Here is a 256,143-nt window from a genome sequence, read left to right as displayed (position 1 = left end):
GTTGGCACTCCCATCTCAGCGGACATTCGAGTGCCATGTGTTGGCAGAGGAAAGCTGTATGTCAGTTTGAGGCAGTGTTCAGTCAATCTCAGCCATCTGTGGCAATAAAATCAGGATTTTAGTGAGATCACATGTGGAAGTGAAGGAAATAACAGTTTCCAAGAAGCTGACTTTTTATGGCCTGTCAAATGCGTCAAACTTTACATTAAGGCTGATTACTGATATGTAATAGGATTTTACGGTAACGCTTTAAAATAAGGTTTCCTTAGTTAACGTTAGTTAATGCATTACCTAACAAGGAGCAATTCACCATATTTATTAATCTTTGTAAATGTTAATAACTATTTGTGTCAGTTCAAATATACTAAACAATATTAACAAAGAATTGACATTTTAATGTTGTAGTAATGTTAAAAAAGTTTAATAAATGTTTCAGAAGTGTTTTCCATTAATGTACAACCCCAATTCCAGAGAAGTTGGGACGCTTTGCAAAAATGCAATAAAATCAAGTATCTGTGATTTGTTCATTCTCCTTAACTTTTATCTAATTGACAAAAGTACAAAGAAAAGATTTCCAAAGTTTTCACTGACCAACGTAAATATATTTTGTAAATATGAACAAATTTTGATTTTGATGGCTGCAACACATTCCAAAAAAGTTGGGACAGAGGCTAAATAAAAGTGAAAAGGTTATAGAATATCCACTTTAAAACAAGTTTTGAAACAGTTCACGGTAAGCAGGTGAATTGGTAATGGGTCGAGGTATCATGTTTGGGTGTAAAAGGAGCATCTCAGTCTTTGCAAGCAAAGCTGGATCATGGCTCATCACACAATCCAGCTGGATCATGGCTCAAATTTCATGAGAGAAGTGTCGAACAAATCACATTTTGCGATGCAAAATCGCAAAGAATTTTCACTAAGTACCATACATAATATTGTGAAAATATTCAGGGAATCCAGAGAAATCACAGTACATGTATAGGGCAAGGCAGGAAACCTCAGTTGAATGTGTTTGACCTTTGAGCCCTCAGATGGCATTGCATACGAAACCGTCATGCTGCAGTGTTAAATATAGCTACATGGGCTCAGGAGTACTTCGGAAAACCACTGTCATTTACCACAGTCTGCAGCTGCATCAAGAAATGCAACTTGAATATCTGTTACTCTAGGAGAAAGCTATACATCAGATCCATGCAGCGATGCTGCCAGAGCTCATCTCAGATAGTCAGAAAGACAGTGGAAATGTGTCTGTGGTCAGACGAGTCCACATTTCAACTTGTTTCCAGGAAAAATGGATTTCGAGTTCTCAGTATCAAAGACCAAAGGGACCATCCAGACTTTCATTAGCGACAGAAGCAAAAGCAAACGTCTGTCATGGTATGGTGGTGCAGCAGAGCAAACAGCATGGGTGACTGGCATATGTGCGAAGGTACTATTGAAATGGAGGCATATCACTATTAAAAATAAAGGTGCTTCGCGATGCCATAGAAGAGCCTTTTTGTCGAAATGGTTCCATAAAGAACCTTTAACATCTGAAGAACCTTTCTGTTTCACAAAAGCTTCTTTGTGCTGAAAGAAGATTCTTCAGATTATAAAAAAGGTAAGGAAGAGATGGTTCTTTAAAGAACCTTTGACTGAATGGTTCTTTGTGGAACCAAAAAAGGTTCTTCTATGGCATCGTTTGAAGAACCTTTTGAAGCACCTTTATTTTTAAGAGTGTATATATTGTACAGAGACATACTGCCATCAAGATGATGTCTTTCATGGGAAGTCCATGGTTATTAGATCAAGACAATTCTGCATGTGCTACAACAACGTGGTTTCGACACAGGGTGAATGTGTTAGATTGACCTACCTGCAGTCCAGATCTGACTCCTATGACCAGTCATGACAAGGAGAATCAGACAATGACAATCACACACCGCTGAGCTTTTGAAGTAAAACAAACTGAAATGCTTTTGTACGTGGACTGTTTTTTGGAAAACGCAAACCAAGTGAATGCAGACCTTGGTTGGCTTTCAAGACCACATGTAATTTAATATAAATTATAGGTTAATTGTCTTCTAGTGTACTTCCTTAGTTGATCAACTTGTTTACTTCTTAAACCTACTGTAACAAATCAAATTTTTTTTTTTTTACATATCGAATTCATATCTGTCATTTTTACTTACATGAATATCAACCTTTTTGCAACGCTGAAGATAGATATTTTCTGTGAATGTGCAAGTCTTTTGATTCGTAGGAAATAACTAAAAGAATAACAAAGTGCAGTAAACAGTAAAACCTGTGTTAGCCTACCTGAAGCAAAATACAGAAGGATCCTGAATGCTACAGCTTGTTCATGCTTGGCTTTAAAGGCTTTTAATGACTTTTCCAGGAAATAGTTCTTCACTCATTTAGGTTGCCTGACTTAATCAGCTCAAGTGCTCCATGACTTCAGCTCAGCAGGTGTTTCACTTGTCTGCCAACTGCTAAAAATGTCATGAAAAGTCATTGTGCAAATATATATACTGTATATATACATATATATCCATTTGCCCTCTATTTATCCTGTGTGAGGGAGAGATAACCTGCTCAGCAGATGCTGATCTTATTGCATGTGACTAGATTAGAAGGATGAGTTGTTTCTCTCCCCTAATGAGAAAAAGAAATTCACTCAGTGACTGATGAGACTGAAGAGAGGACACTTAGACAGACCAGCTACTAGAAATACTGAGGTTTAGAGCAAATGTGATGGAAGTGTAAATATGCTAATTATTCATAATTATTCATATTATAAAAGTAATATGGTAGGCTACTGCTATACCAACTGCAATCATATATTAATTTTAATGGTAGCTTACAGGAAGAGAAAAATACAAAAAATACAAAACTGTTACTTGTATCTTATTCACCCCTGAATGGTATAGTGAAAAAGATACAAGTAACAGTTTTGTATTTTTTGTATTTTTCTCTGAGAGTATAATTAACTTTAGGCCTGTAGAAGTATAGCAAAACATAAAAAAAAAAAAAAAAAAAAGTTTTAGCACTATTGCATTCAGTTATTTATTTTGAGCACATTTATATTGATTCAGGCATTGACTTTAATTTATTCAGTAGCCGTATTCAAGAGGTCAGACATTCAAAACCCAGTCAAATAAACATCTTACAATAAATGCATGAAAATAATATTAAATAAAAAAGTATGTATAAATTCAGATTTTAAACATTTTAGCAGCTTACAAACTGTAAAAAGCATCCTAATTTAGTACGCATGTGTTTGAAATAGCGTACAGTTTTAAAAACTTAAATTATAAAGGTAGGTTTGGGGAGATTTGAACTTGATTACAATGACTTTTAGATCATGACTCGATTTAATTAAAGCATTGCATGGAAGACTCCAATGGTTTCATTTATATTAATTAGGTCATACTGACGTTAATTCGCAACCTTCCAATAAGAAGTGTTGGATCCTGACTATTAAATAGTTCGCGCTGACGTGGCGTTGTTCTCGTCCAATGGCTTGGCTTGGCTCATTAATATTCAAAACCTTCTCCATAGTAGTGTTCAGCTCCTGTCGTCTTTCATCCCGATGGCTTCTCGCCTGCGTCGAAGAGGTTTGTAGACACAAACTGCCATTGCAATCATGACCACCAGCAGTGTGGACAGAACATTAATTAGAAGAACTGCAGGAGTCATCTTGCAACTCAATATGTTTTAGAGTATTGCCAAATATTGGAAGACTTCACTATTTTATATAAATATAAATTTCTGAGTGACTGATTAGGGTACTTTGGCCAAATGAGTGAAATATGTCATATTTAGACAAATATAAATTTAAATCTACTTATAGTATGCAATTTAATGCCAAAACACAAATCATATAGGGTTATTAATGCACATTATTAAAAAGGAAAATGAAAATATTTACAACTTTGCTAGATTTACAATGTTAATAACTGTGGAAATGCATCATCACAGTAAGTTAATTAATTTGAGATTTTTTCTTATTGATAGTTTGTTTTCTAACTAACCTAGTATAGATAGTTTAAAATATAATCTGTGTTTCACGTGTCCCAGTCATTTAAGTAAAATTAAAAAGGTAATTATGATCATACAAATGGCTTACATTTAGAACTGCATTCATGTTAAATTGATATGTTTGTTATAATAATAGAATTTCTCAATCATAGACCTATAAATGAATGCAATTCACAAACTTTTTTGTCAGCTGAACCCCTTTGACCGAAAATATTTACATAAAGTACTCTTATAAATGTACATAATGTTCATGGATCTCCGATGTCGAATAATTATCACATTACATGCAGGTAAACATTTTTAGTTTTTTGAACAGTTTTGATCATTTCAGTTTTAAAATGTCATCGTTAGCTTAACTGTTTTTGAACCTTAGTTTGTTAAAGATTTTTCTACGGCCTCAACTTCAGCTCATGAAACACTGTTATTGCAGGTCACATACAGTTTGTCACTCACTAGCCTTTTCCATGCAACTCTTGGTCTTTCATTTTGGTAATTAACAGAGGAGCACAGAGCCTGCAGGCCTTTTGTTAGGCTCCTCTGTAGTTGAATCTGTGGTCCACCTCTACTCCAGTCGCCTGCACTGAAGCCTTTGATCCATTCTGCGGCCTCTGCTAGAAGTGGCTGAATGTGGAATAGCATTATCTTTGCTCTATTCTCTCACCCCATACCTGAAACTGGCAGAACTGAGCCGCGTTTCCCAGAGCTGCGATTGGTGGCGATTGAAGATCTGGTCTTTAATAAAACATCTCATTTAAATGCCTGACACAATGCTGTACTCTCACCCCTTGTGTGTTTACAGATGCTGGATACTGCAGCTCAATGCAAATCAACATGTTAATTAAAGTGCAAGGCTGTTCACACTAAGAGAACGAAAGTGGGAATCACACATAGCATTGTAAATCTGAATAGATAGTTATAACGCTGGATCGAATGATAGACAGACTGATAGATATAGATAGGAATGTTCAGCTTTATTAATTTTCCAAACATACACACAAGCAAAACTCTCTGCCACAACCTACAGTGCAGACATAGTATATGAACCACATTTTGAACTATCCATAATAAGACATTCATAGCAATTTAATATTTGGTCACATCCAGAGTTCAGAAACATCCTCAGTTCTTTATTTGGGGAAAGAAAAAAAAAATCGTAGGAAGAAAATGCTAGCTAGGATTGGGGCTCAAGTTTTGTTAGAGAATGAACATTTCAAACAGTCATGTAGTGTTAGTTTAGAAGAAACCCTTGTTTTGATCTTTTTTGTCCTTTTCTTGGTGAGGCACAATATCAATACAGGTTTCACAAAGTTTTGACATACAATATTTAGTTAAGGCAGAAAAACAACATAATTAAATCTTGACAACAGTTATTTCTGAAAAATAAGTGAGAAATGTGTATGAAGTTCTCTGTTCTCATTGGCTGAATTTCTCACAATGAGGTAATCTTACTTGCATGTAAATGTTTCGTGACTTGGAGGGTACATATGACTTACAATGTAAAAAATACCACTGAACTCTTCATCTTATACATAACCCTTAAATTAAAGAACATCAAACATTTGTAAATTGCACAGATTATTTAATTAACAAATAATGAATGTTTTCATTTTTCAGATTAAATCTAATTGTACGTCACTTTTGAATAGATCATTTTTTTGTTTATATTTCAACTGGACAAATCTCTAAAACTATGCAAAAGTTGCTTAGTTGGCTGTGGACACATGTAACCCGATATGTGTGGGCTTTTTTTATGTGAGTTGTGTTCAGTTGTTTTTCTCTCAGTGGTCTATGGTACAGGACTTAGCCCCATACTCTCTGTGTGGATGTCTGGCAGTGTTCTCTCTGGTCGCAGACATACAGCAAGACGCTGAAATTGAATTGAAAACAACATGTGAGCAACTTCACCCATGTTATGAATTTCATGGAATGAGAACCACCCGAAGTGTGTTTCTTCATTAGAACAGATTTGGAGAAATTTAGCATTACATCACATGGATCCTCTGTGTGAATGGGTGCCGTCGGAATGAGAGCTGATAAAAAAACACAACAATACTTCAGTCCATCAATTAATGTCTAGACTGAGAAATGAAAAGCTGCATTTGTAAGAAATAAAGCCATTGTCGCTTCTAGCCAGAAGTCCATAATCCATAATAACGTGAAATGCGCATATTTCTCTCCTGATTCAGACGAGATGACTTTTTCACTGGAGACATCAATATTATGGATAGAGGACTCTATGCATAGCCGGAAGCAATGGTTTGAAGTTAAAGTCATCTTAATGATAGATTTGATTCTTACAAACACACACACAGCTTTTCACAAGACAGTATATGATGGACTGGAGTTGCGTGGATTACTTGTGATTTACTGTGTTTTTGGACTCTAATTCTGACGGCACCCATTCACTGCAGAGGATCCATCGGTGAGCAAATGATATTAAGATATATTATTTCTGATGAAGAAACAAACTTATCTACATCTTGGGTGGTCTGAGGGTGAGTAAGTTATTTAGCAAATTTTCATTTTTGGATGAGACTTCTCCTGAGATCTACAAGAATGCTTTTCAAGTAGTAGTTGTTCATTTAGTCACCCAATGGCTCACATGCATGTCTCACCTGTTTAAGAGAGCCTGGGGTCCACACGAGCTTGTACACCATGTAGATGGGGATCCATATGAAGGAGGAAGCTCCGATGATGAAACCGACCGTGATGCTCCAGTCTGGGAACTTGTAGTCGAATAGTGAGAGGGGCTGAGGGTTCAACAGTGCGCTGATAATGATGTACTGAAGAAATCAACAGGAAACATATTCAGTGAGTTACATCAGCATATACAAATGAATAAAGCAGTGTTATTTCTTGACATGTCATGTTTAAAAAATGCAGTTGCTTTAAAAAAAAATTTTTAAATGTCATATCTATACTCTGTAGGTCACTGCAGTCTCTGTGATTTCAGGTGGATTGATAAATTTGAAAACATCTTTATAGTGAGACTCTGATCAGATTATTTTATATTCAAAAGGTCCATATCCTGTAGACCCTACACACCCATATGTGGTCTATGGAGAGCGGAAAATTGTAGAGCCGGTGGCCTTTGTGTCTTGAAGGAACAGTGACAAATGTCTTCTCTCCAGCTTTTCAAATAACGTCTCAAACACTGTCTCAGGAGATGAGACAGGCAGCCGTTTATCATGGTTTTTTTGTTGTTGTTTTTTTAAATGAAAAAAGAATAACAGGAAAATTATGAAAAAATGATTGTGGAAATGTCAGCCGTGTGTGGCAGCTCCGGCCTGTTGAGATTAGCTATAATGCATGCAGAAGTATCTGAGGAATATTAGGCTATAAGGGTGCATGCGGTTTGACATTTGCAGACTGGGAGTTGTGACCGTGTGGACAGGTGAGGGGATGAGATTAGAAAGGTAATAAGGGTGGAAAGGAGGTTGCGGGTGCTTAAAGAGGTTTGAGAGCGTGATAGATGACTTTAACATTTCACAAACTTTGCACATACTGTCAGAACATCTTTGTTTAAACTTACAGCGAGAAAAGCTGGGCTGATGGCGACCCAACACACTTTCCAGAAGAGTCCTGGACTATAGCCCAACATTGATTTGATATCATTGCTGAATCTGTTAATACCTGGAGAAAATGAAATAAATGTGTTTTATTTAAATACTGACACTTTTGTTTATGTAAACTTAGACGTTTAGAAAAAACGATTTTTGTGCATAAAATGTTTAAAAGAAAAAAAAACAGCATTTAGTGGACAAATATATTTTTAAAGTAAAAACCGTACCATAAAACCAGGATACTGCTGTGGCCTCCAGAAAGACTATAGCTATAATTGAAGAACCAACTCCAAATTCTTCTAGTAACTTTACCACATATGCACCACCCTTGCACACAAAAAAAAAAAACATATCAGTAAAACATATATTTTCTTAACTTATATTCTATTTTATAATATTTCCCTGCTGAAATATTCTTATTGTACTGGTAAATTCAACAAACCAGAAGTTCACTGAAACTCACGTTAGTAAGGGTGCTGAGAGAGCCCAGAAAGCAAACGACCACCAGTGCAAGAACAAACAGCTCTCTCCGTTGGGACAGGGTGTCTGGATACTCATCCATTACAGCTGTGATTATGGCCTCTAGCCCACCAAACTGAGGCAAAAAAGCACACAAAAGACCTATGAACACTCAATCATGTGTCTTGCAATTGCAGGGTATTGAACTGCATTGAAATATCGCATTCTTTTGGTTCTACTTCTTTGTTCATAATCTTTTATAATCCAGCTGTTGAATGTACAATCTCCATTCAGGCTTCTTGCAGATCATTTCAGATTTTGACTTACTATTGGCTTTTGAAACCAAGAAAAAGATAAAAGTCTCACATTGGCTTACATGAGCAGTGATAATATTGTGGTACATTTCATATTGAATTGGAATTGGTGTTTTTTCTGAATTATAATCAGTATCTTTGTTCTTTCATCACTGTCTTTCATCGACAGTGTTATGATATGCATCGATTCTGATGCACAGCCAACAGAAACATGTGTGCTCACTGTCATCATGACAACAAAGTTTAATTTAAACAGAGCCAAAATGAAAGATAAAAGTTTTACCTAAAAATATTTTGTTGTGTCCTTGCTTCCTTTCATCTGGACATACAAATCTAGTTCTGTATGTCATTCAATTTTCATATCTGTTTGTCTATAAATTATATACTTTTACTGGCTTCACATGCATATTTAGAAATATTTTTGTTTCTGCATATATTAAGTGTATACATACCGTGCTGTCCAGTCCAAGAGTAATCATCATCACAAAGAAAATGATGGCAAAGAAAGTCGACCCAACCATATTTGCAATGGCTTCTGGATATGTGATGAAGAGCAGACTGGGTCCTAGAGGAGGTGCAGAAAGTCAGGTAGAAGACAAAATGCTTTATTTACAGGGCTGAACGTTATTTTTGGTTTGATGCAGCACATGTACAGTAAGACTCAAAATATTCGACCTATAATGAAAAGCAAAAAGGAAAACTCACCTTTGTCCCTGGCTACATCCTCAACGTTTACATTTCTCTGTTCGGCCATATATCCCAGGACAGTGAAAATCACAAATCCTGACACAAAACTTGTCAGGCAGTTCACCAGACTGGTTACTATAGCATCTCTGTACAAATCACAAACAGAAAGTCATTTACAAACTAAATATAAAAAATGTGAGTGATGCTTGACTGTGATGAGTGACAGAACTCGCCGTGGCCGGTTGCCAGATCCCATGTTCACGTCTATCTGATATTCTCATCTTTAGATATGACTTGATCTGTTTAGATTGCCCCTGTGCCTCCTGACAGTCTTACACACAATTCAATTTCCTCTCACTCAAATCTGCTGCCCATTCATCTCTTCAAACTGGCCATAATTCGCAGTTCTAATCTTGTTTTTATATCATTTACTCATGGGGCAGGGCATTTGCTTTGGTTCATCATATGATTCATCAGAACCCAGTTCGTTTTGATGGTATTTCTCCTTGGTTAGTGGACGCAGAGCCGAATGTAAATAAATGGCTAAGCTATAGATAGAATCAGAATTAAGAGCGAGTGGGAATCACATTGGCCAGAATGGGCTGGTCTGTTTTGTTACAGCACAGTATCAGTTTGAACTTGAATTGACTACCGTTCAAAACTTTGGGGACAGTAAGAATTAAAGAAAATAATAATTAATACTTTTATTCAGCAAGGAAGAATTACACAGATCAAACATGACAGTAAAAACATTTATAATGTTATAGATTTCAATTTCACATATTCTTTTGAAATTTCTGTTCTTCAAAGAATAAACAAAAATAGGTTTCCTCAGAAATATTAAGCAGCACATCTGTATTCAACATTGATAATAATGATAAATGTTTCCTGAGCAGCAAATCTGCATATTAGAATGATTTCTCAAGTATCATGTGACACTGAAGACTGGAGAAATGATGCTGAAAAAAAAAATCAGCTTCACAGGAAAAAAAAAAAAAACATTTTAAAATATATTCAAATAGAAAACATTTAAAATTGTAATAGTATTTCACAATATTACTGTTTTTACTGTATTCTTGATCAAATAAATGCAGCTTCTATAAGCACAAGAGACCCAAAATTTTTAACAGAAGTATATGTACAAAGATTTAATTTATGATTCAGGTATTAACTTAAACTAGATATTATTTTAATATACTTTATTAAAAATATCAAACAACCACGAAGAACTCAATGCAAATGCTTATAAACAGCGGATGCAACAGATCAGTGTGATGAAAATGAAGGTTTTGTCTGTACCTGTAGCAGTTATTGTTGAAGGGATTGTAGCTGGACAGAGCGAGCAGAACGCCAAAACCAGGACCGAGAGAGAAGAAGATCTGCGCAGCTGCATCTACCCATACCTACAAAACATTCCATACCATAAAACTATAAAATGTGACTAGAGACAAACACATGAAAACAAATCAAAATATTGGTTTGATTTTTCAAATTCACTATATTTCGGTGCCAGTTCATGAACTGAAATGGTTAGGAAATGCTGAAGACAATGACATCAGAATACTGTGATTACATCTGAAGATTAGTGTGAAGAGAAACGTGTGTATGCGCGTGTGTGTCAATGAGTATGAGGGCCTTTCATGATGGAAAAAAAAGTCTGAACCAATTACGCATCTCATTAGCCCCTAGTGCTTTATTTTTGCTTCTCATCACGGTTCTCCGCAGCACTGCATCACCTAGCAAACAGCACTGGGCTTATACAGCAAAGATCTCTCGATATGAAAATGCAGTTTACGTATTGCCTCCATTGACCATTTATATACCTGATACGATATTTGTCTATTTATCATGTATTTCTTTATATTTCAACTTTATGAAGAAATATGCCCTTTATGAAGTCTATATATTCCCCAGGTCAGTTCAGCTACCAGTGATTCATGAGTTTCCTGCCCAAATGCCTCGGGTCTTTTTATTACTGCATGAAATAAAAACACTTTCCCACATACATGCATTTTGCCAAAACAGCACATAAATGCATTTAAAAGGGTAACAAGATAATGTCAAGAAACAACACAATCTAATTTAACAATAAATCAATGCTAGACACAAAGGCAAAAGTCTGCGAGGCAGTAAGAGAAAAGCACTCACGCTGGTCTCCTGCAGTTTCTCCCACTTGGGATTGAGGTAGAACACCACTCCTTTCCACGCTCCTGGCAAAGTTGCACCACGGATCATAAGGATCAACAGCACTACGTACGGCAGGGTGGCAGTCACCCATACTACCTGAGAGAGACACGGGAGGATGAGAGGATGCAGAATGAGGTGATTTTCCCTCAAAATAGTGACACGTTTCATTTAATATTTAAGGACTTGTGACCTTTCCTGAAGTCTTGACTCCTTTCCACAGGCTGAAGTAGACGATGGTGAAGATGAGGAAGAGGCAAAGCATGAGCTGCCAGCGAATGTATCCCACATTCCCAAGCCCAGATGATTCATGGACTGCCAGGACATTCCTCCTGTTTAACAATTAATCACATCCAAAATAAAAGTTTTTGTTTTCATAATATATGTGTGTGTACTGTGTATATTTATTATGTATATACAAACACACACACATACAATCATGTATATATTTATATCATATATAAATATATTTCATATATAAACATAACACATTTTTCTTAAATATATAGATGCATGTGTATTTATTTAATCCACAATGCTGTTTTTCCCCATTGTCATTTATTTTTGCTAAATCTAGCCCTCATTTTCTTTCCCTCTCTCGTTCTTTGCCATATTTGGCCCCTTTCAGCGCAGCCACTTACATGCACTTACGTATAAAACTCCTCGGCAGGTGAGCGTGAATAGTTAGTCCAGGTCACGTTGTCGTTTCCGAAGTAGTTCGTGCAGTTTTCTGTGTTCCATTCATTATCACAGCTGGTCCAGGGCAGAGTGCTACTGAAGGAGGAGTAGAAGTAGAACAGAGCCCAGGCGATGATAGTGTTATAGTAGAAGGACACATACAGTGCAATGACGCAGATGGCGAAACCAATACCTGACACGGAAGAGAAAATGATGTCTGTTTTGTTAATGAAATCTCTCAGACTGACACAGTGCTGGTTTTCTCTGTGAATAGTTTCTATTTCTTTAATTTTTATAGACTTTCCTAAACATTTATAGACCTCAAACATTACAATATTGTATTTGAGACAGAATTTATCTCACCTTTAAAAATAGGGCAAATATGTTTCCATATGGATATGGCACCTGTCCTGTGGAACTGTCCCAGAGCTAACTCCATGTAGAAAAGTGGCACCCCACCGAATACAGCCATCAGGACATATGGAATAAGAAATGCACCTGAGGAACACAATTATATCAGATCAAAGTGATTTTCTTCTCACAAAAATAAGTGAGATCAACAAATGAGAATCTGAAGACTTTAACCTTGTAAGTACATAAATCTTCTGTAACACTTTAGGATAGGGAACACTGTTCACTGTCGAGTAGTTTCTTATATATAAGCATGCATATTACTAGCATGCTGTTTTTATTTATTAGTACTTATAAAACACATATGAATGCCTTATTCAGCATAAACATATTCTACACCCCTTAACCTACCCAAAACCATAACTACTACAACAACTAATTTACTATCAATAAGATGCTAATTATGAGTTTATTGAGGGAAAACTCTAACTCTAATCCCTAAATGTTACCAAATCTTCCATTAAGTAAATATTTATGTATGTTAATAAATCATATTTAATTTCAATAATTTCAATAGGTTACTTTAAAAAAAGAGATGAGATTTGTCTGTTGATCTGGTATCTGCCCAGTTTAAATCATGAATAGACTTTACATGTTTGATGACTGCAGCTGGCCATGTCTGCTTCACAAGTGCACTGGAGCAGAAGTTTAAATTAACATAATTATAATAAGCATTTTTTCATATATTGAGAATACAAACCAAAAAAATAAAAAAGTTACATTATTAAATCAGGTCAGTCTGTAAAATATAAATATGACGTATATAAACCATTGGTAGAAATTATTTAAAAACTACAAAATGAACAGTTCAAATCTTGTTGACTTCAGGTAGCTTATAAATTACATGGGTGTTTTTCCCTTTGGTAAATACTTATTTAAAATTAAACCCTGATGGTGATGGATGGGAATTTAATTTGTACTATTTCTACTTATTTATCTACTACTGTCTATTATTTCTGCTTTATGTTAATGTGTTTTCAGACTCGATTCAACATTTTCTGATTTTTTTTGGATGGTGAATGAAGAGGTTAAATTGGTTGTGGCGATTGCATCACTTTGATTTTGCTTAAAAACGTAAGACACCCATTAAACCTAACATTTTAGTTTTATTGGGCTGAAAGGTTTAGATATCATGAGAAAGCACCTTCTGATGCTTATTCTGTAGTTAAGAGGTTTGTCAAAGGTTTAAAACAACAACAACAACAACAAAATAATAATTTCAGCACCGTGGACAGCTCACGCGCCCTTGTGCTTATTCTTTTGCTCATCAAATTTCACTTATTTTTCACATATCAAATTTCAACTGATCAAAGTAGCATATTTCTTTTTGCATAATGTAATTTAAATAAATAAGCAAATATAAGAAAATACAAACAGTTCATAAAAGTTAAAAACTCTTACCACCGCCGTTTTGATAACAGATATATGGAAATCTCCAAACATTTCCGAGATCTACCGCAAACCCGATGACTGATAAAAGAAAATCCATTTTTTTGCCCCATTTATCGCGGGACTCTGTCTGAATGATGACGGGCACCGGGTTGCTGTTGTACCCGGGGTTGTTTGGAGGACCTGGGGCGCAGAGGTTCCCGTGAGCCAGCACTTGCTCTTGGTGGGGCATCTTCGCTGGTCCCGGTGACTTGGCAAACTGCAGAAGTATTTATAAACTGCGTAAGAAATGCCTTTTGTGAGTTTCTTTCAAGTGTAAAAAGTAAGAATATTTTTTTGGATTATGCTCGACGTGCGGTCAAAAGAGGCTGCGCTGGGGACCACAGCATGCTGCTGTGCTTGATTTCGCTGCTGGTGGGAGGAAAAGCTTGAGGTTTAACCAAGAGTCCCCCACCTGAGCGCGAGAGCTGTGATCAAATGAGATGCGCGCGACAGCATCACTCAATCAAATGGACTTCTCCAGGAGTCCTCCAGAAATATTGCTCGATTTGTCAACGTAATAATGAATGAATTGAAGAATTGGCAAGAAAAGTATGGTCAATGGGTACTTTTTTATTAAAATTTATGTTTTAAAAATTAAAGTTTAATCATAATTTCCCCCTGCTGGAGAAAATAATATTCAACATAGCTGCATGGTTCAAATCAAATTAACATATCTGGTTTCTGACTGGTCTAAACTGGTTACTAGCTGGTTCAGTCTGCTAGAACCAGCAACAAACCATGTACTGGTCATACTTGATCAAGATGTTCATGATAGATGGTCAGCCAGATTTTTACCATTTTATGACCACCTTATATCACCTACAAATCAGTTATTATGCACTGCCCAGGTAAAAAAAAAAAGTACACTTCCATAATGTACTTAAAGTGCTCTATTTTCACATTCAAATTTTTAATAGGCTATACTACAAATGATTCTTTAGTTCTTCTTAAGATAAACTTAAGATCGACTAAGTGTACTCAGCTGTGCTATTTTGGGACAAAAATGTGCTTTTAACATTAACATTAGTATTTAGTTACCACTTGTAGTACACTTGAACTCATCTTTCATACACTAGTACACTCAAGTGTACTACAAGTGGTAACTAAATACATTAAATACTAAAGAATCATTTTAGTATATTAAGTACAAAATTAGTTTGCAAAAATCGATGGAAGTGTACTTTTTTTTAACCTTGGTGTAACTCTAGAAAAACATCAACCCACTAAAACAAACAGACTTTCAGGCAAACCCGTGGTAATGTTTGAGGAGTTCCCTATTTTTTCTAGATATTTATTGATGAAGATAAAAGAATGAAAACTCATCAAGTAGAACTGACTGACATGAAACAAAGCAGGCCCTCCATAATGTTTATTAATTTTTAGCAAACCTGTCATCCTCAACATTCACAAAATCTTATGTGGCATATACACTCACCTAAAGGATTATTAGGAACACCTGTTCAATTTCTCATTAATGCAATTATCTAATCAACCAATCACATGGCAGTTGCTTCAATGCATTTAGGGGTGTGGTCCTGGTCAAGACAATCTCCTGAACTCCAAACTGAATGTCAGAATGGGAAAGAAAGGTGATTTAAGCAATTTTGAGCGTGGCATGGTTGTTGGTGCCAGACGGGCCGGTCTGAGTATTTCACAATCTGCTCAGTTACTGGGATTTTCACGCACAACCATTTCTAGGGTTTACAAAGAATGGTGTGAAAAGGGAAAAACATCCAGTATGCGGCAGTCCTGTGGGCGAAAATGCCTTGTTGATGCTAGAGGTCAGAGGAGAATGGGCCGACTGATTCAAGCTGATAGAAGAGCAACTTTGACTGAAATAACCACTCGTTACAACCGAGGTATGCAGCAAAGCATTTGTGAAGCCACAACACGCACAACCTAGAGGCGGATGGGCTACAACAGCAGAAGACCCCACCGGGTACCACTCATCTCCACTACAAATAGGAAAAAGAGGCTACAATTTGCACGAGCTCACCAAAATTGGACGGTTGAAGACTGGAAAGATGTTGCCTGGTCTGATAAGTCTCGATTTCTGTTGAGACATTCAGATGGTAGAGTCAGAATTTGGCGTAAACAGAATGAGAACATGGATCCATCATGCCTTGTTACCACTGTGCAGGCTGGTGGTGGTGCTGTAATGGTGTGGGGGATGTTTTTTTGGCACACTTTAGGCCCCTTAGTGCCAATTGGGCATTGTTTAAATGCCACGGCCTACCTGAGCATTGTTTCTGACCATGTCCATCCCTTTATGACCACCATGTACCCATCCTCTGATGGCTACTTCCAGCAGGATAATGCACCATGTCACAAAGCTCGAATCATTTCAAATTGGTTTCTTGAACATGACAATGAGTTCACTGTACTAAAATGGCCCCCACAGTCACCAGATCTCAACCCAATAGAGCATCTTTGGGATGTGGTGGAACGGGAGCTTCGTGCCCTGGATGTGCATCCCACGAATCTCCATCAACTGCAAGATGCTATCCTATCAATATGGGCCAACATTTCTAAACAATGCTTTCAGCACCTTGTTGAATCAATGCCACGTAGAATTAAGGCAGTTCTGAAGGCGAAAGGGGGTCAAACACCGTATTAGTATGGTGTTCCTAATAATCCTTTAGGTGAGTGTAGATGATAATGTAAAAAATAAATAAAAATAAAATCACCCACAGTATAAAACACATTTTATTTGGTGAATTAGGCATGAGTATTTGGGAAACAGGTAGTCTTAATATAGTGGGAAAATATAGAATTTTCCAATTTAAGGTATAGCTAAAAATCAAGTGTGAGTTTCAGTTAATCAGCATCAACTGTCTGGCAAGCAAAGTAATAACACTCTATTTTGAGGGTTATTTTATTGTTGAAAGCGGAGGATGGGAAATATGTTTTTGTTTACTCCAGTTGTTTATTGTCTCGACCTGTCTCCTACACCTTGCATTAGGCAATTGTATTGGAAGAAGAATGGATTGTGAGGTTTCAGGCCCATGTTATTTTGACAGCGGAGCAGTGTGAATAACATTTTGAGTTTCCCTGACTTCCTGAGTAGGCAGATGTAATAGTATTTACTGGAGATCCAGGAGAGAGTATCTGCTCTGTGGTCTAACGGTCCTCTTTAGGTAAACCTAATAAAAAGAATTTGAAATCAAATCCACCGCTTTTAGCACTGGCTAATCGAAAAAGTCCTAACTAGATATAGAGACTCAGTAATCGTGTAGGCCAGTGGCCAGAGAGTGCAGCAAATAAAGTTAGATTCAAAAATGGAAGGCCTTTGTGAGGTCTGGATCATGCCCAAGTGAAAGAGAAGATGATTTGAGACCATTAACATAGATTCATTTTTAAGACAGGTGCATTTATTGCTACTCATTCTGATATTAATGTATATGTGGAAATACACAGCAATTAATCGCACCTTCGTGAATTATAACAGCAGAAAATAATTAATACCTACTTGAAATGTAATGCATTATTGTGTTCATTGTATAGATACGTGCTGATTTCTGGGTTGGAAGTAGTTTGTCCTTCCTCTCGGATCACCTCCATAACACAGCCATCCTCCAAATATGGTAGAATCACTTGATTTAAGAAATTTACACTTGCTGGAGATCATGTCATTTTTGTATTTTCGTAGTATTATATATTATACGCATATACTAAGGAGCACACTGTGTGTGGCTCTTTTAAATACTTGATTGCAATTGGTCAGTCGTGCCGTTCAGGGGTCAGATATTTCCTAATTATTAATTATTTAATTTAGCTTTAATAGTAAGCATATGACAATAACATGTGAAAGTTCAATGTGTGCACCAGCTGGCTTCAGGAATAGTAACTAATAATATACAGTCACACATTAATATTTTTTTATATTTCCATATCATTTAAATTTACATTAAAGGGGACCTATTATGCTCCTTTTTACAAGATGTAAAATAAGTCTCTGATGTCCCCAGAGTGTGTATGTGAAGTTTTAGCTCGAAATACCCCACAGATAATTTTTTATACCTTGTTATATTTGCCACTTTTAGGGTATGAGCCAAAACACGCTGATTTTGAGTATGTTGCTTTAAATGCAAATGAGCTGTTGCTCATGGAGAAGAGGGCGGAGCTTCAAGAGCTCAAGCTTGGCATTAGCAGCGCTAGCCTTTGCAAATAAACATTTCGCTATTAATACAAGCCTGTTGTCTTTACAGAAAACGTACTCTGTTGTCATCTGATTGTACTGTGCATAATAAATTTGCGTTTGTGAATTACACAAACAGGGAGCACGACGGGTTAAAAATAACAACATAGCTGGTCTCATGGTGCATGGCATGCTATCACAAACTTTATAAGACCCACTCGTGATTATGAGCTCAATAAACGCAAGCGATCGACTCACATTGCTTTCAAATGCAACTTTTAACTACCACATTCCTATTCACGATCATTCATGAGCAGCACGAGTGAAAACAGACAGAGACAATGGTAGCTTTAGCATCATTAGCCTTACAGAGTGCCAAGAAGCTCTTTCAGAAAGGCACTTTACTTTGTCTGGAGCAGACATTCGCGCACAAAGTGTTGGTATTGATCCCTACACATATTGGGGACTTTTTTACGGGACATTTCCTTAGACAATGAAGCTTAACCACAGTGTCCTCAGCGGCTCAGATGGAGGGAGTCTATGGAGACTCCTATGTTCGTTAGTGCATCCCGAAACACAACACTTGAAATGTCTCTTTGGCGCTGACATTGTATATATCTCCAGCAGCTACAGCAAGTAATCAGTAATGGCGGAGGCAGACCACAGCTTCTCACTCAAGGCTGTGTCACAAATGGGCTGGACTTGTTCAATCTGAAACGGCTTGTTCTGAGACTGTTTATGATTTTTTTAGATTATAAAAAAAATGAGTGGGTGCATTTTTAGCATTATAGGCTGGTTGTTTTCACACACTGCGGCCACGCAACTGTGTTTAAACACCTTATGAAAGTGATTTTTGCATAATTGGTCCCCTTTAAGACAGCATTACCACCTAATATAAAAGCAACAGTTAACTACATCTTAGAATAATCCTTACAGGAACTGTTTCCTGTGATCTTTGAAAATTAAATATATTCTCTCACCTGATAAGTTATTTAACTGTAACTTGAACTTGTCATTGGAAAAAAGACCCTATTTGTCTGCAGTCCTGTAACAGAATCCGACAATGACTTCATTTTTAAGCCTTGCTCTGCTATTTAAAGCATTATCTGTCACTGCCCAGCACTGAACGAGATTTTTCAGCCAAGCAGGTCTTGGCTTAGTGACGTAAATAAACAGAGAATTTATCATTTGAGTCCTTTTTGGGTCATGTTCAAAATGTAACAATACCTGAACGCTGCATTCTACACGAGTAATGGATTACATGATTGAAGCGGCTTTGGATAAAAAGTATCTGCTAAAAGGCAACTAATGGCATTAGGCCGGTGTAATAGGACGAAGTAATTTTGGCACTGTACGTGGGCTTTTACAGTGCAAACTACATTGCTGATAGCTCAAATAAACCAGAACCTTTAGGCTGGCTTGCCAGTTTGCTGAGATTTATTCATAGTCAATATACAAGCACTTTCACTCAAGTCATTCAAATAATGAAGTCATGTTTAATGTATGAATTGATCTCTTTCTGTTGTATTAGAGGTACATCAAAGCAGTGATAAAAAGCATTATGGATCATCAGAACCTGAATGCAGAGTTCTTACATCAAGCTTGATTCTTGCCAAGCGTAAGCTGATATACATTCACACATGCTTTGATGTTGAATGTGACATAACATGCAATCTTTTGTAGCTGATCTGGAAACAGTTGAGATTTTTCTGCTGTGATTATCAAGAGTAAAACGTAAGAACGGGGAACTGGCGTCAGATCAGGTTAAAAGGGCAGCCGAGTCCCGGAGCGCAATAGACCCCCTGCGATGAAACCTAGGCAAGTTTCTGGGTGCTGCTGTCAGGGGAAGTAGATGTGTGCGGTTAAAAGAACATCAGGCTGACAGGGACTCCCCCCAACATGCCTTGCTGCCCATCAGTGAATGTCTACTCGGATCACACAGGGCCGTAAGCAGAGCGCAGCTGAATGGCAGACAGACAGCTGCTTTATAGTGTGGATTCAAGTCAAGAACCAGCTGTTGCTTGCTGCATGTCTTCTATGATATCTATGATAAGCCTCATGAATTTTGTAACTATTGATACTTTCATTGGAATTTAATAGCATTTTATTCATGATTATCACCATTGCCAGCCACCTTAGTAAAAAAGTAATGTACAGTATTTAAAATACATTTATTTCATACTTAGTATAGATATAAAAATGATAATTAAAATTTATTTTGGTCTACAACTTGTGCACAATGCACATTTCTTATCATTATGTATTATCATAATGTACAAACCTGTATTGTATGAATACTGTATATCTTGTATGTAATGTTATATAATGAATAACTAATTCCATATAGATGTCAATTGGCCAGTAAATCCCAGCTTTGGTTTTATGTGAGACCAAGCAAAATACCCAATACCCAACCAAATGTTCCGGCCACCCAACTCTTCCCAGCACCGCCACTGTCCTCAGCGCAGAGCGCCCCCGCGCTTCCAGAGCGCCCCCGCGAATCCGCGCTTCAAGAGCGCCCTCCTGTGTCTGCTCCTCACAGCTGCTCCCCAGCTCTCCAACGTCTCTGCTGGGGCCGTCCAGCTCTCCTGCGTCTCCGCTGGTCCCGTCCAGCTCTCCTACGTCTCCGCTGGTCCCGTCCAGCTCTCCTACGTCTCCGCTGGGGCCGTCCAGCTCTCCAGCGTTTCCGCTGGTCCCGTCCAGCTCTCCTGCGTCTCCGCTGGTCCCGTCCAGCTCTCCTGCGTCTCCGCTGGTGCCGTCCAGCTCTCCTGCGTCTCCGCTGGTCCCGTCCAGCTCAGCCCTTCAAGAGCATCCCCAAGTGTCCGCGCTTCAAGAGCGCCCCAATTGTCCGCGCTTCAAGAGCGCCCCCAATTGTCCACGCTTCAAGAGCGCCCCCAAGTGTCCGCGCTTTAAGAGCGCCCCCAAGTGTCCGCGCTTTAAGAGCGCCCCCAAGTTTCCGCGCTTCCAGAGCGCCCCCAAGTGTCCGCGCTTCCAGAGCGCCCCCAAGTGTCCGCGCCTCCAGAGCGCCCCCAAGTGTCCGCGCCTCCAGAGCGCCCCCAAGTGTCCGCGCTTCCAGAGCGCCCCCAAGTGTCCACGCCTCCAGAGCGCCCCCAAGTGTCCGTGCCTCCAGAGCGCCCCCAAGTGTCCGCGCTTCCAGAGCGCCCCCAAGTGTCCGCGCCTCCAAGTGTCCGCGCCTCCAGAGCGCCCGACAGAGTCCGCGCTGCAAGAGCGCCCCACAAAGCCAGCTCCCAGGGGGGAGCTTCCCCAAGAAAATTTTGGGGGGGGCTAATAGGGTCACGGCCTGTGTGGCCGGACCAAGGGCCAAGTCCACAGAACCCCTCGGGCGGCCCGAAAGAGTAAGGCCGTGGCCTCCGGAGTCCCCGGAGCCGCCATGGCCTCCCGAGTCCCCGGATCCGCCATGGCCTCCCGAGTCCCCTGACCCGCCATGGCCTCCCGAGTCCCCTGACCTGCCATGGCCTCCCGAGTCCCCGGACCCGCCATGGCCTCCCGTGTCTCCTGTCCGGCCATGGCTCCCGGAACGGGTACCGACCTGGAGGCCGGTAGCCCTGATCCCTGGACGCCTCCAGAGCGCCCACCCCCACTCCCCATTGGATGGTGAATGGCTTGAGGACACGCCTTCCGGAGGGGGGCGTCATGTCAGTCTGTGTCTCATGTTTCCCCGCCTCTCGTGTCCATATTTGGCCTTCCTGTTCCTGTCCTCGTTCCCTGTTCATTAGTTGATTAGTCCCTAGCCCTGTGTTTAATTGCCCCGCACCTGTTTCTGTTCTTCCTTGTTGATTTCCCAGTGTTCTTAAGCCCTGTGTCTCCCTGTCTCCCATGTCCTGTATTGTTCAGCTCCACGTTCCGTGTGTTTGGAAATTCAATAAAACTCCGTATTGGATATCTCCGTGTCTCCTCGCTCCTTGCTCCGGTGAAACGTGACCATTAGCAGTCGTGAGTCATTAGCATTACTGCTCTCACATAAAACATCATAACTCCTGAAGTCCTATATCCTCCTGCTGCTTTAAGCCCTTCTTAGCACACTTACGCATACAGAGGCTGCTGGTAACTCCATGTGTTCAAAAGAGCACAACCCTTTCATCTGCTTTTTGTGCATTGCCCGACAGGTTCTTGACTTAAACTTAAAAAGAAAGACTTATCCTTTTTGTTAATGTTTTTAGTAAAATGTTTTTACTTTTAATTTGAACTTCTATTGTCTTCTACACATGTAAGTGACAGAGAAATTTAATTTATTATACATATTGTTAAGGTTTTCAATAATTACTTGGGTTTATTCATAAACATTTAACTTTTTCCTTGTAACACTGTGAAGCGATCACTACTGTCCATTCACAACGGCTACTTTTGACCTCTTTAAACATAATTGCTTTTACTTAAGAGACACACTGTAACTTTAAACTCCATAGTCTCTACCCAGACAGATGATGTCACTCACTACAACCTCATCATCTACAGAGAGAAACTGACACTCGATTACACCAAAATACACTGGATGTGAAGCTTGAGAAGATATTTCACTGGAACTTTGCTGTCATATATTTATGTTGTATTTCTTTATCTCAATTGACTTTAAACATTTATTAGATTTCCATTTATTTGATTTTAAATGTAAAATCCTGACAGAGGTATTATAAGACTAGTCAGATAGATGAGTAAAAAAACTAAACAAAACAAAAACATAATATTAATAAATAATACTTAAGAATTATCAAATAAATTATTCTTAAAACGGTTCTTTGTAACACCACGAAGGCTCTATATAGCACTTTCTTCTTTATGGAATCTTTTAAAAAAATAGAATCTGTTCTGTAACCTGGTACTGTTTTGAACCATTTCTCTTAAGAGTGTATATATTATAAAAACACATTTTTATTAAATGTAATATTAATTAACTAAAGTGGGTAAAAAAAAATTTTATTCTTGGGATCGAGAGTAGGACAGCGTGTTAGATCTTCATCAGCTAAATGAGAAGCAGCTTGGCATTACTGGAAAAAGCTATTTCCTGATAAACTTCTTTTGTTTTAGAAAGGTAAGTGTTGTCAGAGAGTCACCACAGTCATCGCAGTCTCCACTAACGACACTCACCAGATCACAATCCCCTGATTTCTGATCGCCGCCACCTGTCAGCACTGATCAGCAGCACTATATCCCTGCACTCCTCCCGTTCACTCACTGTCTGCGCTCAAACATTCTATGTTGACTAATCTGAGCCACTTACCTTTTGTCTACCTTCCAGTTGCTTCTGTGTTCCTATCCCCGTTCTCCATCGCTCCTGTGCTCCACCGTCTCCACGCTCCGCTGTTATTTTCAATAAACCTGTTGTTTGTATTGCACTTACCCCTGTGTCCCGTGTCTATCTGGTGACAAATTTGTAGTGTACAGTAGAATAGACATAACTGTGGTTTATTATTGTGTATTTCAGAATTGTTGACATAAGCGACATGCTATTTCTCTTTGACTGTTGCCAGCTGTCGGTTTCTGTGATATCAGGTTAGTTCACTCACTTGGAAATTATATGTGTTGTCTTTACACAGTGTGTTGTCATTTATAATTCTACACCATGCTGATGTAATTCATTGCCATCATTCTGAAGAAATCAGTAAGTTGTAATACTGTAAAAAGCCTGTGAACCTCTTAAATATTGTCCTTTTTGAAACGTCAGGAGCTGTGGTGCAGTGCACACATCCAGGACAAAAACTACTGGTTTATATGGACCCAGATTCATATCTGACCTGGGTCGTGGCTCTCTTGCCCCCTTTCTCACCCCAACTTTCCACTTTTAAAATAAAGGCATTTTGCCTATATAACATCATGATGTGTCATTCTTAGGCAGAAGGGGTTTATTATGAGAGATATGCAAGAGAAATGAGTTATGATATGTATGATAGCTCTTCTCTGCCAATTGCATTTGTCAATGCAGACAATGCAATTATGTTTTAAATTGGAGACTGTGTAGGCCCCCTGGAGAAGGAAATACACACTACTGGCAGAAAATGTCAGCCAGTTAGAATCATGTGATCTGTGGTCTGTCAAGTGAGGTGTGTGCCGTTTCAACAGAATAATGTCTCCATTCAGATCTGCACATTAAAGTGAAGTGAAGTGACATTCAGCCAAGTATGGTAATCCATACTCGGAATTTGTGCTCTGCATTTAACCCATCCAACGTGCACATACACAGCAGTGAACACACACCGTGAACACACACCCGGAGCAGTGGGTAGCCATTTATGCTGTTCGCCCGGGGAGCAGTTGGGGGTTCGGTGCCTTGCTCAAGGGCACCTCAGTCGTGGTATTGAGGGTGGAGAGAGCGCTGGACATTCACTCCCTCCACCTACAATCCCTGCCGGCCCGAGACTTGAACCTGCAACCTTTGGATTACGAGCCCGACTCTCTAGCCATTAGGCCACGACTTCCCCAGTTAAAGGGGCCCCATTAAAGGGGCTCCTAATAAAGCTTCACTGAACAAACCTGAAATAAGTTTAATGATACTGCATCAAAGCATCTATGTGATAAATGTTATGACTAAAATCTTGGTCACACTTTACATTAAGTGGCCTTTACTATGTACAAAAAATAAGTGCAATGTACTTATTGTGGCCACATTGTATTGAAAAACTTTTGCTGCTACTTGGGTAAGGTTAGGGACAGGTTTGGTGGTATGGGTAGGTTTAAGGATGGGTCAACAGTGTAATTATAAATGTAATTACATATAGGTATTTTAAATATATAAGTACAATGTAAAAACATGAATGTACACTAAGTACATTGTACCAAATGATTCATTTAAATGTAAGTGCACTGTAGTTAAGGCCACCTATTATAAAGTGGGACCAAAATCTGAAAGTGGGAAAGTTACAAAATACAAGTCCAGTGAAGAAGTCATTTTGTCTGAATCAGGAGAGAAATATGCACAGATCATGCAATGTTTACAAGCAACCAGTCCAAAACAGTTCTACACAAACATGTGGGTGGATTCTAATGTGAGAGGACAACAGGGGATGGACTTTTTCACTGGACGAGACATTATTATGGAAGATTGACTGTATTTTGGCCAGAAGCAATTTTTTAAAGTTAAAAAGCTTGATGTATTGGTTTATTACAAAAATGCAGCTTTCACAACACTTTAATTGATGGACTGGAGTGGTGTGGATTACTTGAGGATTATTGTGGTGTTTTTATTGGCTGTTTGGTCTCTCATTCTGACGGCACCCATTCACTGCAGAGGATCCACTGGTGAGCAAGTGATGTAATGCTAAATTTCTCCACATCTGTACCAAAGAAACAAACCCATCAACATCTTGGATGGCCTGGCTGCTGAGGGTGAGTAAATTGTCAGCAAATTAGCATTTACATTAATGGAGCGCTGCGCATCACAATCTTTTGTGAAGAGATGTTCATTAATTTATTAATGATTGTTTAATTTTTCATGAACTTTCATGATCAAGTCATGGGCACTGGGCTGAACTAGATTTGCATGGTGGTGGATTCGTCTGGCCTCCTGTCCACCTGAATCGACCGTATCTCCTCTCGCCAGCTCAATCTGCATGACAGCTTTTTCCTTTAGGTCTGCCCTCACCTGTCCGATCATCATCACGGTGTCATCCAACCTTTCTGATATACAGTATCAGCCTGTGGGAATACAGCAGCATGATATTCCTTCTTGCTTTTTCTGGAATCTTTCAGTGTTTTGTCATGGGAAGTAATCTCGGTTTTATCTTTCATTTTTTATCTTTCTACATAATTGGGTGCTATACTTCATATTTTTAATGCTAATTTTCCATCTAGATTTTGTGATTACTGTAATAGCTGGTGCTATTTTGCGGCATGCAAGACATGCCCTGCGTCCCAATGAGCATACTATCCACCCTATCTGCCCTAAATAGTATTGAAAATTACTAATCTCACATAGAATTTTGGATGGATAGTATGCACAGTGGGACGTAAGCATGCTGTGTTGCATCTGCTCTCCTGTTGGTGTTTTAAAGTCGCCACCTAGTGGACACTGCCATGTATTACAAGTTATTTTTTTCTTTGTGCTAAACCTCTTTCATTTGAATTCCTCTAAAATAAATCATAGTTTTTGGTTTGGATGTTTTGTACTCTATGAAATACCTCTTTTGCAGGATCAAATAATGCCATCTGTGACACGTCCCTAAGTAAACTATATGCAAAAATAGAATTATGGTAACATAAACTGTTTATTATTTTAAGAACAACAACAGCACACTAGTGAAATAAAATGCTATTCATTTTAAACTAAAAGATTAAAATGCATATGTTCTTCAGATCAGTAAAAATGTTCAGTCTAAAATGTTCAGTAATCAAAATGATGTACTATTATATATGATTAGTTACTACTACAATCTGTGGCAGTAATGATTCACACTTTTCATCTCTTCACCTCAGCTGTGCACCTTAACTGATATGCTGATTTTTTTTTTCATTACAAGATTATTAAAGTGTTAATTAGAATATCGACTCTTCATCCCTATAGTGGGGGAGATACTGTCAGTTTTGTAAAATGTCTGTTTAATCTTGTGTGCACAATTAACACTGAGATATTTGTTAGCCTATACTATACATCATATACAGTAGAAACTGTGAGAAGGTTATCTGTTTACTGCTGTTAAAATGGTTTCCATCTCAGACCATGTTATGCAATGAAGCAAAGTTGAAAACAATTTTTTTGGGGGGGGGGGGGGTTCCCTCAAAAAGCCCACACAATCAGCATAAGTGCTGTCATGCACAAGAACCTTGAATTAATTAATTACAGCTTCAATGACTCAGTGTTTGAATGATGACCAATAGCAGGCCTGTTGGTATCAAGTGGCTGTTTTGTTTGTTTTTTCTACTGCAGGCAAGGCTATTACCAAGGCAAGACCCAGAATATACATAATCAGATACTGTTTGCTCATTTTAGGTTCCTATCTTACTAACCAGCCCTTTGCACTATGGAGAGTCATTCAGCATGACCTTTCCTACTAAAACTATAGCTAAATGCATTCACCATGAACCCCTGACTACAATATAAAATATTCTATATATTTTAGAACATGCTGTAAATGTGGTTAATTTGTCCTATATATGTTTTTAAATTCATGACTGAGAGAACAACCTTTTATATCATCTTTAGTGGAGTCGGCTGTTTCTTTACTATTTAAAACCATCATTTAAAAGCAACTGGATGTATGTTTTACCTTGAAACATCAGTTTGAATAACATTCAGATGTTACACTGACTTCCAATAAAGCAAATGGCTTCTGTTTTTTTCCCGCGCTCCCTATCAAATGTCTAAGCGGGTACGAAAATCCAGTAGCCCCTCGCTGCAGAACAAAGATTCTGGGGGCGGGGTTGGATCCACATATGGGGGGTGGAGATTGGTAGGTTTAGGGGTGGAGATGGGTAGGTTTAGGGGTGGGGATGGGTGGGTTTAGGGTCCACATCTAGGGGGTGGAGATTGGTAGGTTTAGGGGTAGAGATGGGTAGGTTTAGGGGTGGGGATGGGTGGGTTTAGGGTCCACATCTAGGGGGTGGAGATTGGTAGGTTTAGGGGTAGAGATGGGTAGGTTTAGGGGTGGGGATGGGTGGGTTTAGGGTCCACATCTAGGGGGTGGAGATTGGTAGGTTTAGGGGTAGAGATGGGCAGGTTTAGGGGTGGAGATGGGTGGGTTTAGGGTCCACATCTAGGGGGTGGAGATTGGTAGGTTTAGGGGTAGAGATGGGCAGGTTTAGGGGTGGAGATGGGTGGGTTTAGGGTCCACATCTAGGGGGTGGAGATTGGTAGGTTTAGGGGTGGAGATGGATAGGTTTAGGAGTGGGGATGGGTGGGTTTAGGGTCCACATCTAGGGGGTGGAGATTGGTAGGTTTAGGGGTTGGGATGGGTGGGTTTAGGGTCCACATCTAGGGGGTACAGTCTCTATACATTTGTAATCAAAAGTCCAGAGTTCTCAATTAAGCACCAAAATTTGCATGAAGCTCTTTTGAATCAAGTTCTTATAATAAAAAGTTAAACTGTTTGTACACCATCATCTCATTTTTTTTTACCCTGCACCGTATGTAAAATTTAATTATACTAAAGTCTTACTTCAACAATGAGGTGGCATTTCCCCCGAGAGATGATGAAGATCACAGTTTCCTCAGACTTTACTGGGCCCTGCATTGTTGCTTAGCAACACATGTAGCTCCTGAAGGTTTGGTCCTGTAAGCTTGTTCCAAATTTTTCTCTGACCTGTTTCTCAATTAAATCTCATTCCAAAGTGGGAACACGGAACTCTCTTTGTGCAGCAAGAGAGAGAAAGAAAAAAACAGACTTTTCTTTTCATTTCATGTGAAGAAACCCTAGGTTTCAACGGGGATGTAAATTCTAAACTCTTTTCTTCCTTGCATCAGAAATGTAGCGTGATACAATTGTCAGTATGTCAATAGGAACCTCTCTATCTCTATCTAGGCAGCACCAGAAAATGTTTGGAAGCTACATGAACAAATTATCAATTTCATCTATTTACAGTGTACAGAAGATATTGATATCTCTATTCTAATAAAAAAAAAATACTAACACTAGCTTTTCTAATCTTTTTGTATTCTAGCTATTTGTTTTCTTTTTAAAATTTATTATACAATTAACAAAAGCAAAAAACACCACTAACACTAGCTTACTCTATTCTTTTTCTATTCTCTGTTTTCTTTTTATTTATTATATAATAAAAAAAAATTAAAAAACCTTGCTACGTGTACTGCGTCAAGCTAACTTGCATATCATTGCTCTTTTGTTGATTTTGATTGGATAAAAGCGTCTGCTAAATAACTAAATGTAAATGTAATGTAAGATGCTATAGCTGGGTTTAGATGTGTTGATAACTTTTGTCATTTTCCGAATTTCCACCTCACATAGGCTACCTTTTCCAAAACGCCGTTCTATGAAGACATCCACAAACATGAAATCCTGAGTCTCTGATTGGCTAAAAATGACGTTGGATTGACTTTGGATTTCTGAAGACACCCATTTCAGTGATATCTTTCAGTTACTAAGGACAACTCTAATGGCTTGTGTCAATGAGGCAGCAGGTGCAGTCTGCTAATCACATGACCTGTCAGGCAAAGGCTGTTCAAGCTTTTCTATGAGCAGCATGAGATCAAAATTTGTTTGTTTAGCCCCTGATGGCAGATGTTATAATTACATGGTTAAGTGGGCAAAAAGCAGTTTTCTCTATTGACAGCCATTCAAAAGTATCTGTGTATTCAGACTATTTTGGCATATAGCATAAATTATTAGGCGACTTTATGGCACTCTGTGTGCTTTTGTGGGATGTTATTGTGTTGATACTCTTTGCTGAGTCTTTCTCATATAGGATGCATTTGCAAGTTTGGTTTAAATTGATTATAGGTACATATTCACTTAATCCAATGCTTTTCTTGTTCTCTGTGTTGTCCAGTATCCCGTCAGTGTTTTATGAGAGAGAGAATCCGGGTCATCGGGTGAGTGACTAGTTTGAATCTTTTAGTTAATCGCAAATTGATTCTGCTTTATTAACGAGTTAGTTCACCCAAAAAATTTAAATTCTTTCATTAATTACTCACCCTCGTGTTGTTTCAAACCCGTAAGACTTTCGTTCATCTTCGGAACACAAATTAAGATATTTTTGATGAAATTATTAAAGCTATTATTTAGTTGCAGATCCCTTGCACACAATCACAACAGTGAGTCTGTGACCCATAGACATCACCAGACTCTTGGTCTCATCCTTTGAAATACTTGTCCCAGCCTTTAATGCAGCCAATTCCAATTGTTGCTTGTTTTGGGGAGTTTCTGCTTTTACTCTCCTCTCCAGCTGGTGAAATTCATGTTCAATCAGATTTAAATCTGGAGATTGACTTGGGCAATATAACACTTTCCATTTCTTTGCCCTTATAAATTCCTTGACTGAACTGGCAGGGTGTTTTGGGTCATTGTCCTGATGCAATATGAAGCACTTCCCAATTCTTGAATATTGGTAGGTAAGATGGTTTTGTACCCTTCCAAATTCATTCTGCTACTGTTATCATTCATTAAGTCATCAGTAAAATTGAGAGGGCCTGTTCCAGAGACAGCCATGCATGCCCATGCCATGACACCACCTCCACCATGCTTTACAGATGAGGCTGTATGCTTGGGATCATTTGCAGTTCCCTTTTTTCTCCACGTTTTTGCTTTCCCATCACTTAGATAAAGGTTCATCTTTGTCTCATCGGTCCATAAACACAGTTCCAAAACTCTTCTGGCTCACCTTTGTGCTTTTTTGCAAACTCTAATCTTGCCTTTCTATTTTTGGTGCTGGTCAGAGGTTTGTATCTTGCTGTGTAGCATCTGTAATTCTGTGTTAAAGTCTCCTGAGGACAGTAGATTGTCAGAGCATCACCCAGCTTTCTAGAAGTTGCTGGTGATTTTACAGACACGTCTTTTAGGGTTCATTTTCGCAGCTTTTATGATTTGTCTGTCATCAACTACTGTTGTTTTCTCAGCCGATCAGGTCGTTGTTGGTCGCTGGTGGTTTCCAAACTCTTGATTTCTCCATGCCCTTTGTTTTTGCTAGAGCTCTAATTGACTTCCTCTTTTCTTTTAGCATCCAAATTGCTTTCTTTTCTCTCAAAGTCAGCTCCCTCATCTTCATCCTGGTTTGTGTGCGTCATCATCGAATGCAAGATTCAGAATACAGAAGTAATGGATATAACTGATACGACACATTCCCTGCTTTTAATATCTGAAGAATTAATGCAACAGGACACAGCTGATCACTTAGAAAGACCTGAGAGGCAACTGCTCCAATACTTATGCTCACATCAGATAGAGGGATGAAACTCTAAAAGTGCTGAACTTCTTAGCTGGTAAAACATCTGTGTGTTGAATCACCCAATAATAAAATGTGACATTCTGTAGTTTTGTCTCATATTCATCTTTTAATCATATTTGTAAATGTCTTGACTCCACAGCCAACAGAGCAATTTTGTCTTTACTGCTCCAATACTTATGGAGGACAATGTACTAGTAACTTAGTTACTGTAATAATATTACTTTTTGCAGTAATTAGTATAAACTAGTATAATAAGATTGCAGTAATAATATTACAGTTACCATCCATAAAACAGCACTTTCGATGCTTCAACTCTGCTGATTTAAAATCCAACAATCAAATAATTCCCAGATTTATTTTCATAATTTTCATGACTCGCACATGCATGTGATGTCCCGAGTGCAGCAGGCAAGCCTAGAATATGGAAAAGCTTACATTCAGAAGATAGAAATATTGCATTATATTGATTTTGTCAGGAAAAAAGATGATCTGAACACTGTTGTGTAAGTCGTGGCTTTACTTTACTCTGGCATTACATCCCTCTGATCAGCATGTGATTCATTATATTACTATAATTAAAAATCATTTTGGAAAATTAAACAGTTTCTTACAAACTTATGTGATTTGATAAAATACATAATGAAATATAATGGTATATGGGTAACGGAGAGATTACAATTAGCTTCAAGCTACACGTGACAATTAATACAACACTTCTTGAATGCCACTATCAATCAATATATAACTTCTGACAGCAATCAAGTGTGGATTTTGGTCAAATGGTGAGGCAGAACTATGTTGTTAATAACATTTTAAAGTAATTTTATGTGGAAGATACACAGTTAGCCTACTACTTCTGTGGGGCATGAAGAAAAAGTGATGTAACAAGTAATGCAACTAATTACTGTTGCCAGAAAGTAATAAGTAAAGTAACAATATTACTTTTGAAAGGAGTAACTAGTAATGAGTAATATATTACAGTCTTTGAGTAGGCTAACTAGCCCAACACTGGTAGTCAGTTACCAAAACAGTCACACGAGGAGTTTGCCATCTCCACGTCTCTAGGAACCTCTCTGGCAGGTCACGTGATCTCGCAGTAGCATGGAACGCTTTTAAACAGCTTTGGCTTCATCCAGTCGAGTGTTGAGCGTCGGTGGAGAACACCACAATCATGGCAACCACAACAGCAGGTGCGACAAAATTCTGCTTTCATTTTTCAAAGCACTTCTAAACCACACTATCACACGTTTGACTTTTACTTGTTCATGTTTAAAAAAATAATTTTCTATATTTCTTTCTTTCCTAGAAGCTGAAACCCGTCAAAGACTGCTCCGAAACGTGAAGAAGGAGGTAAGTGATAGTAAAAACAAATAAAGCCAAGTGAACAGAGGCTGAAACGCCCTTTAAAATGTGACTCATGATTCAGACATGTCTACAAAATGTGTGGTGTTAAGTTAACCAAACACTGGAGCTAATAATATACGTGAAAGAAAGCTGCCAGAGCAAAATCAACATTTGTAATGCTGTTAAATTGTTGATATAGTTATTGAATTGTGGTAAAATCATAGGTAGCTGTGCGATTTCAGTCAACAGTATATCATGAATAATTTATTATTTATCTATTTTTTTCTGAATATGCTACATCTGTTTGTCTTTTTCTCCATCAAGCATCTGTCACTGACTTAAAGCCAGCTTTATCACATTATTTCTTTCCAAAGCATATTCATGTCTGTATTAATAAAAGAGTGAGCTATTTATTCAAATGTGATGTTGGTAAAGTCAGATTGGCAGGTTTCTGTTATATTATGATATTGAAATATGGATTCAGACGTATTTAATATACAGCAAACATTGAAATGTATTGAAAATGTCATCCACATCTACGGTTAATGATCCATAAGCACTTTCTATATGTTACAATAGCATCCCTCAGACTGCATTGTGACTTCGAGTCCTTAAAATACCTGTGTTTGTTCATAGATTTTCTTCTTGTTGAAATGTAAAATACAGCTTAAGGCTCATTGCATCTATTGATTTATTTGTGGTATTGATTTAAGGCCAGTCCTATCTCTTTTGGCAGCACAGAATGCATTGTGTGGTCTTTGACTTTCAGTCATTTCATTTGATTAATAGGTTTCAATAAGCCTTTCGGGTTAAGCAAGGAGCGCTCTTCTGTGTGTTTAAGTGATTGCTCAGTGGATGAGGTTTTGTATGAATTTGGGTGCTAATTTGTATGATTTCCTCACAGCAGGCATGTAGTATCCGCACTTGCCCTATACTGATTATGATTTATGGTTCATTATTATATGAGTTGTGATTGCAGTCGCTGATATCCTTATCTGTGCCGTGTGGCAGCGATTGATCCAGACATGAGTGCATACAGTGGGTTTTCTAGTGGTACTGTGGTATATTACTGTTTTTAAATGTAAAACTCACAGCTTTGTGCCGACTGATCAATGCACCACCTTTTATGGACTCCGTCATGTTGCAGTCATGTGGTGCAATGTATAAATAATGAGAAATGATAAAAACGCAATAAAAAAAGTTGCATTTACAAGAATGAAGACAGGGTAAGATGCCTCCCAGGGAAAGATGACGGCACAAAATATCATCTCAACACGTTTAGTAAATGATTACGCTATTTTTAATTTAGTCATTTCCTGTCAATATTTGTGAGATTTAGTCAGTCTAAACAATTTTGAGTTTAATTGATCTAGTTTTGTGTGACACTGTATTGTGTTTAAAAATTTGTGAACGCACTAATGTTTTTAGATTTGTGGAGCAAAAATTATAGTTTTTATTTTTAAGTATTAATATAAAATTAGACCCTTGGGGGTAAGATGACCCCCCCCCCATTCCCCCCCCCCCCCCCCCCCCCCCCCCCGACTTGACACAAAATGCCTTAAGTGGCATGTTGTTACTAGTGTTATTATTTTTTAAATGTACTGCTTATTGTAATTAATGGGGTTATTATTCACTATTTACATGAATATTTAAGAACATCTCCACTTTTCATTAAAACATAAACAGTAATTGAATGGAATTTATTTAATTTGCATTCATAGGCCCGGTTTCACAGACAGGGTTTAGACTAAGCCAGGATTAGGCCATAGTTCAATTAGGACATTTAAGTAATTTTTATTAACATGCCTTAGAAAAAAAACATTACTGGTGTGCATCTTGAGACAATACAAAGGCACTGATATATTTTAAGATCAGCCAGTGCAAGTTTATTTCTGTTGAAACAGCTCAGAATTACATTTTAGTCTGGGACTAGTTTTAAGCCTTGTCTGTGAAACCAGGGGTTAGTGTTCCAATTATGACACATCTTCAATTAAAATATGGGCAGTTAAATATGCAAATATTCATATGCCTACATATAAGTCATAGAATAAATGTACCTTTCCGATGAATCTCTTGGCATTCTGCTTTGTTTGTCATCAGTTATTCAATTATTCTACTAAATTGTCTAAATACAATTTAAATTGAAGAATTGATTAAGTATTTTACAATAATGATACTTTTAAATTATATACATATTAATAAGAATTAAATTGTGTCTCAGAACATCCCAGGAGATGCATAAGAAATGATATTTCTGTGCTATGATGACTGAAACAGCTAGCCAAGAAGAGTGGAGGCAGGTTAACTCTCACCCTGCGCTGTATGGTGCTCGTAATGACAACGTATTCTTGATCCACGCTGTGTTTATAGCATAATTGCCTGGAACCTGGAGTCATTTGGCATTTGCAGTGCATATTTACCCTTTTGCAGCTGTTAACTAAAATTATGAAAGATTATTATTACAGATATTACATTGCTGATACAATGAGCACCGGCAACGCAACAAAAAGGCTCATTCTGTGTCTGTCACTATCAGTCTGTGATCTCTCTTTCCCACACCTGTATTGACACAAGGAGAGGATCATGCGCAGAAAGCCTCTCCACACTCTACCCAGCAGCCCACCATTTGTTTACATTTCCCTCTCAGCTTCCTTTAACGCAGCTAGTTTAATCCATAGTCCTTAAAGAACCTCTTGCTTTATTTTAAAGTGTGGATTTTTCCTTATTTTTGAGCAAAATTGCTATGGAATTAGTTGTTAACAGAAACATCATTAAATTGCTTAGTTTGACTTAAACTATACAGTAGTAAAGACTAGAGTTTGTGATAAATCTTGAGAAGTCATGATAGGTCACACGTTTTAAATTTTCTGGACTAAGGAAAATATGATGAATGACTGGTTCTGCAGTAAGGATTTCTTTCTCTTTGTCACTGTTTTACGCAGCACTGAAATCCTACACCCAGTCAACATTTGTTTTTGTGCTTAATTAGCATAGATTAAACAATAGAGTCAAATACCATTTCATAACTAATTCAAGAGATATCAACCATTTCGAAGATGGTTGAATAAATGGTGCCTTTTAAAGGGGTCACAAAAGATTCAGCGTTAATTAAATTGTGAAATGTGTTGTTTGAAGTACCCTCCACAGGCAGCATCTTAGTCAAACATATAGTAGTAAAGAAAATCAAATCCTCCTCCTTTTTTCCCCTTGATTTTACATTTCTAAAGGAAAAAACCATCTGTTAGAGTCAGTGAGCCAATTAATCACCATGTCCTGGGTGCAGAGACCAGTCTGTGAATGTGTTACAAAACAACTCTGCAAGATGTTGTTTCAGTGTGTGCAAGAAACACTTAAACCTCATGCCAAATAGCAGCAAACCTCAGCGCAAAAGCTTGTTGAACAGTCAAGCCACTGAGACTCATCTAAATCTAATGGGTTTGTATGCGACTAAACAGAAGACACATTACACTGATATGACTGAGAAGAATTATTAAAAAATATGCTGTGGACTGTTTGTATGAAATCGTTCAGCTCTTAACACCAACTCCAGTTCAGTCATACTTTGGTTAGCCAGGTGTTTCAAATGCATAAATTGATTCTATTATTTTATTTTTATAATTTTTTTAAAGAAACATTATATATAATCTAACTATTTCAACCTTAGACTCAGATCTTTATTAATTATGGCTTATATAATAATGGACAGGTGAAAATGGCATACATGTGGATCGTACATAGGTGAAGTAAATTCAGGTTGTGATCATGATTGTGTCTCACTGATGAGTCATATGTCTGCAGACATCTGTGCTCAGTGATACCCAGTCCACTGTACAGTCATTGCTTTTGAGATCATTTCAGGATGATATATTATGCTAAAAATGGTAATTATATTATATATATTATCATTATATTATATTATAGTATATTATCATCAGAAAAAAACATTAAAGCCATAATGTATGAAAAATACCTTTTGCTTCTCCTATTGAGTTTACATAAAAATGGCAATAATAACATAGCCCTGTTTATGGATCATTGTTTTTTTTTCTTTCTTTAGAACAGAGGGGGCAATAGAGGAAGTTTCAGACCTGTAATTTTTGTTCTGGGGTCTCGCTTATTTACCACACCTGATTCAGATCATCAGCTTGTTGGGAGAGAGGCCTATTAACCCATTTAATCCCACCGGTCACAATAGTGACCGTAAAAAAAGGTTTTCATTTATAAAGCTCTAAAAACCTTACTGACTGATGTTTTAGTGCACTTCCTGCAAATATGGAAAAAATAAAGGGTCTCAATTAAATATGTGCAGTTTCACATAATTAGTGCAAATTGTCACATGACCAGAGCAGTTTATTTCCTGTTTGCACCTTGAGAAGGTGATGACTGCATCAAAGCTCCAAAACAAAAGGCTGGTAAAGTATGTTAACATAAAGATATGACAAAGATGTTTGGTACACGTGATCTTTAGGGTGTCTAGTATTAATATATGCATTTGCATATATTTAGTTTTGTTGAGTGTGGTCATAGAATGAGTAAACATGTTGACGGTCACAATAGTGATAGCAGTGAACTTAGGTATACAATATAAATCCAATTGCAGTTTCTAGTGAAAATGACAATAATATGTTGCAATGACAAAATATTGCATTAAATTAAAAATTCAAATGTTACAAAAAATTTACAATAATGATGTTGTAATACTCGTAGAGTTAATATAAAAATTTTGAAATGCGTTGATGGTTGAATTTTTTTGTTTTTTTGAATCTCAGTGTTCCTATCAATGTTGCATAAGGTTTTTTTATGCATAATAATAACCCTAGAATGTGATCAAAGAGTTTAAAATAGCTGGGCTAAGATATTTAAAAAAAAATTATGACTGCAGAAATATGTTATTTCAGTACACACATTGTCCCACCGAACATAAAACACACTTTTCCCAAAAAAATAATTATTGATTATTTCAAAGAGTTACTTATGACGCATCATTTGGATATTTTCATGTCTGGGAAAAATTTGGGATTAAACGGGTAAACTGAGCTCAGTGTTTCAGATAAGAAAGACATTATGGTATTTATGTTACCTTCAATACCACGACTTGAGGTGAGACCTTGAGCAAGGCATGGAACCCCCAACTACTCCCCGGCTCCGCAGCATTGGCTGTCCACTGCTCCGGGTGTGTGTTCACGGTGTGTGTTCACTGCTGTGTGTGTGCACTTGGATGGGTTAAATGCAGAGCACAAATTCCGAGTATGGGTCACCATACTTGGCCACATGTCACTTCACACACATCACACATACAAGATGTTCAGTGCTGTGGGTCCCATGTGCTTTTTTGCAAAACAAACCCACAGAGATAATATCTGGCTGAGTTGAATGCATTTGTAAGAAGAAAGAGACCACAGAGTGCTGTAAGAGACATGATGCTCACACATCTGCATAGGAAATAGGGTTGCCTCAGACAACACAGTTATAGAGTTTTTGCAGTCATTATGCAAATATATTTGGCTGCAGAATGTCACAAATGAGCAATAAGAGCCATATAAAAGGCATTACATGGGCCTAGCTGTTTTTAATGAAGAACATAAAAGAATAAATCCGCAGTACTGACACTCCTTTTAGTCCAGCTTCAAGATACAGGCTATATGACATTTCATGCATGCATGTATGGAAATGTGTTTTCCTAAGAAATGTGAAACCTGTACCTGAGCCATATGGACCGGGGGACTGATTTAGATCCACACCACCCACGGAGCATCTCTAATGGTGTGAAACTATATATATTTTATATATTCCAAGCAAATGCAGACTCTTCCTTGTGCATTTATTTTGTCACTTATTTGTGTATGAACATAAATAATTAATTTGAAGCAGTCTTGACGTATGCATTTTGCCATGTACACAAATCATTTGCATGCTTAATATGATTTAATAAAGCAGCATTTAGCAGTATTGTTTAGGCCTATTTAAAATGTTCACAGCATGCTTCCAGAGGGTTGTGGTGTTACAGCATGCAGACCTAGATACCACATGATAATGAATATAATATGAATAAAAAAGTAGGCTATAATTAAAGTGGTAAAAATATACTGCATAAAAAATGGAATAGAAACTAAATGGAAAAGGAAATGCGTCTTTAAACAAACGTGTTAAACTGTGCATTTAAGTATACTGTGCCCTGAAGGTTAGATCAATAATGTGTCGTCTTGCATTGTATTAAAGGTGCAAATATGAACTCTTTTCGACAAGTTGATTACAGCATTTTGACTGATTATATCTGTATTGTTGGGTACTGGCGTCAGGCATGATGCTTGCCAGTGTATTTGGGACTCTTTCTAGATCAGGCTGAGGTAAAAGTAGCTGTTTGTAGCAGTAATTATGGGCATGTTATAAGTCTAAAAGATGCCCTGGGTTGTAAATAGCAAATCATGTTAAAGACCCCCTGTGATTGAAATCTAATTTTTAACATTGTTTACATGTTTGTCTGTGGTTATTAATATGCTTAAAGACAAACCATGTGCAAACTCATATTATCTCCACTGATCATGGGCTTATATTTACAGCATGTTTTTGCAGTGTTGAGCAATGTAGCCAATCACAGACATATCTGATGACTTCATGAACGCAATGACCAATCAGAAGTGTTTACGTGTTCAAGACAGAATCTACTAACCACTCAGAGCACCGGAGATTTGTTCAGTGTTGGGTTCTGCAAGTTTCTGAATCCTCTCATTATAACAAATTAAGTGTAGACGCAATGCAAATCAGAGATTAATTGCGTAGCATAGGGCTTCATTGATTATAATGGAACTTCGTGCAAATTCGATGAACTATGAGTGACCGCTTTTTAGTGATTATAAGGGGAGCTTTCTGCTTTCTACGCTATAATTCATTCAGAATGGTAAGTCATTTTAATGCATTTAGTTTTTTTTTTTTTTTGCATGGATAAACTTTAATATTAAAGAAGACCATATGAGAGTTGTGTGGATTTGCTGTGGGCTTGTGACAGCTCTGAAGTACATTTGGGGCTGTAATTGCTTTCATTGTGTGAATTTGCTTGTTCTTTCTGAGTAGTGTAATAATCCACTCAACCTCTTAGCCTTTCAGTTCGTACGTTCGCTCTCTCAGCGCGATGAAGCGTGGTAATATGTGGCAAACCATTTTTGTGCTGGTGGCATGAATCGTGGCAAATGCCATTCCCATTCACAGCCGGAATTGTTCATCGGTTCTGCTCCGAGTTGAAGCAACAGTTCAATGTGGTGCCAACACATTTGGGAAGTAACTTGGCAACCCAAGCTGTGAGACTTTCCATGCCATCTCCATGGAAACCTTTGTCATGTTGCTGAGACATCAAGGACAGCCGAGCTCCAAATAGACCCCTACAGTCTCTCTCTCTTTCTCACACACACACACACACACACACACACACACACACACAGAGCTGGACAGAGTCTCTATCAATGCACACTACAGTTTAAATGAGGCTAATCAATAAGGGTTTAGACACCATTAGTAAACATTTTAAGATGGATTTATTTGCTTTTATCACATCAGTGATGCTTAATTCAGACCTGGTAATGCACTCTCATTGATGATGAATGTTGTTTTTTTGTTTGTTTTCATGTGGCATTTCTTGATATTCTTACACTATTAGGTGCATCCCAATGTTTGTGTACTGATGCGATATTCATTGTCTTTTTTTAAAGTGTAAATATTGTGATCACTTCAAATACCTGTATGATGCACTCATTTAACCGATAAAAGAAAAGTTTTTGATTTTGTGCGCTCGACTGTTGAAGCTATAATCAATGTTCCCTCTATTTTTTTTTTTCTTGCAGAGCAAAACTTTTCTCTATTGGGTGGACATTTCGCGCACCTGAGCAAAAGCATTCTTTATACCCAGTACAGCGCGCACACAAAACATTGTGTAACTTTTAACTTTAATGTGCCATTTATATTTGATTTGACCCTTGATGTAACTAAATGATCTACATTTTAGGTTTACCTGAGAAAACATTTTTTTACAGCATAATACACTGCCATTCAAAAGTTTGGGATCAGTAAAGTTTTTTTTAAAGAAGTTTCTAATGCTCATCAAGGTAATTATGTACAGCAGATGGGACAGGGGCTATCAAACTCTGATGATGAATGACAACTATCTAATGTATGAATTTTATGAGGTTATTTTAAGTACATAATGCATTTAATAAGTGCATAGGGCGTCGTTTAGGACTCAACTACACTCAAAAATTATAATTACAGTACTGTTTAAAAAATTTTTTTTTAAATAAATGAATACCTTTACTTCATATGAATGCTGTAAATTGATTAAAAATCACAGTAAAGACTTTTATAGTGCTATAGATTTCCATTTCAAATAACTGCTGTTCATTTGAACTTTTTATTCATTAAAGAATCCTAAACTGTATCCTGGTTTCCACAAAAATATTAAGCAGCACAACTGTTTTCAACTTTAATAATAATAATAATAAATATTACTTGAACACCAAATCAGCATATTAGAAGGATTTCTGAAGGATCAAATATCATTGAAGACTGGAGTAATGATGCTGAAAATTCAGCTTTGTCATTTTAGGAATAAATTGCATAAAAAAATAGTATTTTTATATTATAATAATATTTCACAAAATTACTGCTTTTACTGTGTTTTTGGTCATATAAATGCCTTGGTGAGCAAAGAGACTATAAATATAAATCGATTTAGAAATTTTATAAACTGATGAAGAAAAAAATAAATCAGATATCAGAAAAAAACGAAATTATTGTTTGGTGCATCCCTACTCTCTGGACCCTTGTTACAACCTCTTTAACAGTGATGACTATGTTAAAAAATTATGTTTTTATGACTGAGACACTATTTTTGATGAATTACATTTGACCGGTGCCTGATCTGTTTAAAAATGTCAGTATCAGTGCAGAAATTGAATTTGTGCATACCTATCCACCTTTTTCTTCAACAATGACTTCTGGTTCTTTAGCCGCTATAGGTAAATAACGAGGACAATAACAATGTGCTGTAAAGAGTAAAACTGTCTGCACTTCAAACCAGTGTGTTCATAATTAATATAAGACACACCTATTTTCAATATCAAGCAGCAAAAGGTTTTGTACTGCTAAAAATAGCTGGATGCGGATGAGACCGGAAGCTAGACCCGTAGAATTTTTACGGCAAGAAAAAGGTGGATAATAGAGAGCTCTTTATATCTGTGCGTTGAGTCAGCCACGAAGTAAGAGCTTTCATGAACTTATATCCTCTTAAAGATGCACTCGAGGGTTCATCAGCAAGGCCACCTGAAATGCTGTCCTTCAGTTCAACTCATCAGTTCATGGGTTTTTCCTCATTCTAGTGTATGCAGACTCCAGTTGACGGTATTGATTGAATATGCATGAAACATGACCTTATAGTATCAGTATCATTCAGGTCCATAGCACTTAGCAAGAACCACTAATGATAATAACGACCAAGTAGGTCCCTTAGGCATAGGTTTAAGTGTCTTACTGTAAAAGCTAGTGCAAGGGACACTGCAAAGATAAAACAGCCTTTACAAACTGAATTTTGTACATTGGTAGTATCATAAAACTCGTCTCTGTTCCCAAGGATAATGGGCATGTGTTTTATGGTTGCGCTTCTGATCTGTACCTTTGTGAATCATACTGTTGTGTTCAATTGCGTGTGATTCTTTTGGTCTCTGAGCAATAGAGTTTCCTTTGCATCCTTCTTTGTCTCTCCTGAGGTTTGGATAGGTGTGATTCTGTAGTATGGAGGAGATAAGTATACGTCCGGAGTTATTTATAGCGTCAGATGAGTCATACGTGGTGTTTAAACTCTCTTGAGGTTAAGTTGATTGGAACAGAGTTGTGTTGCTATGTTAGAATTATGAATAAGATAGTGAGAGGAAATCAATACACTGGATAAAATTTCTCCACCTGTGATTTTCAAAAATGTAAGCACTTTTAAAAATCATAATCTCAAACCTCCTGTCAAACCAAGAGATTAATGTTGACTATTCTGATTAAGCAATGTATTTTTAGTTTTTTTTTTTTTTTTTTTTTTTTTTTTCATTTGAGCTGGGATTTTTAAATGCCAGATTCTTAGTAGAAACAGCCTAAAAGGCTGTGGCTTATTCTCAGGGCACACCGAATCAACAGGTTTTGCTCTGAAGAGCTTGCGTTGTCCTGCTGCATTAGTTATGGGTAAATGGAAGAGAAGGTCAGGGCGTAAGTATCTGAATCAGAGTACATCCACAGTCTAAATGCTGAAGCAGAAGGCTGTGAGCACAGTAATAGGCTTTTCACATTTGAGGTCAAACCGCCAGTGTCATTTTAACACTGTTCATGTTTTAATAATAATTAATTGTGGGTCATCAGGTTTTAAGATTTCAAACTGGACATTGAAATGTCATTTATTCCTATGATGGTGAAGCTGAATTTTCAGAAGCATATGTCATATATAGCATATATATATAGTTAATTTTGTGCTCAGGAAACATTTCTTATTATAATCAACACTGAAAACAGTTGTGCTGCTTAATATTTTTTCGAGACCATCATTTTTTTCATTATTTTTTAAAGAATAGAAAGTGAAAAAGAATGGCATTTATTTAAAATAAAAATCTTTGTAAAATAATTATACATTTCTTTAATTCTGAATGATCTGATGTGTTCTTATTGAATAAAAAAACATCTTACTGACCCCAAAATTTTGTGTGTGTAATCTGAAACGATGCTGAAAAAGTCTTGTGAGCTAAGAAAGGGCATCCTTTGAGCAATACATTTTGCCTTTGGGCTTGTCCGCATGTCATCACGTTAATGCACTCTGGTTGTCTGAAGAAAAATAAAAACTAAGACATGCGGAGGAAAACACAGAGGAGCGTTTGTCACCACTGTTTGACATTTTTTTTGATGTTAACGCTGAAAAGTGCATGACAGTTTCACTCTGAGACATCCATTAATATTTAATAAGCAAAGACTTAAGTTGAAACAGTAGGGCACTGAACCCCTTTCAGGATTACGAGTGTAAAACTGCATAACCCAGGGTTTCTTTCACATTTCTCCTGCCCTCACTTTCTTGTCATTGTCCAATGTATCAACAGAGGAAACACACTTAGCAGGAAATTTTCATTAGCCACATCCTCAAGCCAATCAGCAGGCTAATTTCCTCCAGCCAGACCCTTTCATTCTGGAGAAACTAGAGGATGTTTAGGAAAGCTTTTATTCAAGTGAAGATTGAGTGTTTTTGTGCAATTTTATATCTCATTGAAACTAGGTGAATATTAGATTCTGAACGCACACAATTGTGGTTTTACCTCACACAGTCACAAAATCTCTTGATTTATCTGTTGAATGTGTATTTCTTTGTATATACATGCACGTGCATGTGTGTGCAGTGCAGTCAAGCGAAGACATTATAAAGACTCATTTAAACGATTCCACCACCTACAGTCACGATGAGGAAGCGCTTTGTGCATAAATCACGCATGCCTTTTCCTCTTAATAGTCAGGGGATGTGAATCACGGTCTGCATTCTTCCTACTCCCCTCTTATACACTCTCTCCTTCCTGGTATTTATTGCAGAGGGTTTTCTTTTCAGCTTTGAGTGTTTGATGGTGTCAAATGAGAGAGAATATATTCATAAAACCCATTCACCAATCATGGTAACATTCACAATGCAACAGTGTTTGCTTTAGTTCATCATGCTGTATGCATTCTGCTGACTCTGTTGTGTCTCCATGTCTCACAGGTCAAGCAAATCATGGAGGAAGCAGTCACAAGGAAGTTTGTTCATGAAGACAGCAGCCATATTGTCTCATTCTGTGGTAAGTCATTGAATATACAAATGTTTAGCTGAAATGTGCTGGTAGAAAGATTTTACATTTGTTCCTAACCCTAAGTACCATCTCATGCTTTATTTTGGTGTTCAGCTTCAAGGAAAGTTTTTGATCAAAGTGCTTTTTCATTTCACAAACAGCTCCAGCTACATTGCAAAATGACCTTGTGCAGCTCATGAGTTATCGTTTTTTCCCACTACCTTTGTACTCGGAATAAAAAGGTCTAAACGATACACAATAGATTTTATTTAAAAAAATCTTTGAAAAGGTTTTATTTTATACTGTGTAAAATTTGATTAAAATTCATCACAAATATTTGCATATTGGGTTGACGGTGCTTAGCAAAACTACACTTTAGTTAATAGTTCTTGGTTATGTTACTTGGTATCAAATTAAATTTTGAAGAGAAGTAAAAACTTGTCTTTTATGCTCACCAAGGCATTTATTTGATCAAAAATACAGTAAAAGCAGTAGTATTTAGAAATATTATTACTGTCACGAATCTGGTCTGTGGACTTCCGTTTACTCATCATCAGAGGTCACTCCTCCATCACATTGACTTTTGCACCACACTACTGTTGCACTTCACCCATGAACTACAATTCCCATCATCCATTGCACTGACAACACACAGCTGTCACCAATCTCACATTGCTCTGATCACACAGCTGATTGCACTGATTACACACGCTTTATAAGCCTTGAACTTCCTCTCTGTCTTTGCCGAGTATTGTTCTGCGTATAACACTCTTCTAGTGTTAGCGGCCTTACCGAGCCTTCTGTGTGTATGTTTAGCTCTGAGTCTGGTTCTGCGTATAACACTCTCCTAGTGTTAGCGGCCTTACCGAGCCTTCTGTGTTTTCTAAGTTTAGTTTGTTTTGTTTATGGTCTCGTTTCCTGTTTCCTGCCCTTGTATCGTGGATTTACCCTTGTCTCATCGTTTCGGACTCCGTGTATAACTCGTTTGGATTATTGCTCAGGTTATTAGACTACCCCTCTTCTCAAGCCCTCTGGATATTGTTCGTCGATCGAGGACCCACGCATGCATTACTCTTGTGTCTTGTCCGTGCCATGCTTGTTTGCTGGTGTTTTGACCCTGCCTGTTATTTGACTGTTTATTAATAAAAGCTTGCAAATGGATCCGCTCGTCTCATCGGCTCCGTTACAATTACGATACAAACAATTGTTTTCTATTTTAGTATTTAAAAATGTCATTTATTTTTGTGATGGTAAAGAATTTCCATCTATTTGCTCTCAATTTCTCATGCATTTAATAATTTCAAGGACAAACAATTGAAATATTAAAAATACCTCTTTTATTCTTTTCCATGGGAGGCTCAGCTGTCTCACAAATGTTGGGCAGCATGATGGTTTGGCTGATTTCCAGGTAGATCGAACATTCGGCATTTAACAGGGCTTGGAAAGCGCGTTAATGTCAAGAAGTGTCAAGTCTAGATTAACATTAACAGAGTGATAATTTCAGTGTATATGGACCAGTAAATGAATGTGTAATTGATCGTGTTGCAGTAAGTGCTGCCTGCTGTTTGTCAGCAGAAAATCTGTCCACATAATAAAGTAATCACTCGGATGTGCTTCTTCTCTGTCGCTCTGCAAATTCACATCAAGGTAGCATGACATGATAATAAAGAATAAATGAGTAGTAATTAATAATCCCGTTTCTGACAGGTCATATTCATCCTGTTAGGTGAAGGGTTTATAGGCCTGGTCAGGATTTTTTTGTTTTGTTTTGTTTATTCACTTCTACATTTTACATTTTCTAAACAGCTTTTATTACTCCAGGATGCTGGAAAGCATACCACCTTCCCTAGAATTTAATCAGCACAGCTCTGTGAGGGGTCAAACGCTGTTGGCAGGTTTGCAATGTGTGTAAATTAGCCTCTGCATCCAAGCGATTATTGTTCTCAAAAGCGTCTCGTCGGGGTAGAACAGAATCAACAAAACCTTGCAGTTCAAGCTCACATAAACAGCTAGTAAAGCTTATTTCTTTAGCCATACTGTGGTATTTCTGAATAACACCAAAGTAGCTTGAAAATGAGCTTTTGATTAATGGCCTTGTTAACTCATTTTTTTTATGTTCCTGCAGTGGCAGTGGGATTCGGTAGATGATTATAGGGCCTGTGTGCATTGCTGGTTTCTGGTTTCAGCCGGTTGTTTACTCTCCTGTAATTCATTGAGTTCGGATTCATCGTGACTCTCCTCTGCCCTGCTCTGTCTGTATCTCAAGTCCTCTCAACTGTCTCCTGCCACATCGCCGAACTTGTGCTGGCTGAAATAAAAGAGTTCGTAAAGGAAAAAATCCCAAATGAGATCTTTTTACTATTTCATCAGCAGTGAGATTAAATGGATAGCCTTTTGCTGAAGTCTCAGTTATTTCTCCTAAAAAAAGACTCCAGTGGTCTCACATACATCTCTAGAGTTTCATATTGACACATTTTAATGAGGTATGAGGTATACAGATACATCTGAAAAAACTTGAGTATCGTGAAAAAGTTAATTTTTTCTTGTAACTTATTTTAAAAAGTGAAACTTTCATATATTTTAGATTCATTACATGTAAAGTAAAACATTTCAAAAGTTGTTTTTAGTTTTTAATTTAGATGATTAGAGCTTACAGCTCATGAAAGTCAAAAATCAGTATCTCAAAATATTAGAGTTTCATTAAATGGCCATCCCTACAGTATAAATTCCAGGTATCACTTGTTCTTTGAAACCACAATAATGGAGAAGACTGCTGACTTGGCAATGATCCAGAAGATGAACATTGACGCCCTCCACAAAGAGGGTAAGTCACAGAGGGTCATTACTGAAAGGTGTGGCTGTTCACAGAGTGCTGTATCAAAGCATATTAAACACAAAGTTGACTGGAAGGAAGAATTTGGGTGGGAAAAGGTGCACAAGCAACAGGGATGACCGCAAGCTTGAGAATACTGTCAAGCAAAGCTGATTCAAACACTTGGGAGAGTTTCACAAGGAGTGGACTGAAGCTGGAGTCAGTGCATCAAGAGTCTCCACGCTCAGATGTCTTCAGGAAAAGGGCTACCAAGCCACTTCTGAACCAGAGACAACGTCAGAAGCGTCTTACCTGGGCTGTGGAGAAAAAGAACTGGACTGTTGCTCAGTGGTCCAAAGTCCTCTTTTCAGATGTAAGTAAATTTAGCATTTCATTTGGAAATCACGGTCCCAGAGTCTGGAGGAAGAGTGGAGAGGCACAGAATCCATGTTGCTTGAAGTTGCTGTGAAGTTTCCACAGTCAGTGATGATTTGGGCTGCCATGTCATCTGCTGGTGTTGGTCCACTGTGTTTTTCTGAAGTCCACAGTCAACGCAGCCATCTACCAGGACGTTTTAGAGCACTTCATGCTTCCTTCTGCTGACAAGCTTTATGGAGATGCTGATTTCATTTTCCAGCAGGACTTGGCACCTGCCCACACTGCCAAAGGTACCAAAAGCTGGTTCAATGACCATGGTGTTACTGTGTTTGATTGGCCAGCAAACTCTCCTGACCTGAACCCCATAGAGAATCTATGGGGTATTGTCAAGAGGAAGATGAGAGACACCAGACCCAACAATGCAGATGACCTGAAGGCCACTATCAAAGCAACCTGGGCTTCCATTACACCTGAGCAGTGCCACAGGCTGATCACCTCCATGCCGCATTGATGCAGTAATTCATGCAAAAGGAGGCCCAACCAAGTATTGAGTGCATAGAAATGAACATACTTTTCAGAAGCCTGTCATTTCTGTTTAAAATATATATTTTTTTATTGATCTTATGTAATATTCAAATTTTCTGAGACTGAATTTTGGGGTTTCATTATCTGTAAGCCATAATCATCAAAATTTCAAGAAATAAAGGCTTGACATATTTCACTCTGTGTAATGAATCTATATAATATATGGGTTTCACTTTCTGAAATGAGTGACAAAAAATATTGACCTTTTTCACGATATTATAATTTTTTGAGATGTACCTGTAATGAGGAATTTTCTTTTTTAGTCATGTATTTTGTTGCTTTAATGTGCATATATTGTTTTTATTACATTTTAGTTTTAGTTATTTATTACTTTAGAAATGTTGTCTTGGCAACAGCTGAAATAAAATTTCAACAATAATAATGCTGGCCCAGATGTGCCAAGGTACCAAAGTATGCAATATTTCAAAATATTCATCTCAACGTTTCTCATAAATTCCTCTAATTCAAAATCCAGTCTTCCTGTGTGTAAATGGTTCTCATTTGTGTCTTTCATTTCTCCTAAGGAATCTGAGGCAAAAGTGATGATTCGCATGAATTTTTTTTTAAATTCTATTATTTTTTTACCTCCATTGTTCCAAATCGGTATGCACTTTTTTTCTTGTTTGGAATTCATCCATTCAGTCAGTTGGGACCAATGTTGGTTTGGATCCCACTGATTTTCATGGTATGAACAAAAATGGCTATTTAAAATATCCCTTATTTAAAGAAATGTTATTCCACAGGAGAAAGAAAGGGTTAAAACAGCATGAGGGTGAGTAAATGATGAAAGAATCATCATGAACTCTTGAACCAAGAAAGAGCCACCTCTGAGCAATAGCGTTTTCCTCTGGACACTTTTCATGGTGTAATATTGCTGCTTCGTCTAGTGAAGCACTGGCATATAATAGGAGATGAATGGAGGGTAGCCAGACTCTGCTGGCTGCCCATGGGGGAGTAATTAGCCATCGTGATTGTAGCGATGTTTACAAACCACAGATGGAAATGTCAACACTGACATTTCTCATCATTGCAGATATGGGACACAATTAGTTCTGTGGGGTTTTAAGACGTCTCTTAATTTTGTCTCTAATCTACGTGTGGCTTTAAAAGCATGCTGTTCGTCACCCGGACGCTTTTACGTCATTATGTTGCAGAGTAAAGTGCTCGACATTGGGAGTGGAAGGGATCGTATATATCCAGGTTTCATTTCGTTTGCACTGTGACTGTGATTAGAAACCATTAGGGGTGGTATGATTACATTTTTAATGAGCGTTTGAGATCAGGGTCGGGGGTGGCCGCCTGCTCCCTGTTCCATTTCCTGAGACCGAATGACTCGTGAGGCTTGTTTGTTGCTCTGAATATTGTTTTGGAAACGTATTTGGCTGGAATATAATTTTCTTCCTCATGCAGTCTCTCTGTCTCTACATGTGCACTTTCATTTTACTTTGGGATAAAGCTGCTTTCAATTTCCTTGCATACTGATTTGTCATTTCACTCTCACAGTAAAATGACTGAATTGAGAATTAGTTGGAATAAAAATAATTTAGGCCTACTTTGCATCTAGACCATCATGCATCTAAAGTGAGTTGTAGTCACAGATCATTCTGTAGAAGGTAAAAGTTGAAGAAAATAAGCATAAAAGGAAAAGTTCAGGTAGGAGTGAGCAATGTGGCCCAAAAAAAAAAGTTTAAAGACAGATTTCCTCTCCTGGGTGAAAGAAAAGACAAAACTTGCCAAACAGGTGAACACTTCAGAAATCTGGGGTACAAGAAAAATATCTTAGAGAAAACAATTTCTTAGTTTCTGCATGTTCTAATGAGAGATAATGTTTCAAAACTTTACTTTGATGCAGCACGATGCAGATATAAATTTGAGTTCATTAATAAAAACAGTAACATCTGTAAAAGATGAAACAACCTATAGTGTAAAATCTATGGGTAAAATTTTATATTGTAACTGTTTGAGTTAGGACTCTTATTAAAATGAACCAAATACAGTATCACACAGTTAGATAATGATAAACAGGTAAAACCATGCATAGCATTTATATGAATACAAATGCACAAATGCTGTAGTTTAATAACAGCTATTACTCATTTAATAAGTTTACATTAATAATATAATTTAATTTCATAAGTAAATCCCACATTTCTGCCACAATAGGGGCAGTTAGTGTTACTACAGTAAATCCATAAAAAATATTTCTAATGGGATTGTTCATGGCACAGGGAGAAATATATTGTGATAATAGATAACAAGAGCTGATAAAAAATGTAAAAAAAAAAAAACTGTAATATGAATGCAATGTAAGTCGCTTTGGATAAAAGCGTCTGCTAAATGCATAAATGTAAATAATAATCATTATCGTTTTATTGCCCAGCCCCAAGTTCGGCCAAAAATTACAATTCTTTCCAAACCCTATTTTCTTTCTTTGTTTCCCAGTTTCTAGGTTGCAGTTTTTGAAAGTAGCCTGCCCAATTCTTCTGAAGCGGTACAAAATAGATTTATGAGAGGAACTGACTCATATTAAGTTTTTATTCGCTGAAGAGCTCCTCTATATGCTTCATTTTTAAATGTAATTATTATTTACTTGCAATGGGGTCATTACGTTTCCACTAAAATGTATTAAAATAGAAAACATTATTTTGAAATTGTGCTAATATTTCCCAATATTACTGTATTTTTGATCAATGCAATTCAAAACATTCATTCTTGATGCGATCAGTCACTAGACATACTGTATGAAAACCTGTGATATTAAATGCAAATTATCATTATACCCGGTACATTATGTCTTGAAACATCTTGTTTAAAGGGACGCTTTTCAGTGAATAACTTTAAATTAGTTTGTTTCATAAGCAAAGCTATTGTATTGTCACCTTAATGAATCCTTTTTGATAAATTGAGGCTTCTGTAAACAACTTCTTTTTGTAGAAACAGTCATAATAAGAGATCTGAATGACATGATGGTGAATTAAAAGAAGATTCTGTTATTGTAAATGAACTAAAGATCCTCCCATTAGTTAGGGTGTCTTTAGAAACATGTTAAAGACCTTTTGAACCTGTTTGATGGTCCGTGCATCCACCGCTCATTCATTTCACCCGCTCATTTTTATCTGTGTTCTGTCTTTGGCTTGAATCCATTTAGGCTGGTCAAAGAGGAGCGATGAATACAGCATCAGATGAAAGCTGCTGCTGTGTTTGTATGGATGTGCATCTCTCTGAATTGTTAAAGAGATTTTAACCTGAGCTGTAGACTGGTTTATCTCTCGGGCATTTCAGTCTTACTAGGACACGAATAATGAACCAGAGGAGGAGATAAACAAGTGACACTCTGATGCTGGCAGAGAAGGAGATTGTAGAGATTATAAACACAGCAGAGGAGAGGAGAGGAAGTGCCATAAAGTGCTGGAGTCAGATCAGAAAGAATAAATATCAAAACAAAAACAAAAAGTGACACGTTGGACAAATGAAACGACAGAAAAGGACAGGATGAGGAAAGAGGTAAAGAGATAAAACAGCTGATATTGTTCTAGAGCCCTGCCCAGCTCTCAATAAGCACAAGTGCTCCATCAGTGAGGGTTTCCATGACAACGCAGGCTTTCCCCCGACCCCATCTGAGCAGATTCACAAGATTAGTCCTGAGAGAGCTTCAGTATCAGCTCTGCAGGCACTGCCACGTAGAGCAGTGTGTCTCAGTCCACAACGTCTTTGGGTGTTTTAATTCGATTACATATTTGCATTACATTTAGTCATTTAGCAGATGCTTTTATCCAAAGCTACTTACAAATGAGGACAATAAACAATCAAAACCAACAAAAGAGCTATAATATGTAAGTGCTGTGACGAGTCTCGGTTAGCTTAACGCAGTTATAATATATAAAAAGAAAACTTGTAGAATAGAATAAAAAGTGGGTGTCAAGTGTTTTTTTTTTTTATAAAAATAAAACGAGTCAAAAGAATAGAAAAAAAGAATAGAGAATGCTAGTGTTAAGAGGGTCATTTTTTATAATAAATAAAAAGAAAACAAGTAGATAGAATAGAAAAAGAGTAGAGAATGCTAGTGTCGTTTTTTTTTTAAAGAAATCAAGCAGTTAGAATAGAAATAGAATAGAGTGCAAGTGTTAGAGCATCAAGTTGTTTTTAAATTAAAAAGAAAACAAATAGATAAAATAGAATTAGAACAGAGAGTGCTAGAGTTAGAGGGTAAAATTTTACATCTTTTCAATTATGTATTAAATAGTTTTCTAGATTTTTAGAATTCTAGATGTTTAGATTTTCACTGGTCAGTTGCAGTTTTCTCCATGCAAATGTATTTGTATAATTACATCGTAACTGTATAATTGACACTTCATGTACAATTTTCATGCATAGCTCTTCACATAATGAAATAATTGATGCTTGGATAAATATTACGTGCTCAAGAATTTTTTTTTTATTATTGTCAATGTAAAAAAAGTTGTACTGCTTAATATTTCTGTGCAAATCATGATACATTTTTTGGGGGATTTGGATTTCTCAGAATTCTTTGATGAATAGAAAGCATTTATTTGAAATAGGAACCTTTTTGTAACATTATAAATGTTTTCACTGTCACTTTTGATCCATTTAGTACATCCTCGGCTGAGTATATGTATTAATTCCTTAAAAGAAATCTTACTGACCTCAAATATTTTTAACAGTACAATTTCTGGATGAATACATGAAAGTGTTTATTCCCACATTTTCACAGGACTGTTTTCACTATTTTGCAATCATGCCACTATTTTTGTTTCTTTGATACACAAAAAGCCTTTCATGGACTTGCGTAGCATGCTCTTTCTTCTTTATGGAAAATGGTCCATTTATGTCCTACTGTCCATTTTGTCTGTGTGTAAATGTATGTATGTGTAGCTGCTGTTGAAGCCTGTGTGCTTCATGGGTTGAAGCGGAGAGCTGCTGGTTTCCTACGAAGCAACAAGATAGCTGCGCTCTTCACCAAAGTGGGCAAAAGCTTCCCTCCAGCTGAAGAGCTGTGCAGAAAAGCCCAGGAGCTGGAACTGGTCTTTGAGAGCAAGTGAGAACAGACTTTTGCAATCTCCTCCAATACAACTACAACTCAGACTTGTTTAAAGGGGTGGTTGATTATGATTTCACTTTTTTAACATTAGTTAGTGTGCAATGTTGCTGTTTGAGCATAAACAATATCTGCAAAGTTTAACTTTAATCAGGATAAAACCATATATTAAAAGCTAACAGAAGCAGTAGCATTTACAAATAACAGCGTATCTAAAAGTATGAGACAACAACAAACAAAAAAACATACCATTAAGAGCCGTTTTTGCACAGGTCCTCTTCACTAATGTTCTCAATCGGGCTCAAATTGATAAGAAATATAGATGACGCCATTGTTTACAATACAACCAGAGCACATGCCGCTGAGCTGAGGGGCGGGACGTTTAGACACGCACTAGAGGCGGTTTAACCAATCACAACACACTGGACAAGCTAACCAATCACAGCCCATTGCGTATTTCTGAGGGAGGGGCTTCATTAAACCAGAAAATAATATGGGCGTTTATCAGAGAAAGAACAGAGCGGTGAAGAATAAAGGTAAATTATGCGATTTAAAAAAAACTAAGCATGAACACATGTTAGACTGCACCCCATAAACACAATCAAGCCTAGAAAAAAACAGTCAGTCACCCCTTTAATAAAAATGCAATAAAGCAATAGAACAAACCTGCAATGTGTTTGCTTTCTGCAGCTCATAAATTCCACCAACATATGTCCACAGGCAAAATGCCAGTAAATACTATTCCTGGAAAGAGTAATATGCTCAGTAGTACCATCTAGTGAACAATAGTTAATTTAAACGCATAAGTATTGACATGGGAATTGATTTTGACAGTTTAAAAACGTTTTGCTGACCTTTTTTCTTTACTTCAGACGAAGTCAGTCTCTCTCATACAGCGAAAGCACCCGTAAGATGCCCAAAGTCCCAAACTTCTCACCTCAGGCCGTCAGACATGTGTGGATCCACACCGCACTCATTGAGAAAGTGCTAGACAAGATTGTGCTGTACCTGGTGGAAAACAGCAGGTGAGAGAGGTGGGATAGAGATATAAAGAGAAAGCAAGCTTGACCAGTTTCTTTCAGGTACAATCAAACACTCCAGCTTGCATCATGTTAAATTAAAATGACTTTTAATGTTGTTTCAGTAAGTTTTATGAGAAGGAGGCTATCCTAATGGACCCTGTGGACGGCCCTATCCTCGCCTCTTTGTTAGGTAGGCATGCTTTTGTAATCATCATTCTCATTCTTAATGACATCGGGTCACTGTTTTAAAACCTAATGAAGTTAGTGATCAGCTCATTTTTTCACATGCTCAATGAAAAAATAAAGCTGGTGGACAAGAGAAATATTTTATACATAGTATTAGTAAAGAAATAGATTGCTATATTATTTTAAATGATCCACTTGTTAAGTTTATTATCTGTGTTCTACATATTTTTATGCTTATTAGAGTTTCAGGCCATTAGCTTAGCAACATGATAACATCAAATTCTACTGAAATCAGTTGCGAGTCTTCCACACAGAGCACTAATTAAGTGCAACGTCTTACATCATTCACTACTGAAGGGATGCTGCAGCTGCCTATTTAGGGTGGCAGCTCACTAGGTTTTGGACGGAGCTATTTTGTGTCATATTGTTTCTTTGGTATTTCTGACATTGCGCAGATAAAGTGTGTTCAACTTTATTTCTTCTTTAGTGGGCCCCTGTGCATTGGAGTACACCAAAATGAAGACGGCAGATCATTTCTGGACGGATCCTTCAGCTGACGAGTTGGTGCAAAGGCATCGTATTCACAGTGGCCATTGCCGACAAGACTCTCCTACAAAGAGACCTGCCCTCTGTGTGAGTGCCCTCTGTGTGAGTTTAACACAGTTTTTGTGAGTTAAAATACTTGATCTTATCTCAGTTGAATGTGCAACTGTGCAGGTCTGTTTAGTACTGATATTGCAGAAATTTCATCACAATTATGTGCAGGGTGATATATTGATCTTAGCATTCTGGGTTATGGCACTTTACACAATATTTAAGATGGTACGTTCTTTAAAAGAGGTCAAGAATAAGAGCTAATTTGATAGATACACTGATATTCACAGTCTGTCGCACTTAACAAAATTAGCAAAATTGAAAGCTCTTGTGCATTTGAACGAGATGGAAGTGCCATTTCAAACTGAAAGTTCAGGCCATTTGAAATTCACTTGATGTTTTCAACCGTGCCTCAAGGAAATGTCAGGGGTCAAAAGCAGATTATATTCAGTCAATTACATGTCACATTGAAGTCATAATACATAGTGACTTTTTAAGCATTATGCACCAGTACTTTCAACATCTTGTGTAAGCTGGTTATCAGTTCTGGATGTTTTCTTACACAACAGACTGTGTAACATAGATATGGCAAAAGCAAAATAAATGACATTTCAACATTTCAGACCAAGATCATTTAGTTTGTGTATTTTCTCTTGTTTGGTGAGGCTTTTGAAATCAGTGCAGTTCACTTCATCACTGGCTTCTGAAGAGGGTTGTGGTCCATAAGAGTCATGCTGTGGTCTGTGTGTTTGAGTGTAGTCGCTGTTTCTGAGGAGAGTATGAACCTCCACTCAAGAGATATGTTTCACATCATTACCCAGCTCCATTACTAAACGCAGCCGTCAGATTCCTGACTGATCACCCTCTCTGGCCATCGCCAACACCCACACAACAGCAGGACACACAGCGCTTGTTTTTCGTCTCTGATAGATCTGACTGCACTGCACTCCAGGCTTGTTTTCTGATGTATGTTTATTACAAAAATCTGCTAGTGAGTTGTAAAAGCCCAGTTTTTGGTGCAGAGTGCCTTTTTGATATATGAAAGAGGAGACGTAAGTATACATCTAATGACTCACCAGCGGCCACACATTTACCCAGCTTGGACAGATAGATGTAGTGGCGTATTATTAGGAAAACAAGATGAATAGCTCCTATAACACTTTGTTTTCTAGGGTTTATCACTTTAATTGTGTATGTTGTCTGGTTAGATTAGTTGCTGATGTAATGTTTTAGAAGAAACGTGATTGCCCTCAGTTCTTTATAATGTGTGCATGTGTGTGTTCAGATTCAGAAAAGACACTCCAGTAGTAGTATGGATGAAAGGCCATCTCCCTCCCCCTCCGCCAGAGACTATGTGGAGTCTCTTCATCAGAATTCCAGAGCGACGCTCCTGTTCGGCAAGAACAACGTACTGGTGCAGCCGGTAATTAATGCATTAAACAGCTGTCAATTAGGGGATTATTTCTGACTGCATATTTTCTGTAAAGATTCTATTATTGTTTGCTTTGTTGTAATTACATAGAAAATATATAATAAACGTGCAAAAAGCTACTAGCTGAAAAACAGCATTTATGATTGACTATAGATTTGTAGTGATAATGTGGGCTTCTGTTGTGGTGCTTTCAGAGGGATGATATGGAAGCAATCCCAGGGTACCTCTCTCTACACCAGACGGCTGACTGCATGACTCTGAAATGGACGCCAAATCAGCTAATGAACGGCTCCGTGGGAGATCTCGACTATGAGAAGAGGTGGGACTCAGAATAAACCCTTTTGAAAGTGGAAATAGCATTGGTTTGTTCTTTTAATAAAATACAATGTATGAATGATCTCCTTGAATCGGAGTATAGCTGTACACACTGTATGATAAGATATATAGTATAATAAGAATATATTACAGGGTTTCTTGTTCTACCATAATACAGGGATGCAAACTTGATACATTTCAGTGAACATTTCCATTCAGAAAGATCTTCCTAAGCAATGGAATCATTTCTAAATCTGTTGTCAAGAAAAGAGAATTAATATTTAAAAATCTTTAAACCTGCAGATTTCCACCAAAATTAAAGCTCTATGGTTTAAGGTATAACATTTGAAAGCAAAGTAGTGTATTTATTGATTTGTTCAATGTTTATAATATTGTATAGTTGTTTTATGTATTTATGTAACTATATATATTGACATTTTTCCCTTTATCATAATGCTAAAATCGACTGTAAATGCATATTTTAAAGCTGAAATTATTTTTTTATTTTTTTTTCCCCTGATGAGTGATTTCTAACTTCATGCAGAAATTAAAACAATACGTGATTGTTTTTCTTTCTTAAATTAAAAACGTTTTGAATCACTGGAATGTGCACTGCCCTCCAAAAGTTTGGAAATGCCCTAGAAAAGTGGGGTTTTGGACAATACTGGCATGAATCCTTTTTAATTTGTGATAATTTTGCACTGATAAGGGACAACACAAACTACAAAAACGTATTTTATTACATAAACAGTTTATACATAGAAAAAAAAAAAAAAATTCGATTCATCAAAATAGCAGCTATTACAGCTCTCCATAATCTGGGCATCTGAGCTGTCAGTTTATTCAAACATTGACTTTGAATTGGCAATCAGTCGTTGAAGCTACAGTATTAAGGTGTGCTGACCCCAAAATCTTTTAAAAACCTGGGCCAAGTTTAAACCAGTAACCAGGCATCACAGCTGGCAAAGGGGCATGTCTGACTTTGACATGTATATATTGCCATTACTGGTCTTCAATGATAATGTCAAGTTACTTTAATGTATTTGCATCAGCAAATGATAAGGATTTATGCTGATATCGTCCAAAACCACACTTTGCCAGGGTGTTTCCAAACTTTTGGAGGGCAGTGTATTTATATAATTTTATATTGGTTTATATTATTCATAGTTATGTTGGTCACAAGCCACTCAAAGTCTCATCTGTTTTCCTGCAGTGTTTACTGGGACTACGCCGTGACAATCCGCCTGGAGGAGATTGTGTACTTGCACTGTCATCAGCAGGGTAGGTGACATTGTGCCAGGTTGAAAAACATCCAACTGGCACCCAAATGACACACATCTTGCAGTTTCATACTTGTCCATAATTCTTACAGATCAGTTTGAATAATTCACAAATAATAGGAGTGGGCAATCTTCCCAAAATATCATATCACAATCTAATCACACAAAATCACGATCTATAATCTAAATCGCAATCTTCCCTATTTTAAGTTGCACTATTGAGAATATCCAGGCTGGAACAACTTAAAACTTAGATTTTCTGTCTTTTGTTGTTTGATTAACATTAATGACAGACAGCAGTAGGATTATTAGGCTGCTGTTGAATGCACAGATCTAATATACTGAATCTAATATACCTGTGTTCGAGTCCCAACTCGTGGACCTTTCCCGATCCCATCCCCACTATCTCTTTCTCTCCAACTTTGTTTCCTGTCTATCTACTGTCCTATCAAATAAAAGGCAAAAACGGCAAAAATAAATCTTAAAAAAAATATATCATCACAATGCCCACCCTAACAAATCATATAGCTGTAATGCGATAGTAAAAAATCCTCCAATATTCATAGACCCTACAGAGTTTCTGAAGGCTAAAAGCATATCTAAAGTTAATCAGTATCTAGTCCCTATTAGTGAAGTAAATCCACTTGGGTGTACTCAAATAATCAGCCAATATCCTCAATTGTACTTTCCCTTTTCATATTCATCCAAGCACAAGACCAGCGGACCGATGAAAGAGAGCAGAATTAATCAGAACATAATTGCTTCTAGAGAGAGATGAGAATTTAAAGTGAGGCTTTACTCGGATTATGAAGCAATGTAATTCTGCTAATAATGGCAATGGATGATTCCTTATTGTACAGGCTGTGTCATGGCTTCAATATTAATAATATCATAATGATTCAGATATTAGATACAGTTAAGAAAGGAAATGTTTTGCATGGTACAGAAGAGTTCACTATGTACAAAACATCCAAGTATTTAACCTAGTTATATATGAGAGCGAGAGACTGTGTCCTTTAAAGGGGTCATCGGGTGCAAAATTCACTTTACAAGTTGTTTGAACATGAATGTGTGTTGGAAGTGTGTGTATTTAGCATGGACTGATAGTGTGCGGAAAATAATTTTTTATTGATTAAAATCCCTATTTTAAAATCCCCTTTCTCAAATCAGGCTGTTCTGAGATTCCTGTCTGAATGACGTAGTTCAGCACAGACCACTCCCACAATAGTTGATTGACAAGGCCGTCTTACCTTAGACCCGCCCTGAGTGAGCTGAGAGATGTCCGCCATTGTGTCGACTCCGGTGCAAGGGAAGACAAGATGTCTCAGATTAAGCGATTGAGGTGTTTTGTTGTTGGATGTAATAATGAATATAGCAGTCGTCATTTACTCCCGACATCTGAGCCACTGAAGACACAGAGGATTAACGTTGCGCCGATCCCCATCTACATAAATGCGTCTGTGTTCGCGCAAATCATTCGTGATCCAGCTTTATCTACAGAAGTAGTGAGTATAAGGGTTTTTATGAATCTTTTCAAATCGCCTTTCCTAATAACATGCTAGTTAGCCAGTTTCGCGGCTAAAGTAAACAGTACTGCTCATCAGGAAGATGAGGGGGAAGAGCGGAAGAGAGGGGCGGCGTCAGCAGAGCTCATTAGAATTAGGACTAGAATGGCTTGCTGAAAACAGAGCTGATTTTGACAGGGTAAAAAAGGTGCTTTTTACACTACCATTGAGAAATTTTAGCCAAAGTATGTTTTCATTAAGACCCTAAAAAATCATATCAACTTGTGGAAAATGGGCATCCAATGACCCCTTTAAATGTCAATGAATATATCACATTATTTCATATTAATTCTATTGTGTATGTATTTTTGTCTGCAGTGGACTGTGGGGGAACAGTGGTTCTGGTTAGTCAGGATGGGATTCAAAGGCCTCCGCTTCGTTTTCCCCGTGGTGGTCATCTCCTGCAATTCCTCTCCTGTCTGGAAAATGGTCTTCTGCCTCACGGCCAGTTAGACCCGCCGCTTTGGTCCCAGAGAGGAAAGGTAAGAAAGTGATCTGTACAAAATTTGATGTTACTGTACACCTTCCTCTACACTTACACTTACTCTAATTTCAGAATATGTAAAGTGTGTACAGACTGACAATGGTTTGTTCTTCCATTAGGATTATAACTTTTCAGCATTTGTGGAACAGTAACATTTTAAGATACTTGAGTGAAAAACACTGCCATTATTTGACCAAGTATTTTTATTAGTATCCTCTGTTTTAGTCTAAGACAACTCTGTTTGATATGACCCTTAAATCACAGTGTTTTTTTAAATATTTCTACAATTACTTCTTACATTACACTCAGTACAGTACAGGAGCAGTAAGAGTTTCTTTATGAATGAAATCAGTACTTTTATTCAGCAAGGATGCCTTAAATTAATCAAAAGTAACAGGAAAGACATTTGTTACAAAACATTTCTTTTTCAATTAAATATTTTTTTTAAAGTTTTTATTCAAAGAATTCATAACATTTAATGGATTCCATTAAGTTGCACAACAAGTGTTTTCTATGGAAGCCCGTTTCCGCCACTGAATAAAAAAAAAAAAAAGGTTATTGCTAAAAGGTTTTTATCTCACAATTCTGACTTTTTTCTCAGAAAAATTGCGAGTTTATATCACGCAATTATGAGAAAAAAAGTCAGAATTGTGAGATCAAAAGTCACAATTACCTTTTTATTTTTTTATTCAGTGGCGGAAAACAGGCTTCCGTAGTTTTCAACATTCATAACAATAAGAAATGTTTCTTGAGCACCAAATCAGCATGTTAGAATGATTTCTGAAGGATCAAAAGTTCAAGCTCAAGCCCTTTTGCTAAGGTTTCCGGGTTGAACGACATGTTTCCTGGAAACGGTGTGCAACGGGGTTTGAGATACGTTTTCTCTTGTTTGGTGGGTGTGTCAAAAAAGTCAGCCCAATCAGCAGCAATGTGTATAAACCACGCGGTATTAAAGAGAGCTCGCACAATGGGTCCAAGTGAAGTCATTCACAAATGTGTCCTCTGCAGCTCGGTATACGCAACAATTGAAGATATTAGAAGACATGTTTGTCTTAAGAGTTTTATAGTAACATGGCATATCAACATGATGATGATGAATTTGTAAGTAAATATAATTAACATAAAAAAAGCAAGTATATTGTTTGCACGTTTATTGACATTAAAGGCAAAATAACTAAATAATAAGAGCACAAGTATAGATCTGGAACTTCTTTAAGTCTGTCTAAATATCATGTAGTTATTACAATGTCTTCTGGTCCATATCCTTTCCTTAGGAAGGTGTGCTACTGCTAGACACTGATTAATGTAACATACAAATACTATACATATTTATATATTTTGCTATTGTATTGTGGAGTGACACTTTCATAAATTTTACTATGCTCCTCTGATTATATAATGGTAAATATTACAATATTATAGCACAACAACAGTAATCAGCAATAATGATAAGCCTAACAATAAAAATAATAAGGTCATATAGATCATAAAAAGTGGATAATCCTTCACCTGAAATGTTTGTCTTTTCATCCTGAAATACGAGGCAAATGAACCACAGTTTGCACAAATCCCTTCACTCGACTGGGGTGTTCTCTTTTATTCTGGACGGCAAGGGCAGTGACTGTAACATCGAGCATTTTGCAGTATTAAACGTTTTTATACCGATTTCTTCAGGCTCTGAAAATTCTTCAAAAATAACACAAAGAATGGCCTTCTCAGCTGCCATAGTTGCAACACTTGCATCATCAGAACAGTGTGTTCAACCCACCACCGTCTCCGTTTAATAAACACTTTTCACCGTTTTTTGGGGGCTGAACGCAGCCCTGCTGTCAGCTTTGTCATCACAGGAATAAATAACCAATGAAAAAAAACAATGAAAGTAGAAATCATTCTAATTATATTTCACAATATTACTTGTTTTACTGTATTTTCAATCAAATAAATGTAGCCTTGGTTGAGTGTAAGAGACTTCTTTAAAAACAAACACCGTGCTTCACTGTTTGAGCTACAGATTCAAGATGCTATGCAGATTCTTACCATATTATTTAGATCAATAATGATCTCTCACTGTGCTGTAATTTGTATGTCTTGGTTGATTAATCTGTCAATTGCAATTCTATTGCAAATGCATTTTGTGTGTTACAAATAAATTATAAATGGAAAAAATAATTTGTTCTAGACTGCACATTGCTCATCATCTGCAGTCGTGTATCCCGAACTGATACATCACTTTTCTTTTCCCAGGGTAAGATATTACCTAAGCTAAAGAACAGATGCCCACAGGGATCCTCAGACTCTGTCTCAGACAAAGAAGAGGAAGAAGCAACAGATTATGTCTTCCGCATTATTTTCCCAAACAGCCAGTCAGAATTTGGTAAGAGACTGAATTGTGGTATCAAACAAGCTTTTGAGCCAGTAAATGTTTCCCGATTATGACACAGCTATTATTTATATCATCTTTTAGAAGTGAATAATAGGAAAAAGGGCCTCTTGTATCCAAGTATTGTTTGTCATTTCGGTTTTTATCCATTTATATGTACCATCATAATCCATCATAATCATTCCTTTGGTTTTATGGAGATATTTTGACTCATTACAGTGACTTTTACCCACTCCTCCCATCTCTCACTGGGTACTGTCCTCTTGGCCCGATCTCTCTCCCTGAACTCGAGAGGGCTGTGGCCTCCTAAACGCCAGACGGTGGTGATGCCAAAGCGGCACTGCAGCTCCCCGGGAGAGTCCCCATCCTCTCCTGAGCTCAGCTGTAATTCTCCCTGTCACCGCTCATTTATGTGTTCATGTATCTGTCTGATGCGCCAACTTCTTGCTGGTTTATGCTTGCTTTTATGGCCTCTACGTCTGCAAGCAATCACTTAGTTGCCAGTGTGAGTTTTCTGTTTTGTTCAGGAGTCCTCCACCAGTGAAATTTAGTGACCCTTGGTTAATTGTGGGCTAATGGTTGAGTGTTTTCCGCGAGACTTGAAATTTATGTTTACTATATAATGACCATATGTGTTTGTAACAGTAATAGTGGCTTTTAAATCTGACCTGTTAATTTTGAGTGTCACGGCAGCCATTATTACTTCATTAAATCCATGCAGACTGATATTATTGCAATAATTTTTTTTTTTTTTTAAAGCTGGGTGTAATAGTGGGTTCTTGTTGCTCTGCTTTTGGCTACATAAATTCCTTTTTGTATCCAGATGTTCAGTGCATAATCAGATTTCTCTGTGTGTGTTTGTTTGTTAGTGGCACCGGAACTGATAGATCAGGGAGCAAACATGTGGCACCCAACACCAAGGAAATCATCTTGCTCTTCCTGCTCACAGAGTAGTTTCTCTGATGGAGCACCGCCCAATGGATGCAATCATGAAAGGTACAATGACAGAATGAAAAATTGTATAATCCATTTTGATTAATTAAATTAGAATTGAAATAAAAACCAGCTGATAAACAAGAATAAGTGTCTGAGGTACAAAGTAGAATTTATATTTAATTTGGGTAGAAATCTAAACTTTATAACAACTACTACTGCAACAACTATTATTATTATTATTATTATTATTATTGTATTTTATTTTACATTTAAATTCACCCAAAAATCACAATCGGGTATTACTTCATACTCAAGTAACACCTTGTTTATATGTAAAACCTATAGATGTTCTGTACAAAAGTAAATATAAATGTATAAATATAAATTAAATAACTGTTAAATATATATTTAAGGGAAAAAATATCTTATTTGCAGGGCCCCTCTGAAGATGCTGTGTGACAACATGAAGAACCAAATCATCTCTCGGGCTTTCTATGGATGTTTGTATCCATTACTCATAAATTTTTAGTCTCACAACAGCATCTTTTTCCATCAAAGGTGACCTTCACATTCTCAAATGTCTCTCTTATTTAATCAATCACACACATATTTTGTCCTCTCAGGGCTGGCGTACTGCCGTCACCTGTCCACGGTACGCACTCACCTGTCTGGCCTTGTCAATCACAGTATTGTGGAACCAGAAGTGCCCAGTGACGCCTATGGAGGCCTCACGACAGAAGTGTGGCAGAAGTTTCTTCAAGACTGCAGCGTAAGCGTGCGCGCACACACACACACACACACACACGCACACACAAACCTGCCTGGGGTCCAAAACAGACACATTTAAATGAGCGTCTTCGCCAGACACTCATTAATATTCATTTGTCCCTTATCACAGTTCTCTCATTCTCATCACATAGACAATATGTTTGGATGACTAATGCTGAGAGCCTGAGTTCTAGAGTGGCGGCACTAAAGGTGCAAATCAATGTGAAAATCTATACAGAAGTACCCTTATGGCTGTGATCGTTAGTGTGCTATACTGGCAGACTCATTTATGCTCTAAACAGGCAAACAAATGTATGTATATATTTTTTTTATTGGTTTGACTGATAAACATAGTAAAGTAGTGGAAAAATATAAATGAATTCAAATACCATTTGTACCATTATGTGCTTGGAAGTCAGTTTATCCGTTTTGGAGTCGGTCTGTACCTGATCTTTTGCAGACCTATGAAGAGAAGGAGTTACTGCGGCTAGTTTATTTCGGTGGAGTTGAGCCGTCTTTGCGAAAGGAGGTCTGGCCTTTACTACTAGGCCATTACCAATTTGGGATGTCTGAGACTGAAAGAAAAGAGGTGAGTGTATTTTTTGGTTAAAACCATCCTCCCAAACATTTTTAAGGTGCAGTCATGTTTACATTGCTAGGCAAAATTCTACAGGGAAAATCCTGATTAAGCACGATTAATTGGATTTCAGATGGTTTGGGAATCAAAGCACTTGTTCCATTGTGAGTGGATTTCATTGTAAGATCTTATCTTCACGTGTTGCCTTCTCTTATACGCTGAACTCTGCAGGTGGATGAGCAGATGCGAGCGTGTTACGAGCAGACAATGAGCGAATGGCTGGGGTGTGAGGCCATTGTTAGGCAGAGAGAAAAAGAACAGCATGCTGTGGCGTTAGCCAAGTGTTCGTCTGGGGCGAGTATAGACAGCACAACACAGAGAATAATGCACCATGACTCCACCATCAGTAATGAGGTGAGTGTCTCAGAGTGACCTTCTAAGACCAAAATGCATTGTTGTGGCAGGCACTGAAGACTTCCAGTCCAAACTGAAAGGTTTGCTTTTGATTTTATGTAGTATTTATTTAGGGATGTGTTGTGTTTGTCATTCAGTCCTCGCAAAGCTGTAGTTCAGGCAGGCAAAGAGATTCCAGGCTGCAGAGCGACTCCAGCAGCAGTACTCAAGTAAGCTTCAGACTGATGTTGTGGCCATTACATGAATATTTGTACAAGTTGATATTTCCTTAAAACTTCATTTTATTTTAAATTGCATGTGATTACAAATGGTGACTGATGTTCCTCATTCTTACCTGGTAGTTCTTCACTTCCCAAAACCCCTTCCCCTGGAGTAGCTTTCTTCCGTTTGGTTTGTTTTTCCAGGTGTTTGAGTCTGTTGAAGAGGTTGACCAGATCGAGTCCGAGCCCAAGAATGACGATGCCAAACAGGTTTCCAAAATCTCAAATGGAACACACCAAAATGGCACCAGTTCTCCAGACTCCGGTCTACCCTCTTCCAGAAACTTCTCAGTTACTTCTGGTCAGTCGGACTCCTTGAGCACAGAGGACAGTGGGATACATGACCCAAGCCTTAAAGCTCAACCACAGCTAGCAGTATCAAAGGAGAGGTTTGCGAGTTCATATGGAGAGGAAGGAAAGGTGACTGAGGAAGGTGAGACCAAATCGATTGAGAAACTAGGTGTGAGAGAATATAGTAGAATTGAGGTTAACAAAGCGTTGTCTTTGGATGCAGTCGTGACGATATCAGAGAGAAGCAAGAAGGCCACAGAGACCCTCTCCAATAAAAGGTCAGAGGTTGAGACTGAGGGATTGAAAATGGCTCGAGATGCCTTTGAGGCTCCTGCAGCAGCTCGCAGCCACATTACCAAAATGGAAGTGGGCGAATCTCCAGAGAGGACTTTGACATCAGAAAATGAAGCACTGACAGAGCGCACTGAGTCAGAAATTCCCAAAGTGACAGAGGTTAAGGAATCGACTCCTCCAGGGCAGAAGATGAATGAGAATCGGGTAAGTGTGGACTCTGAAAGGTCCCACATGGGAATTACAGATATTAGAGCAATCCGAGAGGAACCTTTGGTAACAAAAGATCACAAGGTATCAGATGCGCTTGAGCGGAAGGTTGTAGCTGACACACTGGTGTCTGTTTCAAAGGACGATGATACAGAGAAAGAAACCAATGAAATAAGCAAAGAGAAAGACTCCAATATATGCACGGATGAAGGCAACAATGTTAGTGGCACACAAAGAGCTTTAAAACCAAGTGATGAGAAAGAGAACAAGACTATGAAGACCAGTGATTTACCCATCGGAGCTGGAACAGCAGTAAAGAGGAAAGCAACAATAGTTCTGCCAAAAACCACTGGTGCAGAGCAAAGAGAAGGGAAGGATGAGTCAAAGAGAAGCACACATAAAGAAATCCAGAGGAACGCTCCAGTAATTGAGGAGATGGTGGTCCCATTGGTGCATGAAGCTTTTAGCACAAGAGAGATGTGTGAAGCCCAAGATGCAACTGAGTCAGACGAGTCTCCGTCTGCAATTGAAATGGAAGAGATTCCTAGAGCTAAAGTGTCCATGGCTTGGGAAAGGAAGAGTTCACCCAAAAGCAAGGCTAATCAGCAGGCAGCTGTACCTGTATTGGAGCTCAGGCTGGAGGACGCTCATGGAAAGCCCAGCTCTGAAGGAATGGACTCTGAGGAGCCAGAGATGGAGAGTCTTTGCCCACAGCTGGATTCACTGGCTGTAAACGCTGAGAAGAATGAAGCTACCTCTCCAGTTTCCTCAATAGGCACCACTTATTCTGTAAGCATGTGTTTCAGAGAGGTATTTTATATAATAACATAGTTAACTATGTTATCTATATAAATCTGTTCACCATTGTAATTGCAGCAAGAGCTTTTGGACCTGTATACTCTAAATCTGCATCGCATTGATAAAGACGTACAGCGCTGTGACCGAAATTATTGGTATTTTACTCCTGCTAACTTGGAAAAATTGCGCAACATCATGTGCAGGTAATAAAATCATTCCTTTATTGACCTTCACTATTTGTGCTCTGCTTTCAGTTTTGTGTTTGATCAAAAATACAGTAAAATAGTAATATTGTGAAATATTATTACAATTTAATATAGCTTGTAATTTAAGTGTAAATTATTCATGTGATGCAAAACTGAATTTTCAGAATTATTGGTCCAGTCTTCAGTGTCACATGATCCTACAGAAAATATGCTGATTTGGTGTTCAATAAATATTTAGTTTTATTATCGATGTTTGTGGAAATGTATTTCTTCAGGATTACTTTATGAATAAAAAGTTCAGTAGAATAGAAATAGAATGTTTTAAATAGAATTCTATTACTTTACTATTATATTTTTTTTTTTGTTTTGTTTTTCAAAAACTCTTACTGACCCCAAACGTTTGAATGGTAGTGTATATGTTTCCTGATATGGAATATTTAATTGCACATGCTAATTCACTGTATCTTACATTTTAGATTACCTTTGTCGTCATTTAATGCTCACAAGTTAAACTTTACTAACCTTTATAATTTAATGAATGATCAAATGTAATCCTTAGCAGATGAAAAAATAAATTTCAAATTTTGTTCTGTATATTATGTTGTGACACCTAAAATTGTAAAATATATATATATATATATATATATATATATATATATATATATATATATATATATATATATATATATATATATATATATATATATATATATATATATATATATATATATATATATATATATATATATAATTTTATTTTTTTAATGAAGACAGAATAGAATTTTAACATTTATCTATTTCTAAATAATCAGATATATGATTTTCACCTGGCAGATGGTAAAACATGCAAAAAAAATTACACAGACTTACATTAAGTCATATCTTGGGGCCAGACTATTATAGAGACTTGGAAGTGAGCTCTTTGATTGCAACTGCATGTCAAAGCACATTAAACCCCTCAGAACACCTGGTGTTGTGATGTAGCTCAAATATCCCTGACCAACGCATGTAATGACTTGCCCATTTCTGCAGTTATATCTGGCAGCACCTGGAAATTGGATATGTCCAGGGCATGTGTGACCTGCTCGCTCCCTTGCTAGTTATTCTAGATGATGGTGAGTCTGTCTTTGTGAAAACTGCTGTTCTTCATCTGTTTTTGAGTTCATGCCACTGTTTAAAAAATGAAATAACAAGTATGTTTGGCTTTTCTCATCTGTTTTTATCGAATCTTTCAGAGGCCATGGCTTTCAGTTGTTTCACTGAACTAATGAAAAGGATGAATCACAATTTTCCTCACGGAGGTGCGATGGACACACACTTTGCCAATATGAGATCTCTCATCCAGGTCAAACGTCTGCTCTAGACATTTTTCTCTCTTGTTTGGCCTTTAAATGTAAAATGTGGATGTGACTGATCTGTTCACTTTTCCCTGTGCATGATTAGATTCTAGACGCAGAGCTGTTTGAGCTAATGCATCAGAACGGAGACTACACCCACTTCTACTTCTGCTACCGCTGGTTTCTTCTTGACTTTAAAAGAGGTAATAATATCTTTCAAATAATACGTATAATGAGAAATAAAATATGCCTTCGATGCTGCCTAGTATGCAATGCTAGAAATGAAAGAAATGTCTTCTGTTAGTTCTCATCTGCAATGAAATGAAGCCATATTTTGCTTAATTAATGTTCAATCTCCTAATTAGCAATTGCATTGCTTTTTGTCAATTGTGACTTAAGTAATTTAAAACCTATTATATGATATTCGGCTAAGCACAAAGCTTTACTCACATTAATGGCCATGTGCTTTATGAGAGAAATATTTAATTTCATTAAAGCCCTGTTATATTAAAAACTAGAATATGAGCTTGTGTCCAGGACCTAGTTTATAAAGCTTTTCAGAAATGACAGCTCCCCCTGCTGTCCATGCAGACTGTTTAAGTTATGACTGAAACATGATTTTCTCCAGTGATGCTTTGACTCTATTTATTTAAATTTGAACAGTTAGCCTAATAAAAAAGGTACTATCGCCTTCTATGCCTAACATGCATATTTGAATTCCTCAGAGTTGGTGTATGATGATGTGTTTGCTGTTTGGGAGGTCATCTGGGCTGCTAAGTGTGTCTCCTCTAGCCATTTTGTGCTCTTCATCGCTCTTGCATTGGTGGAGATATACAGAGACATCATTCTAGAAAACAATATGGACTTCACAGACATCATCAAGTTTTTCAATGGTGATTATTATATATTCATTATCAAATCTCAGTGTCATAAACCTCTATTAAAAAAAAATTATATAAAGACATCCACAACAAGCATATAACCTGCCCTTCACGAGCATTTCAAATCTAAAGAAAAGAGGATTGTTTAACCAAAATCCACCACCATAGTTAATATTAACAGCAGAGCAAATTCACAACCTGTTGCATCTCATGTTTATGGAGAACTGGTAGTGCCATTTAAAACTTTAATTGTACCCACAATTAAAATGTGGAGAAATTGCTTTAGGGTTATTTGATTGTTTATTTTAGATTTAGTTCTTGCCATTTTAATAAATACATCCTCATATCACCTTTGCTTTTCAGAAATGGCTGAGCATCACAATATCAAGCAAATTGTGACTCTGGCTCGAGACCTGGTGTGCAAAGTGCAGACGCTTATAGAGAACAAGTAACGCTGAAACCTCTCACCTCTGTTGTTTCTCATGGTCACAGTGTAACCCATCAGCCCTTGCTACAAAACAACAGGCAACATTTGGCCAAAGCTTAATGAGCTTCAAGCATATTATGGTTACATTTCAAATGCCAAACTTCTTGATCTACCTAGAATCAGTCAGTGTGCAATTTTTTTAGAGTCATGTGGCTCTTTAATCAGGTTTTACTGAACATCATAGTACACACAATTTTATAAGCAGATGCTGCTAATGAATGGTCATTCACTGTTTGACATGGATTTTATCCTATGTCTACAATGCAGTCAGGATTACCAGTCACTAGTGAGTCATAGGCTCTGTTCCAAAACCTAGTGAGCTGCCTTGCTGTCTACTGCCTACATACCCTGAAACTGAACTTCAGAAGTGACTGATTTGTTTCCAATTTGATTCCAGTAGGATTTGGTGTTCGTATGTGTTTAAGCTAATATAATGACACATACAATACATAGCACACACACATTCTGGGTAGAATAGTCCGTTTAAATCAGATTTCAACTTGTATTGATACTTAATAAACATTTTCTTCATTCGTGTGATGCTGTCTTAGAATTTGATCAAAAGAACATATCTTAGAAAGCAGCATTATGTTGCTGAAGTGTGCCTATGATGCCTTTAAAATGCTGCCTATGTAGGCAGCTCACTAGGTTTTAGTTCAGATCAGGTTAAGAGGCGCTCACACTAGATTTCATGCTACATTCGCTTTCACATATATAGAGTGCACATACAGTGCTGCTTGAAAGTTTGTGAACCCCTTGCAGAATCTGTGAAAATGCCATTTAAGAGAGATCATACAAAATGCATGTTATTTTTTATTTAGTACTGTCCTGAGTAAGATATTTTACATGAGATTACATTTAGTCCACAAGACAAAAAAAAAAATAGCTGAAATTATTAATATAACCCCATTCAAAAGTTTGGGAACCCTTGGTTCTTAATACTGTGTGTGGTTACCTGGATGATCTACGATGTTTTGTGATGGTTGTTCATGAGTCCCTTGTTTGTTCTGAACAATTAAACTGAGCACTGTTCTTCAGAAAAATCCTCCAGGTCCTGCTGAATCTTCAGTTTTCCAGCATCTTTTGCATATTTGAACCTTTTCCAGCAGTGACTGTATGATTTTGAGATCCATCTTTTCACACTGAGGATGATTGAGGGACTCAAACACAACTATTAAAAAAGGTTCAAACATTCATTGATGCTCCAGAAGGAAACACGATGCATTAAGAGCTGGGGGGTGAAAACTTTTGAACAGGATGAAGATGTCCACATTTTTCTTATTTTGTAGAAATATATATTTTTTTCATTTAGTACTGCCCTTCGGAAGCAACAGAAGATACTTGCATGTTTCCTGGAAGACAAATTAAGTACAATTTACCTTGATCTTCAAATTCTCTTAATGCATCGTGATTTCTTCAAATTGTAGAAATTGTCCTCCTAAACTGTAGTTAATTTGTGTAGTAGATAGTATATAGTATATTTAAATATTTTATTTATAATTTATTCAAAACAGAAGCCTGAGAGGAAGATATATGTTGTGATATCTAGAATAAATGGGGATGATTTTACTTGCTTTAAATCTAGTGTGACCGCCCTGACCTGCAAACTTTATTAGTATTCTGATGTGCCACTTTTAATATTACGTAGATTTTTCTGTAGCAGAAGAGGACGCTGTGCTTTCAGTCGACTGACCTTTTGCATGTTTCTGTAACTGCTTATTTCCGAGTCAGTGTGTTTACTGTGAGTTGTTTCACTGATTCAGATCAGGTTATTGTATCACACAGTATATTATTGGACATTTCCAAGGAATGCCTCTTGGTAATAGATTTAGAACAGAGCAAAAACATCCGTAAAATTCTGCTCTGTGTTGAGTAATGATTTGGGTTTTTCATGGGTTTATGTCATGTTTGAGTCAGTACTGTGTTTAAGTGCATTGGTGTCATGTTTTCAGTCAGCCTATGAATACCTGGCATTAGGATTTATTTTGTGTGTGTGTGTGTGTGTGTGTGTGTGTGTGTGTGTGGACCGGGACAACTCTCAGTCACTACCACAAGACCTTGTCTGCTTGATGTATTCTTGCTGTTTGTGGACTGTACAGAAAAATACATGCTATATTTATTATATAGAGAGAATCTATATTATTAACTTTGGTGTCGTTGCCTACATGTTTTCAGAACGGACACTAATATTCACACAAAGAAATGAAAATCATCAGTGCTCTTTATTTATTCTTCATGATGAAATTGTTGTATAAAATGTACATTGTGTTTCTTCATCCACACTAACCGCACTCCTCTGCTATAGATCTTAATATTATAGTACCTTATAACATGTTGTAATCACTGAAGTATTGATCCTATGATCGAACCAGTACAGCTAGGGGTCTGAAACCTTTGGTATATCCACAATGAGGTACAATCGGAAATTATATCAAATCCCAAGTATCATTTTTCATGTATCTGATCTGTAACACAAGGCTAAAGCAGATCAAAGTGTATTCCAAACCTCTGTGAACACATGAATTAGCCTCTAATCTACATAATTTATGTGACCTGATATGAGCAGGTGTTAGTAATTCTCCTGCATTGAATCTTGTTGATTTCTTCATGTGGAAAATATAGTCTAAGAAGAGAAAAAAAACTCATAATTTGTGTGTGTTCCGTATTTATTTAAATCTGAATGTATGCATTTTGTCAGTTTTTTATGTGAATGTTCTTGCTACACTGTGGTCAATTACTACAAAGTGTTAAATTCTAAATATATATTAAATGGTAAATGTACTTATTTAAAAAAACTAAATAAAATGGAATTGTTCTTATTTTTCCAACAAATGTAATCGTGCGTGCGTGTGCGTGCGTCCGTGTGTGTGTGCGTGCGTGCGTGTGTGTGTGTGTGTGTGTGTGTGTGCGCGCATGTTTATGTGGTTTATGAGCAGAGGTGGGTAGTAACGAGTTACATTTACTTCGTTACATTTACTTTTACTGTACATTTTTTGGGTAACTAATACTTTTAGAGTATATTTTAAAATGGGTACTTTTACTCTTACTCAAGTGTATTTTTAGAGAAAAAACGGTACTTTTACTTCGTTACTGTGGGCGACTCTCCTCTCGTTACTGTATCTTAATGCAATACAAGTTAAAAATGCTTCAGTTTATTCCAAACGCGCCGTCTACTTTTCTCTGGGCAATGAACGATGCCCATTCGCGAATGACTCATTCTTTTGAGTCGATTCTGTTTAAAGGCTTTATCAAACCAGTGAATCGGTTCCCGAATCAGTTTGAATGATTCGTTCAGTTCCCTGCCGCACGCGCTGAGTCTCTGAAGCGGTTCTCTCTCAGATAACAGAGAGTTTAAGAACATCAAGAGCGCTGAAGACGTGGCTTTGGATCTACAGTCAGGTGAAAGCAAATCTGCAAAGGCTTGTTTGCTAGAGCTATATGAAGATCTTTTATTAGATGAACACTGCGTGTGCTGTCTACTGTTCCACAGGTATAGGCCACGATACCACTGTGACATTACCAGTTTGTTGTACATGTACCTTACATTAAATACAATGTATAATTTATACATTAAATAAGCTGTCACAGAGTATGAAATGAACACCCGCGGAACCCGCGGTAGCTCTGCGCAGCGGCGCGCGGCCTGTTCTAGACACAATTAATATTCATAGTTTTACAATATTTATGCTTGCAAAAATATAGGCAACATTTGTTTACATTTTGCAGAACAGAAGATCCGTCAATATGCATTTGTTTCGTTATGTTCAGAGCAGTCATGTGGTTATAGAATAATACATAATTAATTTACTTTAAAATATAATTTAATTCAGTGATGCAAATCAGAATTTTCATCAGCTGTTACTCCAGTTTTCGGAGTCATATGATCCTTCAGAAATCATTATAATATATCGATTATATACCAGTGTTGGAAACAGTTTTGCTGCTTAATATTTTTTGGAACCTGTGAGATTTTGTTCAGTATTCTTTGATGAATAGAAAGCTAAAAAGAGCAGCACAGATAATAAATCAACATGATTTCTGAAGGATTATGTGACTCTGAAGACTGGGGTAAAGGCTGATGAAAATTCTGATTTGCACTGAAATAAATTACATTAATATATATATATATATATATATATATATATTTTTTTTTTTTTTTTTTTTGAACAGCTGTGTGTGTGCATAATGTAATCTATATATCTAAATAAAAATAGACTATATTCAGTACCTATATGATCCAAAGTAACTAGTAACTAACTACTTACTCAAGTAACTATTCAGACTATTACTTTTACTTTTACTTGAGTAAATATTTCTAGAAGTACTTTTACTTTTACTTGAGTACAAATTTTGGGTACTCTACCACCCACCTCTGTTTATGAGGACACAAATTTGTATAATGACATGGGTATGACAGAGGTATTACAATATGAAGGTGGTTTATGAGGACACTGCCTATGTCCCCGTGATTCAAAAGGCTTACAAAACATACTAAATGGTGTTTTTTTGAAAATCTAAAAATGCACAAAGTCTCCTGTGAGGGCTAAGTTTAGGTGTAGGGTTGGTGTAGGGCAATAGCACACACAGTTTGTTCAGTATAAAAACCATTACGCCTATGGAGAGTCCCCATAAACCACAAAAATCAACGCGTGTGTGTGTGTGCATATATAAAAATATACATTATATATAGTTTCTTTTTTATTTTCATGCAAGAGTATGTTATACAAAATTTTTGTTTCATTCCTTGTTATTTGAATTTATAGCGTTTTATATAAAATGTAATTTTTAATATAACAAATGTTGTATGACCATATAGATGCATAATTGGGTTAATTGCAAATATAACACATACAGTCAAGCCCGGATTAACCATACGGGCAACTGGGCAATTGCCCAGGGGCCCACGACATCTAAAGGGCCCAGGACAGCAAGGGCACGAGCAAAATACTGTATCTGTAATCTCCCGCTTTATATTTAACAAACTGTCCACCCGAGCTTTTGCGCTGCACAGAGATATGCTGCGCTGCCTATGACTTTAAACTTGAGTTGAGAGCGGTTGAGAGTCAGTCTCATGCGGACTGACCAATGAAGAGAGGGCCTCAAGTGAAAGACCCTCTCCTCATTGGTCAGTCCGCATGAGGTGGGTCAAAGGTTACGCCGAGCGCGTTACGTGACGTCAGGCATTGCTACAACAGAAAAAAAAAATCAGACACAATGGAGAAGCTAAGTGGGAGCGCGAAGCGAAAATTAAAAAAGGAAAAGGACATCAGAAACGCTGAAAATTTAAAGTGTATACCTAAAATAGGTAATTTCTTCACACCTGTTAATGTTGCCGACAGTTCTGTTAAGTCAGCTTCCGTCAACGACGAGGATAACTCAGCTAGCCAGGACTTTTGTACACTGCCTGCGGTAGCTTACGTTTACAGCCCGGATAATAACTAATAACTTGATTGCCTTGTCTTCTGTGATAGCTCTATCAATTCCATACATTTGTATTGGGAATAAGTGTTGTTAAATAAACGATGGTTTGAAAGTGGTTGCTTATCTATGCCTTTTTCGGAGTGTCTATTTACACTAAGTGCAAATAGCCCATCTTGTTGGCAAAAGCTATTTACACTAACTCCGCCCACTAACGTGTGATTGGGTTAGTCAACATTATGCTTTTTGACGCGAGCGACCCGAGTTCGAGCCCACCTTTTGCCAAACATTTTTTTTTTTCTCCCTTTTCAAATCTCATATCGCATCAGAAAGGCATTTATTTTCAATAAAAAATAAGGAAATAATCAAAAAGTTGAAAATAAAGTATTGGGTAGGGTTAGGGTAGGTGTAGTGGCATCCATTTAATAAATTTGAATTAAAATTATAATTTACACTCAGTACGTTATTATTGTGTACTGTTTTATAATGTACTACAATACTGAGGTGCAGATAATTGCCACTATTTGCAATAAGTAGTATAAATAGCAGAAAATATTGCTATTTTAACATAGTGTAAATAGAATCTATAGCTATTTGCACTTAGTGTAAATTGCGTCTATCGCTATTTACACTTAGTGCAAATAGCCGCTGCCTTAATTTTTTGTGAAAATGGAGGATACTTCCCTCCCTCTCAATGTAGTGAGTCAATTTTACCAGATTATACAGATGCTGATGTGTTTTGTTTTCATAGCATCATATGTGAGTGAATGTCTTTGATAGGGGACATAGTAGTGCATTTGTAGTTCTATGAGCATTCAAATATTTGTAAATCAAAATATGATGACAGTTAGGATTTGAAGTATTGAGTATATTTACTGTATATTACAGTAATATATTCTATATATGACCATATTATGGTGATCCTGGGGTCGTGATGATGGGGCCCTTGAATATTGTTGCCCAGGGTACAACAAAGTGTTAATCTGGCCCTGCATACAGTATTTAGTCATGCATAAATAATCAAACGGTTGATTTTTCGTTGTCTGTGCCTGTCTACTTCACAAAAAGGCGGATTAAAACATTTCCGCCCGAACAGGGACTTGAACCCTGGACCCTCAGATTAAAAGTCTGATGCTCTACCGACTGAGCTATCCGGGCTCTGCAAGAGACTCACACACTCCTCTCTTAGAACATACACATGATTTCTAGAAAGAAAATAAATACAACTTCCGGAAAATAGAGCGTTTTTTTCCATCTTCATTTTTTGGTAGGACGTCTTTGGTTATGTGTCCTTCTCAATAGGGAAATCCTTACGATTTTAGCAACGCGACACAGTTAGGAGCGTCATTTTAACATGTTCTGTAAATGTGCAGCGCGAGCTTCAAGGGCGTTGCGGCCTGCGCATCCTCGGTGTGGAGTATTAACGCTGCCCGCTCTAAGCGACGCTGTATCGTGCAGCGGAACGTACTGGTCACGGTGGACAGGCAAACGAGAATCAAGTAACTCCGCCTGGAATTCCAAGGTAAAGCGTTCTTAATTTGCAGACGTATATGTTGGGATGATAGAAGATGTTAACCCACCAATAGATGAGCAAATGTTTTATGTTGAACATATTATGCGATGCTAATATAAATATTTCGCACATTGTTCAACTCTCCAGGTTCCTGAGGTGCCCACATGGGAGCCCATAGCAGAAAATCAGCTTCCACCGGTAATGCCTTACACGTTTATGCAGCTTATGCTGTACTCATTAAATACAGGAGTGTGTATTAGGGGACAGTGGGGTAAAATGTGGACCCCCGACAACAGTTGACAACCTTAGCAAAAACTGGCACGACTGGAGCATGATAACTAACAGAAGCCCACATACAGATAAAGCTTTACTTTATATTTTTTACAATGTTTCTTGAACCTCCCAGTAGATGGCAGCAGAAAAACATAGTTCAGAAACTGAGCAGCAGTTTGCCCTAAACAGCGATTATATTCATTAATAACGTAATATTCTTTCTGTTTATAGATTATCTTGTACATATTTAGTTTGCCTGTTTTGTACATATATTATATATATCAAAGCAAAAGCCTCTAAAAGCTGTCTTGGTCAAAAATGAGAGAACGATACTGAGTGAATGCACTCAACACAGTATATGTGCATCAAGTACTTTCGCTTCAAGTGTGCTAAATCTATTCAGAAGTACCACTTACAAACCTATACATAGTAGCCAGAAAGAAATGCTATTTTAAAGAAAAACGTCAGACGTATTTAGAGGCTTTTGCATCTATTTTCTGATTTACTAAGAATTTGGGTTTTCCTAAAAGACATAAACAATGTTTAATTTTATTTGCAGCCAACAAGAGTCTCACCAGATTTAGTGGACAAGTTGGAGAGATTAGCCCTTGTTGACTTTGGCAGTAAAGAAGGGGTGGACTGTCTGGAGAAAGCCATTCGGTTTGCTGATCAGCTTCATGTCATTAATACTGATGGTGTGGAGCCGATGGATTCAGTTCTAGAGGACAGGTACTTAAGATTCCTGCTGATGCCCACTAGATGTTCTGGGTACGATGCCCAGTCAGTTTAGGGGCATTCATTGAATTAAGACCCTTTTTGATGGTGTTTTCTTTTGTTGACTGTTAATATTTATATTTGCTATATTTTCTCAATGCAAAATGGTGGTTGCTCTTCGCAGACAAGTATGTTTGCATACAGTACAGTGTCAACATGTTACCATTTTATAAGAGCTAAATCCTTTGAACTTCGTGTTGTGTACAGAGAGCTGTATTTGAGAGATGATATGATAACAGAGAGGGAATGTGCGGAGGAGCTGCTCCAGCTGGCCAAACACACTGTAGAGGAGTACTTTGTTGCACCTCCAGGTAAAAAACAAAACTATTACTAAAAAGTCAAGCTGTTTTATGCGAACTCAAGAACAAATGAATGTCCATTCTAGCATTTAGTATTGGGGTTTGTATAATTTATTAATTTTTTAACCAGAGAAGGCCTGAACTAGAATTCACTGAATAAATTCAACTGCTTGCCCATCAGATTAGAACAAAGGCGTGTTAGTTAAATTTGCTTGTACTTTTTCTTTCTAATTAATTGAATATGTGTACTGCTTATGAATAATCAATCTTTCTTTTTTAATGCAGGGAACATCCCGCTGCCTAACAGAGAAGAGAGATCTGCTATGCTTAAACACTGACTGAAATGTTACATTGGATCTGAATTGCATTATAATAAATTATGTCTTGTAATGTTTCAAACATATTTAAGGAAATGGTTGATGCCTTTCTATCACTCATGGTCCCTTTATAGTGATAGAGGAAATACATAAATCACACACACACACACACACACACACACACACACAAATCATTTAATTAAACAAATCTAAGAAATAGCCAACAAGAAGGACATGTTACAGAGAGTATCGAATAACTATAATAATTTCATTAACAAAACAAATGTGAATTAACAGAATTAGCAGAGTAATTTAGTTTTAATCAAATGTTTAGTTAGTATGCCTTATTTGCCTTTACAACATGTGAGCATGGGAAATTCCTTCATTCCAATAATCCCTGTCGTTCAGTACTTTCCTTGTTTGTTTATTATACATAAAAGATCATCAGAATAATTTATATACATATATGTGTACATAATAATACTGATTGTCTATATATATATATATATATATATATATATATATATATATATATATATATATATATATATATAATGTAAATTGATGAATGTTTCTGGGTTTGGTTCTGATGTAACTGAACAAGAATGCTTTGATAATACTTTGCTGAACAATAATCTTCTGATCAATGACAGGCCTTCATCCCCGAATGAATGGAAACAGAAAGTGACCTTGGGAAGTTTTCAGAAACGAAACATTATTGTTTGTGGGTGGGACTTAAGTTGAGGGTTTAAATGCATGCCTCCATCCAGAAACACCTTAGTTGATGCTGGAGTGATTTACCTGACTTCAAACAGATTTCAGCAGAAGATATGAACAGCTCGGTAAGTCGCATGAAAATATTCCACATATAATAAATTCAATATAATTAGGTACACTCCAATTTCAAAATACGTTAAGGATGCTGTGTTAATTTTTAATACTTGTAATTAATATTTTTGACAGGTAATGGAACTGAAAATAAAACTGATGGGAGATGAGAGGAGTGTGGAGGTGAGAGCTGATGCCACGGTTGGTGAACTCAAGCAGCTCCTTTCTGAGCTCTTCAGAGAGCCTCCTTACAAACAGAGGCTTTCTGCCGAGAATGGTACCCTTATCAGCCTTGATTCCAGAAAACTCAGAGATTACGGTTTGCAGTCAGGCTCGTTTGTGATCCTGCTCATCAACAAACCTTTCCAGGTGCTTGTTCAAAATGAAAAAGGCAGAGTAGGAACGTATGATGTTGATGACAATGAGACCGTAGATCAGCTCCAGACTAAGATCTACAACAAAGAGAGAGTCCCTGTAGACCAGCAGAAGCTGATTTACAACGGCAAACAGCTGGAGCCTGGCAAGAAGTTACAAGACTACAACATCACATCAGGAAACACCATTTACATGACTCTCCGTCTCCGAGGAGGTTCATAGAGGAGATCAGCACGACCAGGGTTTAAAATTGATCAAATTCATTAATAAATAATAAATATGCCAAAATAGAAAAGTCATACTGAAAGAGTCGGTCTGGATAAGATTATCTGTAAATGCACATTTATGCCTATTTATTATTCTATCTAGTGCCAGAATATTTATTTCATTTTATTTTGCTTTAATCTGTCATGACAATATGACAATTCATCCTAGTCATATATTAAACTGATAAATCTGGAATAAGTGTAACTTTCCTCATACAAGATTTCTACATATGTGCTGCTGGCCAATATTTGTTGTTAAATCAAATGTAAATGCTTTGACACAATCTGTATTGTTAAAAGCACTATATAAATAAAGGTGACTTGACTAAATGCTTAAACCAGTCTTGTGTATTTTGTATGTTTTATTGGCTTGTTATGCCTATACCACTGCCTCAGACCTCAAAACTTCAGATTAAAACATAAGAAAAATGCTTGTGTACAAAAAAATCATATTTTAATGAGTCGTTCTGTGACTTTTAGACTTTTTAAAAAATATAATTGTAAGTAACTTCTTATATTTTCTGTCACAAGCATGAACTGTTAACTCATTTATACAAATTGTAAATAAATAGTTGGAACAGTTATTTGTGGTGATAATTCAGTCTCAGTTTGAAGTCAGACTGATGTCTCGGTTTAGATGAATGCTAAATTTGTCAATATTTATAATATTTGACAGATTATTATTGTTTTAACTGACCTATGAGTAAATACACATTTTGTGACAAAACAGACAAAGTAGTAGCTTGCACCCAAACATATATTCTCATGTTAAATCAGTTCCTTGGTAAATGAAAGTTTATTTAGCCATATGGCTGCTTTAACTTCAAAAGTGTGCTCAATCAGAATATTTAGTGAAGAATAAGCTCATTCGGGGCAATAAACATAAACACTGTTCATACTATAAATAGTAGATAAACAAGATTGCCACCTCTCAGGTGGGACTGGTTGGACTGTAGGCTATAATGGACAGCAGGCATAATTAACAGCAAACAACACCAGAACAGAAAACAAAACTGTGACCTTGAACTGCTGTGTAGTCACAATGGAGCAGGTATATTTGCTCTTCTATGACGTCACTTTACCTGGATTTCCCCAAGATTCACATTCCAATCATCTCTGATTTCCTGTTATGTGTGAATGAAACTCTCAAGTATAGTTATGTTTATGAAACAGATAAACTATACGCTGCTTTTAATGTATATTACAGAAAACAAATATGGGATATAGCTATAAGATACAAAAACAGAGCGCTCATATGATTCCTGCAGTTTTTGTTTTATTGTTTGTTACATTTATTAAACATCTTGTTTGTTTGTTTATCCATTTAAAAACTGCCTAAGTGTATTGTAGCAGCAAATTTAAACCGGAGAAAGCTTTGACGTGCTATAGCAGCGCTTGATGCATAAGGGACCGTCTGACAATTCCACCGACTGGGTTTAAAACGGCAAAGTGACCTTTAACTTTTAAAATAATACATTGCCAAACTGTAAAGCTTGTATTACTCATAGTGATTTACTACAGGTGGGATTTTGCTAATACCTTCCTTCATAAAAAAGCTACTGTAAGTACCCAAATAGCTGTTCAAGGTTGTAGTACATTCCTAGTGTCTAGCCTGACTTACTACAGGTGAAATTTTGCCAATATCTTCCTTACTGTATGTACAGTACACAAATATTTTTTTAGAAAACATTCTAAGAAATCAATTACTGTAATTCACCTAAAGGGTTTTTTTCATGTTCCAAAGGCTGTAGTACGTTTGTAGTTACAAGACTGATTTACTACAGGTGAACCTTTGCCAATTTCGTCCTTACTGTACGTACAGTACATAATTGTTCTTAGAAAAAAATTGTCAAATCATATTTAACCAGTCCCTTTTGGCATGTAAATTGAATCATGTCTTGAAATATTGTCTAAAATGGAAACATTAAAAAAAAAAAAAAAAAGGGAAATAAATGTGACTTATGAGGAAACATGATGTTTTTGTCTCATTTATCTTACTGGAAACGTCTGGCTGCTAGTTTTGAGTCCTTGAGGTCAATCGAGACATCAGCTGGATCAACAACAAATATTTGCTCTGACATGGCATTAAGGAACTACAGATTCATTTCCCAGGTTGATCCCATAACATATTTACTATAGCTTTATAAAAAATAATTTGTATTAATTATTTTCTTCGTTTTGTACTTAGAGGTAAATTTGTAGACAGTCCCTAAAGCAGCCAGGGCGAATTTCCAGCGAACATCAAACCTAAAACTAACTTTACCTCGCTGTTTAAATGTTAGAAGAATAAATACATTTTAAGACATCTTGCCATACCAAAAGTGGACGTTTCTGTAGAATGACCCATTTCTGAATTGTTTATTTGTGCTGAACATCCTCTTGGTCAATGATTTCTCAGGACTATCATCAGTGATTTGGTGAGAATGGAAACCGAAAGTGACTGAACAAGTTTTTGGAAATGAAACATTGTTTTGAGGCGGGGCTTGAGCTGATGCTTTATAAATGCATGCCTTTGCTCGGTGTTACCAGAGGCACAATTGATTTCGGTGCGACTTACAAGACTTATTGAAGAAAACATTCTACGAAAGCCATATTCAACAAAGCATTAGAACAACCAGCCAGGTAAGCCGCATAACTATGAAAACATTGAGCAGTAATATTAACTCTAATCTCCAGTTTTAACTAACTACATGATGCTGTAGTTATCCAATTTTAATTATTTTATATTTTATCTTATTTTAACAGATGGATCTAACAATTAGACTGCTGGGTGGAACTGTGAAGCATCTGGAAGTGAGTGGTGAAGCCACAGTTGGCCAACTCAAGAAGCTCATTCATCAGTACTTTGGAGAGCCTCCTAACAAACAGAAGCTGTCTGCCAATAACGGGACCCATATCAGCCTTGAGGATGATTCTCGAACCCTCAGCAGTTACGGATTGCACTCTGGATCAGTGGTCAGCCTGCTCATCACCAACCCTGCACCGTTCCAAGTGTTCGTCAAGAATGAGAAGGGCCAGACCGGAACCTATGAAGTTGATGTCAACGAGACCGTAGACCAGCTCCAGGCTAAGATCTACCGCAAAGAGAGAGTCCCTGTGGACCAGCAGAGACTGATTTTCAGCGGAAGACAGCTGGAGTCTGGCAGAAAGTTGCAGGAATACAACATCACCTTAGGAAGCACCATTCACATGGCCCTCCGTCTGCGAGGAGGCTGATCGCTTAAATGTCTGAAAAAAGGACTAAAAAGTGTTGTCGTTATATGTGTTAAGTGATGTAAATAGGCTACTATACTCGAAATGTGTTTTTTTTTCTATAATGTCAAAACTAATATAATTCCATTGCATTTACCTACAGATGTCTTCAAGGTAACACTTTCAGGTGTCCTTGTTACACATGTTAGGCTACATGTACTTACTATTATAATAACAATAAAGTATATATAATTACATGCACCTTAAAATAAAGTATAAGAGTCTTCATGTAGGCTAATTACATTGTATTTATCTGCATTTTATGTAACTGTGTCTTTTAGCATTATGAAGGATGTTTAACTGTGACTAAAATAATAAATGCTCCAATCATTCCCAAGAAGAAAGTTTCAGTATTGACTTTTTTGTAGTTCAGTGGTTAAGTTTTTGTGATTTACTGAATATGATTTTTTAAACTCACAATTTTGCATAAAAGCTTGCCATAATTAATAGACTAAATCTTAATTCTTTATATACTGAAAGTGGAATTTTATTAATTCACATGACGTCCAGGTCTATAAATCAATCTTTCACACTTAGGATACCTCATATATCCAGGTTTTCCAAAATGAGAAGAATAAAATAAAAATAAAACAAGATAAGAAATGCCAACGAAAACACCTTTTCATTTTCGTTGGCAACAAATCTAAAGTCAACATGATTTAGCATTATTATAAAATAAATCTTTTATGATCTGTTCCCCCGAAAGGTTCTTTGGGGAACCAAAAATGGTTCTTTTCTATGGCATCACTGTGAACTCTCCCATGTGGAACCTTTATTATTGCGTGTTGAGTATAGTTGCATATTTAATGGATGTTACACAAAGAAATAATAGTAAAAGTAATAATAATAGACGCATTAGGGAACAAATTCACATTGGTTTCACTATGACGTAATTCTTGTCCATGAGATTTCAAGCTCTGAACACACCTAGATGTTTGTACCATACGTCATGTTTATGGCCTGTTATGCTCACTGCTTTTCTGAAGTATGGAAACCGAAAGTTGCTGAATAATCCCTGAAAAGGAAACCCAGCATGGAGGTGAGTTTCAAAACAATCGTGAATATTTAGAACCGATTGTGTGTTTGTGAAAGAGCCAACTTCCCTTTTATAACAAAAAAAAAGTAATAAGTATATTTTATTTGTTAACATTAGAGCTGCTATAAATGCTGTGTAAAATGTGCCTTTCACATTTTTAATACAACAATATTACCTTCTTTGAAACACTGTCATACAGTAAAGAGTCTTTAAATCATACTATTTAATTATTTTAAACCAAGTGTCATAAAAACAACATTGCATGCATTTATCGGGCTATGAAAGTATACAAAATATATTAGGAAGACCACTGCTATTTATGTACATCAACTCAGTGAAGATAACAGCAGTAGTATTAGTAACCGCTAAAATATGTTTGCGATCAATATATTTTAATGAATCAAATACAACAATCAAAACCCTGAGTGCTTCCACAAGCAGTAGAAAGACATCAGCAAGTTGCTCATAACAGAGCAACAATTCATTAACCGTCAGTGGAAGTAGCAGTAAAATCTCATTACTGATCCACATCACAGTTATTTTACAGAAACTGACTAATATTCCCCATCAGTTTTCCTGGGAGACATTTAAAACATATCCAATGCGCAGCAGTCCTTTAAAGGCACAAACTAGATTTAACCAACCATGGCCTACTGTAGCTGGTTTTGTGGTTTCATTTCCTGACCGAGGCTAGATATGCATACCAGAATAAAGCAACCAGGTTTGCAAACAGCACTCGGAACTGTGCAAAGAGTAAGAGAAAAAGATAATGAGATAATGGCTCAGACAAGCCTTATGCAATCTGGAAGAGAGGACTGGTGGAATGAGAAAAAAGTCCCAAAAAAGTCCCCATATGTTCTGCATTCTCTCGTGATCCAAGAGAGGGACACCAAGATAGTCTCTGCCCTTTACCCCCATGAGCTCATTAAGAAGCTGTTCAATCATCATGATCGTCTGCCGCTCCCCTCTTGTCCGCCTCCTGCAATGCAATGCCAGTTCCTCCTTGGTTATCTGCTGGTCCACTAGTTTTTCAGTGATCCCAGGAACACCTTCTTGTTTCAACTGTTCCCCCTTAGCTTGACGCGGGCAAGGCAACATCTCCACTGTCCCACTCAAAAATGCAGCTTGACAGTCTGGACATAAAGATGGGGTAAAGAGGATGTGCATCCTTTGTACACCCAGATGCCAGTCGCCGCATGAAGTGGTATATGTCCTGTGCCCTCTCGACAACATTCACAGTCAACATAGAGAAGCTGAGGAGGAGCCACACCAGCATTGCTGTACCTGCGGATGAGATCAGCAGTCATGGTATCAAGTGCAGGACCCTCCTGAGCAGTCAGGACACTGATGAGGATTTGGCCCACCTCATTGCTCACAGATGTAAGCCACAAGGCGGTCCCCTTGGCAAAGCCTGATAGGTTCTTGGTGATCTGTGATCACACAGAAAAGACAGTGAATGCCTAAAGCCCAAATAAACTGTTTCCTTTATATGTAAAATACTGAAATAATACAGTTTTTTAATATATATATATATATATATATATATATATATATATATATATATATATATATACAAAGCATTAATTTCATTTTTCATGTCTTTTCTGCTAATGTTGTATTTAGACTTTTGTTTGTGAGGTAGGATTTTACAGTGGTAAGGGTTAAAAATATTTACCTTTTTTGTGGAATCCATTTTTAATATATTGCCAAAGGTGGATGTTATGCTGGCTTTTATTTGATCTCTCTGCTTAAGATGTCTCGGCCATAAACATCCAGCATCCACCGGTGGGAAGGAACAGCCACTGGCTTAGGAGGGTCCTGGAACTTGATAGGGTGCAGGCTTGGCTGGACAGCGAAGTCTGAGCATGCGTCAAGGTAGCGACAAACACGCTTAAGCCACTCCTCGCTGTGATTTTCCCTCAGCTGCCTGACCAACCGACCGAGGCTATTACCCAAGGTCCTCTCCCTCAGAAAACGGATCACCCGTATGTCACAGGCATATCTGTATTAAGAAACAAAGTGAAAGCAAGCTCATTTATAGTGTGTTTGAATGACAAACATTTGTGACAGGCTAAATAATTTCAGTATACTCACCTTCGTGTCAGGATCAGCCGGAACTCCATTCTGTGTGCCAAATCCAGCTGGTCCAAGATGGTCTTGCTGGTGGAAATGTAACTCGTTTTACAACCAGCTGAACTGCACCAGAGAGTCTCCGTGATCATCAGGTAGTACCTATCCACATCCAAAACATGGCGGGCTCTCTTGTGGGCTCCATAACCTGTGAGCTGTTTTCCGCACTCAGGACAGCACCCGCCAAAGGTGGTATGGCATCCACAAGAGAAGCCGGTGTGTAAAAAAACCCTCTGGAGCAGGGGCCTGATGATAAATGAGCGCTGGCTCCGGTGGATCATACCAAAGCTTCGGGTCAGTGCGCAGCCGCTTGTTCTTCCACAGAGCAGATGAAATCCACTTCTGATCCTGAGGTGGTATGGTCCCCATCAGCTTTGCAGCTCTGACCCATTTATTTATTTTAACAAGTGATGCAGATGAGGTGCCATTGAAGAGGATACTGACATGGAAGTCTACGGATTAAGAGAAAAGAAAATTTAATTTAATAATAGCGACTACAACACCAACACTTCATAATTTTAGGAAAAGATTTTTGATACCTTTGTTGTATGGAATCCACAACTACATGTCTGTGTCTCTCCAAACAAAGACATGTGTCCCCTCAACTGCACTGGACATTTAACAATCTGTAATATTGTTTGACAGTGAATCATAAAAATGTGACCCTTTATATGACATAGCTTTATGTTGGATAACTGTACACACGTCATTTATCTAAATTCACTTTCTCTGGCGGGGGGCCGGCCTGTTTCCTGCCTCAGAAGGCCAGACCCCTACAGCAGGTGTGACATCCACTCCTCGTCGCCCATAGCCCTGTGCTTTTTGTGTTTGGAAGCCATCTTCCATTACTAGAGGAAATAAAATTGTAACTATTAAATTTAAATGTGTAACTATTCAGAACATGGTATAAACATATCAACATGAGTAGTTTTAACTCACTACTATAAAAATCCTGTATATAGCATTTGTAAATCAGCAAATTCTAGCACACCTCAGTGCATAATATATTAATATAGTAGTAGCACATATAAGTAATTTAGTACAATCATATTAAGTTTATTATCAGTTGGTAAACACAAAGTCTCCTGTTATAACAGGTGCAACACCTGAATACAACACAAAACTCATTCATTTTGGGTTTTAAAAGTGAATACAATATCAGGTATTGCTACTACTAATTATAACAATGTAAATCATTAGTTTCTCTGTCGAAAATACGCGTAATCATACGTTCATTCATAGCTAGCTAGCGAACTAAATAATACAACACCTTGCCTAAAACAATGTAAAAGTTTATTTAAAAAACTATTAAATGTTAACTTCAACTTCAATATTTTTATCTAGCTAGTTAATTAAATTGAGGACTGTTACCTGAATGGATTAAATTCTCAAATCGCTTTACGGCGGGTTTTTTTTCCCCAAAATAACTTACAAATATATAATAAAAGAACTCTCTGTGAGCGATGGGACAGGGCTTAATGCGCATGCGCCTGCATCTCAGCTTCAAGATAAAAAAGGGACACGGTGATTGGCTGTCATTAAATGCAGATTAGATGCAGTCATATGCAGTCATAAAATAGAAATGCAGACACGTGATTTTGAAGCGTCCCTGCTTTGGGGTCACATGTAGGTCCCTCCATCCTCCCAGCGAGCGACGGGCGCTAGGACCGGCGGGCAGTGCAGCACAGAGGCTTATGGCTGTCGATGTGCGGTGATCCGGACCAGACCAAGTCCATGTATGTAAGCTAGCCTAGAGTCACCAGCAAAACACGCTCAGTTTTGCACGGGTCTGTCCACAGTAAACTCTCGCAGAGACGTCTTCCTCATCTTTCGCTCGATAACAGCCGGTCTTGAAGCTGAAGGTCAAGGTGGAGGCCGTTATTTGATGTGAAAGGGTGTAGATCTAGACAAGATGGAGTGCCAGTGGAAACCCGACGAGCAGGGACTTCAGCAGATCTTACAGCTGCTCAAGGAATCGCAGTCCCCCGACACATCCACGCAACGATCCGTCCAACAAGTATCCTTTACCTCGCTGTTTGTTTACCCAGACAGCTGGATGGCGGAGTTTGAGGAGGAGTTGGCCTGAGATTAGCTGAAACGTTACTACGATCTGAAACACACTGGGGTCAATTAGGGGCTGTTTGGTTCAATTTTATCTGTAGATTAGGGTGGTGTCAGTAGGTACACCACCCTAATAGTGATAGCTCACCCAAAAACGAACATCTGTCATTATTTACCCACCATCATGTTATCCCAAACCTGTATGAATTCGTTAGGACATAAATGAATAAATCTTGGAATCACACGAGAAACGTCATACAGGTTTGGAACGATATGAGATTCGATACAATTTAGATTTTGATCAGATTGTGTATCAACTGCTTACTGCAAACACAGGCTCTGAGATTATTTATAAGCAATCATCTCTGCTTGTGTGCAAAATCTAGACTAAACAGCATTGGAAACACTTCATATTGAAATGTTGTCTAGGTAGGTTGCTCGCTATGTTATGAGACGCAGATTACTCCAGCTGCAGAGGTGCGAGTATTGTTATCATGGTGTTTCTGGCACATAATCAGATGCAGCTCAGACAAAGACGCGATGCTTCAGTCTTTATAAGGGAGAGTAAGATGTGTCAGTGGGTATTAATCTAGCAAATTATGCATTGTTTTTGTCCATCATATACAGCAGCAGATGAGAAAATGCTACACGTTTATACTAAAATCCTAAAATACTGTCTAAATTTCATAATTTTCAACATAAGGTATAGCCTATGTATCTCACAGTTTGTTGAATTACCAGTAATTTATTTGCATTAAGGTTAGCTGGTTCCAAACCGGTATGCTTTTCTTTCTTTTGTAGAGCATAAATGAAGATATAAGATGTGCCAGTCTACTAAAAGTAACATCTGCAACAATCAAACACTTGAACTCTTTTAAGAAAATGTGAATAATGTGCTTAAAAATAAAACTTCGGAATGAGACCGCTTGTTATTAAATAGTTTTTTTGTACATCTCCTTTATATTTATATTTTATTTGCAAGTAAATCGTTCAATTACTCCTCAGTGACTCAAATGTACCTCTTGCTTTTTTCATAAAACTGTATTTCTATTCTATATGTTATAGATTTAGGCTGCAAAATTGATGTTTGTGTAGTTTTTAGTTAATCGTGCAGTGAATTATCTTATGTCCAAAGTGTATTTTTATTTCCAATCCAATAAAACCATTTTCATATTTAATTTATTGGATGAAAATTATATTCACACGTCATTTGTGTATTATACCATTGGCGAATGAGACCTGAATGGCTCGTATATTGATGAGTTCATGTAATCGTCCATCTACTGTAAACATCAAGCGGATTGTCCATTAAGTACGTGCGCAGATGCACATTTCCCCTGCTGTTTGCACTATCCTCTATCTCTATGCCTTTTCTTAATGTGCACCACAGAAACTTGAGCAGCTCAATCAATACCCAGACTTCAACAACTACCTGATATTTGTGCTCACAAAGCTAAAGACAGAAGGTAAGATGTGCATGTTGCCATAAATTGATTATATTACACTTTATTTATCATTTTAATTCGAGATGTGACTTTCTCAGGTTCATTATGGCTATGTGATTTGTTCATTAGGGATATCTGGGGACAGTGAATATAACCCTTTAATTTGTATGTAGACCCACTGTCTGATGGGAGGGAGCGCAAGTAGGTGCAGGAAATTGCCTGCTGTCTGTCTGCATTGTGGTTCGTTGCAGTTTATGAGGTTAGCCGTTACAGTTTTGTGTAGTGTATATTAAAAGATTATTACTAGAAAAAATGGATTAGGTATGAGGGGAAGGAGTTGAGGCGAGCAGACGATAGTGTTTAGTCTCAGTCGTGTTTTCTGAAGCCAGTGGCTGTATAGATGCTGTGACTTCAGGTCAGTGGTAATCTGTCAAGTGCACTGGGAGCTTAGCTGCACTGACCTTATGAATCTGTGTGCTCTGTCCAGCCCCAAGTCACAGAATGTGTTTAGAAACAACACTAGTTCATCTACCAATGTTTCTCTCTCTTTTTCCCTGAATTAGCCCGAGGTCCAATTAAAAATAGAAGGTTCTTTAGTAAGCATCCGCCAAACCAGTTCAGAGCTCAACAATAAAAATTATTTTCCATTGTGGGCTGTATATTTATTTATTTATTTTAAGTAAATTATTATATTATATTACATTATATTATATGAAACCTATTTATTTAAAAATAGAATGCTTCAATAGAACGCCACTCAGGCGCATGGGCCCTATTGATTTCCTTAGGATTATTATTTTTTTTATAGCCTTAACGTGATCAAAAACTCTTGAAAATTGGCACACACATTGGAATCTGCGGTCATTAAGACGCCACAGAGGCTGGGACCCGGGCGTGGTACAGGGGCTCTACAGCGCCCCCTGGAACACAGTCAGAAAACTTAATGTATAGCTCACACATACTTGCACGCATTCATATGAAACTCGGTACACATATAGAACTCATTGAGCTGAACAACTTTCACGCTGCGTGTCATAGGCTCCGCCCAACAGGAAGTCGGCTATTAGGGGCTGTTAAAAAGCGCGTGCTCTGGAGTTTGATATACTCCTCTGAGGATTTCCAACCGATTGCCACCAAACTTGGTGAACATGATCTCAAGATATTGGGGACACTAAATTGCAAAAAGATTTTTGATATCTCGGAACGGTTTGCCCGTAGCGAGGCGATGAAGTTGAGAAACAGAAATGCCTAATAACAGCCACATGCTTTGTCTGATTTTGATCAAACTTCAGTATGATGCCGATCGCATAGATGTGACTATTATGACTGAAAGTTATAGCGCCACCAACTGGCTGCAGGAAGTGTGTCATTTTCAAAATGCTTTGAATTCAGCATCTTATTTTTACTCAATTTGCTTCAAACTTAATCAGAATAATGTGAAAACACGGCCGATGGAAAACTGAAGGGAATATTGATATGTAGAATACTGTTTCCATGGCAACGTGTCAAACTTTATTCTTTTTCTGTGATTTTGCGGCAGATAACATGATTACAATTTCATAAAACTCAACACACATATCAGTATTAATGATAGTTAGACACTGGCAAAAGCTCATAAACGGGCGTGGAAGAGGCACTCTATAGCGCCACCTTTTGACAAAACCTGGGGGGTTAGTTTTAGCTATAGTCACCAAACTTGGTACATACATTGCTCTCATCAAGCCGGACAACTTTCTAATTTACACTCATTAGCTACGACCAACAGAAAGCCGGCTATAATTAATTGAATGTCAATATTTGGGAAAATCAGGCTGTAAATTAATTCATACTCCTCCAAGAAGAAACAAGTAGTTTACACCAAACTTTGTAAACATGATGCCAATATACTGAAGATGTTAAATTGCAAACGGATTTAGGATATCTTGAACGGTGTGGCAATGGTGATTTATTAAAATAACAGTATAAAGAGATAAACACTTCCAAACACTTCATAAAAAATTATATACAGAGAACAAGTCATTCTGAGGAAATATGATTAATTTCATGAAAATACAATACATTATGGATAGCAGACAATTAAAAAACTATCAGACATCTGATGTCACTCTGCTTCTGTGTGTGTGTTGACTGTGTGTGTTGAGAGTGGGTTGAGGGGGTGGGTGAGAGAGAGAGAGGGAGTCTGTTTAAACTTTTGATGGTTTAAAAGTGGTTTAAAAGTAATAGTAAAACAGATCAGCTCACAAATGAAGACTAAGCTGTAATGCAGGCAGAAATATTTCACGAATGCTTAAATCATTAAAATCGTTAAAAATGCTTCTAAATCATTAAAGGTTTTGATAACACTTTATAATACGGTCTCATTTGTTAACATTAGTAAATGCATTAACTAACATAAACAATATATTTTTATAGCATTTATTAATGTTTATTGATGTCAGTTCATCAAAATGTTAATGTTAATTCACAGTGCCTTAACTAATGTTAACAGATGAAACTTTAAAGTTTAATGTTTTAGTTTTGAACTTAATATTAACTAACATTAATAAATGCTTTATGAGTATTGTTCATGTTAATGAATATTGTTAAGAACTGAAACCTTACTGAAAGTGTTTCCGAAGTTTTATATATTGGTGTGTGTGTGTGTCTTTATGGTTTGGATTAACCCTTTCATTCCTGTATCCCTTAAATCCAAACTGCTAGAGGGTTACTGTAATGCATGTGCTGGGCACAGTTTTCCTGATGCCATCGGGGTGGCGTTTGCACTGACAGCTTGGGCCCGCCATCGCTGCTTGCAGCTATATTTGTATTTGCATTCTTGTAGTATTTCTGTTTATCCCTTTCTTTCTTTCTTTCTTTCTTTCTTTCTTTCTTTCTTTCTTTCTTTCTTTCTTTCTTTCCTTTTAATGCTGTGTCTTGTGCCCAGGGCTGTATTTTCTACCCATTCTGAAAGTAAAGCTTTTCATCCTTCCTTTCTCATAGATGAGCCCACACGGTCTCTCAGTGGTCTCATTTTGAAGAACAACGTTAAGGCCCATTACCAGAACTTCCCAAATGGTGTGTCTGACTTCATCAAAAATGAGTGCCTGCAAAACATTGGAGACTCCTCACCGCTCATTAGAGCCACAGTGGGTGAGTATGGACCGACAAAGCATTTTCTGTCTGGCTCTGAGCCACAGCTTTTGCCATCATGACAAACAATATTATGCCTTTGGGGTCTGTGTGTGGCTTTGTGTTGATGCTTTCGATGTAAGATCATTTATTGACTCTGTTTGAGAATACACTGTGTTTTTTAAATGAGCCTATTGTGATTGTGATTAGACTGTAATGAGGAATGCAGTGCTCTGTTTCTGTGGTTACTAGGCATCTCGCAAAACACAGCATAATATATATCGTTCCTCCTCTTTTTGTTTATTTGGTTTGAAATGTTTAAATAATATTTTCAGTGATTAATATAGGAAAAAAACTGAGTATAGTTTGTCCACATATTGTGATGTTTTGAATATGATATCAAATTTGCAGAACAGCTTGATTTTTGTGAAAACGGTTGTTTCTGGCGGTTGGTCATGTGAACCGCAGTATAGGCTGGTCTGAATGGTGCATTATTGTGTATATGTTTGTGTTCCTCAGGTATTCTGATCACAACTATAGCCTCTAAAGGGGAGTTACAGAACTGGCCGGAGCTTCTACCTAAACTCTGTTTACTGCTGGACTCAGAGGACTATAATACCTGTGAAGTAAGACACACACACACACACACACACACTTTCTGATGTCCTTTCTCTCCTCTCTCATGTTTCTTCTCATCAGTCTCACATTATCTCATGTTTCTCTCTCTTTGTCCCTCTAAGTGGAGCTGTGAGATGATGCATGTTGCTGACTCATTGTCTAAAACTATAGTGTGGGCCTAGTTCAAAGCTTCATCATCTAAGCCCTTGGCAGTACAATTGAAGTTTGGTGATATGTGTGTGTTGCAACATACCTCCACAGGGAGGTTACTCTGCTTAGCATGATGTAAAAGGAATTTACATCACCAAAGTATGCTTGTCAAACTGCTTTTTTTGTATTTGTTGGATTGTTATTTGTCTGGATGTTTGCTTTAATGTTTTGCTGAAGATTGTTTCATGTAATATCTTAATTTGGATGATTGTGTTATCAACGTAAAGTAGTTGTAAAGTAATTACAAATCTTGGATCCAAATAGGACTCTTTATTTTCATAAAACTTGTAGGTGTTTTCACAGTGGAATATAGTCACAGCTGACACGCTAATGTCCACTGTACAGCATAGCCTTTTTAATTGGTTACTGCAATCATTTTCAAACGTTTGTGGGCAATAAGATTGACTGATTGATTTTAAGAAAATTATACTTTTTCAATAATCAAAAGTGGCAGTAAAAACATAAGTGACGTGACATACAGCCAAGTATGGTGACCCATACTCGCAATCTGTGCTCTGCATTTAACCCATCCAAAGTGCACACACACAGCAGTGAACACACACCCGGAGCAGTGGGTTTGAAAACATTGTGATATTACCAAGATTTCTATTTGAAATAGTTCTTTATTACTGTGTATTCATCAGAATTTCTGCAATTGAATTTGATCAAATTGAAATAAGTTCTGTGAGCACATAAATGCTTAAAACTCACTGAGTTGTCCTTTCATAAATAGCTAATCATATTGATCATTCTGACATGGTTTGGATGTGAATGTACCAATGGATCCTATATTTGGCACTGCTAGAATGCTGTATTGACCAGTCAGAAATTACAACCGGAACAATCATAAATTTGGAATAACAATATATGCATCATTCAGTCTAGTTATGTAGGCAAAGGCAACAAGTCCTTAAAATAGCCATTTAATTCCAGAGTGCGTTGTAGTCACTAGAGGCTGTCCAGTGTTAGTATATTAAAAGTGTCTATCTTTGAACCATTGTGTGTGTACTCTGAAAAAGAATGGTTTGTCTTAAAGCTGAAATGAAGAAAACACTGCCCGTTAAGCGCCCATGAGTTTAAGAGATGTGCTATATAAAAAAAACATTATCATTCTTAAAGGGATAGTTCACCCAAAAATGAAAATTCTGTCATTAATTACTCGCCCACATGTCTTTCCAAATCCGTAATACCTTTGTTCATTTTCAGAACACAAATTAAGATATTTTTGATGAAATCCATACATTTTTGAACCTCCATAGATAACAATGTAACTGAAATGTTCCCAGGCCCAGAAGCGCTAAAATAGTCCATGTCCATCAGTGGTTCAACTGTAATTTTATGAAGCTACAAGAATTATTTTTGTGTGCAAGGAAAATGAAAATAACTACTTTATTCAACAATTCTTCTCCCCCGAGTTACCGTCTTCCGCCATTGAGAATACCACAACAAAGGCCTTACGGGTTTAGAACGACACAAGGGTGAGTAATTAATGACACAATTTTAATTTTTGGATGAACTAACCCTTTAATATTATTATTATTATTTTATATATATTTTATATATATTGGAGGCAAGTTTCAGACCCCACTGTCATTATCTACACAGTAACGGTAGCATCCATTTAGATAAATCTGTTTTGCTGATGCAAGCATGTAAAACTCCTTGAGCCCTGAGCATCTGGACTCAAGGCTAAGAAGGTGAAGTCTTGGCGTTAGTGAAGTGAGTGAAGTGACATACTGCCAAGTATGGTGACCCATACTCGGAATTCGTGCTCTGCATTTAACCCATCCAACGTGCACACACACAGCAGTGAACACACACACACACCGTGAACACACACCCGGAGCAGTGGGCAGCCATTTATGCTGCGGCGCCTGGGGAGCAGTTGGGGGTTCAGTGCCTTGCTCAAGGGCACCTCAGTCGTGGTATTGAGGGTGGAGAGAGCGCTGGACATTCACTCCCTCCACCTACAATCCCTGCCAGCCCGAGACTCGAACCCGCAACCTTTGGATTACGAGTCCGACTCTCTAACCATTAGGCCACGACTTCCCCCAGTACATATGTATATACCTATGCACATACAAACCTATCTCTGCTTTGATGTTACATATTAGGTTTGCATTTTGGAGGATTTGCATGTTGGATGTTAAAATATGGCTATAGGTTCTATGACTTCCAAGGCAGTGTTTTTGTTTGGGTTGAGCAGACATACGGGGCCGTGAACCCTGGTTAACACACTAACACACATCATCTTGAGATGCTACTTTTATGTACCTTTTATTTAGTAGTTGAGTAAATTCTGTCTCATACACCCACACAGGAACAAACAGACTGTGCTCCGAGTGCGTGCAGTACAATGCTCTGCCCTCTGTGACTGCGAGACCCTTAAACAGGCTTGTTAGCACAGATTGAGGTCAGTTATTTTCTACTGTGGAGATCAGATGGGATAACAACTGATCATAGACACGTCTAGAGATGGTGTGCGTTTTCAGACTGTCGCGCCCTTCTCCTATACACAGTGCTCTTCAGAAGTCCCCATTGAAAATCTGAGTGAATGTGACCATTTTAAACCTCCAAATTAAGCTCTATGATTTTGTAGTGTTATGATATAAAAAGAGAAATAGATTTGTAAAATTCCACACTGTTTTTACGTTGCTAATCAAATGTAACTAAATTAGTGCCATTTATTGTAAACTGTACAAAATATTTCCCCATAAAGGCGGATGTTCCAAATACCAATACTCTGAAATTGTTTTAAATGTTCTCAATTGAATGAATGAATGATGCATTTATATAGCGCTTTATATACAGTATAGCGCAATTCAGATTGTAATAGATCATATAATTTACGTAAAAATTTATCAGATTAGGAAACCCCACAAAATAGTTGCACATCTGAGTCCCAGTGTACAGTATCTCACAAAAGTTAGTACACCCCTCACATTTCAGCAAAAAATTTTAGTAGTATATCATCTCAAGGAACAATACCACACAAATGAAACTTGGATATATTTTAGAGACATTAATGTGTAGCTTGTATATAAGTACAAATTTACTGTCCTCTAAATATAACTCAACATATAGCCATTATTTTCCAAATAACTGGCAACAAAAATGAGTACACTCTAAGTGAACATGTCAAAACTGTGTCCAAAGTGTCAATATTTTGTAGTGGCACCATTGTTATCTAGCACTGCCTTAATCCTCCTGGGCATGGAATTGATCAGACCTGCACAGGTTGTTGCTGGCATCCTCTTCCACTCCTCCACAATGACATCACGGAGCTGCTGGATCTTAGACACATGGTGCTTCTCCACTTTCCGCTTGAGGATGCCCCACATGTGCTCAATAGGGTTCAGGTCTGGAGACATACTTGGCCACTCCTACTTGGCCAGTGTCATCTTGGTGGTGTGTTTGGGGTGGCTATTATGCTGGAAAACTGCTGTACTGCACAGTTTCTGAAGGGAGGGCATCATGTTCTGCTTCAGAATGTCACAGTACAAGTTGGAATCCATGTTTCCCTCAATGAACCGCAGCTCCCCAGCAAACCCAACTTGTTGCAGTGTGTGGCGTATGGTCTGGGCACTGACAAGCTGACCATTCACTTCTGCAACCTCTAAAGCAATGCTGGCAGCACTCATGCGTCTGTTTTTTGAAGCCAGCTTCTGCACCTGACGCACAGCACAAGGACTCAACTTCTTTGATCGACCCTTGTGAGGCCTGTTCCAAGTGGATCCCGTCTTGGAAAACCTCTGTATGATAGTGGCCACTGTACTGTAAATCAGTTTCAGGTTGTTACTGATCTTCTTATAGCCTCAGCCATCTTTGTGGAGAGCTACAATTCTAATTCTCAAATCCTCAGAGAGTTCTTTGACAGGAGATGCCATGTTGAACACCCAGGGGTCAGAATGAGAGAATTGTACTCAAAGCACCAAATTTTAACTGCTCTAAAACAAGATACACAAATTTGTATGGTCCTGTCAAGCAGACAAAAACATGAACATGATGAATAGGACGTGGCTTTGCATGGTTATACGAGGTATAGCTGTTATCACTTAGGGTGTACTCACTTTTGTTGCCCGCTTTTTTGACCATAATGGCTGTATGCAATGTCCCCTCTAATGCCTCGTTTCCACTGAGCCATACAGTACAGTTCAGTACAGTACGATTCGGTACGGGTAACCCTGATCAGGCTTGCGTTTCCACTGCCTGCAGTACCCTTTACTTGATAGGGGTGGTGTATGCCGGAAAGTAGCGATCGACAATAAAGCACGACAATAAGCACTCTTTTCTGCCTCTTTTGTCAGTTTTAATGAACAATAATAGCCATTATAAAAGTATAAGTACAAAGTATAAGAGGCTTATATAACAGGAAATAAAGACAAAAGCAAACAATTCAGTCGAACGTTTGCTACAGTCAGCACTGCAAGTTACTACGGTAAAGTTCAAAATAAATATAAAGTTAAACTTTGTGCTCCGTCAAAACGATATGACCAGGAACAAATAATAGATTCATGAGACCACGAATGCCTGTTAAATTAATGATGAATTAATCTGATCAAAAGTGACAGAAATAACTTTCTGTTCATCAGGGAATCCTACAAAATGAAAAAAAATATATTTGTAAAAACAATTCACAATATTAGTGTTTTTGCAGTATTTTGAAATTAATAAATACAGTCTTGGTGAGCATAAGAAACCTCTTTCAAAAAACCTTTTTAATAAATGTAATACAGTAATGAGGTAAAAATCTAGGTAAAATGCTCTAATCAAAAGGGGGGGGGCTAATTTTGTAAAAAAAAATAAAAATAATATTATGTAATATATAATATTTTTAGAATACAAGTACTTTTTCTTATTTTTGATGTGTCAAATTACATGCATATTATATTTCTTGGGGTGTGTATGAAATGTCATGTCTATATGTATGCGTGGAAAGTATGCGTCTGTAATTAGTAGTGTGTATGCACCTGAAAAATGCAGTTACATCAAAGTTACTTATGAGGAAACTCTCACACACCCACACTATCTTCAAAAGGCATGCTGAGTAAGAGACTCATAAGTCAGTCCTCTACAGCCGTGAATGCTCACCTCTAGCTCAACTGTTTGTAGCATGCTGAGCTCCAGGCCAGAGATATTACAAGGGTTTGGTTGTGGTATGTGGGTCCTCATGTTGCTAAATGAAGTCTGAAGAAGTTGAGAGACATTTCCAGAATGTCAGGGATGACTCTTTTAGCTTGGGCATAGAGTGGTTTTGTTCCCTGTAATGAGTTTAATTTGCAGGGATGACATATGTTTATATGGTTAAGATGTTCCTGACCATTGAATCATAGTTTATTGCCTTTAAGTGGCCACAGTCCACACTGGCTGATATATGAGCACACTGGTGCGGACATGCTTATGAAGGTGATGGTAATTAATTACTAATGTAATGTGTTTGTTGTACAGCTAGTCCAACCAAAGGCCTTTGTTTGTTAATTTCAATATTTAAATCCTAGAGAATGTCTTTGCATTTGTATATATACGGACATAGATATAATAGATATTGATATAAATACATATGTAGGTGCATAAATTTGTAATATATATATATATACACACACACACACACACACACACACACATACACTGTAGATAGATAGATAGATACAGTGGAGGAAAAAATGACACACAAGCTGACACACAAGAGCGTACGCTGCTTGCATCCAGCGGATATTCTCCAAAATGGCGCTACGCTGACGCAGTGGAGATGAAGTCGTTGTTTTGTTTTCTTGGCACAGAAAAAGTGTTCTCGTCGCTTCATTAAATTCAGATTAAACCACTGATGCCAGATGCACTATTCTGACGATGCTTTTCATACTTTTATGGACCTTGACAGTGCAGTCAGTGGGACAGTCACAAGCCTCCCGGTTTTCATCCAAAATATCTTAAATTGTGTTCTGAAGACAAACTGAGCTTTTACGGGTTATAGTAAAATTATAGACTGATCATTTCTTTGTCAGTGGGCAAATGTACTAAATCAGCAGGGGATCAAATAGTTTTCCCCCGCTGAAGATCGATGGATATTAGCTGTTGTTATATAGTCTGTTTTGACCAGAGACTTCCTCTGTTATTTTCTCTAAGCTCTCTAGCTCAAAATGTGCCATCTCAAACCAAGTGCAAGCTGACAGTGGAGACAGTTGCCATAGCGACAGCTGAGCCAGACAGCTCGTTGCCACGGCGCCGTTTGTGCTCGTGACCTAATTAGATTCCTTACAGGTGGAATGTCTGTGAGATCAGGAGGAAGCTTGATGTGTTGGGTGGGTCCCTCTGCTGCTTTGGCATTGTTCTCCTTCAGATTCTTTTGGTGATATTTTGTGGCAGTGAATTCTATATTTACATTTATTCAGTTAGCAGATGCTTTTATACAAGGCGACTTCTAAATGAGCAAGGCATAAGCAGTTCATCTTAAGAAAGCACTAGCAATTCTAGGTTTCAAATGTTGTCCAGAAAAGTTTTATCTATTATTTATTTATTTTTATGTCTGACATAATATATTAAAGTATATTTTATTTACTTCATAGATGAAAATGAGTTATTTGTGATGGCAATCAGTTAAAATGAGCTGAAAAATGTTATTATTACACATTTGCTAACTGATACTTTTTTCTTTGTACAGTATTTAGTTAATATATACAGTGCATAGTTATTAGTAGTGCTAGTAGTTTTCACACAAACTATTATTGTCTCTATATGCGTATTATGTAGTGAAGCTATGAATCTGTTCAGTAGGCTCATAGCCAGACCTGTAGAGCCTACTGAACGGATTAGTGACCAAGAAACCATCATTACTCCTGTTACTATTTCAGTTATTACCTTGATCATTTATTTCTTGTGTCTGTTAAAGGGGTCATCGGATGCCCATTTTCCAAAATGATTCTTTAGGGTCGTAATAAAGTCTATAACATACTTTGGTTAAAACTTCTCAATGGTAGAAGTTTTTTTATGCTTCTCAGCATAAAAGCATAAGTAAAGCATAAAAGTAACAGCACAGTAAAGCATAAAAAAACTCTGCTTTACTGTCCTGTTACTTAAATATTATCATGTCATCTCTGCCATAGCTTCCCCCTACAGTATTTCCCATGTTCTGCTTTACGGCTTCCCTTAAATTAACCTACAGCTGTCTGCTTTGCATTAAATCTGCATGTCTTCTGCAGTGTACAGAGTCCATGAGCCAGCTGTTAGCTTGAGGCAACGGCAAAAGTATTCTACTTTATTTTTTCAGCAGCTCTGGTCAAAAATAGAAATGGACTGAAGCCCTCAGTGTCACTGTGTGACAGTTACAACTGGTTAGGTCCGTTTGATCGATTGTTAAGGAAGTGTTCAAGATTAAAAATGTGAGGTTGTTCAGTGAGAAGGGGAAATATGTATGTTTCGTCTGTGTTACATTCCTGCTGTGTTTGTCTTTTCAGGGGGCTTTTGGAGCACTGCAGAAAATCTGTGAGGACTCTGCTGAGATCCTGGATAGTGACGTGCTGGACCGACCACTCAATGTGATGATCCCCAAGTTTCTGCAGTTCTTCAAACACAATAGCCCCAAGATCAGGTAAGATAAACCTGCATTCCTTAATGGATCCTAAATCTTTGAAACAGTGAGGAATTGTTACTAATTCATTTAGACCGGGACTGTCATGATAACAGATAGGGGTGGGCGATATGACCAAAATCTTATATCACGATACGAGTAATTTTATTTCACGAACTGAACTGAAATTTTGAACATCAGACAGCAGGAATATTAGACTGCTGTCACATTAAGAGCTGCACGGATTTGTTATACTGGTACACATGTGTTTTCTTTCTCAGCTGTTTGCTTTCACTTATGACCATGAGGATACTTGCAAAGATGGGCATTTTTACACACACAAGTGTATTTAACTGTCTATTTAACTGCTCGAGGCCTATAAGTGGCAAAAATAACTCCGTTCAATACTCCTACACTCTATGAGGATCGCCTCTCTGACAGCACTCAGAAACGGTCTCTCATATAGCGAAATGAGTTCTTTTTCACAGCTGATTGCATTTTAACAGCTTAAAATCTCTTGTTTTTAAACCACAATGCTTAAAAACACATGCAAACGATAAGTTTTCATGAGCACGTAGCCAAGCAACAGCGCGCAATAGAGAAGAAAGAAGAAAAGAAGAAGAAAGTCCAAAATCTCTACCATTTGACAAATTCCTACCGGTCAATCGTGTCTACTGGAACTTCAACCACCCCTAATATCAGATTTTCACTTTGTTTTCTTTTTGTGTGATTTTTATCTTTTTTGGCCGATGAATCACACTCAAAATACAGGTGTAGGGCGGCGGAGGGAGAGTTTGTAACCATAACTGCACAAAATGAACTCACTATTGATCAGGGCTTCCTGCAGACTGGAGTGGTTTACACCCTGGCTTTTTTCAAATTCCAAAAAAGTTCCAACACTGCATCTTGATTTTGCCGGTTATCTCCTCCATCGTTATTTTTGTGGCAGTAGTAGCTGTGGCGATGCAAAACCACAAGCTACTGTGGTCCATACAGTTTCTAGTGCTGTTTAGTATTTTTATCAACATTTTTTAATTTTTCATACATAACACAACATAAAAAAACAATATATTAAGAAAATAAAATAATAAAATAAAACAATTTTGTTTTTTTTGTTATCAACATTTTTTATTTTTCATACATAACACAACATAAAAAAAACAATATATTAAGAAAATAAAATAATAAAATAAAACAATAGTGCTGTGTAGTATTAACATTATATCGATATTTAATTATCGGCAATACCAGTATATTGTGACCACCCTAATGTAGACTACTACTTGCTGAGCAGATTTGTTCAGACTTGTTTGATAGATGTGCGGTGCTTGTTGTCTGTTGTAGGTCTCATGCCATTGCCTGTGTGAACCAGTTCATCATCAGCAGAACACAGGCCCTGATGTTGCACATAGATCCTTTCATTGAGGTACCACCTATAAATCCGCCCACATTAATAGCATTTGTTCACCCAAAAATGAAAAATGTTATGATTTACTCACTCTCATTATTGTGATGCCAGTTTAGAGGATGTTGGTTCATCGTTTAGTTCTGAGAAGTGAAAATGTTTTTTAAAATGTATGTAAATGTCTTTATGCCGCAGAACCTGTTTGCACTGGCAGGTGATGAAGAGCCCGAAGTGAGGAAGAATGTGTGCAGAGCTTTAGTCATGCTCTTGGAAGTCAGATTAGACCGTCTTCTTCCTCACATGCACAACATCATTGAGGTTAGATCACGCTTCTGCAACCCCTAATGTAACTAATCTCTATTACATGATTGCTGAGAGTAAGAACCTTGATCTTGATTTATCTGCTGTCTTCTATAGCTTAGTAAATGTTTCTTGATAAATGTGGTCACTGAGAGGCAAAGTGAAGCAACAGCAGCCTCTTGTGGACTTTAACTAGTTTGGTAAAAGTGAGCCTTCTTTATGAAACGCAAGCAAAATAAATTTCTGTAAATAAAAAGTATTATGTACATTCAAGATTTTTTTTGTTGTGAAAATTACTTTTTGAACAGCTTGCACAAAAATACGCTCTTCATGTCTCATGAATAAGGCCCGATGCTTTTATACTCACAAGCCCTTTTCTGTTTTTCAGTACATGTTGCAGAGGACACAAGATCAGGATGAAAATGTCGCTCTGGAGGCTTGTGAATTTTGGCTCACACTTGCCGAGCAGCCTGTGTGTAAGGAGGTTCTGTGTGGACACCTGCCTAAGTGAGCGTGTGCAAACACACAGTGTCCTTTTGATTAAAAGAAAAAACTTGTGTAGATGCCTTTAATTATAATACAGTTCAGCAACAGGACAAAGCTGCTTATTTGATTATTATCACGATCAGTCATGAGTTTTTCTTTTTATTTGGTCACAGATTGACACCAGTTCTTGTGAATGGAATGAAGTACTCCGAGATTGACATAATCCTATTGAAGGTCAGTTTCTCTATCTGGTTCTAAAGCTTCCTTTTGATATGTTTTCATATGCCACCATAACCATAAAAAGTAAAACCTACTAAATAACAACTGTGATTTGAGTTCATACACACAGCGAACATGTGATTTGGTTACAATGCTCAACTGCATTTAAAAACCCACATTGTCAATTTGTTTACATTTGTCATATGCAAATTAATATCTTTTTATTTTCCATATCTCAGCCTGTCTTTTAGAGAGTTATAAAGGACCTGTTTAGCTAAATAAATACAGAAAGCATTTTATCAAGAATACAGTATTTTAGATTTATTTTGAAAGCATGTGATGCACTAAAAGATGGCAGAAAAAAAAACAATTATAGGTTTATGCCAAACAAGTTTGGAAAACAGCTGTAAGCTTGTCCAAAAAAATCTCTAAATATGTTAATGATTTCCAGGGTGATGTTGAGGAGGATGAAGCAATCCCGGACAATGAGCAGGACATCCGCCCAAGGTTCCATCGCTCACGCACTGTGGCTCAACAACACGAGGGAGGGGACTCCATTGAGGAAGAGGAGGATGATGAAGATGATTTGGATGATGATGAAACCATCTCAGATTGGAACTTGAGTAAGAAACCGTGTTTAAAAAATCCAAAGCCAAGTCCTCAACTTCTTTAAAATGGACGTACATCGAGACGTGCTGTTGTCTTCATAATTTTTTCTGGTGTGTGTAGGGAAATGTTCTGCAGCTGCACTAGATGTCCTGGCGAATGTGTTCAGAGAGGATTTGCTGCTGCATATTCTTCCTTTACTGAAAGAACTACTGTTCCATCCAGAGTGGCTTATTAAAGAGTCTGGCATACTTGTGCTGGGAGCCATTGCTGAAGGTATTTAAAAATTTCCCGTGAATGCTTTATATAGTTCATTCATTGCATAAGCATTAGCATTCAAAATGGGAACCTTGGACTGCTCAAAAGTTTGCAGTTTTGTATATGAAGTTCATAAAGGTATTTATTTGAAACAGAAAAATGTGGTAACATTATAAATGCCTTCACTGTCACGTTTAATCAAATTAGGGCATCTTTGCTGAATAAAATAATGAATTTCTCTCAAAATACAAATATATCTTAAAGGAACCGGTTACTATACTTTAGTTTACAGTTGGGCTGGTGGGCGAATAAATCGATAACTATAATTATCGCGATATAATTTCTGACCATAAAGAGTAGTTTAAAACTACAATAAATGGTCTGGTTTCTACAGCTTTCACTTTGGATCAAAAACCTGCCTTTAAACTTGAAAGAAATAAAAAAAATTGACATTTATCGTAGTAATTATCAATATCGACTGATATGAAAAAATATCATGATCATTCTTTTGGCCATTATTTACTATACTAATGAAAAAACTAATTACAAGCAGTTTAAAAAAAATTACACACCAAGTTTTAGTCTATTAGAATTATTATATTAATAAGTATAAATAATTTTTTAATGACAAGTATTTTCTTTCTTTGGTTTAGGCTGTATGCAGGGGATGATCCCCTACTTGCCAGAGTTGATTCCTCATTTGGTACAGTGTCTGTCTGATACGAAGGCGCTGGTTCGATCCATCACTTGCTGGACTCTAAGCCGCTACGCACACTGGGTTGTTAGCCAGCCCCCCGACATCTACCTCAAACCGCTCATGACTGAACTGCTCAAACGGATACTTGACAGCAACAAGCGTGTCCAAGAGGCCGCCTGCAGGTGAGCATGCATCACACGTGTCTGCATGTGATCTAGTTTAAAGAACATTTTGTTACCTGAGGTGTCTTTAGCTTTTGGCTTTTAACTCTTTCCCCCGGTTTCACAAACAAGGCTTAAGCCTAGTTACATTTACATTTACATTTATTCATTTAGCTGACGCTTTTATCCAAAGCGACTTACAATTGCTATATATGTCAGAGGTCGCACGCCTCTGGAGCAACTAGGGGTTAAGTGTCTTGCTCAGGGACACATTGGTGTCTCACAGTGGATTCGAACCCGGGTCTCTCACACCAAAGGCATGTGTCTTATCCACTGCGCCAACACCACCACTTCAATTTAGTTCTAGACTAAATTGAAAGTCTGAGCTGTTTCAACTGAAAGAAACTTGCCCTGACTGATCATAAAATATATCAGTGCCTTTGTTTTATCTTTAGATGCACACAAGTGAAGTTTTTTTTGTAAGGCACGTTTATAAAAACGACTTAAATGTCCTAATTAAACTATGGCCTAATCCTGGCTTAGTCTAAGCCCTGTCTGTGAAACCGGGCCTTTAAGTCTCTGACTCTCACTTTTTGTCCCACAGTGCCTTTGCTACCCTGGAAGAGGAGGCTTGCACTGAGCTGGTGCCGTACCTTGCTTATATTTTGGACACGTTGGTTTTTGCTTTTGGTAAATATCAGCACAAGAACCTTCTCATCCTCTATGACGCCATTGGGACTCTGGCAGACTCTGTGGGCCACCATCTCAACAAACCAGTAATTGCACAGTCAATTGCACACAAACACTTTGTTTGAGGCACATATCTTAATATTACACTAGAGGTAGTATGTTACATGCAAACACACACTGAACTGCCATACAGCATTCTAACTGATATTAAACCTCACGGAATCTCACAATTTTTATCGTAAAGATGAAAAATAGCTCTCTATCTCACTCACACAAATATTTGGTTTAGTAATCAATTATATTTACCATGACCTATTTGTAATTGATTTATAGTAATTGCAAAATAAATAGAGTAACATAATTCTAAATCCAACATTTCTCTTTGTCTGCCATGTTGGATTGTTTTAGTTTTTTTAGTAACTGCTCGTGTATGGCTTATAAACACATGTATGTCTACTGTACATGTGTGCTTTGTGTGCAGGAATATATTCAGATGCTGATGCCTCCATTGATTCAAAAATGGAACCAGCTAAAGGATGAAGATAAAGACCTCTTTCCCTTACTGGAGGTAGTTATCTAATGGTGTTTTCACACCTGGCCCGTTGTTTCGGAACCTGGCTCGGTTCGTTTGTGGATATGTGAACACGGTAATCGCGTATGGATCCGCGCCAAAACAATCGGACCGAGATCGCCTGAAGGGGGTGGTCTCGGCTCGATTGAAAACGAACTCTGGAGCGGTTCGGTTGTAGTGAGAAAGCAATCCGATCCAACGGACCAATGATCCAGGCTATATCACACTGTATAATGGGTAATTACGTAAGTTTCGTGAAAAGCAGTGCAAGGGTGTGCACATCTTCACGACTCAAAATCAAAGAGCGCCTTTTCGTTTTATAATGCCGTCTTAATGTTCTTCGTAGTAGGTGCATTTTAACAACAATTTTGGTCCGTTTAGAAACTTTGCCATGTGAAAGCGAACCGCACCAACAAAAGCAACATTGTAATCATTTTAATCCCTGTTTTGGAACAAAGCAATAGATCTGCAGGTGTGAAAACGCCCTAACACTTTATATAAAGTACCATTCAAAAAATTGTGGTCAGTAAGATTTATTTTTTGGAAGGAAATGAATACTTTTAGCCAGCAAGGACACTTTAAATCAGTCAAAAGTGACAGTAAACAAAGCATTTTTTTCACATTGTTACAAAAGTTTCTTTGTCAAATAAATGCTGTTCTTTTCAACTTTCTGTTAATCAAAGAATTCTGAAAAAATGTATCCACTTTAAAAAAAAAAAAAAAAAAAAAATCTTACCGAACCCAAACGTTTGAACAATAATGTGTGTGCACAAATAAATAGCAGAGAAAAAACTATTTCAGCAGAAGTCCCAGGAATTATTAGTAGTGTTCTGAATCCAGCATGTCAATGTGTGTACCTGATTATGATTTAAAACGAGATCTTCATTCTATGTTTTCCTCTTTCAGTGTCTCTCATCTGTAGCCACCGCCCTGCAGAGCGGCTTCCTGCCATACTGTGAACCTGTCTACCAACGCTGTGTCAACCTGGTCCAGAAAACACTCGCCCAGTCCATGGTGAGAAGTCACACAATTACACACACACCCCCTCATCGCTCTATAATACTGTCAGCTTAAAAAATACTAGTGTAAAAAATGTTGCAAAATGAGAAAATGCAAAATGATAGTTTTATCCATCATAGTGAATATCACATGATCTCTTTCTCTGTATCACAGCTCCACCAGACTCAGCCTGAGTTTTATGAAGCTCCTGATAAAGATTTCATGATTGTGGCTCTGGATCTTCTCAGCGGGTTAGCAGAGGGTCTTGGAGGGAACTTTGAACAGCTAGTTGCCCGTAGCAACATTCTCACTCTCATGTACCAGTGCATGCAGGTAACTATAGTGCATAGCAAGGCCATTGCAGCACTAAGGCATGGCATATTTAACCTAATATAATACATTTTTTTATATTTTAAAATGTAATAAATTACAGTCAGTACTTCAGTCTTCTGTGTCACATGATCCTTCAGAAATCATTCTAATATGCTGATTTGCTGCTCAAGAACATTTCTTATTATTGTCAGTGTTTGGGTCTGTATCATTGTATGTTTGTGTCAACATGAGTGCCACAGTGAGTATTAGCGGCAGCTGTTTGCCACTGTATCTAGGTAACGACTGAGGTGGAGAAGACAACATCATCTTTGTCCCTCTGGATTTACTATTTCATCTTTACGTGCACAGAACCAAATTTGAATTGCAAGAGATGCAAATAATGCAAACTCCAAAAAGGATTTATTTGTGGACGAGCAGCTATGAGAAATGTAATGCGACAGTGCTAAACTTTTGATGGTTGTATTTTCTCAGGATAAAATGCCAGAGGTTCGGCAGAGTTCTTTTGCTCTGTTGGGAGATCTGACCAAAGCCTGCTTCCAGCATGTCAAATCTTGCATCGGTATGCAGTTAAACATACTCACTGACACTTTCTCAGTTCGATCAGTCTCTGTTGACCTTCAAGCACTTAAACTTTTGCTTGTTTGTGCTAATCTCTCCTCTCTAGCTAATTTCATGCCTATCCTAGGCACAAACCTGAACCCAGAGTTAATATCAGTCTGCAACAATGCAACATGGGCCATTGGAGAAATAGCCATTCAAATGGGTGGGAGTTTCATCATCATCTTAAATTAGTAATTTCACTCATTTCATCATACCTTCAAGGTTAACGTGCTACTTATCTCTCTGCTCAGGTTCTGAGATGCAGCCGTATGTACCGATGGTTTTACAGCAGCTTGTGGAGATCATAAACAGACCCAACACACCCAAGACACTGCTGGAGAATACAGGTACCATCTGAGGGGTGCTAGACCAGGCTGACCCCTCACAAGAGGTTTCCACCCTATCCTTTTCCCAAACTCTCCCGATCCCCATTCCGCAGTGCTTATTAATCTCCATTCAAACTCCAGGAAGTGGACCTTACAAGGTTTGATAAAGGTTTTAGGATACTTGATATAAAAATCTTTACAGTAATTCTGGGCAACTGGATAATGAATAAGAACAGGGTCAATTTTATTTCTATATTCAAAATCGGTGCCCTCAGCATATCCTGTCTTTTAAATATGAATATAACAGACCTTGTAACAGTCCAGCCGTGGTACTGACTGAAGTGGATTAATAAAACAGTGAGTTCCATGTTAGCGAGTTGTTCACCGTAATGAGGTTACAAGCATTAGTCAGTGAGATATTATAAACAAAGCCGAATGTAAACCAACCTTGAGAGGAATATTAAGACCTGCTGTCTTTAATTTGAAGATTTTTACTTGAAGATTTGAACCTTAAATAGCCATTTTGTTCCATTTAATTCAGAAAAAAATCTAAATCTGTTTTGTGGTGTTTAGATGAATGTATAGCACCTGTACCTCGCAAATTATTTCCCAGTTACACTCCACTCTGATTGGACTCAGATTAAAGCTCTAGCCTGAGCCGTAATGGCATTTTTTTATTTTTAAATGAGGGTGAAGTGTATTGCTCATAACACACTCCCACAGAAACAAGGGTACTTGTAGATGTGTTCCTGTTTGTCGATTTATTTCTGTTGTTTTAGTTACTTTTCTTTTTCAATGTGAATGCATATCTGCCAATAGATGTTGAATGTTGTTTAGTTAAGGACGGCTAACGTTTGATGCAGGATTGCTGATGTCTTGATTACTCATGTTGCAAAGAATAAGTCCTTTTAAAATTTAGAAGCAAGCTTGTAGCATAGGCAAAGTTTTACGTTTGAGTCCATTAACACACTACTGTTCAAAAGATTAAGTATATTAATACTTTTATTCAGCAAGAATGTAGTGAATTAATCAAATGTAACAGTAAGACTTTTATTTTTTAAATATCTTTTACACCTAAGAATGTAAAAATGTATCACGTTTCCACAAAAATTGTTTTCAACATTAATGTTGATAATAAGAAATGTTTCTTGAGCACCAAATCAACATATTGATTTGGGAGTAATGGCTGCTAAAAAAGCTTTGCCATGGAATAAATTACATTTTAAAATATTTTTAAAAAATATGAATATATATAAAAATATTATTTAAAATAGAAAACTGTTTTGGAATAATGTTTAACAATATTACTGTTTTTTTTACTGTATTTTTGATCAAATATAAAGCATAAGAGATTTCTAGCGAACACATGAAAATATCTTACAACATTTGAACAGTAGTGTATCTCTTATGGTGCAGGTTTTACATCATTAATGTTGAGTTAATGTTCAATTTGTGAGTATTTGATCATCTATTTAATTGCTAATTAATATAACAGTGGTGAACAGTGCTTAACTGTGTTTCAGACTCTTTGAATCAGCTCATCCTGCACTGAACTGCGTTCTCTAATGAGCCAATCATCTGCTTTCTGCATGTCTCATTGGACTGTTCATAAATGCCTGTCTTTAATGAGAATGTTGCATAGTTTTGTGTCTCTTAAACTTAGGTCTCCCTCCTCTGTGCCTCTTAAGATCCCGGTGGAATCTAGTCCTCTCCATGTAGTTCGCTTGGCGTAATATGCATTTCTTAATGAAACAAAAGAGACAGAAAGAAAGACAAGACTTTTCTGTTCTACTGAAGAAATCTTTGTGAGTTTAAGGGAGAAAATCTTAGAAAACAAGATTGTTTTCTGTAATCTTCAGTCTGTAATACAGGGATTTTGGGGGAAAGGAATATGCAGTATTCATATTATGGTCACATACAAACGCTTGAAACTTGAAATATGAACGTTTCTCTGTAACTCTGAGCCGTGTTTTCTAAGACTCCTCCCTTAAACGAGATCTATGTTTTTTTTAGTGTCATATTTTACATTTGACCCTGTAGTCTGGGGCTGTGAAGAGCACTAGTGAAATCTTGTGTTTATTCTCATACACAGATTCTGTTGAGTTCTGTTTCTGAGTTGTCTGTTTGTTTGTTTGTTTGTTTCTTTTTGTTTTCTCCTCCCCCCCTCATTCGCTCATGTCTTGGTTGGCGTTTGGTGCTGTATAACCGTGATTGCGTTACCTTAGCAATAACAATTGGCCGTCTTGGTTACGTTTGTCCTCAAGAGGTGGCACCCATGCTACAGCAGTTTATAAGACCCTGGTGTGTATTATTCAATCTTTTATTTCATTCATTTCCTCTTTCTGTCTATCTTCTGGCTTTTCTCCCTATGTCTCTCTCTTTCTTTCTCTCAGTCGCTCAGTCTCTCTCCAAACCTTGTCCCAGTGTTCTTGAAAAGGCTCCTGCTTTTCCTCACACCTCACGCTAGTTTAGAAACATCAGCAAAGCATAAATTTCACTAGCATAATATTTAGATTTTCTTGTGAAAAAGACCAGGCCTGTTCAAGACATTTGAGAGAAGGTATCCCTCTCTTTCGCTCTACCTTTCTCTCTGTTCTGTATGATTCAGTCTAAATCATTGCCAACCATGTGACTAACCCTGTCCCTCTAGGTCTTGTCGTTTAATTTGCCTCAGTAGCACCTTCATGTATTCTCAATTGATTTGTTTCAGTTCTCACTTCTGTTTTCGTCTTTTATTGTCGCTATCTAACTCTAATTGAGTGCATGCGGTAATATCAAATGCTTGCTGGTTTCAGGAAACGCTAGTTAAATGGATAAAATGAAGAGAAATGGTAAAGCTTCTTTGAAAATCATTTCTCCTCCCCATTAGATGCGGAGTCTTTTAACAGCATGATTCTATCCCAGAATGCCTGCCCCAAAATTTGCACTAGTTTAACGCTATAAACTAGTACATGACAGAATACATGGTGCTATATAGACATTGTATTTGTCTTATAAAGAATTAATGTAAATAGGTTGATTTACTACAAAAGCAGCTAAAGATCTTTATAAACATTCATAAGAAGGTAGATTGCATACGATTAAGAACCAGTAATATTAACAATAAATAAAAAAGCAGATTAGTATGGGATTGTCAGCAACAAACTGAACTACTTTTCGGTTTCAACAAGAGAATGTTTTATTAATAAAGAAGAGAAAATTTGTGACCAATCTCTGTGATTTAAAACGTTTGCTAGTCTCAAGGTGCTCTGAGGTGGTAGTCATGATATTGTGTTGATTACTCGTTTATCCACATGCAAACTAACCGCCACAGGCTTGTTATTTGAAAACTGGTTCTTCCCTTCACTAGGTGCACCTCTCTTCGCAATATAAGAGACAATGAAGAAAAAGACTCTGCGTTCAGAGGAATCTGCACCATGATCACGGTCAACCCTGGTGGTGTGGTGCAGGTAGGACACGTTATTCTCACTGATGTCTCTCTGAGGTCTTCGACAATTGAAAACCATCCTCTTTGTTTTCTTTACCATTTTATAGGACTTTATATTTTTCTGTGATGCTGTAGCATCCTGGCTGAACCCAAAAGACGATCTTCGAGAAATGTTCTACAAGGTAGAGCACTGTGAAAAATACTTTATGCCAGTCTGTGAGTTGGGAAAACCTTCAAGATGATTATAGACACATGCTTTATACTCAAGTGTGTGTTCTCTGTTAGATCTTGCATGGGTTTAAGAACCAGGTTGGAGACGAGAATTGGAGACGCTTTTCTGACCAGTTTCCTCTTCCACTCAAAGAAAGACTTGCAGCCTTCTATGGGGTGTAGATGTTGCCTGATTGAAGAGGTACATTTCCGTGAGATTTTCTAAGCTAGCCAGTCTGTTACAGTTTTTTCCCCATGAAGTGTGCATTCATGCTTGTCAAAATTTGTGTATTTCTTCTACTCAAATTTAGCAAGCATTCACAGTTGTGAAAAATTTATTATATAAAAGAAAATGTCTAGTGTGCACAGTAACTTGTAAAATATATATATAAACTGTCATTCAGAGGTTTATGGCCAGTAATTTGGTTTCATGAAAAAACTTGGCTAATAGTTGGATAATATTATAATATTAATAGTAACACTTTTTTGTTGTTTAAATTAGATTCATAAATGAACCATGAGTGATCATTATTGTAATATGTTACTGATATCTGCACTGCCATTCAAACGTTTGGGATCAGTAAAATAATTTTTTTGTGAACAATTTCTTTAAATCTTATTTAAAAGGCAAACTGTACATGAAAAGTAACATAAAAATAACACATGAATACAAAAACAACAATGGTCTGCATGATTGTACGAGGAGAAAAGAGCAAACGACTGAAGCAGAAACAACAGAATTATCAGTTAGGATCAATTACTTTTCATAAAGGGATGTACAGGCAATTCTGTCTAAAATGGAAATATTAAAATTTCTTCAAACAGTTATCAAAACACCTTTAGTTTTATTGTCAGTCGCAGCAAAAGAGACCACCTCGTAATATTTATTATTGCATTTATGAACATCATCCATCCATCCATCCACAAATGAGCTTTCTGGATCAATGTCAACCTTTTTTCGTTGCAGTAGTTGTAAAAAACGTGTACGACCATTGACAATACAATTTATTATATTAATTTCAGTCATTACTAATAACAAATAAATGAACTGAACAAATGAGAGAAAGTTATACCACTGCAAATGAATTAACTCAAGTCTGCCTTTAAAAACTATTAACATAAAGAAAACCCACCCCATAAAACTTTTATAGACTGGGGTAAAGACCCCAGGCTGCCACCCTCCCCTGTCTTAATCGGTGACAGTAACATGACAGCCAGTACCATCCATTAGCCCTATTATAAGAGAACAGAATAACTTTGAATTCACTCGAGTGATAAAGTGGGGTTAAAAAAAAAAAAAAAAGTATGTATACTTTGCATAACGAGGAAACAAACATAAATAATTGTATCATGTACATTGAAAACTGTACATTAGTGATACCAAGTTTCCTTGCTTACATGAAGAACTGCCAGAAGCGATTGACACGTGAAGTTCTAGATCGATTGACAAGTGAAGTTCTAGATCGGTAAATCAGAAGTCGAGTCACTCTGTATTATCAAACCCTTATGCCACGTCCATCCCAGGAGAATGAGGAGTGGGAATGGAGCTCGTTCGATCTCGATATCTCTGCCCGCAAGTGATGGGATCCAAATCAGCAGAGACCGTTTCAGAAAGCTGTTCGGGTCATCCTTCTCGGCCCCTTCAGGTAGTCCCAGTAAGCGGAGATTACTGCGTCTGCTGCGGTCTTGTAAATCAGTCACTTTTCGCTCGAGGGCATCCAGACGCACAGTGTGTTCGTTGATCACCTTTTTCTGCTCTCTCTGTTCCCCGATTAAAAAGTCAACTTTAGAGCATATATTCTGGATTGTAGTCATGTGAGAGGTGAATTCGGTGCGCATTGCTGCTAATTCAGCCTTCAAAATGTCCTCAAATCGCTTTATAGTGACCACCATATTGTCTTCAATGTCGGCTCGGCCCGCCGCGGCTGCTAGTTTTGTTTTCTTCTTAATTGGCGAGGATGATGGTGAGCGGTAAGCGAGTTTCCGACTGTGTGACATCTCCACACCAACTACAAACGAAAAAACTACCCCAAATGTAAAAAAAGAAGACGAACAACAGTAAAAGACGGTAATATATACAGAGCTCAGCTCATGTGCGACTTGGCTCATGAAAGCGTCACGTGATCCCCTCGGGATCAGAAAGATTCTTAACGTTTTTTTTGTTTTGTTTTTAATGGAGTCTCTTATGCTTGTCAAGGCTGTATTTATTTGATCAAAAATACAGAAAAAACTAATATTTTGAAATATGGCAATTTCTAATATTGGTTTCCTGTTTTAATATACATTAAAATATGATTTATTTCTATATGTATATATATATATATATATATATATATATATATATATATATATATATATATATATATATATATATATATATATATATATATATATATATATATATATATATATATATATATATATATATATATATATATAATTTTTTTTTTTTTTTAAGGAAAAATTTAATAACCCCAAACTTTTGAATATTAGTGTATATTGTAACAATTTATATTTTGAATAAACAGTTCTTTTTAACTTTTTAATTTATCAGAGAATCCTGAAAAAAAAAAAAAAAGTATCTCCGATCCCCAAAATTTTAAGCAGCGCAAGTGTTTTCAACATTCTTTTATAAATCAGCACATTAGAATATTTACTGAAGGATCATGTGAGACTGAAGACGAGAGTAATGATGCTGAAAATTCAGCTTTGCTTCACAGGAATAAAGTATATTTTAAGGTATACTAAAACAGAAAATTGCTATAATTTTTAACTAAATTACAACTTTTTCAGTATTTTTGATCATATAGATACAGCCTACTACAAAATAAATAAATTAAGAAACATTAAAAATCGTGTATATCCCAAACTTTTGAACGGCACTGTATTTACTAATGATACTGTACATGTAAAATCATTCTAATCTGATCTTTTTCTTTCTTGTTCTGCAGCTTATTCAGCTTATAGGAGAGGATGGGAACCTCTGATACCCAGGGCATATGTTGCCCTTTACCTGGGGGGAAGGGTGGTCTAGCAGGGGTGGGAGCCATACGGCCCACTGGACCCCTGTAGACGGGGTGGGAGGGAAGTGTTAGCTGAGGCGCTAGTCGACGACACCTCGCCAAGCCAAACCAAAATAGGGAAGAAAGCTTTTTCATCATGACATAACAATCAGCCACGAGGGCAAAAAAAAAATACAATACAACGTTAGCGTTCATTCACCAGGGCACTTAATGTAACGGGACATCCAGGGGATAAAAAAAACAGTGACACAAAGATATGTGTAAACTCTGTAGTGTAGCACTCCTGACATAGGAAAGTGCCTGGAGACAAGCTCTGAAAAACAGGTTTTGTTCATTTTCTGGACCGTATCATTTAGAGGGGTGGGTGTGACGTAAATCTCAACTTGGGGACAAAGCGTAAGTCCTATGCATGGGGGTGATGTAGGGTATAGCTCGACTGCATGAAAGTGTGCCAGCTATGCACAGCAGTAGACGGTAAACAGTAAATGCTAAAAACATACCATATTTTAGGGGCTCCATCTAAAAGGTAACACAGTGTAACTCTAGAAATGTAAGTCCTCTCATATAATTGGTGAAAGGTTTTCATCTGCGAAGATGAAATAATTTGATTTTTTTACTTTTTTCTAAATTCATCTTGGTAAATTAAGTTAGCATGCACAAAGGGAAAGGGAAGACTCCATATTAACACAGTGAAGATGTCTGAAACGTGAACTATTGCTCTGTATGAGGCTTTACTGTTCCTCGGTTTCACTTTCTGATTTCCAGCGTGCTTGACATGGATCCAAACGAGTGAACCCGAAACACACACTTTGTTCGTTTTTGAGACACCGGTGATTTCTTTTTGCTTAGGTTGCTCAAAGCATGATTTTGAAGATGCTTGTGATACCTTTTTTTACTGATCGGGTTAATGTTTAGTTGTTTGATTTTGTGCATGTTGGTGGCCCAATAAGCAATCTGTTTTTCTAGCACCCCTCATACAGACTAGTTTTAATAATGCATTTTTTTCCATACATACACAATAGGTGATGTGTTGTCCATCCACGTATTACTTTTGTGACTTTTGTTTAGTTTCGTTACCTCTTGCATGAAGTTTAAAAAAACGTCCCATGTTGTGTTGTGTATAATCCTGGACAGTTCAGTGCTCGTGGAGCCAGTATTTGTGAATAGTAGCAAGCCTTAAAATGTATCCCAGAATGTGAGGATTTCGGTATTAGCAACTTTGAAGCGCAAAGGTTTTATCTCAGACAGACAAGACTGATGTTCATACTCCTCTGGAAGCCAGTGACATGTTTTTTCAAGTAGAAGCTGTGGATTCAAACCTTTAAGGCTGGAAGAAGATTTTTAAATCTGAACACCACGGGATATTGTCAGGTGTTTGTGAGTCTGTGTTGTGCTGGTGTATTTCTGCAAAGTGTTATTTTCTTCAGTTTGTCTGTCACATTCCAGCTGTTTTACATTTGTTACCAATAAGAGAGGTCGGAGATTCTTCTGACTTCAAAAAAAACATGTAAAGAGCAAAGAAAGAAACAAGATGTAGGCAGATTTAATGAATGTTGTGTCGTCTTACACTTATGAATGCTGCTATGTGTTGTAATTTTCTACTTGAATATTTTATGTTGACCTCAGGAGGTATGTTTACTGTTTTTTTGCCATTTTTTTATTTTAATGTATGTTTTTCCCTGCTGTTCAGGCTCCCATGTTTCATAATTATAGAGTAATTCACTGTAATCCATTCAGCTGCTTTCTAACAGGCATATTTTTGTCTCTGTCTCCTCGTAAAAGAATGTAAAACTTTTTTTTTAATTAGAGGAGATATCCGATAGTAGACACTCAAGTGTGGGATAAAATGGAAGTAACTGGCCTTTATGTATGTGAACATTATTTATGAAATATAAATGCAGTATATACTGTAACGCCTTGACGTTAGAGTTTTTTGGGGGTATAAATGAGGCCATGAGACTTGGAAATTAAACAGTAATGGTTTTACTTTTTTAATGGTTTTACTTTTGTCTTTTTGTGAATGTCAGAAATCTAAAATGTTGTGTCCCCACCCCAGACTGCGCCGACTGCTGTATAGTTCTGTGTGTAAAAATTAAGAAAATGTAATAATGAAGTCAGACTTTGCTCAAAAGCTCCCTTTTCTGGTCCGAGAGCAATTTAATTTATAGTGATTTTTTTTCAACTTTTATTTTATAATCTGATTTTGAAAGATTCAAATATAGAAAGTAATCATTTTTAGGGGCCACCAAATATTTTGGATCATGCAAAGAATATATATTGTACTGTAGAAATTTTGTAATGATATTTGTATGATATTGTTATGGACGTGAGTTTGTTTCACTGCTTGGATCTGTGCATTGGTAAGAATAAACACTTTTCAAAAACCACTGATTACATGGTGTGTCTAATGAATTTCAGAGGTATTAAAGATAAAAGGTATTTCAACAACTTTGAAAATGCTGACTGATTCAAATCTGTCTTTAAGACCGAGAAATATGTAGGCTACCTGTTTATTAATTTATACTTTTAAATGATACTTAGTTTCCAAGAGCAGTAGCTTATTATTCTTTCAATAACATCTCATATGTATAATAATATATTAATTATTTTTTGTTTTTGTTATTTTATCAACTGAGCTGTTGAGGTGGGACATTAAAATTAGACGATTGCATCATGGGAATTGTGGTAATTCCTGAGCCCGCCACTGGCGTCGCTGTTTCTTCATAATAATTAGCTCCATGAAATACTGAACAAGTGGAGGGGGTGAAAAACAAGCGAGGAGGTGGAGTCGTGTTCAGAGGGAGGAAAACCCAGCAGAAGAGCAGGAAAAAAAGAGAAAAACCACCAGACACAACAACATCGGGGGGAGGACGGTGGATTAACTGTGCCAACGGAGGCCATTCAAAATTAAGAGAAGCGCCGCAGTGAAGAAGGGAGAACAGCAAGATGATAACGCCCTATTTCCTGGAAAATTTCTGGGTAGGTTGCTTATGCTTTGCTCTTGTTTGGCTATGCGGGTTAAAGACAACTCAGTCATTCTTTAAATTGGTTCGATACGCTCGATTTCTGGGGCTATTCTTCATGTTTCGATTCACCCCGGCCGTTGTTGGGATAATACCGGTGAAACATGGTCGAGGCAAGCACGAGAGCCTGCTGGCCTGTTGCCCCCCTCACTTTTCTCGGAGAATGCAGTCCAGCTAGACCGGGGATTGGGCCTCATTACATCCATCTGACACAGACAGCCAACTACGTTCCACCTCCGCTCAATCTGATTGGCTGTCGATCAACGTCTTGGAATGTTGACGATCCTATTCTGCAACAGCATTGGATGTTACGGCTGTCAATCAAAATGCTATCCTGCTTTAGTTCCTCCGTAATGAAGTTAGACCAGAATGTCTAATAAAGTTTTTTATATGATTCTATGATGATTCATATGTGAGCCATGTAATAATTACCCCATTCTCTTTCACAGTATGCTGATCTTTTTCATTTTAATAATTTTTGTTATGGTTTAGTTGGCTAATATCATGGCTTTACTATAGGCTTTATATATATTTTGAGTGCTTAAGCTGTTCACAGTGTGATTTCATATTCAGATGTTACCTCAAAACATACCTTCTTACTAGAAAATTATGTCATTACATATTCATCCTCATGTCATCCCAAACCTGTGTGACTTCACTTTAATACAAGGCAAAAAAGTTATAGTCAGCCAAAAATGAACATTCTGTCATAATATACTCATCCTCATGTCATTTCAAACCTTTTATGATTTTTCATCTGCTTTGGCACATAAATGTCCATATAGTGGAAGTCATTGGACACCAAATGGTTTGGTTACCAGCATTATTCAAAATATGTTCTTTTGTGTTCAGAGTGAGTAAAACGAATGCGAGTAAATGCATTATCACTTTAAGTAAATTGAAGGCGTTTTCTTTTAGGTGTGTTCATGCACAGTCTATCTTTATTATCTCTTACATTCCAGACATCAGGATTCAAGTCGTTTTTCAAATAATGACTATTTATTAGTTATTGAGGATTTTTGCAGTCATTAATGTTAATTCATTACCTAAGCGACAGAACAGATAAAGCCTGACACAGTCTAAAACATCCCGGAAGATTCCTCTGTTGTCATGTGCAGTATGTGACCATAGTTTAACCATTAAACAGCATCTGACTGGCAGAAATGTTGAGCAGAGCTGGGTGAGAAAGTGTGCAGTTGGAAGCCGTGACTGTCAAAACAGGAGATGAAGAGAGATGAGGGATAGCGGAGATGTGGAGTCGTGTTCTCAATCAGGTCTTTGTGTTGAGGGCTCAGTGAAACAGGGACGCCTATGATCAGCTGTGTGCTTGTAATGCAAGGCACAGACATACACACATATACCCCACACACAGAGAGCCACATTTCTTCAAGGAAGCTGTCAAGCTCAAGGAAGTTATGCAGGGAAGGTCAGACTGATAAAATAGTCTTGATATTTATCTGCCATGACATCACCATCTCTTGAAATCAATCTTCTCTGCCCCCCAGTGTCTGACGCCCGCAGGTGTGAAAGCTTACCCTAAACCTCCCACAATAAACGGGTGTTTGAAGGAAACCTCTTAGTCTCGTTTCCTGCAGTCAAACACCTCTAACCACAGGTTTCCTCTCTTGCTGTAGCACTGTGTGAATTTTCTAGAGAGCTTTTGACCTTTGCTGATAGTTCACATTCACCTCTGTTGGTTTTGTTGGTGGATGTTCAGACTTGTTACAGTCAGAAGACACCTGCTTACGGAAATTTATATCTGGTTGAGTCATACTGCAGATGTTCCATTTTAGTTTCTCATCTTGATGAGAGCTCTTTATGTTTTTAAATGTGTGGTTATGCTAATCGTTTGTGTAAAATGCCAAAACTGTTATTGATCATATTCACATGCATGTCATTTTCCGATTACATTTACATTTATTCATTTAGCAGACACTTTTATCCAAAGCCACTTACAAATGAGGAGCGCCTTAAGCAATATTTGTTATACAGTCAACAGTATTCATGGTATGCAAAAAAAAAATAAACTTGATGCGTTTTACTCAAATGGGTGCAGTCAATTGTGGAAGAATTGGGTGTAAGCAGATTAAAGGATCACTCCACTTTTTTTGGAAATAGGCTCATTTTACACCTCCCCTAGAGTTGAGTTTTACCGTTTTTGAAACCATTCAGCCGATCTCCGGGTCTGGCGGTAGCACTTTTAACTTAGCATAGATCATTGAATTGGGTTAGACCATTAGCATCTCGCTCAAAAATGACCAAAGAGTTTCGATAATTTTTTTCAAGGAATCAAGGAACTTTGCTGCCGTACCATGGGTGCACTTTAGGCACATAACCTTTTCTAGGCTTCAAGGTGAGTCTGCAATCATCTGGCCTGAAATCGATACACGAGTCATCAATTGAAAGCACTTGCAGGTCTCCAACTCGCTTAACAGAGGCCAGCGCGAGCAGGAGTGCTGTCTTGAGAGAGAGCGCTCGCTGATTGTATAGGCTTGAACGGGGGTCCCATGAGAGCGTCAAGCGCCAAGTCCCAAGTGGGCAGAGTAGAGGAGGGTTCAGCCTTCTTGCTCCTTTTAAAAATCGTATGATCAGGTCATTTCTGCCGATCAGCGATTTTCGACGTGAAAGGCTGCTATAGCGGCCACATACACTTTCAATGTGGATGCATACAACCACTATCAAATCGCTCTTGAAGGAAGGCAATAATTATTGGTATTGGGCAGTTGATTTGGTCCTCGCCCCGCGATATGAACCAACTTGAAAAAAACTCTCCATTTAATATGCATAAAGACGCCTCGTGGAAGGAGCCCTAGCCTCAGAGATAGTGTTCAACATGCGCTGAGGAGGTGCATCTGTTACTGGCAAGCTCCATCGAGCGGCCAGACATGAAGGCTCCATGACTCTGAATTTTGGGTTCCTTGTGCTTGAGAGAGGAGGTCTGTCTTCAGTGGGATAGTCCACGGGGGGGCTACCAGCATCTCCACCAGTTCTGGGAACCACGGCTGATTGTGCCATTTCGGTGCCACTAACAGAACAGATTCCTTTTCCTCTCTGATTTTGCAAAGCAGGTGAGGCAGAAGTTTCACTGGAGGAAAGCCATACTTGCGTACTTTCGGTCAGCTTTGAGCTAGTGCATCCACTCCCAGGGGAGAGTGTGTCAGTGAATATGCGAAGAGATCCACCTCCGCTCTGCCAAATACACTCCAAATCATATTGACTGTCAAAAGGTGTAATCTCTACTTCCCGTGGATTACCCCGCTCCTTGACAGTAAATCCGTGCCATAGTTCAGGCGTCCGGGGATATATACTGCCCGGATGGAGAGGAGGTGTTGATCTGCCCCCAGAAGGAGGTCCCTCGCCATCCGCAGCAGTGGTCGCGAGTTCACACCGCCTTGGTTATTTATAAATGCTACCACTGTCATGTTGTCCATCCTGATGAGACCATGACGGTGAAGAATGTCTGGGAGAAAGCACTTGAGCGCTAGGTGTACAGCACGGAGCTCCAGACAGTTTGTATGCCACAACTTCTCAGTTTCTGACCATGTTCCGAAGGCTGGTCTGCCATCGCATACGGCTCCCCAGCCCGTGCTCGATGCATCTGTCGTAACATTCTTTCTCCTGATCACTTGGCCAATACGAACACCCCGGCGATTCAGAGTCATATTGCGCCAAGGGGTCGGCCTATGCAAGCAGTTGCACTTCACTTTGATGCACAAGGTGCCTGTGCGTCATGCGTTCTGTGGCACCCGGCTCTTTAGCCAGAGCTGAAGCGGTCGCATATGTAGGAGCCCTAGTTTGCACACTGTCGAGGCAGCAACCATCTGGCTCAGCGTCCTCTGAAAGCATTTTAGCGGAGAAGAACACCCTAATTTGAAGACTGCGAGAGAGCTGATCAGTTTTTGTGAGCGCTGCTCCGATAGACGCGCTCGCATATTGATTGAGTTCAGCTCCACTCCTAAAAAGGAGATGTTCTGGCTCGGTACCAGCACGCTCTTTTGCATATTTACAGTCAGCCCTAAGCTCTGAATATGAGCGAGGAGTCGGAACTTGTCGCTGAGCCGCGCTCTCTCTGATTGGGCTAAGACTAGCCAGTCGTCGAGATAGCTCAGGATGCGCATTCCGCTCTGCTTCAGAGGAGAGAGAGCAGCATCCATGCATTTCGTAAACGTACGAGGGGCCAGACATAAGCCGAAGGGCAGGACCGTGAATTGGTACGCTATCCCCTTGAATGCAAATCTCAGGAATAGCCTGTGGCGGGGGGCTACCTGAATGTGAAAATAAGCATCCTCTACCGCACACATTATGATAGACTTAAAAAAAAAAATATATATTTGACACTTTTTCTTTTCTTGGATTGGCTCAACTTGAAGTGCTGTAAAAACAAAAAGGGGGAAAAAAATTATTTGAAGGTACTTTATGATATGTTGCCATACGGCAGGGATCGGCCACTTCGATGTCCTACAGAGTTTAGCTCCAACTCTAATCAAACACACCTGCCTGTAACTTTCTAGTGATCTTAAAGACATTGATTAGCTTCTTCAGGTGTGTTTGATTAGGGTTGGAGCTAAACTCTGCAGCACCAGCCCACCAGGACTGAAGTTGTCTATCCCTGCCATACGGCAACAACATACAGAGATGGCAGTCTATCAAAAATGCAAAAACTGCTTATCATGTGACTTAAAACACATCATTGGCTAAACTAAGGTCTTCTCTTTCCAAAAAAAAAAAATTAGGATGTTCTCTTAAAGAGACAGTGGCAAGGAAATGAACACAAAGCCATGTATGTTGCCATATGGCTACACCATGCGGTAGGGGATTAAATCCATGGAGATAAACCAATCTCCTGGTCTGATGCGTGAGAGGATTTGTCTCAGCGTAATAATTTTGAAAGAGCACTTTGAAAGCGCACGATTCAGCGGTCTCAGGTCCAAGATTGGGCGAAGTCTGCCGTATTTCTTTGGCACCAGAAAATAACGACTGTTGAAGCCGCTCTCTCGGCCTGTGAGGGTCACTGCCTCTACAGCACGCTTTGCGAAAAGATTGTTTATTTCCTCTCGCAGAACTGATGCATTCTTCTCCCGTACAGTGGAGATTAACACACCGTTGAAACGGGGCGGTCTGCGGAAGAACTGAAGCGTGTTGCCGTTCTTTATTGAATTTATAACCCACTCTGATATCCCTGACAGTGCCTGCCACGCTTCTGTGAACTATGACAGTGGGCGAGGTGGACTGCACACACAGAGGGATAACTCGCCGTTGGGGTCGGGGAGTTTAATACCACATGAGTGTGAGAGTGAGTGATGGGGGAGAGGGCAGTGGGAAGAGGAAAATTGCTCTGATATTGATGTGAGTTTTGTATGTTTTTCGACTTTACTGCACTGCATATTGGAACAGTCAAAACACAAACATGACAATTGCTCTTGCCACCCGCAACAGGCAGGGAGGCGTGGTGAGCACATACAGCAGAGCGAGTGGACTTCTTCAGTGGCTCGTCTTCGGTGCTGGGTGCAGCTTTCCTCCTCCGAGAGACAGCATTAGGAACCATTTCTGTCAGGGTGGGGTCTCTGGCCCTTCGAGCACTGATGGCGCTTCGGCCATGGTTGTCTTGATCTCACCGCCGACTCATGTTTGTGCCGAACAGCAGCAGAAGAGGCGTGCGGTCTTCCCGAGCGCTGCACAGAGAAGGAGCGAGTGCGCACTTTGGTAGGAAGTGGCTAATGGCCTTCGACTGCTTCTGCGCTTCAATGAAACGCTCCGTGAATGTCTCCACCGCCGCTCCGAAGAGATTTGACGGATTCATGGGAGCGTCCAGAAAGGCTGCTTTCTCTGAATCCTTTAGCTCGTTCAGAGTAAGCCACAGGTGACGATCTAGCACCACAAGATTCCCCATATTGCGTCCGATCGCTCGAGCTGTCACCTTCGTCGCTCTGAGGGCCAGATCCATGGCGTGTCGGAGCTCTTTGAACACTTCAGGGTCCGGCCTGTCCTCATCAAGAGACTTGAGCAACTTGGCCTGATACACCTGGAGTATCGCCATCATGTGCAGTGCTGAAGCTGCTTGGCCCGCCGCAGAGAAAGCCTTGCCGGTGAGGTTTTCAGTGGTACGGCAAGGTTTAGAGGGGAGAGACGCGTTGTTTCTCACTCTCCAGTTCGCCACGGCTGAAGGACAGAGATGGGCAGCGATGGCTTCTTCCACGGTGGGGGAGTTTGACATACCCTACTTGGTCAGCTCTGTCCACGAAGACAGGAGGGAGGATCCTGGGTTATGCACCCGACTAGTGAGCGGCGCGTTTCACAACTTTTTTAACTCATCGTGCACCTCGGGGGAAAAAGGGGCTGGGTCTTCGCGGGGTGTCCTTTCCGCCGCGATCCGACTGCAGGTACCATTCGTCCAGACGGCTTCTGACTGGCTCGGCAGGAGGCGCCCACTCCAAACCGAGCTTATCAACTGCCTTGGACAGGACGCTTAGGAGCTCAACATCACTGTGATGGAGGTCCCCCGCGTCGCTGCCTTGAGGCACCGTGTAATCCAGTGGGCAGTTAGACCACTCCTCTCTCGCAGACGCTGCCACCGAAATGGCATCATCCTCCTCTTCAGTGCCCTTCATGGCACCGAAAGACACCACATCTTGAGCGTCGGGGGAGGGGCAGAGATCAGCGGTCATGAAGTGCACTGGAAGAGGACCTGCAGCAGGGGGGTGAGGAGTGTGTGGGCACTGAGTCGGCTCGGACTCGTCACCTGATTCTGACAGATCCGCATCCGAAACTCGCAGCACTTTCCTCCTTGGCTCGAAAGAGGCTGCAGAGGAAGAGCGCGGCAGAGCTAGTTAGGTGAGTTCAGACTCATATCCCCACAGTGGGGGCAGTCTGACCCCCCCCAAGCGCCACCTCTGCGTGGGCGCAACCCAGACAGAAGACGCACGATTCGTGACCATCCGAAGATTCGATTGGCTCCTCACAGGAGAGGCAATTTGCGAGTCATCCTTGTTTCCAAATGTTCGGTCAATATTACACATGGATTTGTTCGTACTGTAAGTGTAACAGCAGAGGTTACCAGGGCTTTGGTGCCCTTTATAGGCATTTGTAATAATATGTAATGTAGGCTACATAAATAGTTTATTTTGTATTAGGCTATAATATGTATTTTAACAGTCTTATTCATTGAAACCATATAATTATTAATTAACCAATCATTATTGCATCACTGTTTTTATATAATGCATTTTAAAGTAATTGTAAAGGCTGTTGTTGGCTTAGGTCTGTTTTTATAACCACAAAAAAATATTATCCTAATTGTAAACTATTATTTGAAGTAACAAAACCATGGTTCATTTGTGGTTACCATGGTTACAAGAACCATGATTTTTAGTTTTGTTCGTAGTAATATATATATAATTTGAATATTATTATAGAACGATTTTTGTTGTTTTTTGAGCAACTGGGATGGTGCCACCCTGGGAGTTGATGTCCCGAGCACGGAGGCAGATCACCCTGCTTAAACGGGGGGAGTTCAGAAGGTCATGTGAGGGACTCAGAGCTGGGGTGAAAGGGATTCAGCTGAACTTTGACACTGTTGATATCTAGATGTTTTGCTCTGCTCATTGTTGATTTACAATACATATGTTTACTCTCAGAATGGCAGTGTTTTCAGTAACTGAGGTACAGTAAGTGTTTGTAAATGAATTCACTGAAGTTATGCTTGCTCTGTGTTTAGGTTATGAACAGCTATTTACTGATTTGATAATCTGAGTAATCATCCATGCACAAGGTCGTTTTTAACAGGTGCAATTGTGCATTGGATTTATGCTTTGCAAATTTGCATTTTATCTGATATTTATTATCTGAAACTGATCATTTATAACAAATTATTTATATTTATAACAAATTATTTGAGCCTTTAAAGAAACTGTCTCTCTGTTAGGAAGATGATTTTATTTGGCACTGTGAGAGAAGTTGTTTTATTTCCTAGTCTTCATCACTCAAGATGCATGTAATGCATACTAATATAATCACAATTGAGATCTCTGTGCTCTGTTGAACCGATTCAAATGAGAAGCCAGACTGTGTCAGCTATGCCAAATTTAGCATGCTTTGTAATGTTTATTAAACCTCCATGGGTTAGGTTCAGCAGATGGCTGTGCACTAAACCATGCATTAAACCAGGCAGTTAACTTTCCCAGACTGTGTGTTGCTATCTCACTTACAAGGACACATTTGCAAAAGCGAATACATATTTAAAGCTAGTATTTAGGGAACAGAGTGTATTGTAAGGGTAAAGCATGATAGATTGCAGAACTCTGAGATGGTGCCTATTTGTGCAAATGAGATAAAGAATGATGTATTTTTGGTTTGATTATTTGTTTTTTGCATTTGCATATGCATTTTTCAAGTACCACTGTATTTCTAATAATAAACAAAAAAATAAATTAAAGTAAATAAATAAGGGCCATTGAATATTAAAAGAGACGTAATAAATTTTTTTAAACCCCATATATAAAAAAAAAAAAAAAAAAAAAAAAAAAAAATATATATATATATATATATATATATATATATATATATATATATATATATATATATTATATATATGATTTTTTTTTATATATTATTATTTTTTTAAACAACAACATATTTTGCTTCGGGGTCTCTGCAGTATCACATGAACTTTACAATGTGTAATATCAGAGAAAACTAATATAATGCAAGAAGGTAAAATCCTTGACCACAACATGAACAAGACATAAATATAAGTTATGCAGTGGCCTGATGGACCGCTACCAAAGGAATATTTTGGTTGGCATGATAGATTTATATGGAAATGCAAAAATAGGGTCCTAGATAGCAGATTCTGAGGATTTCTTATGCATTTCTCCAGGTGAATGTGCTGCTATTGAAGGAAAGGAATGAGCAGAAGACCATGCGAGAGTAGATTTATAAAGGTGGAATATTTTTTAAAATGTAACAACATTTCCAAGTAGGCCTTCTTGATTTGAGCTTCCAAGAAAAGATAAGTGTATGTGTGTGTGTTTACCTACTTTACCATATTTTTGGGGTCAAAAGTTGTACCCAGAAGTGAGCTAAATCTGATAAAGCCTCTTTTGGAGGCGTCCTCATTTGTAAATATTGTGTTTAAGAAATAAAAAAAAGAAACAAAATTCTGAAAGTGCAGAAAGTTTTCTGTTAGGTTTGGGGTGTGGGCTATGTTATTGTATTCATAACTAGCTGTATATAAAAACAGAAGTCAATGGAATATCTTCATTTCGATAGCTAGTGTGTGTGTCAGGGTCTTTGCATATAGTCTCTGTATTGGGAACCTCACCCAGCTGCATGAACAAGCACATACACACACATTTGTACCTTCATGTCTTGTCTTGTGTGTTTTGGCTTTAAATATGAATTCTGTTTGGTTTGACCTTTGGTCATTGTTTTTTTACGCTGTTTACTTTTCATATTACAAGTGTGAAACGTTGCTTAGCCTAGTGTTGGAACTAGAATTTACTCATGATTTAAAATGAGTTACGTGTAAAAGATGGAAACAGAACAAAATAAAGTGAAATTAAAATGCTGGATTGTGTTTAAAGTTTAGGCACGAAAAAATCATGTGGGCTAGGTGAACCAATCACAGAACAAACTGGTATTTTGGTATGCTGGTATTCAGTGAGCAGACGCCCAAAGCTTTTTCCTGAGTTTGTTGTTGTTTTCCTATTGTATTTTTTATATCGCTGTATTCCTCGGTCACTTCTGTAGTGCTTGGCTTTCCTGTGGCTGTTCTTTCAACACATATACACACAGTCTACAATCTCACACAGATCTCAGTTGTCTTTGCACTACAGGAAACACACTGCATGATATTTGCTGTGTCCACAAAAGCTGATGTGGAAGTCACACAGTATAAACATGAGAGCAGAGCTTCATCCTTCCTTGGTTTATGTTCATGTATTTTTATTCAGCAAGCATACATTAAATTGTTCAAAAGTGTCAGTAAAGACATTTCTCTTGTTGCACTAGATTTCTATTTTAAATAGATGCTATTCTTTTGAACTTTAGAATTAATCAAAGAACCCTGAAAAGAAAATGTAGTTCAGTTTCATCAAATTAGTAAGCAGCACAACCATTTTCAGCATTGATGATAATAATAAATATCAGCAAATCAGCATATTAGAGGGATTTCTGAAGGATCATGTGGTAATGATGTTGAAAATTCAGCTTTGTCGTCACAGGAATAAATGACATTTTACATTATTATCACTTTATTTTCTGTCTTTTTAAACAAATGAATGCAGTTTTAGTGAGTGAAAGAGACTTCTTTTAAAAAATGCTAGTGCATGACTGCAATGATTATGGATAGATGTTTTTTTTCCCTCTTGTGCTTCTCTTTGAATCACTAGATGAACTCTTGTCGTGTGCCAGATTTCTGTATTTTGACAGTTGGCTTTTGAGAAATGCTAAAAAAAAAAAATAGCTTACAATTTAGCTTGTTCTGATGTATTAACTGTAAATGATTTGCTTGGGTAAAAAGCCTTGGAGAGCATATGATTGATTATATCTGTTGTTCTACGCTGGCATGGATGACAGCTGTATTTATAGTCAGTCAGAGCAGATGTGCTGAGTAAACACAGCCTTATTATTATTATTATTAATATTAATATGAAATGACCGACATGCACTTTAAATTTCAACCACATTTTGCCACCCAAAAGGACCAAGCATTTGTAAATATTTTAACAAAATATTATTTAAAACTATTTTTATCCATTAGTCGTCAGCCAAAATTTGATGACCATATAAAAAAAACCGTATGGAGGAAGAGGTAACACCCTTGGCACACCGTAGTATGTTTGTGTTGCATTTACATAAGCACTCTCTCTTCAAATGCATGAATATAAAGCAGATGTGTGCATGGCTGGCATTAAAATATATGTGTTTCTGTCATTCTGAAATTAGAGGAGGTATCCGGCTTCTTTTCAGATATGAATTATGCATTAGTTTAGCGCTTGCATTTTTAAAATGCTGATATCGGACACTTGTAGCATTGCAGCCATGGTTACTATGAAACCCTTTACACAAGTCGGACCAAGCTTACAGCACTGACTTACGGGCAAAAATACAAAAGTATGTCGCGGATGAACATGGTGGACCAATCTGCTTTAAGGAGTCAGCTAGATGCCATTCAGACCATGACAGCAATGATCATTGAGAAACCAAAAGTGGTAAACGAGTTCAATCCTTGACATGTCATTCTTGCTGTTTCCCTTTTTAGAGAAAACATGTAGTGATGTGACTCAAATGTAGTTTGTATGCTTTCTTTGGCAGGGCGATAAAAATAATGGATTTGATGTACTGTACCACAACATGAAACATGGCCAGATATCCAGCAAGGAGCTATCAGACTTCATCAGAGAAAGGTAAAACTGTGTGTGTGTGTGTGTGTGTGTGTTTAGTTGGTGTGTTTTAACTAAAACTTAAATCTGTAAAAAAGCGTTATTATTTATTGAAATCAAATATAAATATTACTTAAAAAAATAAAAGTATTACTAAAACTAAAACCAAAACTGACATAAAAATAAATTTCTGATAAATAGAAGTTTCAAAAATGATAAAATAAATAAATGACAAACCACAAAATTACTAAAATTTAAAAACCTAAAGTAAAAAATAATTCAGTGTTAATAAAATAAAACTGTATGTAAGTGAAGTATTATGAAATCTGTTCTAATAATTCTGAATCTTTACAAGAAAATCTAAACGGCAGATACCACATCAAACCTGATCTTAATCTCATCCCCTGCAAACTTTTTGAGATCTTGTTCTAAAAACATGCAGTTCTGCCGGATCATTCACCTGTGCAAGCGTTGAAGCTCTGCTAGAAATCTCGCTTGTCTCACAAAAGCAAGACATCTTTCAAGGGAGTACAGCTATTCTAGAGGAAACTATTTTAAACCTTTTCTCTTAAAACCTTCCAAATGTTTTCAGGAATGCTGCAAGTCCTCCATAAGCCTCACCATCCATCACACATCTCACCTGCTTTAATGGTCAATCCTGTGTTAAACGAATGGAAAGAATTCACAATCTGAGAGATTTAACATGTGCAGATGTTTTAAACCATCTCATGCGCTCTTGTGACTGACAGTGGAATTTTGCGGATTCATAATACCAAACCTTTGGAAATGCTATTTGTGTCATTTTAACTAGATCTTAGGCTTGATTTATGTTCTTTTGGCTATGGTATTGTGAGATTTGTTTTCAGAGGATGATGAGTGGTTTGGCCACAAATGGAGCTTGTCTGTCTCCCTCTTCAGGACACGGTGCGACGTTGTCTCTATCAGGGTGAAACAGCGCTCAGGCTAATTTGCTATTATAGATCTTTCTCTTTTGACAGAAAAAGAAGATCATAGCAATCATGATATAGCACGGCCATAGCACCCTGCAGCCCTCTAAAGCTAAGCAGGGTTGAGCCTGGTCAGTACCTGGATGGGAGACCTCCTAGGAAAACTAGGTTGCTGTTGGAAGAGGTGTTAGTGAGGCCAGCAGGGGGTGCTCACCCTGTGGTCTGTGTGGGTCCTAACGCCCCAGTATAGTGACGGGGACACTATACTGTCAAAAAGCACCGTCTTTCGGATGAGACGTTAAACCGAGGTCCTGACTCTCTGTGGTCATTAAAAATCCCATGGCACTTCTCGTAAAGAGTAGGGGTGTAACCCCGGTGTACTGGTCAAATTCCCTCTACTGGCCCTTGTCTATCGTGGCCTCCTAATAATCCCCATTCACTTGATTGGCTCTATGACTCTCTCTCCTGTCCACCTGTAGCTGGTGTGTGGTGCGCGTACTGGCGCCGTTGTACTGTGGCTGCCGTCGCATCATCCAAGTGGATGCTGCACACTGGTGGTGGTTGAGGAGAGACCCACACATGATTGTAAAGCGCTTTGGGTGTACAGCAATACACAATAAAGCGCTATATAAATGCATCATTCATTCAATAGATTTTCAAATTACTCTGGGCAAGTGACTGTAAGGGTACACTACCAATCAAATTTTTGGACACCCTCTTTGCTTTTACTGTTTTTCACATTTTAGAATAATAATTAAATCAACCGAAATATGAAATAACACAAGTGACAATTTGGGGATTATATAGTGACCAAAACACCACGGGCTTCGCTCAGATATCTCAAACTTTTTAAACCGTTCACATGTTTCTTCTGCTTGCTGTAAAAATGTGAAAATCTGTTTAGTTTTGTAAAATTAATGTGGAGGCACAATTACTAAACTAATTTCCTTTGCTTGCCTATATGTAGATGTATCAGTGTCATTTGCACAACTTGCATGGAGTAACACTTTTCCTTTAAATCATTCTTTTAAATAAATAGTTTCCTCATTTAAAAATAAAAAAAATATTTTTACTGTTGTTTGCAAGTGTGTAAATGTTTTTGAGAGTAAAAATCACAATGTTGTATAAAAGATTTTTATACTAAATAATAATCAGCATTAGATGGCCTGTCATTATTTGGGTTTGATTGATTATTCACGTATGGTTTTTTTCCCCTTTTGTCACAGAGCCACCATAGAGGAGGCGTATTCAAGATCAATGACCAAACTGGCCAAGACTGCCAGCAACTGCTCTCAGCTAGGGTAAGACTGTATGTAGGGCCCTATGAAATCTGTTTTATTATTTTCACAAATAGTTTTTTCCATTTAAATATTTCTATACTCTGTTTTAATGGTTAAATTAATTCTACATGTTTCTTTTACTAATAAAATTTAATTTAAATCATGAAACACACAATTGAACAGTCATTTGTATATGTTCAAATTTGTATATGTACAAAAAATATTTTTTAAAGGCCCTATGGCCCTATTTAAGGCCTTTCTCTAATTCAGTTTTATTACTATCAAATTCTGTTTTCCATTGATTTTTTCTGGATTCCAAAAGCGTCTCTAATTAATTTTTATTTTACATTTTTATTTATATTTTTCTGGCAAATCATTTTTATTTTTAATAGTTTTATTAGTAGTAGTATTGTCATTACATTAAGTATATTTCTGTCACAGTTTCTTCAAGTTAAACCGAACTTTTATTTTGACAGGTTGCTGTGAAGACCTTTGTGTTTCTATGCTTATATGATATAACAATTTTCTCACAATAAACGGTAAAATGCTTATGAAATGACTCTCAGAGCAGCTCTAGCAATCATATTCATGTGTTCATGTGCTCATATATCGAGACATCAGAGTCTGAAAACACTATGCTCCAGTATGTATGTAATAAATGAAACCGTGCGTCTGTGCCATTCAGTCACGCAAAGACACGCGGCTTAATATTCATAGACACTAGTTCATATCATTAAGAGTACTGACCTTATTTTTGTTTTATTCATCCGTGTGCGTGTATGTGTGCATGTGCACGTGTGAGTCTAAGGGTTCACAAGCCCAGTGGGTTCATTGTTAATATCATTTCAATAATGTATTTATAATGAGCTGGAAAACCCACATCATTTCAACGTCTCTCAGGCTTTATCCATAAAGCCCAAGCTCATTACATGCAAGGAAACTAAATTAATACCCACAGCTGTTCACTTACCTGCCTGGAACATTTTTGAATCTTTATTCTATATAGACTTTATTCTGGCAAACTTGCTGTACTTTCCTTGTTAATGCGAGACATATTGCGAATCAGGCAAAGCTTCATAAGCTACTTCAAAAAGATTATTATTCCGCGCTAAAACTGACTGTGCAGCCCAAACCGTAAGGCCTAGAGAGCTGAAACTTGGTCAGATGGTAGTAGTCCAGCCTTCTTGTCAGATACAAAGGCTCGTCCTAATCGGCCTAACGGGGGCGCTACAGCGCAAAAAACAAAATTTTCAGACATTTTTGGCCATAGCTTGTAAACCGTCTGTCGTAGACTCAAAAACGTTATATTGTTGCGATCCTTGGGTTAGCACGAATAATATGTGGAATTTTTTTGCTCTACGACGCACCATTTCCCGTAAAATTGACCTATATCCCAAACCTAGTTTTGCGAACTAGTCCTAGGTTTTTCGCCCGATCGGAACCAAATCACTGCAGAAATATTTTGTGAACACTGAATATACATAATTATCAAAACAAAGTTGAATTTTCAATTTTCGTGCGAAACGGTATGCCAATTATGCTAAAGTTAGCCAAATGTTATTTGAAGTGCAACTCTGGAACGGAATGAGATATCTTCACCAAACTCGGTACACATGTGTACGAGCTAAATTTTTGGTGAAATTAAAAAAATGCACAGATCTGCCACTTGGGGGCGCTAAAAGACGGTAAAAACCAGGCAATATAACCAGGCAACCGTTGCTCTGATCGACTTGAAAATTGGTATGCAGTGTCTTCGTCCGAAGGGGCATAAGCATCTATGAGGACATTGGTGTATCTAAAAAAACATGGCCGCCATTGGCCAAACAAGTTTAAGCACCTATTAAACAAGGTTAATGGAGGTCGATCGGAACGAGACTCGGTGGGCATGTTCGACTCATGGCCCTAAAGGTCTGTAAGAATTTTGAACGAAATCGGCCACTAGTTGTCGTTAACGAGTTTTTTGGCTCTGTAATCACGTGGTGTTTTACATATCCACACAATATGCACATCATTTGATAGATCTCCTCACAATGAGCAACTTTTCCTCTAGAACGATTGCTGTCAATCAAATCGTTCATTAATTATTTACATGTTAAAAACCTACTTTTGCGGACTAGTCCCTGGTTTTTCACTCAATCTCGATCAAACCACTGCAGTAATAATCTCTGGACTCTCTAGATCAATAATTATCGAAAAATTTAGAATTTTGTCCTTTGGTTAGCTATAATTAACTCATTTAAAAAGGGGGCGTGGCCACATATAACCATAAGCCCATAAAACCTAAACAAAAACTTTAAACTTTACGGAAGTTGGTGAAAACGTGTCAAATGACTGTTAACAAGCACGAAAAGTTTCATGGAGATCGGACCATAGGTGGGCCTATAAAAGTTAAAAAGGCCTCAAAAACACAGAATTTCTATAGTAAATGACCTCCAATTGCAATAAAATGTCCATATATTCATTTATACACTATATCTTCATATAATATGATAGATCTCCTCATTCTGAACAACTTTGCCTCTAGGATCACTGCTGTCAATCCAACTGTTCTTTAAATATTTGAGATTATTTTAAAACATACTTTTGTGAACAAATCTTAGTTTTTTAACCCAAAATCAATCAATTCAGTGCAGTACTATTCTCTAGACTCTCTAGGTCAATAATTATCAAAATAAATGTTGAACATTTGCATTTGGACATCCATAAAACGGTCTTATAAACGGTTTTATAATATGTTCTTTACATAGAACTAAAATCCTAAAAGAAAGCCCTCAACTTTTCTCAATGATGCATAATTTCATTCTAAACAAGCATGCAAAATTTAAGAGAGATTGGGCAAAAAACACAGTATTGTATGATAAATTGCAATTTATAACCACTAGAAAGCAGCGGAAGACCACTAATAGGCTTATTAAAACAGTACTGTTAATAGGTTATATTATGCAGATATTATAAAATCACGGTTATAACATTTAAAATTACTTTTAATAACATTTTGTTCATACAGATATGTCAGTTTTTACAATTTTGCCATATTATAATCACAGAGAAACCTGAAAATGACATACAAAGTCTTAAAATCAGAAGACTTGCAATAAGTTTTGTCCCTGTCACTTGTTTCAAATATCTATATCAGCAACAAAGTGTGTGTGTGTGTGTGTGAATATGCTAGTTTAATCATTTAATTTCAGCGTATGTGTGTTGTGTGTCTGTGAGCTTATTCTCTATTTTGGCTGTGTTTAACTGTCAGCCATACATCCAGGTTGGCCAAGACCACCTCAAGTGCTTGAACCCCAGTAATTGCTGCTTGCAGCTATATTTGTTATTGCTATTATGGTCCTGAAATAGCCAAGGTTTGTACATTAACTATTTGTAAAATATGCTAGATGCAGTTGATGAAATGAAAGCTGGTGTTTCACTGGCCTGCGGTGCTTTATTCCACAGAACACGAGTTTCGCACCCCCCTCACTTATCATATTGTCAGTACAGACATTATAGTGCCATTAAACCTTGCACAGAGCCGTTCCATTAAAAACAGCAAGACCAGAGGATAAATCTGATATCGAGAGAATAAACACACCTTGGTGTTAAATCACAAATCATGTTTAACACATTTTCCATTTTATTTGTACAATGCGTGTGGAGTATTATGCCTAGAGAAGAAAATGAAACGGCCATTTATTCCACAGGACGTTTGCACCGGTGTGGGATGTGTTTAAACAATCCACCGAAAAACTGGCAGCGTGTCACATGGAGCTGATCCGCAAACTTCAAGAGCTCATCAAGGAAGTCCAGAAATATGTGGAGGAACAAGCCAAAAATCATAAGAAGGTATGGGAGCTGCCGTCATCTTTGGTGTTTGATTAATATCCATGTAAGTTTGCTCTTAACATGCCACATAGCGAAGTATGAACCCAATTTCTCAGCTAAATGAGTCTGCGGTACACATGTCATTCCACATGTTTGGTATTTAATCACTGTAAGATAAAACCCATATCCATCTTTCAAAAACAGAGGGAGGAGTATCTTATGAAATAGAGATATAATTGCATATTAATAATAATGGTCCTCCTGTACAGTATGTCCAACTATATACTTCACATCTCTGAACTGTTTATGGATATGGTCCTCGTCCTCCCATTAAGACTTCTAGAAATTAATCTTGTTGTAAGAATAATAATAGTAATAATTTGACAATTTGTTATCTCAATAGAGGGCCATCTTGAGGTTTTTGTTATGTTTTGTGAGAAGGTAGTAATAATCTCTAGATTATATTCTTCTTTATTAATTATGAAATATTGTTGCATATTTAATTATTTATCTACAAATGTATTTTATTCAACCATATGTATAGAGAGAAATATATATATTTATTTGAGGTAGTTTTGATATATTTTAATAATTAATATAATTTGTAATTAATAATTCTAATAAGATCCCAGGCTTACTTTTCAGTTTGTTTTTCTGCACAACTGCAGAGGAAGGGATGAAAAAGCAAAAAAGGTCAAGTCTCTGGAGTGAACACGTTGTGGTGCATGTGCAGAGAAACAGTGTTTGATATCTTGCAGTTCATTTTAAACGCATCGAAGCATCAGCCAGTCTGTGATACACAGAAAACAGATTTGAATGGGCTTCTCTGTGTGTCAGGTGGTGAGGGCTCTTGGGGAGACAAGACATGCCAGCTGGATTTAGCTTCTGTGTATTTTTTTCTTCTCATGTTTTTTGTTAAACTTATGCATATTTGCACCTATTAAACATTTGTACAATTTGCTAAAACAGAAACCTAATGGCTTTTTTCCAGTCATGGCCTGATTTCTTCAGTATGTTCCAGACTTCATATTTCATTCAGCATCTGTTGGTACTTTGTTAAATCAATTTTGAAATATCTGCAAATGTAATTTGACATTTTAAGCTGTCTGATGATCCATTTCTAATTCAGTTCCGAGTGATATAGTTATATAAATGATGTAGACTTTCTCAAATATCCAAGTTTATCATCATTGTGAAATTGAATGGTTAATTTACTGTAAATCATAACCAGTCAAAAGTTTGGGATCATTAAGATTTTTAATCAAATATACAATAAAAACACTAATACTGTGAAATATTATTTCAATTTAAAATAACGTTTTAATATATTTTAAAATATCGTTTATTTGTGTGATTCAAAGCTGAATTTTCGGCATCATTACTCCAGTCTTCAGCAAGGACAAATTATACTGAAAATAAAGACATATAATGTTACAAAAGATTTCTATTTCACATAAATGATACTATTTTGAACTTTCTATTCATCAGAGAATCCTGAAAAATAAAGTGCATCACTGTTTTCACAAAAATATGAAGCAGAAAAAATGTGTTCAATATTGATAGTAATAAGAACCATTATTAATGATTAAGCACCAATAATTATTAATCATAATAGAGCAGCATGTCTCAACGATTTCTGAATGGTCATATAACACTGAAGACAGGAGTAATGATGCTGAAAATTCCATTTGATCAAAGCAATTAAATTTCATTTGAAAATATATTTACGTAGAAAACTACGGAAGCGTATTGCATTCACTTGAGCAAAAAAAATCTACTCTGTTTTTTTTAATTAACGAGTTAATTATCTCAGAATTACGAGATAATTTTTCATAAAAAAAAGTTTTTGCTCAGTTTTTCTGAATTAATGACTTAATTATCTCAATTACGAGATAATTTTTCATAAAAAAAAGTTTTTGCTCTGTTTTTCTGAATTAATGACTTAATTATCTCAATTACGAGATAATTTTTCATAAAAAAAAGTTTTTGCTCTGTTTTTCTGAATTAACGAGTTAATTATCTCAGAATTACGAGATAATTTTTAATGAAAAAAGTTTTTGCTCTGTTTTTCTGAATTAATGACTTAATTATCTCAGAATTACGAGATAATTTTTCATAAAAAAAAGTTTTTGCTCAGTTTTTCTGAATTAATGACTTAATTATCTCAATTACGAGATAATTTTTCATAAAAAAAAGTTTTTGCTCTGTTTTTCTGAATTAACGAGTTAATTATCTCAGAATTACGAGATAATTTTTAATGAAAAAAGTTTTTGCTCTGTTTTTCTGAATTAATGACTTAATTATCTCAGAATTACGAGATAATTTTTCATAAAAAAAAGTTTTTGCTCTGTTTTTCTGAATTAACGAGTTAATTATCTCAATTACGAGAGAATTTTTCATAAAAAAAGTTTTTGCTCTGTTTTTCTGAATTAACGAGTTAATTATCTCAGAATTACGAGATAATTTTTCATAAAAAAAAGTTTTTGCTCTGTTTTTCTGAATTAACGACTTAATTATCTCAGAATTACGAGATAATTAAGTCATTAATTCAGAAAAACAGAGCCATAACCTTTTTTTTTCATGAAAAATTATCTCGTAATTCTGAGATAATTAACTCGTTAATTCAGAGAAACAGAGTAGATTTTTTTTCCTCAAGTGAATGCAATACGCTTCCGTAGAAAACAGCTATTTTAAATTGAAATAATATTTCTCAATATTACTATTACTGCAGCTTTGGTGAGCAGAATTTGACCAGTTATGTGTCGTACTATATATGGGCATTAAACAAATAGGTAAAATGAAGAAAATTAAGCCTGCTTTAGCTTAGTGACAATATTTTTAATGACGTTTTTCACATAACCGCATAAATTAAAGGCTGTACTAATAATACAACCATGATTTTTAAATATATTTGAGAATGTACAACAGCTACCAGTTGAATGGGTGGCAGCCTCATCCTAGAAGTTAGTTCATAGAGTCTAATATAAATTCAAGGCTTGTGGACAAGCGAGACAATTAGGACTGTGGAAATTCTATTTTTTAAAGATGAGAATAATACTAAAGCTCTTTCTGGTTTCTCTGGCATGTAGACAAAGGAGGAGGTGGCGTCCACACTGGAGGCTGTGCAGAACATCCAGAGTGTGTCACAGGCCTTACAGAAGAGCAAAGAGAACTACATCAGCAAGACACTAGAGCAAGAACGCATGCGCAAAGAGGGGGCCACACAGAGAGAACTGGACAAGGTACACGCACAGATTTAGACATACATGAATGGTAGCCAGATCCGAGTAGGGACGTAACATGAAAATTTCTTATCACGATTATAGTGACCAAAATTATCACGGTTATCAGTATTATCACGGTATTGTTGAAATGTGCTGGAGATGTTTAAAAAGTAATTTTATATTTAAAAATCAACAATTTGTTTGCATAATCACTCAAACAATAACATTACCAATGATGTTAGGATTTTAAATGACAACTTGACTGACAAAGGTTTAACAGCATGTTCAAATATTGATATTTTTCAAATAATATATTGATCGATATTTGAATTGAATCAAATAAAGGTTTTAAAAAGTTTCATAAAAAGGTAAACCTCACATTTCAGCCTTAAAATAAAGAAAAGAGTTAAGTCAAAATGATAAATTATGTTATTTGTCTGCTCCATAAATAATTCTAGAGAACTTATCTGAATTGTTTAAATGTGTAGAATCCACATAAGCTTCTTTTTCATCAACTGGTCAAAATTTACAGCAGGACATACAAGTTCAGTCCGTTTTTGGCCAGACAGAAACTGCACACAGACTAAATGTAAATGTAAGTCTCTGTAAATCCACTCACTGACAGCAGGTGGCGCAGTTAGAACCTTCGGAGGTACATTCATATAATTAATTCATTCATATATTAATTTGTATAATTCCCTTAGCACTCTTTTAAAACCTCCCAGCTTTTCCGCCCTGTTTTCACTCAAAACGAAACTACTCTGCGGGCTGTTACTTAAAACTCTGCTTTATGCTGGACAGTTTTTATTTATCGTGAGTTGTTCAAATCGCAGTAATCTAATACGGTTTTAATGATATTGAAACGGTAATACTAACCGTGGGGAATTTTATCATGATTTATCGCCAATCCGGTAATTATTACATCCCTAGATCCGAGCACTACTGAATAATACTAGAAAGTTTGCAGGATTAATTCATGTAGGATTCTCCCTTCATCCACTGAGTTAAGCTGCGCTAGATGTTAGATAAAAAGGAAAGGTCAAAAGACATTCTCTAAGGTGTCTAAATATGTACATTTCTGTTTGTGCTGTTTGTTTGCAGGCTGGACTGAAGGTCAAGAAAGCCACAGAGACCTATAAGTCATATGTGGAGAAATATGCCAATGCAAAGACAGAATTTGAGCAAAGAATGACAGAAAGCGCACAGGTACAACTGTGTGAAGTGTGCATGAGTGTGTTTGTTAAGGTGGCTAATTGCAGGGTGTTTGTGTGATGCGTATTTCTATATTGTTGAGTTATTAGAGCTTTTATACAGCTTGATATGGATTGACAATATTAATATCAGTCACACTAAATTAATAACACATTAAAGGGGACCTATTATGCCCCGTTTTACAAGATGTAAAATAAGTCTTTGATGTCCCCAGAGTGTGTATGTGAAGTTTTAGCTCAAAATACTCCACAGATAAATTTTTATAGCTTGTTAAAATTGCCACTTTTAGGGTATGAGCCAAAACACGCTGATTTTGAGTATGTTGCTTTAAATGCAAATGAGCTGTTTCTCCCGGAGAAGAGGGCGGAGCTTCAAGAGCTCAAGCTTTGGCATTAGCAGTGTTTGCCTTTGCAAAAGCCTGTTATCTTTACAGACAACGTACTCTGTTTCAAAGCCAGTCATCTGATTATACTGTGCATAATAAATTCAGTTTATGAATTACACAGACAGGGAGCACAGCGCGATAAACATAACAACATAGCTGGTCTCATGCTATCACAAACACAAGTTCCACTTCTGATTATGAGCTCGACAACTTCAAGCCATCGACTCACATTGCTTTCATATGCAACTTTTAACTACCACATTCCTATTCTTATAGCACTTGAAGGCAGCATCAGTGAAAACAGGCAGAGACAATGATCGCTTTAGCAATTAGCCTTACAGAGTGCCAAGAAGGTCTTTCAGAAAGGCAGTTTTGAAAACAAAAGCGTGATACTTACTTTGTCTGGAGCTGACGTTCAAAGCATTGGTATTGATGCCTAAAAATTTAGGGGACGTTACAGATTTATTCCGGGATATATCCTTCGAAAATTTAATTTAACCACAGTGTCCTCGGCTCAGATCGGGTGACTCCTATGTTTATTAGTGCATCCCAAAACACAACACTTATAAAGCCTCTTTGGGTCTGGCATTGTATATATCTCCAGTAATGGCGGACTGCAGCTTCTCACTCAGGGCTGTGTGTATGCTAATAGGGCAGAGAGTGTCACAAATGGGCAGGACCTTTCCCCCTCGGTGACGTGAACAGAGGGAGAATCTGAAACAGCTCATTTGGAGAGACTGTTCATGATTTATTGGTTTTTATAAAAAATGAGTTGGTGGATTTTTAACATTATAGGCTGGTTGTTTTCACACACTGCGGCCACACAACTGTGTTGAAACACCTTATAAAAGTGATTTTTGCCCCTTTAAATGTAATAATTTTGTATATATTACATATAAAATATATACACAACCCTTGGGCTGGATACACTTATATACAAATTGGTAACATTTGTATTTTTTAGATTTAATTCATGATTTTTATTTTTTTTTTTCATTTTTTTTTTTCGTCCTTGCATTATTTTGTAGTACATTATCTTTGTTTTTTTTTATCTCATCACACTGAAGACTGTAAGCTCACAACTTAATATATAATTTCTAATTTTCTTTTAAATTCAGTAGCTTTGTGCAGGAAACACTCTTACCCATCCCGCATTGTTCAGTCCCAAATCAGTCCTCAAACATACAAAGCTTAAGCTTTTTATTGATGTTTCTTTACATGATCCACACACACATGCACAAACACGTTTTTACCCTGTGTCACACATGTTCTGGCTTATACTGTCATTATCTTGTTTCCGCTCATTTCCTCATCTTTTCCTCCTCTTCCACTTAAATCTTCTAAAACCCTACTGTCAGTCTGAGAGGAGCATAAACAGCAAATCAGGCATGCAGCCATCCTTGACACACACATCCCACATACACACATGCATGTTTATTTTCACTGTGTTTGTGCATGTTAGGCACTTTTTAGCTTGTCAGACCACCCAAATAGGCTAATCATGGAGTTGTGCCAACAATATAAGAAGGGGTCTTATGTAGAGACACACACACAGGATTGTTGTGGGAAAAGATTAAGTATCATTACCAACATCTGCTTTCAGCTTCACTTTTCGAGACTGACTAAAACTAGTATTATCCATTTTTAAACTGCTTTTTAGTCAATTAAAGGTTGTGTGTTTGTCTACAGAAATTCCAGGGCATTGAAGAGGAACATGTACTGCGCATGCAGGAGATTATCCATTCATACTGTCAGTCTGTTGAAGAGACACACATACAGATAGGAGAGGTAAGCAAAGAAATACACACACAAATGGCCCTTTAATTTATTCCTGCACCTTTTATTCAAGTCCTTCCTTATCCAGTAATCTCAAAACAACTGAAATGGTCAAATTCAATGCTGAAAAGGTCTGGCTACACTGAATTAAGTCTGTGAGATCTGGCTGTTGTATCATAGGTTAGCTGTAGACGGCGCCAGAGACTCTTAGATGTGCAGAAGTCAAATAAGCAGAAATGATCTTCATAACATGAGGCTGTCTAATTAGTCCTTCCTTATCGATCCGCAAACCAATTGCCGCTAATTCAGAGTGATTTATAACACATGCAAACTCTTTTATTCACTGAAATACATTTCCGTGAAGGCAACTGAATGTGCATTTCTACACACCCACAGCAAAACTGTCTCTGTTTGGCATTTTACTGCTTATTGACCACAGAACTGTTGCATGCTCTGATTTGGGCTTCCTCCTAACCACACACTCTCTTGTGTTCAGCTTTGAGCTCGTGGAGAAATACAATTTGAGTTTTTCTGTGGTTATTATGTTTATACCGTTTCTGTTGCATTACATACGAGTTGAATCTATTTTCAAGTGCAGCATTTGCTCATGCAGCAGTTAGTGTCACTGTTCGTCTATACATGACATTAGTTTTGAGATCTTGATGTAACAAGGGGATCTAGAAGTGGAATGGCAGAGCAAGAAAATGGAATAATGGCATGCATCTTTGAAATTCTTTAATGATATTGTACATAAACCTTTCAGGAAAGACAAGCTATGGGACAGTTAAGTGATGGTATATGCATCTGTGTAGTTAATGGTCAGTGTTTTCCAGATCATTAAAAAAGTGTTTAGTTGCCAAATCCCCAGTAAAATACTGCACAACCCTTGGACCCACTACCCACTCCCATGAAGCACCGTCACTACACTCTTAAGTTACTTACATATTTCTATACTGAATATCTGAATATTTTGCAGTAAATTAAGCTATACATGTTAAAACATTATATCATTTTTAAGAATTGTTTTATACATGGAATTGTGTGTGTGTGTGTGTGTGTGTGTGAGGAAAAATATATATATATTTTTTTAGTTACATAATTTAGCCTAGGAATGTTTTTACCTCATAAAAGATGTTGGGACACTTACACTTTTTTTTTTTTTTTTTTTTTTTTTGGTGAAGTGATTCATTTCAGAGCACTATTTTAGTATCATTAATACTATTGTAGATTTTATTAATATTTCGAGTGCTTTCATTTTTAATATTTTCCATTATTTTAGTTTTAAAGATTTAGTTATTTGTTTTTTTTAAACGCCTCAGTTTTTTTTTTTTTTCAGTTTTCGTTTAATTTCAGTTAACATTTACATTTACTTCAAATAATAAATAGTTTTTTTATGGCTTTAGTTGTAAACCGTTATAAACCTGTTTCAGAGCGAATAAAGGCTTTTTAATATTTTGGAACCAGAAGAAGTGCCTTGGATCCGTTTTTTTTGTTTTTAGATATATTTTTGAACCCAACCAAAGAGCACCTTTTTGGATCACTAAACGGAGGTCCTTTCAGCAAGTAGCGCTCCAAGATCTTTTCCTTGAACTGTTTCAGAGCTGGTTGTTTTGGTTCATGGGTTCAAAACATTTTATTGAAGATTTTTTTACACAGCTTTTACATGCTGTGCTGTCAATCAGCTCCTCTGGTGCTGGATACTGAATCAAACTGACAAACACTTTATGAAGTGCTGTGCTAAAACACATCAGCTATGAAAGCTAAGCATTGCGTCAGCAGTGGAGATGTGTGGAAGACGTTGCATTTGTCACCATCCCTTGAGGCCTATAAAAACAAAGACAGTCAAAGTGATCACCTGGGGAAAAAATGTCTTTAGTCACATGCTCATTGCGTGCCTTAGCTCTCAACCCTGTCCTTTTCCAAAACCTCAATCTTGCTTGCATGGGATACAGCTCTAGTTCTGGTAATATGGTGAAGCACTAAGAGGGAAGGCAGTGATCATAACACATTATGCTGCGCTGATGACCATATGACTAGATTTTAATTCAGTGTCACTTTTGATCCTAAATTAATGCATTTCTACCGAGTAAAATAATAAATTTCTATCCCAAAAACTCTTACTGAATCTTCTGAAACCTTTGAATGGTAGTGTATTTGTGTATGTGTATTTTTTTTCACACACACACAGAATAGGAGCACAGCAGTTGATGATGTTCTCATTTAAAATCTCTGGAGCTTGCATGTATGATGTGCAACATAAATATCTCATTATTTAGCATCCCCTTCATGTTATGACCATACTATCAAATGAAATAAAGTCTGCTCTGAAGAGTGAGCAGTCTGTGACCTATTTTGCCTGGTCAAATGCTGCCAATTCTGAACAAAGTCATGGTATTGTTGTACAGTCAATGTCATTTAGTCTTTCCTGGCTTTTTAAGAGCTTACTGGGTCCCTTTGGTACAATTGGATAAGGAATATTCATATATATATAATCTGTAGTAGAAACCCCTTTAATCTTCCTATTGATGTCAATCTTGTCGTCAAAGAATGTGTCGTCAGTCACTATAAGGTTTAATTTGTTACCATAGTTTAATGTAAATCCTAACATGAAATAAAACATTGACAATACTTTGACAGCATTGATTAATCACAGTTATTTAGGTTAGTTGAGTTTTCTAAATGAACATAAGTTTATTTATCATAAATGTATCATAAAATTCATTTTATGTTCATTTTAACTAAACCAAATGTGTCATGTGGTACTTTAAAGGGTAACATAACAAACGTAATAAATCTAAAATATGTTTTTATGGAACCAAAAAAGATATTTGATGCTTTTCATGCTTTTATACCCATTATATGTCTCCTGCATTAACGCACAAATGCACTTTTATTATATACGGTCTGCTATGTTGTGTTTTGTAATGTTGTGTAATGTTTTTTTTAAAATTATTTTTAAGGTCCAAGAAGAGTTTGTGAAAAACATGGAGAACACTTCCGTTGAGAGCCTCATACAGAAACTGGCAGAAAGCAAAGGAACAGGCAAAGAGAGACCAGGTAACACAGCTTAATCTCTCACACACGGCATTAACCTCTGGCACTGAAATACTTTGCTCTTGATATTATTAACAAGACTGGTCATGAGTTCATAACCAACTGACTTAATGATGAAAGTGAGCATTAGTCTGCAATGTAAACCCACAAATGGAGTATGTTTGACTTGACTGCTGTAGCACGGTGGAGTGTTCACTGGAGGATTTGTGGAGCTCTGACCCTTACAGGGGTTTTCAGCCCTAGTCTCAGCAAGCACTGGCCGTCACATGCTAACGCTAGCGTCACATGCTAAGTGGAATGTCAAGCTTGCCCACCTTTACATAAGATTAAGCCACTAGAAATTGATAGAGCTTGACATGGCTACACTTGCTATTTCTTCCTCATTTATTCCTCCGTGATCTTTCGTTTAACCTCCTGCTTCTCCCTCCTTTCACAAGGTGGTGTTTTTTTCACGTTTTACATAGAGAATATAATTTAGCTTGAAGCTAAAGGGGTGTGGGGCGCAGTTAAACCGGTTTAGCCAGCAATTATATTAACAGTATAAATGTTGTACACTAGACACTGCCTTTTTCTTGGATTGAAAGCTGTATGGCATGGCATCTTAGAATATTTTACCTTAGAATATTATAAACTATTAAATAGTTTTTTGAACATCCTGACACTTTGACATCAGCTCAGCCAATGGCATGAGTTTGAGGTTGGACCATCTTTTGTTTTGTTTTCAAAACAATCATTTTTTTCTTGTTTGGTGACGCTAATGAAAAACAGAAATTACACACTTAAGCTATAATATAGTTTTCTCATAACTCTCTATTATATATTATATATATCATATACTGTATTATATTATCAATAATAAAAAATGATAATAGTTACTTATAATACAACACATTAGCATTTAAAGTTTTTTAATAAAAAATTTCAATTTAATATATTTTATGTCATTTATTCTGGAATATTTATTCTTAATTTATTTGCCGAATGCCTTAGTGTCACATTATACTTCAGAAATCTTTCTAATTTGCTGATTTGTTGCTCAAGAAACGTCTTATCATCAGTGTTAATAGATGTTCTGCTTAATATTTTTTAAATATAAAATAATAAGTTCAAAAACAGTTATTTGAAAAGAAAAGACTTTTATAACTGTCATTTTTTTACTTAATTTATCAACTTAATTACTCTTTGCCGAATAAAAATATTAATTTAATTTAAAAAAAACTAACCCAAAATATCCAAATGGCACTAATGTACGTATGTATGTATAAATGTGTTTATATATAATATTCCATACACAGGTAGCCCAGTTAAACTATGTATCCACAGGGGTCTAGACTGGAGGTTCAGGCTTTTGGTTGCCCTTCATTTGTTTTGACAGCAGAATTAATTGAGACTAAAAACTGTTTTGGTCAACAAAACATTCCTTCCCCCATATCAAGCTGTTCATTAGGGATTGCGCCGCTGTCAGAGCAATAACCTGTGTGGCACGCTGATGAAATCAGAGCAGCCCTAACCAGTATAGAGAGAGAGAGGTTGAACAAACTTTGTACCACAGAAACAATCCCGAAGTGACACGCTGGGCTGTAGGGAGGTTGCAAGAGCAGTTCAGCGATATCCAGCTGGGCTGTGAACTGGCCGCCAGCCAGACACGCAAACTCTCCTTGCTCCGCCATCCAAGAGCCCGTACTCAGCATATGCAATTTAAAAAAAAACATCCTGTTAATGCATGACTGCATGCGCCTCTCATATACAAACACGCATGTGTACGAGCATTCACAAAAGCATATATTTACCTAGCTATCTAAATAAACCTTAGAGGTTGTTGTTGTTTTAATAAATATAACTATAATTACTAAAGACCAGCCATAATAGAAACTAAGCTCAACTGATTTTTATTTTTTTTTTAATAAAACTGACTTTTTGAACAATTTTTCTTTTCGATGACAATCGAAAGATTTTGCTAGACATAGCTAACTTCTGTGGACATTTTTCAGCAATGCTTCCTCAAAGTATTGCTATGAACCCACACACACATAAATACACACATGTTCATGTAAACAAAGCAGTCTGTCTGCTTACACGAGTTTAAACAAAACCTAAAACCCTTTTCCAGGTCTAGATGGCATTGTTGTGTCTGATGTTTGGATTTGGGTGCATAAATATTGTAAGATGGAGCCTGGAAGTGTTGTTATTTGCACGTCCCTAAACTGACATCACCTAATTAGATGAAACCCTTTTTTTTTTTTTCAGCTGCATGGAAATCTTGGAGATTAATCTCCATTGTCCGGTTTTATAAACCTGTTTAGACAAACTTGCTGATGTAATGAATTTGAAATATTATAGATTTGTGCGTCTTTCTAATTTGGCTATTATTTGGAGATAAGCTTGATGAAAATTTTAGCTAAATCTGACTTCAGAAGAATAGGTTTTGTTTTTTGTTGTGTTTTGTTTTATTTTTTGTTGTGTTTTGTTTTGTTGTGTTGTGTTTTGTTTTATTTTTTGTTTTGTTTTTTGTTGTTTTGTTTAATTTTCTTTTGCAGTTGTTTTTTTTCTCTAAAAATTCAAAAGGTTTTCTGAAGGTTAGAGTTTGTTTATAAATATTACACATAATTATTACATAACATGCTCTGTCCCTAACAAGAAAGTGTGTAGTTCAAATGAATCAAATAATTTGATGTATTTAATATGATTTCAATTAAAGTGGGTCTTTCATTTTTTGTGTGTTTGGGTATGTGTGTGAACTGACAGTATGTGTCCTTTAGTTCTGATTGTTTGATCAGAGATGATCTCAAACAAACAAAAACAGAGAGCTAAAAGGGTGAAGTGATCTGGTGCAGTAGAGTAGATCAGTCATACTGTATCTGCGTCAGTGTGTGTGATGTGTGCCTGTCGTGACTGCTCTGAACAGTGCACATGAGGTCCGCTCGCAGCCGCCGTTCTCCAGGGAAACTCTGTTGAACCGCTCAAGTTAAATATCACACGCTTTTCTTTTTTCAGGTCAAGGCATTTTCTGTGCAATGAAAATAGCACCCCGGGCTCTCTTGCTGAGGTTTGGTGGTAGTAAAATGCTGTCTTTCGTTTTCTTGGACAAGCATTAGCTTTTACGCGCATTAACACAAAAGAAAACATGCACTAAAGGGATCTTAGAGCACTGAGGGGCATCTCTCCTCTCTTTACGGCCAGTCACGAAAGCACAGAATTAATATTTATATGCTGCTCGGGGTATTTATTGAGATATTGAGAAATAAAAACTTGGCTGACGTGTTGTTAGGTCATGACTGCAAAACCCTAAGAAGCGAAATACAGTGAAGATGGCAGAGTTTGTTTGCTTATATCCCTTCACCCATGTGTCAGTGTGGAAATGGGTCATGCTGAAAGTGTAAAAGCTTGGAGGTAAATATGCAAAATTGATGAGCAAGAAATTAAGCATGCAATTTATTGTCTTTTGCAGCCAGTTTGTGTCATTTCACTGTTATATTCGTTCATATATTCAGTGGAGACTGATTTACAGCATTTGACTGAGTGTTATCAATGCTACATGTCATTGTATTGGATTTGTGTGTTTATTTGATTTCTGAGGTTAAAATAAGAAGTGCTTCCAGGCATTTGTGTGTGCGTGCGTGCGCGTGTGTGTGTGTCTGTGTTGTATATTGGCTGTAAACTAAATGCTCTGGCTTAAAGGGGAAGTCAGATCGTGCTGATTGTCACAAGACCCACTGATGACTGTAAATTTGCTTTGCCAAAAAGTCTGACCCGTGTGTATGTCACTGTTTTTGTGGATTCATGTGCATGATTTTATAAAACGTTGTAAAAACAAAAACAAAAAAAAGTAATATTAAATATTACACCATATCATAATTCTTGATTTCAAGATACTGCAATCATTTGTATTTGTTTGTCTGTTGTCATTACAGGGCCCATTGAATTTGAGGAATGTAATGTCTCAATCGCCACAGAAGGTCTGCATTCATTTTTCTCTCCGTTCCCATTTTCGTTTTTTTGTTGTTTTTTTATAGGAAAAGTATAGAATATATAAGTTCTCTTTAACATCTCTGCTTATATCTATTTATTACAGTTCACTTGGAATTTAAATTTTGTAGCCTTTGTGTTCTGTTAAACAGCATAATATCTATTTAAGGATCTGTTTCAGATGCAACCGTATCTGTCTAGATTTGTAATAATCATTGTTATGTCTGTTTAGGTGCAAAACCCAGAAAAAGGAAAACTTTTGCCATACCAGGCCGACGGAGAGATAAAGACACAGATTCCACGCAAGTGTTGACTTTTACTTTAATGCGATCTCACTTGCTCTTTATGCATTTAAAGAATTAAACTTTTTCTATAAGAATTAAACTTTTTCTATTAGTAATTTTTAATTCTCAAACTTATAGAATTTTGTGAAATACTTATAATTTTATTTGACAAAATTCGAGAGAAGATTGCTCATTTTTGCTATGGAGAGTCTTTGCAATTTTGAGCAATAATTATTGCTTTTGAGTAATTATAATAAGTTATATTTGCATAGTAATTTTGCATTTGTGGTAAAATTAAGTATTCTCTAATCAACTCTAATCTCTGTCCTGAATAGTGAATCGGCTGAAGTAGAAGCAGTTGTGAGTATATGCTTTTCTTTTTTTCTACACAATTAGTAATTTTGTTTATTATCATTATTATTGGAGAAAATTAGTCATATTTTGAATGTTTAAATACAAAGCCAAAGGTGTTTTTCTGTCATTTCATAACATTCTTCTGATCAAAGTATGCTCTTTCTTGTTATTTTGGAGAAACTCCATTTGAGTCGCACCCACAAAGCTCCTTTTGTTCGTCTTTCTTTCAGAACGCTTCCAATGGAGCTCCCCCGGGTTTCTACGGTGCTATAGATCTTCATAACGCCGTGAGTGGTGACCTAATGTTGTTGAAGGATTGTCTATAATTCTTACAATGTTAAGTAAAGACAACATAGTGTACGTACTTCTTGCGATATTGCTAACAATAGTGTGTTTTACCTCAGCCGGACTCTCCTTGTGTTGTGATGTATTGAAGAGTGTGAATAATAGGATTTTGTCTGTGGTGTGTTCTGTGTTTTTCTGCAGAATGTGCCTCAGCTGGACAAGGATGGCTTCTGTATCCGACCAGAAGTCAACGAGAATGATATCCTTACTCCAGATCCATCTCTTCCATTCTCCCCATCCCTCACACACACACACACTTTCATCTCGGCCTTCATGTCTTTCATTGCCTCTACTCAGTGTAAACTCTTTTTTTGGCTCGAGAACATAGTGTGATAACTTTCTTTGTTGCACTTTTATCTGAATCGCTGCCAAGTCATTCCTTCCTATCAGATTTTCTTGTGTTTCCTTTACCAAAGTTGCCTCTTCGCTCTGTGTGGATTAGAATGTTAAAAAATTAAAATAAAATACACAATCTGATCTTCTTAGCACATGATACTATAGACAAATTTTCATGCCCCCACAACCAATTTCCTTAACGGTTTTGATCACATGCCAAAGAGAACTCCTTCTATTCATCCAGTGACTCAGAAGATGAGGACGAGCCAAGAAAATTCCACGTCCAGATCAAGCCCGTGCAGACAAACAACGGCACACACCAGAACAAAGCTACCATCGACGAGCTGAAGGCCTCCATTGGAAACATCACGCTCTCGCCCACCCCTGCCGTAAGAGACGCCTCACACCAGCACACACACCAAGTGTAAAGATCCTTACATTCACATTCATTCATGCACAGAATAATGCAAGCTGGTCTCCCTCTATAAAGGGTGATTGTACACTGCCAGCAAAGAGACTTGTGATTGGTTGATGTAATTTACAGTCATGTTTCTGCTTCCCACACTTCATCTCTTCCCCCAAAAACCTCCGTTGGCCCAGCAGTCACTAGAGGGCACTATTTGATTATGATATTTACAGACAGTCCATAGAGATGAGTTAAAGCCTGATTTGTGCGCCTGAGTGCAATTGTATTGTTTGTGTGTGTGTGTGTGTTTGTTACACACCTGTGGTCATTATAAGGATTTAACTAGCTCTTTGAAAATAATATTGTATTGGCCCAATGGACGTTAGCATTTTCCAGTGAGGGAATGAATATGTAATTCATTTCAAGTTTTTGTCTTTGTTTTTGTTAGTCGCAATATCATATAAATGGTGACGCCACACAAAGATGACCTGCTAGTGTTTCATTTAATGTTATAAATGAAACATGTGCGTGTGTGTGTGTGCACGTGTACAGTTGTGTGGTCAAGCAGTTCCTCCTGCACACACTGTGAGCCTGTGGACCAGCTGTGTGTGTGTGCTGTTGGTAAACAAACCCATGCAACTTCCTGCCTGAAATCTCACCACAGGAAGCATGGAAGGGACTCTGTTTCTAATGAGTAAGATCACGTAGGTAAACGCGCTCACACACACACACACACACAAAGGCTCATGAAAGCAAGAGCTGTGTCCATAAAAGAAAAGTTTAGTTTAATTATTTTAAGCCGACCAATGTTTTTTTTGTGATCAGATATTTATTATAAAGAAAATAACAACAACATATCACAAAGCATTTCAAACAACCAAAGGGTGTATAAAATTGTGTATACACGTGCATATTAAATATATACATTGATACAAAATTAACAGTTATTAAGAAATAAATGAATAATACAAATAAATAAATTTAAATAAAATAAGGGGTACACATACACATAGGGGAATTACTCATATTCAGGAACTTCAATTAAACCAGCTTAAAATACAGGTAAAGAGAAGAGATCATCTCAACCAAGTTTTCAGTGACTCTGCAACAGTGTGCCAACTAGAAAGGGTCTTTTCATTTGCACTGTTTACTCGAGCAGTAGACAGTTTAAAAAAAATTACATCCAGACATGTGAGAGTCCAGCATTTTGCGGAAAGAGAATGAGGAGGTTTCCATCTTAATGCGATCATCTTTTTAGCAGCTGTGAGGCCAGCTAGTAATATGTGCTTGTTCTGATTATTAATATTCAATATTGTTACCGTAATTTATTCAATTTGTACACCTGTTTACACCTGGTCTCTTCATGCGTTTTCTCTGATCGGATATCCATCTGATTTGTTAAAACGTTTCCATTTACACTTGGCCACATAAATGTGTCTTCGCAAAACAGATATAAAACCGTTCTTCGATACCCACGCTATATGCAAATTTAACATCAATGAAAGCAATAGATATGCGCTGCATTGTATTCATTATCAGCTAATTTCAATGTCAGAGACCGCAACAGGAGAGAGCGCGGCATCAACACTGGAAAGATAGATTAGTCTCTCTACTTTTAATGCACTAATCATAATAATGCGAAATATCTTTTGAGCATCAAATCAGCATATTAGAATGATTTCTGAAAGATCATGGGACACTAAAGACGAAAGTAATGGCTGCTTAAAAACTGAGCTTTGCATCACATCACACAAATTAAAATAGAAAATAGAATTTTTAAATTGTAACGATTTTTTCACAATATTACGGTTTTACTGTATTTTTGATCAAATAAATGCAGCCTTCGTTCAAAAAAACATTGAACGTTTTTACCAAACTTTTGAATTCTGTCCATAACACAGGTGGGCTAATGTTTATCAGCCAATACAAATATTAGCCTACCTGTGTTATGGACAGAATAAAAACAAATTGGTTAGGTTAGTTATCAGTAACATCGTTTGTAACTGTGATTTCTCTTTGTCCAAGATTTCATCTGTCCCACTGCTCAGTTTCACCCTTTTGTGTGTTTTACGTTCTCTCTCCGCATCCCTCGCTCCTCATCTCGTTGTGACACTTTGAAATGACAGAGTGATGTATTTCTGCAATAACACATCCTCACAAGTGCCAGCTTGTGTTTTCGGTGAGCACAGCCGGGGCGACAGTTTTCTTTAGACACCTTCGCTGCCATCTCTGTTTGAGATGGATTAACACATCTTTTAGAGAGGCTCTTCATCCTTCATTTCACCAGGCTTGAGCTTTCTCCCTTGCCCCAAATGTGCTTAGTAATGACTCGGATTAACCTCTGAAATATTTACACATCTCAAAAACTCCGTTTTCCACACTTTGTCTTTGTGTCTCATATCAGAGTTGTGTTTCCTTTCACTCTCAGTCTCATTTCTTTTCATAGCCCTGTTTGTTTGGCGGATATGTTTTTTGTTTGGCGGATATGTTTTATGGTAGTTTTGGTTAAGTCAGGAAATCTAGGTGATGACGAATGCCATGTCATCTGTTGTAGATTATTGGTATTATTGAGCTTTCCATTTCCATTTCCCCTAGTCTTCTGTTGTCTCTCTTTCCCCTTCATGTGTGCTCTCGCTCTCTTTTTCGTTGGCGGGTGTGTGGCCTGGGCGCTGTAATTGAACACATTTGCCAATCTCTGCCTATGGGACTAAACCCTGCCTTCACTTTTCTCTATGCATGTATGTCTATTTGTATGCATGTGTGTGTTTTATTTGTGTTTCCACAGTTTTTCCTTCACGGTTTACCATTTAGTTACATTTATGGTCCATACGTTGATTTTCTGATGTGTTTCTTTTGAAAACGAAACGCACCAAAAATAAGTGAGATTTCTTTCCATCCCCTCTGACAGAGTTTCGGGCAGAGATGCTGCATATGAGTCACTTTGAATACACAATAAACCAAGCCTTCCCATCTTTGTGCATTTGTTGCCGTTTTGCTAGTTGACTCTTGTTGACATTTCTCAGCCTCAAAACTATTCCGGTAGTGAATTTGGTTGGATTCTCTGCCACTCATTTTCTCGTGTTTAGACTGCTTGTAGAATATTGATGCAGAACTTATGGTTTGAATATGTAATCTCAATAGAGTGGTTCTCTGGCTGTTCTTCTTTGTGTGTGTGTGTGTGTGTGTGTGTGTGTGTGTGTGTGTGCGTGTGTGTGCGCGTGTCGTCCTGTGAGGCCAATATCTATTGAGCGAATGTGGGGATGAAGCACTTCATGTCTTCTGCTGTTTTCATAACTCCTCTCACTCTCATTAATAAAAGCCTGTTTTCATTTCCAGGTTCATATGAAGAAGAACCAATCCAGTGAGTATTCCTCTCTTTTTTTTTTCATCCTCCTTCCATCCCTATGTCACTCTGAAGGTTTGGCTCTGGAGAGCGCCTGCCATTTTGACTTCTCTTTTTAGTTTTTCTTGGCCGTGACGTTTCTCGTCAAGCCTCCTTCATCTCGCTCTGGTGACCCCTCCAAAGCCAACTCATCCCATGAGAAAATAAACATCATCTCCATTTTTTTCCTCATCTGAGTAGCACAGCATTGCCTCCTTAAGCCATGAGCAAGATTAACTGCTTAATTGTGTGTTTATGTTTTTCTATCCATCATAATTTTAATTTTTTTTCCAGTAAATTGTGGCTTAAATGAACACAGATGCATGCCAGAATGTAGTGTTTACACTGTGGCATGTTCTCACATCAAGAGCGACGATTTCAACCTCCCAGGAAAATTTTACATACTTTAAATCCATAAGACAGCAATTGAGCTTACAGTATAAATGTTTTGTTTTTCTTGCACTGGAACAGTAAACATTACATCAAAGAGCGCATTTACCGCAAAATTCTTGCACGTGCTGAAAATAAGATATGGCAGATAATTTCATCCAATAAGTCCTTTAATCCAACAGATGTTATGTTTTATCTGAAATCACACCAAGATGCTATTTCAGGAATCACAAAAGATAGATAGTTGAAAAAGTATTCTGTTTATAGGTTTTAAAGGAACCATGTTTAATTTATTTTTACAAACTGATTTTATGGCTTATTGGTGTCGAGCCAAAATGTCATTTTCAGGTTATGGCATATAACTGATAAATGGCCAATATTAAAATGTGATACTATTTTGTTAAATAAATAAATCAAACACTAAAGAAATCTCTTTAGACATCATGACATATAGATGTTTATTTTGAGATTTATTAAAGAATACTTTTAACAGTGTTAAATTATTTCGATTTTTAAAGAATTTTAGTGAACATTGGATGACTGCAAAAGGTATTCTAAATGGTAAATCAATTGATACCATAATAAAAAAAAAAAAAAAAAAAAAAAAAATATATATACACAGTGGTGTGAAAAAGTGTTGGCCCCCTTCCTGATTTTTATTTATTTATTTTTTTTTCTTTTTGCATGTTTGTCACACTTTAATGTTTCAGATCATCAAACAAACTTAAATATTAATCAAAGATAATCTAAACCCACATGGCCCTGTGTGAAAAAGTGCTTGCCCCCTAAACCTAATAACTGGTTGGGACACCCTTAGCAGCAACAACTGCAATCAAGCGTTTGCGATAACTTGCAATGAGTCTGTTACAGCACTGTGGAGGAATTTTGGCCCACTCATCTTGGCAGAATTGTTGTAATTCAGCCACATTGGAGGGTTTTCGAGCATGAACCGCCTTTTTAAGGTCATGCCACAGCATCTCAATAGGATTCAGGTCAGGACTTTGACTAGGCCACTCCAAAGTCTTCATTTTGTTGTTCTTCAGCCATTCAGAGGTGGATTTGCTGGTGTGTTTTGGATCATTGTCCTGCTGCAGAACCCAAGTTCGCTTCAGCTTGAGGTCAGGAACAGATGGCCGGACATTGTCCTTCAAGATTTTTTGGTAGACAGCTGAATTCATGGTTCATTTATCACAGCAAGTCTTCCAGGTCCTGAAGCAGCAAAACAGCCCCAGACCATCACACTACCACCACCATATTTTACTGTTGCTATGATGTTCTTTTTCTGAAATGCTGTGTTACTTTTACGCCAGATGTAATGGGACACACACCTTCCAAAAAGTTCTACTTTTGTCTCGTCAGTCCACAGAGTATTTTCCCAAAAGTCTTGGGGATCATCAAGATGTTTTCTGGCAAAAGGAGACGAGCCTTTATGTTCTTTTTGCTCAGCAGCGGTTTTCGTCTTGGAGCTCTGCCACGCAGGCCATTTTTGCCCAGTCTCTTTCTTATGGTGGAGTCATGAACACTGACCTTAACTGAGGCAAGTGAGGCCTGCAGTTCTTTAGATGTTGTTGTGGGGTCTTTTGTGACCTCTTGGATGAGTGGTCGCTGCGCTCTTGGGGTAATTTTGGTCGGCCGGCCACTCCTGGGAAGTTTTAAAAAAAAAACCTTCATTTAAAAACGGCATGTTGCGTTTACTTGTTATCTTTGATTAATACTTAAATTTGTTTGATGATCTGAAACATTAAAATGTGACAAACATGCAAAAAAACAGTAAAAAAAAAAAAACTTTTTCACACCACTGTGTAAAATATATATATATAACTTATACGGCACCTGGGCAACTTAGAATAAGCTAAAGAATATTCAGTACTGAATGTTATTGTAAATGTGGATCTCACACATACTTGCTGTAGGAATGACACGACAACAAACATTTCCTGCTATAAAACCAAAGTCAGGTGAGTGCTGAGTGTATCGTAGCTGCATTTGTGTTGGTGGGAATGAGGGATTCCATTGAAGCTAATAAAAAAAATTCTACAAAATTCATTATTTGTCCCAAATTTACCATTCTTGGTAACTAATTTAATCTGTTGTCTTTTAACACTGTCATTTGTTGTGTATAATATACTGTATGTCTTTGGGATATGATCTCAAATATGTACCATTTAAAATGTGCTGAACATTTATAGCATGTAATTTTAAATGTATGTATTTGATGCTTGACCTGTGATAAATGGGGTTGCAAGAACATGTGTCTCATGTAGTACTCAATTTACTACCAGTTTTAAACCACCTGACATGGCACTTCATGGTCACAATATCTTTTCTCTTAACTATCTAGTATTTAATTTGTTAATGTCCTTTTTAATTCATGAAACACATGAGTTGCATTTTAAATGAAGGCCTAATGAGCAATGCCCAGTTGTAAGAACTCTTAATTAAAAAGTTAAGGAAACCTTTATATTTGCGAAGTGATTTCTTTGTTTAATTTAAGGGTTTTCTTGCAACTGCTTCTAGATCATGAAGCCTGAAGAGTTGCCCCATGACTCATTTGTGTGTTTTCTCATTGTTTTACAGGTGATGAACTGGCACGATCCAAGACACCGCAGACATCCTTTAATGAGTAAGATAAGTTTTGCTGTTGTCCCTGTCACTTTATTTGGGAAACATTGTAACCAATTATTCACTTTGTTGTACAACTGTCATGTTTTTTTCCTTCAAACAGTAGATTAGCCAATAATGACCTACTGTCTTTGGATCCATTTGGCCCGACCAGCACCAGCTCCAGCTCCTCTATACCCCACTCATCAGGTAACTAGACACCATTTATAATTCCAAATCCAAGGTGTTATATCTTACTTAAACTCTACAAAACAGCATGTCATGTTTATATGTATGTACTGTATACTGTACTTGTGTGTGTGTGTGTGTAATATATACACACACATACAGTTGTGTACAAAATAATATCAGTCCAACATCACTAACCAGATCAATTACTGTTTTTGGTAGAAATTATATTTCTACATGGCAGATATTTTACTAGTAGGTGTGGTAGAATAATAGAAAACCAACAGACCTGACATGCATGCTGTGGATTCTGTGTAATTTAATAATTAATTGAAAAGGACGTGTTCAAAATAATAGCACTGTGGAGTTTAATTAGGGAGGAAAATCATTTGGTGGAAAAACTGGTGTCAAACAAGTGGCCCTTATTTAAGGTACGAAGGCAGCAAATGTACTAGTATGAGTAAAATGGGTCGTTCCAGACATTGTTCAAAAGAATAGCGTACTTTAATTAAAAAGTTGAGAGGGGAAAACATATAAAGAAGTGCAGAAAATGATAGGCTGCTCAGATCAAATGCTTTAAAATGGCAACCACAACCCGAAAGATGTGGAAGAAAACGGAAAACTACCATTCAAATGGATCAAAGAATAGCCAAAATGGCAAAGACTCAGCCAATGATCAGCTCCAGAGTGATCAAAGAAAGTCTAAAATTACCTGAGTACTTTGTGACGCCTTTGTGAAGCCAAGCTATCGGCAAGAAGCCCCCGCAAAGTCCCAATGTTGAAAAAATGAAGAGGTTACAATTTGCCAAAGAACACAACGACTGGCCTAAAGAGAAATGGCGCAACATTTTGTGGACTGATGAAGCAAGATTATTCTTTTTGGGTCTAGGGGCCGCAGACAGTTTGTTAGATGACCCCCAAACACTGAATTCAAGCCACAGTACACTGTGAAGACAGTGAAGCATGTTGGCGCAAGCATCATGATATGTGCATGTTTCTCATACTACGTGTTGGGCCTATTTATCGCATTCCAGGGATCCATTTGAATACATTGAAATACTTAAAGAGGTTATGTTGCCTTATGCCAAAGAGGAAATACCCTTGAAATGGTCGTTTTAACAAGACAACAGCCCCAAACACACCAGTAAGCGAGCAGCATCTTGGTTCCAGACCAACAAGATTAACGTTATGGAGTGGCCAGCCCAATCTCCAGACCTTAATCCAATAGAAAACTTGTGGGGTGACATCAAAAATGCTGTTTCTGAGGCAAAACCAAGAAATGTAGAGGAATTGTGGTATGTAGTGCAATCGTCCTGGGCTGGAATACCTGTTCACAGGTGCCAGAATTTGGTTGAATCCATGCAACACAAATGTGAAGCAGTTCTCAGAAACAGTGGCTATACAACTAAATGTTAGTTCAGTCATTCACAAGAAAGCTAAATCTTCGAGCTTTTCTCTGTTTATACAGTAAATGTTTGACTTTGTAAAGAAAAATGCAGACACTTATTTTTTTTTAACAACCTAATATTCCTTTTCTTCACTTTCTGTAAAGAAATAACAAATTTGCTAAATGTTTCTTCGTTTTGATTTAGAATAGAATGTGCAATGTTCCCAATGCATTTGTGTGTATTGAAGTAAAAGTTATAAGGGTTTTGAGCTTTACTCGCTTTTTTTAACACACTGCTATTATTTTGAACACAACTGTATGTCACACACACACATATTTACAAGTATTATTTATATTTAAAACATGTCTCAGGGTCAGCTGCTCAATGAGTTCAGCTTGACAGCGATGAAGTCAGAACATTCTTCATTGACCACACACACACACACACACACACTGTACAGGCAGACACTCGTAAGTCATTCACCCCTCCATCCCCCAGCCTCTGGGAGGCTTGTCTTAGGTCTGACCTCCTTCATTATTGATGATGCTTACAGGCTGGTGAAAGTGTCTGGGCTTTTCCAGTCCACAACAGTCTCCTCTAGAGAGCTTGCTCAGGCTACTGTTGTCACGGAAACCCTGGTATCCCACAGCGACTTCATATCTCACTCAGTCTGTCCTCTGCTTTAGTATGAAATCTTTTATGAATGTCATGGGAAATTTTGTTGTTGTTTGTTTTTAAATTGCGGGTTCATTTTTTTATTTTTTACATTTTGGAATTACAGAATGGGCTTTTTAAAAATATATCTCAGTTGTTTACTGATAATTGAATTTCTTAACACAAATTACGCCATTTACACAAAAATATGCGCTTGTGTTACAAAAAAAAGCCCCCTGTGTTATGCCGTGTGCTCCCTCATGCTCTCCTTAGCTCTTGACCTTGACTGTTGAAATTAAATGTTATTTTTTTTTTTACATCTGGGAATTAGGAGCTTCTATATCTTGGAGAATGGCGCAGTTAATAGTTGTCTTAACCCAAAGTAAATTTTCACTGAATTTACAGTACGTTGTATTAATAGAAAATATTTTCGAGTTCGACTTTTTAATTATATAGGTAAATTCTAGTGTGAATGTTATATTCGATTGCAAACAAGTGAGTGCTTTTCTTGCTAAGCCACTCAATGCAGTCACTAAAAAAAGCCAAGCCGTCATTCAAGCTCTGACCTTAGCTGCGAGGGCCAATCATAATCCAGAGTTAATTGGCACCTTCAGAGGTCAGAGGGCGGAGTTTGGAGTTCCCATGTCACAGACATTGTCAAACATGATCTTGTTATGGGTCTGACCTGGCAAAGGAACAAAAAGAGCAGTGAAGAGGATATAGTGAGTAACATAGCGAAGTATTGCACTTGCTGTTAGCTATTGTGCTGTTTGGCTTTTGATTAGTGTTGTTTCTTTCATGTGTTTTAGTTGAGCCTTCTTTATATTGATTTCCTTTATTTTCTCATTCTTTTTTTGTATTTGTTCAACGCTTTTTTGTTTCTTAGACCTGGCTTCTCTCTTCTTAGCATCTTTCCCTACATCTCTCCCACTGCAGTTAAATGATGAGGTTTTTGAAGACCCAGGTAATGCTTTTGCCCATGCTTGCGGTTTGATTGTCAGAATAAAACTCCTTTCTATAACAGACTCTGACCCTAATGGCTCAAAATATGCAAAAATGTGAATGACGATTGGAATGTTTTGCTCGAACTCACCCCTAATATTTCTAAGAGATGTATCTGTGAATATAAATACTTTCAACAGAGCCACACTTCATTGTGCTTTTAGGAAAGTTCACGTAAATGTAATTACTCAATCTCATGAAAAAAAGTCATACAGGTCTGAAGCAACATAAGAGTGAGTACAGAATTTACACATTGACTCAGACCTTTTAACCATGTTATGTCATTTTAAATATTTTTAACTCATTTATGTAACAGTGTTTTATTTAGTTTGTGACTGACAGAGGTGCATGAAGTTTAGCTGATCGATTGCTTTTGATCACCGGGTTGTCTTGTTATATGTTTTTTAGGGATCTTTAAAAGTCCATATTTCAGTGGGATTCTACAGTATTTTGACCGTTATTTTTTATTCACACTTATAGTATTGTTTTATTTAAAAAATGTCATTTGTACTTATACTTTTTTTAAATAATTGTATACTTATGATTTATTTTGAATTGTATCTTTTTCTATATTTTGATCATTTTCGCTGATACTGCCTCATTTAAAATGTCTGTTTTTCCTAGTTTTGGTTTAAAATATGACACTTTTTTTTTTATGTTGTTATGTGAAATATAGAGCTGTATTCCATATTCAGATTAGATCTTCTGTGCTTTTTCCTATCTTTTCACTTTCTCCATGTAGTCTTTTCAACATGCCTGTCAGTATGTGGTGTATTTTTTTACAACCGTGCATTACTCTTTTCTCTCTGATGACCCCTGTAACAGAAGTGGATTTACAGTCGGAGCCCACCTCTCCTTCAGCAGTCAGTCTTGAGGTTACCGAGGCTCTTGCTTTTTCCCTTCCCTCCAAACTCCCTCCTCCTGCCCGTCTTGCCAAGCCGTGCACTCCACCCTTCCCTGTTCTCTCCTCTCCTCCCTCCACCTCTCCTTGGGGGCTCCCTGATGAGGCTGTTGCTCCCTTCCACCCTGGCCCAGCTCGAGCTATGAGTGTGCCTCCAGCCCTGCAGACTGCTCCTAAGGACTATGCTACCCACAAGCCCCCTCTCAGTGCTCCCGTCAGTGGTCCAGACGCACTTTCATCCTGGGCCCAGAGCCAATGGATTGCCTTTAATGATGCCTTTTTGCCATGTCGTGGACTGTCCCATCAACCAGCAAGGCCTCTGTCCGTGCCCGTTTCTCAACAGCCCAAGCTTTTCTCCAGAGAGCCTGCTGACCCATTTGGCAGCTTTGGGAGAGAGGAGAGTGCCCCCTGTCTAACGGGAGCACCAGTTCGACCCATGCAGGATGGTAATATTGAGGAATGAGAGTTCTAAGCATGTTCAAACACTGTCCTGTGGCTACATGACAGTGAGATATGTGTACTGTGCATTTAACAAACCTATTTTTTTTGTGTAACTTGTTTTAATTTATTTTAACTGATTTGATGGATTTGGTTTTTATTTATGTGTTTTTTTTCTCCCCCAGTTGGAATTTTATTTGACATTTTTTTGATTGGTGAAAATGTATATTTTATTTTTGCATTTTGTGCATTAATAATTGATTTAAATAATACAAATGTAACAAACCTGTAAGCCATCATAATCATAATTACTGTTTAGCTGGATGCAGTAAGAAAATGTTTGGCCCAAGTTTAATTTAATTTCTTTTTCTTTTTGTTCTCAGTAAAGTTACTCAATTTAATATGAAAATCTATTTATTTTTTTTGCACTTTCTGCATTGATTATTGATTTAAATAAAGCATTTTCTTTACCTGGATACAGTAAGAAAATGTGGTTTTACTTTTTTTTTTGGTTCACCTGCCAAAGTGTCTTGATGCAAATATGTCCGAAAATTCATATCCAGCTTTTTCTCATTTCAAAACCGTATGACTAAGATGGTTTAAAAGGTGCAGATGTTTCTTTTCCTTCTTTACTTGATTTAGTTTTTTATACTTTTTTTCTGTATTCACTTTATGTTTGTCCATAATTTATAATTTGTTTATATTGTGACGTTGGCCCTTGCATGTGCATTAGGTGTAATCTTTAGATTTGACTGTTAGCTTGTTTTTGCAAGACTGTATGATGTCAAACCTAGTATAGCAACATTTTGACATTTTGCATTTATGGTTTTAATCATGCTCCGAGTGTGCTACTTCCGTATTTTCCCCTTTTTTGTACGTCTTGTGGTTCTAACATTTGTGAACAACTTTATTTTATTTTTTTTGTTTTTGGCACAGTACCACCTCCAAACAGGCCAACCACTCCCCTGGGCACAGCAACCATTGTCCCGCCTCCAAGACCATTATCCCGGCCCAAACTGCCTGCAGGCAAACTGACGGGCATTAATGAGGCTGTGAGTAAAGAAGATATTCCCTGATTCTGCCTCACCCAGGCTATATTATATGGACTGAACCCAAACTAAATGAAGATTGAATGCAGTGAATTATTAATCAGTTAATTATTTTCTGCAGGGCCGACCATTCAGCCCTCCTAAGATGTCCAACTCCAGCCCTCCTCCCGCTTCTTCTCTGGCTCGTGCCGAGAGCTCCTCCTCTCTCAGCTCCAACACCTCCTTGAGCACCAGCAACACACCAACTGTCGGTGAGTCTTCGGTTTCACACACTCATATATGCACATTAAGATGAACACAAGCGGCCACACAAAATCTGCATTCACATCATCCGCATTCACAATAAAATAACAATAAAATTCATATGTATTGGGTTATTTGTTGAAGATTTTTATTTTTCCAAAAATGTTTTTTTTTGCTCGTGTCCACATCTGAGGAAAGCTAACATGCAAAAATAATGTTCTACACTTTTTATTTCATTATATGGTCAACACATCGCTTACCAGATCACTCCATCCTCACCCTTCACTGTTGGGCTGTACTCTCGGCCTGTTTTTCTTTCTCTTTGTGGCTTCCTTCCTTTCATTTTGAATTAAGAGGATGATCTGTTCTTGGGAAAACTGCCTACATTTGAGAAGAGATGTGAGACTCCTGCAGGTACAGTGGAAAGAACCCAGAAGAACATTTTGTTCTAACTTACTAACAAACTCATGAATGATCATCTGTCCTTGATCAACCAACTGCATTGCCCCATCTGCTAAACCACACCCTATTCCCATTCTGTAACACGCCATTTGATCTTCAGTGGATTTTACTTGCCTCAAACTAATGTGGATGATCTCTAATCAGAAAACTGACTATTGCACTGCTGTGTTGTATTGTGGCTGATGAGGATGCTTGGTAGAAATTGCTCAAAGATGTCTTTTCATTTTACCTGTTGATCTTTTAGTGTTTGTCACTGCGAAGGTTTGAATTGTCTGAACTCAATCACATTCCTCCTACTATTTTTGATTCATACTTGCATGTCTGTTTTTAAATGTTTTTTCTCTTCTTTTCTTAGGAACATCTCGTGGGCCCAGTCCAGTGACACTGGCTTCCCAGGATGCATTGCCCATTGCAGTAGCTTTCACAGAATCAGTTAATGCCTATTTCAAAGGCGCAGATCCCAGCAAGTGAGTTTCACATCATCTGTCCTGCTAAGAACGTACAGACTTTACACACACTTGACAGAGAGAGTTGTACTGTTGTGATCTCCATGCCTAGAAACGTCAAAGAGTAATACAATTAATACAGGTTTAGAAAATAATTGGATAATATTCTAAAATAATTTATTCGTGAATACTAATTGATCAGGTGATGTATGCTCAGCTCTGAGTGTGATCTCTGTAAAATGATTTTTGAAAATCCTCAAATGTAATTTTAGGTGCATTGTGAAGATCACAGGAGACATGACCCTGTCCTTCCCCAGTGGCATCATCAAGATTTTCACGTCTACTCCGTCTCCTGCTTTACTCAGCTTCAAGCTCTCAAACACTAGCAGATTAGACCAAATCATGCCCAACCAGCAATTACTGCACAGGTGAGTTTGTGTTTCTGCTTGTGTTACACTACCATTGGGTCAGTATTTTAGGTTTTTTTTGGAAAGGTTGCATTAAATTGATCAAAAGTGACAGTAAAGACATTTTAATGTTCAGAAGATTTATATTTCGAATAAATGTTGTTCTTTTGGACTGAATCCTTATAAAGCATGTATCTCAGTTTATAAAATTGCAGCATCTCGGAAATGTTTCTTTTTTGAAACTGAGATTTATACATCATCCGAAAGGTTTCCATTGATGTATGGTTTGTTAGAATCGGACAATATTTGGATACAACTATTTGAAAATCTGGAATCTGAGGGTGCAGAAAAATCTAAATATTGAGAAAATCGCCTTTAAAGTTGTCCAAATGAAGTTTTTATCAATGCATATTACTATTCAAAAATTAAGTTTTGATATGTCTACGGTAGGAAATTTACAAAATATCTTCATGGAACATGATCTTTACTTAATATCCTAATGATTTTTGGCATAAAAGACAAATATAATAATTTTGACCCATTCAATGTATTGTTGGCCATTGCTGCAAATATACCCATGCTACTTAAGACTGGTTTTCTGGTCCAGGGTCACATATTAGCATCAAGTGCTCAAGATAAACTCCCGCTGCTCTCACTTGTCCACATCCTTCTTGTTGTTGTGCGAGTTCGTGCCAGCAGCTCCCAGGCATGACTAATCAAATCAGGAGGGATTTGTGATTTAATAGTTGAGCTGCTGCAGTAAGGTTAGTTGTTCCATGCTGCTACAATGACACGCAGCAATGAATTATTGAGCTCTTAATAGTGTTTTCTCTATGTATGTATGTGTGTGTGTGTGTGTGTGTGTGTGTGTGTGTGTGTGTGTGTGTGACTCCAGTGACTCCTCCCAGAGCGACACAAACACTAAAGACTTTTGGCTGAACATGCCTGCACTGACAGCGTACCTCAGGAAGAGCTCTGAGCAGAACCCTGCTGCATCCTATTACAACGTGGACATCTTAAAGTACCAGGTTTGTAGTTTTTCATTGGTATCTTTGGGATAGTTTGTCCATGAATTCTTCAAAAAACATACAAGTAAAGCATGTTAGTACTAGCTGTTCTAGTATACTTGCATGTTTACTGTTGATATTTAGTGCCTGATTATTGATGGGTAAGCAAAGATCCTTTGGCCTTCCTTTCTCAGGTATGTTCAAATGGGATTCAGTCAACTCCTCTGAACCTTGTGGTGTATTGGAAGTGCACTCCTAGTACTACAGACCTGCGAGTGGACTACCGATACAACCCAGAGTCCATGCAGCCCCCCGCAGCTCTCACCAATGTACAGGTGTTAGCGTCCGTCAATGGCGGCGTCACAAACATGCAGTCACTTCCCAATGCCATCTGGTGAGTTGGAGGGAGTAGGCACAAAAATATACAAACACTTTATATAGCTTGTGATAAAAACACTGTGTATGGACCTAATCACTGTAATATTTAAGTTATATACAAAATATACACTACCGTTAAAAAGTTTGGGGTTGGTTTTATATATATATAATATATATAATTTTTTTTTTTATTTTTTTTTTAAGAAGTCTCTTATGTTCAGAGACGCTACATTTATTTTTATTAAAAATTCAGTAAAAACTCTAATATTGTACTATATTTTCAAATTTTTAAAAAACGCTTTTTATTTAATATATTTTAAGATGTAATTTACTACTGAGATCGCAAAGCTGAATTTTCAGCATCATTACTCCAGTCTTCAGTGTCACGTGATGAAAAGAGTTGTGCTGCATAATATTTTTGTGGCAAACAAAATACTTTTTTTTTCAGCATTCTTTGTTGATCAGAAAATTAAAAAGAATACCATTTATTTGAAAAAATGTAAACGTCTTTACTGTCACTTTTGACCAATTTAATGCACCCTTGCTAAATAAAAGCATTAATCTTACTAACACCAAACTGATAAACAGTGGTGTACATTATCATAGAGTCACTTTAACCACATGATTGTTACTGTTTTAATTAGGAACGCAGAACAGAGTAAATCATTATGGAAACTGAGTGATATCTCTGACAAGTCTGAAAATGAAGGTAAGAACAAATATATATATATATATATATATAATTAGTGTAACAAATATAATATATCATTTGTGTGTGTGTGTGTTTTTTTGTGTTTATACAGGTGCTGGTCATAAAATTAGATTATCATGAAAAAGTTTATTTATTTCAGTAATACCATTCAAAAAGTGAAACTTGTATATTAGATTCATTAATTACACACAGACTGATATATTTCAAATGTTTATTTCCTTTAATTTTGATGATTATAACTGACAACTAATGAAAGTCCCAAATTCAGTATCTCAGAAAATTTGAATATCAATTAAGACCAATGCAAAAAAAAATATTTTTAGAAATGTTGGCCAACTGAAAAGTATGAACATGAAAAGTATGAGCATGTACAGCACTCAATATTTAGTTGGGGCTCCTTTGGCCTGGATTACTGCAGCAATGCGGCGTGGCATGGAGTCGATCAGTCTGTGGCACTGCTCAGGTGTTATGAGAGCCCATGTTGCTCTGATAGTGGCCTTCAGCTCTTCTGAATTGTTGGGTCTGGCGTATTGCATCTTTCTCTTCACAATACCCCATAGGTTTTCTATGGGGTTAAGGTCAGGCGAGTTTGCTGGCCAATCAAGAACAGGGATACCATGGTCCTTAAACCAGGTACTGGTAGCTTTGGCAGTGTGTGCAGGTGCCAAGTCCTGTTGGAAAATGAAATCTGCATCTCCATAAAGTTGGTCAGCAGCAGGAAGCATGAAGTGCTCTAAAACTTCCTGGTAGACGGCTGCGTTGACCTTGGACCTCAGAAAACACAATGGACCAACACCAGCAGATGACATGGCACCCCAAACCATCAATGACTGTGGAAACTTTACACTGGACCTCAAGCAACATGGATTATGTGCCTCTCCTCTCTTCCTCCAGACTCTGGGACCTTGATTTCCAAAGGAATTGCAAAATTTACTTTCATCAGAGAACATAACTTTGGACCACTCAGCAGCAGTCCAGTCAAGACGCTTCTGACGCTGTCTCTTGTTCAAGAGTGGCTTGACACAAGGAATGGGACAGCTGAAACCCATGTCTTGCATACGTCTGTGTGTGGTGGTTCTTGAAGCACTGACTCCAGCTGCAGTCCACTCTTTGTGAATCTCCCCCACATTTTTGAATGGGTTTTGTTTCACAATCCTCTCCAGGCTGCGGTTATCCCTATTGCTTGTACACTTTTTTCTACCACATCTTGTCCTTCCCTTCGCCTCTCTATTAATGCGCTTGGACACAGAGCTCTGTGAACAGCCAGCCTCTTTAGCGATGACCTTTTGTGTCTTGCCCTCCTTGTGCAAGGTGTCAATGGTCGTCTTTTGGACAACTGTCAAGTCAGCAGTCTTCCCATGATTGTGTAGCCTACAGAACTAGACTGAGAGACCATTTAAAGGCTTTTGCAGGTGTTTTGAGTTAATTAGCTGATTAGAGTGTGGCACCAGGGGTCTTCAATATTGAACATTTTCACAATATTCTAATTTTCTGGAACACTGAATTTGGGACTTTCATTAGTTGTCAGTTATAATCATCAAAATTAAAGGAAATATTTGAAATATATCAATCTGTGTGTAATGAATGAATCTAATATACAAGTTTCACGTTTTGAATGGTATTACTGAAATAAATCAACTTTTTCATGATATTCTAATTTTATGACCAGCACCTGTATATTCCGGTGGGGACTTAAACCTGAATACACACAGACTCATGGGGACTTGTGTCACGGTGGGGACCTAAATTGAGGACCCCACGGGTAAACAAGCTTATAAATCACACAGAATGAAGTTTTTTGAAAATCTAAAAATGCAAAAAGTCTCCTGTGAGGGCTAAGTTTAGGTGTAGGGTTGGTGTAGGGCAATAGAATATACGGTCTGTACAGCAGAAAACCATTACGCCTAGGGAAGTCCCCACAAGGATAGCGAAACAAGTGTGTGTGTCTACATGAACCTATTTAAGTACAAAATAGCTTTTAACTGCCCCAGAAGTACAGAATGAGGTGTTTAAAAAAAACTGGGGCGGAATTTTGAAAATTACTACAATAACCTTTTATTTCATATGATCATGGAATATTAAATTTTTCATAATATGACCCTTTTAATAGCAAACTCTAAGCTTGTGAGTAAGTGCACAATAGTATTGTTTCTTATTTCCCATAAGAATTTTATAGACGATTAGAAATATCAATGCAAAAAGGTCAAAAATTGTTTTCAGAAAGCTGTTATTCTGTATTTTCTACATTATGTTGTAGATATTAAAAGATCATGTGGCACAGAGTATTTCAATATTATTGACTATGTTTGTGTGTGTGTCAGGCTCTGGTTCTTTGAGAGCAAAGTTTGAGCTGTCTGATGGTCCATCCATCCCTGCCACCCTGGCTGTTCAGTTCTTCAGTGAAGGCAGCACTCTGTCTGGTGTAGATATGGAACTGGTCGGCTCCGGGTACCGTCTCTCCCTCAATAAGAAGAGATTTGCCACTGGTAAGAATGACTTTAGACTTCACCAAAGCCACATTTACAGAAGTTATTATAACAGTTTAGGTTTCAACACATTCTCAACATATGCACAAGTATGTAGTTTTGTCATTGACAAAGACTTATGTTTGTGTACATTCACAGGCCGCTATATGGCTGACTGCTGAGATCTGAGCAGAGCCCGGTCCGCTCTCAAAAGCAGGGAATCTGGAGGTTAATTTCTGTTCATTCATTAATTCTGTCACTGATTCACAATGATATTTATGGAGGATCGTTAGGGGGGGATGGAAAAAGAGAGCTGTCTGGGTGAAGGCCTCTCGTGCTTCTGTTTCCTTTCCACGTTCTGAACGATCCAGTTCCAGTGAAGCACCTTCTGGAGATTTTGATACTATATTAACGTAGCACTGAATATCAAACACTGTGTACAAAGACAAATAAAAAAAAAAGAAAAGAAAAAATGAGGAATGTCAGGATATTGCCGAATGAAATCATTAATCTTTGATACTTTTCGATCAATTCAGACTTTTATAAAGTCAGAACGGTAGTGTTTGTTATTTTGACATGTATAGTTAACAATTTGTAATATGAATTATATGTGTATAAACATACAACATATCTAGGCAACTGCACTAACAATCTTTCTGGATTTGTTGAGCATTCATTTCTCCATTTGTATTCACCCAAATGTAATTCACAATTACAATGAGGAGAACAAAATGTGGAAAAAAACAAGGAAAAAAGGAGAGACAGTAGAAAAGCCTCAGCAATATATCACTTAATTCTCACAAGAAAGCCTTACTTCTTGTCCGTGCTCTTTTCCATAACTGAGCATTGAAAATTCGTCTGATGAATTTAGATTTTTTTTTTTTTTTTCGTTTGATTTTTTTCTTTCAGTTGTATTTTTCATTATAGATGTGCAATGAAAGTTTAAGCATTCAAAATTGCATTTATGGATTGTTTTTAAAGTTTAGTGCCATTTTAACATTGTCAAGACAGCCTACTGGTTAGTCGTGTCTTGCTTAACAGCTAAAGGAAACTTATCCACTGACCTCAGTGCCTCTTGTTTGTTACTTAAAATAATTATACAGGACAATTAGCATGTTTAAGTCTAAAAGACCCATGTTTCCCCCTTTTTTATATTATGACTTTTCCTCTTTCTAAATTTTTGAAGTGCCAGTTCAGTTCTTTATGCTTCCTGAAGGGAAAACACTGCCTAAACTTTAGCCTTTGTCCTTCATACCCCTTTAGAGTGTTTTACCTAAACAGTTCACTGTAAAGGAATGTGCTGTTCCCGTTTTAGACGTCGTCCAGGTGTTTTCTGTAATGCCTTATAGATGTTTGCAGAAATGATACCAAAATGGAAAATTTTCACTGTGAGAAAATTCTAATTACAAACACCGACCTGACCATTTGGAGAGATCCTTGTTGATAAACAGACCAAAATATTGTGAATATTAGCATATCAAGATGAATTACAAGCATGCACACTTTCTAGTGTAGTTGAATAACAACAGACTACCAATTTTTAGATAAATGTAAGGGACACTGTGTGTTTATGTTTTCACCAAATGTGCCGTCACGTCTGTTTTTGAATGTTTAATGTTAATAATAACCTGAACGCATTCGTTTCTTAAAATTATGGCTCAAATGATCTTTTTTGCTTTGAGCAAGTTTGCCAAATACAAATAAAAAAGCACAATGATGCAATGAGCCGGTGGAAGTTTAAATGTGTGCAGGGTCCAACTGCCACAGAGATTTCTTCATTTTGAGATTTTCTTCTTCTTTTTTTTTTGCTGGAACCCAGTGGTGATACAGTGCTTTAAGGGGGTCTGTCCCCATACAAGGGCTATTTGCCTTGACCACGTCTCCAAGGGCTACCCCAATCCCAGCGATAGCCAACACCATTTATACCTTAAAATGAAAAACACTAAATGAAGGATGAATCTGAAAACAATGACGTTCTTTAGAATTGTTTTCACCAGGAACTTTTTTTGTCTCTTCGATAGCAGTAACAGTTTTGTGAAGTAACAACATAAAGATTTTATATTCAGAATCATCACTGTCTTTATGTACCATTTTTAATATTTGGGATTTTAATTCACTTGTATTTAGTATAAAATGTGGTGTTGGTGTCAAAACAGAGGCAGAAATCAACTGGTGAACATCCTGGTCAATGTAGCATCCGAGAACAATACGATATTGGCTTCTTTAAGTGAATATGAACTAATTGTGTCGTTAGCGAGCTGGCTCTTGCTGCCTCTACAGCCACGTCAATATTCAAAGTCATTTTGGAGCATTTAAATTTTTTTTTTTTTTAACCACCTAATGTAAATTTTTACAAATATTTCTGCCATGTATCTCTGCTTTATGATGCTCTGTGTCAGTAATAAATGTGTAATATATAAATCTATTGAAATATAAGAAATACTACAGAATGCTAACTTGTCTGTCTTCTTTGTTTGCATAGATCTATTATTAAGAAAATAGAAATTAAGCTACGTTTCCTTCAAAAAACAGCTCAATTTCCCATCAGCAATACCTCCTCTTTTATCACGATTACGGTTAAAATGAGCAGCTTTTTGAGTCATTTGAGAGAGAACTTGATGTTTGGATTTTTTTTCTATATGCATTAATTTCACCAGCTAATATTGACATTTAACTCCAAATTGGAATTGTACTGCATTCTTTTACTAACATGCATACATTGCATATATTTACACGCTGACCTCTGGAAGACTTTATGTATATATGATTGTTTACTACTAAATAAACCTTCAATCCTATCATTCAGAGCAGGTAACTATTCTGCTACAGACACAGATCAGGTTCTGATTCATAAATGTAACACTGTACCTCATAATTTTGGACTGTGCTTCAGCTATTCAGTATTGTTTCCATGTATTTAAGCATTTTTCATGCACTTGATGGTTGATTTCTACTTTGGAAAAGTATGGATAGATTTAACGATAAAGAAATTCAACATTCAGATGTTTACACAGTCATGCTTCTGAACACATCTGCTGCACTTCCACTGCTCCTTGCAAAGTGAAATAAAACGTACCCACATGTGCTAGCCATCCGGCTTATGCACCTAATGTGTGTCTTTTATGTGTTTACATATGTGTCAGGGTTGTAGACCCCTTCATGAACCCTTTCCAAAAAAAAAAAAGGCCTCAGACCTGCTTAATCCTGATTACACTGTTATTTTCAGTCCTCTAATGTATTCAGTGTTTGTATCAAACTCTTTGTTCAAGACAGATTTTCAGTGACTGTTTCTACAGGCAACATCGTTACGCCACTAGTTGGCAAAAGTGATTTATGAGTGAGTCATGGAAATATTCAGTTAACTGAATAGCACTCGTTTATTCAGAAATACTGTGATTAAGGTGTTTACATGCCTGTATATTTCGATTCAAATTGGCGTACGCCACATGTTAATGTGATTGAGCTAAAGCGCATTATTTCGTTTACATGAGGTTAAGTTTAATCGTAATATTGTCAAAATCTCATTATAATCGCATTAAGAGGGTGCATGTAAACACACATTATGTCAACACCTTGTTTGTCTGTTAACATACTTTTCTGTTAGAAGATGAACATATTTAAATGCATTTAAAAAATGTATTAGTTTTCTCCTATAATGCCTGAAGAGTTCGGAGAACACCTGATAAGCGATCAGAGACCATTTTCTTCATACAGAATCTCTCCAGATCCTTCAGATTCACAGCTCCATGTTAGTACTTCTTCTCTTCAGTTCACCTCACTCATTTTCTGTAGGGTTCAGGTCAGAGGACAGGAACAGCCATGGTAAAAGATTCATTTTGTGCTCAGTAACCCATTTTTGTGTTTATTTTGGATTGTTGTCCTGGTGGAAGATCCAAACACAGCCCATAATAAGATTTCTTACAGAGGTTTTTTATCTGTTGATATTTGATAGAATCCATGATGCCATGCATCTGAACAAGATGTTCCGGCAGAAAAACTGGCCCACAACATTAAAGATCCAGCAGTATATTTAACCGTGGACATGGCGTACTTTTTTTTATCCCTGTTTGTGCTAAACATATCTGGGGGGGTTTGCTGCCAAAAAGCTCTTTTTTTCAGCTTCATCTGACCATAGAGGCCAGTGCCATTTCAGTGTCTGACAACTGAATTTGCTGGAGTTTGTTTTTGGATGAGTGAGGAGAATTTTCCTTGAAACCCTCCCAAACAACATGTGGTGATGTAGGGGATGTTTGATATATATATTTAGGTTTCTGACCCCAAGACTCAACTAATTCTCCAGCTGTGATCCTTAGAGAGTCTTTGGCCACTCAAACTCTCCTCCTCAGCGTGCATTAGTATGATATAGACACGTCCTCTTCCAGGCAGATTTTGAACATCTTTAGTTGATTGGAACCTCTTAATTATACCCTGATGGTGGCAATGGGGATTTTCTTTAAATGGGGATGCTTTAACTCTTTTCTTACAGCCACTTTCTATTTTGTGATGCTCAACAATCTTGTTCTGCACATCGCAACTATATTCTTAGGTTTTACTCCTTGTGATGGATGATTAAGGGAATTTGGCCTTTGTGTTCTTCATATTTATAATCCTGTGGAACGGGAAGTCATGGCTGGATAATTTCATGCTCCTAGTCACCCTGGTGTGCTAAAAAATGTAAGATATTTTACTCATAAGAATTTCTAGGGGTGCCAATAATTGTGGCCAACATTCATTGGAGAAAAATGAATTTTCTCCCCACTTTCAATTGTTTTACTTCAATGATAGGTTAGAATTTTGTGATTTTTTTCTTGAGTGAAAGATCGAAAAGATAAACAATGCAGATTTATTTTCACAGCCGCCTTTGCTCATATTTATCAAGGGTGCCAATATTAGTGGAGGGCACTGTATATATAAACTTTATTAGATACTACAGCAGGAAAGTAATTACTTTGAGGTAGGCTTTTCTTTCAGATCCAGTGGGTTAATAGGACTTATTTTTTCAGTGTTACAATTGCCCCCACCAAGGGGACAGTTGTAATACTTTGACATATTGCATTTAATTTAATATTATAGTCTTGTCCTGATTAGTGAAAAATATATCAGTTGTATTAATTAGTGCACCTGTATTTGTTTCTTGTAGGCCCCTATCAGAAGATGACTGGTGTATTTCAAGTAGTCTGTGAGTTATGTCTACTTCAAATAGTCTGTAAGGAAAATTTAAAAAATGTTACAGTTGCCCCCAGTCTAGATTGACACCCATCGATTCACTATCAATGCCTAAAAGTGATCCAAAGTGAAGATATTGTGCTCTAGTCTACATAGAAGGTTAAAGATTAGAGGGTCTCTCGTCTCGTAGCTAACTGATTTCAAATGTTCTTTGGATGTTGTCACAGACGGTGTTTTCGCATAGACTCTGTGGGGTAATAGAGTTGAGTTATTAAAGAAGGAGAGAGCAGGAGCAGCATCACTTACGTTTATGCTCCATTACAGAACGACATGGCCTTTTGATCCAGCGCCCCCCTCTTCAGTATGAGCAAAACCATCTGAGCAAACACACCTTCATAACTTAAAAATGTGTTTGCTTTTCTCCTCCATCTCACACTATTCCCTTCATTTACTCCTCTTTAATCCTTTGGCTTCTCTTTCTCTCTCTTATCTTTCCACATTTCCACACGCACCCATCTACTGACTGTATTCTGTTTATTTTCTCCTCTCCTCCATTCTGAAAACATCTATCTTCCTGTATCATCTCTGTCCCTCTTCCTCCTCTCCTAACCACACCTAATATCATTCTTGATCCCCGTCCACATCTGCCGGCTCCTCCCTCTCTTCAGCCTTTGGTTGGTCTCCCAAAACAACAGTGCACGAGGAGCTCGCTTCATACCATCTGAAATCCTTCAGCTTCTCCCGACGCTCATATTACACCCTCTAGAATCCGTATGTTGAAAGATGTTTTAATAGAAACCTTGTTTTAGTACAATGTCATCTGTCCAGTGACATCTCTGCATCTCATAATGCTTTCACTACTAATTCTAGGCCCTATTGACTCATTAAGGTGATTACTGGAAGCTGTAAATCCTTTTACCAGTGCTGCGAAGGCAAAATGAGTCCTTGTGGAGATGAATCTGGACATGGTTTGTATATGTGTGTTTGCTTGGGGCATAGTATTGTCCCCAAAAGTGAGGTAATGCTGCAGTCACAGTACATTTTCTCTGCTACGTTTGGTCCTCTGTTGCTCAAATGTTTTTCTGTTCTGCTGTGAACCTGTTGGTCAGCATTCAACAAACTGCTAGTGTGACTCTGACAAAGCCCTCTGTTTGATCCATAAAGTAAGAACGGTGAGTTTTATATTCTAAAAATCAAAATGGAAGTGAGTTAGGGTTAGTCTGTGGTTTTTATAATTGACTGTGTTCAAATTATAGAGGTTTATTATTTGTTCCATGTAAATAGCTAAGTAAACGTGTTTGTACCTGTTTAACCATATTTTGGGGACACATTTGTAACCAAAAGTCGGTTAACAAAATCTCCATTTCCTCTTTGGAAAAATGGTATGCTAATAAAGCAAACAAAGTTTTTAATACTGAAAAAATGCATAGCGTTTTCTGGTTAGTCGAATGACCAGATTTAGATAAATAAACTAAAAATAAACTGAATAAACTTTTGTTTGCAATGCTTGATATTGCACACAAAAATGGAAAAAATCTCAATCTTGTAAAATTTATAATTGGCTGGTTTCCTTTCAAGATTATAAATTCATTTGGAACCAAAATCCAGATTAATACGGAGTGCTTTTGAGGATGAAATAATAACTGGATTTGACAAGTTCAACAAATTTGACAAGGTGAGTTGCATCGAATCTTTAAAATACATAAACAGTTTATTTGAGATGGATGTTCCATTCTGTAAATTTTCCAAGCTAGTGTGGGATGGATAGAGAGATCATTTGATGCAAGGTCCATTTTTTAATGTCTTCATAAATAAAGTGTACAAACAAGAGACTTGTGAGGATGTTTGAAGTAGTGCTCACAATTTGAAAGGCTAATAAAATGGCCGGAATCATGTCACAAAGCAGAGTGCTTTGATATGAAATTTCACTGATTCTGTTTACAGGCTGGCAGTATCAAAAGTCCATCTTCTGCCTGGATTTTTACTTTGATTGTTGTGATTTGTTCTCCTCAGTTACTCAGCACCAGCATTTGTTTCTCTCCTTGTGTCTCTCTCCCTCATTCCCGGTTTATGCCTCTCTGCTCTCTGGTTTGAAAGCAGATTGGTGAACGGGTATGTAAAACTGTTCCACCATACTGAGCCAAAGAGAAACTGTAGATGAGAGCTCAGAGCAGTTGAAGGATGGAACAATAGGAAGACCGGAGAAAGGCAGGTTGAAGGGAATGAAAGATGCGAGAGAGAGCAGCCTTCCGTGCCTGGCGAGCAGAGCCATGTCATGGGCAATTTGTCACAAGGTCGGGGGCCATGATGGAGGATGGCGACATCTTAACTCCCATGGAGCATCCCCACAGTGTCTATACTATCTGCCAGCCAAAGATGAGGTAATATTGCCTGCACCAGATCACACCAAAAATGTCTAGGCTTTCAATCAATAATAATCAATCAATAATTTTATTCCGGTCCTCACAAACTAATTTTCACAAAATAAATAAATAAAATACATTGTTACTGAAAAAGGAGTAGGTAGAAGCCTTGCTTATTATGCCTACCCTTTAGACATAATTAACTAAATGGGCGACACTTTTCACTAAGTTAAATAACACAAAATAAACAATATAACAAAAACATTTCCCAAAATGTACAAACATAATTAAAAACAAACATAAAAATGCAAACTATTTTAAACAATACAACCACAATTTATTTATACTAAGCCTCTCATTAAAAAAACACAACTTGACCCCAAAGATTTAGTTAATTACAGACCGATCTCAAATCTCCCTTTTCTGTCAAAGATACTAGAAAAGGTAGTATCCTCGCAATTATATTCCTTCTTAGAGAAAAATTGTATTTGTAAGGAATTCCAGTCAGGATTTAGACCTAATCATAGTACTGAGACTGCCCTCATTAGAGTTACAAATGACCTGCTTCTATCATCTGATCCTGGTTGTATCTCTTTATTAGTTCTACTGGATCTTAGCGCTGCGTTCGACACTATCGACCACAACATTCTTTTAAATAGACTAGAACACTTTGTTGGCATTAGTGGAAGTGCATTAGCATGCTTCAAATCGTACTTATCTGAACGCCATCAGTTCGTAGCAGTGAATGAAGAGGTATCATATCGATCACAAGTGCAGTACGGAGTACCTCAAGGCTCAGTACTAGGGCCATTACTTTTCACGCTTTACATGTTACTCTTGGGAGATATTATCAGGAGACATGGTGTTAGTTTTCACTGTTATGCTGATGATACTCAGCTCTATATTTCTTCGCGGCCCAGTGAAACACACCAAATTGAGAAACTAACAGAATGCATAGTCGATATAAAAAACTGGATGACGAGTAACTTCTTATTGCTAAATTCTGAAAAACAGAGGTGTTAATTATCAGACCTAAAAACCCCACATGTAATAAACTAGAACACTATCTAACACTTGACGGGTGCTCTGTCAATTCTTCTTCATCAGTTAGTAACCTAGGTGTGCTGTTTGATAGCAATCTTTAATTTGAAAGCCGTGTTTCTAGCATCTGTAAAACTGCGTTTTTCCATCTCAAAAACATATCTAAATTGCGACCTATGCTCTCAACGTCAAATGCAGAAATACTAATTCATGCATTTATGACCTCAAGGTTAGACTATTGTAATGCTTTATTGGGTGGTTGATCTGCACACTTGATCAACAAATTACAGTTGGTCCAAAATGCAGCAGCTAGAGTCCTTACTAGAACCAGGAAGTACGACCATATTAGCCCGGTTCTGTCAACACTGCATTGGCTCCCCATCAAACATCGTATAGATTTTAAAATCTTGTTAATTACTTATAAAGCCCTGAATGGCTTAGCTCCTCAGTACTTGAGCGAGCTCTTATCACATTATAGTCCTCCACGTCTGCTGCGTTATCAAAACTCTGGCCTAGAATAATACCTAGAATATCAAAATCGACTGTGGGCGGCAGATCCTTTTCCTATTTAGCACCCAAACTCTGGAACAATCTACCTAATACTGTTCGGGAAGCAGAAACTCTGTCAGTTTAAATCTAGATTAAATACACATTTCTTTAACCTGGCTTACACATAACACACTAATACACTTCTATTATTCAAATCCATCAAAGGATTGTTAGGCTGCATTAATAAGATAAACCGGAACTGGGAACATTCCCCATAACACATGATGCACTCGTTACATCATAAGAAGAATGTCATCTACGCTAATATTTGTCTGTTTCTATTCTGTTTCTCAGTCCGTGTCCAGATCAGATGGTGGATCGGCGCCGGGAGATGATGTATGTGGCCCTGATCGTCGGCGGAGGCCGGACACCCCGGGGACATATCCCCAGTCACCGTAGCCACCCGATCCGGTCCGTATCCAGCCCAGATGGTCACTGCAGTCACCAGATCCAGTCTGTATCCAGATCAGATGGTGGATCAGCACCCAGAGACGACCTCTACAGCCCTGAACGTCAGCGGAGACCAGGACACCGAGATGAGCTTTATTGTATCTATATATTTCACTTTATTGTTACTTTGTCGATTACTGAATATTATAAACTTTGTTTTACTTAAATTCAGTGAAAGTCTGTTATCATCAAACCATTTTTTGAAAACCCTCAATTCTATTTCCACTGTATTCAGAAGCTGTTCCAAACTTTTCCCAGAACAATATAAATTAGTATCAGTACAACAGTACAAACAACTTAGGGCCTAGTACCGAACCTTGCGGCACACCACAAGCAACTTTCATTAAATCTGATTTAACATTATTAATTTGTACAAATTGATGTCTGTCATCGAGGTAACTTTTTATCCAAGCAAAAGCTTTCCCTCTTATACCATATCGCTCCAGTTTCATCATTAATAATCCATAATCGATAATGTCAAAAGCTTTTTTTAAAATCTAGGAACACCCCCCACAGTATATTCATTATTATCCATTGAAGAAGAAATCTCTTCTACCAGTTCCATCAGAGCCATTTGAGGTCAACCTGTTTGTTCTAAAACCATACTGATGATCACTCAATAATTTGTGTTAATCTATAAAATTATCAAGCCTACGCACAAATATTTTCTCTAAAATTTTCGAGAACTGGGAAAGAAGAGAAATTGGTCTGTAGTCGGAAAAACAGTGACGATCTCCATTGTTAAAAATAGGATTAACTTTAGCTGTTTTCATATTACTAGGGAATATTCCTGTTAAAAAAATGTGTGTTCTGTATTGCAGATAATAATTTTTAGTCACATACCGATGAAGTCATTTGTGCTGTCAGTTATTACATGATGTTCTGTAATACAGAACACAAAGCCTTGTAAAAAAAAGTTTGATAATGAAAAGGTTTTTACCACTGACCAGATTCACGTAATAACTTTTAATGAACAGATTAATGAATGAAGCAGTGGAGAAGTGCAGAACAAAATATGGCTGATGAAAACAGATGGGTGCAGCAGCTCTCGGCTTATTGGTTGTGGAGGATGTACGTGACTATGTCATGAATAACGTGCTACCTCATTGAAATGAAGTGGGTGGTCAAAGAAAGTGGGAGAGAGAGGAATAGAGAGAGAGTGTGTGCAATGGAAACCTATTAAGGCCCTTTTTGTGATTGCAGACAGGCTTTTCCCATTGGAGGACGTGGATACTCATGCAATAGTGTGCGGTCAGGATATTGTGCTGCATATGAAGTTATGAACTGTTGGAAGGAAGACGGGAGATGAGGTAAATTAGGACAAGAGAGGAATCAACAGTGAACCACAGTTGCAAATATTAAAAGATTTAATTTGATGACTAATCATTTAGAGCCCAATGAAGCAATACCGTGGTTTGTTAATGTTTGTTCAATACCGAGACAATGTAGTCGCCACTAATAATTAATCCAGTGCAGGGTCATATGAAGAAATTCTCTACTTTTGTTTTGTCATACCATCGAATTCAACTGACTAGCAGCTAAAGAGAATCAAATGGGGGGTGATTCAAACAAAAACTTGCTGGTAAAGCTTTCACGCTGACCATAACTGAGCAGATATCATTTAAGCAGACCTATCCTGCACACACACTTACCAGCACACACATTTGTTATTCACATGCATACTACACATCATGATCACAAAGAGAGAGAGAGAAAGAGGAAATGTTCTCCTCATAAATATTTGGACTCAGCTTAATTGAAAGAGTGTGTCAGGCCCAAAATCTGGGCTGATTTTAAACATTCTTGTGCTGGAATCTATTCTCTTCCTAAATGTCTCTCAGGTGTCTCCTCGAGCTTTTGGGAAAAGAATTAAAACAAAGTCTTCAGCACGGGACGGTTCTGACATATTGCTTGACCTTCATGAAGAGTTAGAGGAATATAGCACGATACTTGCAATCCTATCAAAAATATCATATTTTTTTCATCTCCTGTGATTTAATTATACTGTACTCTTCATTGTCCAGTCCCAGATTGCAAAATAACTCTGGGTAACATTCACCTGCAAGTTCCATATACTGTTCCACAACAACAGGTAAACAGTCAACTGTGAATAACATTACAGGGTCTGCAATAAAACGTGTTCAACCATGACAAATAAATTTCATGATTCTGTCAGTTATTATTGGACTTTGAGTAAGGAGGATATATACATACATACTTACACACACACACACACACACACACACACACACACACACACACAGCTGGGCAACGATTCCAAAATAATCACAAAGTTATTTATATGTGTGTGTACTGTGTATATTTATTATATAATGTATACATATAAGACAAATATGTTATGTTTATATATTAAATATTTATAATATAAATTATATGAATATCAATATATACAAGTAAATATATGTAAATATTTAAAAATATATATACATGCATGTGTGCATGCAGTACACACACATGTATAAACAAAAACGTTTATGTTGGATGCGATTAATCATTGCCCACAGTTACATATAATAATATAATTACATATAAGGCATATAATTATGTAATTTCCCAATAGTGGAGACACAACTTTAGTACAACAGTAACAAATTTACTGTGAGATAAGTGTGTCATCAAAGTTTAGTGACAGTGTTTTTTGAGAACTGGACTCTAGTTGAAATTTGCTACGTTATGCAGTGCTCTGGGTGAAACGTTGTTTTGCTAATCAAATCCATTTGGACTCCAGAGAGGGCTTTGAAACTAAAATGATGCAGAAAAGTTTTGTGCCAAAATGAAGAAATTTTCATTGTGCATATATATAATATATATATACATATATATATTTTTTTTTTTTCTAGCTTTGCACTTTGCTCTTTTGATGTTGGTGATACATTAATAGGATAGTTCACCTGAAAGTGAAAATTTTGTGATAATTCACTTTCTGTGAAACACAAAAGAACAGATTTTGAAAACTGTCCAAAATTATTTTATTTTTATTTTTTCAGAAGAATGTTGTTTTGAACCCCTCTGACTTTTATTGTGTGGACAGTTGAGATATTCTTCAGAATGACATAAGGGGGTGTAAATTATGACAATTTTTGTTTTTGAGTGAACTATTCCTTGCCTGCATGTGCTCTGACATGTGACAGATTTCACATTTCAGTGCTCGCACCAATATGATGACTGAGTGTTCAAGACTACAGCATAAGACCAATGATCTGTTACCTGTTAACTAAGATTCTGAGCCAATATCCAAAATAGATAAACAATGTTCTTATCTTTCAGGCGTAGTTGAGTGGACCTTTGTCAGACAAGTGTCTAAATCCTTAAGCCACTATACAAAAACAGTGCAGTTCTGGCCAGATGAGATATTACGGCATTCTTGATCTTTGGAAGAGCACATCGGAAAGTAGGAATCAAGGGACAAATCCTCTTGCCGGGCCAAGTGATGCACTACCTGCTGGTGTTTGTAGTACCATCACAAACAGCAGCCAGAATCCCGGTGATGTCCCTGTGAATGCTGTCTCTTTGATGCCCGGCCAAGCATCGAACTCTTCAAACACTCAGGTGTCAGATGGGGACAAAGCTGGTGCCACGCTCCTGTTCTCCGGAGTCTTCTTGGGCCTGTTTGGTATGACATTCACGGCTATGGGGTGGACAAATTACAATTTCAGCCACAGCTACGACTGGACACAGCTTCTGGGGCCAATTCTGCTGTCAGTAGGAGGTACATTTGTGTTGATAAGCATCTGCAAGTTCCGAATGCTGTCCTGCCTGAGCTGCAAGCAGAATGATGGAGAGAGAGCACCTGAAATGGACCCTCTGCCACCCCTTTCAGGACCATCGTTCATTCAACCAGCCAATTACTTTCCACAGGGCCACGATGGCCCAGTACATCCCACCCCCGTACACCTCCGTAGTACCAGACCAAAGTCTGGGTCCTTTTAATGGTTTGCATTCAAATCACCAGCCATTAGCAGCCACAGTATTACAACATATATCCAGTGGAAAACCCTGGTTTTAATTCTAGTGAACATGAACGCTACAGCAGAGCAAAGGGAAAACAGGTAATTATTGTAATACTGATATGTGCATTACATTAATTTAGACACCTTGAGTCTAGAAACAGCATTAATATCAGCTTGAGCTGATTAAAAAAATGACTGATCACTTTTTGGTTTTAAGTATCATAAATGATGGGTTTATTAAAGATAATATTGCAAAGAAATCAACTTGAAAGACTAAATAAGAGAACATATTTACTGTAACTGATCATTCACATATGTTTTGAGCTGTAACGTCTATTTTTAAATAGGCATAAACCTCAAAGAAATGCTATGTGAGCAAACTTGTCTTATTATTGAATCATTCATTGTAATAATTCAAATGTAACTCAGTATTAAGCCAATTTTTTAATTAAGATTTAAAAGTTCATAGAGCAGACCATAACAGTGGAGGTCCTTAAACTATGTAAAAATAAGAAGGATGTAAGATCATACGCCTGTTTTGAGGTAAGATTATATAACTTCACAAGCTTCAATCAATGACTGGGAGGGGGTTATTTTTATGGAGGTGAAGTATTTTATTTAAAATGTCAGTGTTTTTTATTGGCGCTACGACTGTTCCTTGGGATAAATTGCAGGTTTCTAAACTGCTTTAATAAGAAGCAGATTAATATGTGAATATTATATCAAAAGTTACAGATGTAAACAAAACAAATTCTCATGTAGACTGATTCATTAAATAACACTCAAATAACGTAGAGTAAAGCTAGCCAGACACCTTTATACTATTATTTGCGCCAAGGGCTGACCAAAGTGGATTAATTATACATTTGCGGGTTTTGTTGCAGGAATCGCAGTGTCTCAGATGAAGAAGAGGAGGAGCATGCTTACAAGGACCTCTTCCACTCCTGATCAATGAAATACATCTTACTAAGAACTTTTCAAATAAGGCATCCATTAGTATTTGTGTTATGTAATTTTGCTGAGAGAATATTAAATAAATTAACATATTTGAAAAATATAGGCTGGTATATGATGTTTAAAGATTCTTTTACACATTACAAATAAATACTCCTGATATTTTTCTCAGCTCTCTCGTGTCCTCTTGGGCTCCTGAGAACTTCATGGCACACGTGAGCGTCCTGTGAGGGCCACATGGGGGCAGAAAGAGTGAGGAAGTAGGATACAACCAAATTCCTAATTCGCCAACACTGGGGAAGGTGGTGTATTTTACGCGTGTTCGTTTTAATAACAGAAAGTTTGAGTTTTAATCATTTCAGTAACCAGCTATGTTAACATAGTTGATCATTTTACGTGATAAAGGCTGTCTGTAGTGGAAGGATGCTCTAGTAAACTGAGATGTGCTCGTGCGTCTTTTCTTAGAATCTTTAACAGAAACATTTCATGTCTGTTGTTTTAGGAAATGTGACGCTATATTTGTTTTGACATATTTATGGGTCGATCTTTTTTATCGATATATGCTCAGTCAACACTTAACATAAATACCTTACAAAACATTGATTTTAAATCAACACAACGATTGAGCAATTAAAAGTAATGTTCGATCAGTGTGTCCCAAAAGAAAAAGTAAAAATCGAAATATTACATGCTTGCATAATTTATTTTTTCCTTGTATTAGCATTTAAATGATGTTTGTTAAAATCGTTAAAGCTTGCTGTATTATTTACATAAATAGGCCTACCTAAATTATTATTTTTGTATTCTTATTTTATAAAAAATACATGAAACTTGGGCTCTGAAAACATAACAGAGTGTGTGTGTGTGTGTGTGTGTGCGTGCCACAATGTGTATAGGTACTGTCCAACAGAAGTGCATAATAAAGTACAAAGTTTTTTAACATGATGAAAAGCTTGTTTGGATGAGCTCTCAATTTACATTAAACAGGAAAATCTGCTTAGTCATATAATACCAAAGCTATCGTTTACTTTTTCTATAAAACAAACAAACAAAAAATAATTTCAGTTTTCTTTTGCAAATCCCCTTTATATGTATTTTTTCGAAATACAAACAGCTTTTGTTTGGTATATTTGTATTGCAGACCCTACTCAATATATTGGTGTTTTAAAATGAGTTTATTTTAAACTTTCATAATGTATATTAAATTACAAACGCGAGAACAAATAAACAATATTCCATTTTTTTTATGAAATAATTGGTGTTATTTGGATGTTTTTGTGCAGAGTAAAAGTGACAGAAAGCAAGCACTTATAAGTAAGCTTTCTAAACAAGAATAACTGAGCAGATTTCGCAGTGTGGAGCATGCTTTTAACATTTGTCATCTCTGCCTCAAAGTGTAACAGCATCTGCTCAATGGGATTGAAGGTCTAATGCAGGGCTGTCTAAACTCGGTCAGTTTAGCTCCAACCCTAATTAAACACACCTGAAGCAGCTAATCAAGCTCTTACTAGAATCGTCCATGCAGGTGTGTTGAGGCAAGCTGGAGCTAAACTCTGCAGGACACCAGCCCGTATTTGCTTGTCTTTTGAGAACTACATGACTTAAATATGGAATTTAAACACTTTAAATGCATAAAAAGTTTGGCTTGTCCATTAGTTTAGAGTGCATATGAATAAATATTTTTTTTAAATGCATTTTTGTTATTAGGCTATATAATTAAAAGTTTCCTTACACTACTGTGTTATATTTGAAATGCACCGCTTCATCTGTTACTAAATGACTGCTTTGGTAAATTGTGTTAGATGACTTTTTATTAAAGAAAGAAAACAGTCTGACGAACACAATATCCGTTCCAGTTCATGTGTTTTTACTTTTGAGTTGACTTTCAACCCACCAAATGAAAGTCTTTAAAAGGATAGTTGACGTGGTGTGACAGCAAAAAATCAAATAAAAATTCGACATTTTTGCTATGTCACCCCATAGACATTATTTGTCAACTACCCAAAAATACAATAGAAAAAACTCTTTCCCTCTTCTAAGCCAGAACGTCCTCGTGCTGAATTCTGTATAGGCATATTAATGTCCAACATTTTAATATTGAAATAGCTTGATTTTATGAGTGGATAAACAAATATAGGCTAATTAAGCAGCACGATTTTTTATTTTTTTTGCATTGTTGGAAATATTGACATTTACAGTTTATAATCCCATTTTTTCCACTGTTTTCTCAGTGTAATTTATTCCCATTAAACGCACTCTGCATTATACGATTAGATCAGATTAGCCAATCTATTTAGGCTCAAGGCATTAAAGTAAGTCAATTAACAATTAGGCCACCTATAATATATAAAAATATCCTACCTGACGTTAAATAGAATTGCTTCTAAAAATCAGCCGACAACGCTTTATGCCTTAATACATTTTAAACAGTGTCCTAGGATTTTTATTGTGCCTTGTATCGAGACCGCAGTGCAATGTGAATTTCATTAATTTCACTGAGCAGTAAAACACGGGTGGCCGACAAAGCTCATTTTTGGAGAGCTTCGCTTTATTTATTACAGAACACGTCTTACATCTGAACTTGTCCAGATGAACTAGGAGGAAAGTAACAATATGTCTCCATTGGCTGTCTGGATTTTAGATCGACATATGACACAGTTTATAGTAGGCTATCTAACTCACCTTATTGGTTGCAGGTTTTGTTTATTGTCCAGCTAATCAATTTGCGTGAGATTCAATCTTTACAAAAAGGATGCAGTTAAAGCATCTCTGCACCGAGAAGGTCTATATATTACCTTGAGGAAGCTATCTAGGTAGCAGCACATTTTTGTTTGGCTATTACTAATATTGTGTTAGCTTATGGGCTTTTTCTTTAATGTGATGGATATTTACTTTGTTTATATACATTAATATAATACAATTAAAAATTGAATTTTTGAAATGTTGCCAGGCGTTTTTGATGACTTGACTACATCATGTCCACATTGATCTTTTTACCCCACAAACAACATAAATTGCAAATATTTAATTATATTAGTGTACAAATGTAGCCTACCAATGATGGGTTATTTTTATAGGGCTCTTAAAAGCACAAAAAATGACTCATATTTGTGCATCACCCTCTCATGGCAATTTCTAATTGTTTTCAGTTTTGGCGATTTGGTGCCTATAAATTGTGTGAGTTCATCTCACATCAGCTTCATGCTTTTCCCCTTCTCTTTCAGTAGTAGGAAATTCACCTCATCGTCCCATACACTTCAGCCAGCATTCTGAGCAGTGACATTAATGGCCAGGGGAAAATATAGCCTACACTTCAGGCTATAAGCTTTCATTCATTCATTCCTGTTTGTATTCTGAAGTTTTTGCTTCACTGTCATCAATTCAGTTCATATTCAATTCAATTTAAAAAAAATAATCATCAGAAATATTTAAAGATTGTCATGTACCAGCAGGGTCTAATGCCAGTTTCAACACTGTTGGCTTTAATCAAACAGAGCACCTTTGGGAGGAGGCAGTTGATTTTATTCAGATGGTACATCTGATACTGTATATGCACATGCAATTTATTAAGAATAGAGAAAGCAGAGCATATATGTTATATATTAACTTATAAGTGAAATCCACTGCTAAATATCTGAGTCTGTGGGAGTGTTTTGCTTAATGCCAGTTTACTGGTGTTACAGTCTGTCACCATAACTGCGAGATGCCCGTCGTGCTGGTGGTCTGTTCAACACGTGACATACTGCTCAGAAATGCTAAATAGCAAGAAGGGGAGAAAAGGACAAATGGATTCCATGTTTTGAGCCAAACACAGTGGAGCAAACCGAAGGGAGAGAGCTTTGTTGTTTATGAAAAACATGTGAAACCAATCAAATCCAAATTATCCTCCCGCTGTTCATGTTGCTTGCAGAGCCAGCCGCCCCTCTAGAGGTACTGCCACCCAGATAGATAGAGCATCACTCACACACTCTCTATTGCTCCATACTGGTTTAAATACTCATATTCTGTATTCTACATACATAGACTTGAACTAATGGTGTGCACACTTATACACACACATGCGGTGCATGAATGGCTGGTCTATGCACGAGCGATCATACGCATTACCATATGACTGAACGTTAACACACACACACAGAGTTTGTTTGGGGCGCATCTGACAAACCCCAGGATGATTAGATCAATATGGCAAACAGGAAATGATTCACAGACACTGGAGACTCTCACAGCTCATTTACATAAAGCCTCAAACACACACTGTACGTATATATAAACACATGCACACAAACGGATCTGCTGATTGTACCACTGCTCATTTACACTACTTTTCTGAAACAGGAAGGCTGCTATTGAGACAAGTGTCCCCCAACACACACATTATTGCATTTTTCCCCCTCCATTTTCTCAATACAGTGATCAATGAGGGAAGAGTGCTACCTTTTGAGAATCTGAGTTATGATATAGCGAGTGCTGAAATGAATGTTTACTGTGTGCAGCCTGTTTGATGTGTGAGTGCGAGGGCCTTAAGTAGCTCTGATGGCAAATCTATCAGCAGTCCCCAGGCCCTCATTCAAGACTTATTCACTCTGGCCGCCAGTTTCTTTCCACAGCCTGAGAAAGCCATTGACTCATGTGTAACCGTGTCTTCTGGAGCTACTATGGTTCCTCCTCTTCACGCTGTTTTTAATACCACTCATGTCTGGACTTTTACACTTTGGCCTCAGTTACCAAGCAGGTGTTCCACCGATTCAGATAAAGAACATAAGACAGTATAACGGCTTTAGAAATATGAATTCTAAATTAAAAAATATATATATTATTAACAGCTGGACTGTGGGAAACATGGTTAGGAGTGGAAAATGTCACTGTTTAAAACGAATTAAAATTTCCTTCTTAGATCAATATCTTCTTTTCATAAAACAATTAGTAATGAAAAGACATTTGTGGTTGGGAATCATAAAACTCGTAGGTTTAAAAGTTATGCCAAGGTTTCAAGATCCATTTCACTTATGGTCCTGGACTAAAGTTAGGATTGTCTTCAGATACTTCTTCATTGCAAAGCAAGCTTCATTTTGGTCAGAAAAACTGCCCTCCAGTGTTCAATTCATTACCCCTCAATAAATGTCATAATGTAACGCACAATGCAATGACCCTCATGAGCAGTACATGATCACATATATGTTCTGAATGGGATATTGATTGCCAGTTTTAGGCTGCGGTCCAGTGGTAATACTGTATCTGATGGAGAAATCATCTCCCTGTCTTTAATAAAAAAGAGAGAGGCCTAATGAGGCTCAGATGAAGGCCCAGATGATCTTTGCAGATGTCTGGAAAAAGAAATGCAGCCCAATCCAGAGAGCATCAGTGAAATCTCTCTTTTCTCCCTCCTTTTCTCTCACTTTTTATTGGGGTGCAAACTGCATACAAACAAACACTCACAAGCCTTGAAGCTCCTTACTGAAACTTTGCTGGTCCAGAGGATTTCACTGCTGGTTGTTTGAGGAACGTTAAAGCGCCAGTGAAGGTGTTATACTGAATTACTTTAATAGATTTATGAGACTGGGGTTTTTAATGAATGGCATGTGTGGTACAGGGAGAGAATGAATCAGTGTAGATCTGGGATAGTGTGGGTTAAACTGATCAAAGTTCCGTGACATTTTCATGAAATATTTCCGTTTTTAAATTAAATGACAAGAGGTGGCATCTTAGCCTCGGCCTCTTTTTCATCCAATTCTGCCTGGTCCTCAAACTGGAATAGTTTTGGTGAGGAAATGTAAACAGAAGCAGCATTGGGAGTGCGGATATTTTGAAACCGTATTCCATTGTTTACATTAGTATTTTCCTTCGGGGAAAACTTCTGTCACTGTCAATTTCGCAGGGCGGTCGGCCAATGTTCCCTCAGTGCCTCTCTAACATCAGTGTAGCACTTCTATTTATGACTTAATTCAATTTGGATGCAGTAAGTCTGCGGTGGGTCTGTCTGTGTGTGCCTACAGAAGGGTTAGAGGGGATGGAAAATAAGGGGTTATTTTGGTTTCAAATGTGTATCTATTCACATATGGTCCTTGTTTTGGCCCATATTCCCCAAGATCTCACCGGTGACCTTTGACATTGCTCCCTCAGATTGACATGATTTTGGCTGCCTCGTTCTGAGTTCGGTTTGACCCCCTTGGACTCCACAGTTCAGAGGTCACGGTTGCTGAGCAGCAAATTAACCCAATGCATCAAACTTTGTGTGACCATGTTCAAGGGAAATTTTTAGGTAAAAAATTTGCTCTGTTTGGCTGCTTAGCTTTTGATTTCTCAAAAACTGACAAATAATTTTGTTTTATCCTCTGTCGTTTTATTTCTCTCTTTTGTTTCCCCTTTCACTTTCTCAACTTCTGGGTGCACATAAAGTCTTGCATGAATAGCTATTATTTTGTCCTCTTTCTTTTGTTTCAATAATTCACTTTCTTTCCACATTCCTTCGTCCTCTTCCCTCTTCTGCCCCGCGGTCTCTCACTCAAACCCCCTTTTTCTCCTTTTCCGTCTTGTTTAAAGACGTTTCAGTTCAGCTGTCACAAATTATGTTCGCCTGCCCAGCTGTCAAAACAGGGGTGTGCTTTTCTCTTTGCACCAGATATACTACCAAAAGAGAGAGACTGGGAGATGGGGGTATGGGGGGGCAAAGAAAGAGAGAGAGAGATAGAAAGAGAGGAAAAGAAGGGGGCTTTAATGTTCATGTTTGGACACAAGCAATTATCTCTAATTATTATTTTTCTTTTCAGTTTCCCTGTCCTGATGGAGGTCCCAGCCAGACCAACAAGCAATAATCTGGCCTCGTTGAAGAGGCCCAGCGGGCCCCATGGTGCAGCTCGTCCGTGGGACTCTCGGGCTTTCATCTCAATGTGAGTCTGGAGTTGATTCAAACACAGAGCGATGGGTGAATTAACCCCAAAGCCCTGGCTTTCAATGGGCTTAGCTAAGAGATTATATGTGTTGATGGCAGGCCTTTTATATAAGAGATTATATGTGTTGATGGCAGGCCTTTTATATGTTCTGGGCTTTAAAAGAAGCTTCTGCTAGATACTCGGTGCGGTTGTAGTGGGTTAGCCATCCTCAAGCTTTCATTTCTGCCCATGTCTCTTTCTTGTCCCTCCCCATCCTCTGTGTAAATGTGGTCGCTGTGTTTAGATGCAAATTGTAGTTACAGCAAATATATGAAAATGATATTTAATACTGATTTCCATTCTCTGTATTCATTGACATATTATGTAAAGAGGAAATCGGGACATGTATTGACCTTGAAGAGGCCTATGCCAACTGATCAAAATTAGAATCCTGTTCAAAAGATTGGTCGGTAAGATGAATCTTATTGAAAGTGAGAAGTGTGTTTAATTTGTAAAAAAAAAAAAAAAAAAAAAAAAAAATTGTTAAAAGCTCATCTATAGGATGCATTTATCTGATTAAAAACAGTAATATAGTGAAACATTATTACAATTTCTTCTATTAATATATTTTAAAATTTAATTTATTCCTGTGATGGAAGACCTTTTTTTATTATAATCAATGTTGATAATAATAAGAGTATTTTTGTGGAAACAGTGATACATTTGTTAGGGAAAAAAACTGACATTGTAAAAATCTTTACGGTCACTTGCAGTAGTTGTTCAAATTGACATGAAGTAGCACATTTTTGCACAGCTAATATTTTCCATTGCATCATACACAAAAAGACATCTTTAATTGTTCAATTTTTTAAATTAAGTATGCTAATTAATTTTGAAATGGCATGAATTATAGGAAAATTTCAAATGCTTTTTTAAGAATTATGAATTTATCATGAACACCAACAAAGTGCCTTCTCATTCTAAATTTAAACTTTAATGTCATTTTTAAGGGTATTTTAATTAATCAAAAGAAGAAAAGGATAGAATGAAAGACACTAGAGAAACAGTCTCCTTGGGGGTCCCAAATTATAGCTAGCAATGTTCTTTTCTCTTTGTTTTTTTACTGATGAAAACTGGAAAAGAAGAGGAAATATGAGAAATATAAGAAAATATAACACTGCAGCATATGCTGTCATTTATTCCTTCCACCTGCAACTAATGACCCACTGAAAGTTGTTCAAACGCACTGACCCCAGCTCTTTTTAGTCTCGCCTCAAGCTCATGGATTTGATGTCTCTCTCTCTTTCTGTCATACTCTCCTCCTGTAAATGTGTGAGTATTACATCATCCACATCCTGAACATTTCACTAAGCAGTTTAATGCAGTGTTTTGGGACAGATGTGTTTTTAATCATCATCATGTAGTCTTATTAAAAGAGTCTCTGTTGAAATGTGCTATCTGAGCCTGTCACTCTCCCTATAATGAAGAATAGCAGACATGCTGGGTGTGAGAGTGGCAGATTTGAGAGTCTAGTATTAATGTTGTCTCAAAAGAGAAGGAGAGTGTGTGACAGTAAAGCTCCAGTAAAGCAGCTGACCTGCAACCTAACTGGAGCTCACGGCCCTGAGCGCAGCGACACGGCCACCTGCGAGCTGCGCAAAAGATGCCACCCTGATTCCACACACACATCCACACACAAACAGAGCAGTGTGTGCTCATTGTCTAGATGAAATTTGTTGCACTAAACGACTCATTCTCTATCAGACTTTCTTAATCGGGATCTATAGAGATTAGATTAGCTCCCCTAAATTACAAGGGATGATCTGTGTATGTCACTAGCCCCTCCAATCACTCCCAGCCATAAGCAGCACGACCTCTCACCCATGACCCCCTCACCCTTCTTCTGTCTGCATGAGCACACAGTTTAGTGATTACAGCAGCTCAGACCTGTGCTGTTTTGTTGCGTGTATGAGACTGTGTATGTATGCAGATAGAATGAGGCTTAGGCTTGTGAGGCTGTCACTGGCTGCTTAAGTCAACAAGACCCTCTTAATGGCCTCATCTCCTTCTTTAGATTGTCTGTAAGGAATGCTCTGGTTTTCTTAAAGGGGGCATCGGATGCAGAATTCACTTTAAACGTTTTATACAGACCGCTCCCACGATAGTTGATTGACAAGGCCGTCTTACCTTAGACCCGCCCTGAGTGAGCTGAGAGATGTCTGCCATTGTGTCATCGACTCCGGTGCAGGGGAAGACAAGATGTCTCCGATTAAGTGATTGAGGTGTTCTGTTGTTGGATGTAATAATGAACATAGCAGTCGTCAGTTACTCCCGAATTCTGAGCCGCTGAAAACTAAATACTTTTTAACCAAAGTATGTTATAGACTTTTCATTAAGACCCTAAAGAATCATATCAACTTGTGGACAATGGGCATCCGATGACCCCTTTAAAACTAGCCAAAGCATTTTTAAAGCTCAGATTTTAATGTTTTTATTGAAATTTATTGCAATTTAAACATAACTGTTTCCTATTTTAATTTATTTTTTAAAATGCGATTTATTCCTGTGATGCTTAATATTTTGGTGGAAATTATGATAAATTTTTTCAGTATTTATTTTATATAAATGTCTTTACTGTCACTTTTGTGCAATATAATGCACAAAATACATCCAATACTTGAAAAAAGGTTTTACACACACACACACAATATATATATATATATATATATATATATAATTGTTATTGGGTATTTTATTTTTTATTTTATCAAGGTCAAGATTCCTTCACAGTTTTTTAAAACAACTTAAGCAGGACAAGGCTGTTGGATTACATGCAAATAAGCACTAAAGCCTGACAGTTTGAAGATATCCTGGTCTAGGACCACATAATAACTGTGTCTCTGTGCTTGCTCTTGCCCCCTGGTGACCATGAGCAAACTGAGTGTCCCATTTCCTGCTTGCCTCATTTTTTTTTTTTGGATCCCTTATAGATCTTCATAGTTGTTCAAACCCACCAACATGTCATTTGAATAAATGTATACATTTTTAAAAAATATTTCTAAACAAAGACTTTCAATACTACCTTTCAAGGCTACCAGATAATATTTTGTACAGTACAGTACAGTAGAGAATGTTCTCTATCTAAAAAAGACAAATATCTTTCAAATACATGTTACACGTCCTGAATAAACCTTTCTTGTACCTTAACTTTTTCAAAAGATCATTGTGTGTGTTATGAAATCTTTTCATCTGTAAATGGACCATAAAAATGAGCATTGTGGGTTTGTTTATGAAAAATGCTCCCTTGGGAAGCCTATCTCTCTACTAAATCTGTACATTTGTACAGATTCACTGAAAGCATTTTAAGATTAGACAAGGGAGTCCTTTCCTTTCCCTGTGTTCCAGGCTCTCTTGTGCACACACACACACACACACACACACACTTACATGCACAGACAGTTTGATATTCTAGTGAGGTTTACGTCACAGAGTGATGATGAGTGTGTGTCTGCTGTCCACTCTAGCCCTTACAGCAAAGCGCTGCATGTTTTTGAAAGGAGTAAAGGAAAAACATAGAGGTCTGGGTAATTTGGTGACATGGGAGGCCCCTGGCGTTCTGTTATCTGAAGACCACCCATCCGAGTCTTGCCTGGACAAACAGAAGAGCTGACGGGTGTAATACGTAGCAGATGGAGAGATCGAGAGGAAAGGAGAGAGAGTGAACAGGAGTCACTGGGAGTGAGAGAGAGAGAGACATCAGAATGGATCCACTACGGTGGTGGTCATTTGGTCATCCTGGTCTCCCATTAGCCACCTGGGCTCAGAGTGTTTAGTCAGCCTAGACTGCGGCTTGGGTTACATTTACATTGCTTTGAAAGAGCGTGCCTGTTCTCTCTCACACATGCACACCTTCTCCTTCTTTCTTCCCTTCTATCTTCTTTTCGCATATATTTGAACTCATATACAGATTGTCAAGTGTGAATTGTGAGGTGGGCTGGGGAGATTGAAGGAAGGAAAAACAAGTAGATTATCTGTCACAAACGAAAAAGGTATTTGCTGTCATATAGACACATCCAACATTAACAGGAAGAAAAGAACACATACTGGCTCTGCGACGACTTACTGTATGTCATTTTTATAGCAGTTCAAATAGGCAAATAAATCAAACAAGTTTAGTAGATTCAACCCTTTGTTCTGCATGGATTTTCCACGATATAAAATTTATCAGATTTTTGTTTTCTTTTTTTTTATGAACTATGTGTTTAGGTGTGTGTGTGGGTAGTTAATCTGATATAAAGATGATATCCAATAAATTCAAAGCAGTTGTAAAGGAGGAACTGAGCTTTAACATGAGTCAAGATAAAATAAAATGATCACAGGCAGATCGGCCATGGCTGGCCAGGTGACCCAGTTCAGTTACTGTCTGTGTCACATTAGAAAGAGAATGAAAGACACCTTTAGGTACTTTCTGGTCATATTTAAGCTTTCTATGCAAACTAGGCCTACGCTCTTTATATTTTACCTTATTATACAGTACATACACTACCGTTCAAATGCTTGGGGTGGGTAAGAACATTTCCTCACTAAAGGCTGCATTTATTTGACCAACAATACAGAAAAATAGTAATATTGCGAAATAGTATTCAAATAAAATAACTGTTTTCTATTTTAACATATTTCAAACTGTATTTTATTACTGTGATGGCAACGCTAATTTTTCAGAAGCCATTATGCTAGCTGTGAATGTCACATGATCTTTCAGAAATCATTCTTTAAAAAAAAAGATTTATTTTTGCCTTTATTACAGTAGGACAGGTCACAACTGACAGGAAGCGAAGTGAGAGAGAGATGGGGGGTAGGACCAGGAAAGGTCCTCGAGTCGGGATTTGAACTCGGGACAACCCCCATAGGAAAAATGTATTGCTCAGTGGTTGCTCTTCCTAAGCTCAGGAGACTTAGATGAGATTCTCATATATCTCTCATTTTATTATCAACAGCATTTCAGATGTTTCTCCTAAAATTCCTTAGGAGAAATAGAAGTAGACACAAATGAGACATGAGAAATATTTGAGATAAAAAAAAAGAATGTGGTGGAAGAAACATAGAATATATCTTTATTGTCTTGCTGCAATCTCTACAAAGACTACATTATAGGAATATTTTATTGCTCAGTGGTTGCTCTTTTTAACCTCAGGAGACTTAGTTGTGATTCTCATGTATTTCTCATTTTACTCTCAACAATGTATCAGATGTTTCTCCTAAAAATGCTAAGGAGAAATAAAAGTAGACACAACTGAGACATGAGAAAGTTCTGAAAGAAAGGAATACAAAATGACAATGGAAGAGAAACGTGTGAGAAACATGGGAGAAATCTTGCTGTAATCTCTTGCAAGACTATAAAAATGTTTTACTGCTCAGAGGTTGCTTTTTATTTGATTGCAATGGGGTTTTTCACCTTTAATGGTCAGGACAGTAGGAGACAGGAATCAATTGGACAGGAGCATGAAAGTACCCTTTGCTGGGATTCGAGCCCATGCTGTCTGAGGAACAGTTGTACCTTCATGTCAATGCTGCACACAAGGCTATGGCTCTGACAGAGTTTACTCTACACTCAGGATACTAAGAGGCGATTCTCTTATATGTCTCATCGAGATAACAGCTTTGTCTTAAAATGTCTTCAGTTTTATTTATAAGACTCAGGAGCTCTCACATTTGTCTCCTCTAAATTTCAGTGTGCACCAAGTCAACTGCCTCAGTATGAGCTCAAACATTTCTACCATATGTATTAATATGTGTATGTCTGTATTAATAATCAAATTAGTCAATTAATATTCAAGACTGAGTCATAAGCTATGTATGTGCCTTTCAGCAAAGAAAGCTCCAAGGTTACGTTTTCTGTAAATCAGTTTTAATTAAGGCATCTTGTGCATTACTATTTCCAACAACAAATTATGTGCCTAAATACATAAACATTGTCCTATAAAAAGTAGCATTATCCTTATTTCTACATAATTCCTCTGTCAATATAGCCTTTAACTTTGAATTTATGATTTCACCCCCTTTATTTAGTGCCTTTCAAGTACTTGACTTGGTGCACATTTTGTAAAGTTGTTGAGATCTCTTCTAAAGCTTTACAGGAGACAAATATGAGACCTCCAGATTAAGAGAAAAATCTAAGCACAGTCTGTGATGTTGTTGAGACCTTTACTCTAAACTTTTGAGGAGACAAATGTGAGAGATCCAGAGTATCTAGCTAAGGAGAAATATCTGAACACAGTGTGTGATGTTGTTGAGATCTCTTCTTAAACTTTAAAGGAGAAAAATCTGAGACCACCACAGTATCTAGCTAAGGAGAAATATCTGAACACAGTGTGTGATGTTGTTGAGATCTCTTTTAAAGCTTTAAAGGAGACCATTGAGAGAGTGTTAGAGTTTTTGTCTCAGGAGACAAGTTTGATAGGCAGGAGACCCAAGCAAAAATCTCCATTCAATCTTAAAGTAACCTAATTTCCATCTAGGAGAAATATTTGAGATCTCACTTTTGATTTTTCTTTACTATGGGCCGTAGCGCAACACATTTTTCCATTATCAATGTTGAAAACAGTTGTGGTGCTTAATGTAATTTAAAAGTAATTTTAATAAAAGTAAAAAGATAAAAAGTAGACCAGTTAATCAGTGTTGATGCAGCACTAGGACTGGATGACCTGATCAGGTATATCCAAACTATCATTATCTCTTGCAGATTATTTAACTAATGGAGGAGAGCGATGCCTATTTGAAGAGATCAGTCATCAGTAAAGGAATGGAAGTTGTCTGTAACAACGATGTCATACACTGAGGCTGTGCGCAACATGCATGGAAAACCTCATGTGGTACGTTATAATGTCCATAGGCTGAATGCTATTAACTCAAGTACAGTCCAAACTTTCTGATCGTGATAAGAACAAGGCTATTTAATTGTTTGTTCACAATGCTTTTGTTTTTATTGTTGTTTGTTTGCTGGTTACCCACAATAAAAGTCAACCACTGGGAATCAATTTATTCGACCAAGCCACTGAGAAATATGTAATGATGCACTGACAGGGACCATGCTGAATGCTACAAACAGTGTAATACAGTGACAATAATACAGTTTTTTTTTTTTTTTTACAGATGCTGACTCCACCTCACCTCTCAGCTCTGGCTTTCTACTTCTCTGGGGATTTCCAGTTGTTCATAAAGGAACCCTGCTGGTTTCCGTAATGGAAGAAGCTGGTCTTTGATGGTCTTGGCTTGACTCTAAACAATGGAGCTGTGGTTGCTCAAAGTATTTCCTCAGGTGAAATGCAGTTCAGTGCCCATCATAAAATTGTTTTAAAATTACCAATCTGTAAACTGTAAGACTATAAAGAATAATTGCTTCACAAACACAATCTAGAACAAAAGAACAGTCAGAAAGTAAGCAAAGTCTCTTCAAACAGCTGCCGCCAGCCCTGGCAATCTTAAAGGTTTTAATAAAGAGAGGATTTACTGAAAGGAGAGCAAGTTTGTTCGGCTGGTCAGCACATACTTGAAAACTTCAAACAAATTTACTGTATGGCGAAGATTAAATTTGAAGATTGTATGGGGGGGAAAAGAAATTTAAAGACCAGATTCATGAATGTCTGTGACCTGATGAATGAGATCTCATATCCTGTCAGCACAGCTTTAGTGATTAATTCTTTGGAAAATGATTAATGAAAGAAACTAATTATAACCAGCAATTAATTGTTGGCTATCTGACTAATGCAGTGCATCTCGTAAATTGATGAAAGACTCATCTTCACTAAAACACAGGAGCAAATCAGCATGTGTCGCACACATTTTTCTCATTCCTAACCAGATGTCTGTGCCTTAACCAGTCAACAGTAGTCTATGCTTTTAATTAAAACTGCAAAGCACTGAAGAGCTCCTGAAAATATTCCTTATTAGATAATCATGCTTGAGTTGGATGCTAATTCAAGTTGTTTTTGGTAATGAGACAATTTGCCCATCATTTTATTACTGTGGCTACTTACTTATTTGTCATAAATATTTTGACTGATTATTTGACTGAAATTATTACCCATTATTTCTGTAAAGCACCAAGCTCCCCAAAACAATCAATATTAAAAATGTTCATTCATTCTAAAAGAGGAGAATTAACCTTTTCTTCTGACTGACTGAAGGCTAAATTTCCCCTGACACCTGTGATGACCACGGCTTTTGTGCTTCAGGGTCCAAGGCAAATGGGGGTAATTTCTGCAACAGCTCATTACCAATGTATGTTGGAAATGAGAGAGTCCCCCCACTTTCTCATTCAACACAGCTGTTGGACCCCACCCAATGACATACTCTGACATTAAAGGCTTTCTATCAAATCTCTCAAACATATTAACCTAAGACTTCTTGTAATAACAGCTAAACCTTGAAATCTCATCATGATAAAGCAACAGTCCATACATGTATTAGTGATAATGGTTAGAATATGTTTGCTGCAAGAAGAAATAATGTGTTGAGATGTCATTACCAAGGTCACTAAATGAGATAAAGGTTTATCATTTTTTAAGTTATCGAATTCGTTAAATAGTCGTTGTATTTAATAGTCTGCCCTCAAAAAAAAAAAAAAAAAATATATATATATATATCCAATTCGTTTGGAAATAAATAGCTGATCGAATATAGTTGGAAAAAAATATTACGTACAAATTTGACGAACATAGCCTAAACAATAAACACAGAGTTGTTGACGCTTTGTCATATTATTTGTCTCATAAAACGCGATGACACTGTTTACAAACAAACACCCGAGTTCTGACCGAGTTCAAATCGGCGTGTTATTGAAACATCCCTTTTCCTAAACATCTGGCCTTCATTATTGCTGGATCATTCAACACAGACTCAAGATTTTACATATAAAATTATGATAACGGGTGTCCATCACCATTATCGCCTCCGCTTTGACCTGATTGACAGACTTTGCAGATTTGCAAGGCATGAAACAAGCAAACTCTAGAGTCACAGAACAGTTTGCGAAATAAAACCAAATACAAGAATATTGGTTTTACAACGGGACGCGCAGCTCACCACTGATGCGTATCGGCTACTGGGTTAAGATATGCGTCCAAAACAACTTTGCATGCATTTGGTTGAATGATCAATGGGTTGTTATAAACAATGGGTAGGCTATAACAACCCATGTTAACATAGCCTATAGTTTACATATAGCCTAGACGTCACGATAATTTTGACTATTATAGGCCGTAGGGGAGACCGGGTGTACTTTTTGTTTGTGTCTGTAACTCTCAAAAGCTAGATTTTTTTTGTGATTGTATTTTTATTTGAAATAATAACATTACAAATGTTGGATGACAGCATAAGTACCAAGAAAGAAGAGAAATTAAAGAAAGAAAAAAATACAGGGAACAAAACACACAAGTACAGTAAGGGATTAATACTTCAGGGTGAGTGCTCAAACTTTTATACAAAGCACCCACATTTGTTCAAAATTCAATTTATATTCAGTTGATTAACATTTCTCTTTTGTAGTCGACATTTCTTCTTGACAACCGTGACACTTTCTAAATGCATACCATAAACTCTGACACCTTTCAGCTTCAAGGAGCTGAGTGAAGATCCATGAAACCTAATGCCAAAGTATTCAGGTCTCAATGTTTTGGCAAGGTAACCTCTAGGGCTAATAAACCAAATAGAGGTATGAAATCCAGGTTAAGTAAACGAATCAGAGTTTACAAGAATCATTTAGTAGTGGAGAAAAGTGTAAGACGAAAATGCGTAAAACTTTGAAAAGCAACAGGTGATTACTCTGCGAATGCCTGGATAGAGTTAGAGCAGGCTTTTTGAAAATTTAAACTTTTAAATTACTTAAAAAAAAATAATATTAAATTTGCATGCTTATTTAAATATTTAAATTCAAGTTATTCTTATGACTTTATCAGTCTCTATAATCTACTCGTTGATTATACGGCTCATAAAAAAAAAAACAGTCATTAAAAATCAGCAGACTGATTATAGACTGGTCCTTTTGACCATTTTTAACAAACAAGCCTCTATGCAGTACGGTTTTGCATACTATTATCAGTCATCCCAAGAGAGGCGATTTTTCCTCTTTTTACAAAGTCAAAAAGCCGTGGCTTTTCCCTTCGAGCAAAGCCTTTCAACGTGAAGAGCGAACACACGCTCCAGAGAAAACACCCAGCCCCAAAACAACAACGGGCTCTTTTTAACTTCTTCAGACCACGTCTCGATAAAAGCTGAACAAACACAACCTGCCACCGGCGAGCGCGCGGGGCCGGGGGAGACCTAGACACTAAAAATAAAAACCCAGCACAAATAAAAGAGCACCTCACGGGAACAGGCAGCTGATCCGTTTTCGGTGATGGTAATTTAACAAGCTCCTTGGTCATCCGTAGAATAAGCCTACTGAGAGAATAGGAAAACAGCCAAGTGATTTTTATCAGTGGAATTACCCTGCAACCATCTCAAGCTATTACGCGTTTAAGGATAAAGCAACTTTTCTTTGCGCGCGGCAGTAGCCTACCTCAGGAGGAATTAAACAACATCTAGGCTTATCTTTTATTGTAGTCTCTCCTCAAAGGAAAAGACAAAGTGTCCTGAACGTCGGCGTGATGGAGCGGGTCTGTTTGTATTTCGTTCCCCGCCGGTCACGGAGGCGAGATCAGAGGAGAAAGTGAAAACACATGGCTGAGGTCAGTCGGATCGCAGGACCACCAAGCACGGGAGAGAGAGAAGATAAAGTAAAGCTACTAGGAAGAACTGGTGTGAAGAAATGGTCTTAATAAACATATGCAATCATCGCCTTGGCTCCATTGTGTATAACTTATACTGTATGGAGGCGAAGACGCATCTTGCCGACCATCACCAGGCACTGCGTATTTGAACACAGCCGCTTCGTGGCGTTCGTTGCTCACGCCAATCAAGGAACACATGCCTTAGACCCTAAGACGAGTTTTGAATTCCTGGAGCCTAATGTGTTTATTTTAAATATCCCAGGGAAATTATTACATCAGCGGCAAACTATGTCCACGGAAACTGGCTGTCCTTTGAAGTTTCCAGCAGTTAAACAAGATTTTAATTACATAATAACCTTTAAATAGTATTTGCACAATAAAGGATGTGGATTAAGCTATGAAGTATGCCTTGGAAAGTCGGCCATACCTTTGCAAATGTTGCAGGCCCCGCCTTCAGAGACCCCTGTAAAACAGGAATAATGTCAGAAGAACAGGAGAGCCGCGTCTGCTCTTTCACAGCTCCTCTGCTGATCTGTTTATTTAATGCACAACCAGTAAAATTCCAGTACAAACAATTGCTTTTAAAGCATTACTTTACATTCTTTCGTCTGCGTTGCTCTTATTACATCACTTAAGTGCCATCAACATCAAAATAAATCACATTCTGACACTCTCTTGTCTCCTTTCTTAATTTTACCATTTTTAGTTAACAACTAAATATTCTTATTAAGAAACCACAACTAGATTGTAATGAACTGGCAAATTACAGACCCATTTCAAATCTTCCGTTTATGTCTAAACTTTTAGAAAAAGTTGTGTCTGCTCAATTGTGCTCCTTCTTGCAAAAAAATTATCATTTTACAGACATTTTATAAACATCAATAATGATATTAATAACCACAAAGTGATTTTATATGAATTTACTCATCATATTAAGTGTAAACTTGAGTATTTCAAACTACTCTTGCTTCTTAAAACCAATGTGAAATGCAATTCACTCCTTTTCTCCCCATAGGAGTACATTTATAATGGATCACACCTGGGACGTGCAGAGAGTTCCTCAGGGGCAGGGGCTCAAATGTAAAAAGGGGCAATATGAGTAAAAAAATATATATAGGTCAAAAGATTGGACACATTACTATTTTATATTTGTCCAAAAAGTCACTTATAGTCACCAAGCCTACATTTATTTGATCAAAATTTTAATATACTTTATTAATTTACTTTATTTACTTAATGCATTGTATGCAATGTGGATTTATTTGCAATGTTGAAAACCTGTGATACTTTTTTCAGGATTCTTCGATGAATGAAATGTTAAATAACAACAGCATATATTTAAAATATAACTTTTGTAACAATATATACTACCGTTCAAATGCTTGAGGTCAGTATTTTTGTTTATTTATTTATTTATTTTTAAAGAAATTCGTTTTTATTCAGCAAGGATTTGTTAAATTGATAGAAACCGTGATAGTAAAGATTGATATTGTTAGAAAACATCTCTATTTTGAATAAATGCTGTTCCTTTTAACTTTTTATTTACCAATGAACCCCAAAAAAGCATCACAGGTTCCAATAAATAAATAAAATAAAATCTAATAAAAATAAATTAAGCAGCACAACTGTTTCCAACATTGATAATAAATCAGCATATTAGAATGATTTCTGAAGGACCATTCATTGAAGAATGGAGTAATGATGCTGAAAATTCAGCTCTGAATCACAGAAATAAATGATATTTTATTAAAATAGTATATTAAAATTGAAAAACATTCTTTTAAATTTGTAATAATATTTCACAATAGTAAAAAGCGCTATACAAATAAACTTAAACTTGAACTTGAAATTTGAACTTCTTGTGCCAGATCATGATTGGTTGGTGTATTATAACTACATGACTAATGGGCATTGATGAATTATGTACTATTCTAAAATCTGTAATATATGGATTTTTAAATAAATTGACACACTAGCGTTGATTATTGATGAAAAATGTTTCAAGTTCAAGTTTCAAGTTCAAGTTTATTTGTATAGCGCTTTTTACGATACAAATCATTGCAAAGCAGCTCTACAGGAAATTAAGTTTCCACACTATATTTATATATTGCAGAACCTTAATATATTTAACTTATGGCAAAATTTGGTAATTCTGTATGTTGTCTGAGCGTTGACATCCTCTGAGGTCCTCTGAGGGGTTGGCATTATCTTTTCTCAGGTGTTCGGTCATCTCAGATCATTTAAGGGTTGGATCCAGACTGAAGCTTCTGTAATTCCTAGTTTGGATATGCCAGCACAGGTGGGTTTACTAACATTTCAATTAGTCTTTCCAGGGTCTGTTGGTGGTTCCTGGTCCATTCTACTGGAGTCCTGGAGGGTACTTGCGGACCTTTAACTTTGCTCCTGCATTGTGGACCCTTTGCTGTCTCAGGCTTTGCTTGCAGCAACTCATACAAGGGTTTTGCGACCCTGGAGAAATCTGGGATGAATGTACGGTAGTAGCTGAGAAACCCAAGAAGCCTCCTCACATCACCCACCGTCTGCGGAGTCCTGCTCGTTAAGGACTGGACTGCTTCCAGGTCTTTAGGGTCCACCCGCACCCCTTCAGCTGACACTAGGCGTCCAACATACCTGACCTCGCTGCGGAACATCTCACACTTTTCATGTTTTAGCTTGACACCATGGCATTGGAGGGCCTTCAAAACTCTACAGATAGTTTCAACATGCTCTTCAAAGGAATCTCGCATAACAAAGGACATCGTCCAAGTATGGGATGCAGCACTCATCCCTAAGTGAATCGAGCATTTCTTCCATGCTGCGTTGGAAAGCAGCAGGTGCATTGGACAGTCCAAATGGGATTCGGACCCACTCATATAGCCCCCAGTGTGTGATGAATGCTGTCATGTATCTTGATCCCTCTGCGATGTACCCTTGGTGGTATTCTTTGCCTTGGTCGAGGATACTGAACCAAGAGTACCCTCCAAGCGTATCAATCAGATCCTGTATTCTGGGCAATGGGTGACGGTCAGGGATGATTTTCCTGTTCAGGAGACGGTAATCAACACAGAGCCTGAGTTTGCCTTCTTTTTTCCTAACGCAGACAACTGGAGAGGTGTACGGCGACTTGGACTTGACAATCCATCCTTTGGCCAGGAGTTCTTGTATATAGCCTTTTACTTCACTGAACAGGGGTTTCGGCATGGCGGAGTATGCTCGTTGAACTGGAATAGCATCTTGAAGAGTGATTGACATCTGTAGACTGGGGATACATCCGATGTCATCGTCGCATTTACTGAAGATGTTAGACTCCTCGTATGACATCTTCTGTACGATTTCACGTCGACTGTCACTTGGATGCCCCAAGTCAAGAGGAGGATGTCACAAGCCTGTGTTCATCTCTGCCTCTTGTGTCCCTGCAGTCTGGACCCTCACCGTCTGCCTTGCTCCACTTGATTGTCCAGGATCCACTATTCTTTCTATCCGCTGCAGTGTCCCGAGAATGGTGCCCTGCAGTAGAGCTACGTCACATCCTCTATGGGTACAGATATGCATGAGCCACCTTTGTTAGGTATCTCCAGAAGCCCCTCTCCAAGATCCAGACATTTTAGATGGGTGTTATCCTCCTGTGGTTCAAACAAGACTACAGAGCCCAACTGTGCTATATTTGGCGTGACCCGGCATTGCACCCTGGCAATCTGCCCTGCTGGAATGATGACTCCTCTCTGACCGATCTTCAGACGACCACATTCATGTTCTTCTGCAGTCCGTATAACTTCAATTAGGGTTTGTGCCTTCTCGTTTGGGACATCAATAGCTCCAGCTAATAGAGCGGTGAGTGTTTGCATGAGCTGTTCGGGTTGCCCCTGAATCAGTTCCTCAATCACATTGAAGCCCAGGAGTGGTCTTTCAATTGCCATTTTGCTTACCAGGAACGGTACATTGATGGAAAGGCTGGGATCCTCGTTTCCTTGTAAATTGACTGTAATGACTGTCCATCCGTCAAATGGAATAGGATCTCCAATAACCGCACATACCTCCAGATCGTTCCCACATCCCAGTAGGTCTTGCAGTGGTCTTACCTCAATATCAGGTAGGTATTTCTCTTTCCACACACAATCAACTATGCTGACCTGTGCCCCTGTGTCCAGCAGTGCCCTAACGTTGAGTCCGTTCAAATTGCACTGGGTTAATGCTTTGCTATTATCAGTTTAATTCCTATCAGTTCAATTACGGTGTCAGTTTTGGTCTGACAAGTCCTGTGTTCCACTTTCAGGTCTGTTGATTCGTCATTTTGTCTCTGGTTGGTGCGTCTTTGATCTATGGCTTTTCGTCCTCCAGGTCTGTACAGCGTTGAGTAGGTTGAACCAGTTTGGGACATTCGCTCTGCAGTCACTGGTTGTCCCTCTGCAGTGGCCGGTTCCCATTTCCCTGCCGCTGAGGTCGTCTCAAGCATCCAGCTGCCTGGTGCCCCTCCTCACTGCAGATGAAGCAATGTGGACAGTCCTGTCGCCCTTCTCCTGTACACTTTGAACAGCACTGCGAGCAACTCACTTTGCGGGAAACATGTTGACTGGCTAAGCATTGACAACCTCTCTCCACCTGTGCTGTCATGGAGTGTTGTAGTGCATCCACCATGTTGGTTAGGGTGTCTATTCTCGCGGTCAGTTGTTTGATCAGGTCATTTTGGCTTTTCGCAGCAGCCTCTGTCCTTCCCCCCGCGCCACTGCCAGGTTCACTGTGGACTTGAGCGCTACTTGCTGTGGACGGTTTTGTTCTGGTCGGCAGGCCCAGCCGTCGCAGTCTCTCATTTTCATCGCTTTTGACTTTCATTATGTGTCTGAGGATGGCATCATCTGTCACAGTACTGTCAGCAAGCAGTGGCTTCAATTTGCTGCGAATGTCTTTGCATCAGTGACTCAGTCCCTGGTACACTGTGTGTAAAAACTACGTTCAAATGATTTGCAATGGTTGCTTTTCGCGTCAAGTGTTGACAGACTTTTAGCGCAGCGGGGCGCGGCACGACAACTGTCTGGTCTGGTATAAACACGGCCAGACAGTGCTCTATTACAAATAATTTATATTTAAAAAAATACCTAAAACAGCGGCATTACAAGATGGAAATATAGACTAGAGATATTTACACTTGCTCTGTCCTATGTCCATGACTCTGACTCACTGCGCATTTGCCAGTTTTTTGCCAGCTCTTAACGCGAATGTGCACTTGGATGGTTAGATAATAGATACATGATTGGCTAGTATAGAAAAAATGAATAAATAAGGTCTTCCCAGCATTAAGGTAATCTTGCTTTTTTTTTTTTATCATATTGTCCTAGTTACAAATTTGACTGGTAAATGTTAAAGAATGATAGCACCTTTTGTATTGTGTTGCATTGCATATCAGGGATGACAGATTGATAAAAAGACATGCTATTTATGACTGGATGTAACTTTTGATACTTTGCCGTAAAAGTGGCTCTCCGATTGACTTTATCCTATCAGTGCGGCTCCCATGAAAAAAATAGTGAGGACCACTGCTCTAGACAGTTACCTATGGCAGTAATACAGTTTTCTGATTGATTTTATGGTCTCAAGCATACAGAAATCACGCAAAAGAAAATTAAACATAACTACAAAAACCATGGTTAATTTTTGTAAGGGTTTTGATGTCCACATGTTTTTTTTTTTTTTTTGAAGAAATTATAGAGGCTGTGTCATCTATAGCAAAAAGGTGACCAAAAATTAAAGATTAAGTGGATATTTGAATTAAACGTTTAGTCAATATTCTATTAAACAAGAACATGATCATCCTGTAAGTGTAACAGCAGCAATGACCAGGCCTTTGGCTCCCTTTGCAGGCATTTGTAATAACATGTAATGTTGAAAAAAAAAGCAATAGACACCATTAGAAAATTTGTAATGTTATAATGGGACTTGTATTGGTTTTAATGGAAACTGTAATGGACCCGGTTTGTCTCTACTGGTAATTGATCACCTTCTATTGGTGGCTTGTTAAAACCAATAAATCCTAATGGAATATGCCAAAACATTTATTTATTATTAGAATTTTCTGTGATGTTTTTATTGTTTTTTTTTTCTAGCTGGGTTGCCTCATTGTTTTTATATAGCTAATGCATTTTAAGTCATTTTAAAGGCTGTTGTTGGCTTAGGTTTGTTTTTGCAACCACAAAAAAACATTATCTTAATATTTCTTTGTATATTATTATTTGAAGTAACAAAACCATGGTTAATTGGCGGTTACCATGGCTACAAGAACCATGATTGTTATTATTATTATTTTTTATTTGTGTTAAAATGGCTTTCGTAAGGTAATATGGAAATTATTACCGACATCAAAACACTTTATTAACCTCAACACCCAAAAAAGTTTCACAGGATTATGAATGCAGCCTACCTGAAAGTCTCTCTCTCTCTCTGTCTTTTTTTTTTTTTTTTGGCAGAGCTCGTTAGTGTTGGCCCCTGAATGGTCGCATGATAAATGACGGTGTGGCTCTCCCGGCTCTCCTTTACTAATTAGCGCTCTGTGAACTCCGTCGCCTTCACGAGAACACAAACCAAATCCTATGAGCTCAACGACAGTGAAAACATTTCTCCTGGTCTGCCCTTAGAAGTCTGTTGGCAGATCCATATATTTCCAGCCTGTTTCCACGTCAACTCTTTTCACCCCAAATGTTACTGTGAGATCATTTATTTGCATCTAGACATGCGGCCAAGTGTATTGCACACCAAGAAACAAACTGAGATCTAAGTCATTTAATGTTAAGTGAATTGCACAAATCTGTTTAAAGTGTTCTGTTTAAAATTAAGCCACTTATTAAAAATATACAGAAGCCTAGGCTAAAAAAAAAAAAAAAAAAAAAAGTCGTGACGTATTGTCAAGTATGGTGACCCATACTCGAAATTGGTGCTCTGCCTTTAACCCATCCAAGTGCACACACACAGCAGTGAGTAGTGAACAAATCCACACACACACACACACCGTGAACACACACCCGGAGCAGTGGGCAGCCATGCTGCGGCGCCCGGGGAGCAGTTGGGGGTTCGGTGCCTTGCCACCTCAGTCGTGGTATTGAGGGTGGAGAGAGCGCTGGACGTTCCCTCCCCCCACCTACAATTCCTGCCGGCCGGGGGCTCGAACTCGCAACCTTTCGATTACGAGTCCGACTCTCTAACCATTAGGCCACGACTTCCCCTATGTATTGTTGTATTAGTAAATTAACAGTTCTCTATTATGGTAATAATAGTGTATAATTTCTCACATAATTCTGTGGAAGGCTTATAAAATATTAGTCCAAAATATTCGGTCTGAATGCAATAATTGGATGTCTAACCTGCCTGTCAGTGTCAACTTGCATCCGCGCAGCCAATAGGGAGAGTTTGGGGCGTGGCTGCGATAGAAGGATGAGCCAGAGGGTGTTTAGCTGGAATGGAAAAAGAAATTTGGGTTTGAGCCCGGTCTCATGAAAATGCATATCAATAGCACGATTTAAAAAAATATATTATTATTATTTTTGGGGGGGGATTTTGCATGCCATTTATAAGCAGAAATGGACTTTGGCGTGGAGACAATCATGGCTGTAGCCAGGTTTTGAAAATTAGTGAGGTCCGGGAGGACGGAAGGGGTGTTAAAGAATTATGCAATAATAACAAAAAAACAAAAACAAATGCAACTCATTATATAGCATACACAATAAACACTTTAAAAGAGGCATACATGTAGATGTTTGTGAAAGATGTTTTCTCTGTTTTGGAGGGATGATAATTTTTAAATCATTGCAATTTATTTATTGCATCATAATTTGTTAATACTGTACTATTGTTCCATGTCGGGTTTTCTGTTTTCCCCTTTGACCTAGTTCAGTTTGATTTAGTCATTGTGTTCACCTGTCCTCCCCAATTATCTGCCCCTTTATAAGTTCCTGTGTTTGTTAGTCTGACCGTCGGTTATTAGTTCATTTATAGAAATTTGTGTGCTGTTCCTTCTATGTATCTGCTCCTGGATTATATATTAAAAGAAAGTTTAATTGTCTTTGCTCGTCGTGCGCTCCTTGCTCCGCACAGCATCCGTAACAGCTATAGTTAGGGGTGGATAATTTTATCAGTTGTTTATTATGCATGCAACAATATATTACACTCTTAAAAATAAAGGTGCTTCAAAAGGTTCTTCAAGCGATGCCATAGAAAAAAAAAATTTGGTTCCACAAAGAACCATCTCTTCCTTACCTTTTTTATAATCTGAAGAACCTTCTTTCACCACAAAGAACCTTTTGTGAAACTCTTTATTTTTAAGAGTGTACTATTATAGTTTTTTATTAATAACCATTGAAGCTGATAACTTTGTCTAGTGCGCTTATCAATAACATGATTTGTGAAAATGTTACTACTATACCGAATGTCATAGCATAGACTTCTTCATGCGTATTTAATTTAATTTCAGTATGTAACCTACTTGTCATGAAACAGGTCCATGGACTTTCATTCGCTCGCCACCAGATCACTCTTCCACCAAATCGACTCTCACACCACACAGACTGTCATGTATTGCCCTGGACTGCATTTCCCATCATTCATTGCACTAAGTACACACAGCTGTCTCAATCACACGCTCACACCTGAGAATTATCACACAATCACACACCCTACATAAACCATGGACTTCCTCTTCCTCTCTGCCGAGTATTGTTCTGCGTATAGCACTCTCCTAGTGTTAGCTGCCTTACCAAGCCATTCTGTGTTTCTGTTTAGTTCCAATATTGTTCTGCATTTATTACTCCCCTAGTTTTAGCTGCGATACAGAACCTGTTTCTTGTTTTCTAGTCTGTGTTTCCTGGATTTACCCTTGTCTCGCCGTTCGGACTCTGTTTGTACCTTATCTGGACTATCGCTCATGTTTTTGGATTACCCCTGCTGTCAAGCCCTCTGGATATTGTTCACCGATCAAAGACACAGGCTTGCCCTCTGGATTATTCTTGTATCTTGTCTGTGCCATACCTGTGTGCTGATGTTTGACCCTGCTTGTGTTTTTTGACCATGTCTTCGTTTAATAAAGTTTGCAAATGGATCCTCACAACTCGTTCTATAGGTCTGTGTAGGCTACTTAAATACTGTTTTGACAGCGTTGATAACGTTTCTGACAGATAATCATGATATTTTTTAGTTTCCCTTACCGAATGTCGTGTCAGCAGTAACCTGTCCATGGGCTTTTTTTACTATCAGTTTGAGTGCCGGCGTTGCAGTGTTGCAAGATATTGCTATTAAAAATGAAAAAAAAAAAAAGAAATAAACCGAAATTATTTAAAATCTTTTGCAAATAAGATAGTTATCATTGACCCTAAACTACAACTTTATTAACTTTCTAAAGTGTCAAATTATGTGGAAAAGACAAGTCTCAAAACGCTATTAATAGCTGGATCTGGCAACACGGAGGCTGAGCCTGAGCCTATACATTTCTGCATATAAATAGTATGTCAAATGGAAACACAAAGCTGTTACAAAACACATTTTCACAAGATGCGTTATGTAAAAATACTTAAGTAAAAATAAGTAAAATTCGAACACTTACCAAAACAGAGGCAGACAACAGGATAAAACAAGTTGAACATTCTCTGTTTTTACAAGATGGAGGAATGTGATGCAATGTTTGGGTTTCAATCAATACAATGAACTTGTCGAGTTTCTTCTTGACAGGTAAGCTAAACTTCGATTTAAAAATATTCCTAAGCTATTTTGTGTATGTGTGTGTTGTTTTGGGGGAGGCGTGATGAGCAGAAATGGCGTTCGCATTATTTATTTATTTATTGTAGTTCCGCTAAATTTATGGAGGACTAGAAATGACTTCAGTAAATAAATGTAGAAATGCATAAATGTAGTAGAACACAAATGGTACAAAAATAGCGCACTTAAAAATTTCACTTTTGACAAAATCCTCTAATTATTAATTTATGCATATATGCATTTATTTATTTCAGCATTTAATTAAATATTTATGTATTTCTATATTTATTTCTTCATTTATTTATTCATGTATTTATTTATATTTAAGTGATTTCTCGTCCTCCATAGTAAATTCCACTAATGGCATGGAAAGAGCATACCTGTCAATGCATAGTTCAAAAAGTAAAGTTACCGGTTTGAAACAGCCTGACATGTTCAGCACTGAACTAAATCTATCCGAGCAATTAACGAAGGTTAGGAAGGTTACTTTGGAATGTAATAGGTTACAGATTACAAGTTACCCTACTTAAAATGTAATAAGTAGTGTAACTTTTCAATTACTTTATTAAAGTAATGTAACTGATTACATTTGATATTTTTTGTTTACTTTTCTAAATTTCTAATGTTTTCAACTGTTAATCATTTTCAAACATGCAAACCAGGCAGGGTTAACCTTACAGTAGTACTCAACACTGATAACAGTCAGACTTCGAAATCCTTCATCACTTAAATTAAGATTATAATATTTTAATTTTAAAGGAGACATTGGATGCAAATTATCTTCATTTGCATATAAATGTGTCTTAGCAGTGTGTGGACACAACCACTCTACAATGATAAAAATTCACTCCTTTTTTTTAAATCCCCCAAAACCTAAACATTTACATTGATTTTGGAGTGAATACCAGCACTCTCTTCCACCTTCAATACCATGACTGAGGTGAGACCCTTGAGCAAGGCACCGAACCCCCAACTGTTCCCTGGGCGCCGCAGCAAAATGGCTGCCCACTGCTCCGTGTGTGTGTGTGTGTGTGTGTGTGTGTGTGTTCCTGTGTTCGTATGTATCTTCATGGGTGTATGTTCACTGCTGTGTGTGTGCACTTGGATGGGTTAAATGCAGAGCACAAATTCCGAATATGGGTCACCATACCTGGCCACACGTCACTTCACGTCACTTTCACTAAATTCTGGCTGAGCAAATCATGCTTTCTGAATAAGAGACAATTCAAGGCAGGTTTTGTTAAAAAGTTAAAACTCAAGGATGGATCACCACCCATTGTTCATGATCCAGCTGCACCTCCAGAAAAGTTTTAATTTTTTATGATTATTTGCAAATCGTCTTTGCTCTTCCACAGAAGAGAGGGATGGGGTGAGCAGAGCTCATTAGCATTTAAAGAGATATGCACCGAAACGAGACGCAGTGAACAGAGCTGTTTTTGACAAGGTAAAAAGGGTATTGTTTTACACGACCACTGAGACCATTTCAAGAATAAAGAATCATACCAACTTGTGGAAAATGGGCATCCAATGTCCCCTTTGAAGCACAGCCACCACAAAATCAGACTTACTTTAAAATGATTAAATACAGAATCACACAAATACAGGTTAAATACAGATTTAAAATCAGAAGATATAGCTTAATAGCTATGGTACTGTTTTTGAAATCAAATCTTTGTATAGCTATGACAGGAAACTGGAATCAAACAATGCCTTAGAAAAAAACAGTTAATCTTAAAAAAAATAAAGCATATACATAACCCCTATAAGAAATATAAAAGTTATCGGATAAGCATGTTATACAGTTCTGAAACATTGGTGTTTCATATTTTAGACCAGTCACTGCAATTTATGAAAGACTCAATTACATCTGTATGTGGGAGTGTGTGTGAAAAAATCAGATGTAACCCCCTGTGTAATCGTTAACATTTTCATAAGTAACTGTAATTTAATTACATATTTTTTTTTAGTAACTGTAACTGATTACAATTACTTTTATTTTGTAATTAAATTACGTAATTCCGTTACATGTAACTAGTTACTGCCCAACACTGATTAGGGATTACTTAATTTTACTGAACTGCAAGTTAATATTACAAGTGACGTTCGTACATGGAGCAAGTTTTGTGTCAGAATCGTTACCAGTGTTGGGCAGTAACTAGTTACTAGTAATTTAGTTACTGTAATAATATTACTTTTTGCAGTAACTAGTAGTGTAACTAATTACTAAGATTTCAGTAATAATATTACAGTTACCATCCATAAAACAGCTTAGTTACTTTAATTTGATGTATTTTCATAATTTTCACGACTCGCACATGCATGTGATGTCCCCAGTGCAGCAGGCAAGCTTGGAATATGGAAAAGCTTCATATACGGATAAATTAGCTACAAGCTACACATGACAATTAACGAATAATACAACACTTCTACTTGAATGTTACTATCAATCACTATTGAGTGTTTGTAATAACTTCTGACTGCGATCCAATGAGGATTTTGGTCAAATGATGAGGCAGAAATAAGTTGTTAGTAGAATTTTATGTGGAACATACACCGTTACAACTTCTGTGAGGCGTGAAGAAAAAGTAATGTAACTAGTAGTGTAACTAATTACTGTTGCCAGAAAGTAATAAGTAACAATATTACGTTTGAAAGGAGTAACTAGTAATGAGTACTATATTACATTCTTTGAGTAACTAGCCCAACACTGATCGTTACTGACTGTCCATATGACAACGTGTCATTAAAGATGGACATTCGTGTTTTTAAGCCGATATTTTGAAACTTTGCACGATTAATGTTGTTTGCTTTTCCACACGCGCCTCTCAAAACAAACCCCAGGCGCCCAATGCTTCTTGACTAATGCTTGTTGTTAGACCCAGAGAGCAGTAGACATTCTTTAGTTCATCTGTCCTTTACATTAACCATCGTGAATAACTCTTACTGGACTCCCACTCTACCCCTCTTTAGACTGAGCAATTAACCGCCCCTGTTATAGTCATTTCATGAAATGTTTTAGTGTTATTTGGGATAGCTTAAAGAAGTCTGATTGTTTGTTGGGTACTTATTAATAGTCCAGAAAATATTATTTTCTTTCATAACACACACACACACACATTTCTTTTATCATTTTTTTTTCCCCCCAACCAAATCGGTCTATATATCATCATTCTGTAACATGAGAAAACGCTTTGGTATCTTGAGCATCTCTCTCTTTCTTTCTGTGGCATTAGTGAAAGTGAGGGTGTGGGAGAATCTCTCTCATAAATCACACTGTGTGCTGTATGATTATAGGAATCCAAGAGTGGCCAGTATGGCAGTTTGTCATTTCTGTGGGGACAGTGTGTGTGTGTGGTCCCCACAGTGTAGTTCAATTGAGATCCAACATACAAATGCAGTTTCCAGTGCTTTGCTTCATGATTAAAAAGAGCAGTTTAGTATTTAAGTATGCAGACAAATACTGCAAACTCTTTAGCTATCCTAATGGTACATCTCTGCATCTTTAATTTATCTGCATTACACAGAGACACAATCATTCAGGGATGACTTTTATTTAGAAAGTGTTCATGTGTCTGTTTCACTTCTACAGAAAAATCTGTAGAAGCTATAAGATGGCTGGAGCTATATCTTCATCTGATGCACAGATGCATTTGGTGTCTGTGTGAGATAGAAAAAGATCCATTCACTTTGTGTGTGTGTGTGTGTGCATGCTTGGCTGGGTTGCACTTAACTGAAAATTGCCACAAGTGATTTGAGCTGTCATATTTTTCCTCCCATTGACCAGACCACATGTGTTTTTCATAGACATCACATGACGCGCACCATAAAGGATGTGTAACGAGGGCCCTCCAACAGTGGTAGCCACTCCACCCCAACATGCAACATGCACTCCACACTCTTCCAGCTATTACTGTGTCACTGAAGGACCACCAACGCTCACTGTTTCATAACTTTGTGTGTTTGTGTACATGCTTAGTGATTATAGTTGCAGGATGCTTTTCATCCACCACATCATTAATCATAACACCCCATCAGTTGCTGGAGTTGTGATAAATATATGCACATGGCCATGTGCACACATACAATAAACTCTTCTCATTCAAAAGATACAGATCTTTCCTTCCCACACACACATAGTGTCACACCAGTCTTTTGAGCCATTTGGGAGGTTCCACTTTTACCACCAAGACAGAGAGAGCTGAAAACACCCAGACCGGCCCACCTGTCATTTTCTCCTGGTAGTCTTACATTACAGCATCTGTGACATTGCTCCCAGTGCTATGTCACCATTTTAAAAGGATATTACAGTTTACATTTAGCTGACACTTTTATCCAAAGCGACTTACAATTGCTATATATGTCAGAGGTCGCACGCCTCTGGAGCAACTAGGGGTTAAGTGTCTTGCTCAGGGACACATTGGTGTCTTACAGTGGATTCGAACCCGGGTCTCTCACACCAAAGGCATGTGTCTTATCCACTGTGCCATCACCACACATAGCGTACAGTTATTGCTGACTTGTAAATGCCTGGTTTATAATAGGTTAAAAAGGATTAAATAATGAATCAAGCATTTTCATTTTGGTTAAATCAGTGTGTTTTTGAAAAGAAAAAAAAAAAGGCACATTATAATTGTAGAACTCTTTTAATCCCATAAATCTAATGGGGGAAATAGGAAACTGTTCCTGGCTATAGTACAAACTTGCATTTGAAGCGATCAGTTGGTTGCATTTGTTGTGTGATTTGATTACTAGACTGTTTTGTATGCTTGTGAGGACTGGCAGACTTCCTCTGAACTGAAGGCTCTGTCCTCACGTCTCCTTCCTAAACTAGGCATGCCCTGTTTTTGTGAGTGTGCGTTTTAAGTCTGGAGCCGATTAACTTGATAGTTTTTATGGCATTTTGCTGCATGTGTGGCAGCCATGACAAATTTTTGGATAGGAACCGAACCCAGTTCTATTTCCTCTGGCCAAATCTCTGTGTGGCATTCATACATATCAAAGCCAATAATAAGGACCTTAACACACATTTGTCCCAGAACATTCTGCCTGAAAATTTGTTTAGGCTACATAAATGTTTGCTTCTATTCTATTCTATTCTATTCTATTCTATTCTATTCTATTCTATTCTATTCTATTCTATTCTATTCTGCTTGCCAAAACGTGTTGTCAGTGTGTTGTGTAGTGCATGGTTAGACGATAGGTTTGAATGCTCATTATTTGAAACATTGCGCCACTTAGGCTATATGATTTATTGTCTTCACAAAAACACTCTTATGTTTGGACAACCATCCAACCCCTTTAAATGCACTAGATATTTCCCTGAATTTCCCTATGGCAACTAGTTTCCTCTAATCATAAATCATATTGGGTTTGTTCGTGTGTGGGAAAGAGAGGGGCAAAGGGAGTAAAGGTGATAGAACCTTTTTTTCCAGGTCACTTACTAAAAATGAGTAAGGTAGTTGAGATAGCTGAATGATTAAAGACCCTGGTTTCTAATACAAAATTTGCATGTTTAGTCTTAGGTGTGGGTGTGCCAGATGTTGAACTCATCATGTACATCTCATAAAAATGTCCTTAAAAAAAAAAGGTTCCACGAATTACTGGAATCATATTGGTAATGGTCAATGTTAAGTAGCTGTCTCCAACATTGATGACTGTTTGTAAATTACTAAAGATAACAGTCTTTTCATCTATGCCATACATTTTTAATTAAAGAAACAAGCTGGAATGTTTCACTCATCCACAAATGAGCGAAAGGAGCCACGTGCTTGTGAGGATCTGTTCTCTTGGGCATATTCCTCACTGGGTGGAGTGGTGATGTTTTAGTAATTGGGCAGAAAGACAAAATAGATGGTCAAAAGCTTCAGCAGTGCAACAGGGCAACCTGACTGTTCTACCTATGGCAGTCAACCAAAGCAAAAGAGGTTCCCTGCACTGTTAATAAGGTTGTGAGAGTGTGTGTGAGAGTGTGAGTGAGTGAGTGAGTGGGAGGTTGACAATAGTGTAACCTCTTACTCACTTACTCTAGCCTTGTGTAATAATTGTAGTTGTGTGTATGCAGGAGCTGAATGCTTTGCTCATTCATATTAGAGGAAATATGCTTGTACCTCAGTTATGTGGAGCTCGCAAAATTTAGTTCGGTTTATGACTTTGTGGCCCATACACTTTGCATTAATATGTATGAGCATTTATATCGCCTTATTATATCTTATTCATATTTAATATTTTATTCTATACTGAATATTCTTTTTACATACATACTAAAATTCAAAGGTCTCCTGTACTCACCAAAGGCTGCATTTAGTTGATCAAAAATACAGTAAAATTAGTAATATTGTGAACAATTACTCCGCTTTTAAATACAATTTACAACTGAATTCCTTTAATGGCCAAGCTGAATTTTCAGCAGCCAGTCTTCAGTGTCACATGATCCTTCAGAAATCAGTCTAATATGATGATTTGATGCTCAAGAAACATTTCTTCTTACTGTCACAGATGAAAACTGCTTAATATTTTCGTGACAACCATGATACATGTTTCCGGGATTTTTTGATGAACAGAAAGTTCAAAAGAGCAGTATTTATGTGAAATGGAAATCTTTTGTAACACTCTCTTCTGTCACATTTGATCACTTGATCCCCAATAAAAGTTTTGAACACTAGTGCAAATAATATTAATAACATGTATTTCACGTTTAGTATGCAATACAAGTAAAAATAGGTCAATTTCACCTGAACTTTACAACCCAGTAGTGACAGATCATGGCCTTTTGTGTGGTTCAAATCTTCAACAGCTAGGGTACACCACCACTCCTAAAGTGCATATGTATGTTCAGAAGAGAAAAAATCACAGCCCAAACCCTGCTATTAGTGGTGCATAATTTGTCTTTAATTGTTCTTCACATTATGTGTGTGGCTTGTGTAAATGCAACCAGAGACACGCATTCAGGGCAGATTCCCATAGTGATTACGAGGGTCGTAATGCTTTTCTCTAGAACCCAGTCATGCTGCTGTATTTGCATGCAATGGCTCAGATTTGTTGAAAGATATACAGTTTTTTTCGGTCCCCTGCAAATGTAATGCTCTTTTCTCCTCTCTATCTGTATGTTTCTCTATGGCGGTGAGGGTTCATTGAACAACCGAGAAGACACACTAACAGTGAGTTAGTGAGAACACACTCCAGACTAACAGTGAGTTGGTGGTGTGTTCTGTCTGGTCACTTTCTACATACAGATCCCAGGGCACTGGTCTCTTGCTAGATGGATTATATTTAAGCCCCGTACCACAGATCTCAGGGCAGTGAAAATGCATCGCTTATCAGAAATTGATTAAAACAGGTTCAGGGTCACTGATCCCAGAACAGAGTTAAGCACTCCTTTGTGAATGCAGATAATGGTGTCAGGGAGCAAGGCCTGATCTCTGTACAGATTCAGCATGCTCACTGCACCTGCCACAAAGACTGACCAGCTTCTGTCTCTGTGAGCGCAAGTGTTAATGAGGAAATCTGTCCGTGCGGAGAGAGCGAGAAAGCCGGTAAGACAGAGAGAGCGAGACGGAATGTGTGTGGTTTGTGTGTGGGGGGTAAACCCTGAAACACTGAAAGGCACTGACTATCTGTGAATAGAAGGATTATCTCATTGCTCTTTAAAGTGGTTGACAAAAGGTTTGTGGTAAAACATTCACATCTCTTGTCAACACTTATTCATCCATCAGTTTATACTCTTCGATTAAAGGATTAACCTTGCTCTGAGGGTTCATATTCAGAAGATAAAGCTCTTTATACAGCCACTGAGAGATTACAGTCACACACATAATTGAGGCATTTATCCAATTTTTAGTAATCAGATATTTTTCCGATTTATTAAGTTGAAGTTTGAAATCATTGCCAAGAAGGTCTCACACAAGCTACTTGACGATTCCCTTGGTTTTCCCACGCGAAGACGTCAGCGCACATTTGGGTGGCAGCTGTACTCCTGTTCCTGTGTGTTCTCATCTTCTGACACGAGTCGTGGCATCTTGTCGCGCACATGTTACCGTTGCTAAGTGAGCACCACCCAAACAGGGCTTGTGCTGCACAGAATTGGAGGAGCCTATTGTTTGCAGCCCAGCTTCAGAGGGCATTCAGCTGCCAAGACGTGGGGTGTATCTGTGTGTTCCAGGGGGTCTATATGCCACAAACATGTGCACACAAGTTTAAAACTCATTTTTATGAATTAATAAAATCGCTGAAAAGGCTAATTAGCTCAAGCCGTTGTAATCGGTTAGCAGCGCTAGGGAACACAATGGGTGGGCAGTGATTGACAACTATAGTGCACATAGTAATTTACTGGCTATTATATGTGGTACAAATAACTTTTTAGTCAATTTAAAAAAGACACAAAGTACAAAAGGTAGCTATAGATATATATTCATGCTGATCAATGGCGTGATGCTTAATTTTTGATCATTCAAAATGACATAAAAAATGAAACTCATACATGCAATGACTTGAATACCATTCTTGTATGTTTTTTGTTGTTGTTGTTTTCAAATTTAAATCCATTAATAAATGTTTTTGTTCAGGTTTGTAAAACAGCATGCAACTATACCAAAAATATATATTTATGAATGAAAGAGGAAAGTTTTTTGTAAAAAACAAACAAACAAACAAAATAAATAAATAAAAACAATTATTATTGTTATTGTATTTTAATTAAATAAAAATGTATTAAATATTTATAATAATTATTCAATCAAATTTTAATGTTATAAAATAAAATACATTTTAAAATGTGTCTTCAGGGTTTAAGGAAAGTATATGACTTGTTACTTGAATGTTACACAGCATTATATTGACATGTTTTAAACTATTATATTTGTCTTTTTATACATTTTTATGAAGCAAATTATAAAGCAAATATTAATGGTACACCTCTGTTTGCAACTCTGTATAAATTCCATAACTGCGGTTGTAGGTTTCTGTGTTTTGTTACAGGCTAGGCGGGTATGTAGCGGGTAGCTGTCTGGTGTTCTGGACCAGCTCTGTGTGCCCTCCTCAGCGAGGATTCATTGGGTCTTTGTGTTCTTGTTTTCTTTCAAAGGGGCTTCGGCACAAATCCCTCTGGCACGGAGGGGCCATAGTAATGTAAACAGAGATTTATGTCTTTAACCTTTGGACCCACCAAGTGTTTTTGAGAGGTAATCACACACGTTTATGAGTTATGGGTCGACAGGTTCAAAAATGCACAGCATTGTTACCATAGGACTGACTGGGAGTCTGTGATTGGATGATTGGTTTCCAATTACCCAGCGTGCCCTTGTGCTGTAGGAATACTGTCTGCAGGTTAATCCTCGCTTCCTACTTAGTGGAAAGAGTGCGTTAGGAATATTTTCTCCATGAGCAATAGCGAGAGTAGCTATAGCATGGTCTGTGTTTGATTGTAGCAGTTACGCTATGTTTTGTTTGTATGTTGAGCAATGATGACTCTCCGTTTGATGTTCTCCAGAGAATTTTTTACTTATTTGAAAAGAGGCAGAAGCGGAAAAAGTGAAAGAGAAAGAAAACATAACAATTTCGAGACTACATCACTTCGGTCACAGAAGCCAGAGTCTGTTTGAAGTTCTCGAAGTGTGTGTGTCCCATTCAACAGACCACCTCCTCACTTCCCTTTCCACCCTCCTTGTGTCAGGAAGGTTACAGCGCATACGCTTGTTTTGTGAGACGAATGCATTCGTTCTCTATTGTAATATGAAACACTCCAGGCCCGTCCCCTCCCTAGCTCCCTCTCTCCTTTTCCTTCTTCTCTTATGAATGGAGAGACACAATTAAAAGCACATTAGATCTTTTCAAGTGCTTGTAATTTCATAAGTGAGGGTCCCCAGCTCTGCGCAGGGCTTAGATGAGGGAAAGCCGCGATATTTAGAGGGGCCCGGGGGAAAGATGGGAAAGAGATATTAACCTCGCCAGGGACAGCTCTCAAAGAGGCCACCGCTAGCCATGCAGCAGCCCACCCACACCGACACCTGCAGCCTTAAAACCACTCACACACACACTCGCACATGCACGCATTCACACATACATCTTGATGAAGCAATATGTCAATGGAAGCCGTTTTCCTTACAATGCATCAGTGAGATTTATAGTTCTGTTGATGTTTAATGAAAGCTGGTGAGTATTAGATTGATAGACCTCGGCAGTAATAAACCAGAGAAATGGCACCACGCAGGCATGTTGCATTGCCTGACATAAAGCAGGAGGCTTTCAGGAAAAAACATGTGGTTGCAAAATAAATGGCAGTAGGTGCTAATATATGGCTTTGATGGAACATAAATATAGTGAATGTCAGATTATTGTCTGGAATTGAGTGTGATGTATGTATAACTGTGTTTTTTTATGTCGTGTAGTAGTCTTTGCCAGTGTTCACAACACTTGGCCATTCCCAACAAACGCATGAAATGTTGCTGGCACATGATATACCTGTCATGTGTCTGTTTCCTTTCAGTTCTGTTTTGCCCTTATTTGGTAGTTCCTGTCCTAGTTTAGTTAATCATTCATCCTATTCACCTGTTTTGTGTTAATTATCTCGTTTACTCCTTTGTTCCTGTTCCTTTATAAGCATTCAGTTTGGTTCTAGCCTTCGTCGAGTCTACAAAGTAAAGTTATGTTTAAGCTGCTATTTCTGTTTTTAATTCAGCTGCATGATTAAAAGAACCTGTTTATTCTTCATCCCTCGTCGTCCTGCATTCCTTCCTCAGCAACTCATAACAATATGTGCATCTTGCAATATTGAATATGTTGAATATTGAATACTTAATTTCCTTTATTATTTTATTTCCTTTTTTTAAAAGTCAAACGGTTTATCACTATTGTTATACACTGAAAAAAGTATTTGGTGTAGAATTTTTTTTTCTAAATTTCACAAAGAATAGGTAGTAACATATTTAATATTTAATAAATAAGAAAATTTTGAAATAGAAAAGCTGATAACACATACTGTACATACAGTATATCAGTATTAGTTCACATTGGATACATATACATTTAACTTAATTTTGTGTGTGCATAGGTGCTCTTTGAGTGGATGATTCCAGGTGCGGTGGGTCCGTGCGTTGCTCGGGGTGGCTACTCGGTCACACACTGCTCTTTGGAAGAAAGTAAGGAGAAGCATTAGTTTACAGCTTCCTGGAGAAAGGTCTCATCTTTGTCGGTGCTTACGCGGCTTATCTAGCCGTGGGCTGATTAAGAGCAGCTGTGACCGAACAGCGTGAGATGAGCGGGTGCAGGTGCTCCTTGTATGTTTCCAGGGCAACGCTGATGAGAACTCGGGATGCTCGTCACACTCCCTCCCCCTAAGCCCAGGAGGTAATAGTGAAGCTCCAGGACTGCCCATTTGATGGCCAGAGCTTCCTTCTCCACGGCAGCGTAGTTTTTCTCAGCCGGGGTCAGCTTTCTGCTAATGTACAGTATGGGGTGCTCTTCTCCCTCCTGGATCTGAGACAGGACGGCCCCCAGTCCTGTGTCCGACGTGTCTGTTTGCAGCAGGAAGGGGCAGCTGAAGTCCGGGGCACGTAGGACCGGTTCAGCGGTGAGTGCTTGCTTCACCTTCTGGAACGCCTCCTCTGCCTCGGGGTTCCAGAGTACTTGTTCCGGCTGCCCCTTTTTGGTCAGGTCTGTCAGAGTGGCGGCTAAAGAGGAAAAGTTAGGGATGAAGCAGCGATAATACCCCGCCAACCCTAAGAAGGCTCGTACCTGGGACTTCGTGCTGGGTCTCGGGGCGGAGCGCACTGCCTCTACCTTTTTTTCTTGGGGCTTGATGAGGCTGCGACCGACTTGGAAGCCCAGGTACTTCGCTTCAGAGAGAGCCAGGTGACATTTGCGGGGGTTGGTGTTGAGTCCAGCCCTCCAGAGTTCCATCAGCATCCTCCTCAGATGGTTCAGGTGATCTTCCCAATGCTCGGAGTTGATCACCACATTATCCAGGTAGGCTGCCGCGTAGGCCTGATGTGGCCGTAGCAAGATGTCCATTAACCGCAGAAATGTGGCGGGAGCCCCGTGTAGGCCGAAGGGAAGGGTCCGGTACTGCCAGTGGCCACTAGGGGTTGAAAAAGTGGTTTTAGGTTTTGCATTTTCAGAGAGGGGTACTTGCCAGTAGCCTTTGGTGAGGTCCAATGTGGAAATGAACCGGGCCCTTCCCAGGCAGTCAAGCAACTCATCCACCGGAGGCATTGTGTAGCCGTCGAACTCCGAAACCTCGTTGAGAATGGATGCTTGAGGAACTCGTAAAGCCAGTGGATGCTTGACGAACTCCTGTATACCAAAAAACACATAGGGGAGCATGAGGTCCCAGTCCCAGCTGTCTTCAGCCACCACGCGTCGCAGCATTTGTTTTAGAGTTTGATTAAAAGATTCGACCAGCCCATCGGTCTGGGGATGGTATACGGTGGTCCTTAACTGCTTTACCTTGAGGGACCGGCAGAGGTCAGCCATTAGCCGGGACATAAAGGGGGTTCCTTGATCGGTCAGTATCTCAGCTGGTATCTCGCCCCGGCTGCAGAGCATGAACAGCTCGTGGGCGATGGCCTTGGCGGTGACTTTCCGGAGGGGTATGGCTTCTGGATACCGTGTGGCATAGTCAACGATGACTAAGATGTGTTCGTGTCCCCGGGCAGACTTAGGCAACGGCCCCACTAGGTCCATCCCGATGCGCTCGAAGGGCACCTCTATGATGGGCAGCGGAATCAGCGGACTGGGGGGAGGAGTTCTTGGGGACGTTTTCTGACAGGTGGGGCAAGCCTGGCAGAACCGTTTTACTTCTGCGTCTAACCCTGGCCAGTGGAAGTGATCACGGATGCGTTGGATGGTATTGTTTGCCCCGAGATGCCCCGCTAGCGGGTGGGAGTGGGCTAGCTCTAACACCATTTCCGTCTTTGAGCGGGGCACGACTAGCAACCATTTCTCCTCCCCCCTTCGCTGGGCGACACAATAAAGCAGGCCGTTCTGGACAATGAAGTGCGGGAGAGGATGGGGCCCCGGTTGGGTTTCCTTGCCTTCCACAGTGCGCACTTGCTTCCAGCAGTGTTTTAGTCTGTCATCTTCCTGTTGTTCTCTGGCAAACGAGCCCCCACTCGTCACCTGTTGGAAGACGTCAAAAAACAGGTTAGAATGTTGGGAAGAGGACTCACCATCTCTCCCGCTGTCCGAGGCCAGTAGGACGGGGCGGCGGCTGGGACCTCTTTTTTTGGCCTCCTCCGTCGGCGTCTCCCTTTTGGGCTGGCCGGCTGCATAGCGGTGGCAAGCAGGTGGTCAAATTCTGGCCAGTCTCTTCCGAGCAAAACGGGGACGGGTAGGTATTTCACTACCCCTACCTCTATCGGCCAGGTGCCAGGAGCAGCAGAGATCGTCACTTTGCGAGCCGGTACATGTCTCGTTTCCCCATGCACACACATGATATGGTGGAAGGTTTTTGCTTCGGCTCGTGGTGCGAGGAGGTGGGCCTGGACCAGACTGACCGCACTGCACTGAGTCCAACAAGGCTTGAAACGGCTGGCCATTAACCTTCACGTCTGCTTCAGGGGCTTCTACAGGTAGGTCACGATGAAAAATGTAGCCGCCAGCCACGTCCGTACGTCCACGTCCGAGCGTCGCTCCCGGACAACCCTTCGGGGGAAACGGCAGCGCTCTCTCCCCAGCGTCTTCATGTTGGGCCGCCTCCGCCAGCTCGATCGCATCCACGAGCTCCGTCGTGGTTGACAGATTTCACATACCCACGGCTTGACGGAGGGAGTGCGGCAGTGCGTGGAGAAGGCGATCAATGACCACACGTTCCACTACCTGATTGGCCGTTGGGTCTCCATCCAAAAGCCAGTGGTGTGCTAGTCGGGACAGTTCGGCAGCCTGGGCACGGGCTGCCAGGCGGGGCTTGTACTCCCACTCGTGGAAGTGCTGAGCAGCACAAATGGGCAACAGCCCCATGCGGGCTAGGATTTCCCTCTTCAACTCGTCATACTGATCGGCCGTTGTCGTTGGCAACACGAAGTAGGTTCATTGAGCCTCGCCAGTGAACAGTGGCGCCAGCAACCGTGCCCAGTCTTCCCGCTCCCAGCCTTCCCGAGTGGCAGTGTTCTCAAACATTTGAAAAAATGCCTCCACATCATCGTGCGATGTCATCTTTGGTAGCAGTTGGATGGCTTGTACTCGGGTGTCCGGTAGCGGAACACGTTGGGCGGCGGCGAGACGTTACGCGGCCAGCTCGTGAGCGTTTCTCCCTGCTTGGTCGCGAGGTGCTCCACAATTTGTTGCTGGCGGATGCTGACCTCCGCCAGGCGTTGGAGAAACTCATCCATGTCGGGGGAGGAGCGGCTGTTTGTCAAGGGATAAAAACACAGCAATTGGTGAATGGTTGGAGGTCCCTTGTTGGTGTTTCTTCCACTAATCTGCCCGCATTCTCCACCAGTGTAACGGGGTGGAAGAATCACACAACAAGGAGAGCTCAGATTAAATTCCCCGGAGGGTGGATTTATTAGGCAAAGAGTCTTTAACTGCCGTGATTCGTCTTCCGGTGCATAGGTGCTCTTTGAGTGGGTGATTCCAGGTGCGGTGGGTCCGTGCGTTGCTCGGTCACACACTGCTCTCTGGAAGAAAGTAAGGAGAAGCATTAGTTTACAGCTTCCTGGAGAAAGGTCTCACCTTCGTCGGTGCTCACGTGGCTTATCTAGCCGTGGGCTGATTAAGAGCAGTTGTGACCGAACAGCGTGAGATGAGCGGGTGCAGGTGCTCCGTGTATGTTTCCAGGGCAACGCTGATGAGAACTCGGGACGCTCGTCACAATATACACACACACACAAAATATTATAAAATCATAAAACCATTTTTTGGTTATCAGTTATAATATAAAAAGTAATTAGTGCCTTATAGACATTGGTATTGGTCTGTTTTAATACTGGTGCATCCATAGTAGGTAAAGGGTCAGTTTGTGTGTGTGTGTGTGCATGTGTTTATGTTGAGCAGAAGCATAAGGGGCTTCCTGTCCTGATGTAATTTATTTCAGAAATTCCAAACGTAACCCATCTGTGTGTGTGTCTCTGTAACAAAATGATATATTGGCTTAATCAAATAGGAAAATATGAGTAACCCAGGTCCTGACTCAATGGCAGCTTGCTTTATTATTGTAGCTTAAGGTGCAGCGTGGCCCTGTCTTCTTTGATCCTGACTTCTTGAGTGTGTGAATATGCGTGTATGTGCATTTGAGTGTTTATTGTTTTAGGTGAGGGTGGTACTCAGTGCTATTGGCTTTGATTACAAAAGGTTTAACCTTCTGAGGAACAGAGGAAAGATATTTAGACCATTTTCGTTGAGAATATTAACCCTTCATGTGTTTCTCAAAAAGGAGCGCTTAAGTCTCTGTGTGTGAAATCAGAGACTAGGGAACCCATTACCAAGATCATTAGAAACCCAGTGTTTCTCGGGACACAGAGTTCAATAAGACATAGTCCCAGTCATCAATCCTGTGTGTGAGAGAAAGTGTTCAAGCGAAGGAAAGCGTACCTAGAGAGCAGCCCCAGGCACAAGCTATGTCATGGCTGCCATTTGCTGCTGATGAAAAATGTAAAACATTTTAACTGGCCATTACTGAGATGCTTTGATGTGCTTTCAATTTGACAAGACCCAGCTGTCATGATTGTTTTGTTTGTTAGTAAACATGTAGCCTTCACTTTGGGGTCAAAAAGAAGGTCTTATAGCCGAGTGAAGATTAAAAAATATGTTTCAGGAATACAGAACGCATCCAATTGTTTCCTTGACACATATTTAAATTAATAATAAACAGATTTAATTAATTTTTTTATTTTTATAGCACTCATTCCACTTAACGCTTTTTTGTTGGCAAACTCATATAATATTGTACTTCTTTTATTACTACTACATTCATAGTCAAATTTAGGCGTAGGGCTTTATGGTTAGGTTTTTTTAACTCATAATTTAAGATGAATTTGCCATTTCAATCATATTATTCATACATATTGTAATTTCTAACTATTACAATCATGGTCAAATTTAGGGGTAGGGCTTTATGGGTAGGTTTTTATTTTTTATATGATTTAACTTGATATTGCCATTTCAGACATATTACAACTTCTCATTATTAAGATTGAACAAATTCTGGCATGGGTTTTACTCTATTCATTTGCTCCCATGTTCTGTTACTAAGCATGGCCTTTAAGGCCTTTAAAAAAAGCACTGGAAGAGTTGATATTTCATTCCTTTTAAACTGGGCGAGAGTTGAGATGACTCTTGTTGTGCAAGTTTGACTAAGCGTTCACATATTCATGAGAGGGAATGCTCCTCAGAACTCTCCCTGAACCCAATGTAATTTCATTTTCAAAGGCTAGGTACATCTGTGATTTACATTAGCCTGAGTATGCAGGGTTTGTGATGGTGTTGAAACGCTTTTTCTCTTGAACCATCTTTTCACCACCCAAATTTGCTACACATTCACCCCTCTGCAAAAACATGATTATAGCTGCAGCGTGAAGCTGGCCACCATCATTCACCCAGCTTAGGCTTTCTCAAGTTAGCAAGTCACCGAGAAAATTGGAGGGGTCTTCAAAGTGTTCAGCACTTATGATCCCATCCTAGATCTCTTAAGAGTGCATGTGTGTGTGTGGTTGGGGAACCCCACACCAGAGAATGGTATTCGTTCTCCGACCGTAACATAAACCAATTTCCAAGAGCAGTTTTCTCCTTCATGGTGTAACTAGGAGCAATAATGCCTGTTTAAGAAACAAGACATTTATCAAGTTTGCTATTTCTTAAATAGATAAAAACATGTTAAACACACACAGAGAGAGAGAGAGAGACAACAGAGTGAGGAAATGTTTTGAAAGCATTCTAAGAGTGTTTTGAATGCGTGAGGCAAACTGTTTTTCAAAATTATATATTAAATATAATCACATGCATATCCTAAATGGCATATATAGCATTTACACACATGACTGTTTAATGCTGCATTCACACAGATATTACAATTGCGGACATTGTATTATAGATTTATTAAATAAAAAAATATAGAAACTTGAAATGAAAAATAGATGAGCATAATTTTATTTTATTATTATTATTTTATTTTATTTATTTTTTTGTCATGACAGTGAGCCGGTTTGATGCTGCTCTGATGCTGCAATTCATTTACACAAAAGCAAAGTAGCATCAGAACCACCTTTGATAAGGGACGGGTCAGAAGGGTCAGACCTGCATATTTTATGCAACATTGCATCTTTAAGTTGAAGCAGCCACAGAGCTCCTTACAGCAGCCTTACATTGCCTGCAAATGCCTTAAACCGTAAAAAGTAATAGGAAAAAATTTCATTCAGAGGAAAAAAGTGAAAGATCAGCTTGTGAAAATAAAAACTACCATAAAAAGGAAATGTGTAGAAAAATGTTAAAAGTATGAAAAAAATCAGGAAAAAAATAGTTGGAACATAATGAAGTGCAGGTCTATTGTATTTCAAAGTCCAGACTCTGAGGTTCCAAAACACAGAGAATCAACATGTTTGCTTTGTGTGTGTGTGTTTTGTAGTGTTGCTATGAACGTGTCATTCTGTTTATTGCCACATTTTCTTCCACTATACATACTCAAAGCTACCCAAGTAACAGTTGACCCTCTGAAACCAAAGAGGTAGTCTAAAATAAGTAGATATGTTGCTCTGTGGTTAAACCAAAGATGATTACCGGCAACAAACCACTGATTTGCACTTTCCAGTTCAAATTGTTGCTTTTTTGAAGAAACTGATATAAGTACAATTGTATTTTTATAGAAAAGAATTTTCAGGCTTTAGCATTTAGACAGGGATTTTTATGATCATGATAAACGCAAATTCAGTAAAATATGTCAAAAAGTTTGGCTTTAGTGAAAGTCACTTAGGAAATTCCAAACGTGAGGTTTCCCTCAGATTGGATTTCCCAGATGTTTTGATTTTACTGCATTTACTTGGTTTAGCTAAAAATTGTACTGTATATTTAATTTTTTTTCCTTTATTGTAATTTCCCTGAAAATAATGTTAGCCCAACAGTTATGTTAGCCTGAGCAACCCCTCCCTTCTGATTTGATGTGCTCTTGAGTATGAGTCTTTGTGTGAGTCTTCTCTTGTTGAGTCACATCCTCATGAACACTGATGTATGGGGTTTCCAAGTTTTTAAATGTGTGTTTGAGGCAGAAGCAGGGAGACAAGTAAAGAAACATTCAAAGTAATCGAGTGTTAGTATCCTCAAGTCAAGTCAATATTATTTGTATAGCACTTTTAACAATGCAAATTGTGTCAAAGCAGCTTTACATCGGCTTGATATAAAGCTGGGTGGCAGCTTTACAGTATTTAGACGGGGAAATAGTGTGTCGAAATAGTGTCATTTTCCGCTGGCCAGACAAGATCAGCAGTTTAAATCTAGGCTAAAGCAGAATCAGATTGTGCAAAGGACTCATCTGGTTCATCCTGTTTTGCCCCGTGTGTTGGGATACCTCTGAAACTGTTTGTATATGTGGTTGAATGATTAATTTTCTTGTGCTTTGTGAAATGTTTGCACGCCTCCAGTTTTGTGCTGAAACCCAAGCTCTTAAGCACATCATCAGTATCTCCCCTCCATTACTGGGCAGATTATTCACAGACTGCCAGAGATCCTGAATTACTTGAGGTCTCGCGTGAGAAGCGAACAGCCTGATGTTGTTGTTTATCTGCTTTTGTGCTGTATGTGTTTGCTGTGATGTAAACACACACACACACAAAAACACTTTAGACCACTGTATCCAGGATTCTTTCCAGTTTCTGTATAATAATTTTAATCGCTGTGGTTTTCCAGTAACACACAACATAGCCAATGAAACTGATTTACTGCAACAGCAGAGATTTTTACAAAATTATATCACTTTAGAAATCATTACTGAAAACAAGAAACATATTTTTTACTGCTCTCCCTCTGTTTTTCTATTTTGGTACCAGCAATCTTAGTATGTGCGTGTATATGGTTATCATGTCTGCTTGATTTTGTGATAATTGAGCGCACTGTGTGTTCCACAGGTTAAATTCAGTTAATACAGGTCAAATCAAAACTTATTGGTATGCTTAGAAATGTTCAGTGAGAAGCTGAAACTGGTAAATCCATTCAAGATCATTGTTTTAAATCCTCAGTATTGTGTGATCAAAATTGGTTCAGAAGAATAGCGTATACTGTTGTTACAGTAATGGTACAAAAATCTAGGTGCTATTGTTGAGAATCCAAGAAATGTAAAAACGTATGCAGTTATTTAAAGCACAGGTGTGGTCTATTAGTCTGCAGGGAAATCAAGACTGTAATGTAAAACATATGCAGCCGTGACCGTTTATAAATAGCTCATGCACCTTTCACACTAGTCAATGTCTCTCTATACTGGCTAAGATACACTTGTGGCTGCAGGTTAAACCCTAATTTCAAATCTAGGGTTATGAACTGGCTCGGCACCTTTAGGCCTGGCAGCTCCCATTAATATGCACTGGAGGTTCCAATAATGATTTATGTGCTTATATTGCATAGGTACTTCTCTATCATAAAGTAAAGCACAACTTTTAAAAGATGATTTATAGGAGCATGATTTGCAAAAAAACAAGACTCTCTGTGAAGCTACTCTATATGTGGTCTGTAGATAGAGCGTTGAACTGAAGCCTCAAATCTCCTCTCCTTTACCTCTCAAGCATCCACTTAGGATCTTGATTGAAGTGTTTTGGTTGAAGTCGCGTCAATAGAACCCATACGGCAAAGAACGCTGGTTTGAGGGCGGCCTCTTGAATATCCAGACGCATGAAAAGTTTTGGAGTGGAAGGTTCCTCTGTCTCATTAACGGTGGCCTAGGTGTTAATTGGCGATGGGTTGGTCTGAAAGAATAAGTATGTGGGCATAAGTGCTTATTCGACAAGGAGAAAGCGAAGGAGGTGGAGGTGATCTGATGACGGTTAGCTAATCAAAGTACTGAGCTGGCCTTTTGAGAGCGCGAGAGGTTAATTACGCATGTGGAGAAAGTCTGACATCACCTTTCCGAAAGCTTATTCGCTGACTAGAAGTTCAAGTGGCTGCATTTCCTTTGCTCCTGTTAGCCTCTTGAGGGGATACATATGTAGGCTACATATAGCCTATATGTGGGGCGTGCATGTTGGAATTAACCAAACAAATAATAATTCTACAATGATGAATATATTTGGACTAGGCCGTTTTAATTGGAATGTTTATTTGTCATGTAAATTTGTCACTAACAAGTAGCCTAAATACAATTCTGTTAATGTGGCCTATTTTACGTTTGCGTTTCTTGTGCAGATCGCGCCACCAATAACGCAATGTGTTATATTATTGTGCAATAGCTAATAAATACAGTTGTGTGTTAATAAAGACATTATTTTGGAAGAGATCAAATGTAAGTGAATTTAATTGGGATTTGAAGGACTAGGACAACATTGGCGACTTTCTGTACAGCATTCTCGTTTGAAAAACACCCATCATTCAAAGCACCTCTCTGGGATTTCGCCACGCAAATAGTTTCGATCTGTGTCCAGCGAAAGCGCCTGGAAATCTGGAAGAAAAATATTATCATAACTCCATTATGAGAAATATCGTTAAGAGGGGACCTGCTTTTGGTGGACGTTTGAAGAATTTTTCCGCTGGAAGGGTTGAGTGGCCTTTCGGGTCAAACTCGTGCGCTTTATCCTTTGACTTAATCCTCAATAGTGCATAAATAATACAGAGACCTTGTTTGCTCAGAAAACATGCCCCCATAAGAAAGACTTCTATGGTATTTTAAGGGGACTGTAGGCTGTAATGCAATCTAAATGATCCTAAAAATCAGAAACAAAGATTCACTTTGTTTATTGGGGAAGCAGAAAAAGTCACATGCCTCACTATTCATGCATAAATTTACTGAATAAATAAATAAATAAAGCCTATATATACATATATATATGAAAGCCTGCACAAAAAACATAATTGTTCATAATATAAAATCTGTAAAGTGGTTTTATTCAAAAACATATTATGATTTCATATGACTGTATCAACCTGAATACATTAACAGTTGGCTGCCAATTAGTGTATGTCACAGATCTGTCATTTCCATCTCTGTTCCTCTTTTTAGAACTCTGCTCAAATTTGAATCAGTACAGTTACAGTCAGAATAAAGCTTTGGACCACACGCAGTTTAAAAAGAACTTTCCCCGTTTCATTTCCCAACTAAAGATTTAAGTTGCAGGGCGGTCGCGCAGCCAATGCGTTCGTGGCCTATCATTTGGATCATTGTTCGGTTTCCACGCCAGAAGTTTCAATGAATACGCGCTGTGAAATATAGTTAATATATGGTGTGTTGGCATCTGCTATTAACATTATCTAGTTACAGTTTACAACTACAATTAGACGACCTGAGATTTTATGGGAGTTATTTATGTCGTCGGATATAATTGGTTTCAGGAACTTATTTGCCATGTGCAGATCACATTTGCACAGAAACATCTGCTGAGCAAAAAGTGAAAAATGAAAAGGAAGGGTTAATCAAAATTTTCAGGCTTGCAATTTGACTTGGATGATAGAGTGAGGTAATTATAACAGAAAAAAAAACCTTTGTGGAATTGTAAACGGGAATTATTTAAGCTTTAGCCTATTGTTAATGAGAGGCGCTGGAAGTGATGTAAGGTTTTGGGCCTGGTTCCGATGTTATAGGCATCCGCAGCTTTTATGGTGTTCTGGTGGCTGGCATAGCTAAATCACTCGCGCCTTTCAAGTTGTTGGGGATGTTTGCCAATTTTTGGGTATATTTAGACTGTGCAGAATGACTCACAAGCTCCGGTGAGCCACATTCTTTTCATCCAACCTTTTAGAGTTTAGCGACAGGTGGATTCCCATAATAATATAGGGCGATCACTCACTGACCTTGCCGTTTCATTTCAATTTGTATAGGCTACACACATTTTCATACACACGCCCATGCACAGACACACTCGGAGGAAATCTCATAGGAAATGCTTAATTTTTGAATGGCATGGTTGCATTCATTCTGTTCAGTTTTCATTGAAAGCTATGACTGACCTAATGATTTTACACAACATCCTTTATATTTTTGTGTAAAAAAAAAGAAAAAGAAAAAAAAGTGAAATTGTGGAATGAATTCCAATTTTATTAAAGACTTGAACATTTGTAAATGCTATAAAAGTAATGTTATCGTGCACTTCAACAACACAAATTTTCATAATATTAAACATCTGAATTGTATTATTTAACAGCGCCCCAGTGGCACCTTTAAAAAAATAAAATAAAATAAAGATCTCTTATTGATTTCAGTTTATTGAGGAGATTTCGCAGAGATGGGAACCCTGCTAGAAAATTAAAAGGATTTGTTTATATCAATGGTAGCTAGAACATTACGTCTTTATTTTTTACTTGCTGTAATTTAAATCAAGACTGCTGGTTTTAGGACAACATGTGCTATATATTATTTATAGGCTGTTATGTGCGAATTTCCCTGCACATTTCTTTGCCACTAAAATCAGCGATGTTCTGCGATTCATTCAATCATTTCAGCAGCTCATCGACAATAGAGTTTCGTGCTTTTTTTTTTTTTTAGCTGTGGTGGGCGTTTAGGGTCTTATAAAACTATTTGGAGGCTAAACCTGTTGCAACATTTTGCCTTATTTTAATGTATTTCTTAAAGCTGTTTAAACCCCATCAAGGAGCTCGTGAGGCGTATTTTGATCAATATTGCCGTTAATTGATTTCCTATGAGATTAATCAATCGTTTTAATTGAAATCTATTTATGAAATGTTACGTAAAATGTGAACACAAACTGTTTAATCATAATCAGTAGGCTACTCCACAAAAAGTTTATGGACGAGACTATTTAAAAAATAATAATTTAAAAAAGTAAACAAAACAAATTTATTTATCGACAGTCTAAAATTAGGAAACATTTAACATGGTCCTTCAAATAATAAAAAAAATACATTATTTTATATAATTTAATATAAAATAAATGATTATGCCGTGATGAATAATGATGAGACAATGCATCCGTGTATTTGGAAAAATCTGCTAAAACGCCACTTTAACTGTAAACTGCGAAAAGAAAATAAGCAGGTGACAGAAGTGCTGTGTCTCTAATTATATATGATCAGTGAAATTCCTCTTTTCCTATTACATGCATAATTTCTCTCTGTAATCGGCTCGAATTTGCTCTCATGTTTTGGAGCATGTCTCGGGATAGTGATGTTAATTCATGTCTCTTTTTGATGCTCAGTTTGAATGATTGGAAAGAAGTTTGTGACACAGGCATTCTTCTCATATTTCAACTTGGAGAAAAAGGTTATTATGATATCGATTAGCCTATATGATCTTACCCTCACAGTCACAGACTCAAAGCCGTCTGGTTGCCTGAGCTTTGAGGAGTTAACCTGAACTTCTTTTCACAAGCGTCTGGTTAAGGTTAGTGGTCACGACTCCATAATCCTAAATCTTGTCACAAGGCTATTCGATTTGTCTGGTCCTTGCAGACATGTTACAAAAGGCATTGCTCAGACCAATGAAATGAAACGAATATTCAAATATGATATGTTTGATGTTTGATATGATATGATATCATTGATATGTTTATTATTGAAATGTTGTTGTTATATGCATGTGTTAATTTTATTTAATTTCTTTATTTTCTTAAATATGTGGGTAGATAGTATTTATAGAGTTGTAACTTTTTAGTTTTAGTTACTTTTTCTTATTTGTAAGTCGCTTTGGACAAAAGCGTCTGCTAAATGACAAAAGTAAAGTAAGTAAGTAAGTAAATATAAAACAAAATATGGCACTTCTAACTTATTAGAATGCATCTGAATCTCATACAATATATAGCTTAATCAGGGCTTGACATTAAGTATTCTCATGTGGTTGTCCTTCGGACAAGTAAATTTGTAATTTACTTGTCCAAGTATAAAAGTTACTTGCCCGGAGAGAGATTTAAAAAATAAAATTGAGTTATAAATATAATTATTTAACACATTTAGTTTATTTAGTTCGATTTTTCGTTTAAAAAAAAATAAAAAAAATAAAATAATAAAGTGTGATAAAAGTGTTGTATTTTAAAATAAAAAGGGTGTATTAATTACAAATACAATTATTTTATTTTAAACTTAAAAATTAAATGCTAATATTTACTTCTTTATATATGAATTTGAAACTTAAATTTTTAATTTTTTAATTAGAGTTCAGTTTAATCAGACAATTAATAAAATAAGACATTTAGGCTGTTACCAAACAAATGAAATCAGTATCAACAAAATTCATCTTTGCAATGCAGAGGAAACACAGAAACTGCATCTGAAGTGGAATAGATATATTTACCCACTGTTTAATGCAGCTCTGAAGGACATGGAATGCTTTAATCTGCAGTTACAAATGAATAAATAATGTTTTGATTCATAAAACGATGAAAACTGATATTTGAAATTATTAAAAAAAATTAAAAATACTGTAAATGTGAAATTAAAACCACCAGTAGATGGCATCAAGTCACTGTTAATAAGTGATTCATTGCGACTGAGCCGAATCATTTAAACGGTTGATTCATTCAGGAACTAAACACCGTTGTTGTTCAGAGATGCAGAACAGTGCTGTGGCTGTGTTTGGAATTATTTTTGTTGGTGAAACAGAGCAAAAACAGGAAATATGGTGTCTAAAACGTAAGTCTCTTAATGTTAACTTCTTGTTTATTGAACTGTTATAAAATCACATTTGTAATCATGATGGTTTTTGGAGCAAAAAAAAAAAAACGGCGCTCGATCTTCGTGTGAAATTATGAAATTATTTAAATATATACATTTTCTTCTCCCGTATCTTGAATTTTCTGATCATTCTTCATGCATGGTAAAACTGAATCATGCAGTGAAAGAACGCGCTCGCACGTGAGCTAGTCTAACCTAGACGACTTTACGCGTGCACTCTGGGTGTTTTTACTCTAGCAGTACACTCGATAAAACAACGAAATGATCGTGAACGATGTATATAATAACACCCCTATAACAAAGGCTATATCATAAATAAAGGCAGTTATTGTTGTTTTTGGTATTGACTTTTTCAAGTCAATTTCTCTTTCACTTGCCCGACCAAAACATTCACTTGTCCCGGACCTGTTAATGATTTCTCATGTTACTCAGTTTATTATAAAATGTTACCTATAGTGCAGGTTATTAAAAAAAATAAAACTTTTTTTTTATATATATTGTAGCTAAGACATTTGGTCACCTAATCAATATTAGATCTAAATAAATATTTAACATGATCTTCCTGGAGATTATTATTTGTGAAGATGTGAAGTTCAATACAGATGTGTGTGTTGTCGGTCTGGTACTGTACGTGTCCATGCAGTGAAAATAACGAGCGCGTAATTCTAACTCTGCCTGAACGTAGAGGGGTGGGAGAAAACAGGAAGAATTTCCTTGTGATGCATGCAGGCAAAATCTGCTCAGCAAATCCACAGCTTCCCAGTTAATAAGCTCGTCTCTATACTTGTAAGCCTGGACCGACATTTTTGACTGGTATGACAATTATAGTCATTTGTAGTGTGCAATTTTATTTTAGCGTACAGCTTCCCAATCAAATAACTCGCTTTAAGAATAAATTCCAAAACATGATAAAGAACTGTGTAGCAACAATATGAAAATGCTATATAAATTCGGACCAGCATAACTGATTTTTTGCACTTTGCTCCGAATTAAGATATCTTTGTTAACAATTACACACCATATACTCCAAATCACAGTTTACGGCATACATGCATATCTCCATCTGCTCAAAAGAACCAAAAACACAGCGCACACCCCCATCCTCTTAATCGCGACCAGATGTGAAGACCGAGTAATTGATTTACCGCCATTCAGCGGCCCTAATGCAGACTGAGATGGTTAATTGTGTATTTACTCATTTCTTCGGGGGAGTAGCAAGGCGGCAGGCCCATCTTGACACATGGATATTCCTCTGGGTGAATTACAGGAACTTTTACCATGTCTTTGCTCCCTCTCTCTTTCTCTCCATCTCCCCAGGCTACCTGTCACAAACATCTGAGCGCCACATGCTAGCCTCCCAACCTCCTTGCGCGAACAATCTTCCCTTGCTTCCTTTGCCCCTCCAGGTTCTCTTCCCAACGGATGCTTCGTTGCAGTGACCCCATACGCACTCTATCACACGTCCTCCAGTTTCGCCGGTCTGTATACAATAATGCGTCTATTTCACAACTATTTGTTATCATGGTTTAATTTTTCTCTCTTTTATACGCCACTATATTTTGTACTTTAGCAATATTGTACGCAAAACAATCACGTCCATAACATTTGTGAAACTGAAATTGAGCACACATCTGCGCGCTTCTGTATTGGATATATTGCACGCGACCTTGACAAACCCACAGCAAGGCATGATAAACTGAGAGGAAATTCCAGACCGGTCCTCAGGGAGACCGTCGGGTGAGCTCTGAGAGTAATTCGCCTTTCGTTTACAAAAGGGAAAATTCTCTAGATTGTAATCGTCAAAATAAGTCTCTGTGCTGCTTTAGCTAACACAGATGGCAGTCCCGATATCAGATGAAGTTCAGTAATGGTGTATCTTTACGCTTTGCCAACAGATAAGTCCCCGTTGGTGAAATGTTTGCTTCTGTGTACAATCTGTTTTAATGACATCATAAACTTATCGTGACACCTATAATGAATAGCCATTATAGTGCACAAAGCTTTTTCAGTGGAGCGCAATCGTTCAAGGGGATACTTTGGTGTCACGTTGCAAAACCTGGCCAAATAAACTAATTTCCCCTGCCGGACTGTAAACACTCGGCTAGCCAGGGCGGCAGCATCAATAGAAGAAGTGCGCATGGTATATCACAAACATTTTCCCAAACTGCTGCAGACTTCCAGAACAATTGGGGGCATTTTGCTTTGCATGGTGGAGGAAATAGCTCTCCACGCTGCAAAATGTCACAGAAAAGTTCCCGAGGCAAAAGCCCCCTTTTTTTTGGTGCGTGTGAGTGTAAGCGTCTCCCAGAAGTTCTAGTTTCCCATAAAAACGAGTACATAGAGGGTTTGAATGTTTTCACTGCCTTTGCTTTGAACAGGTTCACCAAACTGAATGGGAGCTGTTGAGGTATGCATTTATACATTACATAGTCCAATCAATGCTTAGCAAAGACACCTGATTTGTTAGTAATAATGAAATGTGAAAATAGTTTTTATTTCAGGCAGATGGCAGATACAAATGGTAACTGGCAGTTCCCTGACCTTATCTCCAGCTCTTTGAACTTGTGGATTTGTGCACAATTTGAAACACATATTGGAACATCTGGAGACATTCCTGGCAATTTAATGCCATGTCACGGTTTATTTATTTCGACTTTAATTGTTATTTAAGTTTGTTTATGTGCATTTATCTATCTACTTATGTAGCCCCGTCTTGGCTGCTTGGCTGTAAGCGAGTCCGTGAGAAAGTGCAGGATTAACCAGATGGGACGTCAGAATGGTAATGCAGCTAGTAATATCCTCAAATCTCTCTCACCCTTCATTACAATAACTTAAAGAGTGGCAGTAAGGAAACTGTGGTGCATCTGTTTAGTGCAAGAAAGAAAAACATTTGAGAAATGCAGTTATTCCGGGCCAGTGGCTGCAGCACATGCGTGAATACTGAGAAATAATTTTCACTTTTTGCCATCAGTAAAGACTGTGAGGCTTGTGAGATCTTCCCAGCATATGTTAGAATTATCCACTCCTTACCCACACACAAAACACACATCCCTTTATCATAACCTGCTTTACATTCTTAAAAATAAAGACTCTTGATATGATATGATATGATATGATATGATATGATATGATTTTCACTCTGATGACATTAGAGAATTTTTGTGGGTTCTGCAATGAACTTTTATTGTTGATTTTTTTTCTCCCATGTACTGGTGCTTTAAAGAACCCAGAAACCAAGACTGATCTGAAGAACCTATAACGTAATAAAATAAATAGCAAATAAGTTTTATTTGAATAGTGTATGGAAAACAATGAAAAGTGGGCGTAAGTGTTTATAATAGGTCAATAAAATGACCTCCTTCACTCACTCATTTTTAAAAATAGCTTTAAATATCTGTATTATACTCTATATAATTCTATAATTCCTTCTGATTTTTTAAAATCATAAAATCTCTCAAACTATTTAAATACAGCATTTTATGACAGGATGGTTGTTTGATTTTTCTATAATCTGATGCCATCTTCTGCATGTCCTTAATTACATTTTAGATGACAGTTTTTGTCATTTGCTGAGATACACTCAGTGAAACTGGGATCCACCTGATCTTCATCATCACATTCTTAGCACAGCAGAAGTCTTCTGTTTCAAATGCATTAACACTTTTTCATTTGCTTCACACATTTTTCACACCCTTTGTCACCACAGACCTCATTGGAGGACCCCAAACTCTATTGGATTCACTGTGTTGAACAAAAGGAAAACATCTATTCACAGCTGATAGAAAGTACTTGCATGATTATGAATCTCCAATGCACCTGTGTGAAACTCGTTTGCTCAACTCTTCAATCAGCTATCAGTCCTCATCCCTCTACAGAAGATTCCACCTCTGTCCTGCTGTTTGCAAGTAGGCCAAAGGCATGGAAAGAGAGTAAACGACCATGGCAGAGGGCCAGAGAAAGAGAAGTTTGCACACATGGTTGAGGAGTTGCATTACTGTAAAGGAGAAAATACAGCCCAAGTTTCAAATGAAATTCAGGAAACAATTATTGTGAAAGTGAAGTGAGGCCAAGTATGGTGACCCAACTCAGAATTTGTGCTCTGCACACACACAGCAGTGAACACACACCCTGAACTTGCACACAGAGCAGTGGGAGCAGTGCCCAGGGAGCAGTTGTGGGTTCAGAGTCTTGGTAAAGGGCACCTCAGTCATGGTATCGGGGGTGGATATAGCGCTGGTTATTCACTCCCCCACCCACAATTCCTGCCAGACCTGAGACTCAAACTCACAACCTTTGGGTTACGAGTCCGACTCTCTAACCATTATGCCACGACTGCCCCTATATGATTGACCATGTCATCAATCATAGTTTGTCCTTTAGAGAGGCTGGACAAACGGTCCAACCCATTCTGAGTCGGAGCACTGTGGCATCTATTGCCAGGCATTTTTCAAAATGACAACAGGTAAGTCACAATGTTACTGTATACCACTGTGTATTTCATCTTTACTGTATTGCCCTGTTGGCAGAACAAACTGTGTCTACAGTAATGCAGATGATTCATCAGTCCCATTTATGTGTTTGTCATAATGTAAATTTTGATTTGCTTTATTATTGTTATTGCAATTCATTGCTATACCATATAGTTACATGCAACTGGAATATTTATTTTTTTAGAGAATAATGTAGCCTACTTGAAGCTGAAGGCAGCACATCATAAATAAATGTATGTGGAAAGTGAGGAGATGCTGGAAGAACATTTATTGGGCAGAGGGTCACTGCACTGTAAAAAAAAAAAAAAAGTTGAGCCTACTTAAATTTGAAAAGAGAACTCAAAAATCAGCTGAAGCTGGTTGCCTTAAAATTTTAAGTAAGCTCAAATTTATTTATTTTTTTTAAACAGTGTGTTGCAGTGCCAGGTCACACAATATCGCCATGTGTGCTGCCATCTCCACTGACAGTGTCCTTTGCCTCAGTTCAATACAGAATTCCTCATCACATTTTTTGATGCATTAAATGAAAGACTGGTTTGACCTAAATAGAGAGGGTTGTTGATGGATTTGTCATGCAAGGTAGTTCCATTGGTTCATTGCAACACTGCAAGGGAAAACATCCAATGTGAAGTTCTATTTATATTGTTTTTGAGATATTCCCACCCATAAGTCTCCTCTTTTTTTTCAACACTTCTAAGTTTGAACAGTGCAATTTCATATTGATAGCTGTGTTTTGTATTTTGTTGTTCATTGTGTAATGATTGATTGAAAGAATAAATTAATTTGACCACAATTTGTGGTGTTTGATGAAAGTAAGTGAGTGTTTTGTGAGTGTTGGAGCATTTTGCAAACAAAATGGGTAATTTGGGCCTTTGAGCTTCAGTTTCACTCTGTGTGTTAACTGTTTTGAAAATGTGGCATCTGAGTGGACAAATGTGTTTAAGCAATTGAGTAAAACTGTAAATGCAATGGAATCCAAAATTGATATTGCAAAAGTAAAATCTGGAAAAGTAGCAAAAAGCTGTAAGTTGCTACCATTAATAAAACAAACATGCTTAAAATGTGAAAAAGTACTCCAAGCAAGGTTATTGTGGTCTTCTTCCGTGACCTTTGTGTTTATCTTGTCGAGATTTAGCTTTACGATTGTGAACATATTATGAATATCCATTTGAAACAGATTCTTAGGCCAAGAATAGATCTTAGGGCTTAATTGTGTCTCAAAAAAAAAAAAAAATTAAGATTTAGGATAACTGTGTACCGGGCTGGGCCACTCTGCCATCGTGCAATTGAAACAATTTGCCTGAGGTTAGCTGCTAACTCTGCTGGGGGGTTCCGTTCTTTTATGCCCAGCTGTTTAGTTAATGAACGCAGCATTAGGTTTTCTTGTGTTTTCACATTAGAACATCCGCTCACCTTTCTTTGCTGAGCCGTGAGTCCTCCAAGAGGCTGGTGGTCAGATGAGTATTGGTAATGCTGTGTGACTCACGCCAGCTTCGATGTGCACACATGAGCAGATCTTTTGCAAGAGAGTCTGCTTTTTAAGCGCAATCTCTGTCCAAGTCAATCACCATGTGTAAGGCTGGGCCTAAACTTTAAATGAACAGACCCACCCAAGTGTGTGTGTGTGTGTGTGTGTTTGAAAGCAGAGAGAGTATTATTATGAGTGATGAAAAGTGAAATGAGCCTTTGATTGAAGGTTTGATTTTTACATGTGTTAGTTGTAGCTAAGTGCATAATAATGTGTGCACAGAAGGTCTCCACTGTTTGCCCATATACAGCTGTGTTGTTGCCCCCACCCTGTATCCCTGCCGCTCACAGCCTTAGTGCTCCATGGAAAAGTTCATCAATATTTTGGGCGACCTTTGACATAACCTCTACAATTCTAACAATGGGATTCTGGGTACACTAAATGGCCATGTGGTTGGCAGGGCGGCGGGACTAATGAGGGAATGTCGTCTCGGTTTTACAGTTCAGGCTGAAAGCGGTCAAGTGGAAAAATGGCCCCGGACTGCCTCACGCAAACTTTCAAAGAAGGGGAGCACACAATCCCTACAAGGGCTTTTCTTTCAGTCCATCACTTCAGCAGCTCACTCTCTGTTTCCCACTCTCTGATCTCTTTATGGTATCCTATTCATTTCCATCTCTATCTACTCAGCCTATCGAGGTCTTTTTTCTCTTTTTCTGCTTCTCTCTCTTCTCTCTCTCGCTCACGCATTCTCTCTCTCTATGGCTCTCTCTTTTATATTTGGCCAATTATCAGATTAAAGAACACCCAACACAATCTTTTTTGATATAATGAGTATTCACCCTCCCTTGTGAATCCGTTATTACAGAGACAGAGCCTGTCATCAGGCCTTCTGTAGTCTGTCTCTTGTGACTGAAGCCTGGTGGCCATCGGTTTTGGGTGTTTACAAATGATGGTTTTGTTTTGCTTTATTTTATTAAATAGTTCCAAACAATGCCTGCACTTCTTTTTCAAATCAGCTTGTTAACATTTTTTGACATTTCAAATGTTCCACAAATGGTTTCAGTCAGTTCCTTTTTGTTCTAATGCATCTATAGGGACACACACAAACTCTCATAAATGGAAGATGACAAGATGATTGCAGATCATCACTTAAAATAATATACTAACCCACACTCCAAATTTCTTATTCAAAACCTTGTTTTGGGGGAGTTAGGCATTTATTAATTTTAGGGATGCACAATATTGGATTTTTGCCGATATCCGATAAGCCGATATTTTTCAAATCATTTTGGCCTATACCGATATATTTCCTTTTTGTTTGGAAACCTGTGTCTCTCCTGTGCAGAAATTAGAAGCAAAATATTTTTCATTTTGGTTAGTTTTTAACTTATTTGTTAGAATTAAATAAACCACAATGAAGGTTTTTTGATAGCACACTGAAGCTTTGAAAATAACTAAAAATAAACTATATATCAATTGCTGCATTTTTTTCACCCAAAAAGATGCCGTGTTAACCCTAACATTTTATTTTATTTATAAGATTTAACATTTGTAGATGGTCTAAAGCAGGGGTTTTCAAACTTTTAGGACATGCGCCCCCCCAAGTTTGTCTAATTTCACTACCCCCACCCCCCACCCCCCGAGCCCAAGGTGTGCGAACATTATTCACATATTGTTTGCTGCGTTTCCAGTGTGTAGCATTAAGAAACATAAACATATAACCAGCTTACCTGATTCAGTGTGATGGCTGAGCCTGTTTCTGAGATAACATGCCAATCCGTGGTTGGATTTCTGACATGACTAACCGTAAATCATTTTACACCATTCTCACTGTCGCCTAACAGCGGGACTCAGATTGCCCCCTAGCGGATGGCTGAAGATTTGAAAGCTCGTATTCATAAATCTTCAAGGCAATGTCTCTGAATTAATTAGGGGGGTGCGCTGCACAGTTTGAAAACCCCTGGTCTAAAGCAAAAGAGTTGTAAAAGTTGGCCCGCCATCTAGTGGTGGATTTTGTTTTTGGCCCGATGCCAAACTTACTTGCCGACCCCTGCTGTATGTGTTTTCACAGTTTAAATGCAGTGATCCAAAAGAGTGAATCTAATCATCATTCAGACAAAACTTTGCTTCAAGAATGAGCCACACAGCTGACATGATCTAATCACTAGCACACCCTGAGCACATGTGAGTTAATGTATTCCTCTTATCGGCAAGACATATCTGCATCATTTTTCCTATCGAGTCGATACCGATATTTATTTAAAGTCATTATCGGCCGATATTAGTCCGATAATATCGTCGTGCATCCTTAATTAATTAATTTATTTCTCATTTCTCATTATCAAAGTCGCTAGGTGCATGAGAGATACTGCCACTGGAGTTTTCTTGTCAAGGAAATCCTACGCTCCTCCAGTAAGCCCTGACATGAGCATTGTGTGTCTGTATGAGTATGTGTTTTTCTTTTGAGGTAAATTAGGAGATTTGGAAAGTGTCCAGTAGCCTGTCGTTTTGTCTGTTTACAAGTATCCTTTTCCAGTTGTCTGTTTGACCTTGACTGATTTGGTGACTGCCTCCTAATAATATCTGACGCTTGTGAATGGTAGAGTTGCGCAGGACAGCAGTCTTTCCAGTGTGTCCCTGGATCACAGTTATAGTCACGCAAGCTCTGAAGTGTATGTGTGTTGTATTAATGTGTGCTCTTGCACCTCAACCTGCGCTTTCCTTTGTGTGTGTGTGTGTGTGTGTGTACTGCATTCAATCACAATGCTTATCTGGGCTTGACCCCAAGAAATGCTGAATCTGGATATGATCTCATTGCCGTCTGGCAGAAATTCTATCAGCAAACTCACTCCTGCTTTTCAACACTACTAACAGTTTCTTGTAAAGCAAGCATTATATAAAATATTCCAATGTTTTCCTACTTTTACAAATATATGCGGTGGGCCTAAAAAGTGTTTGCACACTATTTGACACTTAAAATGTCTGAATTTTCTCAACTAAATTCATGGATGTATGAAAGGTCACACAGCTGTCCAATGAGAATGACGGCCGTTGTTGTTTATCATATTGACAATAAACATGTTCAACTATGTTTGACAACCAAAAAGTGTCCAGGAAATGTTGTCTCAATTTTAAACAGCGTCCGTTGCTTCATGTTTTGAAACCTAGCAAATTTAATTTAGTGAAATGTTATTATAGAGAAGCGTGCTTGTACTATACTATTTAAAAATAAAAATGCATATTTGATATTTTGTTATACAATTCAAATATATTTAATCATTTTAATGGTGCCCAAATGCATATATATATATCTGTAAAATTTATATTTGCAAAATATGTGTCCACAAGGATAGAAAAAGCAGATTTCTTTTTCTTTTTACCTTGTGACATCATTTATTGGTCCCCATGAGGATTTATTTTTTTCAATGCAGAAAGTTTTCTATGCAGGTTAGGGATAGAATACACAGTTTTTACAGTATAAAAATGATAATGTCTATGGAAAGTCTCCGTAAAACAGGAAAACCCAATGTGCGTGTGTGTGTGTGTGTGTGTGTTCATTCATGTGTAGTGGCTGCCTTCAGAGGTGATAAATGCACACATACATACAAGTTTTAGTAAGAAGGAGAGAGTAGTCAGACATTGAGCGGCTTGTCCTCCCACTAGCTTAAACAGATGTGGAAAAGGATACAGATACGCACACACATGCAATAATCCATCATTAATTAAAACCCTCCAGTACAGTCAAAACTGGGACTTAATTGATTCACGTCTGCAAGATGTCAGTGAGGTATGTAAATTCAACATATGAAGCAATTGTCATATTAGAAATCCAATTTCCTGTTTGACTTCAGGACAGTGTCTGCTGTTGACTGAGCTTTGAGCTGTTGTGCAAGCATTGCAAGTTATTCACTGTAGGCAAACCTTCAAACCGACATCTGTGTGGAGCAGAGAGTTATTAGCAGAGAGTGTTTACCTCTTTCTCCTGCAGCATTTTATTAAAAAAACTGCACAAACCGTTCCTGCTTGTTTCCGAGTCCCGCTACAGAAAATTTGTGGGTGAGGTGAAAGCTGCTAGGCTTTTTTCCTCCTCCATTTGTCTGTGTGTAAGACTTTGGGGGATATCAGAGGTGTAACTCATCCAGATGTTTGTGGAAGTTGGACCACATTTAAGGAAGTCATATACCCTTTAGGCTCAACAGGTTAAATGTCACAGGACGCACAGCAGAACCTTTGGCAAAATTGACACGTTGTGTGTGTGCGCAACAGCAACAAGAGCCTCACTCTCTGTTTAGGCAGAAACCTCTGTTTCACAGTGTGAGATTTATTATGCATGTGGCCGTTTGCTTTGAATCTTTTCGGACAAACTGGGGTTACACTCTAAAGTTGTATGACCGTGTGCGAGGGAGAGCGTAAACGGGTCACGACCCGGCACGGTACTTTTTCTTTCAGAGGAGAAGATGGAAGACTTTGAGGGTCACAGAAAGCGAATGATCTGCTCATGACTGTGGAGAATGTGCATGTAATCTGCCACTGTGGAAATCAGTCAGACACGGTCTCTCTCTCTAACACACTCACTCTCTCACTCGTCCTTCTTTCTGCAGGTCCATAAAGCTGTGGTGGGTTGTAATTCGTCCCAGTAGAGAATGCCTTGGAAAAACAAAGTATGAATGTCTCACATTGATTTGGGTCAAGAATGTGTGTGTGTTCTTCTGCCAGACACCGATAGTCTGTTAAGTCATATTGGCAGTATATCATAAAATTGGTAAAGACGCTATAGAAAACTATTTGACGTTCAGCTAATAAAACTTTCAGTAAGGGAAAAAGAAAAACAACAGGTTTTATTGAAATAACTGACACAAAAACTTGATAGGATGCCATATGGAAAGATAATCAAATGATATCACCATATTGTGGAAGTGTGAGTCACACATTGTGGATCAGGAAAATCACATATTGTGGTGTATGAATCAGATGTGGTTTTATGATTTTTCATTGACCGTCTCTCATAATTGTATGATTGCATGTTATAGTTTTTTTTAGAGCACATCCTCTCCCAGTAAGTCAAATGACTGCAATGAAAGTCTCTCAAACAATCATGCAATTTTACATTTTGTAAACATACATTTTAATAACAAATTATGTTTAGTTTTTTTTATCAGACACAGACAAAGGTTAATGTGAGAATTCATTCAAAAATTTAAATGTTAGACATTAACATTCATTGGACATTAAAACATTCTTTGAATTATCTTTTTTTGTGTGTTTCACTTTAGATAGTAATCATATGTTTTGGAACAACATGAGGGTGTGTAAATGATGGCGTATTTTCATTTTTGGGTGAACTATCCCTGTTTAGAGTACCTCAGCATGCAAATGTACATAAACTTTACATGATTGTATTTATGCTGTACTCATTCCCAAAAATAGACACTGCACAATAAGCGAGACACTGATAAACCTTTGACCCGATGTTCAGTGTGTGTGTTAGAGATGCTTTTGTGCTCATGTTACGTGCTTATGTGCACATTTTGTTTAAGATAATTTATCCAGCATAAATAGATCATTCATACGTCAATAACAGAGAAATGTAAGTGGAATTCCCCCAAACTGCAATTTAATGGCTTCAAAAACTGCATGTTCACTATGTTTCCTTTGGCACAACTGGCAAGATTATGTGTGAGTGTGTGTTTGTGCGTAAATGCATATGTACTATGTGTATGTGTCTGCGTGTACAGCTCTATGTCATGCTTAGTGAAGGATTTTCTTGCGCTTTCTCAGCCTAGATGATTTCTTGGATAAAACAACAAACACTCTGGTCAAACAAAGCTGAGAATGTTGTCTTAGGCTCTGGTGTACTGAACTATTAGTGAGGGACAAGCATATGTTTTGTGGAACCTGTCAGAAACGCTGTGCAAATATTATTTCAATGCGAAGATGAATAGAGGCATGTGCACTGGCAAATAACAGAGGTCTGAACCTGCTAATAAAGAATTATAGATGAATTATCAAAAACAAACACAGTATAGTGGATATTATCTGCATGCAAACAACTGTCGCAAAAGGAACAACACGCTCAGGGAAAGATACATTATTTTATTCGGTAGCCAAGAAACAAACAAAAACATACAGAAAAAGGATGTTCATTTAACTATTATATATAATATATATATAAAATTTTATTTTTATTTTTTTTCAGTTGGCAGACTGATGTTTTGCTCTCATTATTCATAATTACACACCATATTATACTGTCCTGTGACATATAGCTTGCATTATTAAAGCAGGTTGACCTCATCTACAACCTAATATCTAACCAATAAACATTTATTTTATTGGGGTGTGTGTAAATGAATCCAGGTAGTTAAAGTGTGCACAGACGTTGTGTTTTATGTGCAGTCTTTTTAGTAATGGACTCTCTTCACACACTGTAAAAAGTGAACAACTGTTATTTTTCTGACCCTAAACTTTTAGTGCAGCCCAAATTAGTAAGGTTTATCTGGTAAGATTATTATTATTTTATTTTATTTTTTTTAAAGGAGGAAAGTAGATGTCACCACTTTAATTATAAAATATTTTCACACTACTTTTTTATTTTTCATTTCCAAGAGAACTGGCTGTGGCTTCAAATTGTTTGCAGTGTGTTTTGGCGTTTAGAGCATATGTTCTCATTTAAACAGATGGTATATAAAGCCCTTTATTATGGCTTTATTTCAGAAATGTGCAGACTTCAAACAAGTGATTCATGAATGAAAATTTGACCAAATAAATATTTGCCATTAGAACAAATAATGTAACAAATGTTATAGATTCCAGTTGTTTTTCTCTGGATATTTAATGGGTAGGGAGACAGAGGGGAGGAATAAAAATGGAATGAAAATGCGAGTGTAGAGGTTTCAAAGAGAGCTGTGGGTTAAAGAGCAGTGCATTACACTGGGCAGCCGGTGTAATTAATGCTCACCACCCACCAATAGAGCCCTCCAGCCAAAAAGCTGCAGAGAGTGGACTAAATCACAACTGTGTGTTTCTGTGTGCATTAACTTATATGAGTGTGTCTGCACACGTACATTTTTTCCCACTGAAGTGTTGTATAGTCACTTTTACTGCGGCATGAAAAATCATGATACTTTTCGAAAAAGGTGTAATTTTAATGTTTAACAGGTAATAAAATGGTTAATAAAATTTGTTAATATTTAAAATTTTGCATGCACACAGACTTTAATGGTTAAATATAGTTTAACCATTTAATTACAATAATTAAATACAATTGTTAAACTTTAAATACACAGTTAAACAAAGTCTCTATGCTTACCATGACTGTATTTATTTGATCAAAATTACAGTAAGTACAGTCATTTTAAAAATTGTGAAAATGTAGTCTAATTTAAATGTTTACCGTTGTACTTTTGTGTCATTATTATTATTTTTATTTTTCAAAATGAATTAAATTCTGTGAGCGCAAAGCTGGATTTTCAGCAACATTACTCTTAACAATATTAGTCTTCAGTGTCACATGATCCTTCAGAAATCATTCTAATATGCTGATTTGCTGCTCAAGACACATGTTGAAAAGAAAACAAGAAACAGTTGTGCTGCTTAATATTTCTCTGGAAATCATGAAGCAATATTTCTGAATTCTTTGATGAGAAAGTTCAAAAGAACAGCTTTTATTTGAAACTGAAATCTATTATAACATCCTTTAAACTTTTGATCATGCATTGCTAAATAAAATTATTAGTTAATTGATTATTAATTTAATATTATTAAAAACGTGATTGGTAGTGTGTATTTATTATGTTATTTATTTATTGTAACAAAAATTGTTGTGATATGCAAATCAAGAGGTGGATTGTCAGTGAGAGGGATGGAGAGAGAGAGAAAGAAAGAGGGGTCTTCTATAGCCAGGATATCATTTAAGAGTAGAAATCTGGCAGCTGGTTTGTTTGGGAAGAGAAATAGATTTACAGGACACTGAGAGAGAGCAGCAGTCAAGGAAATCTACAGGCCTTTAGCCACACAGCATCTCACATATATATCCAGTTACCCCCCCAGACTCCACTCCAACCTCCTCCTGCGATCCATTCAAAATCTACACTCCTCACACATGCATCCAAAGACACGCACGCACACTCCGACCACCCCGAAGCATCAACCTTCAGTCGTCCTGGAGACCCCAACTACCGGCTCAGTTCCAGCCATGTTGTGACAGGACACAGGAAGCATGTGCTGCCTTGGGAGGAAGTATCAAATCAAACGGCATCTTTTTCTACTTTAGGAGGAGATTCCGCTTCGGTCAGAGGTGCTTTACGCAGACGTTTAAAGCGGGTCCTTTGGAAGAGGGGATAAGCAGAAACAAAAGCCTGCATTCATCTGGCCCACATCGGGAAACATAATGTTATTGCACAGACTCACTTTTTACCTGAGGGACAGAGAGGGAGAGGGGCCGCAGTCATTGTGAGAGAAAGAGATTGACATTGAGCACAAACCTTTTTTTTTTACTTTTTTTATTTCAGATAAAGTAATTTATCAACAGACAAAGACTGGAATCTGAAGAAGATACTTTAAGAAGTCACAAGCCAAGCAAGGCAGACAGAATTAGTTTTTGCCACGAGGAAATGCAGCAGCACATTATACCCCTATTTCTCTACAAAAATTATGCACAAAATTACTATGAGCTGCTCTTGCAGGATTCCACTTCTGTTTTCCAGTTGTCTTAATGAATGTGCAAGACTTGCCCATGTCATTTCAAACCTAAATGACTCCTTTTCTTCCGCAGAACGTAAAATAATTGTTTTTATCCGTGCAGTGAAAGTCATTAGGGTCCAAAACAACATTGCACCCCATTGAGTTTCATTGTATGGAGAAATTTTGGGGGGGGTAAAATTCTTCAAAATATCTTATTTTTTCATTGAACAAAAGAAAACACTTGAAAACCATCTTGTTTCATGTTCCACAGAAGGAAGGAAGTCATACAGATTTAGAATGGCATAAGTGTAAGTTAATAATACAGAATTGTCATTTGAATTTATCAAACAAAGCCAACTGTTAGCTTCCTGTTAAGGACAGCAGTAACACTGTGTGCTTTGGTGTTTGGCTAATGCTGAACATGTTTCGGTAGACCATATAACTTTGGAAATGCTTCAAGAAGGCTTTGCACACTTCTTTCCTATCTCATCCCCCCATCATACTACATAAGCCACTTTGACACTGAGGCACGGGCCTTTACCTCAAACCTTGTGATGCCTTTACTCACTGTGTAGTTTTTGATCACTATCTTGCACATTATCAAAGCCCAATCTGTTTCAGGGCTTGTAGGGATGTTTCGGTGCTGTTCCCTTAATATCAGCGAACACATTTGCTGCTGTGTCAGATGGTGTGAGTTGAGGAGCCTTGTGCTTGTGTTACACTGTACCTTTCGCCGTCTGGAGAAAACCATCAATGACATGAAATTACGGCATCATGCTGATCCAGAAGAAGGAAGTGGAGAAGGGAGGGAAGGTATTGGGAAAGAGGCAGATTTAAAGAGCAAGTCTTCATGGGTGGTTCCTTCTGTTGTCTTTGGTTTGGTTGAATGACATGCAAATGCGAAGTTCAGAGAGCAAGCATAGACAGGAACACTAAATGTCTGCTTTCAGTGGCCACACACGTGCGCGTGCGCTTTCTTTCACACATACACATTTTTGACAGCCATCCTCAAAATGCTTATTTTACCAACAATGTCTACGATTGTTGGATTTCTTTCTTCTTAAAAAAACAAAAATGATGGATGGCTTGTGAAACAGATATTGGACAACTTTAGCTTGGCTAACAAAGATTATGAAAATGTTTGGACAGTTATCCTAAAAATATACTTAATGTGGTAGCATCTAAACGAACTGTATTTTTTTCCAAGTCAAAAAAAAAAAAGGTTACACCAACAAAATCACTTTCAAGAGTCAAATCGGGTAGTATTAGCTCCTTAAGCTAACAGATGCACATATTCAGTTTTTACAGTGACTTTGTCATAGAAATGGACTTTATGACTCAATGTTTAGCAAAGGCTATTAAAGGCAAAGCCTTAAGCTAGGGAGAGAGAGAAGTCGTGAGCCTCTGGTTAACGTCCAGTGCTGTGTGCGGTGTAGATTACCTATGGGTGTCACCGTGATGAATGGCCCGGCGTAGCGTGCTAAAATGTTTATGCTCCAGTGGCGTTATTGCGTGTAACTGGCGTCCACAATCAGGCTCTTTGGGGGAAATACGATTGAGTCGGTCATTATAGGATACATGAAAGGTAGGGAAGTGTGTCTGTATTAGCCAGATTTAAACAGACATATAGTAGCATGTAGGCTACATATAAAAGCACAGAACTAGATTTGGCCCACTGTTCAGTGAGAATGATTTCTATGCCATAAGCATAATCATTGAAAAATGAAGACTTTTCAACATAATTCTTTCAAAGAAAACTGCAATTTTGTAATTTACTTAATTTATTCATTTAAAGGAAATAAGGACTTATTAGGTGTGCCAAATCAATGCTGATGACTTAGGTGTGTTTATGGAAAATTATAGTGATGGACAGTTTTGCTTCTCTGGCTTAAACATGCACATGATTGATCCTCTTCCAGGCACTTTAAACCCATAATCTTTAACAAACGAGGTATTTCCCGGCAGTACATGTGCTAAAATTTCAGTTATCTGCTGTGTCTGTTATAATGACTGTGGAAGTTGGTTTACACTTGAAATAAGAAATGTTTATTTCAAATGTGTAGAGTGATTTGCTATTATGTACATTATACATATTAAGCATGGTCAATAAAAAAAATAAGTGAGCATAAAAACAGCGTTAAGCAAAACCACTGGATTTATTTTCATAACCTCTCCACAGGAATCGCTTCAATGCAATGTCAACACCGGCAGCGGGGGCAAATAGGAAGATAGGATGGTGAAAATATAGCAATGGGGAGTGTTTTAAAGCAAGTACAGAAAAGGGAGAAAGGAGACAACAAAATAGAAGCAGAAAAGGGATGAAGAGATAAAGCAGAATTGACAAAAGACAGAAAGAAATAGAAGAAGAAAAGAGAAAGCATGAAAGGAAGAGAGAAGTAATTGACTGAAGTTGGGTGGCAGAGAGACTAGTGTGTTACTGGGCTCTCTAACTCTCTCTAATTGGAGCTGTATTCAGACCTGCCTTTAGTTCTCAAACTTGCTAATGGACCGTAAAACTCACACACACATACACACAAACACACTGTTCGGCTCTATACAGCTACAGAGGATAAGTGTTGCTGGGCTACAAAGTGAATAGATCAGAAAGGGATTCAACTCTTCCCATGGCGAGCATTCACAGCCTTATTACATCTCTCCTCATAATACCTCTCTTGCTTATTCACACACATGAACACACAATGGATTCTAAAAAGTTACATTAGGATGTAATCAAAGTGGATCATAGTGTGTGTAAGTGTGTATCAGGTGAATTCTGCTTTTAAAATGGAATCAAACTTGTGAAACTTATTTGCAAAGCTTTTCTTTTTTCTTTTTTTCCCCTCTGCTTTTCTTATTCATTTTGCAGTATTTGGATGTGGAGTATATTTCCAGTACATTTTTATGAAGTGTCTTTGATTTTTGACAGTTTACCATTTTATTGTTTACCGTGGTTTACAATGTGCTTCTAAACTAAAACAGATTTCACTGTAAAAACTTTTTTTTTTTTTTTTTTTTTCAAACAACCTGAATGTGCCTTGGTAACATCTAAATTAAAAATATTATCAAAGTGCATTTGTTTCACCAAAAGTCTTGTTTTTTTAAAGATCAAATCAGTTTTAATTAGTCTTAGTTTGCATCATGAATCTGATATTGTACAGTTCAATTGTCTAAGTTACTGTACCACAGCTAGTTGACTTTCACTGCAGATGTTGTGATGAGGCTGTAATGTCATTGTGGAGTGTGCTTTACCGTGTGTGACCAGTTAGCTTTCAGACACTTTGTTTTGGCTCAAGCCCTGATCTTCATGACCTTTAAACCTCACTTGCTAAACTTCTAACTGGGGATCTTGGGTTAAACTCAGCATTGCCACAGGATCCTAAACACTTGAAAACAAAGAAGAACATTTCCGGGACTTTGATTGTTTCCAGTTTTGTAAACTGCAGTTTGTTTAAGTTTTGTAAACTCCAGCCTCTTGGTGTGGTTTACTGGTCCTACTCACCCAATTTTCTGTTCTTTATATTTAAATTGGTTTAGAATTGTGAATGTAACAACATAAATTATGAGCACCAGTGTTTGTGTATTGTTCTTTGGTCTGATGCTGGCCACAAAGACATTCACTCACTGTGTAGTCCACTCAATCTTCAACTTCCTGTTTTTTTCCTTGTAGCTTGTGGAAAGAACGTGGAATTTTTGCAGAATGTCTTGAATTATTATTATTATTATTATTCATGATGATGCATTTTTAATAGGTTATTGACAGGAGTACGAATTAAAATAATACTGTTATATATCTTTATATATTTGGAAAAAAACACACACAAAAAAACACTTTATCTTCATGTTTATTGCCGTTGTGCACGAGCCGTTTCCCACCGTATCTGCACCAGCTCCTTTTTCGTGATCCGTACTCTAAGTTCTGTGGTGAAGCAATTATTCTGTTAGTTTAGAACAGACTTATTTTCATATTCATATTTTCAAGCAAAGAACTGCAAAATATAACTGCCGCTGCTGCTCCTTGCTAATAATAATAATAATAATTTATGTTTAAGTATCAGTATTATTTTTTAATTGTTGTTATTTTACTGTCATTTGTGTAAATATATTAGGCCTACTATATTTTATTTTAAATATTGCAGAAGTTATACCTATTTTATAATTATTGTATAAGCACATGAGTCTGAGACCAGAAACTGATTTGTTTAAATTGCGCAGAAATTGCAGTGGTTTTCGTAAAGGCCAATGTGGTGAAATCAATGTAATTATTAAATTACGACCATAATATACTAGCCTGCTTGAATTTTAAAAGATAAGCTCATACACCATTAGATTAGCAAATTATTGTAACACCGTAAATCACAGTGAAAACATATGAATCAAAAAGGCAATTATGTGATGAAAACGGTTGTGTGATGATCAGCTACAACACAAGTAGATTTAAAACTATTCTTTAGATAATTCTATACATAATGCTCCACTTGTAAACTGTGCTGATGATGTTATAGGTTTAATACAATTACAAAAAAAAGGAAAAGGAAAAGGATTTTGGGGTTAGTTCAAGGCAGTCTATATGTTAAATAGTTACGAAATCTATTAGTGTCTGATTTTGAACACATCCACTGTCAGTGAAGTGGAAGTGTTTTTGCTTTATTATATTTGATGTAAGTGGTCAAAAACGTACAAGCACACAAAAAATAATAAAATAATAATAAGCACAAAAACAGCTGTTGTCATATATCTGCTTATATATATATATATATATATATTAGTAGCCTAAACTTTTTTTGTGTTATAGGCCACGCGCATTCGTGTGTGTTGATTAACTCTCTTTTTTTTTGTCAATTAAGAAGAAATAAGGACAGGTGGAATTAAGAGATGAGGCGCCTCTCCCCGTCTTGCCCTCCTCTGTCTGTGTGTGTGTGTGTGTGTGTGTGTGCAAATATATATGATTCAATAACGCTTGGTATTAATTATAGGCTACTATTTTAAATGGGCGTCTTGAAGCCTGGATTTTTTAATTAGTCGGGTTTGAGTTCTACTCAGGATAGCATCCTCTTTAGCTTGTCCATAGCATTCTCTCTACACACCAGGACGCTCGCATAGTAACCATCTATAATTTATGAATCTGGCCAGATGAAAACACTATAGTAGAGTTTAGCACGCGATCAGTCCTTGACTTTGCACGAGCTAAAAGAATGTCTGAATGGATGCGCAAAATAAACTCTCCGAAGCAGTCTAAAAATAAAGTGGAAGAATTTTAAGTAATGCTACGTATTCATTTAATACAATTAGGCTTATCTGTTTAGGCATGCACTTTTGTTATTGTTTAATTATTTTACCGTGGAATTTGCACAAATTAGACAATTATATTGTTTTAGGAGAATGCATTTTCAAGTAGCCTATTTAATCTATGAGTTCTCACAAGTTGTCTACATAAATAGATAAAGAAATAAAGAAATGCATGAATAAATGGATGTTTGGAGGGGGAAAAAGAGTATTCACTCCATCACGTTTATCTCCAGCCAATGGTTAGATCATGGTGACACTACACTATTTGTGCGCAAGTAAGCGTGCGAGCGTTTCCTGCTCTATTGGCCTGAACTATGTCTCTTCTATGCATTTCCTCTGCGTAATCCACAAAAATCAGACAAATACAACTGTAGAAATAAGACATTTGGTTTTATTTTTCATCAAGATGACCCGTTTTGAACCGCATCCGTGGTGCACTTTGATTGCTTAAAAATATTTTTCATCT

General features: G+C 37.7%; 7 protein-coding genes and 1 pseudogene across 13 annotated transcripts; 7 read left to right on the top strand and 1 right to left on the bottom strand.

The window, feature by feature from the left end:
• Positions 1-5,806: 5,806 nt before the first annotated feature.
• LOC306869317 (sodium-dependent serotonin transporter-like) lies at positions 5,807-13,937 on the bottom strand (the record flags this gene model as incomplete). Its single annotated transcript, XM_079416021.1, has 13 exons — positions 5,807-5,887; positions 6,636-6,803; positions 7,553-7,653; positions 7,811-7,910; positions 8,047-8,178; positions 8,809-8,921; positions 9,062-9,189; positions 10,343-10,446; positions 11,192-11,326; positions 11,421-11,559; positions 11,879-12,098; positions 12,269-12,403; positions 13,718-13,937. 13 exons carry the CDS (start codon positions 13,935-13,937, stop codon positions 5,807-5,809), a joined length of 1,776 nt encoding a protein of 591 aa, XP_079272147.1.
• A 17,931-nt stretch (positions 13,938-31,868) lies between these two features.
• LOC306869864 (small G protein signaling modulator 1-like) lies at positions 31,869-70,320 on the top strand. The gene is made up of 24 exons (XM_079416791.1): positions 31,869-31,924; positions 32,041-32,084; positions 43,837-43,912; positions 52,572-52,734; positions 53,607-53,759; positions 53,879-53,946; positions 54,430-54,575; positions 55,822-55,959; positions 56,163-56,287; positions 57,497-57,564; positions 59,447-59,610; positions 61,857-61,986; positions 62,862-62,988; positions 63,364-63,428; positions 63,552-63,697; positions 64,157-64,285; positions 64,505-64,687; positions 64,825-64,896; positions 66,616-66,740; positions 67,776-67,858; positions 67,979-68,088; positions 68,187-68,283; positions 68,806-68,973; positions 69,325-70,320. Exons 1-24 carry the CDS (start codon positions 31,906-31,908, stop codon positions 69,411-69,413), a joined length of 2,688 nt encoding a protein of 895 aa, XP_079272917.1. The 5' UTR covers positions 31,869-31,905; the 3' UTR covers positions 69,414-70,320.
• Positions 70,321-72,723: 2,403 nt separating this feature from the next.
• On the top strand, positions 72,724-79,846 carry LOC306869965 (ubiquitin-like protein ISG15). The gene is made up of 3 exons (XM_079416945.1): positions 72,724-72,938; positions 78,696-78,884; positions 79,006-79,846. Exons 2-3 carry the CDS (start codon positions 78,873-78,875, stop codon positions 79,465-79,467), a joined length of 474 nt encoding a protein of 157 aa, XP_079273071.1. The 5' UTR covers positions 72,724-72,938; positions 78,696-78,872; the 3' UTR covers positions 79,468-79,846.
• LOC306869964 (glutamyl-tRNA(Gln) amidotransferase subunit C, mitochondrial-like) lies at positions 76,021-78,128 on the top strand. Its single transcript, XM_079416944.1, has 5 exons — positions 76,021-76,388; positions 76,527-76,577; positions 77,212-77,381; positions 77,634-77,737; positions 78,011-78,128. The coding sequence occupies exons 1-5, from the start codon at positions 76,221-76,223 to the stop codon at positions 78,061-78,063; spliced, it is 546 nt and encodes a 181-aa protein (XP_079273070.1). The 5' UTR covers positions 76,021-76,220; the 3' UTR covers positions 78,064-78,128.
• Positions 79,847-81,722: 1,876 nt separating the features above from the next.
• LOC306869631 (uncharacterized protein) lies at positions 81,723-83,098 on the top strand. The gene is made up of 2 exons (XM_079416458.1): positions 81,723-82,133; positions 82,257-83,098. The coding sequence occupies exon 2, from the start codon at positions 82,257-82,259 to the stop codon at positions 82,725-82,727; it is 471 nt and encodes a 156-aa protein (XP_079272584.1). The 5' UTR covers positions 81,723-82,133; the 3' UTR covers positions 82,728-83,098.
• Positions 83,099-87,593: 4,495 nt separating this feature from the next.
• Positions 87,594-117,634, top strand: LOC306870538 (transportin-1). Of its 2 annotated transcripts, XM_079417852.1 has the most exons (24): positions 87,594-87,946; positions 89,381-89,456; positions 92,415-92,564; positions 93,063-93,169; positions 100,823-100,956; positions 102,280-102,361; positions 102,536-102,658; positions 103,029-103,147; positions 103,300-103,360; positions 103,797-103,968; positions 104,075-104,227; positions 104,863-105,088; positions 105,672-105,843; positions 106,239-106,325; positions 107,235-107,342; positions 107,502-107,660; positions 108,132-108,219; positions 108,325-108,423; positions 108,512-108,607; positions 110,812-110,887; positions 111,936-112,035; positions 112,121-112,195; positions 112,299-112,425; positions 115,175-117,634. In XM_079417852.1, exons 1-23 carry the CDS (start codon positions 87,842-87,844, stop codon positions 112,404-112,406), a joined length of 2,676 nt encoding a protein of 891 aa, XP_079273978.1. In that variant the 5' UTR covers positions 87,594-87,841; the 3' UTR covers positions 112,407-112,425; positions 115,175-117,634. The 2 variants fall into 2 exon arrangements, 1 of the variants encoding a protein (XP_079273978.1); XR_013784273.1 differs by lacking the exon at positions 110,812-110,887 and having other exon boundaries at positions 115,175-117,632.
• Positions 117,635-118,002: 368 nt separating this feature from the next.
• On the top strand, positions 118,003-169,782 carry LOC306869960 (F-BAR domain only protein 2-like). 5 transcript variants are annotated; one of them, XM_079416940.1, is made up of 30 exons: positions 118,004-118,225; positions 129,583-129,674; positions 131,824-131,898; positions 135,567-135,708; positions 138,777-138,929; positions 140,013-140,117; positions 142,198-142,296; positions 145,245-145,341; positions 149,250-149,294; positions 149,537-149,606; positions 149,924-149,948; positions 150,173-150,229; positions 150,429-150,486; positions 150,837-151,012; positions 154,366-154,390; positions 156,715-156,759; positions 157,379-157,424; positions 157,527-157,612; positions 160,520-160,597; positions 161,461-161,982; positions 162,911-163,026; positions 163,145-163,274; positions 163,621-163,680; positions 164,084-164,195; positions 164,447-164,602; positions 165,477-165,609; positions 165,783-165,982; positions 166,611-166,675; positions 169,000-169,164; positions 169,303-169,782. In XM_079416940.1, the coding sequence occupies exons 1-30, from the start codon at positions 118,193-118,195 to the stop codon at positions 169,323-169,325; spliced, it is 3,189 nt and encodes a 1,062-aa protein (XP_079273066.1). In that variant the 5' UTR covers positions 118,004-118,192; the 3' UTR covers positions 169,326-169,782. The 5 variants fall into 5 exon arrangements, with proteins under 5 accessions (XP_079273063.1, XP_079273065.1, XP_079273066.1 ...); XM_079416936.1 differs by lacking the exons at positions 160,520-160,597; positions 161,461-161,982; XM_079416937.1 differs by lacking the exons at positions 156,715-156,759; positions 160,520-160,597; positions 161,461-161,982 and having other exon boundaries at positions 118,003-118,225.
• A 12,296-nt stretch (positions 169,783-182,078) lies between these two features.
• On the top strand, positions 182,079-183,631 carry LOC306869530 (transmembrane protein 174-like; annotated as a pseudogene). The gene is made up of 2 exons: positions 182,079-182,782; positions 183,568-183,631. The product of its transcript is annotated as a transmembrane protein 174-like (transcript).
• The last annotated feature ends 72,512 nt before the right edge of the window (positions 183,632-256,143 follow it).

Source organism: Barbus barbus, assembly GCF_936440315.1.
Source record: "Barbus barbus genome assembly, chromosome: 5".
NCBI classification, from domain to species: domain Eukaryota; kingdom Metazoa; phylum Chordata; class Actinopteri; order Cypriniformes; family Cyprinidae; genus Barbus; species Barbus barbus.
This window is presented reverse-complemented; position numbering and strand designations above follow the sequence as displayed.

What these genes read in the sequence shown, in the direction of transcription:
- LOC306869631 (XM_079416458.1), top strand. Translation starts at nt 82,257, where the DNA reads ATGGATCTAACAATTAGACTGCTGGGTGGAACTGTGAAGCATCTGGAA.
- LOC306869864 (XM_079416791.1), top strand. An exon ending in TTGCGCAACATCATGTGCAG is followed by an intron (nt 66,741 to 67,775) that starts GTAATAAAATCA and finishes CCATTTCTGCAG; the next exon opens with TTATATCTGGCAGCACCTGG. An exon ending in GCTAGTTATTCTAGATGATG is followed by an intron (nt 67,859 to 67,978) that starts GTGAGTCTGTCT and finishes CGAATCTTTCAG; the next exon opens with AGGCCATGGCTTTCAGTTGT.
- LOC306870538 (XM_079417852.1), top strand. Translation starts at nt 87,842, where the DNA reads ATGGAGTGCCAGTGGAAACCCGACGAGCAGGGACTTCAGCAGATCTTA. An exon ending in CACAAAGCTAAAGACAGAAG is followed by an intron (nt 89,457 to 92,414) that starts GTAAGATGTGCA and finishes CCTTTCTCATAG; the next exon opens with ATGAGCCCACACGGTCTCTC. An exon ending in TTCGAGAAATGTTCTACAAG is followed by an intron (nt 112,196 to 112,298) that starts GTAGAGCACTGT and finishes GTTCTCTGTTAG; the next exon opens with ATCTTGCATGGGTTTAAGAA.
- LOC306869960 (XM_079416940.1), top strand. Translation starts at nt 118,193, where the DNA reads ATGATAACGCCCTATTTCCTGGAAAATTTCTGG. An exon ending in GATAAAGACACAGATTCCAC is followed by an intron (nt 149,607 to 149,923) that starts GCAAGTGTTGAC and finishes TGTCCTGAATAG; the next exon opens with TGAATCGGCTGAAGTAGAAG. An exon ending in CTCTATACCCCACTCATCAG is followed by an intron (nt 157,613 to 160,519) that starts GTAACTAGACAC and finishes TTTGTTTCTTAG; the next exon opens with ACCTGGCTTCTCTCTTCTTA.
- LOC306869964 (XM_079416944.1), top strand. Translation starts at nt 76,221, where the DNA reads ATGTTCTGTAAATGTGCAGCGCGAGCTTCAAGGGCGTTGCGGCCTGCG. An exon ending in CAGAAAATCAGCTTCCACCG is followed by an intron (nt 76,578 to 77,211) that starts GTAATGCCTTAC and finishes TTTTATTTGCAG; the next exon opens with CCAACAAGAGTCTCACCAGA. An exon ending in GTACTTTGTTGCACCTCCAG is followed by an intron (nt 77,738 to 78,010) that starts GTAAAAAACAAA and finishes TTTTTAATGCAG; the next exon opens with GGAACATCCCGCTGCCTAAC.